The 288,358-nt window shown below is 37.7% G+C and overlaps 6 protein-coding genes, 1 long non-coding RNA gene and 1 pseudogene across 32 annotated transcripts in view; 1 reads left to right on the top strand and 7 right to left on the bottom strand.

The window, feature by feature from the left end:
- Window positions 1-12,678, bottom strand: part of KLRK1 (killer cell lectin like receptor K1) — a 17,809-nt gene extending 5,131 nt beyond the window's left edge. Inside the window, exons 1-7 of one of the 3 annotated variants that reach the window (XM_009003265.5) lie at window positions 12,570-12,678; window positions 11,425-11,517; window positions 9,787-9,894; window positions 3,304-3,396; window positions 3,056-3,091; window positions 2,188-2,339; window positions 1,462-1,565 (exon numbers count right to left, since the gene is read on the bottom strand). In XM_009003265.5, the coding sequence (XP_009001513.1) occupies window positions 1,462-1,565; window positions 2,188-2,339; window positions 3,056-3,091; window positions 3,304-3,396; window positions 9,787-9,894; window positions 11,425-11,464 (533 nt within the window). In that variant the 5' untranslated portion in view covers window positions 11,465-11,517; window positions 12,570-12,678. Of the gene's footprint in view, window positions 1-1,461; window positions 1,566-2,187; window positions 2,340-3,055; window positions 3,092-3,303; window positions 3,397-9,786; window positions 9,895-11,424; window positions 11,518-12,569 lie in introns of those variants that run through there. The other 2 variants (NM_001257249.1, NM_001257248.1) reach the window with 2 other exon arrangements.
- Window positions 12,679-25,073: 12,395 nt separating this feature from the next.
- Window positions 25,074-34,107, bottom strand: LOC100398607 (NKG2-F type II integral membrane protein-like; annotated as a pseudogene). The gene is made up of 6 exons (XR_013522267.1): window positions 30,103-34,107; window positions 29,626-29,724; window positions 29,046-29,099; window positions 28,331-28,490; window positions 26,520-26,631; window positions 25,074-25,715 (listed from the first exon to the last, which is right to left on the bottom strand). The product of XR_013522267.1 is annotated as an NKG2-F type II integral membrane protein-like (transcript).
- Window positions 34,108-35,676: 1,569 nt separating this feature from the next.
- Window positions 35,677-43,202, bottom strand: KLRC2 (killer cell lectin like receptor C2). 2 transcript variants are annotated; one of them, XM_035255146.3, is made up of 7 exons: window positions 43,128-43,202; window positions 41,255-41,344; window positions 40,785-40,883; window positions 40,211-40,255; window positions 39,512-39,663; window positions 37,828-37,931; window positions 35,677-36,326 (listed from the first exon to the last, which is right to left on the bottom strand). In XM_035255146.3, the coding sequence occupies exons 1-7, from the start codon at window positions 43,135-43,137 to the stop codon at window positions 36,215-36,217; spliced, it is 612 nt and encodes a 203-aa protein (XP_035111037.1). In that variant the 5' UTR covers window positions 43,138-43,202; the 3' UTR covers window positions 35,677-36,214. The 2 variants fall into 2 exon arrangements, with proteins under 2 accessions (XP_035111037.1, NP_001244176.1); NM_001257247.1 differs by lacking the exon at window positions 43,128-43,202 and having other exon boundaries at window positions 36,185-36,326; window positions 41,255-41,485.
- A 7,748-nt stretch (window positions 43,203-50,950) lies between these two features.
- KLRC1 (killer cell lectin like receptor C1) lies at window positions 50,951-59,300 on the bottom strand. The gene is made up of 7 exons (XM_002752152.8): window positions 59,122-59,300; window positions 56,584-56,799; window positions 56,097-56,192; window positions 55,535-55,588; window positions 54,545-54,696; window positions 52,857-52,957; window positions 50,951-51,982 (listed from the first exon to the last, which is right to left on the bottom strand). Exons 1-7 carry the CDS (start codon window positions 59,144-59,146, stop codon window positions 51,865-51,867), a joined length of 762 nt encoding a protein of 253 aa, XP_002752198.3. The 5' UTR covers window positions 59,147-59,300; the 3' UTR covers window positions 50,951-51,864.
- Window positions 59,301-127,418: 68,118 nt separating this feature from the next.
- LOC144577710 (uncharacterized) lies at window positions 127,419-131,475 on the top strand. Its single transcript, XR_013522238.1, has 3 exons — window positions 127,419-128,053; window positions 128,972-129,055; window positions 130,751-131,475. It is a non-coding gene; the product is annotated as an uncharacterized LOC144577710 (long non-coding RNA).
- A 19,236-nt stretch (window positions 131,476-150,711) lies between these two features.
- On the bottom strand, window positions 150,712-158,188 carry MAGOHB (mago homolog B, exon junction complex subunit). Its single transcript, XM_002752151.7, has 5 exons — window positions 158,018-158,188; window positions 155,262-155,320; window positions 154,485-154,595; window positions 152,509-152,591; window positions 150,712-151,080 (listed from the first exon to the last, which is right to left on the bottom strand). The coding sequence occupies exons 1-5, from the start codon at window positions 158,109-158,111 to the stop codon at window positions 150,981-150,983; spliced, it is 447 nt and encodes a 148-aa protein (XP_002752197.1). The 5' UTR covers window positions 158,112-158,188; the 3' UTR covers window positions 150,712-150,980.
- A 5,707-nt stretch (window positions 158,189-163,895) lies between these two features.
- STYK1 (serine/threonine/tyrosine kinase 1) lies at window positions 163,896-216,193 on the bottom strand. 15 transcript variants are annotated; one of them, XM_035255315.3, is made up of 10 exons: window positions 215,905-216,193; window positions 180,143-180,231; window positions 179,565-179,699; window positions 176,723-176,989; window positions 175,050-175,249; window positions 172,849-172,932; window positions 170,215-170,420; window positions 168,286-168,326; window positions 167,196-167,292; window positions 164,023-165,293 (listed from the first exon to the last, which is right to left on the bottom strand). In XM_035255315.3, exons 2-10 carry the CDS (start codon window positions 180,204-180,206, stop codon window positions 165,089-165,091), a joined length of 1,299 nt encoding a protein of 432 aa, XP_035111206.1. In that variant the 5' UTR covers window positions 180,207-180,231; window positions 215,905-216,193; the 3' UTR covers window positions 164,023-165,088. The 15 variants fall into 15 exon arrangements, with proteins under 15 accessions (XP_035111213.1, XP_035111214.1, XP_035111211.2 ...); XM_078338303.1 differs by having other exon boundaries at window positions 175,068-175,249; XM_035255316.3 differs by having other exon boundaries at window positions 180,143-180,228.
- Window positions 216,194-232,750: 16,557 nt separating this feature from the next.
- On the bottom strand, window positions 232,751-256,907 carry YBX3 (Y-box binding protein 3). Of its 8 annotated transcripts, none has more exons than XM_035255306.3 (10): window positions 256,441-256,907; window positions 252,717-252,780; window positions 251,723-251,756; window positions 249,197-249,286; window positions 246,797-246,919; window positions 243,669-243,875; window positions 237,627-237,724; window positions 235,658-235,832; window positions 234,987-235,087; window positions 232,751-233,304 (listed from the first exon to the last, which is right to left on the bottom strand). In XM_035255306.3, exons 1-9 carry the CDS (start codon window positions 256,697-256,699, stop codon window positions 235,022-235,024), a joined length of 1,116 nt encoding a protein of 371 aa, XP_035111197.3. In that variant the 5' UTR covers window positions 256,700-256,907; the 3' UTR covers window positions 232,751-233,304; window positions 234,987-235,021. The 8 variants fall into 8 exon arrangements, with proteins under 8 accessions (XP_035111197.3, XP_035111198.3, XP_035111199.3 ...); XM_035255307.3 differs by having other exon boundaries at window positions 235,658-235,829; XM_035255308.3 differs by having other exon boundaries at window positions 237,636-237,724.
- Window positions 256,908-288,358: the final 31,451 nt, after the last annotated feature.

Below are 288,358 nucleotides of genomic sequence, written 5' to 3'. Positions count from 1 at the left end.
AAGCAAATTTAACCTACTGTAAGAAGACAGTAACTAATAAAGCAGAAATCAGTGAAAAGAAAATTTTTACCTGAATGGTAAATAAGCACAAAAAAATGCTACTTATCATTAGTCATTAGTAAAATGCAAGTTAAAACTACAGTGATATACCAAAACACATAGTTTAGTATGTCTAAAATTTATTTATTTATTTACTTATTTATGAAACAGGGTTTTGCTTTGTCACCCATGCTGGAGAGCAGTGGTGCGATCTTGGCTCACTGCAACCTCCACCTCCCAGGTTCAAGCGATTATCTTGCCTCAGCCTCCTGAGTAGCTGGGATTATAGGTGCCTGCCACCACGCTTGGCTAATTTTTGTACTTTTAGTAGAGACAGGGTTTCACCATGTTGGCCAGGCTGGTCTCGAACTCCTGACCTCAGGTGATCCATCCACCTCAGCCTCCCAAAGTGCACCCAGCCAGTATAAAATTTAAGAGGCTGATCAAAACAAATGTTGACTAGGATGTGAAGCAACCTCTCGCTCAGATTTTCTCTTAAATACTGCTAGAGAGAAAGTAAATTTGAAAAATACCACCACTTTGGATAACAGTGTGGCACTTTTTAAAAAGTTAAATATATACTTATGATATGATTCAGCCATTTTGTTTCTAGGAATTTATATTAAGGAAAAGAAAGACTTCATTAATGTGATACAAAGACTTGTACACAAATATTTGCAAGTAGCATGATTTATAATGATCAATAACTGGGAATTGCCCAAATATACATCAATATGTGAAGAGATAAAAAGAAATTAATTCTTTACTCATGCAGTGAGATAGATGAATCTCAAGATAACTTTGCTAAGTGAAAATAAGACATTAAAAATGATATATATTGAAGGACTTCATTTACATTAAATTCTATGAATTGCAAACTAATCTAAAGTGACAGAAAATTGATTGACTGGAAAAAAACAGAGGTAAGTAGGCAGGAACACAGGAGAAATCACAAAGGTACAGGCTTAGAGAATCTTTTCCAGGTAATTTATATGTTAATTATATTGATGTTCTTATGGTTTTGTGCATATATATTTTCTTGAGACATCAGATTATATACTTTATATATGTGCAATGTTAATTATATCTCAACATATCTGGTAATAAATTCAGAAAGATATATGTGTGATACTTAATGTCTCTCCTCCTGTCTTTTTATCTGTAAGATGAACACAATATTAGACCTGCCTTCCATAGTGCTTAGCATATAGTAAACAATTTATATTACTCACTAGTATTTGTGTTGACTGCTCTACAACTAACATAACTTTCTCCCAAATTTAGGGCCTAAACACTTTTTACTAGATCTATTAAAATGTGCAAATATCCTGAGATTTTGTGAAATGAGTGATTAGAATGATTACAGGGAAAGTTTAGGGAAAAAAAATCCAAAACTATAGACCCCTTGGGTCAGAGACTTACAGGTTGGGTGAGAGAATGGTGCCATCTTCCCACTGCCAAGATCCATTTGTTGGAATATATACTAGTCCCATCCAGTGGTATGACTTCACCAATTTAAGGAAATCCTGTTTGAAACCACAAATAAACTACAAGTAAAATCAGTGTTCATAATTTTAGTAAATTCAAGATCGTAACTATTTCATCTGTTCTCACACTTGTAAAAAAAATACATTCTGTCCCCTAAATAGCATAATTTCCATCTGGGCAACACATACATGATACCTGCAATTTCTGTGCTTTTGTTTTTTTTTTTTGAGACGGACGGAGTTTCGCTCTTGTTACCCAGGCTGGAGTGCAATGGCGCGATCTCGGCTCACCGCAACTTCCACCTCCTGGGTTCAGGCAATTCTCCTGCCTCAGCCTCCCGAGTAGCTGGGATTACAGGCATGTGCCACCATGCCCAGCTAATTTTTGTATTTTTAGTAGAGACGGGGTTTCACCATGTTGACCAGGATGGTCTCGATCTCTTGACCTCGTGATCCACCCGCCTCGGCCTCCCAAAGTGCTGGGATTATAGGCGTGAGCCACCGCGCCCGGCCTCTGTGCTTTATTTTTAATGAAGAAAGATTTAGGGTTGTTATTAGAATAACCAAGTCACAGTGTCTCTTTTATGTTTCAGGTTCATATTCCAGTGAGTTGCCTCAGATGTTAGGATTAAACATAGGATGGGAAATTAAATTACTCAACCTGTTCCGCTTTGCTGTATACTTTCAGAAGGCTGGCATTTTGAGACATACAAGAAGCCTGGCTCTCATACCAGTTTTTATTCTCATTAAAAAATTGGTAGCAGTTATTTCTATGACATATCCAGTTTTTAGGACATGGGCCACAGTAACTTTCTAGAAAGAGAGAATATATTATTAACACCATACATCTGAACATTATAGCAGATGTTATCTAGACAAGTTAAATGTCTTTTTCACTCCAATGCTAAAATTTCAGATTATTAAATTATTACAGTCATAACCAAAGACATATCTCTACATATTCATAGACAGAGGCCAGGGAGGGTGTGGTGTCTCATGCCTGTAATCTTAACACTTTGGGAGCCCTAGGCGGGTGACACATTTGAGGTTAGGAGTTTGAGACCAGCCTGGACAACATGATGAAACTCCTCCTCTACAAAAATACAAAAATTAGCTGGGCGTGGTGGCACATGCCTGCAGTCCCAGTCACTTGGGAAGCTGAGGTATGAGAATCACTTGAACCCAGGGGATAGAGGTTATGGTCCCAGGTACTTGGGCGGCTGAGGCATGAGAATCTCTTGAACCTGGGAGGCAGAGTTCTGAGATCACCCCATTCCACTCCAGCCTAGGTGACAGAGAGAGACTCCATCTCAAAAAGAGAGAGAGAAGGATGTCAAACCTAAGTAGCCTCTGCTCTTATAAGTATTTCCTCATTGTTAAAAGAAAAACAGAAGCCATAGTGCATTATGGACTAGAATTAAGTATTTACTTTTTCCTTTTTTTTTTTACATCATCGAATACATGCCTACACAATAGTGTAGGTAAATACATACAATATATGCTCTAAAATATTTTTAAAATTCACTTACCGATCAAGGGAACTTGAACTTCTTGGTTGAATAATGCTATTAAAATAACCGTAAATATTGAAAAAGTTTGTATTGTTGGTAACATAATATAAGCAAATATAGTTTACAAATTTCTGGGCTAATAGCAAAAATGTGACAAAGGTAAATTCAATATTTCTAGTTTATGTTTCTGTGTTTCTGAATACTAACAAAGGCAGTACATTATAATTGTTAACAATGTTGCAATCTACCTCTCTATTTTCACTTACAATTTAGGAATACGGCAGTCCATATTGTTACCATAACAATGAAACGGATTCCCATAGCTACAGCAATGAAACAGCAGAAAAATAATGGAGTGACTGTCAAAGAAAAAAGAGACAGATCAGAAGAGGGGGCATAAAGGGTTTGGTATCTTCGTATTTAATATAAATATTAGAGTTACTTTTTTAATGTAGTATAAGTCCTTTTCCTGCCTTAATTTTTTTTCCCAGAACAGAATGTGAATACCTTGCAAATGATCAAAAATGAAGAGTACAACAACATAATATTTCCTCCTATCCTTCTGTAAAAGTTCCCCAGTCATCCCAAGAGTAAATTATGCTTATGATTTATTATTTTCTATGCAGATATGATAATAAACATAAACAAAGAAAGAGGAAGCATCATCAAGATGGCTAACTACAGGCACCCAGCACTCACTTTCACAAAGAAGGACCAAAACAACGAGTAGATAACCACACATTGAATAGTGTTGAAGGGAGAATGCTGGAATTCAGCAAGAAAGGCACCAAGTCTCTCTAAGGCACAGACACTCAGGGTGATAGTACAGAAATGGAAGAGAAGCAGGTGACAAGGATCAGCTTGGAGCCAAGAGGGACTCTCCATGGAGGAGAAAAGGCAAACAGGAGCTCCCGAGAAGTCCACATTCCCATTACAAATGCCTGCTATCCTAGCTATAGGAGAGCTCCGCATTCCTTACTAGCCCCAAGTCCAGTATAGGGAGTTGACTGGAATCCACATAACTGCATTATTCCAGAGTGGGAATTCACACTGGGCTCCCCTGTCTTCTCGGGTACAAACTGCACCAGTTTGAGAGTGTAGCCACCACCAAAGTACACCCTGCTCTGGGGCCTAGCAGTTCCTTCATCTTCACATCCTTGGGTCCCAATAGCTTCTGCATCTTCACATGCCTGGGGCCCTGCTGACATTCCACCAAATCCACCTAGACGACTGCAGCATAGTAACACCAGGTGATCCCAGTCAGTGGCGTAGGTGTGACCCTTGCATCAAGCCCATAAAGAGCCCTATGTCCAGGGAACAAGTGATGCAGCCAAGTAGGGAGTGTGTCCTCAGCATAAAGAGAGTCATGCATGTGCCCCTCAGATTCCCAGAGCCACTTGCTTGGGGCCCACTGCCACCACTGCCAACAATCCTACTTTCCCCAGCAGCAGGCCAGAAGAGCATGGAATGATATATTCAAAATGCCAGAAAAACCTTTTGCCAAACAAGAATACTGTATCAAGCAAAGCTATCCTTTAGAAATAAAGGAGAAATATTCTTTTCCAGACAAGCAAAAACTGAAGGAATTCATCACCACTAGACTAGCTGCACAAGGGATGCTTAAGGGAGTCCTATATCTGGAAGCAAAAGGATAATATCTATCATCATGAAAATACACAGAAGTATTGAACTGGTAGGGCAGATATACAAATAAGAAAGAGAAAGGAATCAAACATTATCACCACAGAGAACCAGCAAACCACAAAGATAAACAAAGCAATAATAGAGGAGAAAAAATCAGTAGGTATGCAGAACAATGTGTATACCATAAAACAATTAAGAGCAAGGTGGCTGCGAAGAACCCTTTAGTGATTATCTTCTCACAGAAACATCAAATTAAATAACTATACATGCAAAAAAGTATGTTTAAAAGAATTCAAGAAATTAAGTGAATTATCACAGTACCCTGATTTTAGCATTATAACAAGAAAAAAACACATTAAATAGGTAAGAAAAGATGGCCTTGCCTTGCCTCTTCCAAACCCAGGTAGTTCAGTGCTTAGAGAGAAACTGCCTGCTTGGGAAAGGGAAATAACAGTGTGGGACTTTGTGTTGGAACTTAGTACTGGCCCCACCACATTGGAACACGGCAAAAGACAGAGACTGCAGGGCCCTTGATTTCAAACCAGTGCTCATATGGGGAGTATTTTGACCCATCATGGGCCAGAGGGGAGTCCACTGCCTAGGCAGGAGGAAACTTAGCCTCAGCCCACTTTATCATCAGCTGACTAAAGTGGCCTTGAGTCCCCAGAAAATTTCAGTGGCTGCTGGCCACAGCAACTATGGCCCTTGGGCAAGTCCTGGCACAGCACTGGTCTGGGAGGCTGTGGACAAACAGAAAGCTTTCCAAACCCAGAGAAAGATATGAATAACCAAATATAGGAAGGTCGAAGATTATCGAGCAGATTCAACCCAAATAAGATGACCACAAGGCATATAAAATTTAAATGTTCAAAGGTTGAGACATAGTGAGAATTTTAAAGAAAACAAAATTTAAAAAGCAAAATAAAATAAAAAGAAGCTTCAACACATCTGTTAGCAGACTTCTCTGCAGCAACTTTACAAGCCAAGAGGAAGTGGGGTGACATATTCAAAGAGCTGAGGGAAAAAACATGCCAACTGAGATACTGTACCCAACAAAACTATCAACACTATGGAGATAAAAGGTATTTCTCAGGCAAACAGAAGTTTAGTGAAATTGTTACCAGCAGATCTGTCTTACATGCTATGCTAAAGAGAGTTTTTCCGTCAGAAAAAAAGAATACAAATGTACAATAAGAAAACATTTGAAGGTATAAAACTCATTGATAAAAGTAAGTACACAGACAAATTCAGAATATTCTAATACTGTAGTTGTGGTGCATCAACCACTCAGATCTTTAGTATGAAGACCAAAAAACAACTCTATCAAAATAATAATGACTACAGTTTGTTAAGAGATAGTCAATGTAAAATGATGTAACTCCACACAAACATAAATAAACATGTGAGAGGAGATGGAATTAAAGTGTAGAGTTGTTTAGTTTTTCCTTTTCTTTTCTTTGTGATCAAAGTTAAGTTGTCATCGGTATAAAATAATTGCTGTAGCTATAAGATGGCCATTTAAGTCTCATAGTAACCACAAAACAAAACCCTGTAATAGATACACTAAAATGAAAATCAAGGAATTAAAATACACTGCTAGAGAAAGTAACTTAATCATAAAGAAAGACGAGAAGAAAGGAAGAGTTAGAAAACCACTAGAAAACAAGGAACAAAATGGCAATAGTAAGTTCTTATCTACCAATAATAACAACATTAAATGCAATGGGTCTAAATTCTCCAAGTAAAGATACAGAGTAAGTGAATGGATTAAACAAAACAAAACTATATATTGCTTATAAGAAACTCACTTTGCTTGTAAAAACACACATAGACTGACACTATAGGGATGAAAACAAATATTCCATGAAAATAAAAACCAGTAAAGAGCAGGCATAGCTATACTTAGACAAAACAATCTTTAAGTCAAAACACTAAGAAGAGACAAAGAAGACCATTATATAATGATAAACGGGTCAATTCAGCAATATAATATGTATATGTATACATATGCACCCAATACTACAGCATTCAGATATATTAAACAAATATTAATAGACCTGAAAGGAGAAATAGATTAATACAATAAGGGTAAGGTAGTTCAACCACTCATTTCCAGCAATGGACAGATCATTCAGGCAGAAAATCAGAAAAGAAACATCAGAGTAAAACTATAATCTAGACCTAATGAACCTAACTAAATGTACAGAACATTTCACCCAACTGCTAAAAAAATCCACATTCTTCTTATCAGCACATGGAACATTCTTCAGGATACACCACATGTTAGGTGACAAGTCTCAACAAAGTTTCAAAATTCAATATTACATCAAGTAATTTTCTAACAACGGTGGAATAAAACTAGAAATTTATAACAAGAGGAATTTTGGAAACTGCACAGATGTATGAAAATTGAACAACATTCTTTTGAAAACTCTCTACAGTGAAAAATACTGATGAATAAAACTGAGGAGGATGCAAAAATAATGGAAAGATATCTCATGTTCATAGACTGAAAGAATATTATTAAAGTAATCATACCACTCAAAGCAATCTACAGATTCAATGCAGTTCATATCACAATACCAATAACATTCTCTATGGAAATAGAAAAAAAAATCCTAAAATTTATATGGTATCACAAAAGACTAAATAGCCAAAGCAATCTTGAACAAAAATGAAGAAAACAGGTGGCATCACATTACCTAACTTCAATATATACTATAAAACCATAATAACCAAAACAGTATGGCATTGGTATAAAAATAGACATTTACACCAATAAAACAGAATAGACAACCCAGAAATAAATTCATGTATTTACAGCCAACTGATTTTTCCAGAAAGACACCATTAGCATACACTGGAAAGAACAGCCTCTTCAATAAATGGTGCTGAAAAAACTGGATATCCACATAGAGGAATGAAATTAGTCCCTGATCTCACACCATATACAAAAATCAACTCAAAATGGATTAATGACTTAAATGTAAGATCCAAATCTATAAAACTACTAGAAGAGATTGGAGAAACACCATAGGACATTAGGCAAAGATTTTATGGATAAGACTTCAAAAGTACAGGCAACAAAAGCAAAATGAAACAAATGAGGCTGTATCAAACTAAAACACTTCTTTACTGAATAGGAAACAATTTACAGAGTGAAGAGACAACTTGTAGAATGAGAGAAAATACTTGCAAATGATTCCTCTGACAAGAGACCAATATCCAGAATACACAAGGAATTCAAGGAATAGCAGTAGCAGCCACAACAACAACCACCAATTTGAAAATGGGCAAAGGATTTGAATAGATATTTCTCAGAAGAAACACAAATAGCCACAAAATATATTTTTTAAAAGTTAAATGCCATTCATCATCAAGAAGACCAAAATCAAAACCACAATGGATATCATCTCACCCTAGTTAGAATAGCTATTATTAAATAGACAAAAATAACAAATGACAGTGAGGATTCACGGAAAGTCTAAGGTTTATTTAATGTTGGTGGGAATGTAAATTAGTATAGTCATTATGGAAACAGTATGGAGGTCCCTTAGAAAACTAAAAATAGAACTACCATATGATTCAGCAATCTCACTTTGTCCAATGGAAAGGAAATCAGTATACTGAAGCAATGTCTGCATCCCCATGCTTACTGCAGCATTATTCACAATAGCCAAGATATGGAATTAACCTGTGTCCATTAAAGAAGAATGGCTAAACCAAATGTGTGTGTATGTATATATATACATACATGTGTATATATGGATGTGTATTCACACACACACAGACACATACACACACACACACAGAAACACAATGGAATACCATTCAGTCATAAAAAAGTGTGAAAAGAATGAAATCCTATTATTTGCACCAACATGGATGAGTCAGAAGCACATTATGTTAAGTAAACCAGGCATGGAAAGTTAAATACCACATGTTCCCACTCATATGTGGGAGATAAAGACTTTTAGGTCATAGAAGTAGAGAGTAGAAAAAGAAATGATAACTGTTTGAGGTGATGGATGTGCCAATTACCTTGATTTGGTCATTACACATTGTATAGTTGTATGGAAATACCACTGTATCCCATTCGTATATATAATTATTACATGTCAACTAAAAAGAATAAAAAATATCATTCCCCTTAACTACATATTAAAAATACATTTTAAAGAAAGTATAATATACAAAATATCCCATGTATTTTTTTTTTTACCTAAGACTATCCTGATGATTAGTCCATATCATGGCATATAAGGATACAGTTTATAAATAGCTGCACTGTATTTCACTGACAACTCTGGACAGAATCTAATTTTTGACAGACTTTCAATTTTTTCCAGTGGATATTTAACTTGTTTCTTGGGTCTTGCTATTAGAAATAATGATGAATTTCATACCCATCTGTGCATATTTTTGAGTCCCGATCTGGGATAAATTCCCACAATGATAATTACTGAGTGGAAGGGCATGTGTGTTTTAAATTTTGGTTAAGAGTCGAAAATTTCAGTCCAAAGAGGGATTATTGCATACAGCACTTTGCATTCCTAAATTAATTCTGGAAAAGTGATGCTATTTGTCAACAATTTATTTCTTAGTTTTTAATCAAAATGAATAGGTGAGGGTCATCTGTTTTCTTCTTTTTCATACCAACTATATACAGGTCTACTATCAAAAATATTCTGCCTTGAAAATAGACCTTGGAGAGCATATCTTCTTCACTGCACTCAGACACAATTCTATAAATAATAATCAAGTTATCACTTCTATAATGTTTAAGAACATATCTCTGGAAGATTTTTTAATTTCTTTTCTCTTCTGTTTCTGATTTCTATTTAGTTTTTTGTTTGTTTGTTTTTTTCAGTGTTCTCGTAGGAACTCCTAATAAATAAGCTCATCATTTTTAGGGCATGATAAGATTCCAAACTCAGTAGCTTTTAATACCATAATTTTATTATATATTTTAATATTATATTATAGTTCGTATTATTCCTACTTTCCTCATGAAGGTAAACTGAATGGTTGTCATGATCTAATCACATCGTTTCCAAGATTTATTTTAATATACTGAGAGAAGACAAATGGAACACAGGACTTACAGTTTTCTCTACATTTGCTTTTGATTACTGGACATCTTTGCTTTTGCCATCGTGTCGAAAAGTCACCTTTTGCTAGCTCCAAGTTATAATTACGAAATTCGCTCATTGCTAGAGAAAAAGAATTCAGGTTTGTATACATGAGTCAAGACCTTTCTGCCATTTGGGGCATAAATTTTAAAAATTCAACTTGCTGTTTCCATCGATGTACTTCCCATGAGTATCCTTTTAAAAGTACAACATGAACTTACTTTTGTTTTATATGACTACATTATTATGTTTACACTTTACTATATAAATAAAATTATATTTATTCCATGGGAAAGTATCGTTAGCAAAATCCTATATACTATTAAAATTAGTTAATTCATAATGTATCATAAAATGTAACATTACAAGAAAGAGCCTTGATACAGTAAAAAGACAGATGTAGGGAGAAAGACATGTATTTAGATCACAGATCCATACATACAAACTTGATAACTTCACAAATAATTTAGCCTTTGCATCCCGGTTTCCTAACACACAAAAGAATAAAGAAATCAAAAAGAAGAGGATACTTTTACAATCAAGTATGGGTATTTTAAAAATAAAATATAATGAACTTAGCATCAATGACATCAATCATTTAGTAAACTCTTAGTAAATACTAGAGTGTCTAATTTTCTTTATAGTGAAGGATATACACAGGCTAAAATAGTAGGATCTAACACTTTGGAACAAGGACAGATAATCTTGCCTCTGAACAAAATACCTAAAGAATCATTTTACTTTCTTGAAATACTAATTATTTACTGATGATTAATATTTACTTAAAAGCCTTTTTTAAAACTTTTAGGTTCAGGGGTGCATGTGAAGGTTTGTTACATAGGTAAACTTATGTCACAGGGGTTTGTTGTACGAAAGCCTTTTACAAAGTGAATGATAATATGAAGTATCTTTTATAGCTAAAATTAGACATTGTTTGCAAATGTAATATCTAACTCAGTTATTAAACATATGGAGTAAAGAGTATAGGTATCACTTTGACATTGTTTGCAAATGTAATATCTAACTCAGTTATTAAACATTTGGAGTAAAGAGTGTAGGTATCACTTTATGGATGGAGAAATTTAATGTTAGAGATGGCAAAAATCATATAGCTTATTTAATATGTTAGCAACTGTGAATAAGTTATAAATTAATAAACACCTTTAAGATAAGAAGCACTTCAAAATACATGTCACTTGATTTGTATATTGCACAAATCTACTAAGATAAATATGGAATGTTTCATGCCTGTATGTGATGGAAAAAGAAACGAAACTACACAGAGGTTGTAATTGACTCCACTTCAAATCTAGAGGGTGGTCAACGTTGAGTAAAATTCAAGTCTGACTCCACATCTCTTCCTCGATTTCAAGCTGTCCCAAATTGTGAGTGACTTTACCATAGTATAGTTAATAAAATAAAGGGAAAAACTTTTTAAGTTTTTGGACTTGATTTAAAATACAATATGAACCTAACATGAAATCGACATAAATAGAACATGAAAAGAATTGGAGTAAATTGCTTGCCTATACCTTATATGCTTGTATACAATTCTCAGTATCTTAAAATTGTATAAAAACAAAACTACACACTTAAGTGGAAAAAACATACCCAAGCTGTGACGAGGCCTCCGACCACGAATCCACCCCATTGTATAATTATACCTCAGAAAAGAATCTGAAGTCTTCAATCCACAAAGGATTCCTGAATAAAAAAAAAATTGAGCATTGGTGTTTTCTTTTCTTTCCTTGTGGTGAGATACAATATTTTGAATAGAAAAGTAAAATGCAGAAACTTTTCCCCTGTGCATGTCTCTAAGGAAAGAATGGAATAACAATTCACATAAAGCTGGGCAAAATTAATTTTATACATTTCTCTTGGTTGTGAAAGAATTGCCAATTATTTCAAAATGTCATAACAATATAATGACTATTTTAATTCACCTACGTTGAGATATTTAATACAAATAGTTTATATTACTGATATTAGATAACAACACACATAGTTTTCTCTTTATAGTTGTTTACTGCTTCTTGGCCTTTTAGCTAAGATCAAGTGTTTATACTTGTTTATTTTATTTGGTGATAATTTAGTTTTCTGCAAGCGAAACTCAGGTAAGTTATATGCGTTTTTGCTCAGTGTCTTTGCCTAGTGCATTTTAATCCAACATGCCCATATTATCATCAACAAATCATTGTCACCATCATCATTAACAAAACTAATTTCACATGTTTATATAGTAACATCTTAGTAATGCATAGCAGAGCTTCCAGAAAAAATAACTATTTAGTAAATATGCATACTGCTTAGATTTAAAAAATAAAAGCTATTTCACATTTGATTATGATAGTTGGGAAGCACAGACACGACTTGTTTCACCTTGCATGTAAAGATGTGTATCAAAGGTTGCCCCTAAAACATCAGAAAACTCATACATTTGAGAATTCAAATAGAAACTCAACTCTTTTAATCCGAAATATAGATTCATTTTTCCAGTTTTGCTTAGAGACAAAGCTTCTTTTTATGGCAACATTACAACTTCTGACTCTTCAGTAAGTATATCCTAATTACCTATCATCAGATAAGGTGATAGAACATACACCAGAAATGATAAACATTCTCTATCTCAGGAGCTCTATTCGAGCACCTAAGAAACAATTAGAATTACCTTATAGCATAAATATTTTAGTTTTTTGAATTGAAATATAGTTCCTCATATATTGAATAAACACACACATGTACACACATACACACACCTGCTCAGAAAGGGATGATCTTGATTCTTGTGGATAAAAGCCTTCTATAAAACTAGAAAATTTAGACATGCCCCGAATTCCTCATCTTGAATTGAAAGTAGAGATACTCAGTACATTTTTATCTTTGAGAAAGATATGACAAATATTATAATCTCATCTTCCTGCGGAAAAACATAACACAAACCACAGTATTTGCACTTTATCACCACACAAAATGTTATTGCTAATTTGGTAAAAGAGATGGGACCACCTACTGTTTGATAAATGTTAGGTTGGTGCAAAAGTAGTTGTGGTTTTTCCATTATGTTTAATAACATTTTAGGACTCGAAAATGATGAATTTAAATGATGCCAAATTATAAAATCCTTTATATTTTAGAGATTCACTTTAATTCCAATTAATACCTCAGGTTTTACTGTGTTATTTACAAAGCAGAATTCTAAATGTACATTAAAGTACACAAGTCAAGACCAGTAAAATCGATATTGAAGGTAAAGAAAATGAGGGAGCCTTGTTCTACGGCATAGAGACATGTGTTAAAACCATATTCACAAAGACAGAGTGACATGTGAACGTAGACAAATTGAGAAAGGAAAAAGTCATGTGCATAGATTTAAAAACATAAGGTAACGTTGCAGATAAAGTGAGAGATTAGCTCCTATTCAATATTTAGTCCTGGGTTACTATCACACTGGCCTTTAAGTTAAAAAAAATTAGTCCAGGGAAATTTTAAATTTTAACATAGAAATATGAAATTAAATATCTATCATATATACATCATATGCAGAAGAATTAGAAACTTAAATATATACCCCAGTATACATAAAAATAAGTAAATATATGAGTTGATACCAATGAGCAAGATTAGCTAAATATATATTTTATTTATATTTATTAATTTAAAATATCAACATCAGACATCATTTAAAGCAATATAAGATGAACAGATTAGAAAATTTTAACAAAAACCAAAGTTATTAATCCCAAAACTCTGAAATATAAGGAAGGAAAACAACTTTCGTGTGGTGATATGTTAAAGTTTGACATAAATTTATTCAACATTTTTTTTCTTTAGCAAATGCTGTTTGCTACACACTTTTCTAGGCCTTGAGAATGTCAAAGCAAACAATCCAAAAGAAAGTTTTTGCCCACATGAAAATTCCTTTTTTTTTTTTTTGAGATGATGTTTCCCTCTTGTTGCCCAGGCAGGAGTGCAATGGCATGATCTTGGCTCACTGCAACCTCTGCTTCCCAGGTTCAAGCAATTCTCCTGTCTCAGCCTCCAGAGTAACTGGGATTACAGGCATGTGCCACCACTTGCAACTAATTTTTGTATTTTTAGTAGAGAAGGGGTTTCACCATGTTGGTCAGGCTGGTCTCATCCTGACCTCAGGTGATCCTCCTGCCTCGGCCTCCCAAAGTGCTGAGATTACAGGTATGAGCCACCACACCTGCCTGGAAGTTACTTTTTAGTTTAGGTGATAGAAAATGAATAAGTATAAAACAATTTCCAAATTAAACAAGATAGGTGAATATAAAACAAGTTGAAAAACATATGTTGTTTTCTGACATACCAAGAGTCTTTTCAGCTAACCAACATTTTCTATTAATTATATTCAGGTGCTCTTTTTTTCCTATTCCTATCCCCTTTACTCAATTTTGTATGTAAGAGAAAACATTTTTTTTTTATTCAACACTAAGAGCAGAAAGCAGAGAAAACATTTTCTACTAACTATTTTATATAGTAAAAATAGATCTACATAGAGGAAGTATAGGCTGGTATTTTCTTGCAACCACATTTTAACAACTATTTGGTTTTCAAAAGGAAATGAATAAATGTGTAAATGCAGGCTTTTTATGGGGAAAACCTGAATCACAGTTTCAAGAAGAGTTATTTTTTTATATGTAGTTTTCAATTAAAAAGAGATTATTTTTCTCTTAAATACAAAATTGAGTAAAGGGGATAGGAATAAGATAAAAAAGACCATTTGAATATCCTACCTATTTAACTTAGTTCAAGTCGCAACTCACAACCAACAGGGAAGTGACAAGATATACCTACAAGAGGATTTTTGAAATAAATACCATGATAAAGCTAAGCACATGGAGAGTTTTATTATCATATATAAAGGTCCCTAAACCAACTGAGTGTGGAAAGGATTCTTAAAGAAGAGAAGTCTAAAATGAGTCCTGTATGTTAAGTTAGAACAGTTACTTAGATAAATAGTATGTTCAAACTCGAATTTCTTTCTCAATGTTGAACATATGCTCACTTTGCTATAGTCATGATGGTAAACTTATTAGGGATTTTCTGGGCATTTGTACTGGTTTATGCTGTGTGGAATTGCAAAAGGACATGGTGTAGCTTTCAGAAAAAATACTTTCTAATAAATGGAATAAAACCAACATAAATGAACTTAAGCAGAAAGAATAATTTGACTATGAAAGTAACTGATCAAACTTCATATAGAAGTTTCTAAGTTTTTTATTTATGCAACTTTTAAAAACTATTGTTGGAAGAAAAGTTACAGTATTTTGCAAACAGCCTAGGCTCAAGTCATTTGAGAACACGCATCACCACAATAAACTATTTGAGTACGTTCATTAGTTGAGAAGAGCCAACGATCAATTGGCCTTTTTGGTCAGTAAGTTAACTTACACTGTGGCCTCAGAAAATCCCTCTCTGGTGGTACACAGGAAAGACTTAACACGCACAGTGCAGGTTTGTGGTGAGAAACAGAGCTTTTGGCAGGATGCTCATCTCAAGCTGTGACGCTATAAAATTGGATGTGGTCAGAGGTGTTTTTTACTGGACACTTGCCCAAATATGAAAGTGTAAGACGTGCAGTTATTGCCAAGCAAAAAATTTTTAATCTTGACTTTTTGGTAAATGTGTTTAAATTGACAAAAGACACGTCAAAAAGGACAAATTTTTAAAATTCACATGGACAATAAAGAAAATAAAAGGGACTGGAAGAAATAGAGCTGAGTTGTTGGACACGCAGGGCGTCTATGGCCACACCCCCGTGATGCACCCAGTCTCGTCTGGACATGCGTGGGCACATTGAAGCAGAAGTGAAATGATTACTGATGCTAAGGTTAAAAATCTGCAAACATATTTTAAGAAATATTTTTTTCCAGAACCTATTTTGCATTCAAGTAGGTATTACATACTGGGTTAGACATATATAATGTCAACAGGTGTATTATAGTTATATAAACTTAAGGCAAAGATTCCATAAATCTTGAATGTATACTTTGGAGGAAAAACAGGTCATTGTCTTGGCAATTAATTAATATTCTCTGGGACAGTTTCCTAAGCCAGGAATGATTAAATGATTTTTTGGCCCCATCTCAGTTGAAGCTTTCTATAATTCTAAAATTTAGCAATTTAATTAAAATATCTTTAGCAAACAAGTTATGTTAACTAATCCATGGTAGGACACACCATTTTTTGTTTGCTTGTTTAATTGCAATCTATATAGAATGACGGAACAGAAAAGTGTTTTTTTCCCACTGGAGTTATAAAGATATAAATTATCTTTATAATTGTGCATAAATGGCCATAAATAAATAGTAACCTTTAAAACTTGTTCTCAAGAAAGTCACACACATGACTTGCAGGTCAGATGACATCATATTTTTTGTTAGCATCCTGGTGACTTTTCTCTGATTGCGTGCTGGTTTGCCATTTAACCTTTCATTTCCTGCTATGGTGATAATCTCCACATTTGTAAATGGAATGATGCCTTTAACGACTTTTGCATCTCACATTCAAGTGAATTTTGTGTTTACTTCAGTGCTTCAAATATCAAAGAAGTCTAGCATTTTGAAGATGTCTTGAATTTGGTGTTGCTTACCACAAGTGCTTAAAGACACAGATTTAGGGATAAGAGAGCATTTTTTTCCCCCAAAAGAAAATGGCTCATTAATTGTAGATCTGAGTGAAGGCAAGATGTCTGAAGTCACGTTTTTTTCCCTCTTATGTACCTAATGGCAGGTGGTCAAATTTTTATTGACTTATTTCTCCCTCCTTTATCCCCAGTAACTTCATTTGTGTGCAGAGGAATACAAAATGCAAATGATTTAAAGTGTACAACTCTTGCATTATGCTTTGGCTGATACAAACATCACAACTAAAATCTTACAATGCTCCTTTTAAGGTCTTAGCCAAGAGGCCCTGGAGTTTTTCTACACTGAAATAATGTTGTCTTCATTTTTTTTTTCTTTTTGAGATAGATTTTTCACTCTGTCTCCCAGGCTGGAGTGCAATGGCATGGTCTGGGCTCACTGCAACCTCTACCACCTGGGTTCAAGAGATTTCCCTGCCTCCTCCTGAGTAGCTGGGATTACAGGTGCCCACCACCATGCCTGGCTAAGTTTTGTATTTTTAGTAGAAACAGGATTTCACCATGTTGGCCAGGCTTGTCTCAAACTCCTGACCTCAAGTGATCGCCTCGCCTCGGCCTCCCAAAGTGCTGGGATTACAGGCATGAGCCACCACACCCAGCTCATGTTGCCTTCACATAGACATAGAAGTAATAGTACCAAAGCTTAACAAAAGTTACTAAATAAATAGGAAATAATTGATATTGTCGTAATATCACTCTATATTGATTTGTTGAGCTTTTATCTATTACGGGGCAAGCATATTGATTGGCCATGAATAAACAAAGTTCAAAAAAGGGTAAAGCACAATCCCTTTCATCTAGTTGTTCACCCTCTATTTAAGGCATACACAGAAGTATATGGTTTTAAATTAGTATGTAATTCACTGTGGTAGACACAAACTCTGGGTGTTTTAAATGATAGCATTATGGATGACAATTTTCTAATAGGTCCAGCGTTAGGGAAGGTGTCCTAGACTGGGTGATTTCCGGAGAATTTTAAAAAAAAGTATGTTAGAAATCAAGGTAAAATCAAGGTAATGTTGTTAAAACAGACTGAAGACAGAAATCTCAAAAACATAGAAGAGAGACATTAAAATGAACAAATAAAGCTGTATGTAGTCCAGTATTGTTGGTTTACTAAGTGGAGTTATGAAAAGCTGGAGACAAAAACAGAGCCTGGAGCAACCTGGGCCCAGAGGAAAGGGTGTGAGTGAGAAGAAAGGTTGATAATCGAAGCTATTTTGAGTAGTACCATGTAGTCAGTAAAAAGCCCTTGAGGGGTTTTAAGGAAGAGGCTAACAAGGCCAGGTTTCCACGCTTTGAGTAGACAATGTGACCTACTCAGAGGACAATGAATTTGATATTAATGGAGCTAGAGGAACGGACACAGATGATTACGGGCCATATGCAATAGAAGCAAATGATGCTTTTACCTGGAACTTTGATACTAACAAAGGAAACTATTTCCCAACGAAAATACCAATCTCTACCGGAAAGCAGAACGAATTATTGACAATGCTGCACTAGAACAGATTTAGAATGTAATGTTGGTTTCATTCTCTGAGGAAGGGGGTATATCCAAAGAGCTGTCATACAGCAACATTGTGGTATGCATGCGTACCCCAATGTGTGGTATGCAACATATGTGGTATGTGCATGGTAACCTTGTGTATTTTTTAAGAATTTATTGCAACTTAGTTCCAAATCTATCCTTGACTGCCCGGCTCTACGATAAACAAAACAGATCCCATAAATTTTCTCCCTTGCCAGCTTGTATGATAAGTTTTGACACTAAAAGCCACTGTGTAGATGGGAAGAGAAAGGGTTTTTCTTCCTGGTTTTAATCATACTTTCTCTCCTTTTGCTCCTCTGGCTGCGGCTACCAGCTGCAGGCTTGCATGACTTCCTGTGGTATTTACCCTCCAGCAGGTTTTGGTTGCCTGCCCCATGCCTTCCAGCATCTAGCTCCAGCACTCTGGAATGAAAACTCTTCCTGCCTGCCAGTCACAGCGTTGAGATCCATCCTCACCAATTTCAGCTTGCTGGTTTTCAAACTGCCCTGTCCTAGGACCACCCACAGTTGTTGAACTCATTTAAAACACCTTCAAGGACTAGAAAAAATTAATTCATCTGAATATATGAGTAGAAATATTCGTTTTATTCAGGACTTCGAAATAATAGTTCTTGATAATATGATTTATAATTTATACATGATGTATTTTAATGAATAGCAGGTGTTTAAGAAATAATATAGCTGGGCGCGGTGGCTCACGCCTGTAATCCCAGCACTTTGGGAGGCCGAGGTGGACAGATTGCTTGTGGTCAGGAGTTTGAGACCAGCCTAGCCAACATGGTGAAACTCCAACCCTATGGAAAATTAGCCGGGCGTAGTGGCGCGTGCCTGTAGTCCCAGCTACTCAGAAGGCGGAGGCCGAAGAATCGCTTGAGCCTGGGAGGCTGAGGTTGCAGTAAGCCGAGATTGTGCCACTGCACTCCAGCTGGGGTGACAGAGCGAGCCTCTGTCTCAAAAAAAAGAGAGAATATGTATCTGGATATGAATTTTTAAAATAATGTAAAGATGTAAAAATAACTCTGAGAACGTAATTGTATGACTTTTGAAGAAACTAGAAATATGTTCTTTACTGATGGTGGAAGTTACCTTATATCAAACCTATGTGAGCTATAATACACAAGTGTTCATTAGCTGGTGTTTACAAGCATATTTGAATTTCCAAACAAAATTCAAAAAAAGTTTGTCTCTGTAAAAATTCAAATGTACACAGTTCTTGTTCCTCTCTGAAGATATTGAAAACCTGAAATACACAAAATAATGTATTGCTAATACTGGTAATTTAAAAAAAAAAACAGTATTTTTAAGAATAGACAAGTTATTTAGATTAATATTTATATATCTAAATCTGAATATTTTCCACATAATTTGTCTATGGAAACAAGTATTTATAGAATTGTTCACATATTGCTCTTTTCTTTCTAATATTATTCCTTCTAGGTATAAAATATAGAAGTTCTCAAAAAGATTAGTGTTTACAAAAGAAAACTGAGCCATTTAGCCACACTTGCAAACGATTATTGTTTAGCGGGAGACTGCAATCCATAAAAAAATTAATGGCAGAGTTGGAGAATTTGTATGAGAAAATAAATTTTGTGAGATGCAAAATCAAAGCTATTATACTAATTTAAATTTTGTAATAGCAAAGCGAATTCTTGTTACTTTCCAGTCTCAATTTACTAAGATAAGTGTTACACACGAAACACATAAAAGGGTATTGCCACAACTGAATGAGGACAAATTAACAAAACAACACCAAGCCTCTGGAAATTGATCAAAGGCTAATACTCATTTGTGAAATATTTTTTTTTCTGGAAAAACTGCTAGGGATTCAAGACAGAATGCAGCAAATTTGTAGTAAGTTTACCTAGCGCTACTCCGGTGCCTCCCTGCCCACCCAGCACACCCCAACATCGTTAGAAACAACTGCAGTTTTACAGCTTGGGGAAGGCAGGGAAAATCAACAGTCTTTTTGCCACAAGGACAGACTTAATTAGCTGCCAGAGGTTGGGGATATAGGGTAATAGACTACTGCTTTTCAATTCAAAGTGCTGAATTTTGTAGGAAATGAATGAGAAAAATCCCATTTTTTTTTTTTTTAAGTCTGAGGTGCAGTCTCCTTTGGGGCAAGAACAATGCCAGCCATTAGTATAGTAACAAGAGCCTGGGTGACAGAGCTCTAAAATGAGAGTGCAACAGGCTTCATAATATTGGCTCTCTACATACTCTTTGAAAATGTTTTAACTGACACATTGCAATTGTACATATTTATGGGGTACAATGTGATGTTCAATACATACATATGTTGTATTGAAAAATCAAATCAGGTTATTCAGTGTATCCATCCACTTCATGTAGTTATTATTTCTTTGTGGAGAACATTCAAAAGCTTCTATTTCAGCTATTTTGTAATGTGCAATATCTTACTGTTAACCACTATCATCCTACTATGCAATAGAGCAGAAGAACTTACTCCTTTTTCCTAACTATGGCTTTATACCCACTGACCAAGCTCTTGCCCTGTCCCGCTCTTTTTCTCTCCTCCAGTTGATCACTGTTATGGTGTTTTTCTGGTGATCAATCTGCTTCTATAATATCAGGTCTTTTTTGCTTTAATTCTACATATGAGTGAGATTATGTAGTATTTGTCCTTCTGAATCTGCCTTTTTTTACTTAAAACAATGCCCAGCAGGTTCATCCATATTGTCATAAATAACGGGATTTTATTCTCGATTATTGAAAAAAATATGCATATGTGTAGAGGAATCAGGGTGATTCCAGTAAAAAGTAAAAGCCCAAAGGGATTTGAGAACAGATTGTAAAGTTATGAACACTTCCTCCACTACACACACACACACACACACACACACACACACCCTACTAGTACAGAGTCGAACCTCTACTAACTTAAGGTGTTTCAACAAACCTTTTAAAATAATATATTGGCTGACAACCAAGCTATGCAATTCACAAGGACAATCCCTAGTATGTGGGCCTAAAAAATGACAGTGAAAAATAAGAATTTGAAACAAAAACATTTTAAGTGTCCACTGGTCAACTTCAGCTAGTGCCAGTGTATTGATAACAAACTTCTAAATTTTATGTTAAAATGCATAGGCTTATGCAAATATAGTGTAGCTTTGGGAGAGCTTCATGTAAACTTAAAAATATGAATATTCTGAGTTAGGGATTAAATATATGCCTTAAAAGCATATATTACAACAAAAATTGCAGATAAGAAATGGTCTGAACATGTATCAAAAAATAAAAACAGAAAGGTGAAATCAACTAAAATTAAATAGAAGTAAAGAAAACAATAAATAGTAAAAAAACCATGACAAAGAACAAAATTACAGTAGAGAGGGTCAATGAGGCTGAAGGTATTTTCACTGAAAGGACTTAATAAAATTGATAAAAGACTATTAAAGAATTTGAGAAGGCACAAATATTTTTCTAGATTAAATAAGGGAAAGCCATTATGGTTTTTACAGGTATTAAATGATAATGAAACCATTATGAATACTTTTATATCCATATGAGATAGAAAATTCATGAAAATACAAGTTATCAAAATGCAATACAACACACAGAAATCTGAGTAACCTCTCTATGTGCTAAAGAAATTGACTTTCCTACATAAACTTTTCTACAAAAACATTCTACAAACTCAGGTGGCATCACTAGTGAATAATGACATTTAAAAATAAAACAGTATCCTTACACAAAGTCTTCTAGGTTACAGAAAAGTGGAATGCTTCCCAATATATCCTTAAGAGCAAAGCTTCTCATGAACATAGGTATAAATAAAAGCACAGTCGAATCTCCTATGCATTAATAAATTTGAACAGGCAATGCAGAATGACCAGTATGGTTTTATTTCAGACTGGTTTAACATTTGAGAGAAGTGAAATAGTACTTTACAAACATTATGCAGAGAAAACATGTATCATTCCAATTGATGCCAAAAATAATAAAAATGTTACAATCGGCCCGGCGCGGTGGCTCACGCCTGTAATCCCAGCACTTTGGGAGGCCGAGGCGGGTGGATTACGAGGTCAAGAGATCGAGACCATCCTGGTCAACATGGTGAAACCCCGTCTATACTAAAAATACAAAAAATTAGCTGGGCACGGTGGCGCGTGCCTGTAATCCCAGCTACTCGGGAGGCTGAGGCAGGAGAATTGCCTGAACCCAGGAGGCGGAGGTTGCGGTGAGCCGAGATTGTGCCATTGCACTCCAGCCTGGGTAACAAGAGTGAAACTCCGTCTCAAAAACATAAAACAAAAACAAAAACAAAAAAATGTTACAATCGATAATAAAATCTATTAGAGAAATATGATAAAACTGCTTCAATGTGAGAAGGATATAATAAAAATGAACAAACTTGATACATATGGATGAAATGTTGCAAACTTTTTACCTAAAATAGGAAATGATACATATGATATACATATACCCTTTCTGTGCCTTCTAATCAACATTCAGACTAAAACCTCAGCTAGTCCAGATTCAGTGCAATCTGTATCAAAATGCAAGTGACATTCTTTACAGAAATAGTGAAACCAACCCTCAAATTTTCATGAAACCACAACACATCCAGCATAGCCAAAGCAATTCTGAGCTTAATATCAAAGCTGGAGGCATCACATTACCTGAACATACTGCAAAGCTATAGCAACCAAAACCACATGTTGCTGTGGTTATTAAAACAGACATAGACCAACGAATCCGGATATAAACCTGTGTGTTTACAGGCAACTCACTTTTGACAAAGGTGCCAGAAACATACACTGGTAAAAAAGATAGTGTCTTCAAAAAATAATGCTGGGAAAACTGCATATTGATATGCAGAAGAGTGAAATTAGACTCCTATCTCTCACTATATACAAAACCAAACTAAAATGGATTAAAGTCTTACATGTAAGATCTGAAACTATAAAACTATCAGAAAAAAAACATCGGAGAAATGTTTTAGATATTGGTCTGGGCAGAAAATTCTTGAGTGAGACCGCAAAAGCACAGGCAACAAAATAAAATATGGACAAATTACATCAAATTAAAATGCTTTGGTACAGCAAAGGAAACAATCAGCAGAGTGAAAAGACAACCTATAGAATGAGAGAAAATATTTTTACTCTGTTCTACTGACAAGGAATTAATAACCAGAATATATAATGAACTCAAACAACTTAGTAGCAAGAAACCAAATAATTAGATTAAAAAATGGGCAAAAGATCTGAATACACATTTTTCAAAGGAAGATATACAAATGGTCGATAGGTATATGAAAAAATGCACAACATCCCTAATCATCAGAGAAATGCAAATCAAAACTGCAATGAAATATCATCTCACCCCAGTTAAACAGGCTACTATAAAAAAGACAATAACGGATGCTGATGAGGGTGTGAAGAAAAGGGAAACCTCGTACACTTTTGGTGGGAAAGTAAATTAGCACAGTCATCATGGAAAACAATATGGAGATTCCTCAAAACACAAAACAGAACATCCATGTGATCAGCAATCCTACTGCTGGGTATATATTTAAAAGAAATGAAATCGGGATATCAAAGCTACCACGTTTATTGCAGTACTACCCACTTAAGAAAATGTGGTTCAGCTAGATCACATATATGTGGAATAATAATGGAATATTATTCAGTCATAAACACATAAAGTCCTTGTCATTTGCAACAACATGGTTGGAACTGGAGGACATGATGTTGAGTGAAATGAGCCAGGTACAGAAAGGCAAATATCACTTGTTCTCATTCATGTGTGGGAACTACTAAAATTGATCTCATGGATGTAGAGAGTAGAACAATAGTTAATAGTGCTGGGAAGGATAGTGTGGGGTTATGAAGCTATGTTGGTTAATGATTACACAAGTACAACTAGACAAAAGGAATAAGATCTAGTGTTTGGTAGCATAATAAAGCAACTATATTTAATATTAATTCATTGTGTTTTTCAAAATAACTAGAGGAGTAGGTTTCAGATGTTTCCAACCCAAAGAAATGATAAATTTTTGAAGTGGTGCATATCCAAATTACTTGATTTGATCATTACACATTGTATGCTTGTATCATTATATGACATATACTTGTAAATACATACACTATTCTGTATCCATACTTTTTCAGTTATCAAAAAGAAAAGAATAAAGAGAAAATGTGGCAATTAAAAAGAAAAAATAAAAGTGTGATTATTTATAGACACAATACCTGTTTATATAGAAAACCCAATAAATTACACCTAAAATGATACATTTAATACAAAAAATGTATTACATTTTTTTGTGAGGCGCTAAAACAAATTCAGTGAAGTAACTGGATATAAGAATCAGCTTGCAAATTTCAATTGTATTTCTATTTATAGCAAGAATTACTAAAGAAATTTTTAAAATAAGGATGCCATTTGCAAAACTGTGAATCTGAAATACCTATGTTTGTTTGCTAGCTATATGTGCATTTTTATTAATTACATTTTATTGTATTTTTATAATTACAATCCTAAATAATCTGATATGATATACACTTACATGCATGTTGTGTGTTTTTATTAGAAATAAATTTATTTAGATTTACATATTCATTACATTTTGCAGATTTGGTGTCTGATGAGGGCCGCTTTCTGCTTCCAAGGCGGCACTGTGTTGCTACATCCTCATGTGGCAGAAGGGAAAATGGAGTGAATGCTAGTTCCTAACAGCCTTTTTGTGAGGCGCTAATCAACCCATGAGGGCAAAGCCCTGCTGACTTAATTATTTCCCCAAAGGCCCTGCCTCTTAAAACAACAAAATAGGGATGTGTCAATATAAATTTTGAGAAGACACAAATATTTAAACCATAGGAAAGAGAGTCTGATCTTTTCATTGTCTAAGAAGAGGTAAAAATACTAATTTGTTGAAAAGAATGTATTGAAGGGCACAGCATGATATTGATTAGAGAAGCCAATGTTATAAAGAAATCTTATATTTAAACACTACTTTAGATATCACATTCAGTCCCAAATATAAATCCAGTTTTTTTACAAAATAGCTTTATTAAGGTTTCATGCATACAGCATAAATTTCATCCATTTAATGTGCATAAGTCAGTTATTTTTAATTTTTATTTTTAGAACATTCCTATTGCAATAGTCAGTTATTTTTAGTATATTCTGTTATGACTATCACTACTGAAATTTAGAAAGCTTCCATCATCCCCAAAAGAAACTGTTAACAATTAACAGTCACTTTCTATTCCAACCTTCCCTTAGGCATTGGCAACCACTATTCCATTTTCTATTTCTATGGGATTGCCTTTTATTGATATTTCATATAAACACACTTGCATACTGTGAAACTTTAAGAAAGACCGAATCCCATAAATATAATGTTGAGTAAAAAGAGCAAGACCTACAGCAACGATATCTGTACTTGGTGGTGTGTATATTACATTTCAATAATTTTGAAACATTCTTTTTTAGAACAAATTACGTAATTTATTTTAAAACTTTTTCAATCAAAATATTATTTCCATTTTATGAAATTAAAATTGCCTGAAGAGACTCCAAATTCAGTTGCTTTAATTCTAAAGTTTATGCTTACAATTATATAGTTGTGAAGATCCACACCTGTGTGATTTAAGTCCAGATGAGTGCAGCATTGCCCAGTTATGTTTACTGATATCTGATTCTGTTATCCTGTAATGGAGAAAAATCCATAATCCCATTAGACTGTATGGGGACAATTCATGAAACAAGAGCATTTTCCACACAGTGTAAGAAAAGAACATTATGAAACAACTGATATTTTCCCCATATGATTATGAGTTGGTTATTATGAAAATTGAATGAAGTATTCCTTTTGTCTCAGGAGATGTTCTAATACCCCCAGTGGATGTCTGATATCACAGATAGTACTGAACTGTATATATGCTGTGTTTTATCTATACATATATAACTCTGATAAACTTTCATTTATAAATTAGGCACAGTAAGAGATGAAAACAAACTAATAATAATGAAAAAAGAACAATTATAACAATAACCGGCAAAAATACTCTTGCATTTTGGGGCCGTTATGAAGTAAACTAAGAGTGACTTAAACAGAAGCACTACAATACTGCGATAGTCGATCTCCTAACTGAGACAGCCAAATGACTTATGCACAGGGAACTTCGGCTGTGCAGGTATCCTGGGTGAAGCAATGATTCATGTCCCAGGTGAGACAGATCCATACACTATATAAAGAATTTGATTACACTACTCAGAACAGTGCAAAATTTAAAACTCATGAATTGTTCCTTCCTATTTTTGGCGGTGGTTGAGCATGGGTCACTAAAACCACAGAAAGTGTCATTGTGGAATATTTCTTAATATCTATATCAACATTTCACTAACTTTCAACATCTTTATGGCTATAATTGCACTTAAATTTATTCATAATGTTATTCTGAACATGTTCTTTTATATTCTTCTACTAAATAGAATCATTCAAAAACTTACTTAAATTTGAATGTTGACATTCAAACGTTCAAATTTATTGACACCCATGGATGATCACTGCTGCTACAAGAGACACCAACCCATTAGAGAACTGACAGGGAGCCAGAAATTTCTAATGGAAAATAAAAAATTTTCATTTAAATAATAATTATAAAAGTTTTAATTAACTTTTAGGCGCTTTCTTTGAATTCCAAACTTTCATTAAGTTTTTATTAATTTTTAAAAGTGCAAGTGATACATTCTTTCATAAGATGCTTAATTTTCAAAACAAAATAAATACATTAAACAAAATAGTAAACTTGACATTTTATAGTGTCAAAAACTGTTAGGAATTTTTGTAATTTTGACTTAAAAGGAACACTTTCGTTTTTATATTTAGTACATTCATTCTTCTTATTTTGATAAGCAAAACTGTGATTCATGTAATTTGACAATTGCTCTTGTTGGGTAAGACAGACCTTCCATCCTTCAGTAAGGACTGAAATAAATTTCCTAATACTCCACATTTATTTCTCCAGATATTCTGATTAAATCAATGTACTTTTCCACTATGGTTCTCATAGTGGAACTTTCCTGCTTGAAGTTTAGAAGGAAATTGAAAGATTGAGGAAATAAATGACACAGAGGACAAAAACAGGCCTTTCTGGACACCACACCAGTCTTTAACTAGATAAGCGCTCACTTTTATCTGATTCGGTTTTGGTGGAATAACAATGGTCTTGACCAGGTACACGGAATCATTTTCCTCTGCTACTCCCTACTAAATACAACTATGAACTCTGGAAGTAATGAAAGACACATAGGAAAACTCTGAAAGGTGGAAAGAGGAAGACAAAATGGTTTGAGACCCCAGAATCAGGGATCAACAGAGTGTCCAGGCATCTTCAGTCCCCCATCCAGCAGAAGAAAATGATCTAGGTCTCTGTTTCTCAGAACCCAATCTGGCAACAGGAGGTGGCTCAGCTAAGCCTCCTGCTGCTCTGTACTGAAAGTGAGTCCTGCCATCAACACTAGGCAAGGTTGGTGCCACTGGCAAGGATGATTGAACAGGAGACCTGCTACCAGTTAGGTGTCAGAGGAAGGGCTTCTCCTCCCACACCAAAAGACACCAGGGAAGGTGTGGGTGAGAGGGGTCAGCAAAGGAACCCCATGACTACACGTGCACCATCCAGGTTCTCCTTTGTCCCTGAAGACATGAGACTCACTCCCCCATCCAGAGACACAGGCCTGAATGGATTGTAAATGTTCTATGTACATCATGCAGCAATGAACAGTAACAAACAACAGCTAACTGCATTGCTGCACAAATATCATGCAGGAGTAAAAGAAGACACAGGTGAAAAAATACACACTGCATGATTCACTTGATGTAAATTCAAAAACAAATGATAAATAAGCAAAGCTTATTTATCACATTAAAAGTCAATACAGTGGTTTGGAGAGGAGGCAGGAAAAGTGAGGAAGGCATACAGGGGCAGGACTGCTGCGGCTGGAAACTTCTATTTCGTGATCTGCCTTGTATAACAAGTCCATTCACTTTGTGATCAATATGCATGACCATGACAGGCTTAGTCTTTTTTATATTTATTTTGGGATAAAAACATTTACAGAAGCATGGATTGCCATGAAAAGCAAAACTGGAAATAATCAAATGTGCATTAACGGTATATGAATAGAAAATATTATGAAGTCAATTGAATATCATACAGACTTAAAAATCTATGAGGTAAATAGATGTATAAACATATGGATGATTTCTACAAATACGATATTGACTGAAATAAGCTTTTAATAAGTGTTGAAACATTTACATCTTACCATTTCTTCATTATCTATAGAAAGCAAATCAGAATTCTTCAAAGCACAGGCCAGCAAACTCTCTTCCCTAGTTCTTTCTTCCTTACCAGTGTAATAACAACTGTTGGAACATGCAATCCACTCCTCAGGACAATGAATGTCCACAATGATGTGCTGAATAAAGATATGAATTACTATGCAGAAAATATGAATGTTTACAAATGAAAATTATTTTACATATTTGCAAAGCTATAAACATATAGGTATGCAACATATCTATACATTCTCACAGGCTGTTAAATATGTATTTTTAAATACCTCGTCACTGTTACACAAATGCACAATAAAAAGTCCACCTCTCATCCCCTAATTGTGTTCCCATATAAAACAAACCAGCAAACAAAAATTCACCCTACACATGTCTTAAACATCACTGAACAAAACTGCTTTTTTAGTATAGTAAAATTATTTGTCTCTTATTGTCTTATGGTAGTAGAAAATTTCAGTTAATTAGCAACAAGAGGGTTTAATGATTTTAACTGAGTATTTCTACTTATTATTGGAGAAAACGAAATGCCCTCATATACATCTATAAACATCTATGGTTTTATAAACATCTATGGTTTACAGTTTATTTTCCCCTAAATTTCTATTATCATTTTGCATGTCATAAGATAGAGACAAAATACAAATTGTTCTAACATGGGAACATCGACAATCATAATGTGCCTTTATGGGTTCCTGCATTCAGTGAAAAATCGTTCTGCTCCAGTTCCCCAATACCTAGAAAAGTTCAAGTAATTCCAGTAAAATTAACATCTAGATAAACCATAATAATTTTAGTTGCTTACTTTGAAATTCTGTGTTATTTAAAACGGAAACAATCTGAAATCAAACTGAATTGACTCTTCTATAAAAATAAACAAAGTAATGAGATCTTTAAAACAAATACTTTTAAAACCATTAGCATAAAACGTCACCATCTCTTGCAGTATTTGATTTAACCTCTTCCAAAAATTTGTTTGTTTTTCTAAATATTTTTTCATTTAAAACATGTCTTTGAATCATTAAATCAGAACACATCTCTTGTGTATCATATATACATATATATTTTATACACACACAAAATAACAAATGTTTTCTATAATTATTCTGTCATAATTTTGAAAAGTTCAGAGAACCGTATTATCTTGGGGTTCAGATGTATAAATTAAAAAGAGTTCTATTCCTTATTACTGTGAAATATTTCAAGGCACTTTCAATCATTATAGGGAAAAGTTCTCCTATAATCTTTCAAAAATATGCTTACAAGGAATAAGAACTATTGTTTTTAACATAGTGGCCATCAGGACAATGCAAATGATTCCCAGGACCTCAGCAGTGAGTTTCTCTGGAGGTGGCAGCAAACCTGCAGGGAGAGAAATAGAGGCACTGAGAAGGGAGATAGAGAGTTGATGAGAAGATTTTCATGCAAGAGAACCCACATGCACAGGGAAACATAATGATCAACTCTGTCCCCTAAATCTACATCTACTATAGTAATCTTTCTCTCAGAATATACCATTTCATTTTCAGTAAATATAATGCCCCATGAGTTGCTGATCACAGATCACAATTGAACAATACCCGAATAAAATGAGGCCTCAGACTTCATATTAGAATATTAGATCAGGACATTGACCTCTGATTCTCACAAGTGCAAATTATTCCCTATTTTTTTCCCAGCCTTCTGTATTCAACTGCACATCCTAGAACAATAATATTGAAGATCTATTTAATGTTTCACCTTTGCAGTGATACGTCTTGTCATTTCCTTGACAATCCAGAAAAGCATTTTGAAGATTTTATTCTACTGGAATTCTTTCCTGTTCGGTTCCTGAAATGGATGTTTTATTACCCTTAGGTTTCCTTTGCCGCCTCTTTGGGTCCTGGGCCACTCACTTCTGAGTAGGTTCCTCTTTGTTTATTCATCTCTGCAGCTGTGTGATGTCAGGGACTGTGCTCTCTATGATTACTGCACTTAAGATGTTATAAATGGTGTATATTTTGACAGAATCCCCAGTATAGGCAAATTGTGTGTGTTGGGGGCTGAGTAATAATGTTCATTTTGCTGATCACCAATGTAAAAGTCTGGCACCAATTTCTTAAAATTTTAAACAGAAATCTCATGATATAATAGGTCATTTTAAGAGATATTCTATATTTGACGTAATATTAATAGAAACAATAAAAAACAATGCATTTTAGAAAGCTAAGAAGTAAACGAATATAAATATCTTCATTAATTTAAAGTCAGATTCTACAGAAATATTTTATCATCAATAGAATACCTTTGTAAAAAACTAAAATACTGTATTTAAAATAAAGTACACTAATTGTATGACAATTTAAAAATTTATTAATGTAAGGATTGAGTGCTAAAGATTGAGGAATAGTTTGTTAGCATATAGAGTAACTTTTAACACTAAAATACTTTATGTTAGTGACTTACATTCATTTACTAAATAGGCATGAGGTGTTGACAAATAGTTTTTATTCGATGATTGAGGAAATCAGAAAAATTGTTAAAATTTTAAAGAAATATTTTATACTTTGAAAACATTACATTAACTAATAGATAAACTGAATACTACTGAAGAAAATTTAATTACTTATTTTACAGAAGGGATTGGTAACTGATTTTATGACTAAAATAGGAATACTGAAAATGATAAACAGGTTTGGAGCATCTGTGAAAGAACACTTCAGGTTCAAACTTTCAGAAGGATCCTCTGGTTGTTTTAAAAGGCAATGAGGGTCACTTTGGTTGTGTAAATTATTGTAATAAATCAGAAAATGTAATCTAATAATCTCGTCAATGAGCTCTGTAGTTAGTGAGACCTGACATTAATGATGGCTTTGAAACTCATAATGCATGACCTTTACAAAGTTACTTAGTGTCTACTACCCCAGTTTACTAATCTAGAGTGAGGAAGAATAATTTATAAAGTATAATGTACATAGGACACTTAACGTGCAACCTGGCACACATTAGCTCTCAATATATATTAGATATTTTAATTATTTTTAACGCAATTGACAATGTTATTATTTCTAATTCATACTGAGTATGTAAAATAACTAATTAGGTAGGGGTCTCATGTCAGTGTAGTACATCTTTTTTGCAATGTTTGGCTCAATTTTTTTAAGTCATCCTATTATTTATAATTAAGTTTAGATTTGCATTTTATGGCAACTATTCTTGCTTTCTTCAAAAATAAAATCTGCTTTAAATTAATTTGAGTATGTGTATGAGAAATTATGTTTGACATTCACAATTTTATGTATCCACTAAAAATCGATTGTTAAAGTCTGGGCTAAATAAAAAGTATTATTACATCTATAATGATTATAAAATTTCAAATTAGTTCTTCCTTGTCACAATATTTATGGGTTTTACTCTAAATTATATTGATTAACAAATCTATTATTTTGTATGCATGCACTTGACTAATTCTCTGCAAGCAATGATGTAAATACTTTAAGAAATCCTCAAACATATATTATATTTTGGGTTTTCGCCCTGAGTTATTCATGTAAAGATTGTCCTACTTCGATTTTATTCTGTGTTAACTTTACCTTGTTGCATCATATTTAATATTTATAATTGTCTACTAAAGGAGATGAGCTAGTAGAGAAACAGGAGAGTAGCAACACATACCTTCTGTTATCAGAAAGTCACACATCCTTTGGTGGAGAGGTCAGGTTACCTCTTAAAGATACAAAAGTTACCTGTGATCCTGACAGTTTGCCCTGTGAAGGCTCAGAGTGAGGCAAGAGAGGAAACAGCAGATTCCTCATCAACCTATCACTTCAGATTTGAACAGGAAATTTTCATACCAGGACTATTTTGAATCAGTTTATCTCATCACACACCTCAGAATATAGGAGACGGAGCTGTTAGGATGTCATATAGTTTGTCCATTTTCAAGAGACTTTTAGAAATAATTTTTATAGGTAAGAAGATTTGGGGAGAACAGAGACTACTTCCCATGCAGTTAATTGTTTCCATCTCAATCACAAACACACACTAAGATCTTATGCCTTTTTAAGAGTCTCTTAGATGTTTAACTTCTGCATTTATGCAGGGTGGCTAAAGCTTGGGATTTCATACTTCTTTATCATCTACCCCTATAGTATCACTGCTAATATGATGGCAAATTTTAAAAATAATAATCTTACCAATAATTTAATGTATTTGCCACTAATTATTCTGAGAAAATACATTTTTAACTTTATTATAATTGACATTGATTTTCAAACTTAAATTCCCAACTTACCTTCTTGATTTATCTGCCTTAGTTCTTAAAATTCCCTCATTCTGTTTCTTAAAAATAATCAGATTTCTCTCATTGAAATATATGTCTCTGGGAAGAATAAAATATTAAACAACATTGTACTATATCACCACACCAGAGATTGAAATATTTAAAAACCACCCATTATACTGTTCACCGATTCATTCTCCAGTCATAACTGTCTGCATTTTAATAGGAATATTTGTTGTAAATGACTAATGCTTAAGTCAAACTATACAGAAATGAAAAAGTAATTTTTACAACATCACTAAAAATAGAGAGGCAGAAAAAGTAGATTTTTAAAACACAAATTAAATGCTACATGAGCACTGGAGCACAGTAGCTGGTGCCAGTAATGCCAGCAACTTGGGTGGCCAAGACAGGTAGACCACTTGAGTTCAGGAGTTCAAGACCAGCCTGGTCAACATGATAAAACCCCGTCTCCGCAAAAAAAAAAAAAAAAAAAAAAATTAGCTGGCATGATGGTATCTGCCTGTAGTCCCAGCTACTCTGGAGGCTGAACTGGGAGGATCACTTGAGCCTTGGAGGTGAGGGCAAGGCTGCAGTGAGCGAGATGAAATTTACTGAAATTGGAGAAATATGCTTCATAATGGAAAATGAATTTTCCAAACCATTAGTAATACATTTTTTATCATTGCATATATCTAATGATACAAGTTCAACACATAATTGAATAAAGTGAACAAGTGAAAAATCCTAATGGGATTTTAAAGACTCTTGATGCTTAATACAAGACAGGACAGTGAGCCTATAGAAAGATTTAAACTAGGCAAGTAACCATCACTTATATGCACACATTCACACACACACTCACATATATACTCAATTTCAATATAGTACCACTAACCACGCTTGTCCAGGAGACAGCTGAAATATAGCTATTAAACTTTAACATTCATTATTAAAAAGTAAACATTTAAAACCAATTCCTCACCACATGAGCCACATTTATAGAGAGATGAAGAACATTTCCAGCTTTGTAAAAAATGTTCTAACTATATTTTACCTACAATAGAAGTCGATAAACAAAAATCTGAGATTCTTATACGGTTTTAAATTCAGGAATATGTATCTAAATAACATATGGGCCAAAGAAATGATCAAGATGAATGGTCACAAAAGACTAGAAAGAAGATTTTGAAAAGGCATAAATATTTTATTTCTAGGCTGGGCATGGTGGCTCACGCCTATAATCCCAGCACTTTGGGAGGCCGAGGCGGGTGGATCACGAGGTCAAGAGATCGACACCATCATGGTCAACATGGTGAAACCCCGTCTCTACTAAAAATACAAAAAATGAGCTGGGCATGGTGGCGTGTGCCTGTAATCCCAGCTACTCAGGAGGCTGAGACAGGAGAATTGCCTGAACCCAGGAGGTGGAGGTTGCGGTGAGCCGAGATCGCGCCATTGCACTCCAGCCTGGGTAACAAGAGCGAAACTCCGTCTTAAAAATAAATAAATAAATAAAATTATTTCTAGTTTAAACATGGCAATACCATTATGGTCTTTACCGTTATTAAACTGTCAATAAAGCCATATTATCATTGCATTGTAATTTTCATATGAAATAGAAAATTTCTAGAAAATGCTCATTACCAAAACATAGTACCTCAAATAGAAATCTGAGTAAACCCTAAATGTATGAAAGAAATTCACTTTAGACATAAACATTCCTACAAAAATAGCCTACAAACTCTGATGACATTACTAGTGAATAACATTTAAAATAAAGCAGTACTCTTTTTTTTTTTTTTTTTGAGACGGAGTTTCACTCTTTTTACCCAGGCTGGAGTGCAATGGCGCAGTCTCGGCTCACTGCAACCTCCGCCTCCTGGGTTCAGGCAATTCTCCTGCCTCAGCCTCCCAAGTAGCTGGGATTTACAGGCACGCGCCACCATGCCCAGCTAATTTTTTGTATCTTTAGTAGATACGGGGTTTCACCATGTTGACCAGGATGGTCTCGATCTCTTGACCTCGTGATCCACCCGCCTCAGCCTCCCAAAGTGCTGGGATTACAGGCTTAAGCCACCGCGCCCGGCCAGTACTCTTAACAGATGCTTCCCGATTATAGAAAAAGAGAAAATCTTCCCAAGATAGCCTGATACCAAAACTTTTCAAGTACATAGCTATAAATAAAAACAAGGTCAAATATCCTTGTGAACATGGAAAAAGAAACAAATCTTACCGTAGATATAATATATGCACTGATATTTTATAAGGGGCCATATACAATAATCAGCATGGATTTGTTTCTGAAACAAAGACTAGTTTAACATTTGACAAAAATAAACTAGTTTTATTTTTGTCAAATGTTATATAAAGAAAACATATATCATTCCAACTAATAAAAAATAATAAAAATGTGACAATTGATAAACTCTATTAAAAAAGGAATATTATAAAACTGCTTCAACATAAGAACGATACAATAAAAAATGAATTTTGTAAATATGAATAATATTTTGAATTTTTTTGCCAAAATGAGAAAATGATACATATGATACACACAGAATTTGACTGTACCTTCTATTCAGTTAGGGATATAAAGCCCTACCCAGTGAAAATAAATGTAGAAAAAATAAGTTATTGCACATGGATAGAAAAAAAAGTGCGATTATTTGCAGATAAAATTGATGTTTATATAGAAAATCCAGAAAAAGCTATATTTGAAATGATAGATTTAAATATGTAAAATAAGTGAAATAACTAGATAAAACATCAAAATGCAGACATCAATTGTATTTCTATTTACAACAAAAATTACTAAAAGGAATATTAAAATCAGGATGCCATTTACAAAAGCATGAATGTAAAACATCTGCATTTCTGTATGATTAAATCCCCCAAAATGCATAATATGATAGAGAGAAATTAAAGAGAACCCAGTACATTGAACACAGTGCATTGAAGGACACAATATGATATTAATTGAAAAGTCAAGAAGCTAATCTTTAAAAATTACCTTAGGGATTAAATGCAGTCACAAACAACCACATGAGAGGTTTTGTTTGTTTGTTTGTTTTTATTTGACAGCTTTATTGAGGTATCATGCACACAGCATAAATTTCATCCACTTAAAATGATTACAAATCAGTGATTTTTAGCATATTCCCAGAGTTCCAACCAACGCCACTAAGGTTGAAATTTAGAAAGTTTTCATCACTGACACAAAGAAACATTCTAGCAATTAGTGGCCATCTCCTATTTCAACCTTCCTTGGGCATTGGCAATCACTCTTCTACTCTCTGTCTCCATGAGTTTGCCTGTTCTTGCTACTTCATATAAACTGACTCACATAATATGCACCTTTTAGGAAGACTGAATGCCACAAACATCAAGTTGAGCAAAATAAGCCTGACGCAAATGCTAGGAGATCTGGACTTTTGTAACTGTGTGTATTATATTTCAATAACTGATTTAGAATTTTCTTATTATTACAGCAAATAACATGATTCATTTTAAGACTTATTCAATCATCTTATTTCTATTTTAACAAATATAAAATTTATCTGTCAGACTGCAAACTCAAATGTTTTAATTCTAAAGCTTATGCTTACAATGATATGTTATTGAAGATCCACATGGCTTTGCTATAAGTCCGTTTACATGTAGCACTGCACAGTTATGTTCAGCATTATTTGAGTCTTTAATACTGTAATGAAGAAAAATCCATAATTCGGTTACATTTTATGCAAATAATCTATGAGACAAGAGTGTTTTCCATGTACTGTAAAAAAATAATTTTATGAGAAAGGGTAATTAAATTTTTCAAACACTATTAGTAAAAGTCATTACTCTGAACACTCAATACTGTAGTCCTCCTTCATCCATGGAGGATATGTTTCAAAACCCCAGTGAATGCGTGAAATGGCAGATAGTACAGAACCTATAGATGGATTATGTTTTCTCTACCCACTCATAACTATGATAAAGTTTAATTTGTAAATTAGGCACAGTAAGAGATTGCCAACAATAACTACTAATAAAAAAAGTATAGCAATATGCCAACAGCACTACTATTGTGCTTTGAGGATATTCTTTTTCCTTTTTTTTTTTTTTTCTTTTTTTTTGAGACAGAGTCTCACTGTGTTGCCCAGGTGGGAGTGCAGTGGTGTGATCTCGGCTCACTGCAACCACCGCCTCCCAGGTTCAAGTGATTCTCCTGCTGCAGTCTCCCAAGTAGCTGGGACGATAGGCACATGCCACCACACCCAGCTAATTTCTGTATTTTTAGTAGAGACGGGGTTTTATTATATTGGCCAGGCTGGTCTCAAACTCCTGACCTCATGATCTACCTGCCTTGGCCTCTCAAAATGCTGGGATTATAGGCGAGAGCCACTGTGCCCAGCCTGAGGATATTTTTTTCTTTTCTTTTTTTTTTTTTTTGAGACGGAGTTTCGCTCTTGTTACTCAGGCTGGAGTGCAATGGTGCCATCTTGGCTCACCGCAACCTCCGCCTCCTGGGTTCAGGCAATTCTCCTGAGTAGCTGGGATTACAGGCATGCGCCACCATGCCCAGCTAATTTTTTGTATTTTTAGTAGAGACAGGGTTTCATCAAGTTGACCAGGATGGTCTCGATCTCTTGACCTCGTGATCCACCCGCCTTGGCCTCCCAAAGTCCTGGGATTACAGGCTTGAGCCGCCACGCCTGGCCGGATATTCTTAAGTAAAATAAGGGTGACTTTTTAATAAAAACAAGCACTGCAATTAGCTAATCGTCCATCTCAAGTTTGTCCAACTCATGGTCCAGGACAGCTCGAAATGCAGCCCAACATAAATTTATAAACTTTCTTAAAACATTCTTAGGTATTTTTGCAATTTTGTTTTGTTTTGTTTTAGCTCATCAGCTGTCGTTACTGTTAGTGTATTATATGTATGGCCCAAGACAATTCTTCTTCCAACATGGCCCACAGAAGCCAAAGATTGGACACCCCTGTGCATCTGATAACCAAGAAGGGTACTAGCTGAGTAATGAGCATGTAGACCTTAAGGACTACGATGGTCCATTGTAAACTATTTATATGGACATTTCATTAACTTTCTACATCTTTCTTCATGTCTATAATTTCACATAAATCTATTCATATTATTCTTCTGAATATATCCTTTATATGTGTTTTTTTTTAATATAGCATCATACAAAACAACTTACATATAATATTTGAAAGTCAAGCTGTCTATGGACACCCATGGATGATGACTGCTGTTACGAAACACACCAATCCATGAGAAAGGTGAAATGGTGGCCAGAAATCGCTAAAAGAAAATAAAGAATTTTCACTTAAATAACAATCATGAAAGCATTATAATAACAATATATTAAAGTTGAAAACTACTATTTGCAGTGCCAAAAACTTCCATAAGTGTGTGTAATTTTGATTTAAATGAACTCTTCAACGTTTATACTTAGTATTTTTATTCTTATTCTCATGTTAATAAGGACATTTTAATTCTTGCAATTAATAGTTACCCCAGTTGGCAGAATAAACACAGTAAGGGTTTAAATGAGTTTCCTGCTACTGTGCATTCATTCCTCCAGATACTGTGACTAATCAATCTATTTTTGTACTATATTTCTCAGAGCTGGAGACTTGGAAGGGAATTGAGGGGTTGTCATTCGGAAATAAAAGACATAGAAGCTACAGATTGGGTTTTCTGGGCACCACACCATTCTTTAACTAGATAAGCCCTCACTTTTATCTGACTCGGTTTGGTGGAATAAGAGTGATCCTGACCAGGTGGTGTGGACTAGCTACTCTCTACTAAAAACTACTATAAACGCTGGAATTAATGAAAGACAAAAGCAATGGAGAACTCTGAAAGGTGGAAAGAGAAAGAGAAAATTGTCTGGGACCCTAGCATCAGGGACCAACAAAGTGTCCGAGCGAGCATGATAAGTCCCCCGCCCGACAGAAAAAGGTGACCTAGGTCTGCTGTTTCCTAGCACCCGACCTGACAGTAGGAGGAGGCTCAGCAAAGCTCATTCCTGCTTGTGTTGAAGGGGGTCCCCTCCACAAGACCAGGCAAGGCTCATACCGCTGGCAAGCATGATCTTTCAGGAGACATGCTACAATTCAGAACCAGAGGAGGTGCTTTGTTCTCATAGCAAGAGACACCAGGGTGAGTGTGGGTGAAGAGGATCAGCAAACGGACCCCATGTCTATGAGTGCACCATCCAGGGTCCTCTTTGCCCTTGAGGACGTGAAACTCACTTCCCCATCCAGAGACACAAGATTGAATGGATTGTTGGTGTTCTTTGTGCACAGTACAGCGGTGAACAGTAGCAAACTACAAATAACTGTAAGAATATAGAGGAATTGCACAAATATCAGATAGGAGTGAAAAAGGCAGACATGAAAATTCACACTGTATTATTCCCTTTACATACATTCAAGAACAGGCAAACATTATTTATAATGTTAAAAATCAAGACAGTGTTTTGGAGAGGAGTCAGGATAAGTGATGAGGGCACGCACAGGGTGGAACTGCTGGAGCTGGAAACTTTTCTTTCATGATCTGACTTGCATGGCATGAATTCATTCCCTTTGCAATCAATCTGCATGACTGGATCATATCATGCTCAACAAAATTAAATAGCAAAATTCATTGTGGATTCAAAGCATTTATAGAAGCATGGTTTTCCACGAAAAGCAAAAACTGAAAATAAATGTACATTCATTGTATATAAATTAAAACAATAAGTCACTCAATTGAATATTACATAAACTTGATAATATATCAGCTAAGTATATGTACGCACATATTAATGATTTCTGTAAATGTATTATTGACCAAAATAAGCTTTTCATAAAGTGTTTAAAACATTTACATCTTACCATTTCTTCTTCATTATCTAGAGAAACCAGACTGGAGTTCTTTGAAGCACAGGCCAGCAAACTCTCTTCCCACGTTCCTCTTTCCTTACCAATGTAATAACAACTGTTGGAATACATAATCCACTCCTCTGGACAATGGTCACAATGATGTGCTGTGAAAGATATAAATTACTATGCAGAACAATATGAATTTTTAAAAATGAAAATTATTTTACATATTCACAATGGAATTTACATATATGTACTTACCATATTGATGCATCCTTACATGATTATAAATATATATATTTTAATAACCCAGTCACTCATACACACATTTACAGAAAAGGGTCGGCCTCTCATCCCCTAATTGTGTTTCCATATAAAGCAAACCAACAAACAAAAATACACCCTACACATGTCTTCAGCATCACTGATACAAAACTACTTTTTGAGGGTAGTAAAATTATTTATTTCTTATCATCTCACAGCACTAGGAAACTTCTTTTAATTGGGAAAAAAAGGGCAGAATGATTTTAAGTGAATATTTCTACTTATTGAAGAAAAGGAAATGCTTCCTTATAGTCTTTGTTTGTAAATATTTGTGGATCAATTTAATGGCTTATTTTCTCCAGTAATGCTATTGTTATTTTACATGCCTTAAAACAGACATAAAATATAAACTGTACTAATATCAGAACATTGAAAATCAAAATGTACCTTTCTGGGTTCTTGTATTCGGGGAAGAACAGTTCTGCTCCAGGACTATAATAGAAAAATTAAAATGATTTTTATTAGAACTAATATCTAGATAAACCATAAAGAGTTTAGTTTCTTACTTTGACACGTTGTGTGTTATTTAAAATGGGTACAATCTTAAATAAAACTAACTTTTTAAACAAAAATAAATGAAGCGATAGATGTTTGAAATAAATATTTTTAAAGACTTTAGCACAAAACTGCACCGTCTCTTGTAGTATTTGATGTATCCACTTTCAAAAATTAATTTTTCTAAATACTTTTCTCCTATTGTGTGGCTTTGAATTATGAAATCAGAAAATATATCTATCTTTGTGTGTGCATACATATATAGATTACACACGCCAAAAAAAATGTTCCCCGCAATTATTTTGTTGTTTGTAGTTGTGAAAAGTTCAGAATAACTCTAATACTTTTGGGTCCAAATATATACATTAAAATAAAAGTTCTGTTCCTCAATATTATAAAATATTTTGAGGCAGTTGCAAGTATTAAAGTAAACAGTTCCCTTCTAATCTCACAAAAATATGCTTACAAGGAATAAGAACTATTGTTTTTAACACGGTGGCCATTAGGACAATGCAAATGATTCCCAGGACCTCAGCAGTGAGCCTCTCTGGAGGTGGCAGCAAACCTGCAGGGAGAGAAATAGAGGCACTGAGAGAGGGGAGATAGTTTATTAGGATTACGTATAAGAGAACCCACATGCACAGGGAAACAATGGTAAACTCTGCCCTCTAAATCTATATCTATTATAGTAATCTTTCTCTCAGAAGATATCATTTCATTTTTAGGAAATATAATGCTTCATGAGTTGCTGATCACAGATTACAGTTGAACAATGCTTGAATAAAATTAGTCTTCCTATTTCATATTAGAGTATTAGATCCCAATTATGAACTCTGATTCTTACAAGTGCAAATTATTCCCTACTTTCCCCCCACCCTTTTATATTCAACTGCACATCCCAAAACAATAATATGGCAGATGCATTTAATGTTTTACCTTTGCAGTCATATGTTTTATCAATCCCTTGATGATTCGGAGAAGCATTTCGAAGGTTTAATTCTTCTTGGAATATTTCCTGTTCAGTTCCTGAAATAGAGCTTTTATTACCCTTAGGTCTCCTTTGCTGCCTCTTTGGGTGCTGGGCCAGACTCATTCCTGAGATGGTTTCTCTTTGTTTATTCATCTCTGCAGTTGTGTGATCTCAGGGACTGTGCTCTGTGATAACTGTACTTAAGAAGATATAAATGGTGTCTATTTTGACAGGATCCCTGGTATAGGCAAACTGCATGTGTTGGGGCTGAGCAGTAATGTTTATTTTGCTGTTCACCCATGTAAAATTACGTTACTCGTTTCCTGAAGCTTTAAACAAAAATCTTACGATATAACTGGCATTTTTTAGAGGTATTCTGTATTTGACTAGTGGGAACAATAAAAACATTAAATTTATGAGAACTAAGTTCATGAAAAAAATATTTGTATTCAAGTTAGATACTTCAAAAACATTTAACACAAATAGAATGCATACGTTAAAAATTAAAATGCTGTATTTAAAAATACACTGATTTTATGATAGTTTTAAAATTCACTGATGGTTAAGAATTGTGTGCTATGAGATAAAATAGTTCTGTTAGCATATAGAGCAACTTATACGAAAATACGCTGTTAGTGACTCACACTCATTTATCAATAGAACATGAGGCATTGTCAAACGGTTTTTTTTCTAAATTAGGAAATCAGAAAAATCATTAAAAATTAAAAAATACATCTTATATCTTGTAAAACTACCCTATGCATAACCTAAATACGATTGAAAACTAAATATATATTTTTAACTGCTTCTTCTACACAAGAAATTGATAATTGATTCAATGACTAAAATAGGAAAACTTAAAGTGATAAATAAAAGTGGGGGCCATCTGTGGAAGAATACTGTCCAACCAAACCTTCAGAGAGTTCCTGTGGGTGCATAAGTCAGTGAGGGTCTCCTTGGCTGTATAAGTCATTGTAATAGTTCAGATAATGTCATTTAATAATCTAGTCATGGGCTCTGTAGTCAATGGAACTAGAATTAACTCTAGCTTTGAGAGTTATAATGCGTGACCTTACTAAATTAGTGCCTACCAACCTAGTTTACTAATCTAATTTTTAAAGTGTAATATGTAAAACACTAAACACACAACCTGGCACATATTAGCATTGAATACATAATAGATATTTTAATTATTTTTAAACACAATTTGCTCTTTTATTATTTCTGATTTGCATTAGAGCGTGTAAAATAACTAATTAGGCGTCTCATGTCAGTGTGGTAAATCTTTTTTGCAATGTTTGATTCAATTGTTTTAAGTCTTCCAATTGTTTATAATTAAGTTCAGATTTGTATTTTATGGAAATGACTTCATTCTTGCTTTTATTAAAAATTAAAACGGCTTTCATTAAATCTAGGTATGTGATTGAGAATGTATTTGATGTTTACAATTTGATGTATCCATTTTAAAAAATTTATTTTTAAAGGTTGGCCCACATGTAATATACAATTAAACCGGTAATGATTATAATATTCAAAATCAATTGTTCATTGTCATGACGGTTATGGGTTTCACTCTGAATTACATTGACTGGCAAACCGATTATTATGTATGCATGTACTTGAGTGATTCTCCACAGGCAGTAATGTGAATACTCTAAGAAATCCTCAAACATATTTTACATTTTGGCTCATTTTTAACCCTGAATTATTTACATAAAGAGAGTTCTACCTTGATTTTAGCCTGCATAAACTTTATCACAGGTGCATCTCATCCAGTATTTACAATCTGCTACTAAAAGAGATGAGCTGGTAGAAAAACAGGAGAGTAGTACCACATACCTTCTGTCATCAGAAAGTCACACACTCTTCAGTGGAGAGGTCAGGTTACCTCTTCAAGACACAAGAGATATCTGTGATTTTACTGACTGCCCTTTGAAGCCTCAGCGTGAGGCAAGAGTGGAAAATGTAGATTCCTCACCAATGTGTCACTTCAGATTTGAACAGGAAATTCTCACACTAGGGCTATTTTGAATCATTTTATCTCATCACACACCTCAGAATATAGGACACTTTGGATGGCTAGTGTGTCATGTAGTTTATCCATTTTCAAGTACCCCTTAGAAATTATTTTTATAGTCAACAAGATGAGGAGAGAACAGAGATTTAACACATGCAGTTAATTGTTTCCACCTCGGTCACAAACACTAAAATATTGTAACTTTTTAAAAGTATCTTAGATATTTACTTGCTACATTTAGACAAGGTGCCTAAAACTTGGCATTACATACTTTGTCATATACCCCTATAATATCACCGCTGTCATAATAAAAAATTTAAATAATCTTATCAATAGGAATTTAATATACTTGTCACTCTTCTGAGAAAATGCTACATTTTCAACTTAATTGTAACTGACATCAATTCTCAAACTTATCTTCTTAATTTCTTCGTCTTAGTTCTTAAAATTCCCATTCATTTTTCTTCTTTATATAAGTTAGCCAGATTCCTCTAATTAAAACAAATGTCTCTTGAAATAATAAAATGTTAAACAATACTGAACTGTATCACCACGCCAGAGATTGAAATAATACAAACTACTCACTGTATTGCTCACTGATTCCTTCTCCAATCATGACTTATTGTCTGCATTTTAATAGGAATACTTGTTGTAAATGATTAAAACTTAAGTTGAAGGGAGGTAGAAAGATTTTTAAAATATCACCCACTTAAAAATGGGGTAGGCAGAAAACGGAGATTTTCAGAACACAAGTTAAATGGTACATGAGTGCCTGGGTGTGGTAGCTCATGTCAGTAATCCCAGCACTCCAGGATCACTTGAGCTGAGGAGTTCAAGGCCAGTATGACACACAGGATGAAACCCTGTCGCTTCAAAAAAAATACAAAAATTAGCCGAGGATTCTTGTGTTTCCTTGTGGTCCCAGCTGCTCTGGAGGCTGAGGTCATAGGATCACTTGAGCCCTGGAAGTGAAGGCTGCAGTGAACCGAGATAGTGCTGCTGCACCCCGGTCTGGGCAGCAGAGCCAGACCTTGTCTCAAAAATAAACAAACCAAAAAAAATTTCTTTTTAAAAAGTATATATGAACATCGGAAAAAAGCTATAAATTATCCGGTCAGATTAAATAAAATATTTTCATCATTTACTTTCTATCAAGAAAAGGGGGAATGTTTATACATAAGTCTAAAATATATCCATCCCTGTGTAAGTTTTTATAGGTTAAGTTCAGAAACCCCAAGTCTTTGGTTTTCTAAAATCTAAACAGTTGGAATTTAAATTCATATTTACATCTTTGCAATCAGAATTATTTGCCCTTCCATCAGAATGGCTAATGTTGGCTAGGTATATATGTTTTTCCGTAAAATATATTGTAATATATTTTCATAAAATAAGTTAATAATGTTATGTGCATATATGCTTGTGTTTACATTGTATCTATTTCTATTAAAAGTAAATGTATTTATATTTACATATTTATTACATTTTCATAAACTAGGTTTTTGCTTAGTCACATTTTAGAATTAAAACTAAAATTATTCACTAAAGATGCCACGTAATGTATCATTCACTAATGTTTTCTATTTAAGTTTGAAGAACTGATGTCTACTACTGCTACAAACAGCCACTTGGAGTTTTCCATTAAATAATGTTATATACTGTGATTGTCTCATTTAAGAACAGGGATGCTTGTGAGAAATGTATCAGTAGGTAGTTTCATCCTTGTGTCAACATCATTGAGTGTATTTACATAAACCTAGATGGTACAGCTCTACACACCTCTGTCATATGGGACAGCCTATTGCTCCAAGGATACAAACCTGTACGACATGTTACTGTAGTAAATAATAAAAGCAGTGAACAGAATGATAATTTTTGTTTTCCAAATCATATCTAAACAGAAAAAGACAGTAAAAATATGGTATAAAAGGTTAGAAACGGCATCCTTTTATAGGGCACTTCCTGTGAATGAAGCCTGCAGAAATGGAAGTTTCCCTGGGTGAGTCAGTCAGCAGGCAGCAAGTGAAAGTCAAGGCCTAGGATATTACCGCACACGCCTGGAGGTTTTATAAATGGTGCACTAGGGTACACTATATTTATGAAACACTTTTTTCTTTTGCTAACAATCAATTAACTTTACTGCCGCTTTGTTGGTTTCTAAAGTTTTTATTTTTTAAAAGCTTTCTGCCTCTGTTTAAACACCATTTATTTTAAAACACAAATTGCACAGCCTTAAGGACTATGTTCTTTATGTTCTTATTCTGTAAGCTTTTCAAAATTTTTCATTTACATATTTTTTATACTTTTTAAACTTTTTAAAAACAACTAAGACACAGACACACACATTAGCCTAAGCTCACACAGTGTCAGCAAGATCAATGTCACCGTCATCCCCGCCACATCTTGTCCCACTGGGGCAATAACACACGTGAGCTGTCCTCTCCTGTGGTAACAAAGTCTTCTTCTGGAATTCCTCCTGAACGACCTGCCCAAAGTTGTTTTTCAGGCAACTGTTTTTGTAGAAGTAGAAGGAATACACTCTAAAATAATAATTCAAAGTATACTATAGTAAATACATAAACCAATAACCTTGTCACTTATTATCATTATGAAACTTAATGCAGTGCATGTAATTGTGTGTGCTATACATTTACTCCACTGGCAGCACGGTAACTTCTTCACACCAGCGTCACCACAGCCATGTGAATAATACACTGAAATGCAACTATTGCTATGACATCACTAAGCGATAGGAATTTTTCAGCTCCATTATAGTCTAGTGGGCCCACTATCTAGGTGCAGTCTGCCATTGACCAAAACATCATTCTGTGGCACATGACTGTGTATCATGTTCTTTGTTAATCAAAATAATCAGGGTTTCTACTGTTTGAGCATTTGACTTTGTTGAAGTTTATGCTTATACAAAGGCACAACAAATATATGAAAATAAAACAGAAATTACACAAAATAACTGGAGTAGTTAGAATTTACTCTACATGATGTGTGTATATATATATATATATATGTGATGTAAATACACACACACACACACACAAACACACGCAGAACTTGTGATGGTTAATATTAGGTGTCAACTTGATTGGATTGAAGAAGGGCCTAGATAGCTGGTAAATGTTGTTTCTGGGTGTGTCTGTGAGGGTGTGACCAGAGGAAACTGACATTTGAGTCAGTGGACTGGGTGAAGAAGACCTGTCCTCAGTGTGGGTGGGCACCATCTAATGGCTGCCAGAGCAAGTAGAACAAAGCAGGTAGAAGAAGGTGGGGTAAGCTGGCTTGATGGGCCTTTTGGATTTCATTTTTCTCCTGTGCTGGATGCTTCCTTCCATTCCTCCTGCCCTCGGACATCAGACTCCAGGTTCCTCAGCCTTTGGACTCTTGTACTATCCAGTGGTTTTACAGGGGCTCTTGGGCCTTTGGCCACACACTGAAGGCTGCACTTTTGGCTTCCCTGCTTTTGAGACTTTTGACTTGGAGTGAGCCACTGCTAGTTCTTTCTTCCCCAGCTTGCAGAGGGCCTACTGTGGGACTTTGCCTTGTGATTGTGTGAGCCAATTCTCTCTAATAAACTCCCTTTCATATATACATGTATCCTAGTAGTTCTGTCCGTCTGGAGAACCCTGACTAACACAGAACCTAAATATGTATTACTGTGACTACTGCAAATAATGACAATATCTAGTTTCCGGCGAGTTATGGGTAAGTTGGAAGTCAATCGGAAGTGAAAATATACTTTTAATGTAACATGAACTAAAATGACTTTCAAGGAATTTTAAAAAATTAGAATAAATTAGTTATTACTAACTCTAAATAAAGCAAATAAAATTTAGATATCTTCACTAGATTAAGCACGTCTTCCCAATGAAAACTCGGATATCCAAAAAGAAGACTTAAAGTAAAGGAATTATGTGGATATACCTCAATGGATATTGAATAGATAGCGTATTAATGACAGAGTTTCCAACATTAAAATAAATATTTGAATTAGAATTCAGGGAGCAGATACAGGCTAATTGGTAAATAAAACAGAGAGCAATCTTACTTTGTTTGTATTGGTATAATAAAATATCACAAACTAAGCCATTTATTAACCATACAGATATGTTACTCACAGTTCAGAGAGCAGAGAGGTCCAAGGTCAAGGAGCCAGCAGGTTTGGCGTAAATTGTATTACATTAACAAGTTTGTATGTGGAAAGTAAACAATCAAAGTATTTATTATGGGCCAGACATGGTGGCTCATGCCTGTAATCCCAGCATTTTGGGAGGCCGAGGCGGGCAGATCACGAGGTCAGGAGACTGAGACCATCCTGGCCAATGTGGTGAAACCCCATCTCTACTAAAAATACGAAAACTAACCTGGTGTGCTGGTGCATGCCTATAGTCCCAGCTACTCAGGAGGCTGAGATAGAAGAACCACTTGAACCCGGAAGGCAGAGGCTGCAGTTAGCTGCGATTGTGCCTTTGCACTGCAGCCTGGGTGATAGAGTGAGACTGTCTGAAAAAAATGTATGTATGTAGCAAATGACAGGCTTTCATTCATTTTTATGGCTGAATAGTACTGCATTGTTTATATAGACCACGTTTTCTTTATCCATTCATCTGTCAATGGACACTTAGGTAACTTCCAGATCTTAGCTGTTGTGAAGAGTGCTACAACAAACATGGGAGTACAGATGTCTCCCATATTTGTATGGGTATATACAAAGATAAGGGAACAACAGATTTAAACACCTGGTAATGTTCAATCAAAGTATAATAAAACTTCAGTTATAATTAATAACTATTTATATACAAATAAAATGCATAATTTTATTTTAGAAATTGATAATCTATTAAGTATAGAGTAATTTGAATTTAAAAGCAAGGAATGTATATATTCTATAATAACTGTCTTTATGAGACATTCCTTTCATGTAAGCATAAAGAAAAATGAATACAGAAGCAGAGCTACTCTATGATCCTGCAATCCCACTGCCAAGTACATTCTCAGAACAAAGAAAATCAGTGTATCTAAGAGACATCTGTACTCCATGTTTGTTGCAGCACTGTTCACAACAGCTAAGATCTGGAAGTTACCTAAGTGTCCATTGACAGATGAATGGATAAAGAAAACGTGGTCTATATAAACAATGGAGTACTATTCAGCCATAAAAAAAAGAATGAAAGCCTGTCATTTGCTACAACATGAATGGAACAAGGGGTCATTATGTTAAATAAAGTAAGCCAGTCACAGAAAGACAATCATCACATGTTCTCACTTAGTTCAGGGATTTAAAAGTCAAAACAATTGAACTCATGGAGAGAGAGAGTAGAAGGATGGTTACCAGAGATTGAGAAGGGTAGTGGAAAGGTGGTAGTAGAGAGATGGGGATAGTTAATGGTTACAAAAAAAAAAGGATGAGTAAGACCTAGTGTTTGCTAGCACAGCAGGGTGACTATAGTAAATAATAACTTATTTGTACATTTAAAAATAACTAAAGACTATAATCACATATAAGATTGTTTATAACACAAAAGATAACTGCTTAGAGAGATGGGTTATAACATTTTTTACATGATGTCATTATTATGCCTTGAATACCTGTCTCAAAACAGCTCATGTGCCACATAAGCATATACACCTAGTATGTGCCCACTGAAATTAAAATTGAAATATTTAAAAAAGGAAAGATGAAGATAAAAAATTTTTTAAAATGTACTATCCATCACAAACTGGTAGAACACTACTCCAGGTAACGTGCTGTCTTAATATAAGGCAAGCCCTTTACAGGAATTGGGGAAACATGCTTCATAATGTTAGATTAATTTTCCAAACCAATAGTAATATGTATTTTTATCATTGCATGCACCTAATGATGCAAGTTCAACTTATAATTGAGTGAAGTAAATAAGTAAACAACCATAAATGGAATTTTAAACACTTTTCTCTCACTGCCTAACACACGAATAGGCCAGTGAGCCTATAGAAAGATATGAACTAGACAAATAATCATCACTCATATGCACATATACACACATTTAATTTCACATGATATTTTTCCCAATACACCATAATCTTATAACTCTAAGCATATTAGTATAAAATAGAGGACTATGATTTCAAAATAGTACCGCTTGCCAAGCTTGGCCAGTGGACAGTTAAAATATAGCTATTCTAATTCAACATTAATTAATAAAAAATAAATAACATTCAAAAGTAGTTCCCCAGCACACTAGCCACATCTTAGAATACAAAGATGAAGAATATTTCCAGCTTCATAGAAAATGTTCTAACTACAGTTTACCAATGACAGAAGTCAATAAAAATAATCTGACAACCTTACATGGTTTTAAATTCAGTAATACATGTGTAAATAACATGGGTGAAAGAAATTACCAAAATGAATAATCACAATTTTTATATGCATTATAAAGAAAAGGAACAAAAGTCCTCCTTATAAAAACTGATTGCCTTCAATGCACATATATTATAAAAGATGACATGAAAAATTAAAATATCTGCAAATGCACTAAAAGAAATTAAAAATAGAAAAGCTGAAATTAAATACAAGTAATATATAAGAAAGAAATGAATGAACAGTAAAAAATCATGTTAAAGAATAATGTTACAATAGAGAGAACAGCAAGTCAAAAGGTATTTTTACTGAAAATATTTTTAAAATTTGATGAAACACTACTAAAAATATATACCTACCAATGTATCCACAAAAGTACCAAATTTAACATTTTTAAGCATTGATGAGGGCTGCGCACGTATCAAAGTGATGCCTCCCAAAGTGCCGGAATTATAGGTTTGAGCCACCACAACTGGCCTATTTCTACATGATATGGAAATACCGTTTTGGTTTTTACAGTCATTTACACACAATGAAACTATATTATCGTTATATTTTAATGTCTATATGAAATAGAAAATTCTTAGAGGATATGCATTACCAAATGCAGTACCTCAAATAGAAATCTGAGTATATCCGACATGTATTAAAAAAATTCAGTTTAGACACAAACTTTCCTACAAAAATAGTCTACAAACTCAGATGACATTGCTAGTGAATGATAACATTTGAAAATAAAGCGGTACTCTCAACAAATTCTTCCAGGTTATAGAAAAAGAGAAATTCTTCCCAAGATAGCCTTGATACAAAAACCTTTCAAGTAAATACCTATAAATAAAAACATGGTCAAATATCCTTGTGGACATGGATGAAGAAATAAATCTTACCATAGATAAAACATATATGCACTGATACTTTATAACGGGAAATATACAATGATCAACATGGACTTATTTCAGAAACAAAGAGTAGTTTAACATTTAAAATAAATGAAGATAGTTTATAAAATGTTATAAAAGAAAACATATATCATTCCAAATGATTCAAACATAATAAAAATGTTACAACAATTGATAGAAATTTTGAGAAAATAACAATTGTTAGAAAATAGGAATATTATAAAACTACTTGACTATGAGAAAAACACCAAACTTTATAAATATGAATAATATGTTGAAGTATTTTTTGCCAAAACACCAAAAATGATATATATGATATACACAGAACTTTGCACCTTCTATTCAACTATGGCCAATGAAAATAAATTAAAATTAAAGTAAGTTATGGCACATGATTAAAAAATAAAAGTGTGATGATTTGCAGATAAAATTACTGTTTATATAGAACACCCAGAAAAAAAAATATACTTGACATAATAGATTTAAATACATAAAATCAGTGGAAAAAGTAGTTACAAAATCAAGATGACTTCAATTTTATTTCAATTTACAACAACAAAAATTACTAAAGAGAATTCTAAAATCAGGACGCTATTTACAAAAGCATGAATGTCAAATACCTACATTTCTGTATGACTTCAATCCCCCAAAATATGATAGAGAGAAATTAAAGATAACACAGTACGTGGAAGGAAACACTTTACATTGGTTAGAAACGTCAACATTATAAGGAAGCTAATCTTTAAAAATTACTTTAGAGAATAAATGCAGTCACAAACGTTTTTATTGGAGGGTTTTTTTTTCCTGGACCGATTTACTGAAGTTTCATGTATGTAGCATAAATTGTATTCACTTATAATGATTAAAAATCGGTGATTTTTGGTACATTCACAAAGTTACATCCATCACCACTACCGAAATTTAGAAAGTTTTCATTACAACACAAAGAAACATTGTAGCAATTAGTGGCCACCTCCTATTTTAATCTCCTTTAGACATTGGCAACCACTGCTCTGCTTTCTGTCTCCATGCGTTTGCCTGTTCTTGATAGTTCATATAAACTGACTCACATAAAATGCACCTTTAAGAAAGGCTGAATGCCACAAACATCATGTTGAGCAAAATGAGCCCAACACAAATGCTGGGATAGCTGTATGTTAGTCATTGTGCACATCCCATTTCAATAATTGATTCAGAATTTTTTTATTATGGGAGCAAATAACATCATTTTAAAATTTATGCAATCATAATATTATTTCTGTTTTAAGAAATATAAAATTTATCTGATGTGCTGCCAACTCAGATGCTTTAATTCTGAAGCTTACACTTACAATGATGTATTATTGAAGATCCACATGGCTCTGATTTAAATCCATCTACATGCAGCATTGCACAGTTACGTTCCTCATTGTTTGAGTCTTTTATCCTGTAATGGAGAAAAATCCATAATTCTATTACATTTTATGCAAATGATTCACGAGACAAGAGCATTTTCCATGTACTGTAAGAAAATAATTTCATGGAAAAGGGTAATAAACTTTTTCATATAATATTAGCAAATGTTATTATTCTAAAAACGTAATAGAGTTGTTCTCCTTCATCCATGGGGGATATGTTTCAAGATGCCATTGAATGCCTGAAACAGCTGATAGTACAGAACCTACAGAGAGATTATGTTTTCTCTACACGTTCATAACTATGATGAAGTTTAATTTATAAATTAGACACAATAAGAGATGGATGAAAATAATACTGATAAAATGGTAGCAATATGCCAACAGCACTACTCTTGTGCTTTGAGGATATTCTTAAGTAAAATAAGGGTGACTTTTTAATAAAACAAGCACCACGATTTCCTGTCATCCATCTCAAGGTTGTCCAACTTGCGGCCCATGGGCCACATGTGGCCAAGGACAGTTTGGAATGTGGCCCAGGACAGCTTCATAAATGTTCTTAAAACGTTCTGAGATATTTTTGCAATTTATTTTTAGTTTATCAGCTATCATTAGTGTTAGTGTATTTTATGTGTGGCCCAACACACTTCTTCCAATGTGGCCCACAGAAGCCAAAGATTGGACACCCCTGGTCCATCTGATAACCAAGAAGGGTACTAGCTGACTAATGAGTGGATAGACATATATGGACCACGATGGTCTATTGTAAAATATTTATATCACAATTTCACTAACTTTCTACATCTTTCTTCATGTCTATGATTCCACATAAATTTATTCATATCGTTCTTTTGAATTTATCCTTTATATGTGTTTTTTTATATAGCAACATACAAAACAACTTACGTGTAGTTGAGAGTCAAACCATCTATTGACACCCATGGATGACGACTGCTGTTACGAAACACACCAATCCATGAGGGAGATGAAATGGCAGCCAGAACTTTCTGAAAGCAAATAAAGAATTTTCACTTAAATAACAGTTATGAAAACATTATAAAAACAATATATTAAAGTTGAAAACCACTATTGGCAAGGCCAAAAACTTTCATAAATGTTTGTAATTTGATTTAAATGAACTCTTCAGTAGTACTTTCATTCTTCTCATGTTAATTAAAAAATTTTAATTCTTGCAATATTATAGTTACCCCAATTGACAGAATAAACACAGTAAGGCTTTATGAATTTCCTGATACTGTGTATTTATTCCTCCAGATACTGTGACTAAATCAACCTACTTTTGTACTATATATTTCTCAGAGTTGTAGACTTAGAAGAGAATAGAGGGGTTGTCATTCAGAAATAAATGACATAGAAGCTACAGATTGGGTTTTCTGGGCACCTTCTTTAACTAGATAAACCCTCACTTTTATACTTTCATCTGATTCGGTTTGGTGGAATAACAGTGGTCCTTACCAGGTGGTATAGAAATGTCCCTCTCTGCTACTTCCTCTCTGCTACTCCCTACTAAAAACAACTTAAACTCTGGGATTAACGAAAGACAAAAGCAATAGAGAACTCTGAAAGTTGGAAAGAGAAAGATGAAATTGTCTGGGACCCTAGCATTGGGGATCAACCAAGTGTCCAAGGGAGCATGTTAAGTTCTCCACCCAGAAGAAAGTGACATAGGTCTGCTGTTTCCCAGCACTTGACCTGGCAAAAGGAGGAGGCTCAGCAAAGCTCACTTCCACTGTGTATTGAGGAAGAGTCCCCTCCACAACGCCAGGTAAGGCAAGGATGATCTACCAGGAGATCTGCTACCAATTAGGAGCCAGAGGAAGTGCTTCCTTCTGATACCAATAGACACCAGGATGAGTGTGGGTGAGGAGGATCAGCAAAGGGACCCCATGACTATCAGTGCACCATCCAGGTTCCTCTTTGTCTTTGAGGACATGAGGCTCACTTCCCCATCCAGAGACACGGGACTGAATGGATTGTTAGTGTTCTTTGTATATATATAGCAGTGAACAGTAACAAACGACTGGTAACTGCAATAATATGAAGGAATTGCACAAATATCAGACAGGAGTGGAAAAGACAGACATGAAAATTCACACTGTATTATTCCCTTTATATAAATTCAAGAACAGGCAAACATTATTTATAACGTTATAAATCAAGACAGTGTTTCAGAGAGGAGCCAGGATAAGTGATGAGGGCACGCACAGGGTGAACTGCTGGAGCTGGAACTTCTGTTTTCTGATCTGACTTGTATCACGTGAGTTCATTCACTTTGTGATCAACCTGCATGACCAGATCATATCTTGCTTGATAAAATTAGATAGCAAAATTTATTGTGGGTTCAAAGCATTTACAGAAGCATGGTTTTCCATGAAAAGCAAAAACTGAAAATTTTCAAAAGTACATTAGCAGTATACAAATTTTAAAACATCATTAAGTCAAACTATTGAATATTACACAGACTTTAAAATATATAAGCTAAATATATATATATGATTTCTACAAATATGTTACAAATATGCTATTGACTGAAATAAGCTTTTCGTAAAGTGTTTAAAACATTTACATCTTACCATTTCTTCTTCATTATCTATAGAAAGTAGACTGGAGTTTTTCGAAGCACAGGCCAGCAAACTCTCTTCCCAAGTTCTTCTTTCCTTACCAATGTAATAACAACTGTTGGAATACACAATCCACTCCTCTGGACAATGGTCACAACGATATGCTAAATAAAGAGCAGGAATTACTATCCAGAACAATGTGAATTTTTAAAATAAAAATTATTTAACATACTTGCAAAGGCATAAAGCTACATGTCTGCAACATATCTATCCATCCTCACAGGCTGGTAAATACATACTTTTAAAATACCCAGTCACTTATACACACATGCACAATAAAGGGTCAGCCTCTCATGTCCTAATTGTGTTCCCATATAAAGCAAACCAGCAAACAAAAATCCACTCTATACGTGTCTTGAAAATCAATGAACAAACCAAGCTGCTTTAAAAAAAATAGTAAATAACTTGTATCTTATCATATTACAGCAATAAGAATTTGAACGCAACAGACAAAAGAAGGTATAGTGATTTTACTTATAGTTAATGACAAGGTAATACCCTCATCTTTATTTATGAACATTTATTGCCAATTTTTATAACTTATTTATCACCCCAAATTTTATTTTATTTTATTTTATTTATTTTTGAGACGGAGTTTCGCTCTTGTTACCCAGGCTGGAGTGCAATGGCGCGATCTCGGCTCACCACAACCTCCGCCTCCTGGGTTCAGGCAATTCTCCTGCCTCAGCCTCCTGAGTAGCTGGGATTACAGGCACGCGCCACCATGCCTAGCTAATTTTTTGTATTTTTAGTAGAGACGGGGTTTCACCAAGTTGACCAGGATGGTCTTGATCTCTTGACCTCGTGATCCACCAGCCTCGGCCTCCCAAAGTGCTGGGATTACAGGCATGAGCCACTGCGCTTAGCCCCCAAATTCTATTTTTGCACAGCCTAAGATCGAGAAAACTGTACAATATTAGAACTTTAAAAATTATTATGTACCTTTCTGAGTTCTTGTATTCAGGGAAGAATTGTTGTGCTTCTGTGTTAATGTAGCTAGAAAAAAATAAAGTAATCTGTAAAAATTAGCATCTAAATCAATCAGAAAAATTTTAGTTTTTGTTTGAAATTCGTTATATTATTTAGAGTTAGAATAATATAGAATAAAATTGATTTTAGGAAAAATTTTGATAAAGTAATTATGGTTTTTTTACAAAAGTATTTCAAAGACCTAAAGAACCAAATTTCACCATCTCGTATAGTTCTTATAGTTTGTGATTTAACTACTTTCAAAAATTAATTTCTTTTCTCAGAAAGATTTTTCAGACCCCTTCATTTTTGAGTTATGAAATAAAAATATATACACACAATTGAATCAGAAGGAAATGCTTTCAACAATCATTCTTTCATTTATTCTTTGACAAATTCAGAATAACCATTCCACATTTAGTCCAAATATATACATTACAATGAGAATACTATTCCCTGAAAATATGAAATGTTTAGGGGCATATTCAATTATTAATGAGAGAATTTTCCTTGTAATCTTCTAAAATAGACTTACAGGGAATAACAACTATCGTTATCACAGAGGCCATTAAGAGAAGACAAATGATTCCCAGGATCCCAATAATGACCTTCTCTGGAGCTGATGGTAAATCTGCAGGGACAGAAATGAGAAGCAGGCAAAAGGAGAGGTGGATACAGTTGTTTAGAAGATTCCCAGACAAGAGAACCTGAATGCACAGGGATCATACAGAGAAGCGTGGGCCCCAAACCCTCATGTCATATTGTAATCTTTCTTTCAGAATAATATAATATTGCATTTCAGGAAAAATAATGCTCCATGAATTATTGGACAAAGACTACAAATTTCAACAATGAGTTAAATCAGTGTTCATGTTTTATATTGAAATCGCATGTCTCCACTTGGAATTCTGATCTTTGCAAATAGAAAATATGTAAGCACTCCCTGCTCTTTCCCCACATATCCCTGTACCCCAAGCTGCACATCCTAGACTGTTATACTGAGGAGCTTTTCAATGCTTTACCTTTGCAGTGATAGGTTTTGTCATTCCCTTGAAAATCCTGAGAAGCTGTTTGAAGGTTTAATTCCGCATAGGTTATTTCCTGTTCAGTTACTAAAATTGAGCTTTCTTTGCTCTTAGGTGTTCGTTGCTGCCTCTTTGGCTTTGGGGGCAGATTCAGGTCGGAGTAGATCACTCCTTGGTGATCCATCTTTGCAGTGTGTGATGTCAGGGACTGTGCTGTATAATAAGAGTAGTTAAGAAGTTAATAAATGGTTTGTATACAAGCTCTCTAGCGCAGTTAAAAGGGTGAGGTGGAGAATGAGTATTAGAGCTAATTTTGCATTGAAGAATCTAAAGTTCTTTCTCTAATTTTCTTCCAGCTTAAACAAGCTTCTTATGGGAAATAGTTTTTTTTTTTGTTTGTTTGTTTGTTTGGTTTTGTTTTGTTTTGTTTGAGACGGAGTTTCGCTCTTGTTACCCAGGCTGGAGTGCAATGGTGCGATCTCGGCTCACCGCAACCTCCGCCTCCTGGGTTCAGGCAATTCTCCTGCCACAGCCTCCTGAGTAGCTGGGATTACAGGCACGCGCCACCATGCCCAGGTAATTTTTTGTATTTTTAGTAGAGACGGGGTTTCACCATGTTGACCAGGATGGTCTCGATCTGTTGACCTCGTGATCCACCCGCCTCGGCCTCCCAAAGTGCTGGGATTACAGGCTTGAGCCACCGCGCCTGGCTTTTTTTTAAGATTTTTCTAGGGCCAAGCTCGTAGTGGGTCATGCCTGTAATCTCAACACTTTGAGAGGCCAAGGTGGGCTGATCACAAGGTCAGGAGTTCAAGACCAGCCTGGCCAATATGGTGAAACCTCATCTCTCCTAAAAATACAAAAATTAGCTGGGCGTGGTGACATGCACTTGTAGTTCAAGCTACTAGGGAAGCTGAGACTGAGGAACTGCTTGAACCCTGGAGGTGGAGGTTGCAGTGAGCTGAGATTGCGCCATTGCACGCCAGCCTGGGTGACAGAGTGGAACTCCATCTCAAAAAAAAAAAGATTTTCTACATTTGACAAAATATTATTGCTGGGGCAATGAGAAGCAATACATTAGTAAGGAATAAAGAAGTTCAGGAATGAAAAGATATTTCTTAGTTAATGTCTGATGCCACAGATATATTTTAACATAATACCAAACACAACTTGTATTAAAAATTAAAATGTTGTAGTATAGATACTTCTGCACTCATTTTTTATTTTAATTTTGAAATCCAGTAATGTTTAGACTATGTGATCTGCACATGATTAATAGTAAGGGTGATATATATATATTCTTGCAATAAATACGTTTTATTTAGTAATGTACACGTATTTATTAAAATTGATGGGGTATTAAATGGGTTTCTCTTAATGGCTGAAACATTTTAAGAAATTATTGAAAATTTCAATATTTGTATATATCGGAAAATCTTATGCAACAGTTAAGTTATTCATAACCTAAACAGTGTTACAAACACTACAAAAACTGCTAATACTTACCTGATGGAAGTGTTGGCAAGTTATTTCCTGGATAAACTATAAACCATAAAATGATAAACGAAAGTATAGGTAATTTATGTTAAAGCACATTTCATTTAAACTTATAGAAACATTTTACGGTTGCCAAAGTGAGTAATGGCTACGTTAGTTGTATAAGCACTTGTAAAATTTCAGGTAATGTAATTAAATCGTTTAGTCAATGGCTCTGGAGTCAGTGAGATCTAGAATTAATTCTGGCTTTGACACTTATAATGTGTGACCTTTAAAAAGTTATTCTGTGTTTAATAACCCAGATTGTTAATCTAAACCGGGAATAAGAACACATAAAACGTTGCATGTAAAACATTTACCACTCAACCTGGCACTTAAAGTTCTCAATAAGCGTTAGCTTTTTGATTATTATATAGTAACAATTGTTATGTTACTGTCTCTGATTCATGTCAGTGAAAGCATGGAAAATAAATCTTCAGATAAGTCTCCTATGTCCGTGTGCTACATTTTTCTTTGCAATATTTTGACCAATTTTTAAAAAGTATTTTGATTTTTGTATTACCTTTAGCATTTTATGTAATCTACCTCATTCTGATTTTTATTAAAAATAAAAACCGCTTTTATTTATTTAATCTATGTGTCTGAGAAATTGTATTTGGCTTTCATCAATTGATTAATTTATTTTAATAATCTATAATGGCTAAACTAAATATCAATTATGATTATTCAAAGCTACATGATGTACTGATTATAAAATATAAAATTAATTGTTCATTATTGTGATGTTAATAGGTTTCATCTAAATTATATTAAACAGACCTACTAGTTTTCCACAAACAATAATTTAAAAACTTTAAGAAATCCTCCAACATATTTAATTTTTTAGGTTTTTAACCTTAGTTATTCAAATGAAGACAGCAATGTTCTACTTTGATTTTATTGTATATTAATTAAAGCTCTGATGCATCATATTGAGCACTTATAATCACCCACTAAATGAGGTAGGCTAGTAGCGCGTTCGAGAGTAGCAACACATACCTTCTGTCCCCAGAAAGTCACACATCCTTTAGTGGAGAGGCCAGGTTAGTCTCATAAAAAGGCCTGCTATAGTTGAGTAATAAAAGGTGAAATTAAAGGCATAAATCCAGGACAAGAACAAACAGTGTCTGTGATCTTTGCAGACTGCCCCGTGAAGACTCAGAGTGAGTGAAGAGTGGAAATAGTAGATTTCTTATCAACGTGTTACTAAGGTTTGAACAGGAAATTCTACACATGGGCTATTTCAAATCAGTTTATTTCATCACACACCTCCAAAATATAGGATAATGTGGTCTACTAAAAGTACAAGGTTGACTTTGAAAGTGTCATTTAGTTGGTCCATTTTTCAAGTGCCTCTGAGAATTTTTTTTCTGTCTTGATCACAAACATTGCCAAGGCTCACCTTGTTAAGAGTATCTTTTAAACTAGGTTGCTAAATCTTAACATTGCATACCTCTTTATATTATTTTATTATGTCACTTCCATTATAATGGGAAAGCATTCTAAAACTCATAGTAACATTATGAACTGATATCTACTGATCTTTTTCACCAATTACCTGAGAAATTACTGCAGTAATTACTCAATTGATTGTAGCTGGCACAAAAATCATCACTGCCAAAGTTATAGTCTTAACTTCTCTTAGTTCTTAAATTCTTGTGTTTAATTTTATTTTTTTAAGCAGATTATTTAATGTTCAGATTGCTCTTGATAAAAATAAATGTATCTTGGAAAGATAAAGCATTAATCAATTTTGAAATATATCATCATGCCAGAGATTGGAATACTGAGCAGCTATTCATTATGTTATTCATTTATTCATCTTCTGCCATAACAAATTATCTCAACTTTAATAGAAATATTTAGTTGTAATTGACAAAAACTCAAGTCAAAGTATGTATGGGGAAAAAATAAGTTTAAAATCTTATTTGGAAGAAAGTCAGCAAATTGGCAGAATAGGTGGTCCCCCACACATACACCCCTCAGCAACAATAATTTTCCAGCCAACCACAGACAAAAGTTCCTTTGAGGGAGTTTCGGAATTCAAGTAGGAGTTTGTAAAATGCCAGTGGAACCCAAGACAGAGGAGGAGGGTTGTTTTAGAGAATAGATTTGCACCCAAGTGGCAGTTTGCCAATGGTGATTCCATCTCCAGACCTGAAAAGGGACCCATCCTCCTGTGGACTTGCCTTTAGCCCCATTAGGCCTTGGTCATGCTGCCAAAACCATTTTCCCAGGGGTCCAGGAGGAGACCCACACACTAGTGTCTCAGGAGGTAGATGTACCAACTGTAGTCTCCGTGTGGATCCTGAAACAACCCTCTAACTTGGCTTTAGCTAGCATCAGCCACAACTTGAGATCAGTCCTTCACCCACAGAGACTTCCTGGAAGACATACATCTGTTCTCCCGGGGCATGCTTGCTGACCTCTGTCCCATAGAAGATACTAAAATGGCCCTGAATCTTCACTCAAACCCCTCTCAACTGTGGCCTGAGTCAATCACAGGAAATTGCTGTGTGACTCACTCATCTCTGTCAGCAGTAGAGGTTTGCTGACTTTAGTTCCACAGTAGTTTCTGAAACAGCCTCGAATCTTGACCTCACCCTTCTCAGCTGTGGATTGTGAGCAGTCTTTCCAATTCAGGGATACATAGGGAGGGCATGCACATCCATGTTCCCACTGGGAGACTATTGTCCTAGGTTTCACAGCAGATCCTGAAATGGGCCAGAAAAAGGGCTTCAACCCTTCTTAGCTGTGCTAGAAAGCAGTTTGTCCACACAGGGACCCGGAGAGAGACATCATCAGTGCACCTACAGGCACTGACCTTAGTCTTATTTCAGATCTTGAAACAGTCCTCTTAGCCAGCTCCAGCCCACCTCAATTACAGTCTGAAGCGAGTCTGCCTGCCCAGAGACCTGCCAGAAAACACACTCATCTATGACCCCAGAGATACACGTGAAGACACTTCTTTCAGCTGTAGACCCTGAGGAAACCTTGTGACTTAGTACTAACTCCTCTCAGCCACACGCTGAAAAACCCACCCAGAGACCCATGAGCAGCCTTCCCAGGAAACTAGATAAACTCTTCCCGAGCTATACACCTAATAATAATAGACCCACTATCTACAGACCCTGAAGTGAACCCTCATCCCCTCCCCACCCCATACAGTATGATTCTAGAGCCAGTTTTGTCCTCTGAAGGACTAAATAAGATCAAGCCTGCTAGAAGCCTTAGTAACAGGATCATGAACCAAAAATCCCCCTCAGGACCCAGAAGCAACAATATGACCTGGCTATAATCCCGTTCAACCATGATACTGAAGGCAATCTCATCAGCCCAGGATCCTAACGGAAGAAGGTCTTAACCTACCAAAACCAGCTTGTAAAGACTGAAAGAGATGTCTGCTCTTTATTTTTATTATTTTTATTTTTTGAGACAGAGTTTTGCTTTGTTCCCCAGGCTGGATTGCAGTAGCACGACGTCGGCTCACTGCAACCTCGCCTCCCAGGTTCAAGCAATTCTCCTGCCTCGGCCTCCCAAGTACCTGAGACAGGCACACGCCACCAAGCCCAGCTAATTTTGTGTATTTTTAGTAGAGATGAGATTTCACCATGTTAGCCAGGATGGTCTCGACCTCCTGGCCTCGTGATCCACCTGCCTTGGCCTCCCAAAGTGCTCATGCCTGGGTGAGATGTTTTCTCTTTAAAATGCACAGGCACCAGTGCAAGGATAAACAAATAAAAGAGTATCAACAAATACAACACCACCAAAGGAAACTAATAAAACTTTATCAACTGATGCAAATAAATGGAGATCTATGTTTCTTTTAAGATAATTCAAGACAATCATCTTAAAAAATCTCAGTGAGATGCCGAAGAGTACTAAAAAATCTAAAACAAAAATACATGAATAAAATAAGAATTTAATAAAGAAACATAAACCATTAAAAACAGCCAAACAAAAATTCTGAAGCTGAAGAATACAATGGAAGAAATAAATAAGTCAATAGAGCATCTCAATACCAGACTCGATCACGCAGAGGAATTAGTGAACTCAAGAGTGTCATTTAAAATTAACAAATTAGAGCAAAAAAAGAAAAAAAAAAGAATAAAAAGTGGCAAAGAAAGCCTAAGAGACCTTTGAGATGCCACCAAGAATATGTTATAGAAAGTATAGAAACTTTAGAAGGAGAAGAGAGAGAAAAAAGGCCAAAATATTTTTTATTTAAAGAAATGCTGTCTGAAAACCTTCTTAACTTGGGAAGGATATGGAAATCCAGATTCATGAAGCTAAATGAATCATAAGCAAGATCAGTCCAGAAAAAACTATTACGAGGCACAACATAATCAAATTGTCAAAAGTCTAAGACAAGAGAATCTTGTGTGGAGTTTTGTTTATTTCTTAGCTTAATGTGATCACATTGTTCATTTTTGCTTTGGTTTCCTGTGCTTGTGGGATAAGACTCAAAGAATAGCCCAGGCACAGTGGCTCACACATGTAATTCCAGCACTTTGGAGGCTGAGGTGGGTGGAGCACAAGGTCAGGAGATCGAGATCATCCTGGCCAACATGGTGAAACCCCACCTCTACTAAAAACACAAAAATTAGCTGGGTGTGGTAGCATATGCCTGGAGTCCTAGCCACTCGAGAGGCTGAGGCAGGAGAATCACTTGAACCAGAAAACAAAGGTTGCAGTGAGCTGACATCAGGCCACTCTATTCCAGCCTGGTGACAGAGTGAGACTCCATCTCAAAAAAAAAAAAAAAAATATATATATATATATATATCTTTGCCCAATCAATTGTCCTGGAGAATTTTCCCAATTTCTTGTCTTTTAGCATTATTTTTAGATACAGGCAATACATGTGCTGGTTTGTTACATGGATATATTGCATCAGGATAGTCAGTATAATCCCAAGTAGGTAGTTTTCTGAACCACTTTTCCCTGCTATTCTCTCCCCTCTAGCAGTCTGCAGTATCTATTGTTCCCATATTTATGTCTATGGATGCTCAGTGTTTAGCTCCCACTTATAAGTGAGAACCTGAAATAGCTGGTTTTCTCTTCCTGCATTAATTTGCTTAGGATTGTGGTCTCTAGCTCTGTCCATGTTGCTCTAATGAACATGGTTTTATTCTTTTTTATGGCTATGTACTAGTCCATAGTGTATATATGGCATCTTTTCTTTATCCAATCCACCACTGATGAGCATGTAAGTTCATTCTATACCTTTGCTGTTGTGAACAGTGCTGTGATAAAATTGTGAGTGCATGCATCTTTTTGATTTATTGATCTGTTTTTATTTGCTTATATTCCCAGAAGTGCAATTGAGGATCAAATGGTAGCTCTGTTTGAAGTATTTTGAGAAATCTGCATATTGCTTTCCACAGTGGTTAGACTAATTTACATTCCCACCAACAGTGTATTAGCATTTTCTTTTTTCTGCACCCTCACAAGCATCTGCTGTTTTTTGACTTTTAAATAGTGGCCATTCTGACTAGTGTGAGATGGTATGTCACTGGGGTTTTGATTTGAGTTTCTCTGATGATTAGTGATGATAAGTGTTTTTTAATATGCTTGTTGCCTACTTGCATGTCTTCTTTTAAGAAGTCTGTTTGTGTCCTTTGCCCATTTTTAAATGAGGTTTTTTGTTTTTTTGCTTGTTGTTCTGTTGTACCCAATCAAGTTGGAAGAAAGTGCCACACTCTGAGATTGAATCAGTTCTTTATTTGCCGGGACCTAGAGATGGCCAATGCTCAAAATTCTCTTGGCCCTGAGGAAGGGGTTTGACTTCTTTTTATACCTTGCTTAAAGGAGGGGAGGAGGAGCTTAGCTGAAGCAAATTTTACAGAAGCAGAGCATGCAAAATTTAAAAGATAAGCAGCTGCAGGTGTAGGGCTTCTCATACTATCAGTGGGCACATGCCTAAGCAGGGATGGCAAGGCTTGACTCAGTACCTTATCAGCAAGTGCATTCCTGAGCTCCCTCGAGTACAGCTTGACCTAGCCATGCACTTAGGGGAGGGGGATAGTGGGAAGGGGGAGGCTAAGATAGAGCCTGTCTGGCTCTCAGCTAAAATGGAGTCAGTTAGGCTAACACAGGGTAGGTTAGCACACTTCTGTTTAAATTTCTTATAGATTTTGGATATTGGAACTTTGTCAGATGCATAGTTTGCAAATAAGTTTTCCCATCTGTAGGCTAGCTGTATATTTCATTAATAGTTTACTTTGCTGTGAGTAAGCTCTGTAGTTTACTTAGGTCTGATTTGTCCATTTTTGTTCTTATTGCCATTGCTTTTCATGCCAAAAAAGATTGTTTGCCGAGGCTGATGTTGAGAAGGGTATTTCCTAGGTTTTCTTCTAAAATTTTTACAGATTGAGGTATCACATTTAAAATTTTAATCTATCTTGAGTTAATTCTTTCACCAGTTTAATGCTTCTTCACATGGCTAGCCGGTTATACCAGCGGTATAGGAGCTAGAACGAAATTAGGCAGATAGTGAGGATAAAGGAATCCCTGACAAGGCTTTTCTTTTTAACAAAAGGGGACCCAAATACCTTGTTTTCCAACAAAGAGCAGCCTGAAAAATCAAGCCGCAGGCACAGATAAGCAAGCAGGAATCTTGCATGGGTGAATGCTGGCAGCTGTGCCAATAGAAAAAGGGCTAACTGGAAGCCAGGTATTTTCAACATGGAGGTTCCATCTTCCATTTCCTTTGTCACTAGTAAAGAACCAGGCAACATGGCCCAGGCCAGGTAGAGGACCCATCTGCATAATAAATATTAGGGTGGAGTGGCCAGCTTCTTCAAGAGCTATGCAAATTGCATGCCTGATCTGACCAATCTTTTGTGCTCTATGTAAATCAGATGCTGCCCCCTCGAACTCGTCTATGAAACCTCTACATTTCACTGCAGAAGCAGCAAGCCATTTTCTCTAGTACCCATCCCTGTGCGGAGAGCTCTTTTCTTTCTTTTGCCTATTAAATTTCCGCTCTTAACCTCAAATCTGGTGTATTCGTGTCCTAGTTTTCTGTGGTCATGGGACAACAAACCTTGAATATTACCCCGACAACAAAGCTATATCATCACTAATCATCAGAGAAATGCAAATCAAAACCACAATGACATATCATGTCACACTAGTCAGAATGACCATTATTTAAAAGTCAAAAACAACAGATGCTGGTGAGGGTGCAGAGAAAAGAAAATGTTAATACACGGTTGGTGGGAATGTAAATTAGTCAAACCACTGTGAAAAGGATTATGGAGATTTCTCATAATACTTCAAACAGAGCTCCCATTTAACCCTCAATTGCACTACTAGGAACATAAGCAAATGAAAATAGATCATTATATCAAAAAGAGGCATCATTCACATTTTTGTCACAGCACTGTTCACAACAGCAAAGGTATAGAATCAACTTACATGCTCATCAGTGGTGGATTAGATAAAGAAAGCGTGCCATGTATACACCATGGACTAGTGTACGTAGTTACTGAGTAGGGGGTCCATTTGTTTTTTGTCTGTCTTTTTGAAAATCAGCTGGCTGTAAGTACGTAGCTTTATTTCTGTTTTTTTTTTAAATTCTGTCCATTAGTCTACATGTCTACTTTGTACCATACCATGCTGTTTTGATTACTGTAGCCATATAGTAAAATTTAAAGTTGGGCAAGTAATGCCTCCCACCTCCCTGTTTTTGCTGAGATTTGCTTTAAGTATTCAGGCTCCTTTTTGATTTCATATGAATTTTAGAATAGTTTTTTCTAATTCTGTGAAGAATGGCATTGGTCATTTGATAGGAATGCATCGAATCTGTAAATTGCCTTAAGCAGTATGTCCATTTTAACAATATTGATTCTTCCATTCCATGAGCTCGGAATGTTTTTCCATTAATTTGTGTTATCTTTGATTGATTTCAGTAGAATTCTGTAGTTCTCCTTGTCGAGATCTTTTATTTCCTTGGTCAGCTGTATTTCTATTATTTCATTTTTTTGTGGCTATCATAAATGTGATTGTGTTTTGTATTTTACTCTCAGCCTGGACATTATTAGTGTATAGGAATGCTACTGCTTTTGATACATTGATTTTATATCCCGAGACCTTACTAAGATCATTTATCAGTTCTACTAGCCTTTTGGCAGTCTTTTAAAAAATCTTTTAATTTTAGGTTTACATGTGAAGGTTTGTTACATAGGTAAACTCATGTCATGGGGTTTTTTTTTACAAATTATTTTATCACCCAAGTATTAAACCCAGTATCCAATAGTGATCTTTTCCACTCCTCTCCTTCCTCCTACCCTCCACCCTCAAGTAGACATAAAATTGGCCTCTTTACGGAATCCCATACTCCTCAGAAGTTTTGTTCATTTCTTTTTATTCTTTTTCTTCATTTTTGTCTGACTGTCTTATTTCAGAGAACCAGTCTTCAACTTCTGAGATTCTTTACTCAGCTTGGTTTACTCTGTTGTTAATTCTTGTGATTGCATTGTAAAAATCCTGTGTTGCATTATCAGCTCTGTCAGACCTGTTCGATTCTTTTTTACATCAGCTCTTTCATCCTTCAGCTCCTGTATCACTTTACTGTGATTCTTAGTTTCCTTGAATTGGATTTTATTATCCTCTTGAATCTCAGTGATCTTCATCTGTATCCATATTCTGAATTCTATTTCTGTCATTTCAGCCAGCTCAGCCTGGTTAAGCATTTTTATTGGAAAACTGGGGCAGTTGTCTGCAGACATTCTGGCCTTCAGAGTTACTGAAGTTCTTGCTTTGATTATTTCTCATATCTAAGTGTGTGTATTCCCACATGAGATACCATCTCATTGTACTGCATTTTGATTTGTATTCTCTAATAACCAGTGATGATGAGCTTTCTTCCATGTTTGTTGGCCACATAACTGTCTTCTTTTGAGAAGTGTCTGTTCATATCCTTCACCCACTTTTTGATGAGGTTGTTTGGTTTTTTTCTTAAGTTCCTTATAGATTCTGGATATTAGACATTTGTCATATGGATGGATTGCAAAAATTTTCTCCCATCCTGTAGGTTGCCTATTCACTCTGGTGATAGGTTTTTTTTTGTTTGTTTTTTTGTTTTTTTCCTGTGCAGAAACTCTTTAGTTTAATTAGACCGCATTTGTCAATTCTGGCTTTTATTGCCATTGCTTTTGGTGTTTTTGTTATGAAATCTTCGCCCATGCCTATGTCCTGAATGGTATTGCCTAGGTTTTCTTCTAGGGGCTTTATGGTTTTAGGTTTTACATTTAAGTCTTTAATACATCTTGAGTTAATTTTTGTGTAAGGTATAAGGAAGGTGTTCAGATTCTGTTTTCTGCATATGGCTGGCCAGTTTTTCCAACACTATTTATTAAATAGGAAATCCTTTCCCCATTGCTTGTTTTTGTCAGGTTTGTCAAAGATCAGATGGCTGTAGATGTATTGTATTATTCCTGAGGCCTCTGTTCTGTTCCATTGGTCTATATATCTGTTTAGGTAACAATACCATACTCTTTTGGTTACTGTAGATTTGCAGTATAGTTTGAAAACAGGTAGCATGAAGCCTCCAGCTTCGTTGTTTCTGCTTAGGATTGACTTGGCTCTTTTTTCATTCCATATGAAGTTTAAAGTATTTTTTTCTAATTCTGTGAAGAAATTCAATGGTAACTTGATGGTAATAGCACTGAATCTATAAATTACTTTGAGCAGTATGTCCATCTTCACAATATAGATTCTTCTTATCCATGAGTATGGACTGTTTTTCTATTTTTTTTGTGTGTGTCCTCTCTTAGTTCCTTGAGCAGTGGTTTGTACTTCTTGAAGAGATCCTCCATGTTCCTTGAAAGTTGCATTCCCCGGTATTTTATTCTCTTTGTAGCAATTGTGAGTGGAGTTCACTCATGATTTGGCTCTCTGTTTGTCTATTATTGAGGTATAGGAATGCTTGTAATTTTTGCATATTGATTTTGTATCCTGAGACTTTGCTGAAGTTGCTTATAAGCTTAAGAAGTTTTTGGGCTGAGAGGATGGGGTTTTCTAAATATGCAATCATGTCATCTGCAAACAGAGACAAATTGACTTCCTCTCTTCCTATTTGAATACCCTTTATTTCTTTCTGTTGCCTGATTACCCCGTCCAGAACTTGCAATACTGTGTTAAATAGGAGTGGTGAGAGAGGGCATCCTTGTCTTGTGCCAGTTTTCAAAGGAAATACTTCCCTTTTTTGCCCATTCAGTACGATATTGGCTGTGGGTTTGCCATAAATAGCTTTTATTGTTTTGAGATAGGTTCCATCAATACCTAGTTTATTGAGAGTTTTTAGCATAAAGGGATGATTAATTTTATAAAAGGCCTTTTCTGCATCTACTGAGATAATTATGTGGTTTTTGTCACTGGTTCTGCTTATGTGATGGATTTCATTTATTGATTTGCCTACTTCTGTCAATTTATCTATCTCATTCTCCATCCAGTTTGTGCCCTTGTTGGAGAGGAATTGCAATCATTTGAAGGAGAAAAGGCATTCTGGTTTTTGGAGTTTTCAGTGTTTTTGTGCTGGTGTTTCCTCATCTTCATGGATTTATCTACCTTCAATCTTTGAGGCTGATGACCTTTGGATGGGGTTTTTGTGGGGAGGGTCCTTTTTGCTAATGTTGATGTTATTGGTTTTTTCCATTGCTGCTAGTTTTACTTGTGACAGTCAGGCCCCTCTTCCGTAGATCTGCTGCAGTTTGCTGGAGGTCCACTCCAGACCCTCTTTGCCTGAGCATCACCATTGGAGGCTGCAGGGGAACAAAGACAGCAGCCTGCTCCTTCCTCTGGAAGCTTCGTCCTAGAGGGGCAAAGCAGCTTGTCTATTATTGGTGTATAAGAATGCTTGTGATTTTTTCCTGATGCCAGCCTGAGTTGTCCTGTGTGTGGGGTCTGTCAATCCCTGTTGGGAGGTCTCTTCCAGTCAAGGCTCATGGCGCCCAGGGACCCACTTGAGGAGGCAGTCTGTCTCTTAGCAGAGCTGATATGCTATTCCAGGAGAATCCCTCTTGTCAGGAACAGCTGCTCTCTTCAGAACCACATGCAGGAGATTAAATCTGCTAAAGCTGAGTCCACAAATGCCCCTTCCCCCAGGGGCTCTGTCCCAGGGAGATGGGAGTTTATGTGTAAGCCCCTGACTGGGGCTGTTACCCTTCCTTCAGAGATGCTCTGCCTAGTGAGGAGGAATCTAGAGAAGCAGTCTGGCCACAGCTACTTTGCCGTGCTGTGGTGAATGCTGCCAATTTAGACCTTTCAGCCTCCTTAGCATTATCAGGGGAAAACCACTTACTAAAGCCTCAGTAATGGTGGATGCCCCTCCCCCACCAAGCTGGATCATCCAAGATTGAGTTCAGACTACTGTGCTGGCAGTGAGAATTTCATGCCAGTGGTTCTTAGCTTGCTGGGCTCCACAGGAGTGGGACCTACTGAGTGAGACCACTGGGCTCCCTGGCTTCAGCCCCATTTCCAGAGAAGTGAGCACGTCTGCCTTGCTGGGGTTTTAGGTTCGACTGAGGTATCCAAAAAACTCCTGCAGCTAGCTTGGAGTCTGCCCAAATAGCCCCTCAGTTTTGTGCTTAAAACTCAGGGTCCAGGTGGTGTGGGCACACAAGGGAATCTCCTGCTCTGCAGATTGCAAAAACCATGGGAAAAGCACAGGAAAAAGTGTAGTATCTGGGCTGGGTAGCACAGTGCCTCATGGCTTCCTTTATCTGGGGGAAGGAGGTCCCCTGGCTCCTTGCCCTTCCTGTGTGAAGCAACACCTCATCCTGCTCCTGCTCATCCTCTGTGGATTTCACCCACTGCTTAACCCATCCCAATTAGATAAACTGGGTACCTCATTTGGAAGTGCAGAAATCACCTGCCTTCTGCATTGGTCTCACTGGGAACTGCAGACTGGAGCTGTTCCTATTCAAGCACCTTGGCTTGTAATGTAATTCTTTGTCCTTCTTTTTAATTGATTTAAATATTTTTTTTTTCTGAGATGACAATATGACTCCTGTTCTTTTTTTTTTTTTTTCTTTCCCCAGTTTCATGGCAGTCCCTACTCTATTTCTTTATTTTAAACCTGTTGGTGCTGTTACATGTAAGATGAGTCTCTTGAAGGCGGGAAATGGTTGGTTTTTTTCTTTTTATCCAGCTTGCCACTCTGCATCTTTTAAGTGGGATGTTTGGCCTATTTACATTCATGGTCAGTATTGATATGTGATTTTGAACCTATCACCATGTGGTCAGCTTGTTGTTATGTAGACTTGATTGTTAATTTGCTTCATAGTGCCTGTGGGCCACATGTTCATGTGTGTTTTTGTGATAGCAGGTGTCAATCTTTGGGTTCCATGTTTAGCTCTTCCTTAAAATCCCTTTGTAAGGCTGATTTATTGAAACAAATTCCCTCAACATTTGCTTGTTTGAGAATATTTTTTTTCCACATCTGAAGCTTAGTTTGGTGGATTATGAAATTCTTGGTGGGCACTTCTTTTCATTATGGATGTTAAAAATAGGTCCCCAATATCTTCTGGCTTCTAAGGCTTTGCTGCTGAGATGTCTGCTGGTAACCTAATGGCATCTCCCCTGTCTGTGACTTCACCCTTCTATTTGGCTGCGTTTAAGATATTTTTCTTTTGTACTGACCTTGTGAATTTGATGTCTCTGTGCCTTCATCCTGGTCATCTTGTATAGTATCTCACTGGGGTTCTCTATATTTATTAGATATGTATGTCAAACCCTCTAGTGAGATTAGGGAAATTTTCTTGGACTATGTCCTCAAATACATTTTCTAAGTTGTTTATTCTCTCTCCTTTCAAGGATGCCAAGGAGTTGTAAATTTTATCTCTTTACATAATCCCACATTTCTTGAAGATTTTGTTCATTTCCTTAAATTCTTTTTTTGTATTTTTGTCTGACTGAGTTGATTTGATGAGCTGGTCTTTGAGCTCAGAGATTCTTTCCTCAGTTTGGTTCATTCTGCTGTTAGTACTTCTGATTGTATTATAAAATATTTCATTGAATTTCTTTCTTTCTTTCTTTTTTTTTTTTTTTTTTAGGCAGAGTCTTGCTCTATTGCCAGGCTGGAGTGCAGTGGCATGATCCCAGATCATTGCAACTTCCGTTTTCTGGTTTCAGGGAATTCTCCTGCCTCAGCCTCCTGAGTAGCTGGGATTCCAGGCATGCTAATTTTTTGTGTTTTAGTAGAGATAGCATTTCACCATGCAGGATGGTCTTGATCTCCTGACTTCATGGTCTACCTGTCTCAGCCTCCCAAAGAGCTGGGATTACAGGCATGAGACCCCATGCCTGGCCAAAATATTGTAGTGAATTTCTTAGCTCCAGAAATTTGGTTCAGTTATTTCTTAAAATAACTGTTTCATCTTTCAGCTCTTTTATTGTCTTACTTTATTTGTTGGATTCCTTGGTTTAGGTTTTTTTTGCCATCCACATAGTTAACCACACATTTATAGCTAACTAATTTTCAACAGTGCCAAGAAAATGCAATTGACAAAAGACAATTCTTTCTATAAACAGTGTCATGGCAACTGGATATTCACAAGCATAGAAAATAAATGGGACCCTTTTATTACTCTATGTAAAAATAACACAAAATAAAGAATGAAATGTAGACACAAAGCTGTAAAACTACTAAAGGAAAACAAAGGAAAAATCTTCTTGACATTGATCTGTGCGAAGACATTTTGACATTACCTCAAAACAAAAGAAAGAGGGTGGCTGGCAAAATGGCCAAATAGGAACAGCTCTGGTCTGCAACTCCCAGCGAGATCAACACAGAGGCAGGTAATTTCTGCATTTTCAACTGAGGTACCTGGCTCATCTCTTTGGGATTGGTTAGACAGTGGGTGCATCCCATGGAGGGCGGGCCTAAGCAGGGTGGAGTGTCGCTTCACCAGGGAAGTGCAAGAGGTCAGGGAACTCCTTCCCCTAGCCCAGGGAAGCCTTGAGGGACTGTTCTGTGAGGAACAAAGCATTCCAGCCCAGATACTATGCTTTTCCCACCATCTCGAGAACTGCAGACTAGGAAATTCCCTTGGATGCCTACACCACCAGGGCCCTGGGTATCAAGAACAAAACTTGGCAGCAATTTAGGAAGACATCAAGCCAGCTGCAGAAGTTTTTGTTCACACCCCGGTGGCACCCAGAATGCCAGTGAGACAGAAATATTCACTCCCCTAGAAAGGGGACTAAAGCTAGAGACCCAAGTGGTCTAGCTCTGTGGGTCCAACCCCCAAAAAACCCCACAAGCTAAGATCCACTGGCTTGAAATTCTTGCTGCCAGCATAGCAGTCTGACATTGACCTGGGACGCATGAGCTTTGTGAGGGGGAGGAGTGCCTGCCATTATTGAGGCTTAAGTAGGCTGTCTTCCCCTCACAGCGTAAACAAAGCCTCCAGGAAGTTCAAACAGTGCAGAGTCCACTACAGCTTGGCAAACCCGCTGTAGCCAGACTGCCTCTCGATATTCATCCTCTCTGGGCAGGGTATCTCTGAAAGAAAGGAAGCAGCCCAGTCAGGGGCTTATAGATAAAACTCCCATTTCCCTGGGACAGAGAACCTGGGGGAAGGCACAGCTGTGGGCACAGTTTCAGTAGACTTAAATGTTCCTGCCTGCTGGCTCTGAAGAGAGCAGTGGATCTCCCAGCACAGTGCTTGAGCTCTGCTAAGAGACAGACTGTCTCCTCAAGTAGGTCCCTGAACCCTGTGCCTCCTGACTGGGAGATAACTCCCAGCAGGTATTGACAGACACCTCAAACAGGAGAGCTCCAGCTGGCATCAGGCCAGTGCTGCCCTTCTAGGCACCAAAATCAAAGAGCAAAGGTGGATAAATCCATGAAGATGAGGAAAAACCAGTGCAAAGAGGCTGAAAATTTCAAAAACCAAAATGCCTCTTCTCCAAAGGAACACAACTCATTGCCAGCAAGGGAACAAAACTGGATGGAGAATGAGTTTGATGAATTGACAGAAGTAGGCTTCAGAAAGTGGGTAATAAGAAATTCCTCTGAGCTAAAGGATCATGTTCTAACCCAATACAAAGAAACTAAGAACCTTTAAAAAAAAAGGTTAGAGAAATTGCTAAGTAGAATAACTGGTTTAGAGAAGAACGCAAATGACCAGATGGAGCTGAAAACCACAGCACAAGAACTTCCTGAAGCATACACAAGTATCAATAGCCTAATCAATCAAATGGCAGAAAAGATATCATAGATTGAAGATTAACTTAATGAAATAAAGCATGAAGACAAGATTAAAAAAAAAGAATGAAAAGGAATGAAGAAAGCCTCCAAGAAATATGGGACTGTGTGAGAAGATCAAACCTACATTTGATAGGTGTACCTGAAAGTGACAGGAGAATGGAACCAGGGAAACATTCATCAGCATATTATCTAGGAGAACTTCCCAACTTAGCAAGACAGGCCAACATTCAAATTCAGGAAATACAGAGAACACCACAAAAATACTCCTTGGGAAGAGCCACCCCAAGACACATAATCATCAGATTCACTAAGGTTGAAATAAAGGAAAAAATGTTAAGTGCAGCCAGAGAGAAAGGTCAGGTTACCCGCAAAGGGAAGCTCATCAGACTAACAACAGATTTCTCTGCAAAAACCCTACAAGCCAGAAGAGGGTGGAAGCCAATATTCAACACCCTTGGAGATAAGAATTTTCAACCCAGAATTCACATCCAGCCAAAACAAGCTTCATAAGCAAAGGAGAAACAGAATCCTTTACAGACAACCAAATGCTGAAAGATTTTATCACCACTAGGCCTGCCTTACAAATGCTCCTGAAGGAAACACTAAATATGAAAAGAAAAAACAGGTACCAGCCACTGCAAAACATACCAAATTGTAAAGACCATCAACACTACGAAGAAACTGCATCAACTAATGGGCAAAATAACCACCTAGCATCATAATGTCAGGATCAAATTCCCACATAATAATATTAACCTTAAATGTAAATGAGCTAAATACCCCAAATAAAAGACACAGGTTGACAAATTGGATAGTCAAGACTCATTAGTGTGCTGTATTCAGGAGACCCATCTCACGTGCAAAGACACATGTAGGTAGGCTCAAAGTAAAGGGATGGAGGAAGATTTACCAAGCATATAGAAAAAAAAAAAAAGCTGATGTTGCAATCATAGTCTCTGATAAAACAGATTTTAAAACAACAAAGACCAAAAAAGACAAAAAAGGGCATTACATAATGGTAAAGGAATCAATGCAACAAGGAGTGCTAACTATCCTAAATATATATGCACCCAATACAAGAGCACCCAGATTTATGAAGCAAGTTCATAGAGATCTACAAAGAGACTAAGACTCCTGCACAATAATAGTGGAAGACTTTAACACCCCACTGTCAATATTAGACAAGTTTATGAGACAGAAAATTAACAAGGATATTTAGGACTTGAACTCAGATCTGGACCAAGTGGACCTAACAGCTATCTACAGAACTCTCCACCCCAAATCAACAGAATATACATTCTTCTCCACACCACATTGCATTTATTCTAAATTGACCACAAAATTGGAAGTAAAACACTCCTCGGCATCTTGAAAAGAACAGAAATCATAATAAACAGTCTCTCAGACCATAGTGCAATCAAATTAGAACTCAGGATTCAGAAACTCACTAGAAACCACACAATTACGTGGAAACTGAACAACCGGCTCCTGAATGACTACTGGGTAAATAACGAAATTAAGGCAGAAATGAATAAGTTCTTTGAAACCAGTGAGAACAAAGACACAACGTACCAGAATCTCTGGGACACAGCTAATGCAGTGTTTAGAGGGAATTTATAGCACTAACTGCCCACAGGACAAAGTGGAAAAGATCTAAAATTGACACCCTAACATCACAATTAAAATAACTAGAGAAACAAGGGCTAACAAATTCAAAAGCTAGCATAAGACAAGAAATAACTAAGATTAGAGCAGAACTGAAGGAGATAGAAACACAAAGAACCCTTCAAAAAAATCAATGAATCCAGGAGCTGGTTTGTTGAAAAGATTAATAAAATAGATAGACTGCTAGCCAGTCTAATAAAGAAGAAAAGAGAAAAGAATCAAATAGACACAGTAAAAAAGTGATAAAGGGGATATTATCTCTGGTCCCACAGAAATACAAACTACCATCAGAGAATACTATAAACACCTCTATGCAAATAAACTAGAAAATCTAGAAAAATGCATAAATTACTGGACACATACACCCTACCAAGAGTAAACCAGGAAGAAGTCAAATCCCTGTATAGACCAATAACAAGTTCTGAAATTGAGACAGTAATTAATAGCCTACTAACCAAAAAGAAGCCCAGGACCAGACAGATTCACAGCTGAATTCTACCAGAGGTACAAACAGGAGCTGGTACCATCCCTTCTGAAACTATTCCAAATCAATACAAAAAGAGGGACTCCTCCCTAACTCATTTTATGAGGCCAGCATCATCCTGATACCAAAACCCAGCAAAGACACAACAACAAAAAAAGAAAATTTCAGGCCAATATCCCTAATGAACATTGATACGAAAATCCTCAACAAAATACTGGCAGATTGAATCCAGCAGCACATCAAAAACCTTAGCCACTGCAATCAAGTCAGCTTCATCCCTGGGATGCAACTGGTTCAACAAACACAAATCAATAAATGCAATCCATCACATAAACAGAACCAATGACAAAAACCACATGATTACCTCAATAGATGCAGAAAAGGCCTTCGATAAAATTCAACAGCCCTTCATGCTAAAAACTCTCAATAAACTAGGTGTTGATAGAACATATCTCAAAATAATAAGAGCTATTTATGACAAACCCACAGCCAATATCATATTGGATGGGCAAAAACGGGAAGTATTTCTTTTGAAAACCAGCGAAAGACAAGGATGCCCTCTCTCACCACTCCTATTCAACATAGTATTGCAAGTTCTGGAGAGGGTAATCAGGCAACAGAAAGAAATAAAGGATATTTAAAATAGGAAGAGAGGAAGTCAAATTGTCTCTGTCTGCAGATGACATGATTGTATATTTAGAAAACCCCATCATCTCAGCCCAAAATCTCCTTAAGCTGATAAACAACTTCAGCAAAGTCTCAGGATACAAAATCAATGTGCAAAAATTGCAAGCATTCCTATATGCCAATAACAGACAGAGAGTCAAATTATGAATGAACTCCTATTCACAATTGCTACAAAGAGAATAAAATACCTAGGAATACAACTTACAAGGAACATGAAGGAGCTCTTCAAGGACTACAAACCACTGCTCAAGATAATGAGAGGACACAAACAAATAGAAAAACATTCCATCCTCATGGATAGGAGGAATAAATAGGAAAATGGTCATACTGCCCAAAGTAATTTGTAGATTCAATGCCATTCCCAAAAGCTACCATTGACTTTCTTCACAGAATTAGAAAAAACTACTTTAAATTTCATATGGAACCAAAAGAGAGCTCGTATAGCCGAGACAATCCTAAGCAAAAAAAAAAAAAAAACAAAGCTAAAGACATCACACTTCCTGACTTCAAACTATACTACAAGGTGACAGTAACCAAAACAGGGTGATACTGGTACCAAAACAGATATGTAGACCAGTGGAACAGAATAGAAGCCTCGGAAATAATGCTACACCTCTACAACCATCTGAACTTTGACAAACCTGACAAAAACAAGCAATGGCAAAAGGATTCCCTATTTAATAAATGGTGTTGGAAAAACTGGCTAGCCTTATGCAGAAAACTGAAACTGGATCCCTTCCTTACACTCTGTATAAAAATTAACTCAAGATGGATTAAAGACTCAAATGTAAGACCTAAAACCATAAAGCCCCTAGAAGCAAACCTAGGCAATACTATTCAGGACAAAGGCATGGGCAAAGACTTCATTAACTAACACAGCAAAAGCAATGGCAACAAAAGCCAAAATTCACAATGGGATCTAATCAAACTAAAGAGCTTCTGCACAGCAAAAGAAACTCTCATCAAAGTGAACAGGCAACCTGCAGAATGGGAAAAACTTTTTGCAATCTATCCATCTGACAAAGGACTAATATCCAGAATCTACAAAGAATTTGAACAAATTTACAAAAAATAAAGCAAACAGCCTCATCAAAAAGTGGGCATAGGATATGAACAGATGCTTCTCAAAAGAAGACATTTATGTGGCCAACAAATATGAAAAAAAAGCTCATCACTGGTCATTTGAGAAATACTAATCAAAACCACAATGAGATACTATCTCATGCTAGTTAGAATGGTGGTCATTAAAATGTCAGGAAATGACAGATACTGGAGAGGATGTGGAGAAATAGGAATGTTTTTACACTGTTCAATGTTCACATTATTTCCACATATGTAGCAATTTGCACCTGGCTAAGATTTCTGAAATATTTCCTGAAGGAAAATAGCAAACAAAATTCCCCAAAAGCTCTTTGGAATATCAGCATGCAGATCAATATAATATGTTATTATGTCCATACATTCTAAGTTCTATAATAAAATGTATTTCCATAAATAAAATTTTCCCTATTCAAATAAGTATCATCAAATAATTAAATATCCCAAAAATGAGACTAAATCTAATTGAAATATTAATAGAACTGAAATTGAATGGTGTTTCCTAAACTAAATTTTTTACTTTACTAGGTTCTGACAATATAATTCAATGCTAAGCAAAAATTTACCCTTTATCTAGGAAAGAACAGGATGCTTTGCAATTTTATTCTGAATTTATAGAGACATACCCATTCTTTTATGATGTTTTTGCATCTTTGCAAAATTGTCTGTATCACTGACTCACATTTATTATTATTATTCCTTAAAAATTCCAAAGGTTTTCTTCAAACATCTCAAGTTTTTGCACACGACAGAATCAAAATGCCAATTTCTGCAATCCTGACTCAGGATTTTCTAGAATTTTAAGCCACATATTTAATAACACCTTACTAGCCATGGCTTTTCAAATTTAACCTGGTGTTTCTCCCTTTCTTTCTCAATGGGTGTATACTTGATTTTGTGGCTGATACACCAAAGACATTCACTTCTGTCAGGTTAGAAGAATGTTGACAAATCTACTTACCAAATATGGAAAGCAAAGACATACCACTAAACATTAAAAATGATATTTCATGCAATGTATAGTAATTAGCATTTTTATATCAATCCCCCATAAGTCTTACCACTGTGTACAGAAAATTTAAAGTTTGTAAAGCATAATTCTTTGGTTCTATAACTGAAATATTATGATAAATTACTTTTAAAACAAATCACTTTCAAGGAGAAAAAAGAGGTAAAAAATTATTCTTTCAATTAAAAAAATTAATATTATTTTCTCAACCAGTGTGGAAACATGTACAATTTTGTACACATTAAACTCCACAATATGTGTAAAATCAGACCGCATATGTTCAATGAAATGATTGTTTAGGAAACATATTTCTTCAGTGGAATAAAATACCTAAAATTTGCAATAGATTTTTAAAGTCATTTTCAGTCATTGATTCACAATCATAGATTTAAACTTTTTGCTAGCAAATTCATTTTCCAACCAATTCTATGTTTTGTATTATTGTTCTTGTAAATGTAATCAATAGCAAGCTATGAACTTGTATGTGTTAATATCATTTCTAATAAAAAGCTGTTTGGGGCCGGGCGTTGTGGCTCAAGCCTGTAATCCCAGCACTTTGGGAGGCTGAGGCGGGTGGATCACGAGGTCAAGAGATCGAGACTATCCTGGTCAACATGGTGAAACCCCGTCTCTACTAAAAATACAAAAAATTAGCTGGGCATGGTGGCGTGTGCCTGTAATCCCAGCTACTCAGGAGACTCAAAAAAAAAAAAAATAATAAAAGCTGTTTGAATTTTAATGCAAGCTGTATCAACACAATTCCTAAACTATCAGATCTCCCTTCACATAACATATGAATAATCAAATTTTGTATGCTGACAATTATAAGAGCTTAATCTTCTCTCTTGCTCTTTTTTTTTTTTTTTTTTTTTTTTTTTGAGACGGAATTTCGCTCTTGTTACCCAGGCTGGAGTGCAATGGCGTGATCTCGGCTCACTGCAACCTCCGCCTCCTGGGTTCAGGCAATTCTCCTGCCTCAGCCTCCTGCTCTTTTCTAATGTATTTGTCAATATCTTTAGGTCAGTCTCATTTTCTCTACTAGTGTTTTATTGACCTCAGTGACCAGAAAAGTTTCTCACATTATCCTTTTTGTACTGTTTCTCTCATCAAGAAATATATTTACAGGTATTGCTTGATTTTAAAACTTTCCACTAAGCAGTTCACATAAAATTCAGGTGGTTGTTCCAGCCCAATAGTCAGTAAATAGCACTCTGAACTATATTGACGTCATGGGCTGAGCTACACACCTCCCCTAGAAGCCACAGAGGTTCCACACAGCCTTGGCAGCTCTGGGGCTTGCTGTATTTCTACAAGGGTGAGCAGAAACATCCCATTGCATGCACTCAACCACTCATACGCAGTCATTTTTCTACTTACTATTGTACTAAGTTTTTATATACCTTCAACTTTATTGCTCATATTTAACTTTTAAAGTGCTTTCTGAATGCAGAAGTTACGCCACCTCCTTTTGAAATTCTTCATAGTTCCTGGGAACCAAGAAATACTTTTTGTTGTAGCTTGCTAAAGCATAAGAAAAATATTGACCAGAAAATAGTATATCTGAATGTGCTATGTCTTGTAAAAAATATTCTTTTCATTTTTTAAATTTGACTCAATATTAAATATCCCAGAAAACTGTTTTCAGATATGTACATGCTGGGCAGCCTAACATTTTGGATAAGGTCCATCTTACATCCTCCTATCACAGTCCAGACTTAATATGCCTTGGTGCTGTCACTGACTTCTGTGTCTTGCTCCCCTACGTATTGTAAGCACCTTGATGGATCCTGCTTACTTAACCTTTGTAACCCTGGGGCTAACACAGTAACTGGCCAGGTATGTTAACCCAATAAATGTGAGTTCAGTGAATAAATAAATGATACAGAATTGCTGTCATTTCCCAGAGCGTCTATTCATACTGTACTACAGATAGAAAATTGGTAAATGATGTTTAAGGTACAATACAGGTATTTCTTTTTTTGCTTTTCTTATAGCCATAGCTTGCAAGCAGCATGAAGAACAATAGAAGTCTTTGTGAAAGGCATAATATATAAAAATTAAAATCTAATATGTTTTATTTTGTTAATTTATTTTTCAACTTCTATTTTGGATTCAGAGGGCACATGACAGTGTATGACACGGGTATATGTGTAATACTGAGGTTTGGGATAAAGATGATCCTGTCACCCAGGTAGTACACATAGCACCCAATCAGTAGTTTTGGGTACCACACCAGGCTCCCTCCCACTCCCTAACAGTCCCCAGTGTCCATTGTTTCCAGGTTTATATCTTTGTGCACCAAATATGTAACTCCCACTTATAAATGAGAACATGCAGTATTTGGTTTTCTGTTTCTGCATTCATTCACTTAGGATAATGGCCTCCAGCTACATCCATATTGCTGCAAAAAACATGATTTTATTCATTTTTATGTACGCATAGTATTCCATGGTGTACATGTAGCACATTTTCTTGATCCAATCCACCATTAATGGGCACCTGCATTGATTCTGTGTCTTTGTTGTTATGAAAAGCACCATGAGGGACATACATGTGCGTATGTCTTTCTGGTGGAACAATTGATTTTCCTTCTGTTATATATCCTGTAATGGGATTGCTGGGTTGAATGATAGCTCTGTTTCAAGTTCTTTGAGAAATCGCTAAACTGCTTTCCACAGGGCCTGAATTAATTTTCACTCCCACCAACAGGGTGTAAGTGTTCCCTTTTCTCTGCAATGTCAACAGCATCTTTTATTTGTTGACATTTTAATAACTGCCATTCTAACTGATGAGCGATATAGTTATGTACTTAGCAAAGAAGTTGACTGAATTACTTCCAGTCGAAAAGTATGAATGAAGTAATACTTTCCATGACTTCATTCTTTCCCAAAATCCCTCCCTAAATTTGTTTCTTCTTTCAAACCAAAATGAAATCAAACTGACTCTTTAATCTGACAAACCTACCCCCAAACTCTGCAGGTATTAAGGAGTAAACTTAGACAAAAATCTAAAAATGTGGAAATCTTTCCATTTGACTAATGTTTCCAATATCAGTTTTTCTTGGGTATTTAATTGATTTATCAACTTTTTTCTTGTAAAAGTGTGCATCAGTTGTAAGCTATTCTATTTATACTTTAAAGAAGTTCTTTCAAACAATTTTAATTGTCACACATTTGGATTACGGGTTTATATCAAAATATTCTATTAAATACTCCAACAGAGTATATAACATTATGTTCTAAAAATAGTATAAGCCAGCTAGTCAAAGGTAAGAAAGAGGATTTTGGTTAGAGATAGTAACATGAATAGAATAGGATAAGGAAATAAGATAAATCCCTCCTTGGTCTATTTTAATGAGATGGAAATCTAGATTTCTGTAAAAGTTTCTTCTCTTTTGTTATTTCTAAAATTCTCAAGAAAAATAGTAATAGTCACCTCTATGTAGAAGTCAGGGTTTTTTAAGGATATGCACAAAGATACATTTTTAAAAATCAGTCATTTTCTTTATATTACTTTTTCCTGTCTTTGTAATCAATATTATAGGTAAGTTAAAATACATGTGGATTGGATCAAGAAAATGTGCTACATGTATTTTTTGCATTTCTAAACTTGGTTATGTATAGAAAATTCTCCTAAGAAGTGATTTTCTTGTGACAGAAACCACGGATCTATACACCTGTCATCTCTTTTGAATAAGCTGTGATTAAATAGAGAGAATTGATTTTTTTTTTTTTTTTGAGACAGAGTTTCGCTCTTGTCTCCCAGGCTGGAGTGCAATGGGGCGATCTCGGCTTACTGCAACCTCCGCCTCCCAGGTTCAAGCAATTTTCCTGCCTCAGCCTCCCAAGTAGCTGGGATTACAGGCACCTGCCACCATGTGCCCCGCTAATTTTTGTATTTTTAGTAGAAACGGAGTTTTGCCCTGTTGGCCAGGCTGGTCTCAAACTCCTGACCTCAGGTGATCCACTCGCCTCGGCCTTCCAAAGTGGTGGGATTACAGGTGTGAGCCACTGTGCCCGGCCAAGAGAATTGATTTTTTTAAAGCAAAGTCAGAGAATTGCAGTCACCTAAAAAAACGAAAATTCCGTGACTAATTATCAAAGCAATAGGAACAGAACACATATTAGCTGGAACTTCATTCTTTCAGGACTTAAACACTAGGAATTAGTTCCTCAACTCTCATGGCCACAGTCTTTGTTCCTGCCTTTATTTTCCGAGTCATAGATAATTCTGGCCATCTGATTTAGAACATTTTCTGTTTCATTGATCCTTTTTTCTGAGTCTTGGCTTATAATTGTCAGACAAATAGTGCTTAAAACATTTTATAAAAGGTTCTCAGCATAAATTACATGATAGGTTATCCAGATGCCAGGGTTTCTGTGAAAATATATGTAAAGAAAATAAACTAGAAAGGATTTAGTGGTTACAGGACTCCGATATGTCATTGCTTATGACAGAAATAATTAAAATCCAGGAAGTAAATATTTATTGAGACAGGAAGTAATTTATCATTGTATGTGTCCAGAAAAAAAAAATCTCGATAATAAGTAAATTTAATAAAGATTTATATAAGGAAAATCCATTCTGAAAGTTGCCAAAATGTAGGATGTTCCTAGGAAGAAGCTTCTAGCTATAAAGTCTGTAATTTAGATTTTAAAAAGTCCCTGCAACAGTAGGTGAGCGAAAATGGGAAAATCAAAGAACTGCAGCATTTCTTTCTGCTTTGTACAGTTTGGTTTCTAACTTGTGAATTTTTGATACACTTGTTCTATTCTCATTTGTTTTTAGGATATTTACATCAGTTTGAAGTGTTGCATCATCTTTTTCTTGTGTTTCATTATTGTTCTTCATGGGGCATTTAAAACATCAGTTTGAATATTCTAATTCTCATTTTCTGTGTTCTTCCCATCGTATCTTCATATATTAATAGATGCAAAATGCTTTCTGTGGACTGGGCTGACAGTTGGAACACTGTACTGGATTCCTATGTCAAGGGTGTCCTCTTCTGTCAGAATACTGCAATGCATTCTCATAAATGAATGGATTTGGGGGAGAGAAGTCTCTTTGTTTTGTTTTTTGAGTATCATCTTGTCTAGGATTATCCTAACACTTCTCTTCAACACATACATACACTTGCTTTTCCCCTCATTGACTTGGCTAATTTTAAATGTGCTTTTTCCTTTCCTATATTTCACCTTCTTCTCCTCAAAAGTGTTGGTTTTCCAAGACTAACTCTTCTAGTCCAGAACACAGTTTCCTTCTACCGAGCAATCTGATCCTTCTGGAGCTTCTTTTTAAATTTTCACCATTAATGTGGTCTTGCTCTTTCCAAGGTAGTTGCCAGTTTATCTGAAACTCTTGGGGCACCATGAAAAGATAGACATGGGATCTAGGAATAGCTCCATTTTCAGTTTTTTTTTACAAGTAATTTGAAGTTTTGATATTTTCTGACCCGTAGTCATGCTAAAGGTATAAATTTGTTTATATTTTTTCATGTAATCTATATATATATTTTAAGACCATTGTAGGAGATTTAGATTTAAGCAACTACCATTAGCTCTTTTTGTGTCAGTTTTATTTCAATGGGTACCTAGACTTCAGAAGGATTCTCTGCTGTTTACTTGTTTCTGAAATTATAAAGGAATAACTATCTCCACCTTGATTTTTCTTATTCTTGTCTTAGTTTTCATGAAGAAATCACAAGAAAAAAAGACAAAATATTATCAATATTTTGTATTTCTACAACCTAGTGAACCAATAAGTTTTTAAAATTTATTACATTGGAAGTTACAGCCCCATCAATTTATAATGCAATTCATTAGTAGAATAATTATATTGTCAAGAAGCCATGTCATAATAGTATATATAGAGAATTTCAGTTATCCATGAGAACGTGAGAGTTTATTTTATTTTTGTTTTATTTTGAGACAGTCTCACTTTGTCACCAAGGCTGGAGTGCAGTGACATGATGTAGGCTCATTGCAACCTCTGCCTCTTAGGTTCAAGTGATTCTCCTGCCCCAGCCTCCCAAGTAACTGGGATTACAGGTGTGCGCCATGCCCAGCTTATTTTTGTAGTTTTAGTAGAGACAGGGTTTCACCATGTTGACCATGCTGGTATTGAACTCCTGGCCTCAAGTGATCTGCCCACCTCAGCCTCTGAAAGTGCTGGAAATACAGGCATGAGCCGGCATTACCAGTGGAGAATGTGAGATTTTAGATTAATTGATGACCAAAGCAGAACTGGACAGAAACAAGGATCAGCCAAGGCTTTTCTGACCAGTTTATTGAAACATTCCATTTGATACTGCAAAATATCCTCTCCTGCTTTATTATGATTACTTACAATCAAGTAATACACAAGTAATTTACTCATTCACTGTCTGTCTTCTTTCCACTAAATGTCATTCATGTGAACCATGACTTTTCTTTGTTTTTTCTTCTTTTGTATTCTCAGACCCTAGATGCATGTTTGGCATAAAAAAAGATTCTTAGTAAATGCTTGTTTACATAATTAATGAAAAATTTGTTTTAGAAACAATATAAATATTTTCTTAAATTTGGTTAAGAATATGTATTACATATAGCTCTGATAAAAAGATTTAGATAAAGAGACAATTAGCATTACACTTTTCCTAGTTGGAATTCTGTTATTTCTTTCTCTTGTCTGATTGCTCTGGCTAGGACTTCTAGTACTGTGTTGAGTTGTAATGGTGACAAGTGGGCATCCTTGTCTTATTCCAGCTCTTGGGGGAAATGCTTCCAACTTCTGCCTGTTCAGTAAGATATTGGCTGTGGGTTTATTATAAATGGTACTTATTATTTTGACATATGCTCCTTCAATTCCTAGTTTATTGAAGGTTTTTTTATTATAAAGGGATGTTGTAGTTTATCAAGTCCCTTTTCTGCATCCATTTAGATGATTATATTGTTTTTGTTTTTAATTATGTTTATGAGGTGAATCATATTTATTAATTTGTATATGTTGAACCATGCCAGCACCCTAGGAATAAGGCTTATTTAAGTGGGGTGGATTGTATTTTTGATGTACTGCTGGATGTGGTTTCCTAGTATTTTGTTGAGGATTTTTGCCTCCCTGTTCATTATGAATATTGGCCTGTAGTTTTTTGTTGTGTCTTTGCCAGATTTTAATATCAGAAACACTGGTTTTATAGGCTGCATTAGGAAGAAATCCCTCTCCCTTAATTTTTTGGAAGAGTTTATGCAGAATTGGCATCAACTCTTTTTTGTACATTTGGTAGAATTTTGTTGTAAGTTCATCTGGTTGAGAATGTGATTCTATAGTAGAAAACTCTAAAGATTTTTTTTCAAAAGACTCCTAGACCCAGTAAATGACTTCAGTGAAGTTTTGAGATACAAAACTCAGTCACATTTCTATACACCAATAATGTTCAAGCTGACAATCAAATCAAGAATGCAATCTCATTTACAATAATCACAGACATATTAAAATACCTTGGAATCCATCTAACCAAAGAGGTAAAAGATCTTTACAAGGAGAACTACAAAGCATTGCCCTCCCCCAAAAGAATAATGACACAAACAAAAGCCCAAATTTTTTATGCTCAAAAATTGGAAAAAATCGATACTGTTAAAATGTCCATATGATTCAGAAAAATCTACAGATTCAGTGCAATTCCTATCAAATTACCAATGTCATTCCTCAAAGAACTAGGAAAAAAACTGTTGTAAAATTCATATGGAACCAAAAAAGAGCCCAAATAGCCAAACAAATGAACAAACAAACAGAAAGCTGGAGGCTTCATATTACCTGGCTTAAAACTCTCCTACAAGGTTACAATAACCAAAACAGCATGGTACTGATTAAAAACAACAACAACAGACATATAGACCAATGGAACAGAATAGAAAACCCCAAAAGAAACCCACATGGTCAATTAATTTTATATTAATATAAGGATGTCATGAAATTACAGTCTCTTTAGCAGATTGTGTTGGGAAAACTGGATATCCATATGTAGAAGAAGTCAGATTCATCATACACCAGGCACAAAATCAAATCAAAATCAACTGAAGATTTACATGTAAGAATTAAAACTTTTAAACTCCTAGAAGAAAACATAGAGGAATAGTTTATATATTAGAAATATTATATAGAAACAATTTAAATCCAGGGATGTCCTAATAGACTGTATTAAGTATACTTTATCTCTTTTTTATCTCATTCTTTTATTTTTATTTTAGATTCAGGAGGTACATGTGCAGATTTTTTTCATAAACACATTGTGTGATGCTAAGGTTTGGGTTTTAATTGACTCCATCACCACATAGTGAGCATAGTACCCAATAGGTAGTGTTTCAACCCTTACCTCCCTCCTTTCCTTCCCCCTTTTGGAGTCCCAAGTGTCTATTATTCCCATCTTTATGCCCATGTGTACTTAATGTTTAGCTCCCACTCATAAGTGAGAACATGTAGTATTTGGTGTTCTGTTCCTGTGTTAATTTGATTAAAATAATGGCCTCCAGCTGCATCCAAGTTGCTGCAAAGCACATCATTTTATTCTTTATTATGGCTGCATAGTATTCCATGAATGTATGTATACAATATTTTCTTTATCCAGTCCATTTTTTATGGGCACCTAGGTTGACTCCATGTCTTTACTATTGTGAATAGTGCTGTGATAAACATACAAATGCTAGTGTCTTTTGGTAGAATGATTTATTTTCCTTTGGGTATTTACCCAGTAATAGGATTACTGGGCTAAATGGTAGTTGTGTTTTAAGTTGTTTGAGAAATCTTCAAACTGGTTTCCACCATGCCTTAACTAATTTACATTTCCACCAACATATCAGTGTCCCTTTTCTCTTCAACCTCACCATCATCTCTGATTGTTTGATATTTTAATCAAAATATCAAAATTGAATCACCATTGTGACTGGTGAGGACAATATCTCATTGTGGTTTTGATATGCATTTCTCAAAGATCCACTGATTTTATGTCTGCTAATATGCCAGTGCTATGCTGTTTTAACTATTGTAGCTTTGAGAAGTTTCTGAAATCAGGCTGTATGATGCCTTCAGCCTTGTTCTTCCTGGAGATTGCTTTGGCTATTGAGTTTCTTTTGTGATTCTATATGAGTTTTAGGAATATTTTTCTACTTTTGTAAAAAATGCTATTGCAATTTTGATCAGAATTTCTTTGAATCTATAGATGTATTTGGATAGTATGCATGTTTTAACAATATTAAATATTAACAAAACGTAAGTAACCAAAGCAAAATTATGTGAAGTGGGAGTACATCAAACTAAAAATCTTCCACACAGCAAAGAAAATAGCAGAGTAAAAGGCAACCTATAGATCAGAGAAAATATTTGCAAATAACATATCTGTTAAGGTATTAGAACCTCTACAACTTAATATGAAAAACAAAAAATAGCCCAATTTAAAAAAATGGATGTAAGACTAGAATAGACATGTGGCTGGTGGATATATGAAAAAAAATGCTCAACATCACTAATCATTAGGGAAATGTTAATCAAAACCAGAATAAGATGCAACCTAACACCTGTTAGGATGGCTATTTTACATATATATATGGATATATATATGTGTATATATATGGATCTGCACATATATATATATCCATAATGTGCTTCACCATATTTATTATAAAAATTACAATCCAATCATCTAATAATAGAGGCATATTTACACACATTATAATATATCTAATTGTCTTTATTATGTATAAAATTTAAGATTTTATGTAAAATATATATTACATATAAAATCTAGGATTTAAATAAAATATATATCCATATACATGCACATATATATCCATGCATATATATAAATCCATGTGCATATATATGGATATATATATGTGCGTGTATATACATGGATATATGTATTTGTGTGTATATATATGTGTGTATATATGTGGATATATATGTATAGATATATATGGATATATATATATATTTCTTCACATGTGAAGAAATTGGAACTCGAGAACACTGATGATAAGACTGCACTATGAAAAAGCTGTACAGAGGTCCCTCAAAAATTAAAAGTAAAACTACCCATATTACCTGATAATATCACTTCTGCGCTAAATATTTTTCTTCTTTAAGAAGATTACTAATATATTGATTTTTTTGTTCAAAACAAATAGCTATGTTGTGATTTATATTCTAATTTTCATTTCTTCAAATTATGTTTGAGTGATGACCATTAATAAATGCTATATTAGAGATTTATTACAATAGCTTTATTGAGGTATAATTTATATACAAAAAAATGCACATTTTAATATGTATGATTTGATGAGTTTGGACAGATGCATACATTCATAATACCATCACCCAATGAAGACAGTAGGCATGTTTATCATCTACAAAATGTTCTTGAGTACTTTTAATTTTGGAGCAGAGGACAGGTAAGACACTTGACATGAGCTCTAACCTCCTAAGAGATTTTAAAGTGAACAATATATTGTTACTAATTATAGGTACTATGTTGTACAGCATTTCTCTAGAACTTATTTATCTTGCATAACTGAAACTTACACCAATTGAAAATGAGTGAAAACCTGTCTCTACTAAAAGTACAAAAAATTAGACGGGCTTGGTGCCAGACGCCTGTAGTCCCAGCTACTCGGCAGGCTGAGGCAGGAGAGTCACTCGAACCAGGAGGTAGAGATTGCAGTGAGCCGATATCACACCACTGCAACAAGAGCAAAACTCTGTCTCAAAAAAGAAGGAAAAAGAAGAAATATATTGCCAACATATTCTTATATATTTCCTATTATCAATTCAACATATCTACTGAGTGCTCTATGTGCCAAACATTATACAAGGTTTGAAGTATAAAAGATCAAATAACAACATTATAACAATTAATATTACCATAAAAGCAAGAGTAGACTCACAGTTTGATGCTTCTATTCACCATTGTTCATTCAAATTTGATTCTACTTGTAAAAATCTAACAACATCAATTGCATAATCTCTTAAAATTCCCAATTACAACAAATGTAGTTATTGCTCCATGCAGCAATCCACTCCAATATCTATATTCTAGACCCGATATTAAAAGACACATGAAAGACATCTGGTTTCTAACTACTACTATTTCCTTGTAATTAGTCAACTCTCTTCTTTTCTTATTGCCCACCCTAGTCCACATAGTGTAGCGCTTTATAATTTTGGCAGGACATCCAACAATCTTGCACCATAGTCTGTATGTAATGCGTGTTATTCATCTAAAAGCAGCCAGTTCTGAAACGTTCTGTCACTCACCATCTCATCTTCACAAAAGCATCTGAAAGCCAGCTGGCAAAAAAAAAAAAAAATCACAAAACTGTACAGATGCAGATTAATGCACCTCCAAATTGATGGTTTGTATGATCATTTAGCCCCTCAACAGTATACAACCTACTTACTGTATCATTTTTTTCTCAATTCAACAGCTATTTCAATTATGTAATATCTTTCTAAATTATCTACTGTATCTCCTTGATGCTCCCTTTCAGAAAATGCCCTCATCTGCTACTTCACATAGAAATTGTTACCATCAGGCATAAATTTCTTGCTTGTTCTCCAGCAAACACACAGGTACCCATTCATCTATCTCAGAAAAAAAAAAAAAATTCTCCCCACTGAACAACTCTGAAATTTCCATTCCTAGTGTGGATTCCCCCTCTGTTGTATCCTAAAGAACCATCATCTCTAGCTATTCCACTTCTCTTCTATATCATGTTCCCCCAACATTTTCCCTCCAATGTTTCTCTTCTCTTGTATATAGTAATCTCAAGCCACTCCTGCTTCCCAAATTTCTATGATTTCTTCCTGCTCTTTATAACAGAGTTGCCTCTTTTTTAACTTTTAGACCCTGAGGTGCCCGAGATGGATTATTAACAATATTAAATTCATGAGACATTTCATCATTGCTCCAAGAACTTTGGTTTATTTGGTTACTTACTTTGTTAGTTGTTACCCCAAACTGTAGCTAGAACCATAATCATTATATTTATCTATTTGTATATTTCACTCCTTCCCATTCTCCTACCTTATTAAAAAATGTAACTATCATACTGAATTTATGTGATTAATTCCCTTGATTTATTTCATACATATTTTATTGCTTTGTTATTCTTTAAAATTATTTGTTTTTAATGTTTTAACTTTATAAAATTGTAGAATGTTGTACAGAAAATTTGGTATTTATTTTCACCTCATATTGTCATGTTCCTCTGGGAGAATCAAGGAGGTGCGATAGATAACTTAGATTAATATTATCCTACCCCTCCTTTGCTACTTCCCATAGAAATAGTACCATCAGGCATAAATCCCCTCACCTTCTTGCTTGTTCATAGTAGGGCTGAAATCAACACTAGGGGTGAGAGTTTCAGACTTATTCAGTGGGAAGAGAAATTTTTTTTCTGAGATGGATGGGTATCTGTGTATTTGTTGGAGGATTTGCCATCATTACCCCATTAATGGTTATTTGGGTAGTTCCGAGATGTTTCCAATTGTTAACAGCACTGCTGTAAACATTTGCATTGTTGTACTTATGGAAATGTTTCTCTTGGATATGTAGAGTTAGAATTCCTGAGCCATGTTCAGCTTTAGAAGAGAAAATCAAACTGTTTCCCAAAGTGGTTGTACCAATTTTACTTCCTTTAATAACATATAAGAATCACATATCTCTACATGCTTTCAATGATTGGTTATAATTTTTTCTTAGCCATAATTTACAAAATAATTTTTTATACTCACTGTCTCTGTTTCCTAATTGGCCAGTAGGTCTTAATCATTGCAATCTACTTTCACCATTTAGCTCACTAAACTATATTTAGCTTCCTCTCCAAGATGCTCTACTATATTGGATTCCCTCCTACTTGTTTCATCAAAATATCTTTTTTTTTTTTTTGCTATTTACTCATATTTTATTTCTAAATGTTGACATCCTAAAGATCATCATTCTGACCCCTTTTCTTCTAACATAATACACTACTGCCTGACTTTACAAAGCTCTTCCATCATCTGGCTCATCTTTCCCTACCACGTTTTTAAATACTTGTTATATTAATTGGCAAAGCCACAATTCATATACCTAGTCTAGGTAGCTCTCTTGATCTCAGACACGTAGTTTTTCCATATACATGGTCTAAAAGCTCACTCTGGAGACACAGACCAACTGAGTTCTATCTAGTCATCTCCAGTGACATACCACAAAGCATCTGAATCACCACCATTATCAAAACAAGCAAAGCATAGTTTAGTGTTTTTCTTGTGTTTTCTATAATATTTAATAGAATTATATTCATCAAGGTGTGAAGCCTGATACGATATGAAATTACAGATTTTCTCCTCTCCCTCAACCACTCAATCAAATGCAGATTCCAGTAATTCGACACCATAACCATTTCTCACATAGGTTTCCTACCCATCGTTGCTTTTTTTCATGATGCTAGTTTGGACAGTCTTTGTCACTAACCTTGACTCCTAAAATAATTTCCTTTGCATCCCCCTCACCCACTTTCTGGGCTACTCAGATTGACCTCTCTAAAATCCATATCTGCTCATATACCATGAGTCATATTGGTCCCTCATTTAAAATAACCTAATCATTTTCTTTGCCTTTAGGGGAAATCTAAACATTTTTAACAGAGCGCAGAAGACCCTCATGAAGCTTCATGCCTGTCCAAATCCATTTCTAGTCACATTCTTTTATTATCCAAGAACTATTTGCAATTATAATACGTAAATTGGTCCTTTATTCATGTTCTTCACTCCATCTACGTGAGTCTTATCTACTTTCAGCCCCCTAATTCCTGCTTGTCCTCTACTTCATGTCAATTATGACCTCCTACAGGGAAGCTTTTGTGACCTCAAGATGTTATGTGCCACTCATCTGATCCTTTCATAATACAATTACAGCACTAGTAATCTTTCATATTTCAATCTGCTTCACTTAAAAAAATCTTCCTTTCAACTGAGTTTATTGGAAGCTGATACTTTAAAAACATTTCTGTATCTTTGGTGCCTTACATAGTTCCTGACCTATAGAAAATACCCAAAGTTGTTTGTTGAATGAATAAAACACATAATTAATAATAATCAGAATAAAGACATTGAAAGAAAGTAAAGAGTACCATTTTGTAAAAACTTATTTGAAATATATCAAAACTAATATATTTCAGTTTATTAGTGAGTAATTGTTTGTAATTATAATACCTAAATTTATCCTTTATTCATGTTCTTCGCTCTATAGCTCTAGTAACATTTTATTTTTATAGAAAGGACATCAAATTTATTCTCTTTGTGATTTAAGCAGTATTTCAGTAAGATAAAAAATTTAATAATCAAGTAAATATTCTTCCAATTCACTGGTCATATGCAAACCCCATTTTATACAAAAAATGTTAGTGTTATTTTTGCATACAGTATATATATACACACACATATTAATGTATACTAGTATACTACATATATATGTGTGCATATATGTGTACACTATGTGCATGTATATATATACTAACTTAAACTAGTATATATATACATATAGAGAGAGAGAGAGAATAGCTTATTTTTAGTATAAAGTGTTAGTATATATATGCAAAATAGGTGTTAGTTCATATATAATAACATATTTTTAAAATTTATTACAGTAAATTATTTTTTTTAATTTACTTTTAAAATTTAACTGGTAAGTACAGTGTAGTATATATCAGTGAAATTTTTGTGTAACCACAGCCTATATACTCTCTTGTGTGGCTACTTTGTACCGGATACAAAATAAACATACAAAAATCAGTAGCATTTCTATATGCCAACAGTGAACAATTTGAAACGGAAATCAAGAAAGTAATCCCATTTACAAAAGCTAGAAATAAAATAAAGTACCTAGGAATTAAAGAAGTAATAGATCTCAATGAGAAAAGCTATTAAAACTATAAAACATTGATGCAAAAAATTGCAGAGGACACCAAAAAATGGAAAGATATTACATAAACATAGATTGAAAGATTCAATATTGTTAAAATGTCTATACTCCCCAAACAATCTACAGATTCAATGCAATCTCAATTAAACTATCAATGGCATTCCTCACAGAAATAGAAAAAAAATATCTAAAATGTATAGGGAGCTACAAAAGACCCAGAATTGCCAAAACTATTGTAAGCAAAAAAGAACAAAACTGGAAGAATCACATTACCTGATTTCACACTATACTGCAGAGTAACCAAAATGACATAGTACTGGCATTAAAAAAAAAAAAAAAGACACATAGGGTAATGGAACAGAATAGAGAATCCAGACATTGAACTCATTTTCAACAAAGGAGTCAAGAACACATACTGCGGAAAAGACAGTCTCTTTAATAAATGGTGTCGGGAAAACTGGATACCCATAGGCAGAAGAATGAAGTTAGGACCCTACCTCTTGCCATATATAAAAATAAAATCAAAATGGATTAAATGCCATTTTAAATCTAAGACCTCAAACTATGAAACTGCTACGAAAAAACTGGGGAGCACTCCATGACATTACATTGGGCAAAGATTTATTGAGTAATACTCCAAAAGCACAGGCAGCCAAAACAAAAATGGACTAAGAGGATCACATCAAGTTAAAAACTTCTGTACAGCAGAGGAAACATTCACCAAAGTGAAAAGGCAACCCACAGAATGGGAGAAAATATCTGCAAACCATCCGTAATTAATAACCCAAACAACAAAAAGAAAGATCTGAAATTAACAGTCTAACTTTTGACCTAAGGAACTAGAAAAAAAAAAAGAGAGAACAAACCAATCTCAAAGCAAGCACAAGAAATCAAATAACCTAAATTAGTGAAGAACTTTATGAAACTGAGATGCAAAAATTCACACAAAGGATCAATGAAACCAAGTTGGGTTTTTTTTAAAAAAATAAACAAGATTGATACATTGCTAGCTAAGTTAACAAAGAAAAAGAAAGGGGAAGATCCAAATAAGTACAATCAGAAATGACATGGATGACATTACAACCGGTTCCACAGAAATACAAAAGATCCTCAAAGGATGGGATGCACACAAATTAGAAAATCTAGAGGAAATGCATAAATTCCTGCAAACATACAATCTCCCAAGATTGAATCAGAAAGACATTGGAAAACCTAAATAGAGTAGCATTAAGCTCTGAAATTGAATCCATAATTTTAAAAATCCCAACCAATAAAAGCCCTGGACTAGATGGATTCAGAGTCAAATTCTACCAGATGCAAAAAAAAAAAAAAACCTGGTACCAATCCTCCGGAAACTATTACACAAAATCAAGGAGGAGGGGTGTATTAGTCCGTTTTCACATTGCTGATAAAGACATACCTGAGACAGGGTAATTTACAAAGAAAAGGAGGTTTAATGGACTCAGTTGCATGTGGCTGTGGAGGCCTCACAATCATGGTAAAAGGCGAAAGGCACATCTGACATGGTGGCATAAAAGAGACGATTTATGCAGGGAAACTCCCCCATTATTAAACCATCAGATCTTGCGAGACTCATTCACTATCACGAGAACAGCACAGGAAAGACTCACCCCCATGATTCAAATACTTCCTACCAGGTCCCTTCCATGGCTCATGGGAATTGTGGGAGCTATAGTTCAAGATGAAATTTGGGTGGTGATCAAGCCAGATCATTCCACTACTGGCCCTTCCCAAATCTCATGTACTCACATTTCAAATCCAGTCATGCCTTCCCAACAGTCCGCCAAAGTCTTAACTGATTTCACCATTAACTCAAAAGTCCATAGTCCAAAATCTCATCAGAGACAAGGCAAGTCCCTTCCACTTATGAGCCTGTAAAATCAAAAGCAAGTTAGTTACTTCCTAGATACAATAGGGATACAGGCTTTGTGTAAATACAGCTGTCTCAAATGGGGAAAATTGGTCAAAAGAAACGGGCTAAAGGCCCCATGTAAGTCTGAAATCCAATGAGGCAGTCAAATCTTAAAGCTCCAAAATGATCTCCTTTGACTCCATGTCTCATATCCAGGTCACACTGATGCAAGAGGTGGGTTTTCTTGGTCACGGGCATCTCCGACCCTGTGGCTTTGCAGGGTACAGCTTCCCTTCTGCTTTAACAGGCTGGCATTGAGTGTTTGTGGGTTTTCCAGGCAAATGATGTAAGCCATTGGTGGATCTACCATTCTGGGGTCTGGAGGATGGTGGCCCTCTTCTCACAGCTCCACTAGGCAATGCCCCAGTGGATTCTCTGTGTGGAGGCTTCAACCCTACATTTTCCTTCTATACTACCCTAGCAGAGGTTCTCCAGAAGGGTCCCTCCCCCGCAGCAAACTTCTGCTTGGACCTCCAGATGTCGCCATACATCTTCTGAAATCTACGTGGAGGCTCCCAAAGCTTAATTCTTGAATTCTGTATACCCGCAGGCTCAACACCATGTGGAAAGTTGCCAAGGCTTGGGGTTTCCACCATCTAAAGCCATGGCCTAAGCTATACCCTGGACCCTTTCAGCCATGGCTAGAGCAGGTGGGACACAGGACACCAAGTCTCTAGGCTGCATATAGCAGGGGGACTCTGGGCTCAGCCCATAATACTACATTTTCCTCTTGGGCCTCTGGGCCTGTGATGGGTTGCTGCAAAGGTCTCTGACATGCCCTGGAGACATTTTTCCCATTATCTTGGTGATTGATTTTTGGCTTCTAGTTACTTGTGCAAATTTCTGCAGCAGGCTTAAATTTATTTTCCAAAAATGTGTTTTTCTTTTCTATTGTATTCAGGTTGCAAATACTCTGAACTTTTATGCTCTGTTTCCCTGTTAAAACTGAATGTTTTTAACAGCATCCAAGTCACCTCTTGAATGCCTTGCTGCTGAGAAATTTCTTCTGCAGATACCATAAATCATCTCCCTCAAGTTTTAAGTTCCACGAATCCCTAGGGCAGGGACAAAATGACACCAGTCTCTTTGCTAAAACATAGTAAGAGTCACTGTAATTCCCAAGAAGTTCCTCATCTCCATCTGAGACTACCTAAGCCTGGATTTCATTGTTCATTGTTCATATCATTATCAGTATTTTGGTCAAAGCCATTTAACAAGTCTCTAGGAAGTTCTAAGCTTTCCTCATTTTCCTGTTTTCTTCTGAGCCCTCCAAACTGTTAAAACCTCTGCCTGTTATGCAGATCCAATGTTGCTTCCACATTTTTGGGTATGTTTACAGCAGCACCTCACTCTCCTGGTACCAATTTACTATCTTAGTCTGTTTTCAGGCTGCTGATAAAGACATGCCTGAGATTGAGTAATTTATAAAGAAAAAGAGGTTTAATGGGCTCACAATTCCATGTGGCTTGGGAGGCCTCAAAATCATGGTGAAAGGCAAAAGACATGTCTTACGTGGTGGCAGAAAAGAGAGAATTTGTGCAGGGAAATTCCTCCTTATAAAACCATAGATCTCATGAGACCTACTATCACAAGAATAGCACTGGAAGGATTCTCCTCTATTATTTGATTACCTCCCACCAGGTCCTTCCAATGACACTTGGGAATTGTGGGAGCTACAGTTCAAGATGGGATTTGGGTGGGGACACAGGCAAACCATATCAACGGACTTCTCCCTAACTCATTTCATAAAGCCAGAATCACCCTAATACCAAGATCTGGTAGAGACAAAATGAACAAAGAAAGCTTCAGGTCAATATCCCTGAAGAACATAGATGCAAAAATCCTCAACAAAATACTAGCAAACTAAATCCAGCAGCACAATCGAAAAGTTAATTCATCATAATCAAGTGGGCTTCATTTCTGGGAAGCAGAGTTGGCTCACCATAGGCAAATCAATAAATGTGATTCACCACATAAAAAGAATTAATAGCAAAAACCATATAATCATTTTAATAGACACAAAAATTTTCAACAAAATCCAGCATCCCTTCATGATAAAAATTTTCAGCACACAGGAATATACCTCAAAATAATATGAGCCATCTATGACAAACCCATAGCCAACTTATTACTGAATGGATAAAACCTGGAAGCATTTCCTTTGAGAATTGGTACAAGACAAGGATGCCCACTCTTAGCACTCTTATTAAACATAGTACTGAAAGTACTAGCCTAGCAATCAGAAAAGGGAAAGAAATAAAAGGCATCCAAATAGGAAAAGAAGTCAAACCATCTCCCTTTGTTGATAATATGATTCTAAATTTTGAAAACCCTAAAGACTCTGCCAGAAGCTACTATAACTGATAACAAGGCTTCAGGACACAAAATTAATGTACAAAAATCAGTAGACTTCCATACACCAGTAACATCTAGGCTAAGAGTCAAATCAAGAATGGGTCAAAGGCATGAACACTTCTCAAAAGAAGACATATGTGTAAACAATGAACATATGAAAACATGCTCAACATCACTAATCATCAGAGAGACGCAAATCAAAACCACAGATACCATGTCACATAATTCAGAAAGGCTATTATTAAGAAAAGGAAGTGCTTACACATTGTTGGTGGGAATGCAAATTAGTTCAGCCTCTGTGGAAAGCAGTTTAGAGATTTCTCAAAGAACTTAAAACAGAGCTACCATTTGACCATCAATCCTATTACTGGGTATACACCCAAAGGAATATGAATCATTGTACCAAAAAGGCACACACTCATACATTTACTGCCATATTATTCACAATAGCAAACACATGAAATGAACCTCGGGGCCCATCAATGGTGAAATGGAAAAACAAATTGGGTGCAACATGTAATACTATGCAGCCATAATAAAGAATGAAATAATGTTCTTTGCAGTAATATGGATGGAGCTGGAGGCCATAATTCTAAGCAAATTAATACAGAAAGAGAAAACCAAATACCTCATGTTCTCACTTATAAGCAGAAGCTAAACATTGAGCACACATAGTCATAAACATAAAAATAATAAACACTATGGACTACTAGACAGGAAGTAAAGAAGGTGGGTGTGGGTTGAAACACAACCTATTAGCTATTATGCTGTCTACCTGGGTCCAATATATTCATGTAACAATCCTACATATGTATCATCTGTATTAAAATAAAAGCTAAATTTTAAAATAATAATAGTGAAAGACAAATTATTTTTTATAATCACATAAAGGAGGAAAGCAAGCAAGTAGAAAAATCATGAATATAGAAAACAGCCAATCACAGAAGAGTGTAAAACCAATAAATAACAGAAAAGATAATCTGTCTACCAGGCAATAAAGTATTAATTAAAACAATGATAAAAGGATATCAGTGCCTATTAAAAATCAATAACATCAAATATTAGGTTGGGTTTGAAAATGTAGGTGTGACTAATAATTGGCAGCATTTACAGATGGTAAATATGTATTTATATTATTCAAGATTTTAGAAGTGCATTTTTTTGGCACAGAAATTTCTCTTTGAGATTTCTACCTTAAAGAAATATTCAAACACGTTCACTAAGATATAAGCATAAAAAAGCAGTACCTACTTGTATGTGATTTAGAATCCCCACTGCTGAATAGTAAAGACCTAAAGATAAATACAACACAGAATGTATTTGATTTAGGTCACGGTGCTAGCCATTGAAACTGCAGATGTCTAGCTACTCTCTATATATTTCCAAGTCTAGAAAAATTCATTAATATTCACATTGATAATGTTTTTTAAATGTACTAAGCAACAACCAATCATTATGTGCTGGGTTGAACAAAAGATGAGAGACACTATACCCTGATTAGTCATGAAATGGTAGAAGGGTAAAAAAGCGGCTTATGAATGTGCAGGAGGAATTAATTCCAGCAGTCAAAAAAATTATATTTTTAACCAATAAAGAATAGTCCAGCGATCTCAAGTATGTTAGAATCAAAATGAAGAAACAGCTAAACATGACTTCTCTTTAACTGAAGGAGTAAATGTATCTGATTCTCAAAGAAAATGGAATGCTAGATAGAAATAAAACACAATTCTTGACTGTTTACTAAAGACTTTCTGCTCTGAATTTGTGGATATTTCCCCTAAATCCAGAGAAAGGCCTGGAAATGAGAATATCTCTCTGATGTCAGACTGTGATCATCTCATTAGATTTTCCCTTCATCCTTCCCTTGGGAAAGAAAAAACAAAACATTTAGAGAAAATTAATCATAAGAAATAAAGTCTCTGTAGAATACTTACACTTAGTTACAAATATTACTGGTATTTACAAAAGAATTAAGTACATATTTCCTGATTTTACTGCAACAATACATTCAGAAGATACTGCTTGCAACTCTGTCCAAAAGAATAAATGAATTACAGAGAAAGTGTTGCAATCCTTCAAAGAGCTGTTATCCGGGCAAAAAGTTTTTGATTTTTTAAAAAAAAACACAGATTAAATAAAATTACTGAATGAATTATTACTGTCATTAAATAGATATTATCACCCACTCGGCCCACATGGGTATTTCATTTATGGAAAACCTACCAGCAATTAGAAGTGTTTGCCTCTAATTTTAAAGTTATTGGTGCTGCTGCCTTAAAGAGTACTTCATGGTATAGTAAAGTCGTGGGGGTAGGGTGTAATATTCTCACTTATTTTCAAAATTACTATCACTTCTTAACATCAATCTTGTCTTTTCTAAAATTGCTTACAATATGCGTGGCATTTCCCTTGTTTAGAACTACAAAGTTGTGTGATTTTTACTGTAGGAAAGTGAACTACCAATTATAAAAGCTACTGAGTTTAAAATTAAGAGAGTTGACTGTTAAGATCCCTTACCAGGTCATTATTCAAAGAAAGGATGTAGGAACAGAGAATGTCTCTGGGAAAATAAGCAAGCAGCTGGAAATTGCTATATAGTACAGTCAACTGGGAGCTAGCCAAGATTCAATTCAAATGCTAAGGGAGAAATACAAGACTATAGCAAAAGGATATCTTTATGAAATATAGAAAGAAAGAAATGGAAAACACGTGTCCAGTCCTAGAAATTTCCTCTGAAGAAAATAAACCCAGTAGAGATGTGAAGGCATTCCTGATCTTTTGATCTTGACTTCATCATGCTAGCCCAAGTCACAGCCATAAAAGCCTTCTGACTGGTCTTACTTTGGTACAATTTCTCCAAGTATACACTCAGTGAGTATGTTTACTTAGCTGAATGACTCACTCAGGAACAAACTGAGAAACTAGCCAGGCTGCAGTTGTCATGTTGAAAAGATCCAAACCAGGGCCGGGCGCGGTGGCTCAAGCCTGTAATCCCAGCACTTTGGGAGGCCGAGGCAGGTGGATCACGAGCTCAGGAGATCGAGACCATCCTGGTCAACATGATGAAACCCCGTCTCTACTAAAAATGCAGAAAGTTAGCTGGGCGTGGTGGCGCGTGACTGTAATCCCAGCTACTCAGGAGGCTGAGGCAGGAGAATTGCCTGAACCCAGGAGGCGGAGGTTGCGGTGAGCCGAGATCGCCCCATTGCACTCCAGCCTGGGTAACAAGAGCGAAATTCCGTCTCAAAAAGAAAAGATCCAAACCTCAAGAAGAAAAATGTGTACTTCCCAAAAAAAGTATTATTTAGAAAATACTTCATGTCTATGGGGACAATTGATAGTAACTGCCCAAAACTGAATGCCTACCATATGATAATGGCTTTACTTATACAATATGATTTAGTCTCAATAACTGAATTTTTATCAGACTGGTAATTAGGGAATTAGTCCACTATCACATAGCTAATTATTGATTGAAAATATCAAAACCCAGTTTTATCTGGCTCCAGAACATATTTTGCTATGCTACCCTCAATTTCTAGTGATGACAATTTGAAGTGAAGTCACTATTTCTAAGAGAAAACAGGTGCTTTCTAAGAGAAGTAGGATGCCCAAATGTTGGATCCCTTAAATTCTGCAAAACTCCTAATTTTTTGCAAGTGGAAAACTACTCTCTGTTCCATGCTGCTCTTAAAATCTCCACTGAGATAACTAAGGTAATTCCTTCTTTATTGGGTAACTTGAAAAATCTTATTATGGAGCGCTTTTTTTGTCTTTTAAAAGATACATTGGGATGCAGTTTAAATTATACTTCTGAAGTTCTCATAGGTTTCTTAAAGGGTAATGACAAAATTTCAACATTCTTACATTCAGTACATTAGTACTCTCAGGACAAGATGGAAATACAGAAATATTCATATACCTCCATTCCTACTATGTTCAGTAATTCTTTGTATTTGTTGACTTGCTTAGGTCTGAGGCTGAGAATAAGAATGAAAACCTTCAGGCCGGGTGCGGTAGCTCAGGTCTGTAATCCCAGCACTTTGGGAGGCCAAGGTGGGTGGATCATGAGGTCAAGAGATCAAGACCATCCTGGCCGACATGGTGAAACCCTGGCTCCATTAAAATTCCGAAAAGCCAGGCATGGTGGTGCGTTCCTGTAGTCGCAGCTACTCTAGAGGAGGAGGCAGGAGAATTGCTTGAAACCGGAAAACGGAAGTTGCAGTGAGCCGGGATCGCGCCACTGCGCTACAGCCTGGTGATCGAGCGAGACTGTCCCCCCCCCAAAAAAAAAAAAAAAAAAATGAAATCCTTCATTTCTGTGAGGCCTTTCCCACCTGTTCTTTCCTGATGATTCACAGAAGATAAATGTTCCCAGCGCTAATTAACATATTGAGATAACTACAGGAATGGTTATTATCCGAGAGGAAAAGATAGGGGCAAAGGTAAGATATGTATGTGTGAGGAAAAATATGCAATTTTCCAGGTAACTGGGGGCACAGGTAGCACCCCACATCCCTGCTTTTATTACTTTTGAATTCACGTAGAGCCCTATGCTGTTTTATATGTTTACTATTTTTTATATTTTACCATTTTTTATTTTAATTTTTTTCCTACCCTCGAGCTTGCTGACCCAGACCACAGAGTCTCAACACCTCTATCTGAGGTAAACTTCAACAAGAACGTTAGAGCATGGATTCCTGAGCCAAACTGCTAGGTTTGACCCTTGACTTTGCTACTAAGCTGTGTGACTTAGCTTAGGCAAGCTACTTAAATTCTTTTTATCGGTGTTTCTTCATTTGTGAAATGACCAAATCTACCTCATAGATTAAGTTTATGAAATAAATCAGCTAATATTTATAAAGGGCTTAGGACTTGCATATAGCAAGAACTTTGTGCGTTTGTGTTCAATAATGTTCAAAGGACATTCATTCTGCAGATGCATTATAGCTGCAGATAACCACAATGATAATTCCGAGATGATTAGCACTATGTTTTGTCCAGAAAATTGCTGAGGCCTAAGCAGAGAGGACTATCACATACTACGAACAATACAGTCCGTAGCTCCAAGCCCAGGTAGATTTTTGGAAAATGCATTTTTTTTCTACTCTCTCGTATAATTTTCCATAAATCAGAGCATTTCTCCTAATGACTACTTCAAGAAGACAAAATGTTATAATTTGTAATTAGTTACTTGAGTTCTTCAAAACTGTTCAGGTGGAAGAATGCCCCAAAGCCCATGGTTCTTTTAAAAATAACTTGAAATATTGACATATTTAGTTATATCATTTAGGAATACTTTATAATGGCTATATTATGTATACAGACCATTAGTCTCCACACATACAGTGTAGAGGCTCTAGATTAATTCAGAAGTAATAATACATAAGTTATGTAATATATTACATATTATTAATAATAATACATATGTGTTATGTAACACAAATTTATGTAATATATAAAACATATGTATTAGCATTAATATGTTATTATGTAATAATATTACATGATACATATGTATATAACACATATGTATTAATATTATATAATAATAAAATGTGTGTAAACAAATCACATTTTAAGTTAAAAAAGCCAGCCACCAGACTGTACACAGAGTTATTTTTATTATGTTTAAAAATATATAGTTCATTGGAGGAAGGTAAATTCTATAAGAAATGACCCAGGAAAGAGGAATACAGAGTGTGAAGGACTGTAATTTTAAATGAAGTATAATTCATTTGAAAAATTAAAGTCCAAGAAGTATTTAATTTACCAAAACTGAAGAAACTTTTTTTTAATGTTTATAGATAGCCAGGATACAACCAATGTTACCAACTGGCATATTTTCAGGTTGGTTGGGCCTGTGCCATACTAGCCATTAATATTTTTAAATCCTATCCTTGTCTATAACCATTAATAAAAATAAGTCTAAAATATGCTCACAAAGTAAACAACAGCTTTGTACTTTGCTAAAATCGAGACCAACCAATAATTGAAAGGACAGACTAGCTTAGTATTATCTCAGTTCTCATAGAACGTCATCCTCAGCAAACTGACACAAGAACAGAAAATGAAACACCGCATATTCTCACTCATAGGCGGGTGATGAAAAATGAGAACACATGGACACAGAAAGGGGAGTACTAAACACTGGGGTCTATTGGGGGGAAAAAGGGAGGGCCAGTGGGAGGGGGAGGTGGGGAGGGATAGCCTGGGGAGAAATGCCAAATGTGGGTGAAGGGGAGAAGGAAAGAAAAGCACACTGCCATGTGTGTTCCTACGCAACTGTCTTGCATGCTCTGCTCATGTACCCCAAAACCTAAAATCCAATAAAAAATAAAAAAAAAAAAAAGAAAGCAAAACACAAAAGCAGCAGAGGGTTAAGTGGGAGGCAGTCCATTTCATGAAACCAGAAATACCTGTATCTGAGTGGAAAGAGAAAGGAATATTCCTCCCTTGCATTCCGTCACAACACTCATAGATTTCTCATGTTTTACCTTGATTTCCCGCTTGGTTTTAGTTGTTGCTCTTGTTATTGTTGTTGTTTAATCTTCAAATAATTTTTATCCAGAATCTGTCTTTGGGTCTTTCTCTATTACTAATTTGTATCATCTCGATGAATGATGTCATCTACTGCCATGGCTTCAACTGCCACTTATAACAGACCCCCAAATTTATATACCCAAACATAATCACTTTCCTAATCTGCATACTCATGTATCTGAAGTTTCAAAAATAAATCTCACAAGAATTCTCCACATGCATTTTTTTGACAACTCACTATCCAAAGCTGAACTCCTTAATTTACCATCCTTCGGCTATCATGACCCTCTGCCTTCATTTCACATCTTGCTGAGTGGGACCATGATTCAAGTTTTCCAATGCAAAAGCCCACGTATCATCATTGATATCTGGCTCTTTATTCCCAGCATCCTACAACTGACCAAATCTTTTTCTTTTCTTTTTTTTTTTTTTGCCAATCAGTTTGAGCTTATGAAGTTGCTACGGTTAGCCTTGAACTGATGACCTCGCCTTCGCGAGCGCCATGACCTCTGGCGGGAGCCACTTTGGACCCCATCTTTTTCTTTTCTTTACAGATGGTGTCTTGCTCTGTCACACAGGCTGGAGGGAAGTGGTGTGATCCCAACTCACTGAAGCCACAACCTCTCAGACTCAAGTGAGGCTCCCACCTCAGCCTCCAAAGTGGCTGGGACTACAGGTACACGCCTCCATGCCTGGCTAATTTTTGTGGGTTTTTTTGGTAGAGACGGAGGTCTCACTATGTTGCCCAGGCTGGTCTCAAACTCCTGGACTCAAGTGACCCTCCCCTCTGACTCCCAAAGTAGTTGGATGACAGGTGTGAGCCACCACATCTGGCCCAATTGACCAAATTTTGATGATTCTATCTCCTTCGTGCCTCGTTACTAAAATTCTTTCCTTTCCATACCCATGATCACAATTGTACTTTGCATATTGATTTCTCTCCCATATTACTTACGAAAACTTGGCTTCCGTAGTCATTCACAACCCTGCCGACCATAGCTGACCACTCCTCCATGTCTATGCTATTCTTTCACCTGGAACCCTTCCTTATCTCTATCCCCATCAGAGTTATCCTAGTCAAAAAAGTTTTCTGCATAATCCACTTTGATTTCTGAACCAAGTATTGAAAGAATACCCTTCTTTGACCTTTCATAATTCTACTTTTATTCCATATAGCATTTATCCAAATCTGTACACTTGCTATCTCTCTAACTGGACTGTGAGACCCTTAAGGGCAGTATTTCTCTCTTTTAGGCAATACTGATATCTATGTAATGCTTAACATATGGTCCCCTTCAAGAAACATTCATTGAATGAGTGAATGAATGGATGAATGATTCATTTAAAAATACTTATGGAGCATCAGTGGCATGACAGACACTATTCTAAGTGATAATGACATTTTAGTGAACCAAACAGAAAAAAAATGTATCTAGCCTTATGGAGCTTATTTTGCAAAGAGTGTGTGAATAGATAATAAGCTGACTGGAAAAGAAACTAGTCAGAGGAGGAGAAAATTCTAAATGGAGATCGAGTCACAAGACACTTGCTTTCACTCTGACTTTCCTCTTCTCACAATCCTCCAAAACTAAACTTTGGAGAAAAATCAACGATTTTTTACTGTCGTTTTGACATCTATATATCTTCTCTGGTGAAGTGTCTATACAAATAATTTAATCATTTTAACTATATTTTATTTATAGTTTTCTAAGATCTTTGGTCTTGAACTTGGGGGGTAGGAAAGTGAGGATCCTCTAGAAGGCTTAGGTGGCCCAGAGGGGCAGCCATAGCCCTGAGGCTGGCAGTTGGGAGGGAAGCGAATCAAGGACCCTCCCCAGTGCTGAGGAAAAGGCATTTGGCTCAGTCTCCTTCCCTGACTCCCCTCCGGTTAAGAGATGGGGTCATCATCTCTTCATCTCCTTCTGTGGCCCAGACGCCATTCCTGGTTGAGCCTCTGGAAGAAGCTTTTGCAGAACTTATAAAGGCTGATCATTATGGCACTGGATAGGGCAGCCTAAAGGATCCTCGGGAGGAAGTCTGCAGAGTCCCCTGGTGCCCCACTGGGCCTGGTGGAGTCAGTGCAAGGGCAACCTGCCATTGAGTCTTCACCACGTAAAGGGTAAGGTCAGGACCACAGACACCATCCCTGAGACTCCGCTGGCCGCAAAGCTGACACCTGCTTACATCTAGTCCTTTGGCATTCAACCAGCTCTCTTCTCCAGCTCAGAGTTGGACCAATGCAGGGCTGAGAAGGGCACATCTGGAAGGGCAGTGAGGCCCAACTCTGCCACAGGAAGCACCAGCTGCCCTAAGCCACCACAGGTGGACACGGGTACCGAGCTCATGGCAGGTTATGTGCTGAGCTTTCAGCTGTGTCCACACAAGCTCCAGCCACCAAGGGTGCGCAGAAATCAGAGGTCAGGGCTCTGTCGCACAGGACGTCTTGGAGTTTGTTGTAAACTAGTGAAGTAGATGGTGGTGGCTGGCAGGGCCATCACCAGGGTAGCAAGGAGGCTGCTCATCAGGGCCCTGGTGTCCTAATGCCTCACAATCTTCACAAACGCACCCATGGTGCCAGTGAAGCGGGTCCTGGGGGCACAGCGGACACTATTTGGAGCCAGGTGCAGGGGCTCCAGGACACCACTGCAGTACAGAAGGCCCTGCCCTGTGGCTTGTGGGGAGGAGGGCGATTTGGTGTAGGAGAGGTCCAGAGACTGGAGCGAGGGGTCAGCCACAGCAGGTCGCTGAGAGCACAGCAGGACCTTCAGCATGTCATGGGGTGTCATGGAGATGGAGGTGACCGCTGCAGAAGGCCACCACTTGTTGGAGGAGGCTAATGCCCTTGGGTCCTGTTCAGCCGCCTCCTGGCTTCAATCTTGCCTCTAGGCCTGGCGGGCGCGGTGGTGCTCGGGGCAATGCAGGGTCTGCACACGCTCACCTCCTGCCAAGGCCCACTCTGAGAGCACTGCTGAATTTGATTGGCTGATATTTTGTTTAAAAAGATTGTTTCTATTCAGGGAGGATATTCGTCTGCAGTTTTCTTTCCTCCAGTCCTCCACATGCTTGTCTAATTTTTATATGAGAGTAATTCTGGCCTCATCAAATGAGTTGGGAAATGCTCCTTCCTCGTTTAATTTCTGGAAGAGTTTAAGTGGAATAGGTATTACATTGCCCTTAAATGTTTGGTAGAATTTACCATGAAAGAGTGGGTTTTTCTTTGTGGGAAGGCTTTTTAACTGCAAATTGAATTACTTTAATAGATATAGGGCTAGTTAACTATTCCTTCTTAACTGGACTGTGGAATTGTCTTTAAAGAAATTTGTACACTTTATATGTTACAGAATTAATGAGCAGGAAAATGTTTAATATTCATTTATCCTTTAAATGTCTGTAGATCTGTATTACTTTTCCTACTTTTATTGCTGATATTGGTAATTTGTGTCTTCTCACAGTTTGGGGGAATAATCCATTTTGTTGACATGTTAAAAGAGCTTTTGGTTTATTTTTCTCTGTTGCCTTTCTATTTTCTATTTCATGGATTTCTGCTTTTATCTTTATTATTTCCTTTCTTCTGTTGGCTGTGGAATTAATTTTTCCTATTCTTTTAATTCTAAAGGTGGAATATTGGATAACTTATTTTAGATCTCTCTTTTCTAAACAGCATTTTATAAATTCTCTCGAAGCAGTATTCCAATAGTAGCAGAAATTTTGCAATGTAGCATGTTTATTTTCATTCAATTTAAAATATTTGCTAGTTTAGACTATAATTTCTTCTTTAATTTATGTGTTATTCATAAGTGCATTTTAAAATTTTGCTATATTTCAGAATTATCCAGATATATTTCTGTTGAATTTTTAGATTTATTTGTAGTCAGAGAACATGCTATGTATAATTTAAATTATTTTAAACACTTGGGCTCTTTTGGCCCAAAATATAGTCTATCTTGGTGACTGTTCTGTGTGCACTTGACTATTTTTTTTCTATTGTTGAGCGTGGTATTCTATATATGCCAGTTATTTCAATTTGGTTGATAGTGCCCTTCCAGACTTTTTATATCCTTACTGATTTTTCTCTAAATATTCCAGTATCTACTAAGAGAAGTGTGTTGACACATTTGACTATAATTGAAGATTTGCCTGTTTCTTCTTTCAATCCTGGCAGTTCGAAGCAGGAGAATATGATCAGGAGACAGGGAACCTAAGGTTGATTCACATTGATTTCCTAGAAAAAAATCAAAAGGAAAACCCGCCTCTCTACACCCAAGTAACAAAAGGATCAGGGCCCACCCTTTGTAACACCCTTCACCCCTTTTTGGCATTGAAGATGAAAAATGAAAGTACCTTTGATTGGGGCCCTCCTGAAACCAATCAGACTGATCACAGGCCAAGTCTTTATGTGTAACTTTGTAATTTTACTTCAGCCCCTGATTGGTCACCTTCAGCAACCAATCAGACTGGTCATAGGCTATTACTTCATTTACATAAGGTGCAAACCAAGTAACCAATGGGAAACCTCTAGAGGGTATTTAAACCCCAGAAAAGTCTGCAACCAGCCTTTTGAGCTGCTTTCTCCCACTCCCACTTTGTGGAGTGTACTTTAGTTTCAATAAATCTGTGCTTTTTTTTTTTTTTTTTTCCATTGCTTTGTTTGTGCATTTATCCAATTATTTGTTCAAAATGCCAGGAATCTGGACACCCTCCACTAGTAACAGGTAACAGTTTTGGTTCTGTGTATCTTCAGACCTGTTACTAGCTACATATGTATTTGGAATCACATGTCATCTTATTGCTTTTGATCTTATCAACATTATGTAATATTCTTTATCTTTGTTGTAGTAACTGACAGAATTTTCTTTCACTATTAAAAAAATGTCACTTTATCATCTTCTGATCAGCAAAGTTTCAGATGTGAAATTATAATTCTTATTGTCTCTAAACTCTTGGATGACCTGTTATACTATTTTTTACTCTGTTTTTATTCTTTGTAGTACAGTTGGGATAATTTCTGTTACTCTATCTTCAAGTTCACTTGTGTTTTTTTTTTTTTTTCCCATCCTGTGTCCAGTTTCCTAATAAGCTCATGGAAGGAATTCTTTATTTCTGATATCGTAGTTTTATCCTTGCTATTTCCATTTAACTCTTTAAAAAATTTTTCATCTCTGAAAAATTTCAGCATATATCAATGCATGTTCTTTAAATTTCCACAGTTTCTTTGACATATTAAAGAAGTTATTTTAAGTTTCTCACCAATAATTCCAACATCTTGAACACACATATGTGAGGTTTTTTTCAGGTAATATTTCTTTTGGCAACAGGCCCTTTTCTTGTTTTTTGTGCATTTGTCTCTTATAATTTTATTGAATAGCAAGCGCTGTATGTCAGGCCAGCATGGAGATGCTTCTTCTGTAACTCTGTTAAGGTGAATGTTGAGCTAGTTTATGTTTCGCTGTTCCTGTGGTCACCTTTAGTACACTTCACCTTCTCCCAGTGCACTACGGGCAGGGTCTGGGGACGGGGAGGGTTTTTCTTAGCGTTCTGTTCTGATTTCAGCAGGCCCTGCACACCTGCACTGTGAAAGGGTCCTCTCTCTAAACTCTTGACCCTCCTCTCTTGTGCCTTGTTATGTGAAAATAATGATAGTGTTGGGAGGAAAGAGAAATTCTAATTTATTTTGGCTTATTCTCAGTCTCAGGAGTGTGGCTTCCTCGGCATTCCTCATCGTCCTCCTCAGCAGCCAAGCTTTTCTTGTATCTATGGGGAGTCTTGGGCGGGAAAGAATTTCTTCTCTGCAGGCATAGCAGATCTCTGCATTTGTCACTGCGGGATCCTTGACCCCAGAGGGTTTCCTGCTCTTCTCTCAGTTTGAACATATTTTGCTTCTCCCATTCCTTCAACAGCAGAATGTTTTTGTCTAGGATCAGTAATGGGGGATTTTCTGCCCCTCTTCAAGCAGTAGACTGTTTGTGTGTGTTGCTTGGTGCTAGGCTTGTGGTGGGAGGTATGGTGGTTTCCTCCTCTTTTCTCTGCTGTAAATAAATTTTGCTTCTAGCTTTCTCTTTGCATCGCTTTACATTCTCTAAGACCAGGAGAAAAACAGAGGTTTATCCTACCCCTCCCCCTAGGGAAGAAATCTTTTGCATGTAGGGCTTCTCTAAAAGCACTCAAACTTTGCCTGATTCCTGGAAGCAGGAGGGTTTGTTGGCTGTCCCTAAGCATATTGAAGGTTTTGCTTCAAGTGAGAAAAGGTGCTGGGAAACGCTGAGGTTTCCTGCCTTGACGTCGCATGGCTAAGGGGCTTTCTCTGGCTTTGCCCGGCCCCAGGCCTTCTAATGAGCTCCCACTTGAGGCCTGTGGAAACAACCTGGAGACTCCCCTTGCAGCTAGGATTCTGAGTGACACATGAAAGCCCAACAGAGCTTCAGACTTTGTTCAAAATTTAGCGTTTTATTTTACTTTTATGGCTTCCACCTTTTCCTCTTATGCTCTGCCAAAAATGAAAGGATCTATGAGTCCCATCTCTCCTTCGTGGGGCATGTGCCCCTTGGACTTCAGTTTAAGTGGCTGCATTGTGACCTCAGCACTCTGATGTGCTCAGATAACATTAGGATTTTACACATTATCTGGATTTTTCTTGTTGTCAGATAAGAGCAATTATCTCTGTGGCTTTTTGTTTTCTAAGCACAAGTCCATGCAAGATGACTTTTCCTTAACTAGTTCAGTTTCTGTTAAAACATTATTTTTGAGTTATCATTATAATATTACTCTGCTGGAATAAAGTCCTTTGTAAAAATATATTTCTGGATGTTTTTCAATGATGGCACTCTACTAAGTGAATTGTAGACTACATTTTATATATTTTATTTCACATGCTTATATAGTAATAAGAATCCATGATAATTTTTAACTAAAAATTGAATCAAAATAAGAAAATCAGGCATAGAAAATGAATGGTGATGATCTTAAATTGATTTAAATATGATTCATACTATATTAATCTGAAAATGATGACTACATAACTTAGTGTGAATTTTATCCACATAAAGACAATAAAAATGATGATATAATTAATACATTTAGAAATTGAGGCAGGAGATATGAAAATGTTAAAGCTTTCACATTTTTATACCAGAGAAACAATCTTTACAAAGTAAAACATATATTTAAAGAATAAAAGACTAGTGACTTCAAATACTTTGTAAAAATAATATTTTTCTTAATCTTAAAAGGGAAGACCTAGGAAATAATGTCTTATGTTAAAGAAACAATTCTAAATATTAATTTATTTAGTTCAGTTTTCTCTTTTATTTTCTACTAGATCCAGCTAACATAAAATTTAATGCTTTTTTTGCAATTAAAGCATAATATGTATAGTATAATTCTATTTTCCTAAATGTATTTCTGTTTTATGTTTCTACTTATTCATCTGTATATATTTCCAACTGTAATATGTTAGTAGATTTATACCCACAATGACCACTTCTCAGTTACATATAACATTTTGGGTTTAAAAACTTTTTTCCTTTGTAATTGTCTGCAATTTTTAGTATAGAATCTAAAATGTATTTTTAAAAAAATCTATAATGTATTTTAAATTGTTAGTTTAGTTGAACAAGCATATTTCTAATATAAAAATAGTTGGAAGGGTATTAAAAAGAATTTAACCTTTAAAAGAATTTTTTTTTTTAATTTTTTATTGGATTATAGGTTTTGGGGTACATGAGCAGAGCATGCAAGACAGTTGCGTAGGTACACACATGGCAGTGTGCTTTGCTTTTCTTCTCCACTTCACCCACATTTGGCATTTCTCCCCAGGCTATCCCTCCCCACCTCCCCCTCCCACTGGCCCTCCCCTTTTCCCCCCAATAGACCCCAGTGTTTAGTACTCCCCTCCCTGTGTCCATGTGTTCTCATTTTTCATCACCCACCTATGAGTGAGGATATGCGGTGTTTCATTTTCTGTTCTTGTGTCAGTTTGCTGAGGATGATGTTTTCCAGATTCATCCATGTCCCTACAAACGACACAAACTCATCATTTCTGATTGCTGCATAATATTCCATGGTGTATATGTGCCACATTTTCCCAATCCAGTCTATTATCAATGGGCATTTGGGTTGATTCCAGGTCTTTGCTATTGTAAACAGTGCTGCAATGAACATTCGTGTACATGTGTCCTTATAGTAGAACGATTTATAGTCTTTTGGATATATACCCAGTAATGGGATTGCTGGGTCAAATGGAATTTCTATTTCTAAGGCCTTGAGGAATCGCCACACTGTCTTCCACAATGGTTGAACTAATTTACACTCCCACCAACAGTGTAAAAGTGTTCCTTTTTCTCCACATCCTCTCCAGCATCTGTTGTCTCCAGATTTTTTAATGATCGCCATTCTAACTGGCGTGAGATTGTATCTCAATGTGGTTTTGATTTGCATCTCTCTGATGACCAGTGACGATGAGCATTTTTTCATATGTTTATTGGCCTCATATATGTCTTCTTTCGTAAAGTATCTGTTCATATCCTTTGCCCACTTTTAAATGGGCTTGTTTGTTTTTTTCCTGTAAATCTGTTTGAGTTCTTTGTAAATTCTGGATATCAGCCCTTTGTCAGATGGGTAGACTGCAAAAATTTTTTCCCATTCTGTTGGTTGCCGATCCACTCTAGTGACTGTTTCTTTTGCCGTGCAGAAGCTGTGGAGTTTCATTAGGTCCCATTTATCTATTTTGGCTTTTGTTGCCAATGCTTTTGGTGTTTTGTTCATGAAGTGCTTGCCTACTCCTATGTCCTGGATGGTTTTGCCTAGATTTCCTTCTAGGGTTTTTATGGTGCCAGGTCTTATGTTTAAGTCTTTAATCCATCTGGAGTTAATTTTAGTGTAAGGTGTCAGGAAGGGGTCCAGTTTCTGCTTTCTGCACATGGCTAGCCAGTTTTCCCAACACCATTTGTTAAACATGGAATCCTTTCCCCATTGCTTGTTTTTGTCAGGTTTATCAAAGATTGTATAGTTGTATGTATGTTGTGTTGCCTCCGGTGCCTCTGTTTTGTTCCATTGGTCTATATCTCTGTTTTGGTACCAGTACCATGCTGTTTTGATTACTGTAGCCTTGTAGTATAGTTTGAAATCTGGTAGTGTGATGCCCCCCGCTGTGTTCTTTTTGCTTAGAATTGACTTGGCTATGCGGGCTCTCTTTTGGTTCCATATGAAGTTCATGGTGGTTTTTTCCAGTTCTGTGAAGAAAGTCAATGGTAGCTTGATGGGGATAGCATTGATTCTGTAAATTACTTTGGGCAGTATAGCCATTTTCACGATATTAATTCTTCCTAACCATGAACATGGAATGTTTCTCCATCTGTTTGTGTCCTCTCTGATTTCGTTGAGCAGTGGTTTGTAGTTCTCCTTGAAGAGGTCTCTTACGTTCCTTGTGAGTTGTATTCCAAGGTATTTTATTCTTTTTGTAGCAATTGCGAATGGCAGTTCTCTCTTGATTTGGCTTTCTTTAAATCTCTTATTGGTGTAGACGAATGCTTGTGATTTTTGCACATTTATTTTATATCTTGAGACTTTGCTGAAGTTGCTTATCAGTTTCAGGAGTTTTTGGGCTGAGGCAATGGGGTCTTCTAGGTATACTATCATGTCGTCTGCAAATAGAGACAATTTGGCTTCCACCTTTCCTATTTGAATACCCTTTATTTCTTTTTCTTGCCTGATTGCTCTGGCTAGAACTTCCAGTACTATATTGAATAGGAGTGGTGAGAGAGGGCATCCTTGTCTAGTGCCAGATTTTAAAGGGAATGCTTCCAGTTTTTGCCCATTCAGTATGATATTGGCTGTTGGTTTGTCATAAATAGCTTTTATTACTTTGAGATACGTTCCATTGATACCGAGTTTATTGAGGGTTTTTAGCATAAAGGGCTGTTGAATTTTGTCAAATGCCTTCTCTGCGTCAATTGAAATAATCATGTGGTTTTTGTTTTTGGTTCTGTTTATGTGGTGAATTACGTTTATAGACTTGCGTATGTTGAACCAGCCTTGCATCCCCGGGATGAATCCTACTTGATCATGATGAATAAGTTTTTTGATTTGCTGTTGCAATCGGCTTGCCAATATTTTATTGAAGATTTTTGCATCTATGTTCATCATGGATATTGGCCTGAAGTTTTCTTTTCTCGTTGGGTCTCTGCCGGGTTTTGGTATCAGGATGATGTTGGTCTCATAAAATGATTTGGGAAGGATTCCCTCTTTTTGGATTGTTTGAAATAGTTTTAGAAGGAATGGTACCAGCTCCTCCTTGTGTGTCTGGTAGAATTTGGCTGTGAACCCGTCTGGACCTGGGCTTTTTTTGTGTGGTAGGCTCTTAATTGCTGCCTCGACTTCAGACCTTGTTATTGGTCTATTCATAGTTTCGGCTTCCTCCTGGTTTAGGCTTGGGAGGGCACAGGAGTCCAGGAATTTATCCATTTCTTCCAGGTTTACTAGTTTATGCGCATAGAGTTGTTTGTAATATTCTCTGATGATGGTTTGAATTTCTGTGGAATCTGTGGTGATTTCCCCTTTATCATTTTTTATTGCATCTATTTGGTTGTTCTCTCTTTTATTTTTAATCAAACTGGCTAGTGGTCTGTCTATTTTGTTGATCTTTTCAAAAAACCAGCTCTTGGATTTATTGATTTTTTGAAGGGTTTTTCGTGTCTCAATCTCCTTCAGCTCAGCTCTGATCTTAGTTATTTCTTGTCTTCTGCTGGGTTTTGAGTTTTTTTGATCTTGCTCCTCTAGCTCTTTCAATTTTGACGATAGGGTGTCAATTTTGGATCTCTCCATTCTCCTCATATGGGCACTTATTGCTATATACTTTCCTCTAGAGACTGCTTTAAATGTGTCCCAGAGGTTCTGGCACGTTGTGTCTTCGTTCTCATTGGTTTCGAAGAACTTCTTTATTTCTGCCTTCATTTCGTTGTTTACACAGTCAACATTCAAGAGCCAGTTGTTCAGTTTCCATGAAGCTGTGCGGTTCTGGGTTTGTTTCTGAATTCTGAGTTCTAACTTGATTGCACTATGGTCTGAGAGGCTGTTTGTTATGATTTCAGTTGTTTTGCATTTGTTGAGCAGTGCTTTACTTCCAATTATGTGGTCAATTTTAGAGTAGGTGTGATGTGGTGCTGAGAAGAATGTGTATTCTGTGGATTTGGGGTGGAGAGTTCTGTAAATGTCTATCAGGTTTGCTTGCTCCAGGTCTGAGTTCAAGCCCTGGATATCCTTGTTGATTTTCTGTTTGGTTGATCTGTCTAGTATTGACAGTGGAGTGTAAAAGAATTTTTAAGTAATTATAAATGGTGAAATTTGTCTTCTTTGTACTTTTATGTAACAATTTTTAATAATATTTGATTCTGGCTTCCAAATATTTAATCTGTACATTGTCATACATTTGAGAATATTAGACAAACACATTTGTCAAACTTCATATGTCATATGTGAGCACACAGTAACTGGAGGACATTATAGAGAGACTCCAAAAATGTATTCAATAAAATTTAGCACCTTAAAGCAAAAAAAAAAAAAAAAAAGTATTTTAACTGCTGGTGATTCTGAAGATAAAAACAAACACACAATAAACACACCCCTTGCATATATATTATACTAGTGCACGTTTAAATATATGTTTACTATATAATGAATACCATTTGAATTTAACTAGAAAATAGTATATGGGGAGGGAAATCAGTCTCTTAAAAAGTGGTGGTTAGTGTTAGCAAAAGGCACACAGGGCTCAATAAATATTTGTGGAAAGAAAGAATGTATGAGTGAACAAATGTATGTGTGAGTTAATATCCAAATATAGAGAGACAGAGTTATAGGGATAACAGCCCAGTTGTTTTCTTATTCTCAAGGTTTTTCACTCCCTCTCGTTCATATCCCAGCCAGGCACTCTTTCTTGATAATTTGCAAAGAAAATACTCTGAAGAGTCTGAAGTAAAAGTTCACTTGTTGAACCCAACGTTTTCCCCCAGGCTTTGGGAAGGGGAAGGCAGAAAAGCAGAGTGCAAGATGAAGGGGTGGTGGATGCTGACAGAGAACCTTTGGACAGGATGGGACAGAAACAAGGTCGTGCATTTCCTACTATCTGTCTGTCACCTGTGGACAACTTGCCACTTCAACAGTTCCGGATGCTTTTAAATCCCCCAAGGAGAAGGTAGGAAACTTGGACACCGTGTATGGGATTGAGAATCACAAAGGGACAGTCTCACCACCTGGTCAAGATAGAACTGAACTGAATTTCTTCATTCACAAGTGGGATTCTCATAAGAGGAAGGAAGGCAGGTACCGTCTGTCACTACCCACAGCAGGAAGGGGTGAATCTTAATGAGGTAAGAAGACGGATTCTAACAAGGGAAAAACATTTAATCAGAAAATAAGGCTCTGGAAAGAAAAGGCAAATTGGAGCTTTGTCCTAAGAAACAACAGAATATTTTTCTGCCAGAGAAAGCAATTCCAAGGAAGGAATTTTCAGATTGCTCAAGAGTATTGGTAAGCATTAATAGTAAGTACAGTGGGAAGTAATTGAAAATAAACTAGAGCGAAAGTTCCCCAGGTGTAGTTCCAGGCCCAGCAGCAAGTATCACCTGGGAACTCTTAGAAATGCGAATTCTTGGGCTCTATGCCCGAATCACTAAATCAGAAACTCTGAGATGGGGCCCAATAGTCTGTAGTTTAACGAGCTTTCCAGGTGATTTTTATGCCAATTAAAGTTTGAAATCCCCTGGTGCTAGCGCTGGAAGCAAATGAGTCACAGCAGTGAAGAATTCCTACCATGAATCCCCTGGCTGGGATAAATACAAATGAGAAACTAAAAAGTGAAATAATCAGAGGTTGACCATAGTTCAAAAGTAAGGATATACCTGAATATAAAGTTCTTTCTTAACCTAGAAACAAATGGGAATATGTTGAATCATTTCCTTAACATCTCACTGGTTTTTTTCTAGCTTAAATGAGGTATGATTGACAAAAGTTGCATATATTTAAAATGTACCTGATGTTTTAGAATAAATATACAATGTGAAACAGTTACCACAATGAAGCTAACATAACCATCACCTCACCTAGCCACCATTTTGTGTGTATGTGGTAAAAACCTAAAGACCTACTCTCTTACCCAATTTCAAGTATACAGTACATTATTATTAACTGTAGTCACTGTGCTGTACATTAGGTCTCCAAATCTTACTCATCTTCTAATGAAAAGTTTGACTAACTTCTCCCCCAACCTCCACCCCTACTCTACTCTCTGTTACTGTTGTGTTCGATTTTTTTAGATTCCACATACAAGTGAGATCATTCAACATTTGTCTTCCGGTATCTGGCTTATCTCACTGAGAGTAATGTCCTCCAAGTTTATCTGTGTTGTCACCAATAGCAGGATGTCTTTATGTATTTATAGAATAAAAACTAGACTGAATTATGCTTTATATTTCTTTCCTCATCCCAATTTTTGATACCTGAAAATGATAATCTCCAGGTTGAGGCTAATAGAGGTTTGCCTCTCACCCGATGACCTTAATATCAAGAGCAGGCACGATGCTGATAGGGGGTCAATTTATAGCCTAGACAAATAGCCCTAAACTCATTCTCAGTGATGCATTCCAATAACTCCTCCATCTAGTGGATTTACACTGGCATTTTTTCATGCCCACCTAGGTTCTTCCCAGTACCTCACCTTTTCAGCCCACTTTCACTGGCCATCCATTGGTTAAAACTCAGCCAATGTCATCATATCATTTTGCCAAAGCATATTAAAACCAATAGTAAATTGTATATAAATAATAAATAATATCTAATAGCAAATAATAATAGAAATCATAGTAAATAGCATATAAAATATATAATTTAATAACAAGTGAGTTCTAGGTCACTATGCCAACTCAATCCTCCAACCTCATGAGAATTGAAAATCCATTATCAAAAACACTGTGAAAATACAGCATAAAAATAGACCCAGCTACTTCCTGAGAAGTTAACAACATCTAGCCCACCCGAGGAAGAGCTGCAGCTGGAGCTACCTGGGCTCTGTGAGCTAAAACCACACAGGAAGTCTCAAACACAGGTGCGCACTTACTGTGTACTGAGGGCCCAGGTGACCCTGACAAGATGTCCTCCTCTCTTCTCCCTCCTCCATCCAGGGTCTAGGAACAAGGCAAAAAGTAAATTCTTAAAATAACAGGGATTTAAGATATACCTTTAAATCTTTGGCTTGCTTTAAATTTGGCCTTCTGAGTATGGGTTCTCTGCATAGGTTTACAGTAAGAAACATTCACTTGAGAATGTGATATGAGAATGTGCTAGAGTGTCTGATAATTGAAAATAGAAACTTTGGACCCAGATTGGTGGTTTTTGTTTGTTTGTTGTCTTTTGAGAGTTTCCTTCGTATTTTTTTAAATGATTTCTTATAGTCATAATTTACCTTAGATTCCATATTTTTGTAAAGTATCGACTTGGTTGGTTTATTTACTGAAAGTGAGAAAATAACTAATTCCTTTTATTATTGACTCTCCTCAAAAATAAGCACTGGCTAATTCTTTGTGCTGTCATTCATATTCTGTGATTTACTAGCTATATCAAACCAGTATGTAGAAAAGTCACGTGCCTCAAACACAGTTTTTGGGGGTTGGTTTTTTTTGTTGTTATTGTTGCTGTTTGACAAATATCATCTTATCTAATCCTCCAAAATGATGTTCATGTTTTAGAGATGAATAATTAGGGGTATTAGATGACTCACAAAAAGCCACTCAATTGACAAATGCACATCTATATTTTATGTAGTCTATTTTAATTCTCACTTATACTTTTTTTTTTTTTTGAGACGGAGTTTCGCTCTTGTTACCCACGCTGGAGTGCAATGGTGTGATCTCGGCTCACCGCAACCTCCGCCTCCTGGGTTCAGGCAATTCTCCTGCCTCAGCCTCCTGAGTAGCTGGGATTACAGGCACGCGCCACCATGCCCAGCTAATTTTTTGTATTTTTAGTAGAGACGGGGTTTCACCATATTGACCAGGATGGTCTCGATCTCTTGACCTCGTGACCCACCCGCCTCGGCCTCCCAAAGTGCTGGGATTACAGGCTTGAGCCACCGCGCCCAGCCAATTCTCACTTATACTTTTATAGGCAGGAAGAAGAGGATAGATTATGTGATCATTCTCACCCTACTTTTCTGTAATTTAAAAATGTTTGTCAAAAATTTTTTTAAAAAGGCCTTTCCATACAAATCACTTTTTTACGTTCAAGGAATATCACACACAATTTTTTTTTTTTTTTTTGAGACGGAATCTTGCTCTGTCAGCCTGACTGGAGTCAGTGGCACAATCTTGGCCCACTGCAACCTCTGCCTCCCAGGTTCACGCGATCCTCCTGCTTCAGTCTCCCAAGTAGCTGGGACTATAGGTGCATGACACCAGGCCTGGCTAATTTTTGTATTTTTAGTAGAGACAGGGTTTTACCCTATTGGCCAGGCTAGTCTCAAACTCCTGACCTCATGATCCGCCCACCTTAACCTCCCAAAGTGCTGGGATTACAGGCCTGAGCCACTGAACCCGGCCCCACCCAAATTTAACTATGAGCTACAGGAACAGAACTGGGACAAGCTGGATGTTTATCTCCAGGTGGTCACTGTGAGTTTGTAGCGAATGACAAGAGCGGAAGCATCTAATGGGCTGTAAAGTAGGCTGATTGGGAGTTTTCTGGAGAACTGTGGAGTGGGGAGAGAGCTATTAAAGTGTCATTTTGCAGCCTAAATAGGGAAGGGTGTTCACTCTCCTTGGCCCATTGAAAGCATTTTTGCACCCACCTTTCAGCTTTCAAAATGATTGCTCAGTGATTCTGTCATCAGAATTGCAACTTCAGTGTTTAGCAAGCTGGGAATCTTCCATCAGACCCTCAGCATAAACTCTTCTGTTCTTTTTAGGAAAAGAGATTTTATAATCTCCCTAACAGCCCCTTAAGTTCACATTTTAAAGTCCTAACACAACCTTAGCCGGCTATGGCGCTCCAGACTCCTCAAACCTCAGTGCTTGTTCATACTAGTTCAATCATCTGCTTCTAGAAAGAGGAAACCCATCTTAAAAGACAGCTTTCCAAAGGTAACTCCTCCTCTCCAAAAAGAGCTGCCTATACATATTCTCCCTCTTCACATACAAACTCTGCTGTGTTAAAACACTGAGCTCTAGAGAAGAGGGGGAATCTTGTGGAAATCCATATTATTAAAAATTATCTCAGCCTCACAGTCCAAATGCTGGAAAAATCAAACAGTCAAGATTCTTTTTTAAACAGTATTTTCTACCATAATCTACCTTACTAATAGCATCAGTAATCCTCTTCTCACAGGTAGATAATATCTTTTCCAACAGAGAAATACCTGTAACCAATGTAAATATTTTTTACTCATATGTCATATTTACTGTTGGAAATCATTACACAGTGAAAAATATGTACAAAGTTCATTATGCCACGTAAACCAAATATAGAATAATTCAAATTGGAAGGGGATGGAGAAAGTTTATTATACCATTATTAGTCTTTAGCATTGTACTTGTTATATTATTTTACAAAATATCTGTTTATAAAGCTCTCAATCCAAGTTGACCACACATTCAGTGAAGGCAGAAATTGTGTCTTACTCACTTTTGAACAAGCAGCATACAGTGCAATGTCTGGCATATAAAAACCACTAGACAAATAATTACTAAATGAATGCTTTCTCTTTGGTTTTTGGGTTTTGTTTGGGACAGGGTTTCACTCTGTTGCCCAGGCCACAGTGCAGTGACCTGATCACAGGTCAGTCAGCCTCTACTTTCAATTGTTTCCAGGTCTCAAGCAATCCTCCCATCTCAGCTTCCTGAGTAGCAAGAATTATGGACATGTGCCACCATGTCCTGATAATTTTTAAAATTTTTCCATTGTAGAGACAGGGTCTTGCTGTTTCCCAGGCTGGTCTCAAACTCCTAGCCTCAAACGATCTTCTCACATTGGCCTCTGAGTGCTGAGATTATAGGCATGAGCCACCATGACTGACTGAATGAATGCATATTTTTCTGGTTTAACATAAGACAAACAACTTTAAATTGTAAGTACTAAAAACCTTTTAATTTTTTTGACACAGAGTCTTGCTCTGTGGCCTAGCCTGGAGTGCAGTGGTGACTTCTTGGCTCACTGCAATCTCAGCCTCCCGAGTTCAAGGGATTCTCCTGCCTTAGCCTCCTGAGTAGCTGGGACTGCAGGTGTGAGCCATCATACCCAGCTAATTTTTGTATTTTTTGGTAGAGATGGTATTTCATCATGTTGGCCAGGCTGGTCTCAAACTCCTGACCTCAAGCAGTCCACCTGCCTCAGCCTCCCAAAGTGCCAGGATTACAGGCATGAGCCACCACACTCGGCCCTAAAAAAACTGATGTTATGTTATTGTTAACTTGAATTTTTCTTATTAACATATGATGTTCCAATGAGTCGTTGTTGAAAATTGGAGTAGTAAGGAGAAATATGAAGAGGAAAAAAACACTTCCTTATAAAATTACATTAATATGTTTCCTTTCTGTACTTTCTATGTAGTATAATGGGGATCACACATTATTTTACAACGCAATTCTTAAATTAGCATTATGTCAGAAGCATTTCTCATGTCATTGAATACTTCCTAAAAGTCATTTGAAAGTGTGTATGTTTTTTAATGATATGATTGTATCATATATACTAACTCTTTCATTATTGTTGGACAAAAGATTTTACCTGGTATTTGACAATTGAAATAATGCTAAGGTAAAATATTGAGTGTGTAGCGTTTTGCCCACCTGTGTTATTTTCCATAGATTTCTAGTAGACTCATTGGCTCAAAAAGTACTACCATTTTTAAGGCTACCAGTATATTTTGCTAAATTTATGTGCAATATTTATCTACTAACATTTGTACAGCAGTTTTTGAGAATAGTTACAACTTTTTTCTTACCAGCAACTTATTTTCAAATAAGCCTTGATTTGAGAGCTTGGTTTGTGTGGTAATGCCATCTGGTGGCCATAGCACAAAATTACAAAATTAGAAGTGAAAAAACGAAAATTGTAATGACCAAAATTAAATTTATAAGGTGATGGCAAATAGCGCAAGTCTTATACGTTTTCAGAAAGCATTCTTGCTACTTGGATTTCTAAAAGCTATCAGGAGCCATATAATGAAGATTACAAACTGAAATAATGCTCATTAATTCATCTCTTCCACCCGAATTTTTGGAGCACCTACCACATGGCAGATATTCTATTTCCTGCTGATGAAAAAGATGAAGTCTCCATGAAGGATTTCTAGGAATTTGTAGTTTAATGGGGATACATAAATGCAAATTTACCATTATAAATTTTACCAAAGGCTTTTGCGAATGGTGACTAATATTTAATATTTGTCATTGAATCATTTTTAAATTTTATCAAATGTACAATATCTAATTGTGGTTGACAGCCTCTAAAATAACTCCAGTCATCACTCCATGTCCTGGTATTCATGTCGTCGTGTAATCTTCTTCCCAGAGTCCGTGCTCAAGCTGGCATCTCTCTTTCTCTTCCTTTCCCTCTTTCTCTCACTCTTCCCTCTCCCACACAGACACCCGCAACAGAAAACAAGCTAACACACTGTCACGATGTGAGTAGCTCTATGGAGAGGTCTGTGAGGCAAGGAATTGACATTTCTCGCATTAACAGTGAGTGAGGACCTCAGACCAGCCAACAGCATGTGCATGAGATTGGATGTGAGTCTGTCTGAGCTGAGCCTTCAGATGACTGTAGCCCTCACCCACACCCCAAAGGCAGCCTTGTGAGAAACCCTAAGTCAGAGCCACCCATGCCTGGATTCCTGAGTCTAGAAAGCATGAGATAAGTTGTGGGATAATTTAGTAATTTGTTACACACAAATAGCCAACTAATTCATGAATAAAAAGAATTTGAGGCTGGGCACGGGGTCTCACACATGTAATCCCAGCACTTTGGAAGGCTGAGGCAGGTGGATCACTTGAAGACAGGAGTTCAAGACCACCCTGGCCAACATGGTGAAACCAAATCTCTACTAAAAATACAAAAATTAGTCAGGCCTGGTGGCACATGCCTGTAATCGCAGCTACTCAGGAGGCTGAGGCCAGAGAATCTCTTGAACCTGGAAGGCAGAGGCTACAGTGAGCCAAGATTGCCCATTGCACTCCAGCCTGGGCAACACAGTGAGAGACCCTGTGTTGTAATAAAGAACGTTATTACAAAACCTATTGCTACTTTTCAACCTATCCTAAAATAGAACATTCGTTTTTACACTTCATTTTCTTGTTATTCCTCTAATTTTTATTTTTCTCCGAGGCTATGATTCCACTTGATACCTTCCGTTAGTTGCGTTAATGCATCATTTTGTGTCTTTCTGGACTTGTAGTGATTTCCCTAGACCAATAAGCAAAATACTTCGGCAAATGGCTGGTCAAGCAACTGATTTTTAGTCCGTTTGGGACATATTTGTTTTTCCCACAATGATTAACTCAAACTGCGGGCCACGAAGTCAGCTCTTATTTTAGAGGTAAACTACTTTTGTTATAAAAAGAAGACACTTTGAAGTCTCATCTTTTACATAGGTTTTGAATTTTTATAACCTACTATCTCCATCATAAATGATACATGTTTTAAGTCTCCCTTACCCAACATTTCATTATGTATTATGCTCTCTCTCTTATATACTGATATTGCATGTTAGCATTATTACAAATTATGTATGATTTATTGTATTATTTAAATTTAAGGGCCACTTAGAAATTCTGTATCCTAGGAGAAGAGAAATCGAACTTTTGCAGTAAGCTCCCTTTTTAAGACATGTGGCTAAGTCATTGTTTTAAAACACAGTATTCAACTCCCCTTTCTCTTTCCATTCTTATTGTATATAATCATCCTGTTTCTAGTTTTGCTTTTTCTAGACTATTTGACTCACAATTCCCAATATTTTTCTCCTTTATGTGTAAAGTTTTTTTAAAATACTGCTCTATAAACACACATACATTTAAAAAGAGGAAATATAATGATTTAGATATATTAACATAGAACTCACTAAAATTTGTTTAGTTTATTGAAATAAATTTTTAAAATATAATCTATTATATTTCCCCTCTTAGATTACAACTACCCATCATTGTAATCTGAAGAACTTTTGTCTTTTAAGTATTATTAGGAACACATAGCGTTATAAAATGCTAGTGTATTTCAATTAATTAGTGTATTATTATTAATTAATTAATTAATTAATTTTTTTGAGACGGAGTTTCACTCTTGTTGTCCAGGCTGGAGTGCAATGGCGCAATCTCGGCTCACCGAAACCTCCGCCTCCTGGGTTCAGGCAATTCTCCTGCCTCAGCCTCCCGAGTAGCTGGGATTACAGGCACGCACCACCATGCCCAGCTAATTTTTTGTATTTTGAGTGGAGACGGGGTTTCACCATGTTGACCAGGATGGTCTCGATCTCTTGACCTCGTGATTCACCCACCTTGGCCTCCCAAAGTGCTGGGATTACAGGCGTGAGTCACCGCGCCCGGCCTAGTGTATTATTATTAATGTCCAGCTTGTCACAACTTGACCAAAATAAGCCTTTTAATGCCGACTCCTATTTTCTTTGTCTTACATGTTTTCTTATTTGCTGAAGCAGTAGTGTCCAGCGGTAGTGGCACTAGTGTTTATAAGGAAGGAGTGGGCAGAAGTAGCGTCACTGCTATTTGGCCTTCTTTTTTTCTTCATTTGAAGTAAGAGTCACAGATGATGGAATCATTTTACAGTCATGTGAAAACATTCACAAATCATTTATTTGTGTTTGTTTTAAATTTATTTAAACATTCCTTATTTTTCCTATGAGACTCATAAACTGCAAAGACTTTCCACAACAAGGCAATTTCAGATTGTATCCACTCATCTCCAGCTAATACATCCTCCACACTGCAGCCAGCCTATTCTCTTAAAATGCAATTTTTACTCTTTCTCTCCTCCGTTGAAAAATGACCTCCCTTCAAATGTAAAGTAAGCATCAAAAATCATCTCATTCTCTGGCCTCTACTTCATCTGCATCTTCTGTGACTCTTCCTAATCCTAGAGTCTCCGCTTTCCTTTAGATCTCAAATGCTCCAAAATAGGTATTTGGGAATAAGTGCCATTCTCAAGGATTTGTTAGTCTAGAGGAAGGAAGCGTTTTTATAAACAACCGCAACAAAGCACAGTATCTTGTTAGTATCACTGGCAGCTAGCACAGCACCTGGAACACAGGCGACCTGCAAGTGAACAATTCATGATTATATTTTGGTAAGAGAATACTCGTGTGATAAATCAGATGAATGAAATTAACATATAAATTAAAAGTATTATTGCAACAGTGTTTGAAACAAAACAAATATTAATTATCTAGATCACAACCAAATTACAGAGGCACAAAATTATTGAGGATGGCAACAGCATAATGTGGAACAGTGCCCAATAAAAGACACTGAAAAAGATGAATGTAAGAAAATCGAAATCATCAAAATATGCAATGCACATGCTACAGTCTCTGCCTTAAATTGTTCAATGGGTATGTCTGTGTGCATGCACGCACACATTTCCGCATGCAAATAATGACTTTCTACATTGAGTTTAAAAGGCTAATGTGCAGAATTTTCACATTTAATAAATCACTAGAGTGGATTGATATGACTCACATTTGTCCTAAGCCCACCTTCCTAAGGTCACTCACTCCAAATTATAGCATGTGTTTTTATTTTCTTTGATTTTTTTTTTTTTTTTTTGCAACTACAAGAGCAAAGATAATTCAAATCAGACTTTTATATGCCAGGCATGTCCTGGAACTTGCCAAAGTCACAAAAGACGAGAAAGTTTCCTTCAGTTTTTCCACTGGCACGGCCATCTGTTGATAGAGGAAATAAGGCCCAGCATTAAGTATTCACTTGGATTAAGAGAGTTAGAAGAATGGTGATAAGGGCCTAAACATCCCTGAGTAATGCATTATACACAATTGCCTGACATTCATATTATTTCTTTAAATGACAAAAGAGTCTTACATTGCAAACATACATTGACTCTGCTAGAAATGAAACAAAACAATCTCTCCTGCATTTTCTGCACTGTAATTAATTTATATATCCAGGAAGAGATGATGAAGTATTGCTCTGAGCTGTTGGGCTCAGCCTCAGAAGTCATTAGGGATGTTACTTAAAAGAGATTACTTCTTTCTTTGCTATTAAAAGGCTTATAAGTAAGCCTTTTATTATTTATATACAAGTTTGTAAATAAAAGGCTTATAAACTTGTGTATATTAAATGCAGAAAGAATATTTTGATTTAGGATAAAGAAAAATAATCTAGGAGCAGTTAAAGTCCATGACTGCTACCTTGGGAAGAAATGAGTTACATTTCCTTGGAGGTATTCAAACAGAAAGACAAGTACTTGGCAGGGAAATTGTAAAAAGGAATTCACAAACTCTTCGAATTGTTGGATATAAGATTCTACTCAAAATTTAAGATTGTATGAGGATAGGTGCTTACCATAATTATATTTACTGCCAGTAGTTCTAGATTGTATTTTTCTTTTGTCATGAGATTTCACCTCTATAAATATTCTCCTCTGTCATTTCTGGAGAGTAGAGAAACATTACAAGATAAAATATGGTGAAAGAAGAACTTTCTCCATAATTATTCAAGATGTAAACCAAAAATAAAATTCTAAGCCCCCCAACCATCTGAATGGACCTCTCCTCTTAGACAAGGGCATTTCAAAGTTAACCTGAAAAACTAGTCCAGGCCATGATGGGAAGGAGGAGTCAGACACGCCTCATTATACCCTCCTCCCTTTTGGAACTTCTGATAGAACAGACACTTTCAGTCCCATAAGAAACATTTACAGCCTATTCTCTCTGAGGCCTGCTACCTGGAGGCTTCATCTGCATGATAAAACCTTGGTCTCCACAACCCCTTATCGTAACCCAAACATTTCTTTTTTTTTTTTTTTTTTTTTTATTCCAGGTCTTTAGATAATAACTCTTTCAACCAATCACCAATCAGAAAATCTCTGAATCTGCCTATGACCTGAAAGCCCCTGCTTTCAGTTGTCCCACCTTTCTGGACCAAACTAATGTACATCGTACGTGTAGTTATTGATGTCTTATGTCTCCCTGAAATGTATCAAACCAAACTGTAGCCCAGCCACCTTGGACACGTGTTCTCAGGATCTCCTGAGGGCCATGTCATGGGCCATCAGTCACATATTTGGTTTGAAATAAATATCTCCAGATAGTTTACAGAGTTTGACAATCATTATAATTCATACATCTCATACAACATAATGGAAGTAGTTGCTAATAAAAATTATATTTGGGTAGGTTTTCTTCATTTACAAGCATTTCTTTACTGGTCTTCCTACGTAAAGTGTATATTGGAGTTTTACAGCATTTGTGGTTTTCCATAGGGTTGAGGATGCTGTTGCATCAGTGATGGGTGGAAAAAGAGTTTGATTTGAAAGAGACGAAACTATAAGATAGTATCATTCAAAGAGGCTCTCCTCCTACTATGATCAGAAGAAAATTAAAATGACAGGTCAGAATACACAAAAGAAGAGCTGTCAGGCAAAGGGCAAGATGAGAAGCTGCAGCTTTGGCTTCCTGAGAGATTTAAGATCCTGTTCATTTTTTAAACCACAAGTCTTAAGGTTTCCTGTTTCGTTTGGTTTGGTTTGGTTTGGTTTTCATCTTAAATCACCTTGTTTTGTAGTATGGCACCATTTGTGTACTGTAACGCCAGATTGTAAGAACACGCTTTATGGCTACAGCAATAATAAATCTAGAATTATTGTGATTTATTCATTCTGTTTTTCCTACATGTCCATTTCTATTTGTCAGATAATCTTTATATGCATGTACTTTGAATTCAGTGTGAGCACTGTTTTTTGTGTGATGAGGACCCCAATGAAATCTCTAAGAGTCACAGGTAGGTGGATCTTACGTATTTGGACATATGTAACAAAAAGTCTAGAGGGCAAGAGACTGAGGGCCAGTTAGCAGCTCAACAGTATCATCAATGCCACTGGCTTTCTAAATCCTTCTAGTCTTCTGCCCTTGGGCACATGGACAACGTTGTGGCTACACAGAGCTGCCATCCCCCCAGGTCAGTCTTCAAGGCAAGAAGAGAATAGCGCAGAGCAAGCCACCCCAGAAGTCCTCTAGTCAGCTCTGCCCTTAGTTCGATGACCAGAGATGGGTCATATGAACACTCTAGGTGCAAGGATGCTGGGAAAGTGAGTAACTTGTGAGAATGGCAGGAGATGTGGAATGATTCATGGATTGGCCAACAGTCTCTGCTACTTGAGGCAAATGGTTACACAAGATTTAACCAGATGACAACACATTTTTTGAGGGCCTATTATTCATCCTCCAAAATAAATATGAAAGTCAGAGATCCAAGAGGGCTCTTTCACTTCCCAGAAAGGGAATAATATATGTACTACATTCCATCGTACATAGTGGATAAAGAAAAACAATATACTATATTTTTGGTGGTATTTTGATCCTCTGCTGGTTTACCTGCAGCAATTATCAGTTTAAAAAAATTAAAAATATAAAAATACTTTTAAGAAAAGGAACTTGAGCAATTGCCTTTGAGGAAATGAAAACAATAGACGGAAAAAGTTCACCTGAGGTGTGTGTCAGGGCTAATGGTAATATCAAAAAGTACCACAGGCAGTAACCACTTTAAATGGAAAAGGAAAGGGGTGAGTTTCTGGAACCTGCACCAAAGAAAAGAAGAATAGTTTGGCCCTGAGCAGAAATATTTGTATATTTTTAAATTCCTATCCAGTATTCATTCTTACATCTATTATTTAAACTTTTTTTTTTTGGCCTACTCCAGCTAAACACTGTGCTGGTTATCCCCATCCGTAACTCCTCCCAGAGGGCCCAGTATCCTGTCTTCCAGAAGCGCTAACAGTCCATGGTAAGTTATGCATTTGGACTATGATTAATCGGAATAAAATATTATTTTCCCTTTTATCCAACTGGCAAATGGCATACTCTTGCTCTAAAGTCGACTGAATGCAATTCTTTGAAAAGACTTCCTTGATAACATACTGTGAGTTCTTTGAACACCTTAATTCTGGCCCGATGACGTTTGTCTTGACATTGCATTTCAATTATTTGTCCGTATTGCTGTTCTGAGGGAAAGATCCGTGATTTATTTACCTTTACAATTTCAGTACTAAGTATAATACCTTGCACATAGAAAGAGTTGAATAAGCAACTGTTGGACCAATGAATAAAGGGACAAATAAATGTTCTGTTAAGGGAAACAATTATACACAAGGAAGACTGAAAAAAGGAGCGATTGATTCTGTATCAAGGCATCTAAAAGACCAATCTGATCTGCTTGAATGGCTTTGTTTCTAAATGAAAATACAAAGTTTATTTTTTTTTAATTTTCAGCTTATAAAGAAAAAGTCATATAATCGTTTGTCTGTATATATCCAGATAATAAAAAAACTCTGTCTAGATTATTATAGTTTATATGCTAAGAAAAAGTACTAATATTTCTAAAGAAAGGGAAAGATAAACTTACATCATCTCTATTTTCTTAGTCTGTGTAATTCACTTTATTCAGTTCCAAAAGAAAGAAGTCTAAGAAGACCCAGAATTATTCCATTACCAGAATATAAATTTTTTCATTCAATGACCTGATTTTTTTTTTTTTTTTTGAGGCAGAGTCTTTCTCTGTCACTCAAGCTGGAGTGCAGTGGCACAATCTTGGCTCATTGCAACCTCTACCTCCCAGGTTCAAGCAATTCTCCTGTCTCAGCTTCCTGAGTAGCTGGGATTACAGGCTCATGCCACCATGCCTGGCTAATTTTTGTATTTTTAGCAGAGACAGGGTTTCACCATGTTAGCCAGGCTGGTCTTGAACGCCTGACTTCAGGTGATCCACCCACCTTGGCCTCTCAAAGTGCTGGGATTACAGGTGTAAGCCATCAATGATCTCCTTTTAATTTAACTCGCTTCAACTTGGCAATATTCTAATCCAGGGAATTCACTCCCCTTTCCTAATGTTTTAGTGTTCTCAATTTACTCTCTCTGAATTTCAAATATCAATTGCCATCAAATAGAATTAAAGGTATTAACAAAATACCTAGAAACAAAAGCTGATTACACTTTTGTCCGTTACCTGAAAACTCCACAAACAATTTGGTCAGAAATAGAGTTGAGAGTCGCTCACTTTCCCTGATAAACGCCCGACGGAAGAAAATATCCCATGTCCAGAACAACTGCAAATATTGTCAGCAGCACAATAGGAGATCCTGACATTTCAGTGGCATTCTGACAGTTTCTATTCTGGTCAGAATTCTCATAGATATTTATATTTCCACTCTTCACCTAGGGAATAAAGCTAAAAACATGTGCCTATGAAATAAATATTCTTAACTGATAAATGGAGAGAAAAAAATTATACCACAGATAACTAGACAAGGAAGGATGGAAAAAACAAAGGAGAGAAGAAAAAAGGGAAAAGAGGAAAGAGGGAGTGAAATGAGAAATAATCTAGTCAAAACTGTGAACGAGTTAGCTAAGAGTCTCTGAAATCACTTTACATGTGGTTTCCATATAGAGATCTTGTCTTTCTTTGATGTTTGTGTGATGACAGGAAATCCAAGCCAGAAGCAGAAGGAGGCAAGAATGTTCTGACAGCACCTCCCACAATGTGACAGATAGAGTCAAAGAAGAAAATAACAAAAAATTCTGCTATAAAACAATTACTAATTCAAACCATGGGAGAATGAGGAATAGAAAAATTATCTCTTAGCCAGAGAGAAGATTTTGAACCCTGAAAATTGTAATTTCTATAAATGTCAATGCTCTTGTGTTTTGCTTTGCAAAAATATTTGGAAGAAAATGGCACAACTTTCAAAAAAAGGAAAGCATTCAAAATATTTAAATTATATTATGTAATATATATTATGTATGCAACATGATCGCCAAGTCTGGAAACATAGAAAAGGCTTATAATGGTGATTTATGCCTGTCACTCTGAGTTACGGTGATATTACATAGGTTCAACGTGTTGTTCCTCATTAGCAATGTGTCATGCATGATGGGGTCAACATGGGACATTAATGCAACATTTCCATCAATGCTTGCACATGCTTTTGTGATGCTTTGCCTCCTGTGATTTTTGTCTCTGATTTTTACAATATTAACCTACTTCTTTACCATCTTCTGGAAGAAGCAATCAAGTGTGTTAATCTGTAAAACTAAATGTTATCTGTATTTCCCAACTTTATGGCCATCCTGTATTAGTGTATATTATGTATATTCTGAACTGCTCCGTAATTAAAACAGTCATTCCTTATCAATAATTTACTTGCTCTCATGGATACATATCTTTTAGTTAATGATCTCTTTGCCAATTAGCCTAGGTTTTAGGCAGTGACTATGTCATGCCCATTTTGAATTCCAATACTTAGCACAGCTTTCTATATATAGTAGTTGCTTAATAAATAATTTCTGAATAAAAGTAAATTCTAAATATTTCCTTATTATTTAGCTTTGAAGTACATCTTGGATATTTGACACTTAAGCACATACCACTTAGATCCTTGTTTCCTCTGATGGTTTTATCTAATAATTGCTCTGAGAGATTTTTCCAATGAAGTCTTAGAGCTACCACATCTCTGCTTACACTTTTCGCCGGTGAAGGATAGCTTTCTCCACATTCAATTAAAAAGAGTCTTCTTTTTAAATGTTCGCTTTCCTTTTAACCCATCTGGACCTAATGGGTTTCATTTTGTTATCACTTTAACGACACAAGGCAAACTACTAAGTGAGGAAATAAACTGTTAAAATTTTTACAAATTGTGAATGAGTGTATGAAAAAATATTTTTCAGTGCAATACGAATGACAAACATTTACTTAATGTAATCCAAGTTGACATAATAAAAGACAAAGAGTTTCATAGAGCAGGAAAATGGGCAGTTAATTCTGGGTCGGATGAAACATGAGAAACTAACTGTTCAAGCGTATGCCACTTCACTGATTCTTGACGGAAAAAATTTAGCTGTAGAAATGGGAGGTATAAAGCACATCAGGCCAAATGAAACACGACAAGAACATGTAATGGGTGAAACAAGCGGCATCTAGCATAGAGAATTCAAAACACACAGCAATCACTTCTAAAACTGAATTATCTTCTGGAATTTTGTGTAAAAAAATAGATTCTACTTTGAGATTTTTGACAAAGATAGGCAGATAAAAATCAAAGAAAAAAACCTGAAACCCTATTCCACATTATTCATTTCCAATATTCTTCTCTTTGCATCATAAGTCACCATTTACCATTAAGGATAAACTCAGTTTCAGGCTCAACCTTTTTTATTTTGTTGAGTTTAATTTGTGTCTCCATTTAGTCTTACTGCTATTGTAAAAGACTGAAAGGCCTCTTTTAAATAACTACCGTAATAGCTTGCATGAAAGCATGGCACCTGCCATTTTCAAATGCCTATGATAACATATAGATCTGCCTTTGTACCTGGGAAAATATCCATTATTCTCAGTCTAGTAAGATAATGGAAGATACCTGAGCTAAAGATAAAGATCAGAGACATATTCATATCATTGTCAGAGTAGAGTCAGCCAGCCATGGTTTAAACACCATCTTTTACTGTTAATTGAATACACTAGCTTCAGTTTCCTCATCTGTAAAGTGTGGATAATGATATTATGCCATAGGATTATTATAATGATCTCCATAAGTACTGTATCCCTATTAGTATCATTAAAAAGTCTCAGATGGGTTTGAATATTCCCAACATCGTGGCAGAAAAATGCCATGTGAAATTTAATATGATTTGAATGTCCAAATAGGGAAATGCCAATGTGTATTTGAATAAATTACAAGAAATTTTATTTGCCAAGTAGGGGAAAGATTATGGCAAAAATTCTAAATAAATTAACAGAATGTAAAAGACAAGCCACAGATTGGGAGAAAATATTTATGAAACATATAACTGATAAAGGACTGGTACCAAAAATATACAAAGAACTCTTAAAACTCATCAGTAGGAAAATAAGCAAACTACTTTTTTTTTTTTAGGACGGTGGATCACCTGAGGTCAGGAGTTCAAGACCAGCCTGGCCAACACAGTGAAACCCCATTTAAAAAAAATGCTTAACTTTAAAAAAAAGTTAAGCAGTTGAATACATTGCGTATTTGTCTAAATGTCTTAGTATAGACAACAGAATAGCGTTCCTCTAAGGGAGAGAGAAAATTGATTTTTAAATATTGACTGACTTTCTGTAAAGTCATAGATGATGTAATAACATTGTGGAATAATGATTTCCTACCACTGCCTACAGTTGCTATTCACAGCAAAGTATTTACCAGAATTTCCAGGTAGTAAAAGTGAAACAAGTCAGTGCCACATATAAAATATGGTAATTGTTAGAGACAGTCTTTAGATTATTACTGAAATACTACATTTTGCATTGTATAAACATGTATTTGGATAATAGCAGCATTATTGAACTTGACGTTCAGCAGTTATCTAAAAACACTTATAAATGATGCTCCACTATACATAGAATAGACATCCAATAGCTGGAAGAAGTTTGCTCAAAGTAAAAGTATTAGATGATTATTCCCAGAAAAGTTACAAAATAAAAGGATGTGTTAACTCTAAAATATCTATGTTTAGAGCTGGGTGAGTATATCAAAGCTGATATATTTTTATGGTACTAATTGGAACCAATTCTTAAAAAAATTTTTTTTAATAGAGACAGGGTCTTACTACTTTGCCCAGGCCTGTCTCAAACTCTTGGCCTCAAGCAATCCTCCTGCCTCGACCTCCCAAAGTGCTGGGATTATAGGCACCAACCACCACACCTGACCCTGGAACCAATTCTTAATTAAAATTTTGGTTACTGGTACATATATAACACAAGGGGAACAAATTCTCACAATTTTTCTAAAATTAAGATGACAGAAAGAGCTATTTATAATACACACTCTGAATAATAATCTCTGGGCAATTATACACATTTAATTTAGAAAGACTTGTTCTTTCAGACTAAATAATAGACTTTTTTTTGAGAGAAGGAAAGAAAATAAAGGAGTGAAGGAGAGGAAGAAAGAGGAAGAAAAAGAGGGAGAGAGAACGGAAATGTTGCTTTATTCTAAAAATGGGTATTAATAATGGCCAATTAATATTTCATTTAAACCTATGAGTAGGTGTGATGTGGTATTGACAAGAATGTATATTTTGTATATTTAAAGTGTAGAGCTCTATAAATATTTATTAAGTTTACTTGTTCCGGATCTGAGTTCAAGTCCTGGATATCCTTCTTAATTATCGGTCTCATTGAGTCTAAATCTCTTTATAGGTCTTATGTATCCGGGTGTTAGGGTCGTTAGCTCTTATTGTTGCATTGATCCTTTTACCACTTTATCTTTGTTGCTTTAAAATCTATTTTATCAGATGCGAGAATTGCAATTCCTGCTTTTATTTATTTATTTATTTTTGCTCTTCATTTAGTTGGTTAATCTTTCTCCATCCCTTTGTTTTGAGTCTTTGTGTATCCTTGCATGTGAAATGGGTCTGGATGTAGCATACCATTAGGTTTTGGCTGTATCTTTTGATTGGGGGATTTAGTCGATTTAAATTTAGGGTTACTGCCATTTGATGTTAACTGGCTGTTTCATCCATTCGTTGATGTAAATTCTTCTTTATGTTGGTGCTCTTTACTTTTTGGTGTATTTTTAGAAAGGCTAATACTGGTTGTTTCTTTCTGTGTGTAATGCTTCTTTCAGAAGCTCTTGTAAAGCAGGCCTGGTGGTAATAAAATCTCTGAGTACTTGCTTGTTCATAAAAGATTTTATTTTTTCTTCAGTTGTGAAGCTTAGTTTGGCTGGATATGAAATTCTGGGCTGAAGGTTCTGTTCTTTGAGGATGTTGAATATTGGCCCCCCACTCTCTTCTGGCTTGTAGGGTTTCTGCTGAGAGATCTGCTGTAAGTCTGATAGGCTTCCCTTTGTGGGTAACCTGACCTTTCTCTCTGGCTGCCCTTAGTATTTTCTCCTTTGTTTCAACCCTGGTGAATCTAACAATTATGTGCCTTGGGGTTGCTCTTCTTGAGGAATATCTTTGTGGTGTTCTCTGTATTACCTGGGGTTGAATATTGTCCTGCTTTGCTAGGTTGGGAAAGTTTTCCTGAATAATATCCTGAAGAGTATTTTCCAGCTTGGATTCATTCTCTCCCTCGCATTCAGGTACACCTATCAAACATAAATTAGGTCTTTTCACATAGTCCCATATTTCTTGGAGACTTTGCTCATTCCTTTTTATCCTTTTTTCTCTATTCTTGTCTTCTCGTTTTATTTCATTAAGTTCGTCTTCTACCTCTGATATCCTTTCTTCTGCTTGATTAATTCGAGTGTTTAAACCTGTGCTTACTTCTTGGGGTTCCCATATTGTATTCTTCAGTTCCATTAATTCACTTAAATTCCTCTCTAAATTGTCTATTCTCATTAGGATTTCATCAAACCTTTTTTCAAAGTTCTTAGTTTCTTTACATTGGGCTACAACATGTTCTTTTAACTCACAGAAGTTTCTTACTATCCACCTTCTGAAGCCTGATTCTGTTAATGGAATGCACTCGTTCTCCATCAGGCCTTGTTCCCTTGTTGATGAGGAACTGTGATCCTCTTTAGAGGGAGAGGCATTCTGATTTTGAGTATTCTCCGCCTTTTTATGCTGGTTTCTTCCCATCATTGTAAATTTATCCACCTGTTGGCTTTGTAATTACCAACTTTCAAATTAGGTCTCTGAGTGTATGGCCAAGGTGTTAATTCCCAGGGCTGAAATCTGAGCAACCCACTGCACCGGCCAAAACAGCCACGTTAAGACTGATGGTGCTTTTCTGCCCGGGAATCTCCAGTCTGGCTTCCTTCTTGAGTCGTAATAGGCGACTCTGCCTTCCTGGAGCTCCAAACCTCGGTCAGAAGGGGAACCAGTCCCGTTTACTCTGCACCAAGAGCTGCCGCGCTGAGGTGCCGCCAAAACTGCTGAGCCGGCGACAAGAGTCGCGCTGGTGACCCATGGGGCTCCTCCACTGGGAATCTTCTGGTCCGTGAGTGACAAAAATTTGTCTGAATGTGTGGCATCCTCTCATTCTCTGCGCTTTCACTGGGAGCTGCAATCCTGAGATGTTAGCAATCAGCCATATTGGATCCTCTCCTCGCAAACTACTTTTTTAATGAGAAAATGATTACCTATTGAGGAATATTTTGGTTGTTTCTTGATTTCTTTTCTCTTATAAAGCTAGTATAAACAGGTATAGAGAGACACCTCACAGATAGCAAATAAGCATATGAAAAGACATTAAGCATCATATACCATTAGGATATTGCAAATTAAAAGAATGAGAGACCACTACACACCCACTAACATGGCAAAAACTTAAAATACCGACAATCCAAATACTCACAAGGATGTAGAGCAACAGCTCCATTCTCATTCGTGACTGTGGGTTTGCAGTTCCTAAAAAAGCTAAACATAAAATATGAACCAGCAACTATACTCTTCAGTATTTATTTAAATGAGCCAAAAGCTTAAATCTACAAAAACCTGCATATGAATGTTTATAGAAGCTTTATAATTGCCAAAGCTTGGAAGCAACCAAGAGTGCTTCTCCAGGTGTGATCAACTGTCATGGTACTTCCTGACAATGAAATATTATTTAGTTAAAAACATAACTAAATAATGCATACTACTAAGTAAAAGAAGCCAATCTGAAAATTCTATATAAGGTATGATTCCAACTATATGACAGTCTGGAAAAGGCAAAACTATGGAGACATTAAAAAAAATCGGTGTTTGTCAGGGTCTCAGAGAGAGGAAGAGGTAGAGGAGTAGATGAAGCCTAGGAGATTTTTAGGTCAATAAACCTATTCTTTACAACACTGTAATGGTAGACGTATGTGACGCATTTGTCAAAACCCATAGAATGTAAAATTCAATGAGTGAAACTAATATAAACCATGAACTTTAGTAATATAAACCATGAAAAAATTAATATTAGATCATCAGTTATAAGTATACCACACTAATGCTACATAATAATAGGAGAAACTGGGAGGAGGGTGAGGGAGTATAGGGAAACTCTCTGTACTTTTCACTCAAATTTTCTGTCAAACAAAAATGGCTCAAAAATATAATCTACTATTTAAAAAATACTGGTGACATCACTGTATACATATCAGAGGGATAAAATTTAAAGATAATGACGACACCAAATGATGTCCAGTATGTAAAGAAAATGAATTACTCATGGGTGTATAAAATGTTATAGCCTCTTTGGAAAACAGTTTGGCAATGTTTTGTAAACCTAAACATGACTACCACAGGACTCAGTAATTGGATTCTTGAGCATTTGTCTCAGAGAAATGAAACATGTTATGTTCACACAAAAATCTCTATCCCTGTTCATAGCAGCTTTATTTGCAATAGAGAAAAACAAACAAAAAACCCTGGAAACAATCAAAATATTCCTCGGTAGGTAAATGGTTAATCAAACTTTGATGCAGCCATACCTATTCAGCAATAAAAAGAATTAACTGTTGATACCTACAAAGACTTGTATAATTTTTCAGGAAATTGTGTTGAGGTCACAGACTGCATGATTTCATTTACTTAACAGTCTTAAAATGATAAAATTATAGACTCAGAGGAGTTGGGAACAAAGAATGGAGGAAAGGAAGCAGGTGTGGCTATAAAAGGGCAATAATAGGGAGCCTTGTGGTAGAGTCACTCTGTATTTGTATCAATGTCAATAACTAAGTCATGATATTACATTATAATTTTACAAGATGTTACCGTTAGAGGTGCTTTGGTTTGAATGTTCCTTCCAAAACTCATGTTGGAATTTAACAGCCACTGTGTCAGTACTGGGAAGTCAGACCTTGAAGAGTTGATTAAGTCATGAGGACTCCACTCTTAAGAATGGATTAATTCCTTTATGAGAGTGAGATAGTTATCCCGGGAGTAACTCTGTTGTAAAAACAAGCTCTCTCCCTTGCTGTCTCTCCACATAACGCCTTCATTGTGGGAAGACCCTTCCAATGCCAGGGCCATGCTGTTGGACTTCCTTGGTTTATAGATGTGTAACTACAATCCCTGCCTCTGTCTTCACATAGCAGTCTCCTCTGTGTCTCTGTGTCTTTTTCTGTCTCTTGAAAGAACATCCATCATTAGAGTTAAGTCCACCTTATGGCCCACCATAGTCTAGTACAGTCTCAAGATCTTTACCTTAATTACATATGCAAAGATGCTTTTTTCCCAAAGAAGGTCACAAATAAGGTCATGTTCACATTCTTGGGGATGAGGACTAGAGCCTACCTTTTGGGGGGCATAATTCAACCCGCTACACTACTGAACTAGAATCTCTGGAAGTGAGACTCATCAGGCTGTGGTTTTTCAGGTGAATCTGATGTTTGATTCACCTGGAAACCACAGTCTGATGAGTCTCACTTCCAGGAATTCTAGTTTTGAAAAACTAGAAACTAGTAATAAGATTCACTGACATTGACCAGTAAGTACCCTTGAACTCTTCATTGGCTTGTCTGATTATACTACCGGAAACAGCTTTGGCAACACTCTAGCATCCCTGTGAAATAGCATTTCACACTATTGTATGAAGGTTTTTAGTTTTATTTTATTTTTATTGACACATAATAATTATATACATTTATGGGGTACAGTGTGATGTTTCCATACATGTATACATTGTGTAATGATCAAATCAGGAATCAGGGTAATTAGCTTAACCATCTCTTCAAATATTTATCATTTCTTTGTGGTGAGGACATCCAAAATTAACATACAACAGTGATTAATAATATACCAGTGATGATGAGCATTTTTTTATGTTTGTTAGCCTCATTCTCTCTTCTATTTATTTTAAAATAGACTATACAATATTGTTTACAATTTAATTTACTTTAATTAATAATTTGACATTTAGAATGTAACACCTCAGCGAACTGACCATAAAAATAGAAACATAAATTTCTCACCATTAGCAGCTTAAGTGTAGGATAAATAAAATATCTGAGTAAAATGATGAAGGTAACACCATAGTTTTCAGTTTAGTTCATTTTTAATAACACATCATTTACAAACAAGCACCAATGTAAAAATCAGTTTGCCAACATCTAACTCCATATCTTTGGCATATGAAAATCTGAACTAAGAAACATGAAGAGATAACACAATTATTATTGGAGCAGATGGAATTTCCACAGCAGAAAATAGAGTAAGATCCAGATGTGTAATTTTTTCTGAATATAAAATATCAGTGATTTTTCTAAAGAGATGAAAGAATTCAAACAAAAGATAAAGCTGGAATTTAATATTATGTAATAGCATGTGTAGATGCTACTAAACCATTACCTCATTATATACTTTGAGAAATGTCAAGAGAAAACCATGATTTCTTTTGAACTGTTATCTCTCAAAGAATGGTTATCTCAGATTCATAATAATCAAGCCCAAATGGTAGAATACATGTATTGCTAAATCCTCTATGAGAAGGGCTATTACCATGTATTATACACAGTAAAACAGCTCATCACAACTTCAGAGTCAAGGTTAAGTAAATTAAAAATGACACTGTGATATGTCCAGAAAAAAAATGACCAACAAAAGCCAGAGTCGCTTGGAACGTTTTCTGATTACAGACAGGGAACAATGGATGGAGCATGGTTAGTATCTGCACAATCAGTGATTACTGATGCTACTCAGACAGGAAGGTGCATTTTATTACTCACTCTTTGTCACCAACATTGTGACTATCATCAGAAGAAGTTAACAGAGGATCCCAAGAGTCACTGCAATTAGACACCAGGGCACTGAAAATTCTTTAAATGTAAAAAGAAGGAAAATAATCACCAGGGGAAGAGCTTGGCTCACTATTAACCTTGATCTGGGAAACCAAGATCTCATTTGAAATAAAGAGACACTCTTTTCTAAAACTTTGGCAAAAATATATCATACAAGTTTATTTAAATTTGTAATCTAGAAATTACATGCACACATTGTAGAAATCCCACACAAAAGAATAGTTCTATAGGATTTTAAAAGTCCATCCCACATAAAAGCACCAATGACAGTAGACACAAAACATCAGCAAAATCTAAGTTGACGTGTGCTCCTTCCTGTGATCACAACTAATCATGAAGAGAAAGGAAAAAGCAGTCAATAGTGCTAAGAAATTACAGCCAATAGTGGATATTCTGAAGCTGCAAATGTGGATGGGTCCACCATCCTTGAGGGAGTTTCCAGGAAGCAACTTTTCTTTCTTTTCATCAATTCCATTTTTCTCTAAACAATACTATATTCATCCTTTTGCTTTTGAGATCCTCAGTGTCCGAAGTTGTATCTCTGATTATCTCTAAGTTAAAGTAGTAAAAGTTATTCTCGATGTAGAGTTGAACAGTGACCGTATTTGAAGGGAGAGAGAGCATAGAAAAATTAGAACGCCCCTTTTGATTCAAACATTGTTACTGCATCGTGGCAATTAAGATTTGGTAAATACTCAAGACACCTAAAATATCTTCTATCTGAATAAAAATGTTTTTGACATTTGTTTTTCATTTCTTACGCATTCTCTGATACTTTGATTTCTCTAGGAAATGTCTTATTTTCTTCAGACTCTAGTCTGTCCTTTATTTTCAAGACCTCATAAATTCTTGACCAGATTTAAATGAAAACATTCTACCAACTTCTTAAGTTTAAAAGAATTCATTCATTTCTGCATTCTCACAACTTAAAAAAAATACGTCTACTACTATACTTCCTTATAGTTTCTTATTACCAGCCAAGAACCAGAAATACAGATAGGAATCTTTTTTCGAATGTCAAAAGTTTTACAATCCATAAGAAACAGGTGAATTTAGATGCTTAAAACATACCTCTGTCATTAGTTTTCTCAGGCCTTTGAGTATCATCAGGCCTTAATCTATTGTGACTCTGAAGTCACAGGCAATAATCTAAGGGTTAAATAAATCCCTCCCTGATTGTTCATCTTTAGAGTAAGAAGATAAATATGTTTTGCATTCAAATCCTGCAATAGGATGGTTTCAGTTAAAAGAAAAATTAAAATGTCAGCCAATAGGAACACACCAGGAATTAATGCTAAGAGATGTGTGTCTGTGTGTCTGTGTGTCTGTTGGTGTGTGTTTATTAACTAAGTGCCTAAAACATGTAGAGTGAGCCTTATTCGGAGAAGAAATGAAAAATCTTTCAACATTTTTGTTGAAGTCGTTTATACCTCTAGTTATTATAACTACGATAATTGGAAAATACACAAAGGATGAGAAAAAAAGTCTACCATTAGATTATTGTTCTATTCATCCAGCCATTTTACTCGAAATATTCAACATACATACACACATGTTAGGGAAAATTGATACCACCTTAAATCACTGAGACACTTTAAAGTTATCACTTCAACAAACAAAAATTCTAAATTCTGAAAAAATAAAAATATCTTGCCTTATAAAAACTTACATGCATTCTAACAGACATATAAATATTAAAAAGCTCTTGCATTCTTTTCAACTCTACTTGACTCTCTATCAGAGTGTGTCCCAAAATGTGTCCCATATACCCTCTCCAAAAGAATTATTTGAGGATCAATATTGCAAATTGGTTAACATTTCAGATTCAATGCCTTTTGCAAGTTGTACTGAATAAAAATCACTTGAATTGGAGCCCAGATAAAGGTATTTTTAATCTCAAATGATTCTATATACATTACAATTTTAGAAATAATCTTTCAGTGTATTATGTTGCCAGAGAAGCCTATGTGAAAATGAAAGTTGTCAAGTTAGTCATTAGTTAATGTCCATAAAGGATTCAATTTATTAATGAATGTCAATATAGAAAAGAATAATCAAATGATAAATATCTAAATTTTACTTTACTTCTTTTTTTTTTTTTTTTTTTTTTGAGACGGAGTTTCACTCTTGTTACCCAGGCTGAAGTGCAATGGTGCGATCTCAGCTCACTGCAACCTCTGCCTCCTGGGTTCAGGCAATTCTCCTGCCTCAGCTTCCTGAGTAGCTGGGATTCCAGGCATGCGCCACCATGCCCAGCTAATTTTTTGTATTTTTAATAGAGACGGGGTTTCACCATGTTGACCAGAATGGTCTCGATCTCTTAACCTCATGATCCACCCGCCTCGGCCTCCCAAAGTGCTGGGATTACAGGCTTGAGCCACCGCACCTGGCCCTTACTTTACTTCTTATATTTATCAATGTAAAAAGATGATATCCAAGAAGTGGGAAATATGAAAAAACTAATGTAACCATATTCTTTTCTAAACTTTTTAAATTTATAAAATATTCTAACCTAGTCACATTTTCCCTAACTTCCTAAGAAAAAGAAGTATAGTATTTTCTATTACAGAATTGTTCAAGATGGGTAAAATAACATGTAAATCATTAGGCCCAAGTAAAAAGTAATTAACCCCTCAAATCTCTATTCTTTATTTTGATAACACAAAGCAAAAATCATAGCATATTGAGAAAGAGAAAATAACTTTCTGTGAATACTGAACTACAATGTCCTTCAGAGTAATGCAGCTCTAATACAATCAATAGCAATCGCTTTCCTGTCATTCCTGTTGCAATGCTACGTCATTTGTAATTAAGTGCCATATTTCTAGAATTAGCAGGACTAAGGATAATCTAGTAGAAAGATCTGAGAAAATAACATGGATATTACCTGTATCTGTGCTATGCAGTAGTGCAGGTGGAGAAAACTGATTTCAAAATGAGAAAGAAGTTGGCCTTTCCAGTCTGGATCCCTTAGGGGCTATGACATGAAAGGCAGAAATAAATTTTTTTCGAATGCTACTGTAACTCAAAATTTTCTGCTCCACCTCTTGACCAAAGTGATAGGAGGAAATTGTGTAATGAAAGCTGTTGTTGATGGGAAAGGAAAGTCGGTCAAGAGTTGTATCTTCCTCTATCTTAACTAACCAACCACTTAGTCCTCGTTGCAAAATAATGTTCAAACTCAGTATTTGAGGACTGAAAATGTAAATTTTATACACATCTTTGGAGAAAATAAAACTAATATCATTAACAAAAAACTAATATTATTTAGAGAAACTGCTGGTAAAAGAGATGACTAAAATGTTTATGTATAAAAATATAGACATACATAAAAGAAGTATAATGATTAAATTATTTAGCTCTTAATAGCCTCTGTTAGAAATGTTCTCTTATATGTCACTTTTTTTTAAAGTTCCTTTTTCTATCTATGTTTAGTTCAGGTAAATGTATTTTTAAAATTACTTTAAGACATCCATAACTCCACTATAAAATTGTGGCATATATTCTTCCAGTTTTTTGTCGTGTGTTTACTATTAAGGTTGGTATCATTCCTTACATGGTATTTTTTGATTTATTAGTTTCTAATAAATGATATGTATTCCATTATTTTAAAAGCATTCATCTGAAATGTTATTTTTTAAATTATATATAGTTATTAACCACATGGATAAACCACCATTTATTTAGGCAATCCCCTACTGTTGGATATTCAAATTGTTTTGAATTTTTTCCTATTGTAAAAAATATTTGGTCTATACATTTGAATACAGATCAAATATTTTTAAAAATTTATGGAAACTTTTTAAGCATAAATTATGGGGTGAAAGGGCATATATATTTAAAGAACTCTCATATATATCACCAAATGCCTTCCAGAAAAGATGTTCCCATTTATGTTCCATCAGTTGTGTGTGAAAATGTTCACATTTGATTTTTCAAGAAGATACTTGCAAGTTATTTCTCTATTTGAGTTTTGCCCACGAATTCTCACTTCGTAAATCTGTCCCTAAAACCTTCCAGCAAGGACTCACATTTTCATCTATATTGAAGACTAAAAAAAAAAAAAAAATCACTTTTATTGCTCTACTCTGAGGCAGACCCTGCCAGAATGTACTCAAATCTCTCATTAACTTTCACTTTTATTTGATTCAATCTTTTTCAATCTTCTCATTACAGTTCTAGGAAACCAATTTAAATTGTTCTTCAAATCAGGTGATAGTGGTTAATAGGGAGTGTGGGATAGAGAGGCACAGAACAGCTGGGGAAATTGCTCATACAGGGACATGTAGTCCCTGAAGTCAGCCACATCATCATGTGCAGGCCATTAAATCAAGTATCTCCTAGAGGCTCATTTTACTCAATAATGTAGGCGAAGTTTCATGTGTGGAGTTTGGACGCTTCAGGAATACTTGCTGCTGGGCATTTTCTTCTTTCCCCCAATCCTTGATTGGCTTTGGTAATCCCAAATCAGAGTAAACATGGTCCCTATTCCTTTATCTCAATGCAAAAATAATACATAAAGGAAGTTAGTTCTGTGAAAGAAGATAGGAAGTAGGGAGCAGGGGCGAGGGCTGGGGGGTAGTAATAGCGGTTGTTGAAAAGGTGGCAGAGACACTGTCATTTACAGGAGTACCTCCTGGGCATATAACCATATTAAAACCTCCCAACACTGACTAGTATTTATTATTGTCCCCATTTTACAAATTAGGAAACTAAAGTGAAGAGGTTCATTGACTTGCATAAGGAAACATTATTGCTAATTCTTGACTCCTCCTTAAAATCAAGCCTGACTGAAGACACAGCATGATGGGCCATGAATTCAGAAGGATCTAGGCTTCCAAGGCTCTTGCCACAAAGCATGAATTCTGGAACCAGGCAAATCTGGCTTGAAATGCTAGCCCCTAGCTCCCATGTGTGACTTCAGGCAAGTTACTTCATTTCTTTTTTTTCTTTTTTTTTTTTTTTGAGACAGAGTTACACTCTTGTTACCCAGGCTGGAGTGCAATGGCGCGATCTCGGCTCACTGCAACCTCTGCCTCCTGGGTTCAGGCAATTCTCCTGCCTCAGCCTCCTGAGTAGCAAAGATTACAGGCACGCGCCACCATGCCCAGCTAATTTTTTGTATTTTTAGTAGAGACGGGGTTTCACCATGTTGACCAGGATGGTCTCGATCTCTTGACCTCGTGATCCACCCACCTCAGCCTCCCAAAGTGCTGGGATTAGAGGCATGAGCCACCGCGTCCGGCCTTACTTCATTTCTTTAAGTCTTGTATTCATCATAGTAAATAGTGATATTACTTGCCATCCAAGGTTGCTGTGATTACATGAGGTAAGATCTAGCTCAACGTACCTAACCACAACCTGCCATATATATGGTCGGCTCTCATAAAATGTTAAAATTTTCCTTGAAGTCCAAGATTCAAATCGTTCTTATCTATAAAAATTTGAACAAGTCATCCAAAACCTCAACCCTCACTTTTCTCATAGGTTCAATAAAAGTATCGCACACTTCATAGGCTAGGACTAATTAAATGTTAGCACTACAGACAGGATTTCTTACACTTTAAAATAAGTAACGTTTTCTTGGTTTTTTGTTTTTCTTTCCCTAAGGTTCTAATAGGGGAAATACCAGGACTGCAGTCCAGATATCCTGACATACTGAGCTAGGTTCTCTATCCTGCCACAAGGCTTGAAGTGCCAGTGTTTGGAAGAACAGGTTGGGATGGCACACAAATATAACTTAGGATCTGGGAACATACTGCAGCATGCCACCATCACTCTAGAGAAACTGTGGCTGCATATCTTGCAGCCCCATGCAGATACTAGTGATGTTGAGGCATTTTTCTGTTTTGATTTACATCCACATAGCTGGTGAGAAGGTGAATAGTTCTCAGGATGGAGACTAGACAAGTGCAGAACATACTTTTTTACACTTTTTCCATATTGTTTCCTCCCTTACAATATAAAGTCCACAAGTCCGTCTTATTCATTATTGAAACTGCAGCACATATAAGAGGTAGGATGCCTACAAGTGCATTTGATGAACAAAGTCGATAAAGTGAAAACCAACTAAATATTGAATCAAGATTCGTTCATAGTTTTGAAAAGAGGCAGAATTAGACTGACAATTGGAAAGCCAACTTGTGTAGTGCTCCTTTTGTTTTCTCTTTATTACCAAGCTCTGAAATGCTGGAAAAGGCAAATTTCTTCTTTAAAGGAAAACACAATCAGCAGCAGAAGATAACAGTAACTTCGAATGGAATTGAAACTCCCTGCCTGGCCTTTTGATCAAAGGCACACAAAGCCGGAAGTATTAAACTTTATCACAGCCAGTTAATAAAAGAGAAAGAAGAGAAATACGAAGAGTTTTGAATGTTCTGGTACTTTGTCTTTCAAATTCACTTTTGTGCAAAACATGCACATACACACAAATATGAATATATGAAGTATTAATTTGCTTATTTTCTGGCTGCATTGCTGCAAAAGACTTTTTGATTCGGGAAACCACATATTTTACTCATTCCTTTCTGACCATACTGTTAGCTAGAAGCTTAGCACACAGCTTCCAGTCACACTTCAAACCTCTGGGTCACACTTTCAAACCTCAGTGATTTATCAGATCATAGCAGCACACTGTTCTTCCCGCTCCAGACTAAAAAGAAGTATGTCTGGAAAAAACCATAGCATGCAGGGAAGATGGTCCGAATCACTTCACTGGGAGGACTAACCTCACCCAGACAGGCTCCCACCTGCTTTTTTATTTGTCCTAATGCTTTTTATGCCACTGCATGAAACTAGATTTCCTGGTTCTCATAGTAAAGAAAAATAAAAAGATCACTATCTTGAGATTTTCTGTTTCCCTATCACCCTTTTTGTCCTGTCTTTACAGTACAATATATTCAGATGCTCTAAATTTAAAGTATATTGTCCCAACTGGACCTCCAGGCATCAATCAAACAGTAAACATCCTTCCTCTTATTTCTGAGAAGACAAACAAGAGGGCCACCTCAGAAATTAAGCAAGATTACATAATGGCAAAAAAAAAAAAAAAAAAAAAAAGGATTCCTGATGGCGATTTAAGGGAAAAGAGTTAAGCTGATCCGTAATTAAGACTTCCGATTCTTAAATCAGCATTCTCTCCACCATGTCACATGGTTCACACTAGGACAACGTAGATACCTGAGATTTTGAGTGGTAGTTCTCCAACTTTACTGTTCTTCATATGGGAGTCAGCCAAGGCAGACTCTGAACTCACCCTCAAATCTTTCCTTTATCTTTGTTATCTTTATTACATTTTTAATTTTTTTATTTATAAAGACAGAGTTTCACCATGTTGGCCAGGCTGGTCTTGAACTCCTGACCTCTGGTGATCTGCCCGCCTCTGCCTCCCAAAGTGCTGTGATTACAGGTGTGAGTCACCATGCCTGGCCTCATTTTTAAAAATTTGTATTCTAGTTCATTATCTATTCATGCTAGAAATCCAATTATTAATTAAAGGGGCCAGTGGTTAAACTTACAGCACAACTCATGTTACAAATCAAAACAAAGTAGTCTAATAATAGAATATATAAATCATCTCAGCTACATTTGTATTCACATTAAAAATATCCATTACTGGGTATATAACCAAAGGACTATAAATTGTTCTACTATAAGGACACATGCACACAAATGTTCATTGCAGCACTGTTTACAATAGCAAAGACCTGGAACCAACCCAAATGCCCATCGATGATAGACTGGACTGGGAAAATGTGGCACATATACACCATGGAATATTATGCAGCAATCAAAAATGATGAGTTCGAGTCCTTTGTAGGGACATGGATGAATCTGGAGAACATCATTCTCAGCAAACTGACACAAGAACAGAAAATGAAATACTGCATATTCTCACTCATAGGTGGGTGATAAACAATGAGAACACATGGACACAGGGAGGGGAGCGCTACACACTGGGATCTATTAGGGTGAATAGGGGAGGGACAGTGTTGGGGGGAGCTGGGGAGGGATAGCCTGGGGAGAAATGCCAGATGTGGGTGAAGGAGAGGAAGACAGCAAATCACACTGCCATGTGTGTACCTATGCAACTATCTTGCATGTTCTGCACATGTACCCCAAAACCTAAAATGCAATAAAAAAAATCCATACAAATTGACTCAGCCTGATATCAATGAAATACCAAAGATAAATAATCTAAAGGTAAATAATCTAAGGAGAGAACAAAATAGCAACCAATTCAACAGGCTTAAAACACACCTAGTGGCCAGGCACAGTGGCTCATGCCTGTAATCCCAGTACTTTGGGAGGCTAAGGTGAGCAGATCACAAGGTCAGGAGTTTGAGACCAGCCTGACCAGCATGACAAAACCCCATCTCTACTAAAAATACAGAAATTACCCACGTGTGGTGGCATGCACCTTTAATCCCAGCTACTCAGGATGCTGAGGCAGGAGAATCTCTTGAACCCGGGAGGTGGTGGTTGCAGTGAGCTGAGATCGCACCACTGCACTCCAGCCTGGGCGACAGAGTGAGACTCTGTCTCAAAAAAAAAAAGCATAAAAAAGACTACATGGAAAAGACTGTGCTAGGGTTCTGCACTATCTCCTGAGAGGGGAAAAGGTGGGATGAGGTGTAGAAACAGTGCTTGGAAAAAAGTTTATTTCAAGAGGTCTCTTTATTAAGAAAGGAGGTAAAAGGGCCAGGCGCGGTGGCTCACGCCTGTAATCCCAGCACTTTGGGAGGCCGAGGCGGGTGGATCACAGGGTCAAGAGATCGAGACCATCCTGGTCAACATGGTGAAACCCCGTCTCTACTAAAAATACAAAAAAATTAGCTGGGCATGGTGGCGCATGCCTGTAATCCCAGCTACTCAGGAGGCTGAGGCAGGAGAATTGCCTGAACCCAGGAGGTGGAGGTTGCGGTGAGCTGAGATAGCGCCATTGCACTCCAGCCTGGGTAACAAGAGCGAAACTCTGTCTCAAAAAAAAAAAAAAAAAAAAAAGAAAGGAGGTAAAAGGAACATAACCTGAGTGCAATAAAAATCTAGTTTCATATAAAACTAGTACTACAAAAAATTCAGTTTCTAATGATCACTGTCCATCAGCATAAAAGACAGATCAAAGTATAAGAAAGTTGTGGTCAATAATATTTTTCTAATGGCCTAGTCTCCCACTGGGTTTAAATACGAGAAATCCTAGTAGATACTGGGGACAGAGCAAAATAATCAATATATAAGTAAGTCAGAGCATGGGGACAAAGCGTTAAAGATTTTAATGTAAGCGCTATTTCTCCTCAACCTTGTTCAGTTTTGAATGAATCCTCTTACTCAACAGGAGTCACAGAATGAAGGTTATTTTGAGGCACAACCAAAAACTATGGGCCCCCTGGAAGTTCAAAAGGCAATTGCTCTTCTTTCTTCTTGAGGCTGACACCAAATGCAAGAATATTATACAATTTTGTATTGCACAATTATCAAGGTCTACAACTGAAACAGAAATATTTTACATACAAGACCTGAAGATGGTGTACTTGCACCATGAAGTAGAACTCTGTTGCTTTCCATGGCAAATGTGAAACAGTGGGTCATTCTGAGCAATGAAATGCTCAAAACTTGCCATCTAGTGCTCCATGGCAAGAAGGTTACCAAACCATGCTCTAGACCTATACTGTCCAATGGGTAGCCACTAAATTTAATCAAAACTAAGTATCACTACAAAAAATGTAGTTTACTAGCACCAATTACACTAGTTAAGGGAAAAACCAAGATGATTTATAATAGACATATTACAGTAAAAAAGATGTTAAGTATACAATCTAGGTTGGCATATAGGTATTCACTTTATAAATCTCAAGAGTTTTATGTTTTATCCTTTTCACATTAGAAAAAAAATTTTTTAAAGAGCACCATAGATTCAGTTATATGAGGCACATACCTCAAGTAATCGGTAACCCTATTTGGCCAGTGGCTATCCTATTGGATTGCACTTCCATTATTGCAAAAAAAGTTACCAGACAGCCCGACTCTAGAGCCTAGCTCAGGAGTCCTGGCGAGATTTCCTAATTATTTTCTAATTTTCTATTTCCTAATTAACTAATTATTCCGCCCAAAAGTTAGTGCTAACTTCTTCCTGGGGCAAGTGGATCATAACTACCAGAACATCATAATGTTTAAAGAGTGGGGGTTCAGATGGAAGAATAAAGGAAACAAGGGACATGGTTACCATCAGAAAGAGGTTGGAAAGAACAGGGAAACTTAAGAGAGACCTGTGTTCAATAGGAGTTAAAAATATTTATGTACATTCCTACATACATGTGTTTGTCTAAACATTTAACAATATATAAAGCTGAAAACTTATTTAGTTCTCCCTCAACCACTGGGCAAAATCAAAGATATGCCTAACATGGGGTGGAATTTACTCTTGTAACACTTTAGCACATCACTGCTTATAACCGAAAATATTTAAATGTGAATAATCCCTGAGGGGTTTGTGATAACTGCAAAAGACCCAGACCTTCCATAAGCCCCCAAAATTAAATTCAATCACGAATGGAGGAAATACCTACAGTTGCTTTTAGTGGATGAGAATCTGGCTACATATTTCCACCTAAAGTATCTTCTATCACAGGATATACCTACCAGAACAATTTCTTATTATCTTTAAAGTAAATTAGAGACATGGCCTCCTGGAAAAAAACAAACAAACAAAAAAATACTCTGCAACCAGGATTTGGCATGTTTTATTAGAGCAAATTTTTAACAAAAGGTGGCTTTTATTTACAGAACTTAATGTGTGTGGGGACTGTCCAAACCACGTGGACTCAAGTTAGGATGACCATTAAGCCTGTTAATGTATTTTCTTATTTTCAGTTTACATACAAATTTTTTTTTTGCTTCACATTCATAAAAACCCCAATATTGTAAATGACAAATAAACCCTTCATCCCTTAATTAAATATACAAACAGCTTGAAAAACATGGAATTTAAATTGGTTTAATCTTGAAGTGTAATCCAATGAGACTGAAAACTAAACATTTCAAGTCTTGTACCAAATAATAAAATACTCGAAGGCCTTCAGGATCCCTAAAATTTAAAAAGGTAAAAGTTACTTTTTGTTCCTAGGATAAAACAATTCCTTAAATTCCTAAAACAAAACAAAATCAAAATCTTCTAACAAGTTAACACAATTTAGGAGAAAGGAAGGATTTTGCTAACAACTAAAATGAACATACAATGAAAATATCTTTTCTATAAGAAAAAAATTTCTTCATCAGTATTCATTTTAGTATTTAAAGAGTTTAATCTTCTTATGAATGTAATAACCACATCATAAAAATGTCTAATAGAGCAGAAAGAAATACTGTAATGCCACCATTTTCATAGAATAACTATAAACATTGATATTCTCCATTCGTTAGTAACTACAATCATTTCCTGTGCCATTTTTTAATTACTTTCCCCACAGCACTCAAAAGAACTCACTAATAATTTTTAATTAATTTAATAATTCTCTCCTTATTAGACACTGGGATTATTTTCCTATTATAAATAATACTTCAATGAGCATCTTCATGCATAATAAAGCTTTTCCAATATTTAGGAACAGTTCCATAGAAGAGATGCTGAAAAATGAATTACTAGGCCAAAGATGAATGAAAAATGTTAACAGTTTTTGATGCATATTATCAAACTGCTTTCCAAAAACCACTACAGTTTATAATCCCAGTAGGGTATCAACGCCACATCCTCACCAAATGTAGGAGAATAAATTTGATAGTTTAAAAGCATCTGGTTGGTCTTTGTGAACACAGACTTTTGTGTCCAATAGTTATTATGCATTCATTCCTTTCTCCTTTCCTTTAATAAATATTTATCAAAAGCATCTATTACATGCAGGACACTATGCTAACTTTGAGGGTACAGCAAGGTTCTCATGGAGCTTACATTCAAACCAGGATTATTACAATTTAGTGTAAGAGAAAAAAATAAGAGTACTGTAGGGACACGCTGAGGGGAATGGGCAGAAAGAAGACCAAGAAAGTGGGATGTGCCACAAAACCCGGGATGGAAAAGAGACAGATCTTGGGAAGACATTGGTAGCTAAAGGATATTCAGGCTATACTGGATTTTTTCCATTTTTTTTTTCCCCAAGTATTGAGTCCAAGGAGGAAAGTGAGATGATATGGCTCTAAAGAGGATTTCTTTTCTTTGGATTTTCTAATACTATATCCACATTTTTATACAAAATGGCTAATACAATTTGGGCATTATTATATACAGCTGTTGGATTAAAATTTTTTGGACAATCAATGAAATACTCTGCTAACTTCTACTGAGAGACAAGATAATAAGCCTTTAATGATATAAAAATCAGAATTACATCTGCATAATAAACTGATAGGTTTATCAATTCACTGTAATGCCTCTGAAATGATCTTGGCTAACAAACTGTAGTTCTAAACTGAGCCTTTCTAATATGACACCTGAGCCAACATGCTTCCACATACTTACTTTGACTGGTTCACATCAATAAGAGAACCTATTTTTGATGTGGTAAAAGATATGTGCTCATCTCCAATGACAATTTCAAGCTCCTAAAAAAAAACAGCACAAAAATGTACTTAATGCAAAAATCTATCCCAGAGATATCTGTATTCTTGCTACAAATGGGTCCCAATTCTAGTTGTAAGTTTTCTAGCAGTCAATGAAGGGAGATGAGAAAAAAAAAAACAAAACCTTGGTTTATTAGATACAAACTATATCTTTTTTTTTTGAGACGGAGTTTCACTCTTGTTACCCAGGCTGGAGTGCAATGGCGCAATCTCAGCTCACCGCCACCTCCGCCTCCTGGGTTCAGGCAATTCTCCTGCCTTAGCCTCCTGCGTAGCTGGGATTACAGGCACGCGCCACCATGCCCAGCTAATTTTTTGTATTTTTAGTAGAGACGGGGTTTCACCCCGAGGCCATTTTTAATATGATAAATACACGTTTCCTGTCTGGAAGATTCTACAAATAAGATGTATAACAGTAATAACCAACACCACTTTAGCACCTACTGTATGTCAGGTCCTAGTACGAGGGACTTCACACTCTCTACAATCTTGAAAATAACCTTATTAACCTATTTTACAAATGTGTAATCCAAAACTCATAAAGCAGAGGAAAATACTTGCTTGTATTTAATAACCACTAATAAGTGACAGTACTTATATTTGATCTCAAGATTGTAAGATTTAAAACCAATACTCCGTAAAATAACTAAAATTAAGAACTAGTAAAACAAATACAACATGATGTAGATGTTCCTAGTGTGCTGTAATTACTGTAGAGATTTTTCTCTCTATTATCTGTAGGCCTAAAACCAATAACGAAGAGACTCTATCTGTAATGAATTTTCAAGTTAACAGACACCATTGAAGGCAGTTCTAGCTATTTATTTAACCAGAAGACCCATTTATCCAGTTTAATGACACAGGCCAAATGGAGAAAACTAAGATGCTCTAACAGCCATAGAACCTTTGACTTGATACAAAAGGCAATTTCTGAAGCATGCCTACTCCTTCCTGCTAACCAAAACCCAGGAAAACATCCTTAAGCGAGTAGATAAAATACTAGGCTCTCCCTGAGTCTAAATGATATAAAAGGTTAGCTGCTGTGGTCTGCTTTTTAGTACACATGTATATGTGCATAAAACAAACTGAGGCCTAAATTTACTTTTTAAAAGTGATGCAATGCTTAGAATAAATACTGTTAACTATTACCTTTGCTTTCCTAAATAATGTTTCTTTAAACAGAAGAGTTAAGTTACTCCTACAGAATGTCAGCATCTGTTATCTTTCTCCACATTTTCTTCTAGTCAAAGAAGGTGATAGAAAGTACAATCCTCAGGAATATACAAGAGTGAAATTAAATGTTTCTTCCTTCCAGGGGTTGTATCTCATTTCTCCAAGAGTTGAAAAGACCCAATTCAGAAACCAAACTTTCTTTCTACAGAATGAAATTAGGCCTTCAGAGTTCTTCAGAAGCATTTTGAGAAACATCAGTTATTCTGAAGGAATAGGAGAGGCAAATGCAATCATCAGCTGTAATAAAGAAACCACCAATCAAGTCTCTCTCTGGGGTATAGGGATGCAAACAGGAATTTTGAAAGTTATGATTTGGCAAAAGTAAATTTTACATAATCATATTCTTAATAAAAGTGATTAACACACAACAGAAATTTCCTAACACTGCACTGTGAAAACATCCCAACATTGGCTGCGGTAACTACAGAGAAAGATGTCTAAATTTAGAACTATGCACCAACTCCTTTACTACCGGAGATAGGACAGAAAACGGAACTAAGAGAGATAAAGAGAATTTACCAGGTGCCTACTGAACGGAAAGCCAGAGAATCAACTTAGACTCATTTAAAATAAACAAGGGAAAGCATAACAGTATTATCATTTTTTAATATTTATGCACTTAAAGGATCACTAAATACAAACCTGACGGCCAACCCTGTCAGGGGGAGGCCACAAAGCATCATCTTCTTTTGTAATTTCACTGTCATCAATAATTCTCTTCAGTTCTTCCATTACACTCTTGTGTACATAAGCCTAAAAATTAATCATAATAAAATATGATTAAAAATGTCCACCTGTGTTACCCCTCAACCGAAGGAAATAAGAGTTATAAACCCTGAATATTCAAATAGAGAAATACTGAAAAATTTCATTGATTCCAAAGGTATAGAATAGACTCATTCATCCTTGTTATATTACTTTTCTTCATCTCTTGCCCTTTCCTTTAACATATATTTTTTCCCTCTTCTCATCATTACCTGCCTTTGAAAACACTGTATTCTGCCTTTGTAACATTGAGATCCAAATACCTCCGACTGGTTAACTTGTGACGTCACAAGATCTATAAGGTGAACAGTAATAAATGGAAGTATACTGAGGCAGGAGAATCGCATGAGCCTGGAAGGCAGAGGCTGCAGTGAGCTGAGATCGCACCACTGCACTCCGGCTTAGGCGACAGAGCGAGACTCTGTCTCAAAAAATAAAAATAAATAAATAGATAAATGCAAGTATAGTTCACATCACAGTTAGTTCTCTGAACTTTCTCATCACTATGGATGCAACAATTGTATCTATTTGAAACAGAAATGCCTTTCTATCTATAAATTGGCTTCTTATTTACAATGGAAACTTAGATGTATTTTTGTAAATTCAACACACACTTGAAGAAAATGGGCTAAAAGACATTTGAATATAACTTACCTCTTTTCTGATCATTACGTCATTTTTGTAATTGCTGTTGTTGGCATATCTAAGCTTTCCTGTGAGAAGTGGAGAAAAAAAATCAATTTATAATAGCAAAAACTGCCAAAAAAAAATTAATGACATTGTATACAATTATGAAGGCAAAAACCATTTGATACTACTACTTTTATTAGTATTTCCTCCCTCCTTGTGTAAGATGCAGAAATGTAGACAATAAATATTTGCTGGTTAAGTTTGCTGAAGTTGAAGGTGGCCAAATATTTAAATAGCCCATGCCTATACTATATATTGGGTCATTTTTAAGGCCTGTTTTCTTAAGCTACATCATGAACTAGAAAGAGAATCTGCAAAAGGCACTAACATTCCTTTCAAGTTTGTTATATGTCCGTATTGGTGCTAAGTGTCTTACCCAGAGCATTTAATCTTTAAAACAACCCTAAAAAACAAGTTTTATTATCTCACGTATTCATAGGAGAGAAAACAAAGTAACTTAACCAGGGTCACACAAGATTCAGCTCTAAATCTACTTTCTTTCAATACTCATGCTTTCTCCACTACACAAAATGTTTTAATTTCTTTCCTTCCAGTGTATGCATACAATTATGATAATGCAGACATTTTAGAATTATGACTAAGAAGCATACAAACAATGCTTCTGGGTCAAAGTTGGTGAGTTTGTTGGCTGGTTTATATTTAATTTTAATCCATCACGATTTTTGTATTCTCTGATGTATACTTCCCCTTATGGCCAGTCAGTTGCCCAGACACAGGTACAATGTACTGCAGATACTCTAAAATGATGGAAATGCCAGTCTTTGATGGCCAGGGACAGTGGCTCATGCCTGTAATCCCAGCACTTTGGGAGGCTGAGGTGGGTGAATCACCTGATGTCAGCAGTTCAAGACGAGCCTGGCCAACATGGTGAAAAATTAGCTGGATGTGGTGGCGCATGCCCACAATCCCAGCTACTCAGGAGGCTGAGGCAGGAGAATCCCTTGAACCCAGGAGGCCGAGGTTGCAGTGAACCAGGATCACACCATTGCACTCCAGCCTGGGCGACAGAGCAAGATTCCAGTCTCAAAAAAGAAAAAAAGAAAAGAAAAAGAAAAAAGATGCCAGTCTTCAGGACTCACTATTACCAATGGAGGTATGTGGAATGGCGCGGTGGCAGCTACATTGATTAGAACCATTGTTCTACCATACAATTTCCCTGATAATATTCAGGTACTTAATTTATGTGACCTGCTAAAAGGGATAGGGATAAGCATGATGTTGTTCACAGGCAGAGGAACTGAAAATAATATTAAAGAAAGATCAATTCAGGTAAATTTAGCTGAATTTATGGAGAGAGTAAGGTTGAATACAGCGATTAAGGTTTCTAAATAACTGCAGGGCTGGCTGGGTGCAGTGGCTCATCCGTGTAATCCCAGGACTTCGGGCAGCTGAATCACTTGACCTCGAGAATTTGAGGCCAGCCTGGGCAACATGGGAAAACCTGTCTCTACCGAAAAGAAAAATGAGTCAGGAGAGGTGTCACGGGCCTTACTCCCAGCAACTCGGGAGGCTGAAGTGGGAGGATCACTTGCGCCCGAGAGGCAGAGGTTGTAGCGAGCTGAGACTGTGCCACTGCACTCAGATCGGAGTGACACAGTGAGACCCTGTCTCAAAAAAAATAATAACTGCAGGACTGTAGTTAACGTGAGTTCCGTCTGAAGTGCTTGGTACTCTCCTCTTTTCCTAATATACACTCCTCCTGTAATTTTCTATTCTTGCTCTCACAGAACATTGTCCAAAACATGCTTATAGGACTTAATATGCATATTGCCTTATAGTTAAACGTCTGTGTCTCCCACCAAGACCAATCTCTTTGAGTTAAATTTAAGTCTTACTATTGTATCTTCAAATTTTGTATTTGCTTGTTGCCCAGCACAAAATGTGCATTCAAAAAAACCCAAAAAATATGTTTCCAAATGAACTTTCTTGTTGGAGGTAGGCAAGATCAATGTAACATTCTCTAAGGATAGTGCTGTCAGAAAACACAAATTGTTGCACACTACATGGGTAGCAGTTTCACCTGGTCCTCGGCTCATTCTGCTCTGGAAGTCTGGTTTTTTTCTCTCTCAAAGGCCAAGTCTCTCATTTCCAGACTCATCTCAGTAGTGTCGTCATCTAGGAAGATTTTCCTGATTCCCTCCTGTGGAACTTTGCCTCTCTCCTCTTTTTTGATACTCTATATACATGCTGTGGTGAACAATTATACTTAAGCACCTAAAACATATTATTATTCTCATTTGTTAACACGTCGAGCTCCTCCCCTTCAAATAACACACACAGCCTGAACGAACAAAATGTACTGGTTGCAAGATTTTATTCATCTATTGGACCACCAATGGTGGGGGTGTTTTCAAAAAGATGCTAGCATTTTTAATTATGGCGACCATCTCCAGAACCTTTCAAGTCCCTTCAGATGCACTGTTAAAAAATTATAATTACTGTAGGTTCAACTTTTCAGTTTGTGACAGGATTAGCTTTAATTTATAGCAATTCTCTTTACTTTATAAAACCAACTTGGGCCTCCTATATTCTTAAGCTCCTATTTCCTTCGGGGAAAGCAGTGGCCTCCGCCCCCTGCACACTCTCAAGCCTACAGAAGCTCGGCTCACCCCACACCACCCGGCCTCCCCTCGCCTTCTCCACGGACTCTAGGTCTCGCTCCCCTTTCCTAGCACCGCGTGCCGTGGGCCTCTTCTCACCGTCCGGCCGAAATTCGAACTCCAGAAACTCGTGCCCAAACTTGCCCTTGTGCCCTACGTAGTAGCGCAGATAGAAATCGCTAGCCATAGACATTTTTGTCCCTGCTAAGCCCGCCGAAAACAGACACAAGGTATCGCCCGGCGCCTGGCAGTGACGTCATTGCGCGGAATACGTGCGTCACCACAGGCGCCGCTTTTCCTCGTTCGGTGCAGCCCTGCCGAAAAGCTGGAAGGCCGAGTGTCGCTTGAGAGGCCGGAGTCACCGAAGGGAGGGTCGCAGCGACGTGACTTACGCTTTAAGAGGATTGGAAGCACACTATTTTCAAAATAAGGATTATAGTATATTAGCAAAAACTAGAAATCTGAGCATATGATAGTCTTTTTTATGGATTTAGAGCTAAGGTTTGCAAGTCGCTCTTACTTTTCTGGTCTCCCAGTCTGGCATCTGTGAGGTGGGTGTGGCTTCATGCGCCTCTAACTGTGAGCTAAATAAAGATAAAGCTTAGAATCGAAATAGCAGACTGGGAGTATAAACCGTTTTTCTTGGTTTCTAACAGGGTGCTTTCCCCTTTGGATAATGCTTGGTAGTTACCTGGACTATAAGCCTATAATAATAGAGACAAAGTCCAAGAAATCTATCACACGAAAGAGCTGAAAGTCTTAGACACACAGACACGCTGGTACACACTGAAAAACCCTGACAGTTATAACAGCTACAAGTCTATAATAATAGAGACAAAGTCAAAGGAATCCATCATACGGAAGAGCTGAAGTCTTAAAACACACACACACTGAAAAATCCTGACAGTCACCGTGCTTTTAACAGCAGAACTTCTAAGGTTTTTCATGCATTCAGTAAGGGTTAACTTTTAGTAGCCTGTGGAGTTTTGGCAATTTGATTTAAGATATAATAAGGATATTTAGCCCACGTTTCTCGCCAGGTGGAATTAAATTGGAGGCATGAAAGAATGCTCCATTGTGGGGTGGGTTTGAAGGAAAGGAAAAGACTAAAGTCTGTTTTTCAAATATGATTGATCACCCTTTTGTTACCAACACACAGAGTAATCCTGTCTGTCGGTTGATAACCTTCAATGGAATTTAGTAAAAAGTAATGAGAAGACCTGGGATTCAATCCCAACACTTACAGCTTCCTAACCTTGGGCAGGTCACTATCTCTAAGCCTGTTTGTTCATCAGTCTTATGCATATAGAGCAATCTACTTTGTCAAATTCACAGAATTCTTGAGAGATCAAATGAGAATAATATGTAAAATAAGCTTTAAATTTTATAAAACAGCTTTTAACAAACATTTCCTATGTGACAAAAAGTTTGAAACTAGAAATGAGCCATTTGCACTGGTAGTCTAGAAAAGAAAGCAAATATGTAAGGCAAATATCAGCACAAGGGAGCAATTGCTAATTGCTCTTAATATATTTAAGATAATTAAGAATATACATAGCCAGGCATGTTGACTCATGCCTATAATCCCAGCACTTTGGGAAGCCAAGGCAGGCTAATCACCCAAGGTCAGGTGTTCAAGTCCAGAAACCCTGTCTCTACTAAAAATACAAAAATTAGCTGGTGTAGTGGCACATACTTGTAATCCTAGTTACTCAGGAGGCTGAGGCAGGATAATCACTTCAATTCAGGAATCGGAGGTTGCAGTGCGCCGAGATCGTGCCATTGTACTCCAGCCTGGGTGACAAGAGTGAAACTTCGTCTCGAAATAAAATAAAATAAAATAAAAGGAATATATATAAAGCATGCTGCTAATACAGCAGAGGAAGCAAATGCATTCTATTGCAGAGTAGGGAAATTTGAAAAAAGAGAAAGCTTGTCAACAGAGGTATTTGAATTGGACCTTGAGAAGTAAGTTCTGTGTATGTTTAGTGGTATGAACAAGCATTCCCAGCAGAGAATGAACTGAGCAAAGACAGTGGTGTGAAAATGCATGTTTTGGGAAAGCCAAGAAATTTGGTATAGCTAGAGCAGAGGGTTCAAGTAGAATGACTAAAAAGGCAGATTGGGCCAAGTTACCTTGAGTCCATATTAGAAGTTATATAACTATTAATATAGAAAAGTGAATCAATCCCTACAATAGGTCACCATTTTGGAAAATACATAAGAAACAGGAAGCACTATGCTTTCTCACTAGGGTGACAAGCTGTTCCAGTTTGACCAGGACTGTGGAGTTCACTGGGACATGGGACTTTCCAAACCTGGAAACACTCAGGAAAACTCAGATAAGTTGGTCACCATACTTACCATAAGAATAATTCACTGAAATTTGAGCACTGTATTCCATAGTATCTCTGGAAATATCAGCTGTAATCCATTTTGTTGAATTATATGGAAAGCCTCATTCAATATCTTAGATTCCCTAATGTATCGCCTTCAGGTTTTTGGCACATGTGCCAAAATATCTTCATGTTTACCTAAATACAAGTATGGATACCAGAATGTGTAACTATGTCATTAGAGGTTATGGAATGCACAAAGTTTTAACATCTTTGTTAAGTGGGCCAGTTACTGTCTTGATTTCCAAAAAAGACTTATGGGTTCAAGACTATCTATAATCCTCCTGTTAGTAAGATAAAATATGAAACTATATTTACTTAACTCTTCATATTTTAGGCCAAAATAAGTGATAAAGCATTTGTGTTTTGTGGTGTTCTTGGATGTACACAACAGTGATGTGGAAATATTCTTTGGTATGACTGCTGAGCACTTGAAATGTGACTAGTGTGACTTCAAACTGAATTCTTAATTTTGACTAATTTACATTAACATTTGAATAACCACATGTGGCTAAAAGCTACTGTGTTGGTCAGCACAGTTATATAAGATTTTTTTTCATACACTTTTAGTTGGGCTAGAAATAGCAAAAAAAAAAAAAAAATTGTGAACCTTTTTCAAATCAGTTGTTGTAGGCTCCAAATTAGGACCTACTTACCGATATCAACACAGTTTACTTATGAAAATAAATGTTTGAATTGCTTAAGTGAAACCAAAATACTATTTGCACCTTTGCTAACACAGTGGAAAATTTCAAAGCACAAAGTGAAGTAGGTAAGAAATAAATGTTTTATTTCCAATTGCCACTGAAATTAAGACTTAATGATTTATTCAAATACACAATATTCATTGATAAAATAATGATCTGCCACTAGAGTTTCTAACTTTATTTCTTTCAGCTTCATGGTGATTAATCAGCGATGATTCTTTCTTATAATTGTTAATTTAATTTGTTTATATTCTGCTGATTTTCCCTATATCTAAAATTCTTTCTTCCTTTGATCCTTTATGTCCTCTCTGTTCTCTTACCTGTTTTTGCCTTTTTGCCTCTCTGTTTAAAATGATCAAATCATTCTGACTTCCAATTTTCAGAAACGTTTTCCATCTTTATTGTGATAAGCACTAGATATAATAGTCTCATGTTGTAGATTTATTTTATTAGTAATGTTTGATTCATTTTGATTTTGTATTTACACAACAAAAGATGGGGCTATCTCATTCATTTATTAATAATGGATCAGAGTAGTAAGTCAAGAATAAGCGTATAATGTGGTTTAAATTTTTAAAAATATTCAGAATGAGGTAGTCTATTTTAATTTTTAATTCATTCACCCACCTTGCTTTTCTCTTTTCCATAATAGACTTCCCTGTGGATTTAGCCTAACCTGTCTTTTTATCACTCAGAGGTATTACTTTTTAAATAACAGAATCACTATCATGCAGAAACACCATATTTTCCACTCCATTCTTTTTTTCTTTTTATTTTTTGATATGGAGTTTCACTTTTGTTACCCAGGCTGGAGTGTAATGGCGCGATCTCGGCTCACCGCAACCTCCGCCTCCTGGGTTCAGGCAATTCTCCTGCCTCAGCCTCCTGAGTAGCTGGGATTACAGGCACTCACCACCATGCCCAGCTAATTTTTTGTATTTTTTAGTGGAGACAGGGTTTCACCATGTTGACCAGGATGGTCTCGATCTCTTGACCTTGTGATCCACCCGCCTCGGCCTCCCAAAGTGCTGGGATTATAGGCGTGAGCCACCGTGCCCGGCCCCCATTCTTTATCATATATGTTCATATGTGAGCACTTGGAGCTATTTCTAGATTATCATGACATGATATATTTAATTCCATTATTCAGTCTAAAATTTTTTCCAGCATATGACAATATTATATGTTTCAAACACATAGCATAATCTCGAACTCTTTTGCACAAAACAAGTAAACATAGTGCTAACTTAAGGGTGATTGTCTTCCAGTCTTCCACTGTATTTGCTACTTGTTTATTTCAATGAGCATGTCAAAGCAAATTTTTTAAAAAATATTGCAACAAAGTTAAGATTAAGAAAACTCTATCCACTAACTTACTTTTTTTTGTTTTAAAATGGTAAAAAAGTGACCACTATTATTTAATTTTTAATAACAGAATACCTAAATCTGTAATGAAAATCATACTGTTCTCTATGAGCATAATTTGAGAACTACTGGTTTAGACTATTCTATTTTAAATGATATTGCGAAGTTTCCCTTATGCACTGTATCTAGGTGGGTGTTTGCTTTGTTCCTAAGTGCTGGAATTTTTGTTTTTTTAACAATAAAGCATAGATTGGAAAAACAAGACTGGAGAGAAGGCAATCAAAACAATACAACAAAATCTATCTAGAGTCAACCTGATTGAATGATAAATATTTTGCTTCTCTTTTCATTCATTAGTTTGGAAACACGGTTTGGCTGAAAGGTCAAAGGTACCAGAAATATCATCCTCCTTCTGGAAAAAAACCTGGCCAAGTGAGAGAAAGACCCAGTTTTCGTAGAGTAAAAATTACTGTATCCAGCTTTCCACCCCAGAAAAACAAATAAAATTGGGGATAAAAAATTTAAATGTCAATCGTCTGCTTCTTTCCCTCCTACTGAAACAAATATGAGAGTACAAAAAAGCAACCTCCCATTTCACTGTGTGCCACTTTCCCTTAACTCACCGTGCTGCAACCCATATGTTTCCTCTCAGTTCCTTGCCTCAGGATTTTCACACACACATGTCCTCCTGGGAGGCGCTTCTGTCGTCCTGGGTTACTTACCCATCCCAAAGGTCTCAGTTTAGTCCATTTCTTTTCAGGGACGTATTCCTTTTAAACTCCCTTCTACTATCACGTACTTTTTCTTCATAGCACTTAACACTTTGCAATTAACAGATACCCACACAAAAAAATGTATAACGTGTCTCACCTTCTAGAGTGTAATCAAAATCTCCCTATTTCTTTTATCCTACACCTAGCCAAGCGTCTAGCACAGCAAGCCTTAACACTCAATATTTTTAAGTGGTCAGATAAATAAAGAAATACTTTGTAATTTTGACTTAAATGAGAGGCAACAATGAGATTCCACAGGACTTTGTCATTTTGTGTGAACCCATTTTTCCGCCCTTCTCTCTCCTGCAACTTACGACCCATTTAAATCCTGACTCGTCATTGTGGTATTCTCTCAGAGGTAAGAATCGTTATTCCTTTAGCTGACTCATCAGGATTCCAACTTCTACAACATTTTTGGCCGCCAGTCATCTTTCTTACGGCAGCCTTAGATGCTCCTTCCAGGGTACCCAAGATGTTCTTTAGAATCACAGACCACCATGTTCAGCAGAACTTCCCTCATGATGATGTTTTCAATATTCTGAAATAGTATGAGTTCACCAGCATCATCCAAAAGCATGCAAAAATGATGACTTCATCATTACACGTGTATAAAATTAATACTTGTGCCATACTTTCGGCATGTCCTGCCTTGCAGTGTTCCAGACTGAGGTTCCCTTCTTGGCCACAGTAGATTTTAAATGAAAAAATATATGAAAGGTCCTGGGTTAGGAAGGGCGAAAGAAAAGGAGAAGCACATTTATTGAGCATATATGTGCCTGATACTGTCCAAATACATACTCAATATTCAGAACAACCTTGTGAGATAGATATTATCCTCATTTGCACATAAAGAATCCTTTTCATTTTTCTACTGAGATTAACTTCCATTTATTGTATCCTCCCCATGACAGAGATTTTTAGTAGTTGTAAACCAGAAAAACGTATTTCCATTCAATAAATATTAATTTAATAAAACAAGTTTCACAGTATATCAATGGATGATTGAAAATGAGAAGCTACTATCCTTCCATATAAGATGACATTCTTTTCTAGCCCTTGTTAAAGACTGGGCTGCTAAGCCTTCTCGCTTAGTGTCTATATTCCCTCTTGATTGTGCACACACACATGCACACACAGCGTTTTTATCACTATTCTAACATTGACTCTCTAGGCTTAATCTCCTTAGTCTAATCGGAACTAGGAAGCTAGTTCAATGAACAATACATGTTGAATGTTCTTAATCATGAAATGACTCCTCCACCTTCTCATTAAAAAGTACTAACAGAGTTTACATGTCTCAGAATCAGATAAAAGGGGACCATCTTTGTTTTATCTAAACTTAAGGGGAAACTCAGAGGTTTTCGATTATAGTTCTCTTCCAACCCTATAGGTAGGGATCAGGACTGAAGAAGGATCAGGTGTCCTACCACCTTTTCTCCAAAGGAGGTGTTGGTCCACATCTGTAATCCTGAGCAAGCAGAACCTTAAATTTCCTTTCCCTTCAACTCTTTTATTGGATTTCTATTCCTTCATTTCATTCCAAATTTTCTGGACCTTTTAATCATCTAGATAAAAATGTGGTTCCAGAGAAAACTAGCCTAGGATGGGAGGGATGAGCTTATTTCTGTCATGCCCAAGAAAGACTGCAGAGTTCTAAAACCTCTTTTGCACATGTCCACCACTTCCACCCAGTGCTTCTAGGACCGGGGCAGCAGAAGTGAGACCGAAAATGTGTCTCAGCTCAGCGTGTATGGTGCGTAGAGTCTCATCCAATGTCATTTCAGATTTCCAGAGAAATGTGCGAAGGAAGATCAAGAATCCATGTTCCATTTCTCCCTTTGTATCTCCTGGAACCACCATTCTCTGTTCTTAGAGGAATTGAGTCCAAGAACATATAATCATGCATGAATGTTTCTTGTCTGGGACTCTTCAAAGGATGCTATAATTGTAAAAGAGGGTTTCCACTCTGATGCCGGCCACAGCTGCATACAGTTCAGGTACCACCAACTCTGGTACTTGTAACACAGCCTTGTCATCTGCAGTTCTAACGGCAGCTTCTAGGCGCAAGCGTAGCTCTCTAGGTGAGGGGCGGCCAGCCTCATGCCAGCGCCAGCAGGACTTCATAATATTATACCTGAGAGGGAAACAAGAGAAATTGACTTCCTTGACAAGGCAAACGTATGCGGAGCCTGTCTCCTCTCCTCACAAACCTTAACCAAAAAACTCTGCAATTCTTTAATTTTCTTCTGTTTTCCATGTTACTCGTATTCTTCCCAAAGCGTGCTACTCCTCAGTCTTTTTTTTTTTTAAAGCCTACAGCACCCGGTATTCCCAGGCAGTCTCCCATCCAAGTACTAACCGGGCCTGACCCTGCTTTTGCAATTTTTTTTATATCAAGTCTCTTCATATCACTTTCTTAACAAGTGCTCTTGTATGATAGGAACGACTTAATATTTTCCAAACTAGACTATAACAGGACAGTTTTATCACTAGACATTGTTTGCTGTACATTGTAATCAATGGGCAATAAAGTAACAGGGCTGGGTGGAACAGAACACACGTGTCATTTTTACTCTGATATGAGACAGAGCTTTTAATCGTGAATACCACTGCATACTTGAGGTTGATTTTGCAGGTTTCAGATATCTCCTCATCTAATTCTTTTATGCTTGTGCCTTGAATCTGCTGCTAGAACCGCAGATGACAAAGCTGGATTACAAGTCCCAGAGGTCATGGTACCAGGTCAGGTATTTTGCCAGTTAGGCGTCTTTTCCAGTATCAAGAACAGCCTTTTACACATAGAAATGTTTGTCATCAATTCCTTTCTATTGTACCTAGCTTCATTACTACACTCAGTGTGTGTGTGTATACTTATATATAGTTAAGATATTTAAACTTGATCTGCTCAATACAGCAATTGTTTATCATAAGGAAAACCAAGCACTGTAAATTTACCTATTCAATGATGAAAAGCTTACAAAATAGCAACAATTCTAATAGAAATGTGAACATATTCTCTACTGCCTTTTTATCGACAATTTAACCTTTTCTTAAATTCTATAGCAGTTCTCTTTTCAACTCCATTGGTAATAACAGTCCATACTTTTTAATTTTTCCATTTCCTGCCTCTAGGTTGGTTCACCAACCATCTCTATCTGCTGACAACATTGGATCCTCCTTCTCCCTTTCTAATTTCTTTTTATCTCCCCTTCTTCTGGTTGCCTTTTATCACACTGAAAGCTGGAAAAACAGGGAGACAGTAATTTAAAAGTTAAATACTAAATAAGAGCTGGCACACTCTGAATGAATAACTCTAGTGCAATGGATTTTATGACAGCTGTCTGGACTGTGGCTGGCAGAAAACTGACATTTAGACTAAACACAACTGTACCTGCAATGGGTTTAGTTTACTTGCTACCTATTTTTTTTTTTTTTCTTTTTTTGAGACGGAGTTTCACTCTTGTTACCCAGGCTGGAGGGCAATGGCGCGATCTCAGCTCACCGCAACCTCCGCCTCCTGGGTTCAGGCAATTCTCCTGCCTCAGCCTCCGGAGTAGCTGGGACTACAGGCACGCGCCACCATGCCCAGCTAATTTTTTTTGTATTTTTAGTAGAGGCAGGGTTTCACCATGCTGACCAGGATGGTCTCAATCTCTTGACCTTGTGATCCACCCGCCTCGGCCTCCCAGAGTGCTGGGATTACAGGCTTGAGCCACCACGCCCGGCCTACTTGCTACCTATTTTAGAAGCTTCCCATGGAACTAAACTATAATAAAATTAGGTTCCTAATAATATAGTTTTCAGTGTATGGTGGGGGTATATGTGTGAGTGTGTGTGTGTTTGTGTATGTATATGCATATATATTATGTATAATATATGAGATAGAAGTATTTTACTGTGTGGGTTTGGTTAAAAGCTCTACACTGGTGCATATAGACAGGTAAGGATCATCTGAGCACTTTGAAAAGGGCACAATTGATACAGGGCCAAACAATATTTGAAATGAAAGAAGAGCAGGCCTTTAAAAACCACTTACATGGTATGTGTGCAGCTGCTGGGTCTCTTCATGATTTTCCTTCTTTGGAGATGCTGTAGGATGCTGGTAGGAGGGACTTCAGGATACGGTGGTGCCCCTGTCATTATGAAAATAATGAGAACTTTAGGGTCCTCTAAAATGTGAACTGTAACTGACACTATTCTTCATCCACTTGGGTTGGTTGCTTGCAAAAGATATAGCCATAGGAAAAATGTTAGATAAAATTCAATTGCTCCCTGGTGATCAAATATAGATATAATTTAGTGAATTGGGAGGAAAGGTGTTTTGGAGAAAAAAAAACACTGGTAAATTAGGAGAATTTTGGCTATCTAAGAAAGTAATCAAATAAGCCTGGGCGCGGTGGCTCACACCTGTAATCCCAGCACTTTGGAAGGCCAAGGTGGGCGGATCACAAGGTCAGGAGTTCAAGACCAGCTTGGCCAATATGATGAAACTATGCCTCTACTAAAAATACAAAAGTGAGCTGGATGTGGTGACAGGTGCCTATAGTCCCAGCTACTTGGGAGGCTGAGGCAGGAGAATCACTTGAACCCAAGAGGTGGAGGTTGCAGTGAGCTGAGATCATGCCACTGCACTCCAGCCTGGGCTACAGAGTGAGACTTCATCTCAAACAAAAAAGGAAAGTAATCAAATAAGACATAAAATCAAACAAAGTAAGACATAAGATCTGTCCTCCACTCCCCATACATGCGAAAGTGTGCAGTTTCTTAATCAAATGAATTAGTAAGTCTGAAGTCAACATTTTTATGTTTATACAAGACCACTCTGGGAATTGTCCTTGGGATTTGAAAACTTCCCTTGGATTTGGTAATATTTTGGAGTAAAGAAAGAGAAAGAGAGCAAAAGAAAGGTCAAAGAAGGACAAGGAAGAAGAGAGTGGGGCAAGGAGAAAATAATCACTTTATATGACTAGCCCAGGAATCAGGCTTAGACGACATGTCAGTCCACTTCAATAGCTTCAGAGCTGGACTGAAACCCTTTCTGAAAGCATACATCATCATCCACCCCCTAAATAAACAAGCTTGCATATTTGCATATAGGTACAAACTATTTGGGGGCTCATCCTTACCTAGAGTCACCATCTCATAGAGCAGGATCCCAAAAGACCATCTGTAAAAGAAGCAAAGCCATCTACTTAATTTCTATTTCTGCTTTTTTCTAAAGAGAGATAATCTAAGAGTCAGAAGTCTTTAGTAAGAGCCCCATAAGAAAGGCAATAAAGGAGAACCTAGGATGAGTGTTTGAAAAACAGAATAACTGCCATTAGAAGGCATTTCTGCTCAATTTCCATAGATTCGAATCTCTTTTAGGATTGGCGCTATATCTCTATTTATTTTCCTGCATTTTAAATTAATAGACGTTTATTATGATTTGCCAATGTGAGTGCCTGTAATCACAAAAGCATATTTACCTAAAGAAAGCACCCTCTGCATCTTTTTCTTCCTTCCCATCCCTCTCTGCTGAAATTCTAGCCTTTACTCTTAGAGCAAAGCCAAGCAAGTTTCATCATTTAGTCAATATTTTCTTAGTAGATTTAATTGCCCGAACCTGGGAAAAATATTAACAAAGCAAGCTTCGTACATAGTCTGAATAGGTACTTGCCTAAGCAGTATGATTTCAGAGATACACAGTTCACTATTCTGTCATATCATTATTAAATGATTAATATTTTATGGTTAAGTTTATTGCCCCAAGATGTCTGTTGAAAAGCAGCTGTCAGTGAAGCAGCAATGGAAATCTCTAACTGCCTCATCATATTAACTGATATTCTAAGTTTTCTCTGCTGTTCATGACACTGATGGCGAGTAGGATGTTTTACATCACATCTATGTACTTCTCCAAGCAATTGAGTTATATGGCTCCCAAAAGTCAAATGTGATTCTTTATGATCCTGTTAATGCCAATTTTACATGTCATTGTAATTATATGTAGTTACGTAATCAATTAAATATTTTATATACTGATTAAATGCAAAAAAGTGTTATCTTCCTTCCAACTAAGTTGAATGTTTTGAAAATTATTTATAAAAATAAACTGCTAAAAATAAAGTGTTACCAAATTGTGTGAGGGAAACAAATGTAAAAAATTGGGAAAAGTAGCATTAAAGCTCTGCAGTCAAACAATTTCACAATTATCTTCAAGTTTCTCACTCTACTTAAAATCATCCTGAACTGGAACTCAAAAAGAAATCATTACAGATACTATTTACATTAAAAAAACAACATATAACTTCATTTGGGAGACTCATCCTCATAAAAAGAAGCCTTGCCCCTCCTTCAATAAAACCATATAGATGAATGTACATTTATAAGTTTTATGTTAAAATAAGTGATTGAAGGTATGTATATTTCTTTTTATTTTAACGATTTATGGTTTAACTGGCCTTTTGGTTAAGTGGACCTACCTCCTTTAGATAAAAGAGACTTTACTAGATTAATTCCTTAGATATTGCTGTGAATAATCTTTTCACTTTTTTTTTTCAAATTAAGACTGGTAATCTAATACAGAAGAAATACTTGAGGCTGGACATGGTGGCTCATGCCTTGAATCCCAGCACTTTGGGAGGCCAAAGTCAGAGGATAACCCAGCCTGGGCAACAAAGTGAGACCTTGTCTCTATTAAAAAAAAAAAAAAAATTAGCCAAGTGTGGTGGTGCATGCCTGTAGTCCTAGCTTCTAGGGAGGCAGAGGTAGAAGGATAGCTTGAGCCCAGGAGGTGGAGGCTGCAGTGAGCTGTGATCATGCCACTGCACTTCAGCCTGGGCAACACAGTGAGATCCTGTCTTAATAAAAGAAAAGGAAAGAAAAGTTACCAAAAGGGATTGCAGACAGATGACAAACAAGAACTCTGTCACATAACATTTCTGCTTGAGAGAGTGTGTTTAATTTCTAGGTAGAGATTTTATTTGTAGACATAATTGGCAACAGATCAAATCATGTTCAGGGAGAACACCCAAGTCTCAAAGAAAGTAAACTCGGAGTCCAGGAATAAACCTTACACATCTGCTTTGATGCCAGCAGGTCTTAGGAGAAGCCGTTCTGGGGCAAGCCACTTGAGAGGTATGGTTTGAGAAGAGATGGTCCCTCGGGTGTAAACTTCATAAGCCAGGCCCAATCCACAGAGCTTAGCAGTGAGATCACTTTGGATCAAGATATTCCTGGCTGCCACATCCCCATGGAACAAATGCTTATCCTGCAGGAATTCCTATCAGTATAAAATCAAATATGATCAGTTGTCTGAGGTCACAGCTTGGGTCACAAACAAGGAGAGGCAGTTCTAGGAATCTTCAAAAACACAAGGACGTTTTCGACTCTGAACAAATCCCACTCATAATGGTATGTCACTTCCAAAGCATGCGAATGAATCACACGTTTCTGCATTGTGTTTAAGATTACCAAACTGAGAAAATAATTCAAATGACATTAATACTGGATTTTGAAAATAAAATTACCCACTCTGTGTCAAACACTGACCCCTGCTTGATTTTCCTTTCCCAGCTAGACACTGGAGAAGGGAGTAGATTCCAAGTTTCTGTCAGTAGATTATATATATATATATATACATATAATTTTTCCCCAAAATAACTGCATGAGTTGAATTTGGAAATTCTCTTTTAGATAATCTAAATGATTATAAAAGACCACACAGGGTTATTAAGTGATAGTGACCGGAACCAGGTATTATAATTCGTAGGACGTACTATACAAACTCTACTACAAATTCTCAAGTCGGTCTGCATATTGGAATTGCCTGAGAGTTTTTTAAACATAAGATTTTCACTCCAGATTTACTAAACCAAAATGTAGGAAGAAAGACCTGGTAACCTATATTTTTAAGAAATATCAAACTCTAGTCCAGTCAGCAAAGCATTGGAGAGCCACGGCACCCTATGGTAACTGATGCGTGCTGTCATTTCCTCTGGTATCAAACTATTTAAGGCTTAAGGAGAAGTTGCAAAACTATACATGACTGAAGATCTGGAGATTGAGGGCTGTGATTACTAAAGAAGGATGGTATAGAAGATTAAAAGGTAGGCCGAGTGCGGTGGCTCAAGCCTGTAATCCCAGCACTTTGGGAGGCCGAGGCGGGTGAATCACGAGGTCAAGAGATCGAGACTATCCTGGTCAACATGGTGAAACCCCGTCTCTACTAAAAATACACCAAAAAAATTAGCTGGGCATGGTGGTGCCTGCCTGTAATCCCAGCTACTCAGGAGGCAGAGGCAGGAGAATTGCCTGAACCCAGGAGGCGGAGGTTGCGGTGAGCCGAGATCGCGCCATTGCACTCCAGCCTGGGTAACAAGTGTGAAACTCCGTCTCGGGAAAAAAAAAAAAGAAAAAAAAAGAAAATTAAAAGGTAAAGGTGATAATTTCCAATCATTGATGACAGAGAAAACTAGCAGTTTTCTGTGTCTGGTGAAGCTTTAAAATAAGAAACAATACTGCCATGATAAGAATTAAAGAATGTAACTGACTTTGAGGTTGTTAAGGCAAGAAAAAGTAGTATGATATTGCCTTGTAGCAGGTAGCATAGGGTCCTGATGCATGCACCGATTTGAACAATTCATCTCTGGGCGGCACCTCTGCGATTGCAGTTCTGAGTACAGGTTAGGCTATATCCTGACCTTTTACCAAGGGAACACACCCACCAGGCCACCCTAACACCATAGACAATATTCATATATATGCTGTGTACTCTCCCTTGTCCCATGGGTGCTTCAACCATAGTTATGACTCCTTTATCCACCTTAATTTTTTTTTCTAACCTTTTCCTGATTCCACCTAGATCCCTGGTATATTTCACCCCTTGAGGTAGCAAGATACAACAAATTCTTAAAACAGTAGCTTCACAGAGCCCCGATTTTCCATAGAAAATGTTAATTTTAAACACAGCTATATAAATAGTTTCACAGAAATAGACATATAAACTTCCTGGGTAATTCTGGTAAAGGTAAATTTTTAATCTTAAACATCTTAAACCCTGAGTTCTTTCTCTTACCTCTTTATTTAAGTTGGTTTAAAATAAAGGAACGATCCAGCTGTTGCTCTTCTCACTGCTCCTCTTTCACTTGTTCCTTAATCATTTTATAATTATATGTACTCCCTATCACACTCAGTATCAAAGCAAGTCTCCAAGCAAACATGCTCTGAACTAGTTTTTCTTGTTTTTCAGGTGTAAAATTGCTACTTCCTTCTAGGTCTGCAGCCTTTCACCCATTCAGTTTCTCTTTCCATATCTTCTCCCTACTTGCTTCCCTACCTGTCTCTTTTACGTCTATTATTAGTACATATGGGGATGTAAGAGTATCAGGTAAACGGGCGCATACCTCTGGGCCCTGGCTGTTGACTTTAAAGACTGAAAAATCTTTAAAATCCTTCTTGTTCCTTGTATCAACCCTAAGTTAACCACTTTCTTCCTGAAATTACCAATAGTGTAGTAAATTGTCTAGATACATCCCCAAAGAAGGGACTAATAACAATTTATTCATGCCGAGTGTTTGCCCTCTAATTTCTATCTACTTTTCTTTGAAACATATACACTACTTGAGAATATGAATATGAGAAAGATGGCATCAAAAACAAGGCTAACAAGGAAATGTCACACCATCAGTTGTCATTTTGCCTCATCTTACCAGAGCCAAAAGGACCTGCTTTCCGATGTGATATACTTGTTTTTCTGTGAGATCATAGAGAAGACCATCCATGGTCATCACATCCTAAAGAGACGGAGGAAAAAAAAACGTTATATCAAAATGGCACGAACAGATTTGGAAAAGAAATAAAGTTGGGCAGAGATACTCTGAAATGCAGTTATCAAAGCTAAGAAAATATAAGAATTAATGTTCAAAGTGAGGCTGATGTGGGGATAGGCAGATAAATAAAATGATCCATTGGACTGGAAAAACAATGACAGACATAGATGAATAGCAGGTAAGGGAGACAAGTATAAATAAGACTATCCACTGAATAAAGCAGCAAATTTTCTGGGGCTCTGTGTGTATGCACATGTGCATACGCACACAGGAGCACACACATGCTCATAATTAATTTAGTACATTAACTCAATGCATCTTTACTGAATGCCTGAAATGTCCCTCATTTCATGTTAGAAACTTGAAATACAAGCATGAGTAAAATAGCATGGCTGCTGCCTTCTGGAGCTTGTTGTGTGGCAGACGCATGTGAATCAAAATCAAATAATCATACATAAATAAATGGTTACATATCTGTAAGTGCCATAAAGGAGATGTACAAAGTGCCAAGAGAGCATATGATGGTGGGCAGAAGAGAGTGGATTCAGTTGGAGGGACGGGGAAAGTGTTTGATGAGATCTGAAGGATGAGTAGACACTAACTATAAAAAGGACAGAAGGGAGAAGTTTGGTGGAACAAGAAAAACATATGAAGATAATCTGAAATAGAAACACATGGTATTTTTGAAAAATGGAAAGAAGCTAGTGCAGTTAGAGCACAAAACAAGTTTTAGATGAGCGACCTCTTTAAAAAGTTTAAAATGCCGAAATACTTGCACATTGTGCTGTTGACAACACTGGGTGGAAGACAATAACCGGGTCCCTTTCTCATACATATTCAGTTGTACAATACTCAGCATATTAAGGAGGTTCAATGAATATTGAACTTGCCCACCAGCAAGCTGAGAAAGTAGGGCTAATGGAGGAATACAGAACAAGGGAAATTTTTTTTTATTGCATTTTAGGTTTTGGGGTACATGTGAAGAACATGCAAGACAGTTGCATAGGTACACAGGTGGCAGTGTGATTTGCTGCCTTCCTCCCCTTCACCTATATCTGGCATTTCTCCCCATGCTATCTCCTCCCAACTCCCCACCCCCCACTGTCCCTCCCCATTCCCCCCAACAGACCCCAGTGTGTAGTGCTCCCCTTCCTGTGTCCATGTGTTCTCATTGTTCAACACCTGCCTATGAGTGAGAACATGCAGTATTTCATTTTCTGTTCTTGTGTCAGTTTGCTGAGAATGATGGTCTCCAGGTTCATCCATGTCCCTACAAAGGACACGAACTCATCGTTTTTGATGGCTGCAAATATTCCATGGTGTATATGTGCCACATTTTCAGAACAAGGGAAATTTTAAAGAAAGGGACATCCATTTGAGGCTAGAAATTTCTGAATATTTTAATTTTAAAAAACACGAGTTTGAAGTACAAAAGCTTTACCAGCTAAACTTCTCCCTGAGTTTGCCCTACCATACTATGGTGATGTTACAGAATGGAAAACACAGTAACAACAACAAAATTATAACCGTTACCAAAAATACTCATGTGTCATGTAATTATCATTATAACAGCTGCCATTTTGAGTGCTTACTCTGTACCAATCACTGCTATGTGTTCACATACATAATTTCTTGTATTTTTTATAATAATTGTGACTCCCATTGTACTAATTTAGAAGCCTCAGGATCAGAAAGGGGACTTGCTCAGTCACATCACTAGCAGGAGGAGGAGCCCAAAGTCCGTGCTCTAAACTTGCACTGTCCACTCAGTGCTCATTAGCCACATGTGGCTATTTCAACTTACATTATTTAAAATTAAATAAAATTTTAAATTTAGTTTCTCCATCACATCAGTCACATTTCAAGTGTCCAGAAACCTTGAAAGCTGATCAGTCTGTGATCTGCGGCTTATATTGAAAGGAGCAGTTATGGAACATTTCTATAATTACAAAAAGTTCTATTAGATGGTGATAATCAATTATTCTGTCATGCTATTATAATGTCTCTGCATTTTGTCATTTGTCACACTAATTGACATGTGAAAAGCTAATCAACAAGGTCAAGCCTTAACTTCCTAATACCTCTATGCTACTGCTCACCCGGCGACAGGTCCAGAGAAAGCTGAGCAGGTCCCCATGGGCCACATCCTCCAACACCATATAGAGTGGCAGCTTTTCGGTGCAGCAGCCTTCCAGCTGCACCAGGTTCTTGTGTTTCCCCAGGTATTGATGGAATTGGACTCGCCCCAAGAAATCCTGTACCTCATGGAGCCCAGCTGGTTCTGTAGAGGACAGAAGAGCCAGGCAGTAAGAAGTCAGCGCATCCTCAATGAGTGGGAGGCAGGGGGCAGGTAACAACTTAAGATAGTAATTCTTAAGGCCCTACGTGGGAGTGAGTGCAGGCAAAAATAAATACAAAGGGGACCCATTAGAAAAAGATGATGCTTAATGTCTCTGAACTTTTATCAAAGGTAACACGGAATCATAATTATTAGAACCAGATAGGCTTTCATCTGCCTAAATAGAGAGATAGTCTGTTTGCATTAAAAAGTTCTCACTGTCTAGGCCTTTGGATTAATATCCTTGCTTGTCTTATCCTTGTTCTATGTATCCATCATTACTGGCCCGTATCACGAAGAAGAGATAGAGAGACAGAGAAAGAAATATAATATCAGCTGGGCTCAGTGGCTCATACCTGCAATTCCAGCACTTTGGGAGGCCAAGGGAATTGGATCACCTAAGGTCAGGAGTTCAAGACCAGCCTGGCAAATATAGTGAAACCCCGTCTTTACTAATAATACAAAAATTAGCTGGGCATGGTGGCACATGCCTATAATCCCAGCTACCTGGGAGGCTAAGGCAGAAGAATCGCTTAAACCTGGGAGGTGAAGGTTGCCATGAGCCTAGATCATACCCTGCACTCCAGCCTGGGTGACAAGAGTGAAACTCTGTCTCAAAAAAAAAGGAAAGAAATATCATATCAGGAAAGGGTATCAAAGAGTAAAGTGAAATGAGGAAACAACCACAGAATCCTAGTTCAAGTAACATTCATTGTGAAAAAATCAGTTTTAACAGCCTCAATAGGCAAAGATGAGTCGGGATGCAAAGAGGTTTCAGCATATGCAAATCAATTCTGTGACATACCACAGTAACGGAATAAAGGATAAACAGCATATGATCATTTCAATCAATGCAGAAAAGGCATTTGATAAAATCCAGTAGCCTTTCATTATAAAAACACTACACAAACTCATGTTGTTTGTAATTATCATTATAACAGCTGCCATTTTGTGTGCTCACTCGTACCAACCACTGCTATGTTTTCACATACATAATTTCTTGTATTTTTAATAATAATTATTACTCCCATTTTACTGATTTAGAAGCCTCAGGATCAGAAAATTATTATAAAAAATACAAGAAATTAATGTGTGTGAAAACATAGTACCTCAACACAATGAAGACTGCGTGAAAACCCACAGCTAACATCTTACTCATCATACCATTATACTTATCTGTGGTAGTCATTTTAGTTATTATTTGTAGATGTAGGTGAAGATCCACAAATAAGCAATTTGTATAAGTTTTTTAAAAAGACACCAAGGAGAACATTTCTGTCTCAAGGTCCCACTCTGTATTTCCTTCTTTCGTACCCAGTTGCGATCACAACTATCTGTTGATTAGCATCTCAATGTTCGCAAATCCTGTTACTATTTACTGTCAGGGAACTGGGGATGAAACGCTTCTTGTTTTACCTTTTAAAGCTTTGAGAATAACGCTCTTGGGCTTAGAAGGGTCTCCAGTGTTCATACTGGCTCGAAAGATGGGCCCACAGCTACCATTGCAAATCTGCTCCAGAACTTCAGAGAGTTGCTCCCGGGGCACCTCCAGCTTAGCCAGGGCAGGTGTGGTAGCTCCCAGAAAGTTTTCCACAGATGTCTCCTTAAGTGGCAAAGCCACATTTCCTCCACATCCAGCTGCTTCCCAGCTTAGGTCCCTAGATGGAGGGACAGGGGCAATGTCTAGAACAGAGAGATGATGTCACCAGTTTTTCCCTGCCCTGGGGATTCCCAGAAAGCAGAGAGCCTGAAACAAATTGGCAGGAAGTTCCTTCAGCAGTTTTCTCTCTGGCCAATGTGGAGCTGTCTTCTGATGCTTCTCTATAAACCAGCATCAATGCCAAGATTGTAGAACCTTATAATAATCCTCAGTACTTCTTAGGACAACTCAAGAAGGACCCCAGGAAAGTGCTCATGACACTTCCTTTCTGTCTTCTTCAGGGTTACAGTTGAGCAGTCCCCATGAGGGTGGTATGGAGACAATCAGGAAAGTTCCTGATTGGTATCCAAACCACAGATGCCTAAAGGTGGAGGTAACTGCCACTGAGAACTGTCATTTAAGTCAGACAAATGGCTTTCAAAGGAAAGGTATGGATAATTAATCAGCTTCAAGCTATGGCTATTCTTCCTCCATCAAGTTGCCCCAAAAGTCAAATTATTTCATATTTCCTTGAGTCTTTGTCAAAAAAGTCTTCTGGTACTTTCTCCCTCCCTTTGCCAGAAAAAAGAGATGTTCATCCTGTTATTAAACCTATATTTATTCATTAATTCATCCATTTATTCAACAAATGTCACCTATTAACATGCCATGTGCTGTTCTCGGTGTTGGGAACAGGGAAAGTACAGATTCACCTGAAAATTACTTTCTAGCGGTAGGGGAGAGGAAACAGCTAATAATATGTCAGGCAATTAATATTGTGGAGGAAAATAAAGGAAGGAGAAGGAGCTGAGTGTGGTGCCATGAGCCTGTAATCCCCACTATTGGGGAGGCCAAGGCAGGAGGATCTCCTGAGCCCAGGAATTACTGTCCAGCCTGAGCAACGTAGCCAGACTCCATCTTTTTTTAAAAACAAAGGTGGGGAGAAGAAGCATCAATCACCCATATTACATATGAAGGTCAAGAAAGGCCTTTCTGATGAGATAACATTTGAGAAAGGGCTGGAAGCAACTAGGGAGCAAATCGTGCTGATGTCAGGAAGAGTATTGTAGGCAAAGGGAGCAAAAATTGCAAAGGCTTTAAGCAGGGAGCATACCTGGAATGGCTGAGAAACAGCAAGGAAGCCAGTGTAGCTGGAGCCAAGTGGGATTGTTGAAGAGTAGTAGGAGATAAGGCCAGGGAGGAGCAGATCATGTAAGGCCATGGAAAGAATTTGTCATTTTTCATTCTGAGCAAGATGGCAAGCTACTACATGTGTGTGTGTGTGTGGCAGAGAGATTTCAAGCAGATAATTACTGACTGTGTTAAAAGACTACTTCTGGCCTCTCTATAAAGGAGTAGGGGCAGAAGCAGGTCGTTAGGGGTGTCTTGCAGTGATCTGTGAAAGGTGAGATAACGGGTTTATTTTTAAAATAGAGTAACAGTGTTTGCTTATGAATTAGATATGAACTGTGAGGGAAAGAAGGGAGTTCAGGATAACTTCAAGGTTTGAGGATGAAAACATAGAAGACAGGACTTGCATTTTCTAAGACAGGCAAGGCTATTTGGGGAGGACATTTGTGAGAGAATTTCAGGACCTTTGTTTTGGGCATATTACACATGAGATTTCTATTCTATTAAAACTGTACAGTAAGTGGTTTAATATGAGAATTGAGTTCAAGGGAATATCATTGGAATAGAAAATGTATTTGAATCCGTAAGACTAAAAATCATCCCAGGTAGGAAGTGGTTTTAGTTCTTTTAAGTATTTCATGATAGAAAAAGTTCAAAATTGTTTCAAATGCTTTTGACAGATCAAGTAAGACGAAGACTAAGGCTTGACCACTGGGCTTGTCAACACAGCTCTCCCTGTGAGCTTGGAAGGGCTTGTTTTGGTGAAATGATAGAGAAAAAAACTTAATTTAGTGAGTTCAAAAGAGAATGTGATGAGTAGAAGTAGCAGGAGTGAGTTTAGACAACTTGTTTGAGAAGTTTTCTATAAAAGCAAAGTGAGAATTGGGATAAAATTTAAAGGAAAACTGAGGATCAACCACTATAGAGCTGCATATCATTATGAGAGTTTCTTTTTCCTTCTTTTTACCCTTAGTTTCATGTATAAACTGATTTCCTTTTATTAAATGCTCAGTGGAACTCCAGAACAGCCTGTTATCATCTCCTACTTGGCACTTCAAGGACTATTACAATATGAAGGCCGCTCCTTTCCATCATATATCCTGGAGGTAAAGAGTAGGAATGGAATGAAATGGGGTGAAATGTCATCCTCCTAGGATGCTAATGAAGCCGTGGACTTTATAGGTCTTTCTCCTAAGTCCTTGGGCACTCATATAGTCAAAATTTGGATAGTCCAATAGGAAATGAAACAGGTTATATGAGGTTTTCCTGCACACTCTTTTTTCAGTCAATAAGCATGTGTTGAATTCCAACTCAGGACTTCTTAGAAAAGAGATACCCGGCTCTTAACGCCACAGGAGGGAACGCATGCCTCTCTCACTGCAGGTCCTCAGACTTATAGACATGGGCTCATTGAAACCTGGACCATATTTTTTCCTAATCTCCATCTTCTCTAAGCTCCTGCCCAGCCCCAAAGTCTGAGCTTTTTACCTTGAGGTCCAGGACGCTGCTGTTGAGTTCTTTGTTCTCTCATAAAAAGCCACAGGATGACCCCAAGAAGGATGAGGAAGATAGTAACCAAGAAAGTTGGGACGATAATCACTTCGTACTGCTTCTCCTGGATGACTGGGTAGGCGATCACACAGGAAGAGAAGAGAATGAAGAAGCCTCACCTGGTGTTCGTGCAATTTCCCCTACCCGCCAGCTCTCAGCTCATCGTACATGAAAAAGTCATCTCTTCTACCTTCCCCTCTATTTCCATTAAACAGAAACACTGCTGGGAGCGACTCTCTAATCAGAAACTCCAGTGGCCCTGTTTCTTAGCCCTTCAAGTGTGCATGACGCTGCTTCTGGCAGTTTTCCTACCAAAACTGAAGATGCAGCATCTGGATCTCTGATTAGCACTTACCCTCTCCCCAAAAAGACAAGGGCCTCTAGACCCCACCCTTTTATCACCACTGTCTTCATTTCTACTGGAAATCAAATCATCCTCCTTCTAGAATCAATCCAGACCTTAGCCTTCGTAATTCTAAATTCAGAGGATAGACATCTGTGGAATCTGTACTTACCACACAACTTGTCATTGAGACCGCATTCCAGGAGCATCCGTGTCATGCCCCTCTCATCGCCCATTGCCACGGGGATGTCTTCTTCCCTGCTAGGCCCACAAAGAATGCACAGAGCACAGCTGTGAGTAATTCCTAAGGATTGAATGGTTCTCGAAAAATAAAATAAAATGGAGCACACACAGAAATTTAAACTGCCTCTACAGATCACTAGTTAAGTAAACGGCTACCTCTCTGAGTCATCCATTTATGTCTCTTTATTTAGCTGATTTTCAGGCTGGAAGAACACTCCCAACCTCCTCCTCCTCTCAGCATTTCTCGCTTCTCTATTATACAGTAAAGACAGCTCTGATCTGGTCTTGTCCTTTTATTCGATTGCTACTGAAATTATTTGGAAGTGTCTCCTCCCACCTGAGACTTCTGCTCCCATGATCAGTTACAGAATCACAACGTCCCTCTGAACAACTGTGATCCATGGGTTATGTGGGCATGATCTGCCTCCCCTACAGTCTTAAGCATGTCTAATATATTTTTTTAGCTGGGCATTACACTTTTTAAGCAAAACGTTTTCAAAGTTGGGACCTTGGACTGTAGTTCAAGCTTAAGTGCAGTGGTGTGATCCCGGCTCATTCAAGTCTCAAACTCTTGGGCTCAAGTAATCCTCCTGCCTCAGCCCCCCGAGTCTCTGGAATTACAGGCATGAGCTACCATGCCTAACTCTAAACAAAACATTTAATTTCATTTTTAGATACAGTTAATTCAGACAATGAATAAAAAATTGACGGATGTCAAAGGATATAAGTTACACATTTGCTTTCTTTCTCTGGAATACCCGCACCCTCACAAGCAATGAACAGACAGCATTTATCAATAGAAACTGTTTAATTCCTCATCCTTCAGAGCTTCAAGGTGCTTGCCCTGCTCATATCAGATATAGACATGGACACTCATTCCTACCAGGATATAAAGGGAGTATCAGTACCAAGTCACCGTCTCTTTCTCTTCCTCTTTCAAATAAATAGAAAATGCATTCATGTGATTCAAAAAATGGAAATGTTAAATTGTATGGCATAAAAATATTTCTCCCACCAGATTCTTCTCCATTTATCAAGTTGTTAATTCTCCTCCAATAGACTCTAGTTGTCAGTGTCTTGTTTGTCTGGCAAGGGATTCTTTACGTGTATCTCTGTTAGTGTATATAACATAATCAGTACATATTTCAGTAACACCCCCAGAAATTTGGTTCCTTCTTTCCAAAGAGACTCATGTTTACTACTCTTCCATACCTCTCCAAAATGATATTTCATTTTGGAATATCATTCTAAATATGTGATCCAGTTTTGTAGTGACTTGATAAAAACATAAAACACAAATCAGAAGTATAGCTTATATAATATGCTACTATATGGTCCAGGTGTTAAATTAGCCACATTATGCTGTCCTCTATCATTGCATTATGCATTGTTTTATTACCAATAACCACAATGTTATTTACTGAGGCAGAATCTCTCAGTGCCTGAAAGACTTACGTATGCTGTCCTCTATCATTGCATTATGCATTGTTTTATTACCAATAACCACAATGTTATTTACTGAGGCAGAGTCTCTCAGTGCCTGAAAGACTTACGTAAAGAAGCCTCCCAAATTCTGCCTTACTGGTTTTCTTCTTCCTGGAGCACCATGAACTTGTTCAATAGCTAAACAATTCCCTTACAACTCAAGAGAGACAAAGTGTGTGGTTGGTTGACAGAGCCCAGGTGAACAGCAAAGGAGCCAGTGGGTGGAAAATTGCACAGACGAGGGGAATTCTTCTCTGTGGGTTTGCACATAGAATGGGAGCTAAGACGTCGATGAACAGTTAGATAGCAAAGTTCACTAGATGCGGTGGACTTTGCTATCTAACTATTCCTCTACCAAAAAGGCAAGGAGAAAGGTGGCTGAGGAAGTTTCCACAATTCTCGAGGCCACAGGGAACGACAGGCACTAGTGATGAAACTGTAAAGAAACAAAGCCTTGAGAGGGCGCACAAAGAAGAAGGTCTGAAAAAGAAAACATTGCATCAGCAGGCTGACCTCCTGGAGGCTGTTAGAAGATTTATCACTGCTATTCTCACTCTTATTTTTCTTTTGTTTGCTTCCTTTTTACTGGATTATCAGAAGTAATTATTTTCATTCAGGGAGCAGCCAGTTTAACCAGTTTGGCTTTCTGGGAAGGAGGTTCTCTGGGCACACTCTATCTAACCATCGCACACGTGGAGAAAAGGGTCAGTCAGCAGCTAGTTCAGACTCGTGAGCTCTACCCAGAAAACAAACGATAAACCCGCTAATACATACTGAAGGGAGTCATTCAAAGCCATGTGTGCACGTGTATCCCCATACAGAACCACTCATGGAGGGTCACCCATACTCAGCGATAGGCTCCTGGCCAAACGCACCTGTCCCTGATAACTCAAACTCATGCTCATACCCTTACACTGACTATCGCACCTATTACAGAGCACTCACCTTTGGATGCAATATGGCCTGCTATTGCATTTCCTGAGCCAGGTTCTCACCATCACTTTTATTTGTATGTCAGTAGTTTAAAGAGACAAGGCATATTAATACCTAGCAACCCAATGCAATTGGATGCTAGAGCAAGGAGATTAATGTATAGAGTGATGAGGCCCACTCAGTGAAATTGCTTTCCAGGCGTGTGTTATTCGTGTCCAATAGTACCGAATATTAAGTGCATTTAATGAAGAGATCTTCCAAACAGGCTTTGTGTGGGCAACAAGGCTGTTTTATGTCTTGCTTGGGTGCAAGTGGGTGGAATCTGAGAAAGGACAGGTGAAGCAGCTAAGGTGGGAATTGGCTTTATAGGTTGGGGTATTTTTTTGGGGGGGTGGGGGTGTTGCAGAGTAAGATCAGTTACAGTGGTGGGGGGTAGGGGCAAGGAGTATACATGACCACAAGGTCAGTTACAATGGCAGGGTTGGGTGAGAGCTATTTACATTATCAGAAGAACAGTCAAGATGGCAGGGTTGGGTGAGGGACTTGTCCGGGAAAGCTCGGCTGCACAATCAGGGACAATGGAGAATGCAGGCAGAGGGTGGGAGACATCAGCCAGGACAGGCAGGACTTCAGACCTTCAGGCTCCAGGCTTGCATGTGGAGATCTGACAGTGTGTATACAGTAAGCCCTTTCTAATGGTTACAGTTTAGGTAGAGGCATATGGAATGTACCAGATGAGCCTAGGATTTTTAAGGCATACACACCAGGCATACCCATACATATCCATGAAAGCCAATGTGGGAAACTCACCAGACAGAGGCCACCAGAGCTCATACATCAGAGGACACTTACATTTACTTGTAACAGCAATATTCCTCTCTAAATGACCTTTTTCTTTGAAATTCATACTCAGAAACCACATGGCTTTGCCTGGACACTCTGCCAAGCTGAGAAAAGGCGTGCCTTGATGCCAAAACCTTCTAGGATGAATTTTCCCGTGGGTTCAATTCTGGCCCACCTGACTACTAGGAGAATACTTCTGGCTAAGATTCCTGTTCAACCTGACCAATACTGTGCTCCCTTTCATTATATCTAAATACTTTTCACACTATGTTAAAAATAAAATATGTAGGCTACTGCTTCTTCTCTTAGCTGAGCTGTAAAATTCTTAACACTATAAACCATTATCCGCAGTTCTCTATTTAATGTCATGAATAATGAAATTCATGCACTAGAATCAAGGGTCTGGTGAAATTGTAATTTATTTTATTCTGATAACTATGTTTGATAGTTGCAAAATGTGATTGTATATAGTTTGCCACTAGTTTACATATTCCTGTATCTACAGAGTCAAATCTCTTCGGGCAGGGTTCTAATTGGAACAATAGGATTGCCTCACTTGTAGTTATCATTCCTTAGTTTTTCTCTCGTCAGTTGCTTCAGACTTTCTCTAGCATGTTAAAAGGTTTAACTTCCCTCTTTAATTGAGAATCCTGAGGAGAAACAGCACAATGAAGGAGATACAAAAAGGAAGAGAATGAAAGTGAAATGAGCAGTAAACTCCATGCTAAACCTTTACAAGACTATCTGGTCTGAAGACCATAAAAGTTCATGAACATAACCATAATGAAATTGAACTTAATAGTAATATTAATTCCCCAAATTTTATACATACAAGCATAATGTCACATGGCATTTATGCATCTGTTTTAGTCCAGACTATATTCTGTTTGCAACAATGACACAACTCTTATTAAGTGGCATTTCTTTTCAGTTAGCACAATACAGTCTCTGGGACACAATCTGCAATTTACCCATGACTTTCCAGAATAAACTCCTCTTACCAAAATATACCTAGATATAAGACTTCTAAAATTAGATTTCCTATACTCTGCTTACGTGTTGTGAAAAATTCCATGATTGAACTCAGTATAACATCTGGCCCCATTCTAGTAAGGTACAATTAAATCTGTTGTGTCCGCCTCACCTTCAACCTTACTACTTGCTTATCAACGCACGTAGATCTTCCCGTTATGTTTTTTTAGATAGACAAGTGACGTACCCTCCCAAGTGGATGCCATATGGTCAAAAAAGTGATTAATGACTTTGGGCTGGGGGCAGAGGACTCAAGACTAAAACTGAGGAGGGTAAAATATGTGGAGGCTGCAGCTCCTAGCCAGAAACAAGGAGAAACTATGCAAGCTCCTAGCTTATATAGTTAGTCTTTCATCCTTACCCTTGAGCTACCTGAAAAAAAAAGACAAAAACAAAAAACAAAACAAAACCAAATAAACAAAAAACATGTTTAATGGACTGAACATATTAATTTGTAAGTGAGAGAACAGTGCTCAGATCTAGAGAATCTGAGAATTACTCGTCACCAACATCCTAAAAAACAAGCTTCCTGTTTTAAGATCTAATAAAACTGTCTTTAGTAACGATGGTGTGCCAGCTGTTGTGCTAGGCACTTTCATAAAAAGAAGGCAAGGCAGACGCTGAGGGATTAAGTTATGAATTCGTGATTAAGTTATAAATTAACCACTTTCTTTAAAAAAAAAAACAAAAAGGCAGAGCAAGGTTGCACACCCAGGTCTTTTACTTACAAACCCAATGTTCTTTATACTATTTCCTTTTACATATATACTTGTCTTTCAAATGAGCAAGACCAACAAGGCCAAGAAGGAATTACATTAGAATCCAAAAGAATCATGGAAACCACAAGGTTGAACCAAATTTTACTAACAACTACACTCTAATTTGGAAAGATGGGTGAATTGAATCTGCCTGTAAGGGTGACTTATACAGGAAGCTTATAGGGGCACAGATGACATTTGCATGTTTGTCTTTAAAGTATATTCTGAAAACAGAGGTAGAATCAGAATTTTTTTGGTAGTATTCACCAGATTATGTAGTCTTGGGTTGTTTCCCTTGTTCATGTTCCTGGGTCTGATCCCGAATCCTATTTCTATCTTCTGCTTTTTGAGTAAAAAGGTCTGGTTCTTAGGACTAGCAGTCTTTCACTGTGAAACTGCAGAGGACAGAGCACCGGCCTGGGAATTAGGATCTTCATCCTGGCTGTCTCAGTGCCCCAGGCTCTATCTTTCCAGGGAAGGAAACCTCTGAGAGGACACAGAGTACATGAAAGGGCACACTGGAGAGGTGATTCTTTTTAAATCCAGAGAAGTAGATTTGTGTAGATCCTTGCCGAATGCCCTGTGATATCTCCTAGTGTCGAAGAGGCAGGGAGGAGGGTATCTAAGAGTGGTTACCTCGCCCTCTTACTCTTCTCGGGTACTGAGAAATTGTGCTTATTATCATCTTTGCCCTCCTCCATCTTCCTAGAGACCCAGGAATCCAAATGAACTTTGAAACCCTAAGGAAAGGGTTTCAAGGGGGTTCTCACAGGGTAACCCCTTTCCACCATGGTGCCTAGGAGTCCTGAGCCTGTTTCAAAAGATCTTTTAACTCATGGTACTCAACAGATTATAAAATCTGAGTGCTATCAGCTTTTCTTGCTTCCTATTTTTACCAATCTTCAGGGATTCCTTAAACAAAGGTGTTCTACAGTTGAAATGAGGAAGCTTAATCTGTACCCTGGTACCTCATATAAGTTTACTTTGTAGAGGAACAAAGTAATTGCAAGACAGGCCCCATAACACCTAGGTAAGAAACGCAGTGCTCACAGACACCTCCAAACGGTATCAGATTTTATTTCTAAATATGGTTTCACAGATAAACACATTTTATTTCCTTTGAGGTGTTATACAAATTCAAAACAGCTTATTTTTATCATAGTTGTCTTGCTATTTTTTATGTGCCCAATTCCATAACCCTTCATCTACCAGTTTCAAACTTCAAAAGCCCAGAAATAGTATATCTTACATTAAATATTCTCCTGCTGATTCCTTCCTCTTCCTGAGATTCCTAATCAATAACAGTTTTCCCAGCTCCTAAGCTTCCTAGGCTCAGAATAAGGGCCATAATGCGAAAGAAAAGCCAAGAACACACACCACCACCCCCGCTCAGCATAGGATGATCTCTGATCCATCCCTGTCTCCTTTTCCTACCTGATTAATGCATCAGAAGACGGCTTGGGGCTTCTTTCAAATACCTTGTTCCTACTGCTGTCAGTGACCTTGCATTTCCAAGGATCAGTCCTCTTCTTTGGTACTCTGCCTGCTGGGTTTTTCCTTCTAAGGGAAGATTTTGGGTTCTCCAAAACTCTTGTGGAAGTCACCCCCGACAAGTGAGGAGATCTGCTTTGTTTTCTGGCCAGTCTTCCAGCCTGTCTAACACACTGCCCTCTGGCAGAGAGAAGGGACCAAGCTGAGGAGGACTGAAGGAGGACAGACTACAACAGGCTGTAGGAACACATATACACACACACACTTTCTCATTCTCTGATAAATGAGTCCCATACCCAGCCAGACAGAGAGATATGGACAGGAGGTTTCACTATCAGAAAATTAACTCAGCTGCTGTTTACCTCAGTGCTGTGCTGTACAGGGTGCGTCAGTGTAAAAGTTCTAGATGCAGAATGTAATTCTCAGTAAACAATAGCAAACTCCTGGCAAGAGGAAAAAGACACCTCTGGGAACATATAACCTCCTGCCTCATGCTGCACAGCCAGGATCCAAGGGCAGGTTCCCCTCCCTAGGGAGTGGGTCAGCATTGTTCAGAGCTGAGCAGTCCAGGAATTCAGGGAAGTGGAGTCAGCCCTGACTTAATGCTGTCATAACAGAGTGAGAGGTTTGAAGCTCTAGTTCTGGTTTTGTGGGTGATTCATTTAGCATCCGGAAGCGTGTCACCTGACTTTGTCATTCCTTGCCTTCTTAGTTTAAGGTGCAGGAAACATGCATGTCTCCTAAGGGTAATAAAGAACTGCAGAGAGCAGCAGGAAGTTTATCTCTGCAGCATGCCAATCAATAAGTACCCTCAGCCAGTTATGCTACCTCTCCTTGTCCCTGCAACAGTTCCGAGATTTTGGAGGGTTCCTTTCATTGTATCTTCCCATCCATACCATGGCAGCCCAAGAATCTGATAGGTATCTATTCCTACCCCTACCCTGCATACGATTTCCTATGCTATAATGGTAAGAGAAGGGGCTTTGGAGTTTGGCTTCTGCTTGAATCTCATTTCTATCATTCATTATGACTTTGCGTAAGGTATTTTAACTTTGTAAACCTCTGTTTTCCCATATGTAAAGTGCTGCTGCTGATATCTACCTACCAGGGTTGTTGAGAGCTATACAGCATAATTTCTGTAAAATACCTAGAACATTACCAGAGCCATTGCAGATCATCGGTGTGTGTTAGTCTCCCTTTTCTTCCCTTCCTTCTTCATCTGCCTTTCCAGTTGGGAAATATTCACATAGCTCTATTAATCAGGTAAAGATGTTTAACCAAAAATAACATAATGAAACAGGAAATTTTCTATCTAAATATTTACGGATATAAATATACTCATTTCTATGTGCAGAGAGGGAGTTAAAGTAATCACAAAGTGAATATGGGATTTAAAACTTCTTACACTTCATTTGGCAGCAGAAATGGTACAGCTGCCCGTAGATACCTGAATTTAACAATTACGTTGAGGAAGAGAGAATTAAACCAGATAAATCAAACAGCACGATGCTGTAAAGTAAGGGATAGAAATGGAAAGAATGCTAGATAGTGGTATGGTGTTTGTCAGGGAAAATGTATCAACACCTGCCTGATTTCTTCCGCCTGTAAAATTTTCAGTTTCTTGTACTGGTTCCGTTGACATCACTTATATGCTGGCCAATTCCCACCCCGTTTCTGGACCAGTCCTGATGCGGGCAATATGGAGATCAGCAGTCTCAGTCCTCTTCATCCTATTTATCTTACGTACTTCCTAATTTGGGAAGATGTAGTGTTGATCCACCTCCCAAAATCTGCCCACTCATGCCTATTAATGAAACCCTCTCGAATCTGGGCACCGCACCTGAATGCCACACAAGTGGATGGGGCCTTTTGTCTTCTATCCTAAGTGATACTGCAATTTTGCTTTAGACTCTGATTACTGAGCTCTTGCTATTAATATAAAAGCCTCCCAGATAAATGCAACTACAGTGACTGAATGCCTCTTTACTGACCACCATCCTTCTCCACTGTACTTCATTCCCACTTCATTCACACCCCAGAACCCATTGCCTCTGTGTTCTGCCAACAATACCGAACACCTGAGTTGCTCATTCTTGCCGGAATTTTACTCTGTAACTGAACTGTCCATTCAAGACAGCTCTACTTCTTCCATTTCTGCAATCTAGTTAGTTGATCTCACATCATTCCTTGGGGATTCACCCTTATTCCAAGTTTTTCACTCAGCTGTTAAATAATTAATCATAAAAATTATTAAATATGTTTTACTATGAAGGAGAAGTACAGGGTGCTATAGAAAAAAGGTGTATTGGAAAGTAAAAAAAAAAGTTTCTCCAAGTAAACAATATTTAAGCAAATGATGAGTGGGAGCTGACTAGCTAGAAGTGGACACAGACACAAGCAATAGGAAGGAACAAATTACTGCCACATGTAACACTTGGACAGAACTTAAGGAGTTTATGCTGAGTGAAAAAAGCCAGTCTCCAAAGATTACATGCTGTATGGTTCCATCTGCATATTTCCAAAATGGGAAAATTAGAGAGAGAAAATAGACCAGGGTTTACCAGTAGGATCAGGGAGAAGGTGTGACTTTGAAGACGTAGCATGAGAGAGTTCCTTTACGGTGACAGACAATTTTGTATCTTGACTGTGGTGATAATTATATGAATCTATAAATGTGATAAAATATCAAAGAACTATGCACAAAGAGGAACAAGATGACGTGTGCATGCAAAACCTGAAATCCCAGGAAGCTCTATGGTCTAGTTAATTATTCTGTGCCATTGTCAGTTTCATAATTTGAATAATTTGCTACATTATTTAGATGTTCCCATTGGGGAAAATGGGTAATTGTTCAACTGGATTCTGTACTATTTTTGCAGCTACTTGTGAATTTCTAATCATTTCAAAATGAAAAGCAAAACTAGTGTTATTTTTGCAGTCATTGAATAATGAATTGCAGGTGATAAATACATATGAGAATATCAACTGTGAAATTAATAATTTCATAATCATTTTTTGTATTACAGCAGTGAGAGTAAAAATAAAAGAAAATAATGGATTGGAAACCTTCAGGAGATTGAAGCAACAGGACACAGTTGTTGCAGAAGGTAAGAAGGAGAAGGAGCAATCAAAGAAGAGAAGAAGATGGTGAGGACATTGCTCTGGACATTTTGACTTGAGATGCCAGTGTGACTTTTAAGTAGAATATTAGAAATAAGCACTTGGTTGTACAGTTCTTAGGATTCATAAGGGAAGTCTGGACCAGAGATAAATATCTGGGAATCATTAGATAATATCGAAAGCTTGAAAGTGAGTAAGAGAGAAAGGAAAAATGAACAAAAAGGAAAAAAAAAAAGAGAGGAAAGGAGGGCCTGGGACAGAATGCATGGACTTCCAATGGATAAGGGCTACATGCAGGAAAAGGAGTTGGGGCCCAGGAAGATACTTGCAAAGAGCCTACAAAGGAACAACTAGAGAAGTAAAAGGAGAACCAAGAGTTCATGCTGTTGCAAAGCAAAGGAGAGGAGCATGGATGGCAGCTGAACTGAAAGCTGATGAGAAGTCAGGAAAACAATAAGCAGTAGATACAGACAACATGGAAGTCACTCATCATAGAGAGAATAGCTGCAGCATAGCGGCCAGAGAGCAGGCGGTTCCGGTTGGTGAAGATGGGGAGAAAATGCATTTAGGGAGCTCTTCTATGATCTTTGAGAGCTGTATGAAAGAGAGGACTGAAAAGAGGAGTTGAGAGAGGGATTTTAGAGTTGATTATAAACTTAGTGCTCCAACAAGAAGAGAAAGGGAACTGGTAATATTCAGTAATCTCTCCTTCTCAAAAACAAAGCAAAGTTTGGTATGGAGAGGACTGTATCAGGCATAAATGTTTTACAAAGCCTAAACATATATATATACACACACACACACACACACACACACACACAGAGTGCGTGAGAGAGAGAGAGAGAGAGACTGAAAAACAGAGAGAAAGATTAATAGAACATATAAATATTCAGAAAAAAAGACACATATTTAGGACTTTAATATAAAGAAGTCAACGTAATATAAGCAGAGCAGTGGTTCTCAAACCAGAAAGCACATTAGAATCTCCTAGGAAGGTTTTTAAAAAATATATTAATGCTGATGTTTATTTCCCACTTCATATCGTTTGGCTATGTCCCCATCCAAATCTCATCTTGAATTCCCATGTGCTGTGAAAGGGAACCCAATGGGAGGTAATTGAATCATAGGACCAGGTCTTTCCCATACTGTTCTCATGATAGTGAATAAGTCTCACGAAATCTGGTGGTTTTATAAGGGGGAGTTTCCCTGCACAAGCTCTCTCTCTTTGCCTGCTGCCATCCACGTAAGATGTGACTTGTTCCTCCTTGCCTTCCACCATGATTGGGAGGCCTCCCCAGCCGCTTGGAACTGTAAGTCCAGTAAACCTATTTCTTTTGTAAACTGCCCAGTCTCAGGTATGTCTTTACCAGCAGCATGAAAATGGACTTATACAGTAAATTGGTACTAGGAGTGGGGTGCTGCTGAAAAAAATAACCAAAAATGTGGAAGTGACTTTGGAACTGGGTAACAGGCAGAAGTTGGAACAGTTTGGAGGGCTCAGAAGATAGGAAAATGTAGGAAAGTTTGGAACTTCCTAGAGACTTGTTGAATGGCTTTGTCAAAAATACTGATAATGATATGGACAATAAAATCCAGGCTGAGGTAGTCTCAGATGGAGATGAAGAACTTGTTGGAAACTGGAGCAAAGGTGACTCTTGCTATGTTTTAGCAAAGAGACTGGTGGCATTTGCCCCTGCCCTAGAGATCTGTGGAAATTTGAACTTGAGGGAGATGATTTAGGGAATCTGGCTGAAGAAATTTCTAAGCAACAAAGCATTCAAGAGGTGACCGGGTGCTGTTAAAAACATTCAGTTTTAAAAGGGAAACAGCATAAAAGTTTAGAAAATTTGCAGCCTGACAATGTGATAGAAAAGAAAATTCCATTTTCTGAGGAGAAATTCAAGCCAGCTGCAGAAATGTTCATAAGTAACAAGAAGCCGAATGTTAATCACCAATGGGGAAAATGTCTCCAGGACATGTCAGAAACCTTTGTGGCAGCCCCTCCCATCACAGACCCAAAGGTTGAGGAGGAAAAAAAAGGTTTCATGGACTGGGACCAGAGCTCTTCTGCTATGTGCAGTCTAGAGACTTGGTGCCCTGTGTCTCAGCTGCTCCAGCTGTGACTAAAAGGGGCCAAGGTACAGCTCAGGCTGTTGCTTCAGAGGGTGGAAGCCCCAAGCCTTGGCAGCTTCCATGTGGTATTGAGACTCTGGGTGCACAGAAGTCAAGAATTGAGGTTTGGGAACCTCTGCCTAGATTTCAGAGGATGTAGGGAAATGCCTGGATGCCCAGGCAAAAGTTTGCTGCAGGGTCTGATCCCTGGTGCAGAACCTCTGCTAGGGCAGTGCAGAAGGGAAATGTGGGGTCAGACCCTCCACAGAGTCCCTACTGGGGCACCACCTAGTGGAGCTGTGAAAAGAGGGCTAATATCCTCAAAACCCCAGAATGGTAGATCCAGCAACAGCTTGCACCATGTGCCTGGGCAAGCTGTAGACACTCAACACCAGCCCACAAAAGCAGCCAGGAGGGGGGCTGTACCCTGCCAAGCCACAGTGGCAGAGCTGCTCCAGACCATGGGAACCTACCTCTTGCATCAGTATGACCTGGATATGCAACATGGAATCAAAGAAGATTATTTTAGAGCTTCTAAGATTTGACTGTCCTGCTGGATTTTGGACTTGCATGGGGCCTATACCTCATTCGTTTTGGACAATTTCTCCCTGTGGAACAGCTGTATTTGCCCAATGTCTATTCCCCCATTGTATCTAAGAAGTAACTAACTTGCTTTTGATTTTAGAGGTTCCTAGGTGGAAGTGGCTTACTTTGTCTCAGATGAGATATTGAACTGTGGATTTTTGAGTAAATGCTGACATGAGTTAAGATTTTGGGGGACTGTTGGGAAGGCAAAATTGGTTTTGAAATGTGAGGATATGAGATTTGGGAGGGGCCACGGGTGGCATGATTGTGTCCCCACCCAAATCTCATCTTGAATTCCCATGTGTTGTGGAGGGCACCAAGTGGGAAGTTATTGAAACATGGGGGCAGGTCTTTCCTATGCTCGTGACAGTGAATAAGTCTCATAAGATCTGACGGTTTTATAAACAGGAGCTTTCCAGCACAAGAGAGTTCTCTCTCTTTGCCTGCCATCATCTACGTAAGATGTGACTTGCTCCTCCTTGCCTATGCCATGATTGTAAAGTCTTTCTAGCCATTTGGAACTGTAAGTTTATTAAGCGTCTTTCTTTTGTAAATTGCCCAGTCTCAGGTACATGTTTATTAGCAGTATAAAAACTGATAAACACACCACTCCTCTTAGAGATCATGATGATTGTAAAACATCATAGATTATGACTTCACATATCAGCTTCAATCAAGGAAATGCTTTCCAGGAGATACTTACTGTACAGCTGGAGTTGAGAACTACTAAGATAGATTATTCATCAAATGGAATTTAGGCAATGGAATATTTGTTTGATAACAAGAATTATTTTTGATTCACCTGTACAAAAAGTAAATTTTAGTTGGGGAAAAAAGCTAGATGTTTTAAGAGATATAAAAAATTAATATTATACATTTTATTGGGTTCATGATAATTTCCTAAGCTTAAACAAAAAAACTATCTTCCAACAGAAAAAAAAATCACAATGAAAACATCAATCTATAAACAAATATAAACACAGTATTTTTATAGTAATACGAAAACCACTAATATGCCAATAAATAAATAGTCAAGGAATGTGAAAAACAAAAGAAAACCAGTTCCCCAAAACAAGATGTTTAACAAATATGGAAGCATGTAAATTAAGATGAAAGATATTTATCCTAACTAGTAATTTTAAGAATACTTTAAAATAAAACAAGGTGCATTTTTTGCCAATATATTTAAGAAAAATAATTATTTATTTTATTTTATTTTTAAATTTTTTGAGCCAAGGTCTCACTCTGTTGTCCAGGCTGGAGTGCAGTGGTGTGATCTTGGCTCACTGCAGCCTTAATCTCCCAGGCCACAGGTGGGTGCCACCACATGTGTCTAATTTTTTTTTTTTTTTTGTAAAGACGGGGCCTTGCCATGTTGCCCAGGCTGGTCTGAAATTCCTGGCTTCAAATGATCCTCCCACCTCAGCCTCCCAAATTGCAGAGATTATAAGTGCGAGCCACCACACCAAGCAGAAAAAAAAAATTTGAAAACTACTGTTTATGCTCTAAAGAGTTTTATTTATAAAGACCACTCTTATAAGACTGACAAGGACTCTAAATGTCTACATTTATGGAAAATAACTTCATACTATGAAAATTGAGAGCCCCAATGGCTTTCATAATTTTGACTCTGTAACTTCTCTCCCAAGAGTCAATTATGTGTTTTTTTTTAAAAAATGGAAGATGTTTCTGAACATACACACAAAATTGTAACACCTATTTAATTTTTTTGAAAACATAAATAGAGATTTGCTTTAAAATAATTCATGGATGTGAAGGAGAAGAAATAGGTGGAGATGTAAATAAAACAAGACCAACCATGTGTTCAAAATTCCGGAGTTCCGGGGATACACATGGGAAGTTATTCCACTATTTTTGCTGCTTTTGTATATATTTGAAATTTTCTGAAATAAAAAATTTAAAATAGAAGAAAAACTTAAATTTTCATCAAGAGGAGGGATGTTTCAAATTATTTTTATACAGTTGGATGATGGTATACGTTTGTTAAATTTATGTTCACAAAAATTTTTCATAAATGGCAATTTTTAGTATTACTGGGTTAAGTATAAAGGCACATTTTAATAATGTATACACCACAAAAGTACAATGAAATTGACTGGGAAAATCACCTGTGTAGGGGAATCCCAAAGAGAACTTTATTAGAATGTTACAGCAACAGTAATGATGGTTACTATGAATAATTGTTTCCTCTATTTTCTATTTTCCAAATCGAATGAATTAAGCTTTAGTTATTTTATGATAAGAACATGCAAAGGAAGAAAGGCTACAAGCCAGAAAAGTTTGCAAGCAGAAATACAAAACAGAAAATTGGCTGAGGGTAACAAAAAAAGACAGAGAGAAAACAATCTTCCTAAAGAACTAGTGTTCAGAATGAAAGACAAAGTACAATCATTAAAACAAGAGTAATGGCTTCAAAGAGGGCTCTCCTGGCCTAAAGTCAAGGTGAAGGTCTGGAGTCTAACAAGCTTTATTGTTGCTTGTTAAAGGCATTATATTGCCGACCTGGGAGAAAGCCAAGCTGGAACTCCCAGGAACAAAGTTAATGTATCATCTCCATCTAACCGCAGTAAAGGAGAAAGAATAAAAGAACCAGTGTCAGAGTTAGGGGTGGATTTATCTCAATCTATTAAAGTCTTGCTTTACTAACGTATACAGCTGAGATAATCCTGCCTGCTTAACATCAGAGGATTCTAGTGAGAATAAGAATGCAAAATTGTTCTTCAGTGGTAGTAGCTAAAAGTGCCTCTTAAAGCAAGAATTCATTTGTATAACATAATTACTTTTCAGACCAAGGATTCCAACTCTGTGCTCCCGATCAAGGTTCCCTTTTTGATTATTACTGCACAGCCGTCTGAAGAGAGTGTGGCTTTCCTTCAATGCATTAGCGTTTAAGTGTAGCTAAAATTCCTTTCTTCTTAGCACAAGAACAATAAAATGAGAGTGCCCAAAGATTTGCTAAACGTCAAGTAAATTTGGGAAACCAGTGAACAAAAAGTGCAGGAGCAGTGTGTGCACAAGTGTGGTTGTGGGTGTGAGGTGTGTGTGCAGGGGTATTTTCCTAAGTTGAAGTTTGCAATTCTACTGCAGCTAGCTTGTTATCTTAAGAGGGCCACACTGGAGCCCAACAGCCTCCTGGCTTGGTCCTGCACTTCTGCTCTGAACTTGCACGCGTGCGCGAAATGCTGGGCTCACTCGCTTCTTTCCCTCTGGTCTTTTATATCTGCCATAATAAGGGCATGTTTATTATTCAGACTCCTAGGTTTCAGCTTGTTTTCCAGTTTTATTACAAGTCGCAGAAGCATAGCTCAGCCCATTTCCGAAATCCATCTCTCCTGCTATTATAATTAGCTGTGTACTCTTGAGCAAATTACCGATTCTCTCATCCTCAATTTTCTCATCTGTAAATTGGGTTTACAATATTATCTAACATAAAGAACCATTGCAAGAATTAATCAAGTTTACACAATAATGCACTTAGAACAACACCTAGTATATAGTAAGCATTAGCTGTTACTAATTATTCCTATGATAGCTCTAATAACAAAAATATTCCTATAATACTATTATCATTATTATTATTCCTCAGATTATGGCATTTTTGAATGACCTCTCCTTGTGGCCTTCATTCTATGTAACATCAATATCATAACATAATACCACTCATATTTCTGTATATCCCACAGGAATATAATTATTTCCTGACATCTGAGTTTACAGAAAATCTTAACGAGGCTTCAGTACAGCTTTCTTACCATCCTTCTGCAATGCATCTACTTTTTCAAATCTGAAATTTTTAATTGTTCTATTTGTTTTGGTAAATTGCTTTCTAGTTTTCAAATGTAAAAGGTCATATGCATATTAAAATGGATGCAGCAGATTTTGCACTATTCTTTTCCTAGACTCTACCAGCCAAGACTGAAACCAGTGGTTCTACGCGAGGAGCTTTTAAAAAAATCCCATTGCCTGGGATGCACCTCAAACCAATTAAATCAGAATCAGACTCTGGGAATAGGAACCAGGTATTGAGATTTATGGTTAAAGCTCCTAAGGTAATTCCAATATGCCGTCAAGTTTCGGAACCTTGCCTTAAACCCCTTTTAGCTCCTTTTCTTAATGAATCCAGAGAAAATTCACCAGGCTCTAATTTAGTAGATAAGATTCTACATTGGCAACTACTACTCTAGTTCTCTGTCTTTCTCCCTCTTACTCCCTCTCCCCCTCCTCGCTTCATTCCTCTCTCCCTCATTTATATGTAATCTTCAGCAGGTTCCATCACTTCCCTGGGTTTTAATTCCTAACGTGCAAAATAACAAATCATAGTCTCGTGCAATGTAATCAGAGACGTTTTGACAGTACGAATGAGATAAAACATATGAAAGTACTTAAAAGTTTTAGAATACAAGTCTTTCGGAAATCCAAGGTAGAATCATCATATTCCCCACATCCTTCCCTCTTCTCCCATGTAGACATGCACAAGGCTATCTTGCACTGAGAAAAGTTGGATAAGAGTTTTTCTCCATCTTTTTAAGTAAGAAATTTAATACCTCATATCATTTCCTCAAAATCCAGTCCCTCCAGTCCTTTTAGTAGAATTTGTAGATACTGTATGCTGACAGAAAGAGTGAGAGCTACAGGAAAACCAAAAATTGTAGATCCCTACCAAGATACACAAAGCAGTTTGAAGCAAAGGTATGTGAATATTGCTAGCAATACTTGCTACCCTTGCAGATTCTTGACTTGTCCTGGGAACAAAAATGTGGCACTGCATTGATGTTTAAAGATTGGTCTTGTCAGAGCCATTTGAACCAGAGCAGCTCCATCTTGAATAGGGGCTAGGTAAAATGTGGCTGAGACCTACTGGGTTGTATTCCCAGAAGGTTAGGCATTCTTAGCTATAGAGTGAGATAGGAGGTCAGCACAAGATACAGGTCACAATGACCTTGCTATAAAACAGAATGCAGTAAAGAAGCCGGTCAAAACCCACCTAAACCAAGATGGCCACAAAAGTGACCTCTGCTCATCCTCATTGCTCATTATACTTGAATTATAATGTATTCGCGTGCTAAGAGACACTCCCACCAGTGTCATGACAGCTTACAAATGGCACAGTAACATTAGTAAGTTACCCCGTATGGTCTAAAAAGAAGTGGAACTCTCACTTCCCAACCCTTTCTCAGAAAACTCATGAATAATCCACCCCCTGTTAGCATATAATCAAGAAGTAACTATAAGTATACTCAGTCAGGTAGCCATACTGCTGCTCTGCCTATGGAGTAGCTATTCCTTTATTCCTTTACTTTCTTAGTAAATGTGCTTTCACTTTATGGACTCACCCTGAATCCTTTCTTGAGCAAGGTCTAAGAACCCTCTCTTGGGGTCTGGATTGGGACCTCTTTCCAGTAACATCTTCCTGGAATCCATGAAGGGACTATACTGAAGAGAACCCTCTGGACCCAAAGGAAACAGACTGCAGCACTGCCACTTGGCTGACTTTGGATAAGGGCAGAGTGGGGGTATGTCCTGCCCAGGTGAAGGATTGGATTGGGTTGGAGTCCAACTGAGGAGAGTCTCTCATTAGACAGTGAGGGTTAAGGCCCCTCCTAATAAAAGGAAAGAATATTTGATGGAACTTAGGTCTGAAGCCCAATGTAGAAAGGTTAGAGACCTTCCTAAGATTTAGGGGTTAGAGGCCCCTTTCAGTAAAGTCCCTCTTGTTTAAAAGTGGATTTGGCACTATGGTATATTAACTGCTATTTTCTTTGGACTAATCTTCCTTGCACTCTTTGCTGGCAGCTATGGGTGACAGGATTAGGTGTGCACAGGATCACCAGACATGGGGAGCTTTTTTCTCCCCATAGGGGGAAAACTTGAGAGCTGACGGGACTGCTAGAAAAGACCCTTCACTCCTGACAAGTGGCCACCTGAACTTTGGATTCAATGTCACTGCAATAGGTGGGTCTTTCTCTGGTCTCCCTGAGCTCCTTGCCTTCCCCACCCCACTGTAAGCAACACTTTCTTTCATCCCTTTCCTTTCCTCTCTCTCTGTACAAACTGGTTGTAGAAATGGTAGAAATCACTATCTCTTGCACTGTTTGGATTAATGAGTAAAAGGATTCGTGAGGCTAATCTTACACTGCAGCAAATCTGGCATATTTTGTGGTTTGGAGAATTTGATTTTCTGTATCATTCTGTCAAAGGGAGGTACTTGAGATGGAACACAGGGAGGCACCTTGGGATAGAACAGGCTTAAGTGTGTTCAAGCCAGACTGGCAAACTGGTCGGTTACAAACTTTGCTGCAGGTCCCTAAAACAAACAAACAAACCAACAATAACAACAACAAAAACTGCACGGGGTTTCCCTCTCATCTTGTTTTATATCCTTGGGAGCTTGACCTTGTAACCATGTGGAGTACTTTCAAATTTTGGAATTTATGACATAGTTAGCTCTAAATACTGTTTTAGCAGTGAAAGCCTTTGTTGGCTCAAAATTGCCTGCTCTAGGCTCTTTCTGAGAAGGGCAATAAAAACTGCCCAGAGCTGTAGCTTAGTAGCTAAGGCTTTACCTTTTCACAATGGCAGTTTGGGCTCAGGGTTCAACTTCTGGTTTAGGAAATGCATACGGTTGATATTTATGTGATCACAACTTCTATCTTCCCTTCTTGAATCTTCCTTTCTCTGAGCTACCTTGTAGACTCTAAATCTTGTAAAAACTGCAAACCATCTCTTTTAAAATATTTGTACACTTGTGGTTAAGTCGTAACCTTAGTGAAGTCTTACTGGTTTCACCAGGGAGGTTACCTTTGGTAAAGTTTAAAAGCCAAAAAAATTGGTTGGCCTGGCTAAAGTCAGGTAATAAGAGATTTACAAGGACTTTTAAAGTGCTGTCGTTAAAAGTCAGCTTTAACTAAAAGCAGATATCCAGCACAGTGGCTCACGCCTGTAATCCCAGCACTCTGGGAGGCTGAGGGAGGCAGATCACAAGGTCAGGAGATTGAGACCATTCTGGCTAACATGGTGAAACCCTGTCTCTACTAAAAATACAAAAAATTAGATGGGTGTGGTGGCCTGCATCTGTAGTCCCAGCCACTCAGGAGGCTGAGGCAAGAGAATTGCTTGAACCCGGGAGATGGAGGTTGCAGTGAGCTGAGATCATGCCACTGCACTCCAGCCTGGCAACAGAATGAGACTCCATCTCAAAAAAAATAAAAAAGCATATATCTAAGCTTAAAGTATCTTTATGTTTATTCTCTTCTTGGATACTATTTCTCTGAAGAAAAAAAGGCTTTGTTTCTCAGTGTACTAAATTGTTGATAGGATTTGGCTGTGTCCCCACCCAAATCTCGTCTTGTAGCTCCCATAATTCCCAAGTGTTATGGGAGGGCCACAGTGGACATAACTGAATTATGGGGGTGGGTCTTTGCTGTGTTATTCTAGTGACAGTGAATAAGTGTTGTGAGATCTGATGGTTTTAAAAATGGGAATTTCCCTGCACCAGCTCTCTCTCTTTGCCTGCTCCTCCTTGCCTTCCACCATGATGGTGAGGCCTTCCTAGCCATCTGGAAATGTAACTCCATTAAACTTCTTTCTTTTGTAAATTGTCCAGTCTCAGACATGTCTTTATCAGCAATGTGAAATTGGATGAATAAAATTATTTTTCTCCATTTTGTCTTCTTGCCACTCTCAATACACATGAGAGGATCTAAGTTAATTTCTAACAGCTTGGGACTCCTTGGGAAAAACAGAGGAGTTTCTATAGAACTTATTTTGGAAAAAAAAAAAAAACCTGTTTTCCTTATGAAACAGAGACCTGTTTTTGTTAAAGATCTGCTATTTAACAAAAATTTGTAAAGGATTTAAAAGGGAATTGAAAGCAGATAAATAAATCTTTCTCAAAATCTAATGCTCTGTTCTGTTTTGCATTGCGTTATCTGACTGTTTTGACACTTATGGGTATCAGAAATTGCTTCTTATTATGAGAGAGCTTTGTTGTGTAATAACTATGTAGGAAGCATACTTTTAGGGATGGCTAATAAGTCATGGGGAGATACTCAGCTCTTTGCATGTTTGGATCAGAGAAGCATACTCTTGTCCACCTGGAAGATATGGAAGTGTCCCCCATTGCCACACTGAGAGATAAGAGTCCTATAGGAAATGGGCTGATTTTCTCTTTTTTGGGATCCAAGATCTGGTATAAAAATGGGATTCTTAATTTTTTGGAATCTGTTTTGCCTTCCAGCTGTAACTGCTTATTTGGCTCTAGAAACTGCATGATTTCTTAGCCTTGTTCCTTAAAGGGCTCCTCCCTGAAGTCAATAATTTAATTAAGAAACTTAAAAATTGACAAATAAAAAATCTCAGAACTACTGGATCTTTTATCTGTTGTGGATTTCTATGTGTTGTGTCTGTAATGTTTACATATAAAAGAGCTCTGATTATTTGGTTTAAAAATAATAAGCACTTAAATAAAATATTTTGTCAGAAAAATAAAATCTATAATGCTTTTTAGTTCATATGACTCTAGTAAGCTTTGGGAAACAAAGACAGTTTTAAAGATTATTGGCAAAAATTTTTAAAAAGTCTTGCACATTTAGACATTTGGTCTAAATTAAGCAGATCAGATATTTGGTTTGCTATATGCTTTAAGGTCATAAATTGCTTATTTGAGCTTTGAAAATTCTTTGATATACCTGCTTCAGAGCCATTAGAGTCTAGAAAAGGCCTAGGGATATGTAGAATTAGGCATGCCCCTTGCCTATGCTGGAAAGAATCAGACATTATCGTGTACTTCTGTCTGGTGTCCTAGGTTTCACAACTAATACATACATAAAATCACTTACTTACCAGATTTTTCACCAAAAATAAAAGTTTCTAAGAGTTAACATTGTAACATAATTGAGACTACTGGAAAAACAGTTTTAACATGCAAGGTATATAAGGAAAGTGAAATGTGTTTTTGGTAAAGATTATAAGAAGGCAAGGGAATGTGAAATTTTTAAGCCTAGTTTAGAAGGCTAAGGGGTTAAGTTAAGCTAAAGCTGAAAGTTTGAGCAAATTGTGGAAGATTTATGAAAAATTAATCTTGTGAAAGAAATTCTGTGTAAACGTATTGGCTAAAGTTAAAGGGATCTTACTCAGTTTTTCTGTAAACTGAATATTGGAATAAAAGCACAACAGGGTGTTCTTAGAGCAGTGATCTGCTCTTTAACAAAAATTTGTGAAGGATTTAAAAAGGTTTATGGGAATCTTACCCTTTGGTCTAACTGCTTAAGATTGAATAGATTTGTCTATCAGGTTTTTTTAAAGAATAGTGATTGACATTAATGGTACACTAACACAAAGGGTAAAATCTGGCTTTCTCTCCTGAATAAGATTTTCATGTAATATTTTTTAAAATGAAAGATTTTGTTTGCCTTTTGAATAAACTACAGAAAAAAGAAGGGAAGGAAAAGAGACGTTTGGAAAGCTGTCTTCCCTCCATTAATGAGTAAAGGTTTTGTCTTTTCAACATTTTTGAGTTATTATTTTGACTAAATGAATGATTTGTGGTGACCTGAGATTCTATTTTTGTAATATCAAGTGTTTAAACCTTGATATTTGACAAACTTTTCAAAATCAAATGACAAATTATGTCTTTTTCTGATCTAATTAATCTTTTCATATTAGGTCCCCTAAAGTCCAGAAGAGACATATCTGGCTTAATGTGGTATAGAAATCTATAGAAACCATACAGGAAGCATTATAAAATATAAAATAGTATTTTGATCTCTATGGGCTGTATTTGTATAAATATGTTATTGGTATATGTCCCCCAATTATGGGAAACTCCTATAAATCTAATATGACTTAGTGTGTTATTAGTAATTAAAATTATTACATAAAACTATTGTGTGCCACAGACACCAAATTTCCTTGTCAATCATGTCTCACTGTGGCTTCCCTAAGACTTTTTGTCATTCACAGACAACTGTTGTCTTGTTTTGATCCTCTTTTAAAGGTGCCATATAATCAGCAATAGGACTTTGACAAGTGCTCTTGAATGCAGGTTTCTGATAACTTTGGAGATTTTGACACTAGTATAGAAGAGAAAACTTTCAGGATTCTCATGGAGAGCTGAAATATTCAGGAATATCAAACACAACAGGAGTTAACTGTCTGGACCGAACTAAGACTGAAATAATCCTTTTATGACTTTTGTTTGCTTAAAACATTGCTAATTCTTTGCTTTGTTTTCCCGAGTCAATAAAACTTTTCTCTTGAGCTATCTACAGCTTGTGGCAATTAAGTATACTCCTGTAAACAAAATTTTAGAGCATATTTCTCTCTATCTAATTTCTCCAGAATTTGGAAACTATTTGTGAGTATTCTTAACTTAGAGCAACATAGTTATTTGCAAAAGCGCAAAAAGAATGTTTTCTGAGGCCAGGCGTGGTGGCTCAAGCCTGTAATCCCAGCACTTTGGGAGGCCGAGGCAGGCGGATCACGAGGCCAAGAGATCGAGACCACCCTGGTCAACATGGTGAAACCCCGTCTCTACTAAAAATACAAAAATTAGCTGGGCATGGTGGCGCATGCCTGTAATCCCAGCTACTCAGGAGGCTGAGGCAGGAGAATTGCCTGAACCCAGGAGGCGGAGGTTGTGGTGAGCCGAGATCGTGCCATTGCACTCCAGCCTGGGTAACAAGAGCGAAACTCCGTCTCAAAAAAAAAAAAAAAAAAAAGAATGTTTTCTTTTCAACAGAACATAATTAGATAAACTATTTTTTTAACCAAGTCTTTGACTGGAATAGCATGCTTTCTTTTAAGGAATCAAACTGGACTTGCAGAGCCAATAAAGCTCCTTGGGAAAACTGGCCTCATACCTTGTCTATGCCATCCCTATACAGGGTTCCTGACCTGTAGTAAGTGAAGAATGTCATTTTCTGACAGGCCCAGGAGCCCCAAGTAATCTTGGGACCTCAAGAGAGGGGAATTTACTGAACTCATAGGTATTTGATGGTACAAAACCATGGCTGGCTCAAGGATTTTTTTAAAAAAAGTCTTATCTGAGATTCTTTATTGAATAAAGTTTCATCAAAGTTAACATAAAAAGAACTTATGTGAAAAATAATTATTCTTGCCACACTTCATTTCTAATCAGACCAAGTATGAGACTAAAGCTTATTTTTGCAAACAAATCAGTTCTATTATGATTTGTTTTTAGTACAAATGAGGATTGAGGATAGAAAAATTATGTTTCAAAAACTATGGTACACCTGTTGTTAGGTTCTGGTCCCATCAGTTTTTAGGTTTTTTTTCTGCAATTTAGACTGACCTGTCTTATTTCTGTGAACCAACCAGTAATCTCTGACTGCAGCTCAGAAGAAATAAAGATGGATGGGTGATATAAAAATCTCAATCAGTATTCTAACTCTGGGCAAGTAAGTACTGGAATCAGTTAGTGACCCCCTATCCTCATGGTTCCAACAGTTGCCCACTTCACATAAGCCTTGTTAGTTTACTTAGGATAGTTTTGCTTATTTTGCTCTACTCTTGTGGAATATATTGCTTATGTACTCCATGTAGGAATGCAGGATAAGGTTACTGAATGTTTTCTTAAACTGAACACTTATTAATCCTTCAGATATTACCTTCTGTGGGAAATCAAGAGTATGGTCCTCGACATAACTGATGCTTTGTGACCAAGCTTCTCTCTAACCTGAATACAAAAGACCCTAATAGTTAGGCAGCAATATCATTGTTCCTATTCAGCCTGAAGAAGTTACAGAAGATGGATCTTCATCCCTCTATAGCCCTTAGGATTAAGGATCCCCTTATAAAAGGAAAGAGGGAAATATGTTAGAGGCATTTGAACCAGAGCAGCTCCATCTTGAATAGGGGCTGGGTAAAATGAGGCTGATACCTACTGGGCTGCATTCCCAGACGGTTAGGTTAGGCATGGCATTCTTAGCTATAGAGTGAGATAGGAGGTCAACACAATATACAGGTCACAATGACCTTGCTGATAAAACAGAATGCGGTAAAGAAGCCAGTCAAAACCCACCTAAACCAAGACAGCCACAAAAGTGACCTCTGGTCATCCTCATTGCTCATTATACACAAATTATAATGCATTAGCATGCTAAAAGACACTCCCACCAGTGTCATGACAGTTTACCAATGCCATGGCAACATCAGGAAGTTACCCTACATGGTCTAAAAAAAGGGGAGAACACCTAAGTTCTGGGAATTGCCCATCCTTGTACCAGAAAACTCATGAATGATTCACCACTTGTTTACTGTATAATCAAGAAATAACTATAGGTATGCTCTGCCGAGTAGCCCACACCGCTGCTATGCCTGTGGAGAGCATTCCTTTATTCCTCCACTTTCTTGGTAAACTTACTTTCACTTTACTCTATGGACTTGCCCCAAATTCTGTCTTGAGCGAAGTCCAAGAACCCTCTGTTGGGGTCTGGATTGGGAACCCTTTCCAGTAACAGTCTGTCCTTTACTTTTTTAAATGAAACAATAAAAATGTCTCAAGAAAAAAGTTATCTTCATATCAGAACAGGAGGAGAAACATCATGAGTTTATGGCCAAATTTCCAGAGAAAAATCCTGAGAAGTTTTTGTCTAATTTTTATTTACATTCAACAACAAATATATATTAAGTGCTGTTAACCATTCTTTTCTACTACTCCTTATGTCCCATTTAACCTATTTTTGGGCCTTTTCCCAGGACCCAAGTGAGAAGGCAAAATTTAGGTGTTATATTCTCTATCCATATCATCTCCTCCTCCTCTGGCACAAAACCCACTCTTTCTACACATCAGCATGGAGCAGAGTCCAGCCGATAAATCACGTGCAGTAATCTGCTTTGGAATCCACCCTGCTCTGCTCTCCCTTAACTGACATTTGTATTTGACACAAACTTCCTTGATACTGATTTTGATTCCCACTATTGCCTAGTACAGTTTATTGCAGACAGTTGTAACAGCAAACACTTATATAGTGGTAGTGTTAGGTACTCTTCCAAACACTTCACAAATACTTAGTCATTTAATTCTAATTTAATTTCATAATTTAATTCAAATATTGAGTCTAATTTAATTGCTCTGCATCATGCAGCTAGTAAGCAGTGAAGCTGGGTTCCAACCCAGATCATTCAGTTTTAGAGTCCATGTTCTTAAAATCTGTCCTATGCTGTTTGTCCAGTAGATTCTCAAAAAACATTTTTTTTGCAAAATTAGCATTATCTTTAATATTACTTGTGTTTTTTAAATTGAGATACAATTCAAAGACCGTAAAATTTACCTTGTTAAAGTGTACAATTTAGTGGTTTTACCATAGTCACAAAGGTATGCAACTATCACCACTATCTTATTTTAGAATATTTCCATTACCCCAGAAAGAAATTCCTACCCAATAGCAGTCATTCTGTACTGCTCCCTTCCTCAGCCTCTGGCAATCATGAATTATCTTCTGTCTTTATGGATCACCTATTCAGGGCATTTCATAGAAATTGACTTGTACCGTGTGTGGACTTTTGTATTTGCCTGGCTTCTTTCACTTGCAAAGGTTTTCAAGGATGATCCATGTTGTAGCATGAATGAGTACTTCATTCCTTTTTGAGGTTAAATAATACTGCAATGTATGGATATACAGAGAGATTTTGTTTAGCCATTTATCAGTGGGTGGGCACTTCAATAGTTTTCACTTTTTCACATTTATAAAAAGTGCTGCTGTGAACATTCACATACAAGTTGTTGTGTGGACATGTTTACATTTTTATTTGTATATCGGTAGGAGTGAAATTGCTGATATGGTAACTCTATGTTTAAATTTTGAGGCACTAACCACTATTTTTTAAAGTGACTGCATCACTTTATATTCCCACCAGTAATTTATAAGGAGTCCAGTATCTCCACATCCTTGACAAACACTTCTTGCTTTTTCTCTTTTTGATGGTAGCTCACCTAGTTGGCGTGAAATGATACCTCATTGTGGTTTTGATTTTCATTTCCCTAATGGTAAATAATGCTGAACATCTTTTCATGTGATTATTGGTCATTTGTATATCTTCTTTAAAGAAATGTACATTCAAATCCTTTACCAATTTTTTTGATTGGACAATTAGTCTTTGTTTTTTTTTTTTTTTTTTTTTGAGATGGAGTCTCACTCTGTAGCCCAGGCTGGAGTGCAGTGGCACAATCTCGACCCACTGCAACCTCTGCTCACTGCAACCTCCGCCTCCCGGGTCCCGGTTCAAGCAATTCTCCTACCTCAGCCTCCCAAGTAGCTGGGATTACGGGCACGAGCCACCATACCCCCTCTAATTTTTGTATTTTTTAGTAGAGATGGGGTTTCACCATGTTGGCCAGTCGGTCTTGAACTCCTGACCTTGTGATCCACCCACCTCAGCCTCCCAAAGTGCTAGGATTACAGGTATGAGCCACCGCGCCCGGCTGGACAATTTGTCTTTCTATTGTTGAGTTGTAAGTACCCAGTATATAGTTAGAAACTAAGCCCTTATTAGATACATCATATGCAATATTTTATTCCATTCTGTATGTTGTCTTTTCACTTTTGATAATGTCCTTTGAAGCATAACAGTTTCTAATTCTGACAATTTTGTGTTTGATTGCCAGTGCTTTTGATGTGTGTCTAAGAAACCATTGCCTAACCAATACCACAAAGATTTACACCTATGTTTTTTTCTAAGAATTTTTTAGATTTAGTTCTTATATATTCAGGCCTTCGGTTCATTTTGAATTAGTAAAGGTCCAACTTCATTCATTTGCATGTGAATATCCAATTGTCCCAGCACAATCTGTTAAAAACACTCTTTTCTGCTCTTTATTGTTATTAAAGATAGTCTTTTTTGGCATTATTTTTATTACTATTAGAGATAATGTCTCACTTTGTCACCCAGGCTGGAGCGCCATGGTGTGATCAAAACTCATTGCAGCCTCAAACTCTGGTCTCAAGAGATCTCCCTGTCTCAGCCTCCCAAGTATCTGGGATTACAGGTGCGTGCCATAGCATGCAGCCCACACAGTTTTGATTACTGCAGATTTCCAGTAAGTTTTAAAATCATTAAGTGTGATTCCTCCAACTTTGTCTTTTTCAAGCTGTTTTGGCTATTCTGAGTCCCTTATGTTCTCATATAAATTTTAGAATCACTTTGACCATTTGGTAATTAAAAAAAACACCTGGGATTTTGACAGCAATTATGTTGAATTCATAGATCAGTTGGGGGAGTACGACTATCTTAACAGTATTAAGTCGTCCCATTAAATAAACAGTATGTCTTTCCATTAATTTAGGTCTTCTTTAACTTCTTTCAAGGATATTTGGGATATTTTGTAGTTTTTGGTGTATAAGTAACATTTGTTGATAATAGCATTTAGAGTCTCATGGCCTCCAAAGGTTAAATCAGAATTTGTGTATGATTTAGTGAGACCACAGAATGTTCTGTCTCTGAAAGAATCAGGTTGGGCTACAAAGGCCTCCCGGAGACTGGCCGGAAATGCATTGCATGTGAAGTACCACGGTGTAAGGCCACTACTGATCCTTCTCATACCTGGATAAGCAGACAGAACATAGGGCACTGCATTCTGTAGCTGTCTTGGTGTCAGAACCCAGCTCATTTTCCCCCAAAAGCCCTGAGATGATCTAAATTTCCCAGGTTGTCAAGAACTGCAGGGACAAGAGACTGTGTCCAAAGAATCCACATCCCTAACTTCCTGCTAACATAAATACTTCTGTTTATCCATCCTCCTACAGAGACCACTGCTCCCTAGGCACCCAAAATATGTCTGATTGAGGTTTAAATAGAAGCCCACAAAGACGCAGCCCAATATCACCTCTAAACCTTAAATTCAGGTGTAAAGATGCTAGCACATCTAGCATAGAACAGAGAGCTCTATGCCAGGGTTCAATGAACTTCTTTTTGTGAGCAATCTATCTCACACACCTCTGAATACCTATAAACCCACAACCTGTCAGTAGTTATGCCTTGCTGAAACTATCCAGTCTTTATTGTCCACCTGTTTGTAGACATCCTAAGGTCACACTTTTATGACCTTAGTTCAAGTAAGCCTACCTCTATTTCCTAGTAAATGTTAACTCAGCAAATTAAAAATAATTCACTTTAATATTAGCCCCAAAAAAGCAGACTTAGAAAAACTATTCTGGTGTGGGAGGGAAGATTACAATTGTAGTTATAAATCACATTTGGTTTACCTACACTTCTTTTTTTCTAATGCTGCAAAACTGGAATATTTTTCAAAATTATCTCCATTTTTTATAATAGAAAACCATTTCACAATAATTCATGGCTATTTTACCCACTTCATATTGCATGTGGAAACTAAAGCTTAAGTGAAAAGGTGACTTGCTTAAGTCAGAAAATGAATCAGAGATCCAGTCAGATTTAGGAACTTCCAGTCATGAATCCATTATTGGACTGTCCCTAAATACGAAACATGGATGAGGAAAAGGGAGACAGAGTGAAATCAAGGGCACTTGGGGTTCTGGGAGCTGCCTGGGCTTCAAGAAGGGATGCAAATGCAGCAGGTTCAACTCTCAGTGTCAGAAAGCCTTTCATGCATGCCTTTCACACACTGCAAATGAGGTAACCACACCATACCTTCTGTACCGCTATAATCACACCTCCCTGCTACAGAAACAAAAAAACGTAGTAACAGCAACCCTGTTGTCTATTTTGTGATCTCTTTGACAAACACATGATAAAATGCAGCACGTGCTTCACGAATGCCATAAAATGCTCTATGTGTACAATAAGAAGGGTCCTTTGAAAGCAATGACAAAAACCTAATTCCAAATGTACTGGTGGGGGAACTAAGGCTCAGAGTTCAGATACCTCCCAACAGTTAATTAGCACCTAAGCATTGTGTGTTGAATCTCCATCTGGTGCTCTGCCCACTAGTTTCCCACCCTTCATAAGGCTGACTGGATATTTCATCTATTTTCTTCAGTTGAGTTTTGTAGAAATGAGAATGAGGAAGAAGATCCTGGCCCTTGCAGTTCACGTTGTACCGACACTTTCACAGTTTCTTCTGGGACTTTGGGATGCACATGCATCCCAAAATCTCTACCTGGCTATAGTATTTACATGAAGGCTATAGTATTTACATCCCAGTTCTGTTTTCATTGATGGGGCTTTAAGAATATTCTAATTAATACTCTACTCCTTTTTTCTTCCTCAGCTAGAACGCACTCTGACTTACACAAAGATATCATCTTCAAGGGAAGTTAAAGGAGTCAGGCCTTGAGCCCTGTGAGGAAAGACCACAGAAATAGGAGTCCGGGAAGCCATGTGGTTTCACATCAGATGGGCTGGATTTGTGGAATGTGAGGATCTGAGAATAAGTCTTACAGAATAAATCTGACCACAGGGAGGTCAGAATCAATTTTCAGCATTCCCTCTGCCTCTCTCCTCCTTCCTTGAACCATAACCCAAACCTGTTGATTCTATGACTCAAACCAGTCCTTTCTTGCTGTTATAGATTCTAACTGGCCAGAAGTGGCACTAAACTTCGGCCCAGGCCGAAGAGATGGCACAGAGTATGTAGGTGAGGGCCAACAGGAGCTTCCCCTGTCTGGGTGAAGCCAGCCTGACCTGACTTAACAGGGATTTTGGAGAAGTTGACTCTAAGACTTTTTCATGAACACAAACCAAGGATGACTTGACATACAATTGGTCCTGATAGCTGACTACCGTCAGAAAAAACAAAATAGTTGAGGTCAACTTCTCTCAACCCCAAATTAGCATCTTTGGCAAATATTTTTCACCACTTATTTGGTAGCATAATATGGATATCACGTAATCCTGTCTCCTAAAGTTGTCCAATACAAAGCCTGCATTTATCTCCTACAACACACTACATCTGGATTAAATCATTCAATGTCTGAGTGTACAACTAAAACCAATCATTTCAAGGCTTTTTCCAGAAAGGCACCTGACTTCAAGTGTAGATATTACATGTTGATATGGTTTGGCTCTGTGTCCCAACCCGGATCTCATCTCAAATTGTAATATCCATAACCCCCATGTGACAAGGGAGGGACCCAGTGAGAGGTGATTAGATCATGGGGGTGGTTTCTCCCTGGCTGTTCCTCATGGCAGTAAGTTCTCATGAGATTTGATGGTTTTATAAGGGGCTCTTCCCTCTTTGCTTCCTTCACATGCTTTCTCTCACCTGCCGCCATGTAAGACGTGCCTGCTTCCCCTTCCACCCTGGTTACAAGTTTCCTGAGGCCTCCCCAGCCATGAGGAACTATGAGTCAATTAAACCTCTTTTCTTTATAAATTACCCAGTCTTGGACAGTTCTTTATAGCAGTGTGAGGAAGGGCTAATAGACATGTGTATAACCACAGTGTATAGTTTGAAACACGTTTTTTCCCCTAAACCTTTAGTATCTACTACTGTGTCCTTATTAGAATTCTAACTTAGCCTAGAATTATATACATACAATAATTTTAATTTAGATCAATATTCTAAAAATACCATGTTTCCATATATTCTGTTACCTAACAGTTGAGGTGGGAGGATTACTTGAGCCTGAGAGGTCAGGAATGCAGTGAGCTGTGATCATGCCACTGCACTCCAGCCTGGGCAACAGAGTGAGACTCCATCTCAAAAAACAAAACAACACAAAACAAACTAACTGTTGATATTCCTTGTTGTCACTATGCCATGAAGGATTTTTTATGAGAAGTATGAGAAGATCGAGATGGCTTTCGGGGAGCACATAAGTCCCAGAAGCTTGGATACGACTTAGACTGCTGGGGGCTAAAGAAAGAGTGAGCATCAGGAAATGTTTCTGCTTCCTGAAGACTCACCCTTAGGAGGTAGTATTCACAATATGATAGGGCTGAACTCTAACTGCCCAATTCAGGAGAAGGCGTAGGGAGGAAAAGCTAGGGAAGAGGCCGCCTGGGCTGACGAGGTGAGAACAACTGTAGGAAATGAGGTTTTAAGCCAATGAATGGATAGAAACCCCTTTCATCACAGTTAGCCTTTTCATATCCAGAGGTGACTGTCTCCCTTAAACTCTAAACTATCTTATTATTATTCTGGTTAGAAATCTCAAAAAAATTCAGAGAAGTTAAAAAATAAAAGACTTTTTATTTTTCAAACCTGGAAAAATCTCCAGCAATTTCTGTTCAAACTCTACCCTTCATTTTTGAAAGGAATAAAAATAATAATAAAACAACTAAGGACCCCTGAGGTAGGTGCCTTGTTATTTGCTCGCAAAGAGAGTACCAGAGCTTGAAACAGATTTCAGGTCCCCTGGACTGAGAACTGAGAGAAGACTCTATCTACTCTACACGGATGTCTGTATAATTAGCGTCCTTTTTTTTTTTTTTTTTTTTTTTTTTGAGATGGAGTTTCACTCTTGTCATCCAGGGTGGAGTACAGTGGGATGATCGCAGCTGACTGCAACCTCTGCCACCTGGGTTCCAGCGAATCTCCTGCCTCAGCCTCCCAAGTAGCTAGGGTTACAGGCACCTGCCACCATGCCCAGCTAATTTTTTTTATTTTTTGTATATTTAGTAGAGACAGGGTTTCACCATGTTGGCAAAGCTGGTCTTGAACTCCTGACCTCAGGTGATCCGCCCGCCTTGGCCTCCCAAAGTGCTGGGATTATAGGCATGAGCCACTGCACCTGACTGTAATTGCTTCTTTACCTTTGTGCATATTCATTCCCCTTCTACTTTCATTTTCTCCAGTTAGAAACTATGCCAAGTCATGATATGCCAATGCCCAACCTACTTATTCAATACTTAACCAGTTTGCCTATGAGTATCTGTTTCTTCCCAACAAGACTGCAATTTCCTTGAGGGCACAGTCAGCTTCCATAGGTCCCTCATAAGCATACCCCAGAAGTAGGCACAGAACAGTAGCCACATCTAAATTCAGAAAGCATGTTGGGGAACTAGAGACTGGGCTGGTTGGGAGGACAAAAATGAAGTGGCAAAGTAAGAAGAAAAAACATGAAACGTTCATGAGAATAAAAATTTCGGGACCAGCTATTTTGTTCATTGCTGTAGCCCTAGCACCAAGAGCAGTGTCTGGCATATATTAGCATTCATATGTTTGTTGAATAAAGAAGTAGCTAAATTCACCTATGAAAATAGCATTGGAGCTGCAAAAAGCTTTATAGAAAAATAACCTATAGAAACTAATTGAGCATAAAGGATTAAACTATAATACTAAAAGTACAAAAGAGAATGGGGAGTAGTTTCTAACAGTGTTATATAGGAAGTACATGGTTAATTAGCTTAATTTAGCCATTCCACAATGTGTACATGTTTCAAAACAACATGTATATGAAAAATATATATAAGTTTTAAGTTTTTAAAATTAAATGTAAATTTTAAATATATCTATAATAAGAATAAAGAATACCCAGTTGGGAAATCTCAGGTATGGTAGACAGAATAATGGCTTCTCAAAGATGTCCATGTCCTGATCTCCAGAACCTATGAATATGTTGATTTTCAATAGTGTTGAAATAGCAAAGGGGAATTAAGGTTAGAGATAAAATGAATCAACTGACCTTAAAATAGAAAGATTACCCTGGATTACCCAGTGAGTCCAGTACAATTACAAGAATCCTTAAATGTGGGAAAGGCAAAAGTGTGAGTGTCAGCATGAGAAGACATAAGAAACACTCGACCGGCCATTGCTGGCTTTAAAGATGAAGGAAGGGGCCATGAGCCAAGGATTGTAGCAGCCTCTAGAGACTGGAGGAGGCAAGGAAGCTGATTCTCCCTTAGAGCCTCCAAAATGAACCATCCATCTGGAGACCTGTCCATCCATTTTTACTTTTGCCCTCCGGAACTGTAAGACAAAATTTTATGTTGTTTTAAGCCACCACCTTCGTGGTAATTTGTTACAGTGGCAACAGGAAATGTATGCATTCAGGTTAAGAGAAAACAGAACTGCAGAATTACATAACTCCTGGCAGAATTTCACAGCACATGGTTGTTGGGACTGGTTGTAAGGGCTTGGGATAGGCGGGAAATAGTTTCTGCCTGAGACAATTGAAATAGATGCAATGCTCAACTAACTTGTGCATAATTAAAGACATAAGTTGTTAATGGGTTGAACTGTATGCCCCTCCAAAATTAATATGTTGACATTCTAACCCAGTAACTCATAATGTGACTTTATTTGGAGATGATAGTGCAGAGATAGTAAACTACTATATGATCCAGCAATCCCAGTGTTGGGTGTATATTGAAAGAAAATGAAATGGGTATGAGGTACTTAGGATGGATCCTAATCCATTAAGACTAGTGTCGTTATAAAAAGGGGAAATTCAGAGACAAATACGCACAGGGAAAACACCACATAAACATGAAGACAGCCATGTACAAGCCAAAGAAAGATGCCTGGAATAGATGCTGCCCTCATGGCCCTTAGAAGGAATCGATGCTGCCAACAGCTTAGTTTTGGACAGCTAGCCTCCTGAACTGTGAGACATTCATTTCATTGTTTAAGCCAGGGGTCACCAACACCCAGGGTGCCGACACCGGGGCACACAGCAGGAAGTGAGCAGCTGGGGAGCCAGCAAAGCTTTATCTGTATTTACAGCCACTCCCCATCGCTGTCATTGCCTCCTGAGCTCCTCCTCCGGTCAGATAAGCCACCGCATTAGATTTCCTTTCTTTCTCTCTCTTCCTTTCTCTTTCTCTTGTATTTTTTGGTAGAGATGGGTTTTGCCAAGTTGCCCAGGCTGGTCACAAACTCCTAAGCTCAGGGCGATCCACCCACCATGTCCTCCCAAAGTGTTGGGATCACAGGGGTGAGCTACAGTGTCTGCAGGCATTAGATTCTCACAGGAGCATGAATGCTATTGTGAACTTCACATGTAAGGGATATAGGTTGGGAACTCCTTATGAGAATCTATTGTCTGCTGATGTGAGACGGAACAGTTTCATCCTGAAATCATCCCCCACCACCAAGCTCATCTGCATCCATGAAAAAATTGTCTTCCACAAAATCAGTCCCTGTGCCTGGTGCCAAAAAGGTTGGGGACCGCTGGTTGAAGCCAACCAGTTTGTGGTACTTGGTACAGCAGCCCTAGCCAACTCTCACAGTAATGGAGGCACTGAAAGAAAAAGTCTCTGATTTTCATTGAAGCAAATACTTCATGATGTCTCACTGAAAGACCTAGTCGCCCCCTAGCTGGCAGTCAGTGGAGATTGCAGTGTACTGAGTGGGGGAACCAGGTAGACAGCACAGAGTTTTGTTTGCCGGTGTATTTCAGTTGAGCTGTGCTGCACGTTACGGTAACCACCTCCTTTACTGAAACAACTACTTCCCACTCAGTAGGAAAGAAGTGTGGTCGCAAAGGTGTAAGAAACTCCAGTGTGGAGAGGGCTCATTACAGAAGGAAGCAACAATCCCAGAAATGAAAGAAAGCAAGGAGGCAAATGCGGGATGAGGGGTTGACGGAGAAAAATGAAAGAGGAAAAAAAAAGACATTAAAAAAACAGAGGCCAACATGGTGAAACCCATCTCTACTAAAGCTACAAAAAAAAAAAAAAAATTGGCCGGGCTTGGTGGCGTGCACCTGTAGTCCCAGCTACTCGGGAGGCTGAGGCAGGAGAATCACTTGAACCTGGGAGGCGGAGGTTGCAGTGGGCCGAGATCGCGCCATTGCACTCCAGCCTGCGAGATAGAAGGAGACTCCTTCCCCGCCCCCGGCCCAAAAGAAAGCAAACAGTGATTCAGTCAACAAGAGATAGCACAGCACACTGTACAGTTTTTAAGCATGGTTATTGACATCTCATTTAAATATCGCAAGGACCCTGGAAAGTAATTACCGTATTTATGCTTCGCAGATGAGGGAGCCGAAGTTCAAAGCAGTGAGCCCACGGTCTGAACCACTATGCAGTCCCCTGACAAGTAATTTCTGTAACCTCATTCTTTCTCTCTCCTCCCTCTCCTGATGGCCCCATCTCCAGAAATGAACAGAGGTCCCCCATTCCCGGGCTTTCTCATGTTTCTCTCTGCACCAAATCTGCTGAGGCAGGTATAGTCCCTCACCATAGAAACACAGGAGCCAAACATGCTTGTTCCGAAGGAACACAGGCCAACTCGCCTGGCGATTTCTGTTTGTTCACATAAATACAAATAGCAGATCTTAACCGTTCCGCTCCCAGTCTCTTACCTTTTCCTCCTTCCCCAACTGCAAGGTCCGTGAGTCCCCAGCTGCCTCCCTGCCATTCCCCTCCCACCCTCTCCACCACCCCCCCTCCCCCGCGCGCCCGGCCCCCGCGCCCCGTCCACTACCGTGTCCCTCCTCGGGTCACTCCGGCTTCAGATGGGACCGGCCCAGGCGGAGGGGAAATAGACTGGGTTGGGTATGGCAAGGCGTGCCAGCCTCACGGAAACGCTTCCAGTCCCTCCTTCCCACTGCGGGGCGTGGCTGCCGGCAGGCGATGGAGTTCGGGAGGGCTCCCGCGAAGGGAAGTCTGCGGGCTCCGAGGTTTCCGGGACTCGCCACACGCGAGCCACGGGAAACCTCTGCTGAAACTGTAAAGGCTGGGCTTGTTGCTGATCTGCACTCATTTCTTACTCCAGTGATCGCTGGTCAGGCGTCACGGAGTCTCCCGCCCAGGTGAAAACGGAGTCACGATACAGGGCAACAGCGCCACCCCACGGCCGGCCCCATAGCAGCGGCCTCCGTTGGCGCCTTAAACGGTCAGGATTCACATTCAGGTGGATTATTCTGCGCCAGGAACATTCTTCACCTGAAGGCTGCTGCGGTGATACAAGACAGTACTGAGGGGCCGGGCGTAGTGGCTCACGCCTGTAATCCCAGCATTTTGGGAGGCCGAGGTGAGTGGATCACCTGAGGTCAGCAGTTCGAGACCGGCCTGTCCAACATAGCCCTGTCTGTACTATGCCGGGTGTGGTGGTGGGCACCTGTAGTCCCAGCTACTCAGGAGGTTGAAGCAGGAGAATCGCTTGAACCCGGGAGGCGGAGGTTGCAGTGAGCCGAAATTGCACCACTGCACTTCAGGCTGGGTGACAGAGCAAGACTCCATCTCAAAAAAAAAAAAAAGATAGTATTGACCACTGCGGAGACGTGGGGGAACCTATAAGGAATTAATGGGAATTAAAAATCCCAAGATTATGCAATTGATCATTATTATATCCTGGGTTCTCCTATAGGGAAACAGTGAAGAAGGTAGTTATGTTACGTGCCCAAATGGAAATTAAAATAATAGAAAAAATACTTAAGAAAATAAATAGCCGAAGGAATTCCAAGTTAGATATTAACATCTAATACAAATTGTATTAAAGAAATAAGGGTCATAGGTAACTTGAATATGTGACCAATTTGTTCAGCGTTGAACGCATACCAAACACAAACTCACATTCATTAGAGCAAAAAGAACTTGGGTGCAATGTAATGTGAAATATTTAGAGACTAAGGTATGTCAATTCTCTAGCGCTTTCTCTATTGGCATTTTCATTTCCTTCAGAGCTTTTGAAAAACAGGATGAATTGTACTTAATGCCATTGAATTGTAAATTTTTAAATGGCTAACTGTTGATTTTATGTTATGAGAATTTTACCTCAAAAGAAGGAATACATCTGATCGGTTATTGTTCTTTCCATTCTTTATGTCACAAGTGACAAAGCCAAGTAAACTGATTGGAACTTCGTTCTGTAATTTTCTACTCTACCTTCTCAAGCATGCTCCTTGGTGACAGATACAGTGCTTTAATCATTGTTTAAATGTTTGGAGTATATTGCTAGGGACCCATTCTGATGTACGAAATTTCATTTAAAATCGAGTTACTATTGTAGTAATAGAAGTTATAACCGCTAGGATTTAAAATAAAACAAAATATATAATACAAAAGGGGAGCCAAAATTTTACTCTCCAGTTTTGTTGAGTAAATCAAATAAATTATACATTAAAACATTTTTGAGATACAGAAAACACTGTGAATGATAATGCCCAGATGCAGAAACCACTAAGTACTATATAATCTGAGTTAAACAGCAAACATACACAAGGAGGTATATGTATAGCTAGTCCCACACATTATACTCATGAATAAGATGGTTCGAATATCCATTATTTCTCTTTTCTCTTGGAGTTTTCATTCCATTATAATTTCAAGTATTAGCTCCATCTCAAATGTATGGACCTCCAACTCATTGTCAACAATACTTTGGCCCCAGCATTTCTACCAGATTATTTCTGCCTCATTATTAATTACATAGGAATTTGTTGAATGTCCATTATCCCACTGTCCAGATTAAGTATTGAACAGTAGTAGGAAGTCACATTGAAAGAGACCCTGGAGGTCTCTTCCTTCTCCAGTTTGCTCTACATGAAACCTAACTACCAGACCCTGCTCTCCTCTAAACTGTTACAGCCATCCATCCACGTGTTACTTAGGATATTCCCTCTTGAATAATTCTGCAGTTGTGAGGAAGGAATTTATTGGTTTAGTGCGGTGGAATCTATTTACAGAAGGCATGGAGGAATCCCTGGAAAGTCATTCATTACAAGGAAAAAGAAAATCAAAGCACAAAGGTATTTTCGACTAACAAGAATAGCTTGGGTTTCAGCATTACGTCTGCATCTCAATGTCCTTTGGCCAAATCCTTATGAAATAACAGAATCCTAGTGAGAGGGGACTCTAAGTACAACTGGTAACTTCACAGAAAAATACAACAACAATAAAACTGTATAAGACCTTGTGTACATAAGGTAGCTTTGCTTTGGAACTGTTTTCAAGGGAATATAACACAAAAGCGGGGCAGGTGAATTTTTCCAACTTTATCTGGAAACGCAAAAGGGCAAGCAGTGGCTACCAGTGGCTCCGCAGGGTCCCGAGGCTTACCTGAAAGGCTTGCATGGCACAGAGGATCAGCGCCACTTTGATGAAAGCTATAAACAGTCAGTGGTAGAATCACTGCAGCAATGCCTGGCGTCCAAATGGAGCTCCCCAGGCATGTAGAGAACAGTAGACATCACCACAGGAAATCTAAGACAAGGAAAAGAGTGGATTCTATGTAGTAGCTCGGGTTTGGGATTGTGATAATTTATGAGGTCCTCTATTACCTTGAGGATCTTCAGGGACAGTTGGGGAAAGGATCTTTTAAGAAAAACCAGAGGTTCTACAACCAACTAAAGACAGTGATAAGAGGATGAGAAATTACTATTCCTATGACCTCTTTACCCTGAGGCAAACATGGGAGAGTTGGTATATCCTAGAGAATACTGATTATTGGTAAGCTTCCATGTATATGCTGTCTCTTTTTACATTGTGTATTAGTTTTCTACGGCTAACATAACACATTACCACAAACTTAGTGGTCTAAACAATACGGATTTTTTAATTTTATAGTTCTGTAAGCCAGAAGTCAACAAAGTTCTTCGTGGGTTAAAATCAAGGTACTAGCAGGGCTGTATTCCTTTCTAGAGGTTCCTGGGAAGAATTTGTTTTCTAGCCTTTCCCAGCTTATAAAGGTCTCCCATATTCTTTGGTTGATAGCCTTCCTTCCCCCACCCCCATCTTCAAAGCCAGCAGTGGCTGGTTGAGTCCTCGCACATCAGGTGTGTGTTTCTGTGACGATTCTGTCATTGCTTTGTGTTCTGCTCTCTCTGACCACAGATGGGAAAGCTTCTCCACCTTTAAGGACTCACGTGATGATTAGATTGGGCCCACAGGATAATCTTCTTCTCTGAAGCTCCATAACCTCAGTCACATCACAATGTCACTTTTGCCATTAAAGGTAGAATAATTGTTACCGGTGGAGGGTGTCCAGGGTTCTTGGCATTTTGAACAAAGAATTGGACAAAAGGCACAAACAAAGCAATGAAAGAAAAACACAGATTTATTAAAATAAAAGTACACTCCACAGACTAAGTAGGTTCTAGCAAGTGGCTTAAGAGCCTGGTTAAATAATTTTCTGGAGTTTAAATACTCTCTAGAGGTTTCCTATTGGTTACTTAGTTTAAACCCTATGTAAATGAGGTAGTGGCCCACAACGAGTCTGATTGGTTGTGGAAAATGACCAATCAGAGGCTGAAGTGAAGTTACAGGTTACACATGAAGACCTGGCCTGCAACCAGTCTGATTGGTTGCAGGAGGGAACCAAACAGAGGTTCTTTCATTTTTCATCTGCAACACAGAAAAGGGTAGAGGGGGAGTTGCAAAGGGTGAATCCTCTGATCGTTTTGTTACTTGGGTGTGGAGAGGTGGGGTTTTCCTTTTGATCTAGTTCTAGGAAGTCAGTGCCAATCGGCCTTAGGTTCTTTACCTTCTTCAGACCCTATTCTCCTGCCTCATAATCACAGGTTCTGAGGATTAGGGTGTGGACATCTTTGGGGGCCATTATTCTGCCTACCACATTGCTTAGAAGAGCTTGCAGTATTAGGTCCATGTCTTACACCTCCTTGTAGTCTCTGTTTCCTGTAAATACTGGAAGATCAATACATGCTGTTGACCATAAAAGAAGTATACCACGTGCCAATCCTTTTAGTCTCGTCAAGAACATTCATTCTCCCTGTAGATTAAAAAAATGCGATAAGGATATTATGCCAACCACTTGGGTCCACTCATTATTTTCTTCTCATTTTCTTTCTTTCCCCAGGATCTTCATGGAGTCATTCAGTTTAGAATGATTTTTAGAGATCACTGACCTACAGCTAAATTCCAGTGATAAAGCAGATTGACCTTTCTGGGTCCCAGTTTCTCACTCATAAAATGAAAATGTTAGGCTATATTAGCCTCAGCTTCTTGTCAGGGTTCATATCCACGCTCCTCTAATAACTGAATGCAAACCCATCTCCCCATAACTCCTGCCTGCTAGAGGTATTGCATACAATGTGGAACATCCCTGGTGGGTGGATACCCAGTGTTGTCTACACTTCTTCAGTGCTGAGGACTTGCCACCAGGCAGCTTATTTCATTCATAACATCTAATTATCAGGCATTTTTTTCTCATACTTAACCTCTCTAACCTCCAATTTGTTTATAGGTAAAATGAAATAAAAAAGATCTACCTCACAGAGTTGTTGAAAGTTCAAATAAAAAAAATACTTAAAAGTACTTCTTGGGCCGGGTGTGGTGGCTCACGCCTGTAATCCCAATACTTTGGAAGGCCAAGGCAGGTGGATCGTGAAGTCAAGAGATCAAGACCATCCTGGCCAACATGGTGAAACCCCGTCTCTACTAAAAATACAAAACTTAGCTGGGCGTTTGGCACGCACTTATAGTCCCAGCTACTCGGGAGGCTGAAGCGGAAGAATCGCTTGAACCTGGGAGGCGGAGGTTGCAGTGAGCCAAGAGTGCGCCACTGTGCTCCAGCCTGGCGACAGAGCAAGACTCCGCCTCAAAAAAAAAAAAAAAAAAAGTACCTCTTGAAAATCAAAAGCACTACATAAGTGTTAACTGCCATGTTATTATTACCTAATATTACTAATAATAACTTAGGTTTATATTAATCTATACTTGTGCAACCTATGGTGGATTGTACATTTATATTTTAAACACTTTATCTTGTTCATTTCAGTCCCCTTCGAGTGAAACATTAAAAATAATTCTGAATCAAAATTCTGACATTATCCTTTTGTGACTATGCTACTGAGATATTTTCAACTATATACCTAATTTTTTTTTTTTTTTTTTTTGAGACCCCAGGCTGGCTAGAGTGCAGTGGTGCAATCACAGCTTACTGCAACCTCTGTCTCCTTGGTAAGGCAATTCTTCTGTCTCAGCCTCCCAAGTAGCTGGGATTACAGGCATATGCCACCATGCCCAGCTAATGTTTGTATTTTTAGTAGATATGGGGTTTCATCATGTTGACCAGGATGGTCTCAATTTTCTGACCTTGTGATTTGCCCACCTCGGCTTCCCAAAGTGCTGGGATTACAGGCATGAGCCACCACGCCCAGCCTATACTTGATTTTTTCACAAAAGCACCCTTTTTATATTATTTCCATCTACTTCATTGATAAAGGTAAAAAGAACAGAGTTTTAAAAACACCACTAAATAATTATCTAAAGGTTAGTCCTAATTATTCAATAAGCAGTCTTTAAGTGTGATTTTTCAAATAGCTACTTCGCCCCCGCAAGGGACTATAAGCTTCAAGTTAAGAATACTGTATCCACTGACCTGCTCAAATCAGGAAGCTGGGAAATGCCAAACTGATGTGTTGTCTTTGTGCCTCCATTTCACATCATCAGCTATGAGGAACAGTCGTACCTTCTAAATCTCTCTTTATCTTGTCTCTTTTCTCTCTTTCATTACCTGAATTCACCCCTCCTCTTTTCCTGCATGAATTTCTGTAAGAGTCTTCTAACTGGTCTTCACTTCTCAACCTCACCTTCTAATTTTTCATTTTATTGCCAGCGTAATTTTTCCAATGAGTATGTCTTATTATGAAATACCTAACCCCATTTAAAATCTTTACAAAATAAAATTTCTTAATGATAATTTCTTACATTACAAAATGTACATTTTATAATTCTGTAATCATTACAAAATAAAATTTCGTTACAAAACAAATTACATCATTACTAAATAAAATTTCTTAATTAATGTGAATCTTCCTTAACGCTCACCTTATCTACACTTCCTAATATCCACCAATCATACTAAATGTTCGTTTTTCCTACAAAACAAAAGAAACAAGTTCTAAATCCTCTCACTGAACAAACATTTGCATACTCTGTTTCTTATGTTTGTAAAGCCCTTCCACTCCGAACTTACCTAATAATTCCTCCTAGTTCTTTAGAATGCAGGTCACCTCTGAGGAATAAATGGTCCCTGAACTTTACTCTGAATGTACATGTATCTTTCAAACACTTTGTCTTGTTCTGTACCCTCTCCTATGCAAACCGTCCTTCTTTCTCCTCAGCACCAGAGTGTTTCTCATTTGTAGTTTCCTTGTTTGTTTCTTCTAACAGGCTATATTCTCCTTAAAAATGGAGACCTCAATTTCTCACTATTTATAGACCCTTGCTAAGTGCCAGGACATGTTCGTCAATTATGGGAAGATCAGAAAAAGTGATGGTCTTAACATTGAAGTCTCCAAATACTTTCAGACTTAATCATTTTGTTTGAACTCTATAAAACCTTAGTGAAACAGAGAGGAGAGATGATGTAAAGAACAAGTACTTTTTACTGAGATTCAGTGACTGTGTCTTGTCCATAGTCACACAGAAAGTAAGCTGCACAGTCAATATTTGCCAAATTAAATGCTTTATTAAATACATATTGGTGCCCAAATACATAAACATTGCTAGTAGAATCAACTTTAAAAATATAACTGTGCTAAAGTCTCTAAGAGGTGATTAAGAAATGCATCGACATTAGGAAGCCCAAATCTCATCAAGGATTCATTGATATCATAATGATGCCACGGTCTGAATAGAGTCCGGAAAAAAGAAACAGAGTGAAATTTATGTATTCAACATTACCAAGGGGAAACATGCTTTTATCACATTATGTGAACACTTTGTGTAGCATGAGGTTGCTATTACTACATAATGCAAGATACCCTTTAGCTAGGACAGTGAAAATGCATTCATGGCTTGCCAGGTGAAAAAGCAAAGTGCTTCTGATGAATCTTATGAACAGTTACGGAGAAAAGGGCGTTTGATAGATTAATAGATGTATACCAAGTACCAGGGGATGAGTGAATTTGCTTAAGCAATGAAACTCTGATACTGCAGCTGCAACTGTAAGCATCACCTAGGTAAGCTTGTGATGATGCTCTGTCATTCTCCAAGATCTGTCTTCTGGACGGGCCAAATAAGAGAGTTGAGTGGGCATGAGGGGTGGATCAGCATCCCTGCATCCTTCAAGTTCTTGATGATGGTGTGAATCTTGGCAATCCCTCAGGGAATGCAGTATTGTTTTTATTTACTATTTTCCTAGGGAGAGGCAGTTCTAATGGCTTCAGCTTGGCCTTTCCCACCATAGTGACCCTCATTCCACAGGTTAGGGACCAATGTGGGATTCTTCCAGCTACTAATAACAAATGTCTATTCCAGCTACGCACCTGCAACTGGGAAGAAGACCCCCACGTGGGCCTGGGGACCCACTCTGCGGCGACCCTGAGCTAAAACTCCGTTGATCACTTGATTTCCACAAGCCCCTATCAGACTGCTAGGTCACAGTGATATATTGGGACTCTCAGAATCAGTGTAATTTCAAAGCCAGTGTCCAGTAATCCCCCAAATGTGGGATTATTCCCTTTTCCCCAATGATTTTTACCCTAGTAAAAGGTAGTAGATTTATTTGTGGAGGCGTTGGAGAAAGAGTAACAGTATACATTTTTGATAGGATACCATGCTCCTCCCTCAAAAGGACCTGGACTCCTTCGGGCCTGTAAATTGGCTCCAGTCTGGTAATCAACTGAGGAGCCATGACTCTCTGTTTTTATGATTCAGGTTAGATTTTTGTTCACTTGACCTAGGACTTTTCTGCTTATATACGTTTAAAAATGTAGTAGGCTTCCTATTTGTTTCAAGGGCATTATAAGCAATGAGCTTATGCTACAAGTGTATACAAGTCAGACTATTCTGATTACTGTTTTGACTCTGCTGCCCACTAATGTAACTACGCCTGGCCCCTGCCACCCCAAGATCCAATTACTCCTACAGCATTTAGGTTTCCCAATTCAGTGACTGCAGTTCCCACTGTGAGGTCTGGCCTATAGAGAGTAGAGCAACCACAGAACTCTTCAAGGATGCCAGAACTTCCTTCACAAACGTATTTCTTCCAGAATTGCTGAAAGGTATGTCTTCTGGACTTCTCAGTGTGAGTATGTCTTAAACGACTAACTTGCTCTAACATGTTAATATCCCTATGCCTTTGGATCTCTTCCTCTATATTAAACCAAGGCATTTTTGGTATTTCCAATTTACTCATGGTGAACTACTTTTTGACTCATGTTTTAGCCAAACAATCAAACTACTTGTTAGAGCTCATTCTAACTCCCTGAGTTGAGCTGCAACATTAAATGCAGAATCTCTGCTTAGTGAGCCCATGTCAATAAATTCAGCTTGATCCAACTGTATGTTCCTTCCACTATCATCCTGTACTCTTTGTATCCATTCCCACACATATTCCCTGGATTTCTGTGTGAATAAATTAGAAAACTGAAGTAGCTCATTGGGAGTGTAGTGCACTTCATGGGTCACACTTTCTACCTCACCTTTAGGGGCCTGCTGGGAATTGAGTCTAGTTATAGGTCTAGAAGCAAAGAGGTGCGGTGGGGTGGGTCCTGAGAATCAGCATCGTTTCACTTGGCCACTGTCTCAGGGAAGGCTATCACTGTTTTCTCAGGCAATTCAGGGTTAACACCACTGGGGGTGAGGATGTCACTGTATTGAGCATGGGGAGGCTGCTGCTTCTGGAGGTGAGGCAACCACTTCTGCTGAGGCTGGGAAGACCTCTTCTACTTGTAAAGAATGCTGTTAAGAATTGAGGGACTTAATGTCCGCAGCTGCATCAGGGCCTTCCCACACAGCTAGATCCCCATGTATAGGATCCCATGCTTTTCCATGTCACGCCCTCGCGTCAATGTGATCCCCATGTATAGGATCCCATGCTTTTCCATGTCACGCCCTCGCGTCAATGTGATCCCCATGTATAGGATCCCATGCTTTTCCATGTCACGCCCTCGCGTCAATGTGATCCCCATGTATAGATCCCATGCTTTTCCATGTCACGCCCTCGCGTCAATGTGATCCCCATGTATAGGATCCCATGCTTTTCCATGTCACGCCCTCGCATCAATGTGATCCCCATGTATAGATCCCATGCTTTTCCATGTCACGCCCTCGCGTCAATGTGATCCCCATGTATAGATCCCATGCTTTTCCATGTCACGCCCTCGCGTCAATGTGATCCCCATGTATAGGATCCCATGCTTTTCCATGTCACGCCCTCGCGTCAATGTGATCCCCATGTATAGGATCCCATGCTTTTCCATGTCACGCCCTCGCGTCAATGTGATCCCCATGTATAGGATCCCATGCTTTTCCATGTCACGCCCTCGCGTCAATGTGATCCCCATGTATAGATCCCATGCTTTTCCATGTCACGCCCTCGCGTCAATGTAACATACCATGCAAACCTGGGAGTTGAACTTGCAGTGTACTTCAGCCAGTCACAGGATGAGGTTCTGCCTTCGATTTTCAGCAATTTCAGCTCTCCAGCTACAGGAGATGAGTCTCTTTCAGGTCAAACATAAAAGCTTTTGAGCCAGTTATGTAGTGCTTAAGCTGGGATTTCATAACCCTGAGCTCATCCTTTTCTTTCACTGCTCTGTCTAGTGACATAGGAACAACCAACCGACATCATTATTTTCCTTAGTTTTCCAAAAATGATTGAAAGTGTCAAATACAGAGTCACTTAGCTCCTGGCTTCCTTGTAAGTGGTGGACTAGGAGTACCCAGTGGAGAGATTTCTCGTATCTCCATGAACAGTTCACACCATAAACTATCAATGCTTTATTTACCACTGGAAGTAGTCATTAGCATATTTAAATCTAATCAGATTAGGAGTCAATTCCAGGAACTCTGAAACAATTCTGAAAACTCATTCTTAAAATTCTGTTCCTCTAGAAGCACTCTCAATACCCAAATCTCTACTAGTCAGGGTTCTCCAGAGAATCAGAACCAATAGGACAAGCGCCATCCACAAAAGGACAATAGCATATTTGAGTTGAGGGAGAGCTGGAATAATCTGAAATGTCTTCCCCTTTACCTTCAGTTGAAAACCATATTCTTCCTTTCAAAGATGTTGAAACCATGATCTTGAGTGAGCAGCCTGAGATTAAAAACGATAAGGGCATTAGACCTGAACCTAGATCTTGGAATTCCTGAGCTTGTTCTCCATCTAGCCTCCTTTTTGTGAATTTGTTTTATAATGCATTTGTGTAACTAGAATACACAACTTTCTCATTTTCTTAATGGCAACAAAAGTGACTAGGAAGGATTGTTGTGGAGGCTAAAACAGTGCTCAGAACATTGGTACTTAATGCGTTGTTAATTTATGCAAGAAACTTTAATGAAAGCTTCCTGCCATGCTTCTCAACCTTTTTCCACAAAATTTTTATAGTCTTCCACTTTGCCCCACCCAATTTCTCAGATCTGCAGTAGTCAAGACAGGTTTTGGTTAGATCTACTTTGGTTAGATCTAGAGTTCACAAGGCAAGTTTAAAAATGGGGAAGGTGCTTTAACTGGTTGGTTCAAACCAGGTCTTTTGGCAACCCCAATCAGCGTATGGCCCCGGGTTTCCTTGTTTCCCCCCAAACTCAGCAGTTATCAATTTCACCGTAAAACGGGATGTAGTTGACATTTATCACTCCACTAAACAGCAGAATTATTTTTAAGACTCCATGGAACATTCACTGAAACAGACCATATCCTGGACCATAAGCCAAACAAAACTCAACAAATTAAAATGATCGAAATGATACAGTGCATGTTCCCTGACTGTTTTGAAATAAAACTAGAAATGAAGACCAGAATAACAGAAAAAGTAACAAGCATATGGAAATTAAACACCGTACTTCTTAATGGGCCAGTGAATACGTTTCAAGAGTATTTTTAAAATACATTAAACTGTATGAAAGTATGAATACAACGTTTGAAATTTGTGGGGCACAGCTAACGCCATGCTGAGAGGGAAATGTATAGCATAAGTGCTTGTATTAGAATAGAAAAAAGTCAAAAATAAATAATCTGAGTGCCAACCTTTAGAAACCAGAAAAAGAACAAAATAAACCTAAAGCAGAAAAAAAGAAATAATAAAGAGCAGATGTCAATAAAATGTAAAACAGAAAACCAGAGAAAAATTAATAAAACAAAAAGCTGGTTCTTTGAAAACTTTGATGAAATTGAAAACCTCTTGTGAGACTGACAAAGAAAAAAATGATGCAGATTACTCATATCAATAGTGAAATAAATTTTAGTGCCATCCTCAAGACATAAAAGGAAAATCTAAAAAAAATTATGAATAACTCTTCATACATAAATGTGGTAATAATTTAGAAGTAGTGAACTAATTCCTTAAAAAGCACAAAGCACCAAAACTCATCCAATATAAAATAGATAATTCGAATAGAGCTATAATTGTTACATTTGTAGTTTAAAAACCCTCTATGCTCAGATGGTTTCACTGAAGAATGCTAACATGTAAAGAGAATTTAACATCGATTATATATAATCTCTTCCAAAAAATAGAAGAGAAAGGAATACTTGCCATCTCGTTTTGTAAAACTAATGTTAACTGTGATACCAAGACAGACAAGGACAGTACAGAAAAAAGAAAAACTACACACCAATAACCCTCATGCACAGAGGAGTACAAAACTTCAGTAAAATATTAGCACATTAAATCCAATAATGTATTTTAAATTATACATCATGACCAAGTACATTTATTCAGGGAATCCTAGGCTGGTTCAATATTTAAAAATCAATATAACCCACCATATTAACAGGTAAAAAAGAAAAAAAAATCAAACATTTGTATTAACTGAAGGAGAATAATGATTTGCCAAAATCCAATACTCATCCATGATAATAACTCCCAGCAAACAAGAAGAATTTTCCTCAACCTGATAAACAACATCTACAAAAATACCTACAGCTAACGTGATATGCAATGGTGAAAGACTGAATGCTTTCTCCCTAATATTGGGAACAAGGCAAGAATATCCACTCTTCTATTCTTAGTTAATATAGCAATGAAATTCCTCACCAGTCAGCACAATAAGAACAGAAAATAAATGGCATACAGATTGGAAAGAAGAAATAAAACTGTCCCTACTTATCGATAACATAATCTACCCCAAAATTTCCTAAAACTGTAAGTTCAGTGAATTTGCAACATAAAAGGTCAACATATACAAATCATCAATTCTATTTCTATACACTAGCTATGAACAGTGAAAGCTTCTATTAAAAACACAGTACCATTTGCAATCACTAAAAATGAAATACTTGGGTATAAGTCTAATTAAATATGTACAGAACTTACATGTTGAAAACTAAAATGTAGATGAAAGAAATCAAAGATTTGAAAAAATAGATGTATGCGTTCATGGATTGAAAGACTCAACATCAGTTCTTTCCAGACTAATCAAGGGCTTAACACATTCCATATAAAAATCCAAGCAAGATTTTTTTAGAAACAGATAAGCTTATTCTAGAATGTACATGGGAAGGCAAAAGATCTAGAATAGCCAAAACAATTGTGAAAAAGATTAAAGTGGGAAGAATCACTCTACCTGATATTAAGATTTATAGTAATTATGGCAATGTGTTATTGTCAGAGAGATAACAAACTAGACCAATGAAACAGAATAGAGGCCCTAGAAAAAGACCCACACAAGCAGAACCAACTAGATTTTGGCAAGAGTATAGAAAAGCTATTCAACTAATAGTCTTTTCAACAAATGCTGTTGGGACTAGACCGACACAGGTGAAAAATTAAATCTCGACTTAAACTTCCTATCTTATACACAAAAATGGAGGAAAAGATAGAAGAAAATCCTTAAATCCGAGGCTAGGTAAAGAGTTCTTAGACATAACACCAAAAGCACCATCAATAAACGAAAAAAAAACCAATAAACTGGAGTTCATCAAAATTAGAAACTTTTGTTCTGCACAAGACACTGTTAAAAGGGTAAAGACAAGCTACAAACGGAGAGAAAAATGTTTACAAAGCCCATCTTTGACAAAGGACTCATATCTAGATTACATAAAGAATTCCCAAAATTCAAACAGCAACACAAACCAAACAGCCCAATCAGAAAACTGGTAAAATACATGAAAAGAAGATATAGAGATGGCAAATAAGCACATGAAAATAGTCAACATCATTAGCTATTAGGGAAATGCAAATTAAAGCCACAATAAACACCACCTCACGTAAAAAAGTTAAACAAAGAAAGGTGACAATGTCAAATGCTGATGAAGATGTGAGGAAACCAGGTCTTATGCGTTGCTGCCATGAATGTACAGTGGCATAGCCTCTGTAGTAGTTTGCTAGGGCTGCTGTAACAGATTAGCGGTTCACACTACAGAAATTCGTTTTCTCAGTTCTGGAGGTTGGAACTCTAAGATCAAGGTGCTGGCAGGTTTGGTTCACCACGAGGCCTTTCTCTGTGGCTGGCAGATGGCCTTCCTCTCGCAGCTTCTTCACAGGGCCATGCCTCTGTGCATGCATGCTCCTGGTGTTGCTTCTCCTTACAAGAATATCGGTCACAGTGGATTAGACCTCACCCTAAAATGAACACTTATTTTAAAATAATCTATCACTCCTTGAAACAACATATCTCCCAATACGGTTACATTTTGAGGTACAAGAGATTAGGACTTTAACATTTGAGTTTTAGGGGGACACAATTTGGCCCTTAACAGCCATTCTAGAAAACAGCTTAGGAATTTTTAAAAATAACCACACACACGCGCGTGCACACACACACACACAAACTTCTTCCCACAATTTTTATTACTCAGGAAATCCTGTTTTCAACTGATAAGAGGGAGTATTCACCAGTGGTGCCAAATCCATGTGTTTCCAGGCATTTCCTGGAACCCCTTATGTGCAAGCCTTCGTGAATTTAACAATGAGATCAGTGCATAGAAGAACAATACTATGGCAATAACAAAAGTGGTGATTTCTAGTCTCTTTATCACATGCCTCTATTCTATACCCCTTTTACTAGAATACTGTCCAAACTAGAGCATAGGGAGGGATCTGCAAACTAAGCTCCCTGTGTTATTTGACCAGCGTGGATCTTTCATTAGAGCTTACTGTCCCCATTCTGAAAGCCTGGGTGATTCTAGAGCTAGCTCATCAGTTAAAATGAAATGCTTTCACAAAGCATTTTGGGAAAATCACAAAGCTGATGAATTCTTATTACTGCTACTGTACAAGGTCACATTTCCAGATTTATATCAGCACCTGTATCCTTTCGAGACTTTTTCTTATTAAACAAGATATTCATGCCACAATATACAAAATCATTCTTCTTAAGAGATTGTTTTCTCCTTTTTAACTAAAACTAGCTTCAATCTAATTTAGTGCTAAAATTTTCCTTTAAAATCTCAAACATGTCTTCATCAATACATTTATCCACTCCACTAAGAGTGAAACGCTTTCAAAGATTCCATCTTTGCAATACAAGAGCCCTTGTGGTATCGTTACAGCTGACTTACTTGGGATCTGAAAGCACCCAGCAACACTCTTGACACGTAGCAGGCACTCAAATACTGAGCTGCATAGGGCTATTTTCTAACAGATGCGGTGCCATCAAACATGAACAACCACACACATAAGTTGTGATTGCAGTATGACAGCCTTCCAGTTAATTTCTGGCTGTGGTCTCACCCCAGTAGCCTGTATTTCTTGATAAAGCAATCCAAGGTCTCTGGTTTGTTGCTGTAAAATAACATACTATTGGCCCATCCTCACACCACATTCGATTTGCGTTATTTCTGTACCTACAACCACTGTGTTTTAGGATTTTACTGACACCCACTGCCAAGTATTTTTCCTCAACTCTGAATTCTTCATTTTTTTTTCCTCCAGACATAGAACTGCTATCATCCTGAAACAGATAGTATTTAGAAGGATATTGGGATTATATGAGGCAAAATGTTTGCAATGGCAGTTAAGAAACCCTCAATATCCAATCATAGAAGACTAGTACAATTACGGAGAGCTATGCAATGGAATGTTATATAGTCAGTACAAATGATGAGGACTCTACGTATGTTGATAATAGGAAAAATATTAGGTGGAAAAAAATCAGTGCCACAAAGTATATGGTGCGTCTTAAAAATATTTTAAAGAGTATGTTTGAAATATTCTGTATTAGAATAGCTTTAAAGTGAGCAGAACAGAGAAGGGGGAGTTTAAAAAGAGAACTTGTCTTGAATTATCCATAAAATTTTAAACATGGATATGTTGAATCTGTTTTTAGGTTGTTAACATAAGCACAATTTAAGCTCATTTCTACTTCTCAAATTTGCATTCGTTTGCCAATCACACATACACATATACACACACAGACTCACATACATTAAATATGTGACATGGATATATTTTTAGGATATGCTAACTGGTTGCCTGGTGGAAACTGGAACCAAGATGGGAGACTCTTTTAAAAGAATACTTTTTATGTAGTTGAATTTTTTTGCCTTGGCCTTTTACCAATTTTTACCAACCCTTTTAACCTGAGAGATAAACAGTTCATATTCACCTGATTGCCAGTTATTAGAAGGCCAAGAATGCTCCCTCTACCTGTAGGTTCTTCCCTGCAGTTACTCAAATGTTTAATGATCCCTCACCTTATGACTCCATTTAAATTAGGAGACCCTCCCCTCTGTTTAAAATCAACATATTCCCTACAATTATTCCAGTCCCTATCCTCCTACCATGTTTTATGTTTCTTAATAGCACTTATTGCCATCTGATATAACTCCACATCTGTTAATTTTCTGTATGTGCCTGCTCACTGAAACAAGGCTATTTTGTTGGTTTGTTCCCTCCTAGCCGCTAGAATAATATTGAGCACAAACCTATGCTCAATATGCAGTTAAGGACAAAATAATTTGGATGCAGCAGATCTGAAAAGTAACTGTATAGCATTGACAGATGCTATAGTGTTTCTCAACTTAGGAATACCATGGCTGGGATGGGGGAGAAATGTGTAGTTTTAAAGAGCTCCCATATCTCTTCTCTGAAAGACACACATATGTATACCTACAACACAGCAGTTAGTGTTAAAAACCTCAGGTTGGAAGCTTAAGGATATCAGAACTATTAACTCCTTCATTAACCTAAAGGTCATCAAGTCACCCTGCTGAATGAAGGTTACTCAAAAAAAGACAGTACCAAATGATTCGTGCCTACTGTTGAACTCAGACACGAACTTGTCAATTTCCAGCTGTATATTTCAACAGGAATCCAATTTTTTATGCCCTCAAGCTTATATGCCTAAATTTATGAAATAATACTAATATATCTTTACAGTTGGCTTTGAATTTACTATTAATCTTAAGTCAAGCAAGTGAAATGAAGGAGAAAGACAAACGCACGCTAAGGTCGGCAAAAACATACTCCCGTTAAACATTTTGTCCTTTGAAGGGTAAAAATTTTATTTTTGAGGAATTTCTTACTGCACATTTTCAAAGAGAGTCACATAAGAAAGCAAAAATATTATCCTTCCCTCATCCTAGAAATAAATAAGGAGGACATAAAATTTCTTTTTAAATCATGACACTTGGAGGTTTAGCACCAGCATCCAAAATGAACAAAACGAAAAAAAAGCATTTCCTATATATTTCTTTGGTTGGGGTTCTCCCCATGTGGGATTAATATTTCTTGTTTCAATTTATATTACCAAAACAGTAAAAACCAGGAAAAAAAATATAAAGCTAGTGGTTGCTGAAACGGGAGAGGTTGCTCTCTTGTCTTCTGTGCAGCAATTCCCAGGTTCTCAGCTTGCTGGAAAAATCTGCTGACATTTTCCTTTTGCAGTTGTTTCTTAAAGAATAACAGTAAACATTGCAATGTCCAAATCTTGGTTAGTCTTCCACTTTATTGCTTAGATGTTTCTTTGGTGTTGTAAGGTTGTGACCTGCTTTTTCCTTTATTTCTGAATCGTCATTAATTCTTTAGGTCACCTGGAGAAAATTAAAATCAAACTTAGAAAGAGTGACAAAGTAACCAAGAGTTAAACAATAAAAAGGCAAAAATTATCTGCTTTTCATATAATTAGAAAAAGAGTACATCAAATGCTCTAAATAATCACATCTAGTATAGATCTGTAAGCTATCTGTTATTTAAATGGACTCTTACTTTTTAATAAAGTATTTTTATAAACCAGAAAAGTCAGTACATAATAGAAAAAATTTATAAAAGTGTATAAAAGAAAATTACCATTACTAATGAGTAATACTCAAAATCATTTTAGTGGCTGATCCCTAGCTCCTAATATGAATATATCGCAGTTAGCCACTTCCCAAATGTCAGACTGTAAATTGTAGAAATATTTTTTCCCAATATTTAAACTATTTCCTTAGAAATAATACCTGGAAGTAACATTACTCCATAAAAGGTTACGGCCATTTTTATATGATTAATATGTTACTCTAAATCAGTTGATTCCAAGTCTGAATAGGGAACTTATTTATGTGACAAACTGTCCATGCTACCCAAGATAAAACAGAATATTGCCCTCATAGCAAATATCTACCTAATAAAAGGCTGATTAAAATCCGAAATCGCTGGATATAAAAGCAGATGGCATTAAGACACAAGAACTTATAATAATCCCAAAACTTCATTTATGAAATTTTAACAATTTTTGAAAAATAGCATTGATACTGAGTTTATAAGCTCTCTCTTAACTAAAAGCTCATAGAAAGAGCAAAAGCAAGAAGTATCAAAAGAATTAACTTCTCAGTTTAAAAGGTTATACATTAAAAAAAAAACCCAGAATTTATAGTTGAGTTGATTTTTCTAGCTATATTTCTACTGTATATAAATGTATCTTTAAAAGACAGAAAAAAGTAGAAAATGACAAAATAACAAGCTATCCTTTTTCAAGAGGTTATTCTTTACCCTACCCTAGTGTAAACATCTCCTAACCATTATTTCACTTAATAATCTTTGCAACAACCCTAGTAAGTATAATTATTATCCTCATTTTTACCACTGGGCGTGGTGGCCCACACCTGTAACCCCAGGACTTTGGGAGGCCAAGGCAAGCAGTGATCAAAACATCTGCTAGTGACCAAATCACTTTTTCCACAGGACAGAAGTTCGAGATCAGTAGGATAAAACAGGATAAACTACTCTGGATCAACAAGCAAATGAGGGGTGCAGCAGGGCCTGTACTGGATAGAAAAACCTTGGCTCTTACACATTATGCTGCACTGCTTCCAAATAAAGTGGATCATCAAAGAAAAAGGAAAAGGAAAACCCCTTTAGTTTACTCTACTCTTTCTGATTACTAAAGATTCTGAACTGGTTTCTGATTACTAAAACCAGGCCTTTGTTAGGGACTTTTTGCATCTGTTTTCCTAAGTGGCACTAGAAGTTACAAACTGCCTGTGTAGAAAAGGAAGCTGCGTTATCATCACCTCTGTCTGAATGTTTATACCCTCACCAAAGCTTATCAAAATGAGGTCAATCCCAGAAATATTTAACCACCAAATCACTTTTTCCACAGAATCCCAACAGAGACAAGGGGTTGCCACAGATGAACTGCAGAACTACTTTAGACTAATTTGTACTCTTGGTGAGAAGCCAGTGATATTGAAAAGAAAATACCAACTCAAGACTGGGCTGCCCCAGCTCTTACCCTGTGGATGGTGAAGGTGCCTGGGGAGCCTGGTGTTACTCAGCACCGCTCTGCTCGGTGGCTGGAGCAGGGTTCTCAGTTGGTGCCTCACCTGCCTTGGTCTAAAACGCAAAACAAAGCCATAAATCAGAAATAAGTCAGGTGACAGTGGGAAGTTCAAGACTCTTAAATTTTCCTGCCTGTGAAGAAAAATCACTATGCAATTTAACTACTCTTCTGTATGAGTCACAAATGAGTCCCACATTCAGTCCCTGGCATCTCTGCCAAAACAAAACGAAACCAAAACCCCACACAAAACAAAACAAATTGGTACCGTAGAAGAACAGCTTACAAACAGCAACTAAACACCACTGCTCTCCATCAAGTCTGTGTTAAGTGCTTTCAGCTCCCGCTTAGAGGCAGCTTCCTCTATAAATGCCTCTGTTATTTGAGGAGCCCTAATGCTCTAAATTCCCATCAGTATGGGTCATTCTTTCAAAAAATTTTAACTGGAATCAAATATTTGGTTTGTGTTATGTGCAAGGCATACCCTATATATAAGGATACTGAGCAAAATGTTTTCATATTTGTTAAGTGTCAGGTTATCACGTGATAAAGCCACTCTTAGAATGCTACAATTTGGCATGATTAAAAACGATCGGGCAACATCGGCCCTGACTGGCTGGATTTACCTCTTTGCCATCTTGTGAAGGAGCATTAGGAGGACGTGGGCGACGCCGGTAATTGTAGGGACGCCGGTATCCACGGCGAACAGACGGCTGGTTCGGACCACTGGAGGCTTGCTGATTCTCTTTATCTTCAGCCTCTCCAACTGCTGGGGCAGGTCGTGGGCGAGGAGGTCCCCTGCTGGAGAGAACACAGAACAAGTGCCAACAGGCCAGGGCTTCTCCAGAAAATAAGAGTTTATTTAATTTTAAAAATTAAAGAGTCAAGTGATCAGGACTGGGCATGGTGGCTCACACCTGCAATCCCAGGACTTTCAGAGGCCAAGGCAGTCAGATCACTTGAGGTCAGGAGTCTGAGACCAGCCTGGCCAACATAGCAGGCATGGTGGCACGTGCCTGTAATTCAGCTATGTGGGAGGCTGAGGCATGAGAATCGCTCAAATCCATAAGGCAGAGGCTTCAGCAAGCCAAGATTGCAGCACTGCACTCTAGCCCGGGCGACAGACTGAGACTCCATCCAAGTACTGATCAAGTGATCAGTACTTATTGCTAGATTATACACAGGCCAATGCAGCAAACGGAACAGAGGTTTAATGAAAAAAATCTTATTTTCCCATCATTTTCTCCTTTCATTTGAATACATATTTGGAGGGAACACATATATATCCAACACATACTCCATTCCTATCAGGCCCTTTGATAAGCACTAATAGGAAAATTAAAAACGAGAAGAAAAGTGATCCGGTATCTGCCTTCCTTGAACAAAATTTAGTAGAGACTAAGGGAATTAAACATGAGAAGAAACATTATTATGTGCCAGAGCTTGTGCTCGTTGGTTTTCAAATTAAATATTTAATTTCAATGGCAATTCTGTGGAAGAGATTTATAATGAGAAAACCAAGACGTTTAGATAATGAAGTATATGGTTGAGCTATATAAAAGTGCTGCTTTTATAGGTCAAAAAAGGTCACATATGACTTTTCAAGATCACTTAGCCAGGGACCAACAAAGCTGAGCTTCACGCATGCTGCTGCATCCTTTCTGTTCCTGTAAGACATTTCTATGCAGTCTCTTTTGTTTTGAAAGGCCTTAGTACTTAGCCATTAGTGATTATGCCTAAAACTGGAGGGAACCTTGTGAGAAAAAGGATACAGACTTGGTAGAATCCTTTCCCAATATAATATACTTTTTCTCCCTTCAATAAACCCCTATTGACAAATTTCAAGGTAGCATAAACACCATTCAGGAAGGAAGTTGTAGTATTTCCATTTACCACAAAGAATAAGACAAAAGAATGGACAGGCTTATAGTATAAAAAGCTTCAGAAGGATCTTAGGGAGGGAGTCGAGGCTAAAGCACAAATACAATAACCTAGCACTCACTAATATTAACCTCAATGGTGGTATAATATCTCATGCACATTGAGGCCTTACTTTATCAAGCACCACACTAATTATCTTAGCTGTATTAGTACCCTTAATCCTCAACTACAGAGTATCTCTCTTATTTTTGAGACAGGGCCTCACTGTACTACACAGGCTGAAAGCAGTCCAAGAACATACATCTAATGAACTGTAGAGTAGGAAATTAAATTCAGGCAATGTGATCATACCCTGGACTCTACTGGACTGCCTCAGTGACTAAAATATTTAGTATCCCAAATCCCTGCTGACACTCAATTCTTCCTCTGCAGCATTACCACAGAATTGCCCCCCGATAATTTATCTGATTTATTTTCATAAAAATTAACTATTAATTTACATCGTATTATAGTTCCAGAATACAAAATGATGCTTTTGTATTTTTGATAACTAAAAATTACAGTATTAAGTAGGGGGGAAATGTCACACCACCACTTGTAAACTCTGGCATGTAGTCAAAGCAGCCACATCTTCAAATCCACAAAACACCATCCTCCTCCTACCACTGCGCACACAAGTTCTTGAACCGGCCATTAGTAGAAAATGCAACATACCTACGGTACCTTGGGCGGTAAGTTGGATTTCGATGAACGGGTCCCTGAAGTTGTGCTCCCTCTGGGATGCCATCCTTCATCTCTCCAATCTCACCAGCCTGGAGAGGCAATGAAGAGCCGACAGTGAGTGTCACGGCACAGGGGATAAGATACAGAGCATACAGCCTGTGTTCAGATCTTTTTTTAGAAGTTAAAAAATAGGAACACAAACTATTTATGAGTAAATCGTTGTGAATGACGGAAAAGGAAGACACAGCTAGTCTGACTAGAATAGTCATTTGCCTAGTCCTAGAGCACCTAACTTTGTTTTAGCCTATCAATTTAAGGTTTTGACATCGGATATGTTTCATTCAACTCTTTAAATAAAATGCACTTTTATTTTTCTTTACAACAAACTTACTTTAAGCTAGTGGAATAAAATTAACTTATTGTACAACTTCTGGGGAAAGAAAGAACTAAAAACAACAACCAAGAAAACTCACCAACAATGTCTGCAATTCTTTACCACACAGCCAGAGCTCAATGTTCTGGTCTTTCCTCAGGACACCCCTTCCTCCTCCTACGAGCCAAATACCACCCTTCATATTTCATTAAGAAAAGAGAAACAATGGAAAGACAATTTCCACATTCTCACTAGCAAGTCTATCAACCTTCCTGTATTTACATTAGAACTTTCTTCTTTCCCATTACCCTGGATAAGTGGTCCAGCTGATATCTGAAACTAACAGCCTCTTTATTCTCATCAACTAGATACAGCATGTTAACGCTATCCCTTCACTACGTATTTTTACCTTTCCTATCATTTCCACCCAAGCATATATAGCCAGTGAAATAGCAGCCATCCTTTTCAATTTTTAAAAAATTTGAAATAAGCAGAAACTTACAGAAAAGTTACATGTAATTCTCAGATCCCATTCAAGCTTCACCATTTGTCCCAATCATGCCCGTCATAGCAAAACATCATTCAGAATTAGGCACTGAAGTCATATTTTTTGTTTGAAACAATTATTTAATTAAATTTAATTTGGAACAGAGTCTTGCTCTGTCACCAGGCTGGAGTGCCGTGGGAGTGCTCTTGGCTCACTGCAACCTCCGCCTCCCCGGTTCAAGCAAGTCTCTTGCCACCATGCCTGGCTAACTTTTTGTATTTTTAGTAGAGACAGGGGTTTCACCATGATGGTTTGGCCATGATGGTCTTGATCTCTTGACCTCGTGATCTGCCCGCCTCGGCCTCCCAAAGTGCCAGGATTACAGGCGTGAGCCACTGTGTTTGTTTTCATGACCTTAATACTTTTTTAAAGATTACAAACCAGTTACCAGTTATTTTGTAAAATATCCCTCAACTTGGGTTATCTGGCGTTCACAAATGATTAGATTTTGTTTTTGTATCCCTGAACTAAGTCACAAAAGTGACACTACCTTCTCCTCACTTATCCTGTCAGGTGGCATATAGTCTCAATTTGTGCCATTACTGACAATGTTCACTCTGATAAGTGGGTAAGGCGGTATTTGTCACCAGGGTCCTCCACTGTAAGTTCACTCTTTCCTTCTTCGTAATTAATGAGTACTTTGTGAGAAAGTACTTACGAAGTGTGTAAATATACCATTCCTTATCAAACTTTTCAACATAGGTTTATTTATATTTGTATGCACTCATGGTTTTCCATTTTATTCAATGGGTTATAATCTGTTACTATCATTACTGGCCCGTGGGAAACCCTTCAAGCTGGCTCATATCCTTTGGACATGTTTCCAACATTCTTTGAGTACTTCTTCACTTTCTGGCACAACAAGCTGTTCCAGGTTCATATTGTACTTTCTCTGTCTCAGCTCTGAAATCAGCCATTTTTCCAAAGGGAATTCTTTTTGTTGGAGAATGTTATTTAAAAACAAAAAACTGGCGACAGGTATGCTCACTGCTGTTATTAAGGTATCACTGATTTCAGGACCTTTCAGTAGACAGAACTATGGAACACACAAACACACAATATGTTACATATATATGTGTGGCTATGGATGTGTATATATGTATGTCTGTGTAGGGCAAACACACAAGCCTACCTTGATCTGCCCCATCAAATGGCTTTAGAAGTTGTTGCTGAAATAAGGGGTAAGGGAGAGACTGGGGGAACTCAACATTGTAAAAAGAAAATCAAATCAAGCAAAAATCTTGCTCTGATCCCGTATCTTCTTCTATTTTTTTTTTTTTTTTTTTTTTTTGAGACGGAGTATCACTCTTGTTACCCAGACTGGAGTGCAATGGCATGATCTCGGCTCACCGCAACCTCCACCTCCTGGGTTCAGGCAATTCTCCTGCCTCAGCCTCCTGAGTAGCTGGGATTACAGGCACGTGCCACCGTGCCCAGCTAATTTTTTGTATTTTTAGTAGAGACGGGGTTTCACCTCGTTGACCAGGATGGTCTCGATCTCTAGACCTCATGATCCACCCACCTCGGCCTCCCGAAGTGCTGGAATTACAGGCGTGAGCCACCGCGCCCGGCCCCCGTATCTTGTTTTAGCTACTACTACCCCATTTCTTTACAGACATACATTCTAAAGAAAAACAAACACCATGACCACCACTACAGAAACCTCAGTGAGGATATGTCTCCTCTTCCCACCCTTTGCTGTTTCTTAAGTCCATTCTAATTAAACTTTTGTCTTCACCAAACCACTGATCTCCAAGTTACCAAATCTAATAATCAGCTCTCAGCTTAATCTCTTCTATTTATTAGCAAGCATTTAACATGTTTCCCTCTTGAAATACATTCTCCTTGGCTGCTCCTTCTCATTGTCCCCTGCTAGACAATCTCATGTTCCTAAGCTTTAATTGTTGGTGTGTCCCAGAACGTGATCCTAGGATCCTATTTCCACCTACACTCACTTTATAGTTAATCTCATCCTGCCCCTATGGCTTCAAATACCCGGTTGTAGAACCCCAAATCATTATTTACAGTCCCATTTCTCCCCTTCAGATTCCCCCTCATGCCTTTACTGGGGCCTAAAGGATAATCCCTTGCTTCATTTATGTCTCTTCTCAAATATAACTTAACAACCCCCCCAAAAAGTGGTCAATCATTGTATCTAAGACTATACCTTCCATCCTCCAGCCACTTTCTACCTCTTCACTCTGCTTTATTTTTTTCTACCTGCTTAACACCTTCACTTGTAGGTGCATTTAATATGAGAAAAAGACCTCCAAAGAATTTTCACCTTTCCCTCCAAACCCAGTCTTTCTTCAGTATTCCCATATTTGTTTAAATCAAAACCACAGTTATTATTTACTCCTCAGTATATTGCCATACCTCTTACTCCTCATTCAACCCACCATGAAATGCCAACAACTCTATATGCTTAAAAAGTTTTCCAACTCTAACCATTTAATCAGATCTTCCACTGCCAGCTTCTAATACAACCCACGTTCATCTCTCTATTGAGATTATAGCAGCTGTTCTTCCTACTTTTACTCTTGCCCGCTGTGGTCTAGTCCCAATAAAACAGTCCAGTAATCTCTTAAATGTGTCTTTTCTGTTGAGATCCCTTTACCGGCTTCTCATCACATTTACAGTAGGTCAAGTCTTTACAGTGGTCTACCCGCACGCCTGATCTCCCCTGAGATCTCACCTTAATCTTACCTCATACCCTCCCCACCTTCAATCGTATCATCCCCAACACATGAGCCTCTCTTTAGTTTCCTATATAAGCTCGCCACTTTTTCCTCAGAAACTGTTTGTGACAGAAACAGCAATTAACATGTATAAAGAATGAGAGTCTCCCAGAATGACAAATGACATGAACAAGATGAATTAAAATTAAGCTCTACCACTTATTGCCCATGCAAAATAAAAGGTGCTGATTTCTCACGCCTGTAATCCCAGCACTTTGGGAGGCCGAGGCGGGTGGATCACAAGGTCAAGAGATCAAGGCCATCCTGGTCAACATGGTGAAACCCCATCTCTACTAAAAATACAAAAAATTAGCTGGGCATGGTGGCGCATGCCTATAATCCCAGCTACTCAGGAGGCTGAGGCAGGAGAATTGCCTGAACCCAGGAGGCGGAGGTTGCGGTGAGCCGAGATCGCGCCATTGCACTCCAGCCTGGGTAACAAGAGCGAAACTCTATCTCAAAAAAAAAAAAAAAAAGTTGCTGATTTCTAAAAATACTAAAATCCCCTCATTTGTGACAACAACAAAAAATATGGAAACCACTGCTCCCCTCAGGCTATAAGAGAGAACTAAGTAAGAACGGATTCTAAACATCTGTCACTTGGTAGATACCACAATGTTGCTCCTTTCCCTCCATCATATAATTATTTTCTCAAAGACAACAAGTACATAGTAGTTCAGTGAATGATTCTACTTAAGTTTTAAATCTATAGAACTATTTTCTTTAAAAATGGACGTCATTCAGTCACTAATAAATCATGCTGTATTATGTCCTTAGTGCATAAGGCAAGTATCGCTGGCCTATATATTACTCTTTTTTTTTCTATTATGCCCAATAAATTTCAGTGTTGTAACAGTAGAAAATGTTGGCAAAGACTTTTCTATTTGATCTCAATAATTTTTACCATCCTAGAGATCCATCTATATATTTTTAAGGCATCACACTGACAACTTTGAAGCAGCTCAGTTATATGGATGAGAACCTTAGGAATTTTCTTTTGATGCTCTTGACTGCCTTAATCCAACTAGTCAGGGAACACCCTAACATAGTATATATTAGAAAGATTATTTTTTAAAATGCTGCTCAAAGGATCAAGACAACTTTTACTTTTGACATGGACTAGGCAGGAAAGTCAGCCATTCAGTCAGCAACTAAATGAAGTTCACTTATGGGAGGAAGCATACATGTTCTAAAGCGGCTTTCAACTAGCTTCTGCACAGGGCACTAAGGAATGACTTCACTGAAACTTCAATTCCTAAGGTGAAATACATTTTATTTCACAAGACATGGAAAAGAATCATCACGTTTTCAGCAAACGTGATATTTGTTGTAAAGGAGGAGCATTTCAGGATGGCACTACTAAGGCACTAAAAATAAGTGTGTATTACAATCTCACTGACTTTTCCTGTCCTTGTTTCCTAGAAGCCCAGAGTGCTGCCCTAAAGCGACCTACTATGTCTCATGTCCACAAACTCTCCATATATGTAAGTCTCCTTGTTATTTTTAGCACATTTGTCAGGGGCAGCTGTTGAAGAGTGGAAGGAAGAAAACAAGCAAGAACACAGTCATGCATGATGGGACAGGAGAAGGGTAGCAGAGAACAGACTGAACATAATGTCCAGTCAAAACATCTAGTTGGGGGGACAAAAAGGAACCCCAAGGACACTAAGGAGACAAAACGTGTGGCCAGTGATAACAAAATGATGACCTGTCCCTAGTTTCCCAAGTTCCCTAGGAACTGCAAAGTTGATGTAAGGTTTATTAATCACAAAACAAACTCACAACAGCTGTACTAATGTTCTGAAGTTAAAAAGGAGAATCAATAATCAACAACCTCCGTTCTGGCAGGCTACCTTTAAAAATCAGCCCTATCTCATTTAAATCCAATACTTTATAAATGTTATTATAAGCTGTAGGCATCTTTTGCTAAATCCTTCACATTTAATCATCACAACCCAATGGTGCGGGCATTTAGTGCCCACATTTAATGGATGAACTTAATCTGAAACTTGGTTTTCTCAAAACCTCACAAATAAGTAGCTGAAACAGGATTCAAATGTAGCCAGACTTCAAAGCTGAAGCTCTTACACAGGCTACCCGTTACCTTAATTTTTTTATTCTTCTGTCAATTACAAACTTTAGCCACCAGGGTTCCCTATTATAGGCATGGATCACATGGTTTTGCTTTTAGAAATGTTACCGGAATGGCTGCTTTGAAAAAGCAGACTGAAGGCCTTGCCTCAGCTTTTGTAGCATCAGGAAGCCATAAGCAAGGTTTCCGGCAGCTGGTGTTGGAGGAGGAGGAGGAGGAAGAGGAGGCAGAGAAGGATGGAAGGGTGAGGATTGCTGAAGAGAAGTCTCAGTTGCAATTTTACCTGTATTCTGTTGGGATGGGGTAAGACCCGTGAGCGACGGTCAAAGGTCTGTCCCACGTGGTAAGGCGGGAACCGCCGCTGCCGGTACTGAGGGCGATACTGGGGGCGGCGCAGCTGATTCCGGGCCCCCGAGAACTGCCTATCAGTGGCAGGGGGGTCAAATCCTTCACTGCCGCCGCTCCCTTCCTCCTCCTCCTCCCCAGCGTACTAGCGAAGCAAAGAAACAGAGATTCAGAAGAAGTTTTAGCAAGGAAAGAACCAAAGAACACCGTTTAGGATGCGTTATCACCAAAAGAAAATCTCCCCAAAGCAATAATCCCTTCCATTATACAGACAAAATGCATTTAACCCAGATTATCAGGTGATTGCCTGGGATAAAGTACATTAAGATTAGAGCAGATCTATGCAGATAAAATACCAAGAAGCAGAAAAGCAAGAGCAATCAACCTACAATCAATTTAATAGTAATCTAGTTAGAACTAGTTTCAGCTAACCAACCACCCGAAGAGTATCTGCAAGGTTTATAATGTTTAACTCCATGAAATGCATGTCTCCCAACATTTACCATTCACTGAGGCAATGTCAGGGAAAAGCCAAAAAAGAATACATTTTATGATGTTACCAACATATTTGACCTCAGTGATATACTTCCTACAATAGTCGGTAAAGTGTGGATGGGATCTCTGAAAACTTCCAGGGGGGTTCGGCGAGGTCAAACTACTGCCAATATATTACAAAGATGCTATTTGCCTTTCCCAGGGATTCTCTCAGAGGTATATGGTGGGGTCTCCCAAAGGCTACAATGACATGTGGTCTCTCAGCAGACTGAATGCAGAAACAGATGTGAGAATCCAGCTATCGTCTATTAAACCATGTATCAGAGATCTGCAAAAGTAGACGGCAATGCCACGCTTTTTAAGTTTATTTTACTTTCTAATATTAATATAAGCACACATTAACAAAAACTCTAGGATTCTCAATAACATGTAAGCATATAAACAGATCCCAAAACCAAAAAGTTTGAGAACCACTGACCTATGGCATGACTCCCTTTGCATGCTTGGAAGTAAAGCTTTAATTGTACTCTGATGGTAATAAGCCCTAATACTGGAGGTTTCTAAATATAGACCTTATTAATAAAGGAAATTATTGATTCATTTTCTATTTTTCCTGTATTTAAATTACATCATATACTACTTAAAGGGGATATGCAAATGTCTTCAATGGAAAGTAACTAGTTTTTAAAAATGAATAAATAAAAAAGGCAAAATAATGACCCATTACTTTTTTTTACGGGAGTCTATTTAAACTTTGGACCCTTTCAGAACAAGCCCGCATATGCAACCCAACTCCCCCTCCAAAAAAGCCTCAACTAGTCTTAACTTTAAAAAAAAAGTCAAGCCATTCTACTCCTCATAAAACCTCTATCCTAGATGGGATTCACAATGATGTAAACACTTATTTGCACAGAAAAGGCTTACCAAAATATTAAGTGTGAGACAACATAAACTGTTTCTCTTTTTTAAGCTTATCTTCCTCTTTTGAATTTTACACAGTCAAATCTTTAAGAGTTTTGCAAAGCATAATAATGGCACCAGCCTGCTGAACATACTCTTTGGTGAGATACTTGAACAAGTTGTTGGGACTTAGTTATCACAACAAAAAAGCTTCATTTATGCATACTTAAGAGTTTTAACAACTTTGTTTCTAAATATCTTTTATATGCATGACTTTAGAATTTTCAGTTTTTGGAGGGGATAAGTCTTAAAGAAAAATTTTTGACTAAATGTTTTCCTACCTCTTTTACTTTTGAATTAAACTCGGAGTCAAAATCACAGAGCTCTGTGGCTCTGACGAACTTGAAAGAGAACATGATGTAGGAAATGCTACAGCAGCTCATTCCTAGCTACCCCCTCATAGCTTATTAAAAGTCAAATAAGATAAGCAAAAACAAGGAAACAAGAAAAGTCCTAAGGAACCTGACAGAATTAATGTGGGCAGTGTGTGAGAAGATGGCAGAATAAAGAGGAAAAGCATTTAGGTAAACAGAAAGCTATATATAAATCTATCAACATAAAGGTAAGTCATTCTCAATCTGCAGATATTTAATTCTGATGAGTTTTTCTTTGGATGAGATAGGTAGTCACAACCCTGTGCTGACAAGCATTGCATTTAGAGTTTCCTTTAATGTACCAATCCCTGGTTCTAATTCTAGAAATACCAAGAACTGATTCAAATCTAGTTAAGTTCTTCATGACCACAAATATACTGGGTCCATTTTGGGTGCCTTGAAAATACTCCTATAAACTGAGCCTCCCAAGAAAGCTCTAGTCAGATTTGCTTACAAACTCTTCCCCCTGCATTGAGACCAACCTGAAGAACTAAAAATCCATAGCATCACCTATTGCTTCTTTACTTTGAAATAGCGGGAAAATGCAATGCTAAATAAACAGCTTCTTACACAAGGCAAATTAGTTAGTAGTTCTGTGGCCAGCACTTAATATTACTGCCTATTCACAAGTTGCTTCTCATTCTTTCACCAAGCAAATGCTGATTTTCTAGCGGTCAACTGTGTCAGCACCAAGGAATGAACAAGGTTAAGTCAGTTATGGAAATCGCATTCCCCTTTGCCAGTAAAATGTCATCTGGCTAGGTTCTGGCTAGAAAAAAGCACCAAATGCAGAGAAACCTTGCTAAAACCTCAGCACTGTCTCCCTTAAGTCTTCTTGTTACAAGACAATTAAATGTCTATTACTTATAGCCAAATATATCCTAACTACTACAATTTTTGAATGGCAAGTTTCTAAGGAGACCAGTAGCTATGGATAAAATCTGAGCACTAAAATTCCCCCTTAATAGTACCGTGTATACTGCTCCAGTGATGGGTGCACCAAAATTTCAGAAATCACCACTAAAGAACTTACTCGTTTAACTAATCACCACCGGTTTCCCAAATAACTATGGAATAAAAAATTTAAAAAATAAGAGAAATTTCCTCTAAAGAAAAAACAAAAATCATTTAAATCATGTCTCCAGGAGAAGACAAGGCATTTATCTGCTCCAAGTACATATCCTTAATTCCTGGCATGAAGAATTTCTCAATCACTGACAAGTAACAGACAACGTACATTCCGCGGAGGGCCACGGCGCCTTCCATAGTAGCCACGTCTGTAACGGCGCCGATCAGCAGCATAACGACTCCCTTCCACGGGAACTCCATCCGGGCCAGTCACATTGGCTGCTTCTGCACCCTGAGAAGACAATAAAAAGATGGCCTTAAAACTAAAAAGAACATAAACTTACTCAAAAACTAGCCTTGGACAGCCAGTGTATAAGACTGGCAGAACATACTAAGAATTCCCACTGTGATCTTAAAAACAGATTTGGTTTTCAGCGAAGTGAGCAAGGCATTTCACATCTTGATTTAAACATGCATGGCTTGTTTGCTCACACAACTTGAGCTCTGCTTTCTTGTCTAGTCATGCCAGTCTCAAAAGCAACATGTAACCTCTTTAAAGAACATAAACTAGCAAATATACAACTGTCAAAGGACAGGTAATGCTAGACCAGGAAGAATATTCCTCAGTAGGAAAGAACTGAGATACTGTTATTTTCCCAGAATGTGTGAAACCTATGTTACTACTCTAGGAGGTACCAAGAGGAGAATCCCTATTCATGGGCTCACATGGTTCTCTGTCCAGCACAAAGGTACTGAGTGAAACTTCTCCCATTTCGGCAGCAACGAGAAGAAAGGGTCTTTTCTTTAGACTTTCCTATTATCCTTGAAACAGATTTGGAATTCTTACTCTCACATGGACACATGGATAAAATAATGTTTCAGAAATGTAAAAAAAATTTAGACAAAGATTTCACAGCATGTATTTCACACCCTACATCCCATTTGTAAAACCTTGAGTTCTGAAAACATACAGAAGAAAAATCAACCCAAAACAAATTTTAAACAATTGGATGGGATATCAAAGATCATCATAGACTGGCATGTGCCGGTGAGTGATTTGAAGATCTCGGAGAATTACAAGATACCGTGAGGATCACACTAGTAAAGATAATCACTTAAATTTCTGTATCAAACGAAATAAAGTGTTTTTCTTTTAAAACAGAACGGTTGAGAGCCACAGTGAACTGTGGAATGGTATGTGTATGTGGGAAGAGCACATACAGGGAGTTAACCAGTCATTCATTCAGTTAGTTTATAAGTGAGCTGCCATGGTAGGTGTGTGCCATACGTAGTTTAAGCGTGTTTTTAATCTTAGTCAATATTGTTTTACTAATATCTATAACAGGCTATTGACTAAACACAAAACATAAGGGACATCACTAACATGGAATATATAACAATACTAAAAACTTCTGTAGTCTTCAGGATAATCCCTCAACTTCTTGGAGTCAATTCACCTGAACAAAGCTGTTTTATGGTCTATCTTCAGCTTCCCCAAATCCAAGCCATTCAGAAAATAAAATGAGTATATTCAATTTCAATCTCCTTTTATTGAGATTAACATATTCTTTACTATGTATTATTTGTATGCAGAAGTTCTTACAAGTCAGCCTGAAAACTTTACTTTGATAAATTAAAATCTTTTGCCCCAAAGCATTTTTTTCTTTTCTTTTTTTTTTTTGTTTTGAGACAGAATCTTGCTCTGTTGCTCAGGCTGGAGTGCAGTGTCTCGGCTCACTGCAAACTCTGCCTCTGAGGTTCAAGTGATTCTCCTGCCTTAGCCTCCTGAGTAGCCAGGATTACAAATGTGTGCAACCACACGCAGATATTTTTGTATTTTTAGTAGAGATGGGTTTCACCATGTTGGCAAAGCTGGTCTCAAACTCCTGACCTCAGGTGATCCTCCTGCCTTGGCCTCTCAAAGTGCTGGGATTACAAGGCATGAGCCACCATGCCTGGCCAAAAAGCAGTTTTAATATATTAATACATAAAATAGTTAAAGTTTAATCTACACTTCAAAACATATACATTTGGCACAAAAGTTATTTTTTAATTGAGAAATCAGCTTTTCTTTCCATAATCAGAGTTGATCATTCATTAAATAGGAAATTAAAGTATCTTTATTGCAGAATGTTTATAATGACAATGTCAAAAACGTTTCTGCTGGCCAGGCACGGTGGCTCATGTCTGTAATCCCAGTATTTTAGGAGGCCGAGGCGGGGGGATCACATAAGGTCAGGAGTTCAAGACCAGCTTGGACAAAATGATGAAACCCTGTCTCTGTTAAAAGCACAAAAATTAGCTGGGCGTGGTGGTGGGTGCGAGTAATCCCAGCTACTTGGGAGGCCAAGACAGAGGAATCGCTTGAACCTGGACGGCAGAAGCTGCAGTGAGCCAAGACTGCGCCAGTGCACTCCAGCCTGTGCAACAGAGGGAGGCTCTGTCTCAAAAAAAAAAAAAAAAAAATTCCAAAGTCATGTCAATTCGTAAGGGCTGAGAGACAATTCAACTTACTGTGCAATAAAACTATGTGCCAGCACTTTGATACCCAACCACAATTTCTTCTCACCTTCTCTCCTTCAACCACATCAAACTCTACAGTTTCTCCATCTCCTACACTGCGCAGATATTTCCTTGGGTTATTCTTCTTGATGGCAGTCTGTCAAGAGAACAGAAAACTTTATTCGAACTGTATTTCAGTATTGACGATAGATCTCACTGCTTTCAAGTACACTAAAGTGAATTTGAAGAAACTGTTGACCAACTATTATTTTTCCATCATTCTCTCACTAATCTGGATCTCTAAAAAACAAAAGCAAAACCACTATAAAACTATATTCCACATTCTTTCTTGATTTGTGCTGTTCATCTTGATGGTGGATTAGAACATGTTTTTTCTATAATTGCAGTGTGTGCAGTGACTACACGGTACTGGTACAGCCTGATCACCTGATCATATCAGATGTATTAGTTACCTCAAACCATTAAGTTTCTGAGATTCTCTGAATCTCAGAAGATGAAGCTGTAGCTCCATCAGCAAGGGCAAAAAATGCTTGTGTGTGATCTTACATATACACACAAACACCTGTTTTAGGTATGGAGTTTCCTGTAGACAGCAGAAACTACTAACTTCAGTAGGGATTTTTAAAATGCAAGCTAGGGTTGAGGGGGAAAGGAGGCAGAACAAAAAAATTTAAAATGCAAAGGGGATAAATATTTCTGACAGAGTAAACAAAATCACCTCAAAAATCAGAACATGTTAGTAATTATCTGGCTTTCGCCCCTCCCCTCCCATTTTGTGGGTGAGTTAACAAAAGACTAACAGTTAAAGTGATTTATTTCAAGTCACAAACCTAACATCCCCAGGGATGATGGGAGGAGAGGAGAGGGAATTCATATCCCTGTACTCTACCTATATGATATTTATTCAACATTTCCCCGTCACACAATTCATATTTCAATGAATCCTATGTTCTCTGACAATACATTAAAAGGTTAGTTAAGATGCTATTCTTTATTAAACATCTACACCTAAATATCTGCTTATGAATAGGTGCTGCTCTCTCTTTTTCAATCAATGAAGACAGAGAATAATTCCTGCAACACATTTCCATTTCTTTGGCTGGTATCTCTAAACAGTTAAAAGGGGCTTGAGTTTCTATGGAACTAGGTCAACCTTATTTTATAAAGCGATTAAGTATGTGTAATCCAGCCCATCCCCTAACTCTGAGTAGGAGGGAAAAGAAATAGCCAATAGAGCAGAGACCTCACCCACAGAGGAAAAAAGGCAGTTCAGGACAGGATATACATGCACACAGCATGAACATTCAGCCATTCCAAAAACAGCCCCTCCCTGCCGGCTCGCTCCCTTTTTCCTGTTAAACTGGCAAGCCTCAACACATTGAAGTGACTCACCACACAACCTCACGGCGGCTGGAATCGGGTCAGATACTCACAGGCTAATAAGGCCAGCCACCAATACAGCAACTTCTGAGGACCTTTACCTAGCAGTCTTCAGAATTCTTAGCCCGAAAGGTCTATAAACCTCAAACCTCCAAGTATTCTAAACAACACTGTTATGACCCTGAAAGTCACTGTATCTGAGCAAAATAAATCTACTCAAATCGTCTAGGTACAACTGAGATATATCCAGTCCAGTAGAAATATAAACAATAGAAACCACAACTAGAGAGCCTCTTCTTAGATGCCACCATCTCAACTCCCACCCCGATACACACACAAACCTAAACAGAAGAAAACAAAAACATAGAAAACCAGATGCATTCTGGATTTCTGCACTGCAAGTGAATGGGCAGGCATTAGTACCTGCTGCTCTGTCTTCCGTATTGTTATACTCTAAGAACACACACTGCAGACAATTCACTGAAAACTAAATAAACAAAAAGAACACTAAGGTTAGCATTCTGTCTCTTAACCTGTTTTATAAAGGAAGCCTAGGACATATTACTAACAGAATAAATAACATCCTAGGCTAATAAAGCAAAGACTGAGGTACCTGCAGCAGAGAAGCTCCGTATCTTACCCACTTCCTCTAATTCCTGCAAATCTAAGGGAATGTGCACCTTCTGACCTGGTTATGTCCTAACATGCCTCATTTAACAAGAGTGAGGGCTCCTGTGGGAACTGGAAGTTTTCTCATCTTACTGTCTGCTTCTCTGTGCTATTTTCTTTAACTGAGAGCTGCTCTGACAGAGGAGGTTTCACCAGTAACTACCTAGGCAGAAGCCAGAGGGCTCCAGGCAAACACTAAGGAGGAATCACATCGGAACAGGGCGCTAAATGGAAACAGACTTTTCTTGGGCTAACGACTCAAAGGCTTTAAAATTTAGAACGTGGTCTAACCAAATATTACTTTATACAACTGCAAAAATAAAACTATTTGAGAACAGTTAACATGATGGGGCAGAAGAACTTATTTGCCAATCTTAAAATGTCAAACTCTGCTCTTGTTGCAAAATAAATCACAAAAAGAGTTTAGACTAAAATAATAATCCATAGGACTTACTGAGAAAGGATGACAGAAAATTACACACCCACCTCACACAGCGAATGTAATATTTTTGATCCCTCTTACCTGATGTACAAATACATCTTCTTTGGTGTCATTTCTGTGGAAAGACAAAAAGCTTACAATTAAAGGTAGTAGGTATGGGGAAAAACTTCAAAGAACTTATGTGTTATGAATTTAAATCCCAAGTCCTCAAAACACAACATACATTTTCCCTTATTTTCTACACTCAGTTTGGACACCTAAAATCAATCCTTGTGAAATATTTCTAACTCCACAAGCTATCTATCTTCCTCCTCCACATTGCCACAGTACTTAGATCCAAGCTCAGAGACTCAACATACAGAAACATCCCCTTCCTCTGTCTCTTTCTGAATCACGTGGTGTGTAATCAGAGCCCTAGATTTTCCTCCCAGCAAAAGCAAAGCAAGCAGTTAAAAGGACAGGGCACAGCTGTGAACTAGGCTCTCCTTACACTGAAACTTAAAACAGTCCCCCCACCCCTTCCCCACCAAAGGGGACAAGAAATTGCAGGAATTTTTTTAAGACAGGGTGTGAAAGCAAAGAAAATGCTGATATCATGTAAAAACCTCGTAATACTCTCAACAGCTTGTAGTTATGTTCTCAATCCTGTATGGTTAAAAGTTACTACAGTTTACAGTTTCTACATAGGACTGGACCAGAACTGGGTTAAACATCCAGCTCAACCACTCACTAGTTGAGTGACCTTAGGAAAGCTGCTTAACCAGTGTAAGATTCCATTTCTCCATCTGTGAAATTATGGATATGGTCTCATTTATCCTAAGGCCCCTCCCATTTCTGATTTTATCTCCTCCTCCTTTTCTTCTTCAACGACTAGATTTTATGAAATAAGTTATTTGTGAGTGTCCTGGAAATGTATTTTAATTAATATTTAACAACCAGTAGCTTAGAAATGAGAATACCTAAAGTGCTTAGCTACCCAAAAAGTTTATATAGGCCATTAATGAAGTATTTTATAACTGCTGGTGCCACAATGTAAGTATAAATTTAAAACATGCAGATACACGCACACACATACCGATTTATAAATCCATATCCATTTCTGACGTTGAACCATTTGACAGTGCCAAGGACTTTGGTGGCTAAAATAGGATTAAGCAGATAAATTAGTATCTGACCTACAAAGAGGTAAAGCTCATATCACTAAGATCTTGATAACATTATACAAAGCCTAAACATACCTAAAGAAACCATTAAAAGCTTAATTCCAAAATATATTAGAAAAAGAAAGTGGAGAAAGCCAAGACCTCATAAGGAAATACTTTTCCGAAGACAAAACCTTTGTTCCTTATTCAACTATTCAGGAAAGTCGTAAGATAAGAAGTGGTTCTAAGTCTATACAAATCTATAATCATTAAAATTGAGAAACACTGCAGAAAAAAATGTTCAAGATGAATGTTCCAAGTTTTAACCTAGACGCATTTTATAAGTTCAAAAGAAGGGTCACAATAAAAGAGTACAGACAGGTGGAAGACCTTAACACATCACTTTCATACTTGGAAATATTAGGCAAACTTTAAGGAGATGATGGCGCCTTGTTAATAGGCAATCTACAAAGACATAAACAACTTGTCCAGTTGCCCAATGGGAGCCCATCAGAGGAGGCAAGAATAATAAGAGAACTGTGGCTGTCTCAATCCAGTTCTGTACTTACCACTGAGACATGATGTTAACAGGTCTTTTCAAACCACACGATGAATTTGGGCTTCTTTGTTTATCTTGCTCTCTATAGTTGTGCGAATAGAACTTAAGCATTTTCCATAAAATCCCCCTCTTTACCCGTGATCACTGTCTCTACCTCATGAACAGGACCACTTCTCTACAATGCCAGATGTCAGCAGAACGAAGAGAAGGAATCTAAACAAAAGAAAACCTCACGTACCTTGTATTTTGTATGTTTATATTCATCTCAACTATTTTAAATATTATCTTTGGAATCCATTGAGAATGAAAACTTCAGTACTTCTAGGAAATGCCCCTGTCTAAATTCAGGAAAGGCAAAAAGCAATTATCAAGACTCAATGAAATGGGAAACCTGACAATAGATTACCTTTAAAAAAAAGAAAAAAGACTCAGTAGAGAATGAAATTAACATTAATTCCTGCTGTCTCTCCATAAAATGCAAAGTTTGTTATTTCCAAGGATAAACAATAAGATTTCACTTGTAAATTCAAAACTAAAATAGTAATTAGGACTTGCTCTGTTGTAGGGAGGGTTAGTTCTGAATTTTGCCAGACTGGGGAAATATTTTAGCTGTCTCTGTGGGGGGAAAGAAAAAAAAATCATGTCTTTATGTCTCCAAAGCTATGCAGCCTACACTGACTAGGCATTCTCCAGCTTTAATTCCAAAGATCCCTCATCTCTCCAAAGGAGAGATCAAACCCAAGCAATCTTTAGTTTCGGGCCATTCTAAGTTTCAGGCCATTCTAATTGGAGCAGCAAGGCAAAGGAGGAAAAAACAGTTGATGTTTTAGCAGAAGAGGCCCGTTTTTGATACATTATATGCATTTAAGTCAGGCATTATTCCAAATAATATGCTTTTTGTGCCTCTTTTCATTTGCCCAAAAAATTAACTACTTGGGAAAATAGAAAGACTGCCACTGTTTTTAATGTCTAACATTGCTGAAGGAATAATCTTGATTTAAAAGGCAATACTAATAATAACGGAAAAAGATGATACGGGTCTAACCTCAATCCAGGCTGAAGGTTATTTTTACTCTTCAATGTAGTTTTAAAAAATTTCATAATTCCACAAATACTTCCAAGGACTTCATACTATCAAATTCATTCCCACTTCTTGCTTTAAACCACAAACCCACTTCACATACAGTAAAGGGAAGGGTGGGGACAGAGTGACATCATAGATTTCCATATTTATTAGAAGGAAAATTTTCTTTCACTCATGAAAACTATTTTTCCTGGCCTATGTGCCTATAAAGTTAAGTTAAGGCCTATCTGAAAATACTAGAACATATTCATTTTAGTCAGCACTGTGCCTGGCACATTCTAGGCATCCATGTGTTTGCTTGGCCAAGGAAAAGAAGGTGACATTAGACACAGACAACGTGTTTAGGTGTCATGTAGAAAGGGCTGTCCTTCATTTGTAAAGAGATCGCAGTTAAGAGTGGAAAGATAAGTCATCAGACTCATCACCAGGGACCTGCAGAGGCAGTTGGTTAAGGAAATTAACCTTAATTTTTCTGTTTCCTTCATCTTCGAAGATAATATCTGCTTTCCCCAACTCAGAAACAGGATTAAGTAAAAAACCGCAAAAGCTCCTTTATACAAAAATAAGGCATCATTAAGAATGTTATCTTAACATTGCTTTGGAGAACACAAAGTTGTCTCTTTCAGACATCTGGCAGAAAGTGTTCCAAGAAATATGTGCTAGAAACAACTTCACAACATACTACAGACGAGATTTAAGCAACTTTTAGCCCAGCAAAACAAGGTCTCTTTTGTTTCTTAACCTACACTGGTTACAATTAGTATGTTGTTTGGCAGGAACTTAGCAAAAGCCCTGGAAAAAGAAAAATAGTTCTCTCGAGTTGGGGAATATTGAAAGGTGTTACACTTTTCTCACACTGTTCCCTCAACTTTCTTCCCAAAGGGGAAGTACGGCTCAAAGAGATCAGACAAACATGCCCCACCCCAAATAGTGAAATGTCTCCGAAGCATCCTAGGCCATCTGTTAACGTTCCTGTTTAAAAGAGTGAAAGATGTGGGCACACACCCTTTAGGGAGCTCATTCACCACCCACCTGCTTTGCAAGCCTGTTTAAGAACTCACACAGGGCGTTACTTAAGAGAACCCTTAAGTTATGTGACTAAACCAACCACCACCATAGAAACCCTTTGCAGCCACTGCCCCCCAAATCTGAACATTTCATCTTCCTGTTTCCCTTCCCTAGGTTACAAGTGCCAAGGTAACAATGTTTAGAACTAACGTCATACCCCCACTTCCGACGAAGTTTTTCAGCTGCTACACCACGTGCGTTCCCACAGACCGGGAAGAGGGAATCATGTAGCCATTGGTGGACACTGAATGGCTGTTTGCAGCACTGGGCACAGAGAGGGGGAGGAGGACGTGGGATTAAGACCCATGTTTCCCGGAGACGATTGCAACACCTCTTTGCTCGCTCGTGGCCCACAAGGAGCATGGCGTCTTTCCCCAGCCCATGTGGGAAGGGCGTCAGAGACAGACACCTGACCCTTCCTGGCAAGAAGCCTTTCCATCTTTCCCGCTCCGTCTCCTTCTAGCGCCTTCTTCTTCCCCAACGGAAGTGCTCGCCTTTCCCAGATCCCAAGCGAGGACACCAAAGTGCCAGGCCCACGTGTCGGTCCCTCCCCTATATCCACATCCACATCTATCCCGACCCAAGGTCCCCTCTCCCAGACCGCCTCTCCCTTCCTCTCCAAACGCAGGCATTTTCCACCACAGGAATCCGCGACAGGGCCCATCTGGGTGACAGAAGTTAAGACCCAAACTTTCTGGCCCAGGACCAGAAGGGAGGCGCACAGGGCGGCGGGGAGCGCAGGGCGCTACGCGCTCACCTGGGAGCGCCGGCAAGGGAGGCGGCCAGCGGCGGCCGGCGCTGGGGACCCGGAGACCCCAGGGGACCCCGTGCAGTCCGCTCTCCCGCCCGGGTGAGAGATGCAGCACTAGCTGCCCACACGTGCTCCGCGGCCGGCTGGGCCCGCCCGGCTACCGCGGCGGCCCCTGCCCTCCCCGGCCTGACTCACCGAGAACTTTTTTCTCCGCGTCTTCGCTGCCGGCGGCGGTGGCTAAAGAGGCGGCGGCCGCGGTGCCCGTGGCTACAGGGGTCGCGTCCCCACCGGGGTTTCCTGCGACTAGGGCGGCTGGCGCCGTAGCCGCGGCCTGGGGCGCACCGCTGCCCGCTGGGCTCTTGGGCGCAGGGTCCTGGGGAGCCGCGGCGGCCGCCTCCGCCGGAGCCTGCGGGAGGGTGGTGGTGGTGGTGGTGGCCTCGCCCGCCTCGCTCATGCCTTCTCCTCTGCTCTCCTCCGGCGCCTCGGTGGCTGTTGGTCGGCGGTTAGCGCGGCTGGTGGTCGCGGCAGCCGGGGCTCGCTCTCAGGGAGGCCGGGGCGGATCTCGCGGCGCAGGCGGCGGCGGCCGAGGTGGGGTCTCGCGGCGGAGGCGGCTCGAGCTTCGGGTTGCACGCTCGCTCTTGGGCTCCTCGCTCGATCTTACTGCCCCAAAAATGGCCCCGCACAAGTTTTTCTAGGCGGCGCACGGGCCCGGGAGGGAAGGGCGGGCGGGGGGGAGGGTGGGGAAACTTGGCTCGGCCGTGGGGCCCTCGGCCCTCATTAGCATTTAAAGGCGCCCTGTGCCCTTTCCACGGCTCCAATCCGCCCGGACGGGAGCGCGCCGGGCCGCGTTGCAGAGCCAAGGAAAGCCAGGGTGAGCGGGGCGCCCGGGTTGTGGTCTGGAGCGTTCCGAGGAGCCCGCGCGGCTGACCCTTTGTTGGAGCGGGGTGCAGGGTGTCTCCTCCCTCACCGCGTCTTGACACCCGAAGATGACCTTTAGGAGAGGTAAAATAGGGCACCCTAACTACTCCGCGCCTCACCCTCTCAGACACTTGTTTTTAAATCCTTTGCATCTAGTCATTCAACATGTATCAAGCACCAACAGCTATTCCTAGCACAGCAGTTAAGAATTGGAATAATAAAATCTTAAGACTATTTGGCAACTTACTCCTGAAAGGTAATACACGGATAATTTCGTCTATAACCCTCAGATGAGGAAATTGACCTCACAGATTTAATGTAAATTCAGAGTTTACACCAACTTAACCGCGACAAATAATGACCTGTCAATATATATTTAATAAGGTACTTGAAAAAAGCTGAATAAATCCACGTGCTGCCTTCCGTTCCAATTGCCTCTGCCAGCTGGTGAAAGCTTAAGGGACTGTGAGCCCTCTTAGCCTTGAGGATGGATGAGAAGTACAGATAACAGATCACCCAATTAACATTCCCAACTTGGAGTGCTCCCATGGCCCTTTGAGAATGGGCTGAATGGTGCTCAACACACGGCCAGAGGGTCTGTGATCTGTACCCAAAGACTGTCTGGAATACAGGACTATTTGGCCCCTAGGGTTCAGACAGACCAGGTATAAATTCTGGCTCTGCTCTTTATTAACCGGGTTAACTTGGGACGGAGATTCAATGTCCCACAGTCAGTTTCCTCCTTTATGAGGTTCTCAAAGGTGACGTAAAAAGTAGATGAGATTATCATGTGTAACTCCAGTGTCCAGTCCAACTAAAGCTCCTTTGTTTTGTTTGTTTGTTTTTTAAGTTACTGCCTGTTTCCTCAAACAATTTACCAAATGTTTTTCCAGGAATGTATCTGTAATGTAGATATCTACCCTGCATCATTAGGATAAACACCAAGTGTAAATCATCTTTGTATCTCCACTGGTTAGTATAGTACATAGCATAGAGTTTGGACATAGTAAATGTTTACAAAATTAAAACAGACCAAATTCTTCCAAACTCAATTACTTATCTGCACATTCACTACCAATTATTACGAAACTCTCCTGAATTCTTTCTTGTTTCATCCACAAAAAAACACAAATAAAAGAAAATAAATTCTTTGAAAAAAATAGCATATATGGAATTTTGGGCTTTTCTATGTAATTCATCAATATTTTAAAAATTACAAACTCAAATGTTAGATTCATCTTGTACTTTGACTTCAGTACGGACCGTGCAGTGATGTTACACAAACGTAGATGCTTTTAAAATGCTGCTCTAATTCTAAGCATGATTAAATTGTTTCTTCATTTTAAATATCATGGTCTTAATTAAAATTAAATTGTAAGCATGATTTCTTCTGGTGAGGACTGACAATTGACTTTCAGATCCAGCAAAATGATTATCATTGCTATTTACTTTTCAGAATTGGATTACAAGAAAAGAAAAAAAAATTAGGGAGGTTGAACTCTTCAAACCGATCCAACAGTAAAGCCTTTAAAAAAAATCCATCCTTGGAAATAATTCATAACTAACAGGTGTGGTCTCCAACCTCTGGAAGACCCTAAAATAATTACAAATGCACCCCGGGATTTCCTAGAATTTGTGCTGGGCTGGCTCCCAAAACTACTCATCATTGTCATCCAAAAAAAGCAGTGAGCAGCTGGGAGTTCTTGGTACTGTGCTAAATAAATCTGGGGAAAATGACAACAAACATGATCGACGTTGTTTTAATAATCATAACTAGGAAGCAGTTTGGATACAGATACACATAAATTCATCTATTCCTTCATTCTCTAATTCATACTCTCACATTTGCTAAGCAAATACTGTGTCCCAGACAAAATGCTCCATTATGCGTATCCAATGTTGACCAAGATGGAGCTGGCTATAAGGTTTTCTGATGTGATGTTAACTTTTCTTTCACTATCAACATTTCTATTGTAAGACAATATCATCATTTATTAAGTTTAAATCAACAAAGAATTGTAATCTAATTGCTGACAGTAACCATTTTCAGGCAATTATTGGTTTGATCATGAAAATAAATGCCACTCTGTTCCTAGGATGGAGAAAGTTAAAGCTTCCACAACTGTTGGTAGGGCCGAAGGAGGGAAACTCAGAGAAGCTCCATTGAAGATCTCAGACTCCAGTTCCCACAACAATGGTTCTCAGTTCTCCTGAAGCCACTGGAGTCACAAGATCTTTCAGAAGTTCTCAGCAATTCAGGGCTGGATTCAGGTTTTGCCATGCTTAAAGCTAATCCAATTTAGAGAACCCTTTTTGAGATAAAAGAGAGCTATAAATATTAGATTGCTAGGATTGCTCCCAGAGTCTTAGGGTCCTGCAAGACAGGACCCCTGAAATTAAAACTTCATTAGCTTTACTCCTCCACGTATCTCAGTTGGCAACACAGATGCAGTAAGTCCTCAAGAAGTTCATCTGGAAACAGCTTTGATGTCCATGTATCTTTCTGTAACTGACTCTGGAATATAATGGTCTCCTCCTCTTCCTTCTAATCTTTGAGTGACTGGCTCTCATTGACAGATTCCAACTTAGAAATATATGCGTCGGGATGGAGATTCTGGGAAATGTAGTCTTTGTGTTTGAAGAAGCTAAGGTTGATGCTAAATTGACAAGAGACTATCCAGCTTATCACCCTAAGGAAAAACATGCAATCAATTGACTAAGAAGATTGAGGAGAATTCAAGTTATTCAAGGGACTGGAGCTTAAAGTAAGGAAAGATTGTATGTTAGCATATCTGAAACTAGAAAACAGTGAAGTATTAATGTAAACTTAATTGATACAAAAGAGAACATGAGGGAATGATCACTTTGGAAAAAAAGTTCAAGAATAAGAGAGTAAAGGTTTTTCAGGGTTTCCGCAGCAATGTTCACGGGGAGAATGGGCCTTGGTTGTCATGCTCTGTTTGGCACTCAGTAATAATGCATTCAGCACATTTATTAATCATTCCAATTCGGTGCTAAGGACATCATGCAAAACAGGACAGGAATGCCCCTGTATTGAAGGAATTTATGCTACAGACCAGCACTGTCCCAATGGAAATATAATTTGAGCCCCAAGTGTGAACCAAATATGTAATTTTAAAATTTTCTAGCAGCCTCAATAAAACAGTAAAAAACAGATGAAATTAGATTTTACCTAACCCAATATATATAAAATTTATATTATTTCCACATTTAATCAAGAGTAAACTATGAATGATGTATTCTACATTTCTTTCTTTCTTTTTTTTTTTTTTTTTTTTTGGCACTAACTTGTATCTTAAGCTTATAAGACAGCTCAATTTGAACTAACACTTAAAGAGTTCAGTGTGGCTGGTGACTGCCATATTGAGTAGCACAAGCCTAGACGATTAGAAGTTTAGCCTGAATAATTCTTTAGGATTCCACTGGGAAAAAGTCCTGGACCTTCAGGCTGGACCATACATCAGTCTGTGGTTACCCATCAAGATAATGCTTCCTGTTGGGCTGGTTTGAGCTTCCTTTGTGATATATAATTTCCAAAGAATTGACATGAGCCATAATGCCATAATTCTGAATAACTCTATAATGATGTCACTGATATTCTCAAGGGTATGTAAACAAAGTGAATTTACAACATCCATTCCACGTCACCACTGCCTTTATAGACTGTATTCTTCTTAACTTCCACATATATTGGCCTACCACAAGGAAGATGTATTCTCGGATTTCTTCCTTTTCATTAGGAGAACTAAGAATATGGTGGGGAAATGACTGTGACTTTACTCTCCCCTATGGCAAGCTGGATTTACAGTTCAGAAAATGTTGTACCTCTAGAACTGAAATTATTAAGCAGGAGAAAAAAAGCAATTACTGAGCACTTTAAAAAGCACGTTTAAAAAACCTGATTATTTCAGCATATATTGATTTTATATAAAAATTCCAGCTTTTAAGTGATGTTGTTGCATTTGTTTTGCTTCTACTTGTTTTCTCAACTATTAGATGGGTTCTTGGTGTTTATTTAAAGACTAGCAGATTGATACAGTTTTGGTGGAAGAACTTGAAAAGATTATCTGATAAATAAGAACTAGAAAGAAAGCTTATAAATTATCCATCTCAACCCCACTCACTTTAGAAACAAGGAATTGCCATTCAGAGATTGACCAACTTTCTCAAACTAATTTATCTATTTAGTGGCAAAGCTAGAACCAAAACCTGAGTCTCATTATACCCAATCCAGTGCCCCTGACACCGTAAAATTCTGGTTGGAAAAATGTCCATGCTCTGGCATTGAGTCTGGTAGGGTTTTTGACTCTCCTCTTTGACTCAGTGTATCATAATGGAAATCTAGTAAAATGTTAGAACCATACAGAGAAATCTGTAAACACTCTGAACATGTAACTTTACATCTCGGAAGTAAAGCAAAGATAGCACTTTGGGAGGCCAAGGCAGGTGAATCACTTGAGCCTAGAAGTTCAAGACCAGCCTGGCCAACATAGCAGAACCCTGTCTCTACAAAAACAAACAAAACTAACAAAAATTAGCTGGGCTGGACATGGTGGCACATGCCTATAGTCCCAGCTACTCAGGGCTACTCAGGAGGCTGAGGTGGGAGGGTCACTTAAGCCCAGGAGGTCGAGGTTACAGTGAGCCGTGATCGTGCCACTGTGCTCTAGCCTGGGTGACAGAGTAAGATCCTGCCTTAAGGGAAAAAAAAAACAAAAAACAAAAAAAACGAATAGGGCAAGTCTTTCTGGCCACTGAAGATGATGTTCAGATCTTTCCAGTCAGGACCTCTGGAGAGGAAACCAAACAGCTGTGTGCAGTTTTATTTTAAAGCAGTTTGGAACTTTCTGAAAAAAATGAATAAAATATATTCTCTTCTTCCTAAAGAAGCTTTATTCTGTCTCTTTTTGCATACACTATTTTTCACTTTTTTTGTTTTAATCTGCTTTCTTTATTCTTTTAATCTTCTTTGTTACCTCCCTTTATGTCCTCCCTTGTTTAGGAATTAAATCTCAGAGAATATCAACTCTATGTTCTTGTCTAGAAGACATATTGTCTTTTATTTCTTAGTAGATATGATAATTCCTAAAAATGCACCCTCAAACAGCAGACAGAGAGGAAAATCATCCAATGCGCCTCTTCTTCAGTTTTTGCCCTTTGAAATTCTTCCCTTCTCTTTAAATTGAACTCTTCCTTTTAGTCAGGCTTTCATTTGATCTCTATTTGTATCCCCAGTAGCTCGCCATAATGATCTATTTAATACTCATTTTTTGAGACATCTGTTTAATTGGATTTTGATGTTCCTTTAACATGGGAACTTTGGAGTAGAAATTGAGAATGAGAAAATTTGGAAGAAAACGGACTCCTGGGAGAATTCCAAGAGAGAAAGATTTGTTAAAATTCCATTCACGTTTTAACTTCCAAATGATAAAGTAATAGTGTCTACATTTTTTTTCAAAAAAAAAATATATGCACACACACACACACACACACACACACGCGCAAGCACAAAATAGTAGTATTTTCTAAGGTAGATCTGAATAGGTATTTATTTTGGCATTACAGACTAAATATAAACAAGAAGTATAATATCTGCTTCTTCCAAGGGTTTAGACCTCCAGAAATCTCACTCTACTGTAAGCAAAATATTTCTAGTTTATTATTTCCTTTTATTTTGCTTTTTCTGATTCCCTTGCATCCATCACTATTGGTCTTTTAGTAAGCGTGGGATGATAGGGGGCAGAATTTGAGGAAAAACAAGTATGTTTCGGGTGCTATAGAAAAATACCTTAGACTGGATCGTCTCTGAAAAACGGACATGTATTGCTCACAGTTCTGGATGCTGGGAAGTCAGAGATTAACACACCAGCAGATGTGGTGTCTGGTGAGGGCCTGTTCTTCATAGATGTTGCCTTCAGTGGGTCCTCACGTGGTAGAAGGGCAAAAAGGCTAACAGGCTCCCTCAGGTCTCCTTTAGACGGGTGCTAACCGTATTGGTGAGGGCTGTGTTCATGACCTAAATGCCCCCAAAAGGCCCCTTCTCCTAACGCCATCACTTTGGTGATGAGGCTTCAATGTATGAATTGTGGAGAGACATAAACATTCAGAGCATGGCACCTCTGTCTTTACTAGCATGCATCTTACTATCATTTCCAGTTACGGATCAGCTTATTGCAAATTCCCAGAAACATATCGACCTAATGCTATTTTACTTTAAATCATAAAATATATTTTAAAAATGGTTTTAGTAAAATAATTTTTATTTTATTTGTATTCTTTTTTTGAAACCTACAGTTATTTGCAATATCAACTCTCAAGCCAGCTTTTTCTTCTCTTTGGCTTTTTGTGAAATTTAAGATAAAAAAGATTAATTAATAGTAGAATGGTTTCATTGAATAAAGATAGATCAATTTTAGAGTTTTTCAAGATAAAACAAATGTTTTAGAGTTTAAAGCTATACCACTCTAGAAGTACCCACAGTAAAATTTTACATGGAAAATTCAAAAGAAAACTGGGAACTGTGAAATATCAAAGGGATAAACTTAAATTCAAGTAGGTTAATTTGTAAAAACAAGATTGCAAGAATCTATTGGAAGGGTTTGTTTTGTTTTCTGAGGGGGTTGCTTTTTTGTTGATGATGAGTTGGATAATGGTGACTTTATATATATATATATATTATCATTATTTTCGGGGCCATCCTACAAAAAAAAAATCCACTAAGTAAAAACCTGTATGTTAGAATGGACGACAATATTAAAAAGTGTGTTCCAGTAAAGACATATACTGTTTGACAATGGCTACTTCCATTCTCCTGTATGTCAGTTTCATGAATTTCTATTCAAATTCAGGATTCATAACCTATAACTACCACAAAATAAAATATTTTCCGAAAATATGGAACCTGACACCTAAAGGGACCCATTAGGCATACTGGGGCTAAGGAAATAGAAGAATGCCATTTTATTTGAAGGCACTGGTGTAAATAACTAGCTATTTTAATGTATCTAGTAAGTGTAAAATAGAAGAACACAAGTTAAATTGTACCAAGAAGGATCTTGGTTTGGTACCATCAAAATGTGAGAGGGTGAGAAATTAAATCATGTAACAAAGTGACTTTGAGGTAGCTACAATCTTTGTGGGCAGGGGGTTGATTAATAGCTGGATGTAGTCTGGGCTGTCTGTGGAAAGCCCATGGAAATATGTTTAATTAGAACTTGTCTGTCCAGATTTGGCAGGAGTTAGGAATCTGCTCTGGAGAGTTATCCACACTGACTCCATCAGTCAACTCTTCTTTATAGATTAGGAAATAAGTTTCACTATAACAGCTCAACAGGTGTAACTGGGTACACCTTACCCTTAGTTTCTGATCTCACTGTGTTCTGGTCCCTCAAGATTAGTTGGCACTTTTCTGACCTTTATTATGGCTGAAACTCTTAAGCAAGTTGTACATACCTGCAGAAATAGGCCACAGTGCTGTTTGAGTTAGAAGTCTGTCAAGAAAGTGCTGGATTGGAATTCCTGCTGCCTTTTGCTCCAGATGGGGACCAACATCTGCTGAGAGTAAATCTGGTGATCAGAGGCTCCCTCTCATTTCCTGCAAACAGAAACTGGACAGAAGAGACAAAGATATCTTCTGAGTAGGGGCTCTTGTAATTTCATTGGTCCTTAACTCTCAGTCTAGTTCATTTTTCTGTTTGACTTTTTGTTTTGTTTAGAGACAGGGTCTCACGCTGTCACCCAGGCTGGAGTGCAGTGGCGCCATCATAACTCACTGCAAACTGGATCTTCCAGGCTTAAGAAATCCGGCCTCTCCTTCCCCAGCCTCCTGAATAGCTGGGAATACAGCTATGTTGCTATGTTGCTCAAACTCCTGGTCTCAAGTGATTCTCCTACCTCAGCCTCCCGCTTCAGCCTCCCAAACTGCTGGGATTACAGGCTTGAGCCAACACACTTGGCCAGTTCATTTTTTTAATCCATCAATTTCTCAGGTCTTTCTCTGGTTTGCTGTTTTCCGTGGTTGTGAGGGTGGCACAATTACTTGACTATGAAAAGGAAGCACTCTTTATCTGGTACTGACCATGGTCTACGTACTAAACAGGGACCTTGTGTTTTTCATTTCAAATCTTTACACCAACTCAGCAAGTTTGGTGTTGTTTTCATAATTTTACAGATGATGACACCAAAACTCAGAATGGTTACTCAATTTGTTTAAGATCATAAACCTAGTAGATCAAAAAATAGGGATTTGAACTGAGATTCATCAAGGTTCAAAGTCAGGACCATCTCAATTTTGAACCCACATTAATTCCTCTTGGCCTTATCCATGCAGATTATGTGAGACTCTCAGCTCTGGAAAGTCATCAACTACACAAGGCAAGTTTGTTTGAAAATTGTAGGTGAAGCTACATGATTATATGATTACCTTCATCCTCCTGCCTCCCTCCATCTCTGCAACCTCTGAGGCTCAGAAACATGGAGACAAAGAGTGGAGGGAAAGGATGTATGTGGAGTGAGACAAGTGACAAGGCTATGGCTGTTTTTCTATCTTTATATAAATTGATTATTTATGTGTATATTTTTTCTTGTTTCTATGTTATATATAAGCTAGAATTAACATCAATTTCCCCTTCTGCTCTGCTACCCTAACTCCATTTAAATTTCCAACTTGATTATGGAAATTAAATTGCATGTTATTTATGTTGCAATAGAAGAGTTAGAGAGAATTCTGACTAACTGGATTTGTTTCTGTGATTTTCTTTTTCCTTATTCCAGAAAGCCAAGTTTTTGGCAGTTGGTAGTTTGTAGGGCTGAAAGCAGAAGCTGCTTCCAGAAGACCCTCCCCTCCTCAATTTTGTAAGAATCCAAGCCCCCTGAATAAATTACGCCAGGGAATTCAGAGCGGAAGGGGAAAAGAGTTAGTGTCTGAAGAAAGATAAGCAAAAGCAGAACTCAGGGTAAGGAGAGTCTCAAACCTGAGGAAAAGCAATAAGCTCCTCTGTGTACGTGGGACTATGGCTGCTCCCTCTTGTGCTCGCTGGAAGGACTGTGCAATGTGGAGGATGTCTTCTTAGTACGCACATTTGAGTAGCACCCTGTTCCTCAAGGTTCTCAACTCTAGCGAAGATTCCTATGAACACTGTGGTGCAAAGCCACAGAACCACTGGACGTGGGCATTCCTGCAAGCTGGACAGCGCTCATCTCAGCAGTAAATGTGGGCAGAATCTAGATGAAAAACTAAACAGTGTGCTCTATTGAAGATGGGATGTGTGTGGATGAGGAGGAGGGGATGGATTTGGGATGGATTCCCTGAAGTGAAATTAATTTTAAGTGAAAGAAAATAATGTAGGCCGATTTTTTTTTTATCTCCAACCTCCATTCTTTACTGTTTTTCTCCCTGCTCTGTGCCCCAGAGAATTAACCACTTTGAGCAGCTTCTGCAGACTTCTTTGCTCTGGCTTCCAGTTCGGTCCAGTCATTGGAAGCCACTGCAGAAGAAAAGAATGGAGTGAATTGGGATATTTATTTCCAAGGATCCCTCCCTATAGTTTGACGGAGTCCTTTTCCTAAAGGCAGCAAATCCTGTCTGGAGGGCCTGTCTAGTCTGGGTTGGGTTCTAGAAATGATTTCCTCTCTTTGCCCTCACAAATCCTAGGATCTTTAGAAGCTTCCCTGTTGTTAGTCCTGAGGGTGTGGCATCATTCCTGGTTGATTTCCCCTAATCCTATCTACACATTTTAAGGTAACTTTTTTGTTAAAATCTCAGTCGGTTGCCTTTTATCATGTAGTCTTTTCCCTGCCAGGGCCCTGACTGATACACTGTATGACTTTCTTTTTTTCTCCACACCCAAATGTGTGGACTATAATTTATATCTCTCATGTATGCCTTCACCCCGACCCCCTGCCACTGGAATTACCAAAAATATTTGTGTAGTCCATATCAGAGCCATGGATAGATTACAACTGTTAGCACTGACGCCAAATCATTTTGAAATTTTAGCACGGAAAGTCCCACATCTTGGGTATGCCTTAGTCCCAGGCAAACTGGATCGCTGATCAGCCTAGCTGTGACTCTGGTGTGGAATTGGGTGTGCACAAGTCCCAAGTGATATGTGTCTAGGGGACTACTGTGAGACTGTTTAAAATTTACTACACAGTTACACATATAAGATTGTCCAGCAGGAGATAAAGAAATTAAATTAGGGTACATACACTCCTGTTCTAGTGTTTAGCAATTACCTGGAGAGTACATTTTGGGGGGCGTGACTATAAAACCATCATTTCAAAACGGATTGTTAAAAATTAAACCTCTGCTTGAAGTGGCAAAGTTATGTTGTCAGAATCCTGGGCACAAGGCAAACACCATTTCCCCAAACCTGGACATGCCATCTGACACGTGGTTTAACATGATGGGATAGATGAGAGAACATGGAAAAGACCCCTTAGATATGATGGAGGTAGTACCTACCAGGAACTGAGAATGTTTTTAGGAGAGACAATTTCCATCCCAAGAGAAGAGACATTTCCATCTTGATTAAGGCTCAATAATGAGGTGGCAGGTGGCTGAGAAAGGAAGATGACCTCTAGGATGTCTGAGGATGTCAACCTCAGGAAGCCACGAGTGCTCTCAAGTCATGTGTTTCTGAGACTAGTTCAAGGTACTAGACGGCTGGTTCTTGGTACTAAAAACCAGAGAAGATTCTTGGTAAACATCCCAAATATTGCCAGAAAGCCTGGGCATTTGACTATATATATTACATATAGTAAGGCTAGCTGGCCCATTCAGTCCGTATGGGCAGGAGCAAAGCTGAACATCCTTCTGTATGCAGAGCCTAATCTGACTGTACCCAATCCCTCTGCCAAATTTCTCTCAACTAGTGAAGTAAAACACACTGTTTCCTACCGTAGCAGGAGGTAGGGTGCAGGCAAACAGATCCTTTTCTGTGGAATGGCCCAAGGCCCATGAGAGAGTGGATGTGGAGTTAAGATGGCAGTTAAAATCTCTGAATACTACTTTTCAAAACTTTAGGTAACTGGGGCCCCTGGATATCCACAGTGGATACCCTTCTCTTGTTCTCATCAGAAAACCTGCTTCTGTGAATGTTTGAATGCTGGTACCCCTATTGAATTGTCATAGACTTAACCCTGTCGTCAATGTGGTGGCCTGAGGCATCTGGAGAGAACCTGAAAGAGACTCGCCCCATAGTGACATTAGCTCTACCAGCATCTGTAGTGGTTGATAATGGAGATTTGAAGTCATATTTCCTGGGTTTCAGTTTTACAAGCTATGCAACTTTGGAAAAATTTCCACCTCTTTTCTTCAGTTTTCTCATCAGTAAAAGGAAATGATACTAACAGTACCTCTTGCCCAGCATGGTGGCTTCTGCTTGTAATTTCAATACTTTGGAAAGCTAAAGTGGGAGGATCACTTGAAGCCAGGAAATTTGAGAGCAGCCTGGGCAACATAGTAGGACCCTGACTCTATGAAATAAAAAATTAAAAGAAATTAGCTGTGCAGTGGTACATGTCTGTAGTCCTAGCTACTCAGGAGGCTGAGGTGGGAAGCTCACCTGAGCCTAGGATGTCAAGGCTGTGGTGAGCTTTGATGGCACCACTACACTCCAGCGTCAGTGACAGAGCAAGCCCAGCTCTTAAAAGAATAATCATAATAATTATAAGAGTGTTGTGATGAATGAAACAGTGTACATAAAGTTCTTAGAATAATACTTGTCACAAGCAAAATACCCAGTAAATATATGCTTATCATCAGAAGGGACACATTTATAAGATAGCTGTTTAGTGTTTAGGGGTGTGCAATCACCCTTCTTTTATTGTGCTTTTGAGGAAAATTTATGTGCTCACAACTAACCACACAATAAGTAGATTGATGAGAAAGCTGAGTGTGTTTTGGGATTCTTTTTTTTTTTTTGAGACTGAGTTTCGCTCTTGTGACCCAGGCTGGAGTGCAATGGCGCAATCTCGGCTCACCTCAACCTCCGCATCCTGGGTTCAGGCAATTCTCCTGCCTCAGCCTCCTGAGTAGCTGGGATTACAGGCACACGCCACCATGCCCAGCTAATTTTTTGTATTTTTAGTAGAGATGGGGTTTCACCATGTTGACCAGGTTGGTCTCGATCTCTCGACCTCGTGATCCACCCACCTCGGCCTCCCAAAGTGCTGGGATTACAGGCTTGAGCCACTGCGCCCGGCCTGTTTTGGGATTCTTTAGGAGAGGGAGCTCCAGTGGGGCCACTCTTGTCTCAGTAGAGGCCACATGCAATTGACACCTCAGTTTGTGAGCCAGGCAAACTCAATTATCTTATGATCAACCTCATGTGCCTACAAAGCAATAGTTAGGATAAGCTCTACACACTGTGCTCAGGAACTGGGAAAAGCTAACCAGCTACCAGATACTTTCTAACAGAGAACTGGTTGTGCTTAGGGAAGAGTTTTAGAAAATAATAAACTGGAAATTTGAAAGAGGAAAGTACAGTCTAAACTTTCACCTGGTAATGGATGAAGAGCAAGGAGAGTGGCACCACCCTCACGTTCTTCTCCCAGACATGGATGGATGTGAGCAGGAGACTATGAACCAAGGGTCGGGGGAAAGGAGAAACAAAGCACCGTCAAAGATAAAGAGGCTTGGCTAAAGATTTGGTTTGAATGAGCAACTCATTGTTTCCCACCAATTAAAAAAAAAAATCCTATCTCTGTTTAAGCCCCACATGGCTACTCCATTATCTGAGATGCCAGGTTCTCTGAGGCCAATATAGTCTCTGCATAGCCCTGTCAATGAGTGGATTTGGAACTGTTCTGGAAGAAAGAAAAATTTCCAAGAAGACTCAATTTCTGAAAGTCACAGGCAAGAAATGTCCCCTGTGCTCAGCTCACATATTTGGCCCTTGAGGAACTTAGGGAACCTATCGCCCCTCCATTCAGCCACTGATTTTTCTCAGATGGTTCCTGTCTTTGAAACATCTCTCATTCAGGCTAAAAAATGGTTTATTTTTGTATGCTGTGAAGAAGACAACAAAATAGGTATATATTTTCTCTTGAGAGATATAAGGATTGATTATGGAAATGAGGTAGGACAATACTGAAATATAATATTAAATTATATCTTTTTGTCAGCCTGGGTGACAGGTTGGCTTTGATTTAATTCCATTTAAAGAAAATAAAATAATTTGACAATTTATGGATATTTCATTTTGTGAAGATTCATGTCCTCATTATTTCTTTGAAATCTTCTTGAAGCCATAGAAAGTTCTGTAATAACTGGGGATACCTTGGTGACAGTTCATTTAGTATGGACCACAGTGTTAAGCCCCACACAGCGGAGCTAATTCTAACTAGTTAATATGCACACCCAGCCAGTTGACCACAAGATCAGTTTACAGGCCACGAGCCATCACTGTAACTCCAAACATTTTCCTTTCTTATGTGCATGTCTTAAATAAGAAATAGGTATTGTGTGTCCAGTCTCAAGGCCGATTTTCTATTATGTCCTTCTGCCCCTACAATGTCCCGGGGAAATACTTTCTTTTACCATTTTTAAATTTTTCCATTCAATTTTTTAAAAAGAGGGAGGGATATGCACTGTTATGAAAAGCTTAAAAAGTAAAGAGTTTGTAAAAAGTGAAAATCTCTCTTTGAAAGCCGTTTCTCCAAATCCCACTTACCAGAGATAACCCGTATTAAGTTTTTTTTTTTTTTTTTTGCCTAATGAGGTGCAGTAATGACTTACAGGCCATTGAAAGTATAGGAGGCTAGAGAGTCAGGGTGATTAAAAAAGTAAGCAAATAAGTGGAGAAAAGAGAGGACTCTTGCTTAAGAACAAAATGCTGAGTAAGTGCTGACTGGTGGATGTGAAAGGCAAACTGAATTGTGAATCAGCATTTAGCCACCATTGTGGCACTCACTGGATCAAGGTGAGATTCATCAATTTACAGAATCAAGGAAGAAAATTTGATGAGGATCAGGATGTCTCCATGGACTCAAAGTGTCTCCCCACAAATGTCTTAATAGTTGTAAGAGAAAAATAGTAATTATACAGTGGAGAAACTGAACAACACCTTGACTAGGTGGTGATCAAGATTTACAGCATCAGTGAGTGGCGGATGGACACCGCGTGTCTCTAGATGAGGTATCCTGTGAGGATACAACATCACCTAGGTAGGATTCCAGCTGCAAATGCATAACCTGAATTTAATAACTAGGACTCACTAAACAAAACCCAAATGAGGAATGCTGTATTAAAAAGAGGGGGGAGTATATTCTTCAAAAATGCTAATGTTAATAAAAGACCAAAAAAAAAGCTGAAGATATAGTCAAGATTAGAGGAAGCTGAAAAGGCATGACAACTAAATGCAATAGTAGATTGGATCTGTGAACCGGAAGATTTAAAAAAAATCAACAAAAGACATTATTGGGTCAACTGACGAAACTGGAATTCAGATAGTGGATTAAAGCATTATGTTTAACACTGCGATATAAAGTGGAATTCGTTTAAGTTGACACCCGTACTGTAGTTATATAAGAGACAATCATGATTGTTAGGAAATACATTCTGAAAAGTTTGGGGCAAAGGACCGTGATTTATGTAACTTACCCTCAAATGATTCAGGCAGAAAAAGAGAGATAATAAAGCAAGTGGTGTAAAATTTTAATCGGTGAGTCTGGGTAAACGGCATGTATTTGGATTATTTTTGTACTACTCTTCCACTTCTAACTTTTCTGTACATTTGAAATTATTTACTAAAAAAGTTAAAAATTCTAAAAGCTTTTCTTTCATCCTTTCAGGATTTTTTCTATGCATTTACAATGTTTGTATATATGTATGAATACTATATGTTCAAATGCATTTTCTGTCATTATAAATCAAATTTACTTTTAAAATTTATTAATCTACCAATTGCTATGATAAAACCATAGAACTGGGCACTGAAGAGGAATTAGAGTGGTTCTTAGTGGTACACCAAGAAGCCTAAGGCCTCTAAGCAGAACGTCAAGTATCTTTGTCATTGGTCACAGTACCTGTGGTCACCTGGCAGGTTGGGGAACAGATCAAAATAAGGGTGAAGAGCATAATGTAAATATCTTACTATGTCTAAACACCCAAATCAAAATATAAAACACATTAAATATATATATATTATATATATGGGCCATTATACATTTGGCATATTTTGTCACTTATTCATGTTAATATATGTATTGTAATCCATGCAGATTTGTAATCTATGCAGCATCTAGCATATTGTGAAGATTTAATAAAACTGTAAGATGTTAGGAAGCGGTCCAGTTTCTGCTTTCTGCACATGGCTAGCCAGTTTTCCCAACACCATTTATTAAACAAGGAATCCTTTTCCCATTGCTTGTTTTTGTCAGGTTTATCAAAGATTGTATGGTTGTAGATATGTTGTGTTGCCTCTGATGCCTCTGTTCTGTTCCATTGGTCTATATCTCTGTTTTGGTACCAGTACCATGCTGTTTTGATTACTGTAGCCTTGTGGTATAGTTTGAAGTCCGGTAGTGTGATGCCTCCAGCTGTGTTCTTTTTGCTTAGAATTGACAACAAGCAAGTGGATAATAAATGAATCATAAAGGGTGCTGTTTAAAAAAAAATTTTTTTTAACTGTAAGATAACTGGGAAAATAACATTATTTTATTAGGTTCTATTGGTCAATCACAACACTCATGACCAAGAGGCAAAAGGGACATTAGTTATAGAAAGGCTCTGCTATTGATTTTCAGCCCTTCAGCATATAACCTGCTAAATTTGAGGTCTTTTTCCCTATCTTATTATTAATTTTTGAGATAGGGTCTCACTCTGTCACCCAGGCTGGCATGTAGTGGTGCAAACAAGGTTCTTTGCAACCTCAAATTCCTGGGCTTAAGGGATCTTCCTACCTCAGCCTCCAGAGTAGCTGATACCACAGGTGTGCACCATCACACCTGGCTAATTTTTAACTATTTTGTAGAGATGGAGTCTTGCCATGTTGCCCAGGCTAGTCTTGAATCTGGGCTCAAAAGATCTTCCTGCCTCAAGCCCCTAAAGTGCTGGGGTTACAGGCATGAGCCACCACACCTGACCTTCTTTTCCCTGTCTTTAAATGGCTGTAATAATGCTGATTCATTTCTCACTAGCTTTCTGGGGAGCAATTTGTAAACAATGTCTAAAGACTTCAATAACTTATGAATGCCTTATAAAACTAAGTTAATACTGACAGGTGTTACGGGCTGAATGTTTGTTTCCCTTCCTCCCCAAATTTTATATGTCGAAGGCCTAACCATCAATGTGATGGTATTGGAGGTATGGCCTTTGGGAAGGAACTAGGTTCAGAGGAGGTAATGAGGATGGGACCACCATGATGGAATCAGTGTCTTTATAAGAAAAAGAAAAGACCAGAACCTTCCCTCTCCCTGCCTTGTGAGGACTCAGCGAGAAGGCAGCCATCTGCAAGCCAAGAAGAGAACCCTCACTGGGGTACCAAGTGGGATAGTACCTCAATCTTGGATTTCCCAGCTTCCAGCACTGTAAGACATAAATTCTTGTTTTTCTAAGGCATCCAGTTTATATTTGTTTTGGCAGCCTGAGCTAAGGAAGACAATCTCTGTCACATATAACTCTGTAGTCTCAGATTGTGAAGAGTGGACTGAGTGGGAGGTTTTGAGACCAGCTAGAGGCAGTGAAGAGCTTTAGGCAGTATTGGATGTGAATATTGTGACCATAAAGATACACGTTACTGTTATTTATTTGGGTATATAATTCCTGGAGCAACACATACGTACCAAACAGAATCAAATAAATAACGTAGCAAGAGCAATGCAATATATACCAAACAGAATCAAATGAATAATGTAGCAACATTTCGAAACACCTCCCAAAAGGTAAGGCTCATAAAGAGCCCAGGAAGTTAATTTCAGGTTGCTTACCCACAGCTCTAGTTCCCTTGGCTTGTTTGTTATCCCTCATCTGAATGATAGGAAGCAAAAAGGTAACGGAATTCCCCGAGCTTGACTCAGCATGCCCTTTGTCCCCTCCCCACGCTGGCCTTTTTTTTCTTATTTTGAGATGGAGTCTTTTTTTTTCCTGAGATGAAGTCTCACTGTCGCCCAGGCTAAAGTGGCAGTGGCATGATCTTGGCTCACTGCAACCTCCGCCTTTCAGGTTCAACCGATTCTCTTACCTCAGCCTCCTAAATAGCTTGAACTATGGGCACCTGCCACCATGCCTGGCTAATTTTTGTGTTTTTAATAGGGACGGGGTTTCACCATGTTGGCCAGGCTGGTCTCGAACTCCTGACCTTGTTATCCGCTTACCTTGGCCTCCCAAATTGTTGGAATTACAGGTTTGAGGCACCACTCCTGGCCTGAGACAGAGTCTTGCTTTGTCACCTAGGCTGGAGCGCAGTGGCCTGGTCACTACTCACTGCAGCCTTGACCTCCTGGACTCAAGCAGTCCTCCCTCCCCAGCCTCCTGAGTAGCCGAGACTGCAGGCATGCATCGCCACATCCTGCTATTAATAATGTTTATTTTTATTTTCATAGAGACAAGGTCTTGCTTTGTTGCTCAGACTGGCCTCAGACTCCTGGCCTCAAGCAATCCTCCTGCTTTGGCCTCCCAAAATGCTGGCATGACAGGTCTTTTCCCCCTTTTATCACTTTTCCTTGCTTTTCCAGTCTCTGGCCCCCTCTTTAGCAGCACTAGCATCTTGTCACCCTTATTTTACTTACATATAGACAGAAGGCTGTCACCAATAAGAATTAATTTGAATTATTCACATTAAAACTTCATCTACCGTAAAATATATGCCCCAGGAGACTGAAATTCTAACAAATAGAAACTTACACATTTTAGTTAGTCTGGTTTTGGTAAAGAGGTTTCATATCTTGTGAAAACTTCAGTGGATTAGCGGTGGTTGCCTGGACTGATTCATTAAGGGCTCTGGGGTCACATCTGAGCTCAGCATGAAGGAGAACCTTGAGGGGTTAGTGATGCCAAGCACGTCGGCACACAGATTAGTGGAGGCATTCCAGCATTGCGTCTTCCATCTCTAGGTAAGTGTATTGCCTCCTGTTGAAATCCTCTTTTTACTCGTGTGCTGTCATGTCTTCATACATTTTTACAGACTGTTTCATCTGTCTGGAATACTCTTTCTTGTTTGCACACCTGAGAGTTTTCATTATGTTTTTAAGACTATGATCACACTTTACCTTCTTTCTAAAGCCTCCCCAGCTTCTCAAAGCTTCTTCTGACATCATGGATTGTGAACTTCAGGTGTCTCACCAGTCTCTGCAGCTCCTGAAGTGGGCCCAACTAAAAGTTAGCCCCAAAAGAATGATAATGGAGTAAATGTTCATACACAAGAAAAAACACAATCTCGTGGAGGAAAAGAGAAGACAAGCAGTATCTATGATAGGAAGTGAAGCAAGCAAAGAACACAAAGGTTACTTGCAGTATTGCAGGTATTTGGAGGCAAACAAAAATCTGGGAATAAGACAAAGAAGCATGAAGAAATGACATCTGAGTGACACTTTGACATAGTATTTGGGAGAGATGGCAAGGATATTGGCATAAGGGGAGTGTAGGTAAGGATGAAAATGTCCTCAAAAAGCCATTTATGTCATTTTATATCACTGACAATATAATGTAAACAATTTTAATAAAACAGCCTCTGTTGTGTTTGTTGAATAAATAGTGTGAGAAGATGAGAATCTACTTTGTAAAGGAAGTTCAAGGTCAGACCCCACTCTCCCTCTGGGAACAAATCTAATAGCAGAAAGACTAAAGAATTATTGAAACAATGAAGGAAAAAATGGAGATAAGTTACCCAAAATAAACTTTCCTGCATCTTATATTTGTTTAATTAGTTCTGCCAACAAGGTCCCGATGGAATAGTAAAGTAGTGATCATTACTTAGAAGGAAGAAAGCTGAAGAGGGCAAGTCTTGGAACACTGATGAAGTGAGGATGTTATTCTGCAGTGAGACCTCTGTTTCATAACTGCCGGGGACTCGAAAGGCGAACTAGAAGAGGTATAAGATAACCCATCTTTGTACAAACATTTGGCTTCAAAGTATTGCAGGTTTGACTTCGAATTTTTGCCTAAGCAACCTTTTAATTCTGTTTTTTTTTTTTTTTTTTTTTGCAAAATAGGAATAATGATAGTTATGGTGATGATGACTGAAAAAACTTTTGTTAGGATAAAATAACCTAGTTGAGTTCCTTGAACACAGTAGGACCCTTAAGTAATGTACGGTGGCTTCTGTGAGTGCTAGGCATTGTAACACGTGAGTGCTACTCTGTGCTAGGCATTTTAGTATATGTTATCTGATCGTGTTCTCAGCATCACTTTAAACAGTTATAATGAAAACGAGGATACAGCCGAACCAATGTTCTCAGAGAGTTGGGTAAATCCTCAGCTTCCATATTTAGTAAATGGCAGAACTAGGTCTTAAACGCTAGTTAGCCTGACAACAAAAGCTGTAATGATTCCCTTATACCAAGCTCCTTCACCAACATGGGACAGTTTGAGCTCGTAGTTTCTCCCTTTTCATTTTGTCTAGTACTAGCCTTGACTCCAGCTTTTGAGCTTTCACTTACCTTTGAGAGTATGGAGGCTGTCATTTGTGAATGCACCTATGCATTTTGTTACCTCTCCTGACCACCATAGTCCCCAATTGTAAATAGATCTTGAGAAGTAGGCCAGTGAAAAATTTCGCTGTCTATTTGTTTGATTTTGGTTTGTAGTACATTTGGTTGTGTGTGGTATAACTCTGTCACAAACCCAGAAATACGTCGGTTAGAAATGGTCTCTCTGTCCTGAGCTTAGAGCAGGAGTTCTCAAAGTGCAATCCCAGATTAGCAGCTCTGCATCATCTGGGAATTTGCGAGAGAGGCCGATTTTTTTACTGTATACCCCAGGCCTAATGAATCAAACATTTGAAAGGGAAGAAGGTGGCTGGCAGGCAGCAATTCACGTTTTAACAAGCCCTTTAGGCAATTCTAGAATGTACTATATAGTTTGGGAACCACTGATTTAGGGCATAAGCAGCATGTAATTTAGCATTTGATGACAGCTTACACTTAAAATGCATTGGTGACTTTCACCTTTCTCTTTTGCTAAGAATAATAGTAAATGTTGGTTGGAAACAACCTCAGAATGTCATTTTAAAAATTCACTCACCTGCTTCTAATCAGGACATTAAATATTCTTGCTAGATATGCTTTAGTACTATTTATTTTCCCTAGGACAAGGTCTTGCTCTGTCATCCAGGCTGTAGTGCGGTGGTACAATCATGGCTTACTCCAGGCTCAACCTTCTCGGCTCAAGCAATCTTTCAACCTCAGCCTCCAAAAATGCTGGGATTACAGGCATGAGCCACTATGCCTGGCCCTGCTTTATTATTTAAGGACTGTTTTCCAGGAAAAAAAAAAAAATACTCATTGCAAATGGTAACCTATTTCAGCGACTTCATCTTGGGTTGCGCTGTGTCTCCTAGGCTGGAATGCGGCGTCAAGATCATAGCTCACTGCAGCCTTGAACTCTGGGGCTCAAACAGATCCTTTCACCTCAGCCTCCCAAGTAGTTAGGGTTACAGGCATGTGCTATTGCCTGGCTAGTTTTTAATTTTTTTGTAGAGACAGGGTCTGGCTATGCTGCTCAGGCTGGTCTCCAGCTGGTCTCCTGGATTTGTAGTGATCCTCCTGCCTCAGCCTCCCAATGTGTTGGGATTATAAGCATGAGCCACTGCACCCAGCACGGTACATTTTTAAAAAACAATATATTCTAAAAATAGACTGAGGTATAGATGTAAATATGAATTCAGAATATTATAATTTTGGCCCATCTTCAAATATTCTGAAAAACTGTTAAAATCTATATCCAAAATTATGGTTTTTTTTTTGAGTGTCATTACCTTAGATGCAGAGGGAAAATCTGAACATGCCAAATGGTTTAGAATTTCTTCTGGGAAATAAATTATTTCTTTTTGAGAGGTTAGGAAAAGACATGTAGCCAGTCATAACATAAGTCTCCTGGGGTGTCTGTGTTTCTCAGAACATGAACATACTGCTTAGACAGCCATCACCTTTGCTCGCGTTTAGCTGCTCAACAGCTGTAGCCAGGCTGTATTGGATTCTCCCTCTCAGAGGTTAGGGAACAAAATGCACAGAGATAGGTCAGTCTCTGGTAGGTACTTAAGCTGAGGATGTGGGAATTCAGGAACTGCAGAGTCTAGAGAAGAGAAAGCCAGTCAATAGAAAAGGGCAATAGCCCAAGGATATTAAGAAAACCATGGACTAGAGAACATGGAAAGAGAGAGAGCATGAGTTTGACTGACTGTGTAATTCAGTTTTCCAGTTGTTGATTCTAATCTTCTGTATCACTTAAAGAAACTTCTTCAAAATGACCCATAATTACACCGAAAAACCATCTTTCTTCCCCTTTAACTCGATTTGAAAGGAATTGTTATTTCTAACTCAGCGTGCCTCAAGATCACAGTCAATGAAGAAATGTTCCTGCCTCATTTATGCAGCAGGGAGGAAATGTCAGTGACCCTGATATAAACACTAAAATTGAAATTGCTGTAGCTATACAATCACCATTTAATTGTGGCTGGGAGAGTTATTAAAACTATCCTGGGATAAAAATGAATAGACTCTTCTAAGCTTCTTTCCAGTTGTGAAAAAAATGGCAAAATTCTCATTTCTACATCAGTGAGGAAGATGGTTAGGAAGAAAGACCACTTTGTGTTAGTCAAACAGGCTTTCTTCAGAGCCGTCAGCAAGCTGCGATGAGAGATCCGTGACATTGACGGTAGACTAAAGTTTGAATTCTGCCTCGGTCACTCACTAACTCGGTTACCTTAGATAATTTATTTGATTTCTCTCTAGTTTTTCTGTAAAATGAGGTAGAGAATGGTAAAGTCTCTTTGCATGACTGGGAGGATTGCCAAGAGTCTGGATCACAGTCGGTTCTCGCGTGGGAGTCATTGCCATCACCGTCATTGCTTTGTGGCCGGCCTTTGTTCCGCCAGCTTGTGTCCTCAGTGACATCATGAAATCAGGGAAAGGGAAATCCGTAAACACTGGCCGTTGAAGAATACGGTTTCTGAGAATTTCCACTCTGAATTCACTTTCAGTTCAGTGTTATCGCCACCCTGTGGATTTTTTGGGTAATGAAACTCAAATCGGCTCCAGTAAATCTCAGCTGCTCTCGTGGCGCCCTCTTTTGCGCACGGGCGGAACGAGGACAGTCATTCATAGTATTTTGGTTTGTAAAGTTACAGAGCTGCGTTGATGAGTGAGCTCATTAATGAATCTGCCCTTCTCCCTAGACCTTCCTCCTCCCCAGTTTCAAATATAAAAAACTGATTCCCAAATAGTTTTAATTTCAAGACTGGTCAGTGGTAAATCTAGGAAGAGAATTTAAGGTCTCCTGACTTCCAATCAAACATACTCCCCTCTTGCATAATTGCATAATAGATGTTTGTTTTTACAATTAGCTGATGATTATTTCTCGGTATTTACTTATTTTATAAGTAGTAGATAGATAATTGACTACTTAGCCTCATAGCACTGTGTTTACGTGTGATTCTGCCCCTCTCTAGTCTGTTTTCTAGAGGTTGTCAATCATCTTCCTTTAGACATATTTTCTGTCATTCTTTTTGTGGAAGTTTTTTAACTTCCATTTTTCTATTGGTCACTGTTTTATAAATAGCTAATACTTACCTAGTACTTACTATGTGGCAGCAGTCATTTTAAACCCGTTAGTAATCTTTTACCTGGTAAACTTGTTTATTGATTTAAATAGTCTGTCATTTGGTTTCTCGAATTGTCAATGAAGGCAACTATATTATCAACAGTCAACGACTGTTTTCTCATTTTTTTCAGTGCCTGTGCTATTTATGTACTTATTCATTTTTTTCTTATTACTTGTCTGTTTGGTGACTCTCTTTAATGAGATTGTGCTTCACTGTGTGGGTTGTCACTCTTGATTGCAGTTTTATATTTGCATTTGAGAATTCTTCTTCCCCTGCTTACAATCTTCGAATGGAGACAGTTGGAATCTAAAAGGTAGAAATCTGACAGGATTGAATTGAGGAAGAAAATCTGGGCCCAAAGATAGAAATAAGATGAGATGGGTATGGGTGAGGTTTGTTCTGTACAAATATACACAAACACACATGCACAAATATGTAAAAGTATTGTCGGACGGGCGCGGTGGCTCACGCTTGTAGTCCCAGCACTTTGGGAGGTCGAGGCGGGTGGATCACGAGGTCAGAGATCGAGACCATTCCGGTCAACATGGTGAAACCCCATCTCTACTAAAAATACAAAAAATTAGCTGAGCATGGTGGCGCGTGCCTGTAATCCCAGCTACTCAGGAGGCTGAGGCAGGAGAATTGCCTGAACCCAGGAGGCGGGGGTTGCAGTGAGCCGAGATCACGCCATTGCACTCCAGCCTGGGTGACAAAAGCGAAACTCTGTCTCACAAAAAAAAAAAAAAAAAAAAAAAAGAGTATTGTCAAGCCATTTGCAGTGGCAGCTCGCTCAACCTGGTGCTTCAGAGGTTCCAGACAATACAAAATGTGTTGGGAAAACAGTGTTGAAAGACAGATACTTCCATCTCTCGTGGAACTTATATCAAATGTTAAAAAAAAAAAGAGATTATACTAAAACAAAGTAATTGTCGTTGTACTAAGGACATTAAAGCGATAAATCATTTGGCAATGTACTGCTTAAAAGAACCGAGTTTAATTCCTCTTTCCTGCCTACAATGTTTGAGTGGAGACAGCTGGGATCTACCAGCGCAGGACCTTCCAGTGCAGGCATGAAGATTTTTTCATTGCTTTTGGGTGTTGCCAACCACCTGGAACACTGTGCTGCTTCTGTGACCCAGTTCTTTATGCTAATATCTCCATTCTGGAAGCAGATACTATACTGTTCACTGCTTGACTGTTTCTGTGTGTGTGTTTGTGTGTGTGTGTGTGTGTGTGTGTGTGAATGTTTGTGTTTGTATAGGGGGTGTGGAAACAGGGCCAACCTGCCTGACTGTTTTACATTCCATCTCTAAGCAGTCATCCTAAGGATGGTTATCCTTGGCTCCAGATTCCTCTTTATTTTCATTAATTGCAAGTTAGCAGAGTCTGCGGAACTCATCTCACCCGTATCAGCCATCTTACCTGGTTTCTATCTGTGGGCCCAGATTTTCTTCCTCAATTCAATCCCGTTAGATTTCTATCTTTTAGGTACATATAAACATTTTTGGTTTTCTAGTGACATTTCCTTCTTTTGTTCCAGCATGTTTAAGACTTTCTTTATTTTAAATTCATTCTCAAAGATTAGTTGTGAGGTGAAGTTTGTTGCATTTGTCCATTCAGTTTCATTGATGTCATTTTTGCTAATACCTACTTATTAACTGTTTTCCTTATTCTTAGCTATCTTTTATTAGTTGAACTGCTACTACAACATATACTAATGACACCAAAAATAGAAGAAGTAATAGAATATTTATATTCATCGACTTCTGATCAATACACAGATCAGAGAAACAGTGACCTGAAAAAAATGAATAATGATTATAGGCTATTGTATATTAACTGAAATCATTTTGCATTTCTCTAAAATGTTCATAAATTACATCACCAAATACTCCCCACAAGCCTGGAACAATTGGTGTAATTTCAAGTAGAGAACAATAGATCCAAAGAGTAATTGAGATTCACACTATTAGAACATAACAGAGAATGTCTCAACGCTCAGGGTAGCATGGCTGTTAAAAGCACAAGATGTGCAGCCAGACAGTCTGGGTTCAAATTTTATTCCAATTACCAACTAATTTGTGTTACTACTGCAAATTATTTAATTTCCCCATCTCTTAGTTTCTCATCTACAAAATGTTATTATAGTACTTCCCTTAAATTATTATAGTAAAGATTAAATAGAAAGGGCTTAGAACCATTTCAATTATGTAATATTGTGGCCAGGCATGATGGCTCATGGCTGTAATCCAGCACTTTGGGAGGCCTAGACGGGCAGATCACTTTGGGTCAGGAGTTTGAGACCAGCCTGGCTAACATGGTGAAACTCCATCTTTACTAAAAATACTAAAATTAGCTGGGTGTGTCAGTTGGCTTGAACTCCTGGGATCAAGTGATCCACCTACCTAGGCCTCCCAAAGTGCTGGATTACAGGTGTGAGCCACCATGACTGGCCACATAGTATATGATTTGTGTTAATTCTTTTTCACACTACTGATAAAGACATACCCAAGACTGGGTAATTTATATAGAAAAAAGGGTTTAATGCACTTACAGTTCCATGTGGCTTACAAACATGGTGGGAGGCATGGAGGAGCATGTCACATCTTACACGGATGGTGGCAGGCAAAAAGAGCTTGTACAGGGAAACTCCCATTTTTAAAACCCACAGATCTTATTAGACTTATTCACTACCACAAGAACAGCACAGGAAAGACCTGCCCCATGATTCAGTTACCTTCCACCAGGTCTCTCCCACAACATGTGGGAATTCAAGATAAGATTTGGGTGGGGACACAGCCAAACCATATATCATTCTGCCCCTAGTCCCTCCTAAATCTCATGTTCTCACATTTCAAAACCAATTACCTTTTCCCAAAAGTCCCCTGAAGTCTTAATTAATTTCAGCGTTGACTCAAAAGTCCACAGTCCAGTCTCATCTGAGACAAGGCGAGTCCCTCCCAGCCATGAGCCTGTAAAATCAAAAGCAAGTTAGTTACTTCCTAGATGCAATGGGAGTACAGGATTGGGTAAATATAGCCATTCCAAATGGGAGAAATTGGTCAAAAGAAAGGGGCTACAGGCCCCATGCCCTGAAATCCAGAGGGGAAGTCAAATCTTATAGCTCCAAAATGATCTCCTTTGACTCCATGTCTCACATCCAGTTCATGCTGATGCAAGAGGTGGGCTCCCATGGCCTTTGTCAGCTCTGCCCCTGTGGCTTTGCAGGGTATAGCTCCACTCCTGGGTGCTTTCATGGGCTGGTGTTGAGTGTCTGTGACTTTTCCAGGGGCACAGTGCAAACTGTCAGTGGATCTACAGTTCTGGGGTGTGGAGGATGGTGGCCGTATTATGACAGCTCCACTAGGTGGTGTCCCAGTAGGGACTCTGTGTGGGGGCTGCAACCTCACATTTCCCTTTCACACCACCCTAGCAGAAGTTCTTCATAAGGGCCCAGACCCTGCAGCTAACTTCTGCCTGGACATCCAGGCATTTCCATACAACCTCTGAAATTTTGGTGGAGGTTCCTAAACCTCAATTCTTGACTTCTGTGCACCTACAGGCTCAATACCATGTGGAAGCTGCCAAGGCTTGGGACCCCCATCCTCTGAAGCAATAGCCTGAACTATACCTTGACTCCTTTTGGTCATGGCTGGAGTAGCTGGGATGCAGGGCACTAAATCCCTAGATTGCACACAGCAGGGGGTCCCTGGGCCTGGCACATAAAATCATTTTTTCCTCCTAAACTTTCAGTCCTGTGATCAGAAGGGCTGCTACAAAGGTCTCTGACATGCCCTGGAGACACTTTCCCTGTTGTCTTGGTGACTGACATTTGGCTCCTCATTACTTATACAAATTTATGTAGCTGGTTTGAATTTCTCTTCAGAAAATGGGTTTTTCTTTTCTATCACATTGTCAAACTGCACATTTTCCAAACTTTTATGCTCTGTTTCCTTTTTAAACTGAATGTCATTAACAGCACCCAAGTTACATTCTGATGCTTTACTGGTTAGAAATTTCTTCTGTCGCATACCCTAAATCATCTCTCTCAAGTTCAAACTTCTACACGTCTCTAGTGCAGGAGCAAAATGCTGCCAGTTTCGTTGCTAAAAGGCAACAAGAGTCGCCTTTGCTCCAGTTCCTGACAAGTTCCTCATCTCCATCTGAGACCACCTCAGCCTGGATTTCACTGTCCATATCATCAGCAGCATTTTGGTCAAAGCCATTCAACAAGTCTCTAGGGAGTTCCAAACTTTGCCACATCTTCCTGTCTTCTTCTGAGCCCTCTACATTTGTCCAACCTCTGCCTGTTACCCACTTTCACTAGGTGGAAAAGGTTGAAAAAGACAGATACTCCTGTCTCTCATGAAGCTTACATCAGAAAGGAGTCAAATGCTAAAAAAAAAATGATTATAATAAATCAAAGCCACTTCCATATATTTGGGTATCTTTTTAGCAGCAACCCACTCCTGGTAACAATTTACTGTATTTGTTAGTTTTTATGCTGCTAATAAAGACATATCCAAGACTGGGTAATTTATACAGGAAAAAGGGTTTAATAGACTTACAGTTCCATGTCACTGGGGAGGTCACACAATCACAGCAGAAGGCAAGAAAAAGCAAGTCGTGTCTTACAAGGATAACAGCAGGCAAAAAGAGCTTGTTTAGTAAAACTCCCCTTTTTAAAACCATCAGATCTCATGAGACTCATTAACTATCATGAGAACAGCATGGGAAAGACCTGCCCTCATGATTCAATTACCTTCCACTGGGTCTCTCCCACAACATGTGGGAATTCAAGATGAGATTTAGGTGGAGACATAGCCAAATCATATCATGATTGAAGCAGTTCTAAGCTCTTTCAGTATAATCTTTACTATATTTTTGAGGGCAGTACTATAATTAATAACATTTTGTAGATGAGAAACTAAGAGATGGGGAAATTAAATAATTTGCCAGTGGTAACATGAGTTAGTTGGTAATTTGAATGAAATTTGAATGCAGACTGATTACTAGACTAGTAACCTAGTAATCCTAGCTACTTGGGAGGCTGAGGCAGGAGAATCACTTCAACCTGGGAGGCGGAGGTTACAGTGAACCAAGATTGCACCACTGTACTCTACCCTGGGCCATAGAGCAAGAGCGTCTCAAAAAAATAAAATTATTTTAAAAAATAATATAACATGCACTCAATAATTGTAGTAGTTGTTATCATTATTGCTATAATTTTATCCAGCATCTTTTACTGTATATTATTGTATATAAGACATTTTACATAAAATGTAAATTTTCACAGTCCTTTTGAATTTAGGAATAAGCCCAGAAAAGAGAAAAGAACTCTGAAAGTACAAATATACAAAAACACACACATGCATACATATATAAAAGTATTGTCAATACATTTTGCATTGCTAGCTCAACCTGGTGCTTCAAGGTTCTAGAAAATAAAATGTGTCAGGAAAATTGTGTTGAAAAAGACAGATACTGCTGTCTCTCATGGAGCTTACATCAGAAGAGGAGTCAAATGTTAAAAAAAATGATTATACTGAAACAAAGTCATTATAATTATGTTAAGGGCATTAAAGCAATAAGTAATTTGGCAATGTGCTGCTCAAAAGAATCAAGTTCAATCATGACAACTGCAATTTTATCTCCTTGAAGCTGTACCTGGCAAATATGGTTGTTGCTTTTTAAATTGTTTAAAAAAAAAGTGGTAGCAGAATATTTGTACTTTTATCAGAAGAATTAAAAACGTAGCACATTTTTATTTCCACTTTTACTCTACGGTTGAGAAAAACAAAGAATCTAACAGGCAGGATAATTCAGGGCTTTGGAGACATGCATTCCATTGTGAAGAAAATGACAGATGTTCTGTTGCCTTTGTTGTTAGAAAATTCTGGAAGTGGGGAAATGGCTAAAACAATAAACATGCATTAGTATTGTTCATGGATTGTAAGTAGTATGTTAAGAAAGTAAAAATAAAAACTTTCTGTGTATTGAACAGAGATTGCTACACACAAGAATTCTTTCATTACTTGTGTCGTTAATCTATATTTAACTCAAAGTTGAGCTAATGAAAACAGCTTCTGGGGTTTCTAACACCTAATGTTATATAAGATTATCAAATCTATTCTGATTGCCTACCATGTCCTAAGCACTTTTCTAGGTATTTGGGAGGTATTAGTGAGCCAAATAGATGAAGATCTCAAACCTCAATGTACTTCAAATAAGTCAACAGAGAATATCCCCTGTGTTCCATGAACCCCGTCTTTGTGGAAGAAGATGAAGGAGGAGTAGAACTCGGCTTCTGAGGATAGAACTGAGGGCAAACTAAAGGTAGCTAAGTTCCAAAGAAAGGGACAGCTGTCATGACATAGTCATGACATGCTCCTCATGCTTGTTCCAATGTTGTTTGCTGTCCTGAGGTATCTTCACAGTTTACGCCTTAGCAAACAACTGTACTTGGAGGCTCATTTGCAGCCAGGTAAACTGTTCAAGCAAAGTCATGAACTAACCCATGCATCTCAGGTCATCTTTATTTCTAGGCGGAATATTCAGGGCATCAGGAGATACCAGATTACAATGGATTGAGAAGTGAATGATTGCTACAGAAGTATTCTCAGATGACAGAGTGAGATTTTGATGGCATTAAAACAGTCATTCAGGATCCTGCTCCTCAGATTTTTGCCACACAATTCCTGTTGTCGGAGCTTACGTGAAAATAACAGTGGAAAAAAGAAAAGCACACTTCTGTTGAGTTGCATCTAACATAAACATAAGAACCAAAGTTAGAACACCGCGGGAAAAATTATGTATTGACAGAAGTACACTTCCTGATCCCGTAATTGCTGAAGTGCAAGGACGTGGCACCTGTTTTGTTTTTACAACTATAAATCAATTCCTGTAATCTTTCATTAGTCAATGTCTTTTATGCCATTAGTTAATTCTCCAGTTGCTGTCTCAATTATATTAACAAATCCATTACTGCTTGCATCTCCAGTCATATGAACCATGTACTTCTTTTCTTCTTTTTTTCTTTCTGACTCTATTTCAAAAAATCTTTGAATCAATTGTTTATTATTTCCTTAGGTTTTTCCCTTGTATACGGACTTATTTCAGCCTGATTGTACTTAGTAAAGGTAATCGTCAATGTAGTATATGCTACATTTCAAAAATTTCAATGTGTGAATGGAAAGTTTCCACTGTAACATTTGCAATTATCTGGGTAACCACTGGGTAATGCAGGACCATTTGGTACAAACCAGATTACAAGTACCTTTGACTCTATTTCTCCCTTGAGAAGGCTGAGCACAAGAGGGGACCCTTGACTATTTACTGACCTAGCCAAATAATGGCAAGAGAAGAGAATAATCAGTCCACCTTAAGGGAAAAAGCCCAGCTAAAATACATTCCAGGAGGTAAATGACCAAAAGTGTGCACTGCACATGGATTCTGAAAAAGCAAACCTGTCGCTAAAATGTAATCTAGTTAATAATCCTTGGTTCTGAACATTCAGATAGAAAATCCTTATCTCCTGGGAGGGAGCAGCAGGGGAGGTGGGCAGAGACTGGAAACATGGAATGAAGGATAAAAGTCTATGAAGAATAAGCATGCCTCTCTTTTCATAAGTACCCGATAGCAAATGCATTATCCTATAGCTACAAAATGAACCCAAATTTTACAATAAAAACACTGCCAGAGAAAATGTTGTCTCTTACTATTAATTTTTCAAACAAAATAGCTCATGCTTTATCAATTAACATTTTTAAGACTTAATTCCACATTACTCTGTTCTCCAATGTCATCTTCTGCTCGTTTTATTCAGGCCATATAGATAATTCGTTAGATTCCACTTTCCTTTCATTGTAGCTAAGATTGAGTCCTTTTCACTTAAGAAATTATAGGTGCTTCAGTCTCCAAAGTTGAAAAATATTCCCTTGTTTTCCACCAACAGTCTCACACATATCCATCTCCCAAGTGATAGGAAGAATGATTACACATTAAAATATTACAAAAGTATCTCTATGGTTAAGTTTTGAAAATTTCCTTGAGCAATACCATTTAATGAGCAAAAGCAATGTTCCTTTCTTACTGTTATCAGTTACAGAGGTAGAAAAATGAAAAAAAGAAAGAAAAGGAAAATACTGTTTTCAAAGTAATCAGTCAATTTCTAACAGATGTCCATAGTCCATAAACTGTAAACTTAAGATCCCTAGGAAGAAATATCATCTTTAAGAAGTTAATAGTGAGTTTATGCCTTATCTACATTCTTAGAGAGTAAAATGTGAAGTTCTCTGTGGTCTTTAAAATTGTGTAAACATTGCATACAGTTTATTTAAGGAATTCTTCCCCTTAGTTTTTGAGAAATCTGAATTTCTATTTCATTTTGAAGCTTATCTTCCTATTATCAT

The sequence above is a fragment of the Callithrix jacchus genome, chromosome 9, assembly GCF_049354715.1.
Source record: "Callithrix jacchus isolate 240 chromosome 9, calJac240_pri, whole genome shotgun sequence".
NCBI classification, from domain to species: domain Eukaryota; kingdom Metazoa; phylum Chordata; class Mammalia; order Primates; family Cebidae; genus Callithrix; species Callithrix jacchus.
The sequence above is the reverse complement of the archived record's forward strand: the minus strand, read 5'-3'. Positions and strand labels throughout refer to the sequence as shown.

Excerpts from the sequence above, each read along its gene's own strand:
- KLRC2 (NM_001257247.1), bottom strand. The coding sequence starts at position 41,441 with ATGAATAAACAAAGAGAAACCATCTCAGGAATGAGTCTGGCCCAGCAC. Across the intron at positions 37,932-39,511 it reads TAGATAATGAAGAAGAAATG|CGATTTCTGGCCACCATTTC; the intron begins GTAAGATGTAAA and ends ATTTTCTTTTAG. Across the intron at positions 36,327-37,827 it reads TTGACTTTCAAATATTATAT|TATTAAAGACTCAAATAATG; the intron begins GTAAGTTGTTTT and ends TCTTCATTACAG.
- KLRC1 (XM_002752152.8), bottom strand. The coding sequence starts at position 59,146 with ATGTGTGACTTTCTGGGGACAGAAG. Across the intron at positions 54,697-55,534 it reads GAATACAAGAACTCAGAAAG|CATATCGTTGTGACCATTGT; the intron begins GTACATAATAAT and ends CTCTTTATTTAG. Across the intron at positions 52,958-54,544 it reads TAGATAATGAAGAAGAAATG|AAAGTTCTGGCTGCCATTTC; the intron begins GTAAGATGTAAA and ends ATTTGCTTTCAG.
- MAGOHB (XM_002752151.7), bottom strand. The coding sequence starts at position 158,111 with ATGTCTATGGCTAGCGATTTCTATCTGCGCTACTACGTAGGGCACAAG. Across the intron at positions 154,596-155,261 it reads ACGTAATGATCAGAAAAGAG|GCTTATGTACACAAGAGTGT; the intron begins GTAAGTTATATT and ends ATTAATTTTTAG. Across the intron at positions 152,592-154,484 it reads CTGACAGGGTTGGCCGTCAG|GAGCTTGAAATTGTCATTGG; the intron begins GTTTGTATTTAG and ends GTTTTTTTTTAG.
- STYK1 (XM_035255311.3), bottom strand. The coding sequence starts at position 215,838 with ATGGCAGGGAGGCAGCTGGGGACTCACGGACCTTGCAGTTGGGGAAGG. Across the intron at positions 175,250-176,722 it reads TATTCTCAAAGCTTTAAAAG|AACCAGCTGGGCTCCATGAG; the intron begins GTAAAACAAGAA and ends TGTCCTCTACAG. Across the intron at positions 168,327-170,214 it reads GCTGGCATCAAAGCAGATGT|ATGGTCTTTTGGGATCCTGC; the intron begins GTAAGGTTTATT and ends CTTCTTTTACAG.
- YBX3 (XM_035255306.3), bottom strand. The coding sequence starts at position 256,699 with ATGAGCGAGGCGGGCGAGGCCACCACCACCACCACCACCCTCCCGCAG. Across the intron at positions 235,833-237,626 it reads TACCGCCCAAGGTACCGTAG|CAGGGGACCTCCTCGCCCAC; the intron begins GTATGTTGCATT and ends TGTTCTCTCCAG. Across the intron at positions 235,088-235,657 it reads CTTCACAAGATGGCAAAGAG|ACCAAGGCAGGTGAGGCACC; the intron begins GTAAATCCAGCC and ends TTTGCGTTTTAG.